Source organism: Hypanus sabinus, chromosome 28 (genome assembly GCF_030144855.1).
Source record: "Hypanus sabinus isolate sHypSab1 chromosome 28, sHypSab1.hap1, whole genome shotgun sequence".
Classification (NCBI taxonomy): domain Eukaryota; kingdom Metazoa; phylum Chordata; class Chondrichthyes; order Myliobatiformes; family Dasyatidae; genus Hypanus; species Hypanus sabinus.
Genome location: NC_082733.1, coordinates 28,788,520 through 29,076,877, shown reverse-complemented (window position 1 = coordinate 29,076,877; position 288,358 = coordinate 28,788,520). Strand labels below are relative to the sequence as shown.

The 288,358-nt window shown below is 40.5% G+C and overlaps 6 protein-coding genes and 1 long non-coding RNA gene across 23 annotated transcripts in view; 3 read left to right on the top strand and 4 right to left on the bottom strand.

The window, feature by feature from the left end:
• igdcc4 (immunoglobulin superfamily, DCC subclass, member 4) overlaps nt 1-91,314 on the bottom strand; it is a 151,146-nt gene extending 59,832 nt beyond the window's left edge. For 2 of the 6 annotated variants that reach the window (XM_059952834.1, XM_059952835.1), the window contains exons 1-5: nt 91,044-91,314; nt 56,155-56,469; nt 37,889-38,030; nt 17,823-17,956; nt 3,982-4,116 (exon numbers count right to left, since the gene is read on the bottom strand). In XM_059952834.1, coding sequence (XP_059808817.1) covers nt 3,982-4,116; nt 17,823-17,956; nt 37,889-38,030; nt 56,155-56,469; nt 91,044-91,110 — 793 coding nt within the window. In that variant the 5' untranslated portion in view covers nt 91,111-91,314. Of the gene's footprint in view, nt 1-618; nt 710-3,981; nt 4,117-17,822; nt 17,957-37,888; nt 38,031-56,154; nt 56,470-82,546; nt 82,701-91,043 lie in introns of those variants that run through there. The other 4 variants (XM_059952837.1, XM_059952836.1, XM_059952838.1 and 1 more) reach the window with 4 other exon arrangements.
• A 47,169-nt stretch (nt 91,315-138,483) lies between these two features.
• Nucleotides 138,484-206,614, bottom strand: LOC132382527 (dipeptidyl peptidase 8-like). 4 transcript variants are annotated; one of them, XM_059952815.1, is made up of 20 exons: nt 206,297-206,490; nt 188,402-188,656; nt 180,499-180,611; nt 180,241-180,414; nt 176,960-177,128; nt 174,888-174,998; nt 173,302-173,430; nt 163,899-163,960; nt 163,717-163,817; nt 162,787-162,964; nt 162,481-162,640; nt 160,739-160,818; nt 159,223-159,375; nt 157,950-158,085; nt 155,736-155,881; nt 153,621-153,767; nt 147,980-148,132; nt 145,897-146,039; nt 143,440-143,551; nt 138,484-143,041 (listed from the first exon to the last, which is right to left on the bottom strand). In XM_059952815.1, exons 2-20 carry the CDS (start codon nt 188,643-188,645, stop codon nt 142,925-142,927), a joined length of 2,628 nt encoding a protein of 875 aa, XP_059808798.1. In that variant the 5' UTR covers nt 188,646-188,656; nt 206,297-206,490; the 3' UTR covers nt 138,484-142,924. The 4 variants fall into 4 exon arrangements, 3 of the variants coding, with proteins under 3 accessions (XP_059808798.1, XP_059808800.1, XP_059808801.1); XM_059952817.1 differs by lacking the exon at nt 206,297-206,490 and adding an exon at nt 190,175-190,232; XM_059952818.1 differs by lacking the exon at nt 159,223-159,375 and having other exon boundaries at nt 206,297-206,536.
• LOC132382534 (uncharacterized) lies at nt 206,304-207,933 on the bottom strand. The gene is made up of 2 exons (XM_059952832.1): nt 207,238-207,933; nt 206,304-206,843 (listed from the first exon to the last, which is right to left on the bottom strand). Exons 1-2 carry the CDS (start codon nt 207,322-207,324, stop codon nt 206,304-206,306), a joined length of 627 nt encoding a protein of 208 aa, XP_059808815.1. The 5' UTR covers nt 207,325-207,933.
• A 420-nt stretch (nt 207,934-208,353) lies between these two features.
• Nucleotides 208,354-235,036, top strand: si:cabz01068815.1 (solute carrier family 51 subunit beta). Of its 3 annotated transcripts, XM_059952829.1 has the most exons (7): nt 208,354-208,562; nt 215,240-215,349; nt 220,411-220,520; nt 225,452-225,823; nt 227,351-227,476; nt 232,439-232,529; nt 234,456-235,036. In XM_059952829.1, the coding sequence occupies exons 3-7, from the start codon at nt 220,463-220,465 to the stop codon at nt 234,724-234,726; spliced, it is 918 nt and encodes a 305-aa protein (XP_059808812.1). In that variant the 5' UTR covers nt 208,354-208,562; nt 215,240-215,349; nt 220,411-220,462; the 3' UTR covers nt 234,727-235,036. The 3 variants fall into 3 exon arrangements, with proteins under 3 accessions (XP_059808812.1, XP_059808811.1, XP_059808813.1); XM_059952828.1 differs by lacking the exon at nt 215,240-215,349 and having other exon boundaries at nt 208,358-208,562; XM_059952830.1 differs by lacking the exons at nt 208,354-208,562; nt 215,240-215,349 and adding an exon at nt 214,479-214,623.
• rasl12 (RAS-like, family 12) lies at nt 232,464-259,020 on the bottom strand. Of its 2 annotated transcripts, XR_009508374.1 has the most exons (6): nt 258,873-259,020; nt 258,309-258,365; nt 256,338-256,411; nt 250,116-250,306; nt 241,971-242,419; nt 232,464-232,600 (listed from the first exon to the last, which is right to left on the bottom strand). XR_009508374.1 is itself a non-coding variant. In XM_059952831.1 (5 exons), exons 1-5 carry the CDS (start codon nt 259,000-259,002, stop codon nt 242,029-242,031), a joined length of 843 nt encoding a protein of 280 aa, XP_059808814.1. In that variant the 5' UTR covers nt 259,003-259,020; the 3' UTR covers nt 238,197-242,028. The 2 variants fall into 2 exon arrangements, 1 of the variants encoding a protein (XP_059808814.1); XM_059952831.1 differs by lacking the exon at nt 232,464-232,600 and having other exon boundaries at nt 238,197-242,419.
• A 710-nt stretch (nt 259,021-259,730) lies between these two features.
• LOC132382536 (uncharacterized) lies at nt 259,731-287,335 on the top strand. 6 transcript variants are annotated; one of them, XR_009508377.1, is made up of 7 exons: nt 259,731-259,820; nt 267,566-267,676; nt 270,030-270,155; nt 271,969-272,057; nt 281,059-281,926; nt 285,415-285,579; nt 286,563-287,335. It is a non-coding gene; the product is annotated as an uncharacterized LOC132382536 (long non-coding RNA). The 6 variants fall into 6 exon arrangements; XR_009508378.1 differs by lacking the exon at nt 259,731-259,820 and having other exon boundaries at nt 259,829-267,676; nt 281,779-281,926; XR_009508375.1 differs by lacking the exon at nt 259,731-259,820 and having other exon boundaries at nt 259,829-267,676.
• On the top strand, nt 273,067-277,432 carry kbtbd13a (kelch repeat and BTB domain containing 13a). The gene has a single exon (XM_059952827.1). The coding sequence runs from the start codon at nt 274,083-274,085 to the stop codon at nt 275,445-275,447; it is 1,365 nt and encodes a 454-aa protein (XP_059808810.1). The 5' UTR covers nt 273,067-274,082; the 3' UTR covers nt 275,448-277,432.
• Nucleotides 287,336-288,358: the final 1,023 nt, after the last annotated feature.

Below are 288,358 nucleotides of genomic sequence, written 5' to 3'. Positions count from 1 at the left end.
TGGTATACTAAGCAAAGAGGCTGTCTTGACAAGACAGTTGAGCTCTTTGAGTGCTTTTTGTTTGAGCTGCACTCCTGCAGATAAATGTGGAACATTGCATAATACTCCTGTGCATTATCACTACCATATCCTACCTTCTTAATTCCCCTATCTCCAATTATCTGGGACGTGCCGAACTGAGGTCTACCGTCAATTGGTGCACAATATAGTTTATCAATTTCAACTACAAAACACTTTTAAAATTAGTAGTTTACCCAAAGAAGCCCCTGCTAATTGTTGGCGACTAGGGGAATTTTTTTTAAATCACCTCACAATCTCTCTGCACCTTCATGCCCTCCCCTCAAAAAAGAAAAGGCGAAGGTAAGGATTTATCTAATCTAATCCTATTTCAATAACATTTTATGGTAGACTGAGAAAGCTATACAACAGAGAATAAATTCTTTCTGCATGTCATACATAGAGGCAGCCACTTAGCATGAATATTGGCTTTTTGTTCCGCTGAGTCAGCTTCATTTACACGAATCCCCTTTTATTCATAGCACATTCCTAACATGTCTGTTACTATTCTAACAACCTCGTACACACTACAGAAAATGTACAATTGGCAGATTAACCTACCAAAACAGTTGTCTTTGGGACAGGGCCACGGAAAGCTCCACATAGACAACTCCCTCTAAATGTTTGTGGCCAAAGGAAACACATTGACAACCTTGAAAGCAAATACAGAGTTCTTCATAATTGCCAGCAGTCTTGAAATATCTGTTTATTTATTCCTACAGTTTTACTTGTAAAATGTATCTCAACTCATGCCTATTCCCAGACTTCCCTCTGGGGTCAAGGATCAGTTAGTTCGTACCTTTTGAATTGAGGTGCATTATGAGTCAGTTGTAGGATCAGCATGTTCTAAAACAAATGAGAGAGAGAGAGAGCTTCATGGGCTTCTTGCACATGCATCCTGCCGGTTGTGCTTGGCTTCCCATGCTCCACTTTATGAAGTGATGGTCCAAGGATTCTCATGATTCAATTAGTCTCTTGATGATTAAAATTTAAGCCCAATTCACTTTTCATGCCAGTGGGTTTCGAGGATTTTGTAGAGACAACACTAAAATTTTGAAGTTGCCCAGCAAGACATTAGCTTGGCACACCGCAAGAGGTATGAGCCATCAATCATTCATTTTCACAGCAGCCAATATTTCATTTTGTTATCAGTATCTGCTCTCACTGAAAGTGTCTTCTGGATATAGGAAGTGATCCATATTTATGAGGATATCATGGAACTTACCTGCCTAGAGGTGGTGCTCTGCCAAGGTAGACTGACAAAGGATCAGGATAACCCATATGTTTAGTATGTGGCCCATCTTCTAGCATGCTCTAGTGAATGACTTGATGAATATTTTGAGCTCCGCCTCTGAATGGTACATATAGTATCCATTACTGTGTATCAGAACTTGATGACTAAAAGTCGTGATTTAGTTGCAAGTTAAGACAGCAAAGACTGAGCAATTTTTTTGGTCATCTTTTAGATTGTTTTTTATTCCTCTCTGCACCTTGTAGTGCATCAGCTAGCAACCTTGCCATTCTTTTAGCATTTTTTCTGGGGTTTTTTTACGAGGCCGAGTTGTTAGCTCGACGCTCAACCCAGCATGGATGGAAAGCAAACAGGGAGCCGGTTGGATACAAACTCAGGACCACTTGCCTCTTTGTCCAGTGGTGAAGCCACTACACCACCAGCCGGCTATCCTTTAGCTCTATTCTATTGGAAAGTTCGTTGAACATGAGGTGTTGTAGCAAGGAAGAGTAAGAAGTTGGTGTGATGACATACCCTTGACTCCTGTCTGCACAGGGATTGCACCAGTGATTACTGGTGACAATCAAATCTTGCACAGCATCAAAGAGCAGACAAAGGTAGTGATAAGTGTTTTAGGACCAGCAAATATGATGAGGATTCGCCATAGTTTTCTTTTAAGATTGAAGACTTTTGTAGCAAATTTTTCCACAAGTACTCATGTTATGTGCACAATTAAGTAAGACATTAGAATTGAAAGCAGAGGACTCCAATTGCATAACTTGCACTGGGAACAAATGAGTTCTGTAAAAGTAAACTCTGCGAATTATTAATAGATTTCCCCTTAGATTATTTTTTATGGTGGTTGATGAAAGATAATAATTTATCAGTATGTGTCATCATAATCATTCTCTGTCTTCTTTGTATGACATTCATGACATGCTCTCACCGACAGATCCACCACTGACCCAATCCCATATAGGCTGAGGTCAACAATGGACTTACTCAAGATGTTCAGAATCATTAACCACTGACAGATGGTCTTGAGACTACGCAGTTAGTCAAATAAAATTATATGAAAACACGTTTCCCCTGCAAAACTTGAAAAGAAATTCTCCTGTACTGTGACAAAGCTCAAATCTGCCCAGTGCTAAGATCATTTAATTAATATATAGTTTCTGCCACTGGAGGTCCCAAGTGAGTACTGCACAACTGGTAGGGGAAACCTGCTATACAGACTCTTCTTGGATTACAAACACCCAATTTATGGACATCCTGTACATACAAATAAGCTTCCATAAATGTTATAAAATTCAATCAAGAATCAGTCTTGAGAAAAAATGTTTACATGCAACTCTACCACAGTAACCAGACACCATTTTTTTCTTAAGAACATGGAATGCCAGCTTATTGAGAGAGGCCACTTAAAGAGTGTTTCTGGAAAATGGCAAGCAATCACTTCTATTGATACTTGTGCAGTGATATTCTATTAAATAAGATAATACACACTGATACTTCAAAGGCCAATGAAACTACCTACTGAGCGTGGGAAATCTTGATTCTGTACCTCTGTAACTAGGCAACAGACAATAAATGTTCATGTTACTTGGCCCTCATCATCATAATTCATTCCTATATTGTGGAAATACAGTTACAATGTCAAGATATTTTCCTAATTATGGACAAAATTGACTTATGGACTTATAATAATTACTTGAGAAGTATAGCCATCTTTATTATTAAGCACACAGCAATCAACTTGAACATGAGAAGAACAATACCAGCATAGAAGTTAAAGGTTAATTACTCAGTTTTGAAGGTGTCAGCTCGAGACTAAATATTGATCAGAGCAGGATGTAGACCTGATCAAAAATGGATCTTTTTTGTCCAAGTTTCTTTGTCCAACTGCACATAAAAACTTTGATTGAAACCTAATACAGAACACAGCGTTCCTGAATGCAGCAGTCTGTGTGCTATATTGAAAAATGGGATGTTCCTGCACTCCAGTTCTGCATTTTTTAAGGCAAGTAAAATTCTTATAAATCAAGATGATGGCTTAAATTATGAAGTGAAAACAAATAAAACTTCAGTTTGCTGGAATGTGAAAAAAGCAAGCATGTCAAAAGAACTCGCCAGTCAAGCAGCATCTGTGGAAAAGGAAAACAGTTAACATTTCAAGTCAAAGACTCTTCATCAGGACAAAGAAAGCAAGTTGGTCAAATTAGCAAAGAAGTTGTGGAAGGGCAATGGGTGGAAACAAATGGAACATCCTCCTACCTTCCTACTAGTTACACTAACTTACTTTCTCTCTCAGTTCTGATGCAAAGGTAACAATCCAAAATATTAACTGTTGTCTCTTTCCACAAATTCTGTTTGACTGACTGAGTTCTTTGAGTATTTCTGTTGTTGTTAATTGTTAACAGCTTTTACTGTAAACTGGTCTAAATAAAATAGATATTAATCAGTCACTGAACAATTTTTCAACATCCATTGCTCTTGCAAGGAGTAAAACAGAAATCTTGAACTTGCAACAGAAGGGTAATAGATTGTGAAATCAAAAATGTGGGGAAATAACTGAAAGTCTGTCATTCTTAGTAAAATTAAGATTCACTGTATTTTTAAAACCTGTTGCCTCTGAAAAATCTTCTCTCCGCTCAGAGCAGATTTTACTTTTATTGAAATTTCATTTTAATTACCTTGCCGAATCCAAGAAACAAATGGTGTTGGATCAGCATATGCCATACACTCCATAATGGCTGTTTGACCAGCTGTAACAGTAACATTCTTTGGTTGAGCAATGATGACTACATCTCCAGGTATTGATTTAAATCCTAAAAGAAAGATAAATGGACATGAGAAAATGTAAGTAGAAATAATTTTCTCCATTAAGTTTATTGTCCTTCAGCCAAAACAAATTGCAACAATCTATCCCTTTCAAACTGTGTGAAATAATAGAACAAAAACATGTTATCAAAGATTCATATAATTCAGTACTTGCATCAAACATTCAAATTGCATTTTGGCCAGCACTCAAAATAGCAATGTTTCTTCATGTATTGTTGTACCTTCACAAGTTGAGTGCATAACAAATGCATAAATTCTGTATAAAAGAATAAATTCTGTATAAATTCTATATAAAATAAATTTCCTCAAACACATTCTGTTTAAAACTCTATCAAATATATATCTATGCAATTGAATTTCTAAGAAAAAGCTTAATTGAAAGGGATGTAAAGAGAGCTTTTGGCACACTGACCTTCATAAATCACAGTACTAAATAGAAGAGTTGGGATGTTATATTAAAGTTGTATGAGTTACATTATATGTCAATAACTTGGATGATGGACTTGATGGCTTTGTTGCAAAGTTTGCAGCTGATACAAAGATAATGTGGAGGAGCAGGTAGTTTGAGGAAGTAGAGAGGCTACAATACGACAGACAGATCAGGAGAATGGGCAAAGAAGTGGGAGTGTTGGAAAGTGCATGGTCATACACTTTGGTAGAAGAAATAAAAAGGTAGAATATTATCTAAATGGAGAGAAAATTTAAAAAATCTGAGGCACAAAGGTTAATCCTTGTGCAGGAAATCCTAAAGGTTAATTTGCAGGTTGAGTCTGTGGTGAGGAAGGTAAGTGCGATGCTAGTATACATTTCAAGAGGATAGAATATAAAAGCAAGGACGCAATGCCAAGACTTTTTAAAGCACTGGTGAGGCTTCCCTTGGAGTATTGTGAGCAGCTTTGGGCCTTAGAAGGGATGTGCTGACATTGGAGAGGGTTCAAAACAGGTTCATGAAAATGATTCCAGGATTGATTGACTTCTCAGATGAAGAGTGCTTGATGGATCTGGGCCTGTATTCACCAGAATTCTGAAGAATGAGGGTTGACCTAACTGAAATCTTTTGAATGATGAAATGTCTTAATAGAGTGGATGTTGAGATATTTCCTGTGGTGGGAAGGTCTAGGACCACAGGATTCAGCCTCAGAATAGAGGGGCGTCCTTTTAGAACAGCGATAAGGAGGAATTTATTTACACAGAGAGTGGTGAACCTGTGGAATTCATTGCCACAGGCAGTTGTGAAAGCCAACACTTTACAAATAGAGGTTGATACATTCTTGATTAGTCAAGCCACAGAGAGACAGGGAGAAGGCAGTTAATTGGGTGTGAGAGGAATAATGGATCAGCCATGATGAAATACCAGAGAAGACTTGATAGGCCAAATGACCTAATTCTGCTCTTATGTCTTATGGTCGAAGACATTAGTGAGGCCAAATTTAGAGTGCAGTTTTGGTCCCTTACCTACAGGAAAGATATCAATAAGATTTAAAGAGTACAGAGAAAATTTACAATGACGTTGTCAGGACTTGAGGACCTGAGTTATAGGGAATGGTTGTATAAGTCAGGACTTTGTTTTCTGGTGTGCAGGAGAATGAGTGGAAACTTGACAACGGTTTACAAAATTATGATGAGTATAGACAAGGTAAGTGCAAGCAAGCTTTATCCACAGAGGTTGGATGAGTCTACAATTATAAGACAAAAGTTAAGGGTAAAAGGTGAAAATTTAAGGGGAACCTGAGGGGAAATTTTTTCACTCAAAGGGTGGTGCAAGTGTGAAATTAACTTCTATCAGAAGAGGTGAATGTGGGTAAGACTGCAATATTTAAAAGAAGTTTGGATAAGTACTTGAATAGGAGGGGCATGGGAGGCCATGGTTCTTATGTGTGTCAATGGGACTAAACAGAGTAACAGTTCAGCACGGACTAGATGGGCTATAGGGCCTGTTTCTCTATGACTCTGTGTAATTTATCAATCTGAAATCAACTGACCCTCCAGTTTACCAACAGGATGTCTTATGCAACAACAAGATTTAAGAAAGAGGCAAGATTTGAAATTCACAGGATATAATACTTGAGAACAGAAAAGAACTTATACCATGAGGGCCAGGAATGGAAGTGGAGTTGTCAGTTCAATACAAACAGGGTTGAAATAACCTGAAGAAGATATTACAGATGTTGAGATTGGAGAGGACATCAGAGAGTAGAAAGTACAGAGATGCAAGTTGAGGTCAGGTAGAGGAAATATTAAATATCTGATGTGGCTAGCACATCCACTGTAGGAGGATTCCTACAGCAGAGGCAATTAATCGTTTATTTCAATCCACATGACAAAGAGGCCTATGAGCTCCTCACACTTGTTTAAAGTGTACTTACAAGGCAGAAGGGGAGATAGTCATACAATACTTCAGCACAGAAACGGGCCCTTTGGCCTATCTAATCTGTGCAAAACTATTATTCTCCCTAGTCCCACCAATCTGCACCTTCACCAAAGCCCTCCATACTCCACCCATCAATGTACTTATCCAAACTTCTCTCAGATATCGAAATCAAACCCACATCAATCACTTCTGCTGGCAGCTCATTCCACACTTTCACCACTCTCTGACTGAAGTTTTTATTCACATTCTTCTTAAATATTTCACCTGTCACCCTTAACCCCAGACCTTTATTTCTAGTCTCACCTATGCTCAATGAGAGAAGCTTGCTTGCATTTACCCTGGCTATAACACTCATAACTTTACGAAGCTCTAGAAAATCTCCAATCATCCTCCTATGATCCAGGCCTAACTTATTCAAAACTTTCCCTATAACTCGGATCCTCAAATCCCAGCAACATCCTCACGAAGTTTCTTTGTACTCTTTCAATCTTATTGATATCTTTCCTGCAGGTAGGTGACTAGATCTGCACATAACACTCCAAATTAGGCCTCACCAGCATCTTATACAACTTCAACATAACCTCTCAATTCCTGTACTCAATATTTTTATTTATGAAGGCCAATGTAACAGAAGTTTTCTTTATGACTCGATCTACCCGTGACACCACTTTCAAGGAGATTTATGGACCTGTATTCCCAGAACCATCTGTTCTACCAAGATGGTAGTAAATAAAGGAGACCAGAGATTGTATTTGTATTCCTGATGTATTTGCAGTAGCATTTTATTTTGGCAGAGAAATGCAAAGCTCACTAAACCAGTGAAGCCATAAATGTACAAAGTGGTTTTCATTAGGCTGAAGCCACTAAAGAAACAGAGTAACTGTACCTTTTGAGGTGTTTTTTTATTAAAACAAGGAAAATATCATAAGAGTACGCCTGGGGGAAAGCACTGCATGCCAAGAGTGCCAACCTAGTGGGAAGTTGCACATTTTGCCAAGTGTCAAATTTCAGTTTGAGCTTTAGCCATTTGTATGCAGAACAAAATTCTCTGCTTTCAACCTCTAACTGGTAATCCAAGCTGTGCTGAATTGTTTACTGGTATAACCTACAGGTCTAAAGCTCTGGTTTTGAGTGCTCACCGTGAAGCCACTTCTTTGTTTTCACCAGTACAAGTAGTCCTGACATTTTAGAACCAGGCAGATTAATTATCAGAAAATCAGCACTCTATCCAAATTCTGTGCTAAATATTTGGCCCTGGTCAGCAATTAATAAAGTGGCATAAAAAGGCAAAGATGCTGAGACATTAATACAATTATCACTTGTAACATTATGTTTTTACAGACGCTACTAAGCTACAGTGAAGGGATATGAAACAAGGAATTTACTCTGTCATAATGTTTCCCTCTTTTGATTACACTGTGATTACTACACACGTACATGCTGTTTATTCTCAGCAACCAACAATACAGCCCAGTAAGAATGTACTACTTATGCCAGACTACCAATAATTAAAATGCAAATTTAGCACAGTGTTATTAAACAATATCAACAGCTAATTATTCTAATAGTGGAAACCATCCAATAATAATGGCTTTTTTCCAAACAAAGAGAGATCTGCTCATTGAAGTTAGTAACACTTACACTTGCACAGCCTTCCATGCCAATACAAAGTATTTTTAGGATATAATTTAGGGAAAAAATCTTAAACTTTTGAAGGAGAATATGGCCTGAGATGTTTAATAGAGAACGTTGATATGATCTATTTTCTCTTCCTCATTCATTCCATCTTGTATTTCTTTTTTGCATGGTATCATGCTCTTTTATTTGATATCTACTTATTTCTTTCTACTTTGATTCTTTCCCAGACAATCAAGTTCATATCTTGTATGTTGCAAGTCTGCAAATAAACAATGGATTCAATTGCCAAGTCAGATGTGGTCATTTGTCAAAATGAGGAAAATATCATATAGCTATTTTCGAGTAAAGATTGAGGCATTCTAGGATGTCAATAAAGTCTTGCTATCACCATTCTTACTTAGCCACACCATCAGTGCCAATGTTTAAAAACAAATGCTTAAATTAGGCAAGTACATATCTTCTTGAATTTTTATCAACAGTCATAACCAGGCTGCAGCCAATCAGTGAGCTGTGCTACATGTGTTGTGTATCAAACAGGCAGAATTATCCAGCTCCCAGAACCCTTCTACATTCATGCAACTAAACTGGGGAAATGACAATTACTTTAGGTGACAACTTAATCATCCATTTTGAAAATTTTGTTCTCAGATTTTGAACAAAGCTGCCAAACTATTTACTGTATACTCTTGAGTGAGATTCAAATCAGGTAGCATAGAACCAGCTGTAGCCAGACAAGACACACACAGCAGACTCTCTTGCATTAAACATTATTAAGTTGCTGTTTATTTCTAACATAACAGTGAGTCTTAATGAACAGGATTTTTTTTATAAATTGGGGAGGGGCAATTGTTGATTTGTCACTGGTGAGTATTTGGGCTGATGTGGATGTTAATACAGATATCTGAAGCTCATGTCAATGTGTTATATATGGCAGCATGATGGATGCCATGAATAACAGGCAACAAACTTGAAGGTGCTTGGTTTAGTGGTGTAAAATAAAATCAATGTCTATCAGAGACACAAGAATAGTAGACAAAATGTTGCAGGGTACTCAACTTATTATGGGAGATTGACTTCCATGCATGGAAAATAAAAGGAAATTATTTTAAAAATTGCAAAAAAATAGGGATAATTCTTTTACAGCTTTATATGGAACTAGCATTAAAGAATACTGTCCTTACTTAAGTTAATTTCTCTTGCAGAGAACATATAATTAGATCTACTTCTAGCCAAGAGTGAATTTGAGTGAATTCCCAATGGAGTTTATAAAATAAGCCAGATAATTGAAACTAGTGATCGATGATAGTCTCTAGACTACATTCAATTACACAATGCTTCTAAAATTTATTTAGAATTATTTGGTGTAATAGTGACAGTCTACTGTTTTACATTTTAAAAAATATACACAAAACTTAAGTAATTTATATCCCAGTGTTGCTTTAAAAGCCAACATGAAATGCATACAGGTGCATAATATTAATTATAAAATGACCAATGGTACAAAGAAACTGAAAAATGGCAAGCAGCTCTTTATAGAATAAATTGGCATAGTTTTTGTAGTAGAAGTTTAAATATGCTATTGTTTAAGATATTTTCAAGTTGCATATTGCTTTGGAAGTACTGGACATAGGTTTCCAAAAGGACATGCTTGAAATGTACCTACTTGGTACATTTTTAGTTTGGTACTAGTTTTAGCTTTCCTACAATTTGACACAGTTATGAAAATAGATTCTGGCTACAAAGATGCAAGATTTTTCTCTCATTTTCGTAAGAGCAGTCTAAAACAGTGAAAAAAACAAGTGAGTTTTCATTCTGGGTCAGAAAAGCCTAAAGGTTGAATAACGATGGCTACTTCAAAAAGCATTCATTTGTAAAATCAGCCATAATAAGGAAACAATGTGTTAACCACTATAAAGGTAATTGAAAAATACTTTCATTTGTTCCACGTACAAGAAATATTACTCTTTTGCAAATGGCTTCACCAAGCCAGAATCTCTTTAATCTGCCCTTCCTAACAGGAAGAATAATGCACAAATGTTCAATAAGTGTTTAGAATAACTAACTGGCACCCGGGATCTTCAGAAAGTAGTCACAAAACACACCATTGTTTAATTGGGTATTAGGCAAGGGAGCTGCTCTGCTGAGCATGTTGATGCAAGTTTCTTTCAGAGATGCTAAAACCAAGAAAAAATTACAGCTCGTCTATGAAGCTTTAAATTTCTTGGCACTATCACATCGAAGATATAATTCCACAGACATTCTTATAATTACAGGTATATCTGCATGCGTACACTCCCCTCTCACCTGGATCCACCCAATTACATGTCAGCTCTTAACCGTTATCCTGTCAGAGGCATAAAAACAGGATCGCTGACCAACCAGGTCTTCAATGACTGACCATCAACCATTAACCTTGATGCACCATCAATAACTCACACTGAGACGTAGGCGAGATATCGGCTTTTATTGACTGGAATAAGGAACCAGGAGTGAGTGTCTATCATACAAGGTCCTGGAGACTGAGGCCGATCTTCAGGCCGCAGGTCTCCTTTATACAGGGGCCTGTGGGAGGAGCCACAGGAGCAGTCAGCAGGGGCGTGTCCCGACAGGCACATAGTTCACCACAAACCTTAAGTTAATTCCTTTTTTTATTCTCCTTACCCTCTCATCAATTCCCTCTAAATTCTACCATAATGAATAAAATATGATGTATGAGGGGATAAACAATTAGGTGTACATTGGAATAATTGCATTTATCATCATCAATGAAATATATTTGTATTTCTGGTTGTTGTAAAGACAGGCAATCCTAAGAGGTGGCGGCATGATCTACTTTCTGACATTTATCGTTTAAGTTACTGGGCATAACCCTTGGCTGAAACTTCCTCCAAGGATTATAAAACTATTAAAGTTCTGTAAATCTTTCGGTAACTTATAGTTTATTGCATCTTTCTAGAACAGATATATTCATAACACATTTAGAAGCTTCACAAGTTTGCCTTGCAGCAGTTATGTTCTAGTAAATATAGCCTTTTCCTTCCTAAACCGTTAATATTTATCAGGGAGTCACTTAATTTTACACAAGTCAGAATAGAATAATAGTATTTCTGGTGTTTTGGAAGTTAAAGAATATTTCATACACTATTAATTAGGTGGAAATATAAAAGTAAGTGTTTTAAATGTAACCTAGCAGCCAATGACTTAAGAAAAAAATGATTTAGGAGGGTCAATCCCATTAGGTGAAGTTTAATAGGAATAAGGAAATGAAGATAAATGTTATTGTACTACCAAATATTCAGGCGATAGATTATTTGGTGAAAGAATGAAAAAAGAGACTGACAGTAAATGGGATGGAATATGAATTTTTTAAATTAAATTATTCAGCGAAGGGAAAAGTCTGAATGGTATAAAAAGAAAATATACATATCTTTCACTTAGTTTTCAAGTGAAATAAATATTGTGACTTGAAAGTTTATCTGCAGTGAATTCTGCCCATGAAACAATTTCAATAAAAATTAACTTTTTAGAATTTTTGAATATATATATATAACATTTAGTGATGACACTACTGTGGTGGGTTGGATCGAAGGAGGTAATGAATCATCATTTAGGAGAAAGACTGAAAATTTGACTGAGCGATGTAATAACAACCACCTCTCAACCAAGGATCTGATTGTAGACATCAGGAGAGGGAAAGCAGAGGTCCATCAGCCAGTAATCATGAGAGGATCACAGGTGGAGAGTGCCAGTAACTTTAAATTCCTGGATGTCACTATCTCAGAGGACCTGTCCTGGACTCATCGTATAAATACAATTGTAAAGAAAGCACGACAGCGCCTCAACATACCGAATCTCCGCAGGCTCCTGAGGAGGTAATCAAAAACCTTGGCAAACTTCTACAGACATGTTCTGGAAAGTGTGCTGACTGGCAATATAATGGCCTGATATGGGAACACCAATGTTTTTAAGCAGAGCTTAGGAGGGTTAATGGCGCCTAACAGCGACTCCTTTGCTTGCATCTTCAGAAACAGCTTTCTTTCCAACTTTAATATCTCTATTTTTCCCTTTCAGGGTTCTTTTGAAGACCTTGAGCTGGAGTTACATGCTGACTAAGGTTCTTTGCGGGAACGGGACCCACACTTGGGGTTCCATGACTAGCTGCTGTTCGGCACACCAAAGGCTTGGCCTAAGAGTCCTCAAATTCTGAAGCCAATGATCTCGGGTTTCTGGAGACAGGCAGATCGAGGGTCAGTGTCATGACAGGAGACCCGTGTGTTGTTGGGGAAGTTGGGATATATGCTGTGTGCCTGGAGACCCAGAATCTTTGCAATCTTCAGGCACGGAGCTCGCTAAAAGTGACAAAAGGCATTTTTAACATCATAAACCAGCGAGTTGTTTCTTATGTCTCCCCACTTGCTAGGAAAATGGAGACATCCCTTTCTCCCTTATTAAGGAGAGAGAGAAGCTGTGGTATGTCGAATACCTGGTGAAAAGCAAAGTCTTTGGGGTAACTGCAAGTCTGTGTCTTTGCTATTGCTTTGTTCGCACTTGAGTCTTCGGTGGCGGTGCCGATGCTTTTTTTTGTCGGTGGGGGAGGGAAGATTGTTGCTCACTGCCGCTTATGTGCAGGGAGGGGGACTTTGGGGTTCTAACATTTAACTGTCGTTCATTCTTTGGGGCACTCCTCTGTTTTTGTGGATGGTTGCAAAGAAAAAACGTTTCAGGATGTATATTGTATACATTTCTCTGACATTAAATTGTACCTTTAAACCTTTGAAAATCCTACAGAAGGTAGTGGATTCGGCCCAGTACATCATGAGTAAACAGCCACCTTCCAACCATTGAGCACATCTGCATGAAACATCTACCGTAGAAAAGCAGCATCCATCTTCAAAGATCTTCTCACTACCCAGGCCATACTCTTTTCTCGCTGCTGCCATCAGGTAGAAGGTACAAGTGCCTTAGGGCTTACATCACCAGGTTCAACAAACAGTTGCTACCCTTCAACAATCAGGCTCTTGAACAAAAAGGGATAACTACACTCATTCTACTTCTGGTGTCTCACAACCAATGGTTTCACTTTAAGAACTCTTTATCTTGTTATTTCATGCTTGTTACTAAGTGTTATTTATTTATATCTGCATTAGCATAGCTTGTTGGCCATTGACCCTGTTTACAGTTACCGTTCTATAGATTTGCAAAGTATGTCCACAGAAAATGAATGCTAGGTTTGTATGTAGTGACATGTATGTACTCTGATAATAAATTTTTACTTTGAACTTCGAATACAAGAAAGATCTGATGAAACAAGTCAATTATAAAAGGCTTTCTTTAAAACAACCAGACGGCAATGAGATATGTTTTAAATCTAAATGACATATACATTACAAAAACTGGCAACAGATATTGTTTTATAAGACAAATACCAATATATTACTTAAATATGTAGTCATAGTTGTTTAAGTGCATTGACTAAATACGCATGTATCAATCTTCTTAATAATCATAAGCATTTATTAGACAGAAAGAAGAAACATATTTATCTGATATTTTATTTGATTATTTCACAAAATTACTGTTTGGCTAAGTGGTGAGTATGGATTATAAATAGTCACAAAAGAAACTATTGAAGTAACATCCTATTTCTGGGGGGGGGGGGTGTGTGTGTGTGTGTGTGTGTGTGTGTGTGTGTGTAAAGAAGCAAAAATGGACAAGAAAGTGCAGAATGTGAGAATGATTCAGTAAGTACAGGTTTCCGTTGTTATCCGAAGGTAGAGCGTTCCTATGAAATGGGTCATAAGCCGGAATGTCATAAAGTGAAGAAGCAATTACCATTTATTTATACGGGAAAAATTTGTGAACCTTCGCAGACCCAAAAATAACCTACCAAATCATGCCAAATAACACATAAAACCTAAAATAACAGTAACGTATAGTAAAAGCAGGAATGATCTGATAAATACACAGCCTATTTAAAGTAGGAATACTTTTTTGCAATCGTTGCAGCACTGTCTACGATCGCGAAAATCTCACGCAAGTGCTCTTGGCAGAAAGACTCGGCGCATGTGCTCTCGGCAGCACTCGTGGCAAAAACATTCAGCGCAAGCACTTTTGGCAGAAACACACAGCAGAAGCGCTCTCGGCAGAAGCACTCATTCCAGTAACCTTTAAGCTATGAAGCTGCCAAATCATACCAAATAACACATAAAAATACACAGCCTATATAAAGTAGAAATAATGTACGTCCAGTATAGTTTCATTTACTGGAATCAGGAAGACAGTGAGCACACTGATGATGGTGTATTAGGCTGAGTCATCAATGGACGGGGTGATGGGAGGTAGGAGAGACTGGGGTGTCGTCTCATCGTTGTCTGTTTCCATCAGGGCAGGCAGGTCACCTTCTTCTATGTCTGTCTGCCTCGATGTCGAAGGTCGAGTTTCATCGTCTGCTGTGGCTGATGTGGAAGGCTTGAAAAACGACAGTATGCTTGACTGCTTAGCCTCGCGCACTTTTCTATCATACAGTTCTTTGTAAGCACTCAAACCATCCTGCAAATATGCCCTAAACCTACGTACCCTTTCAAAATTAAAGTCATATTCTTCTGCAATCATTGCAGTGTTGTCAATCGCAGCAAAAATCTCACACAATTGCCTCACGTTCAGTTCCTGGAAGACTTCACTTTTGGGCCGTTCTCTACTGCATTCGGTTTCGATTGTTAACTTTTCCTCTTCATCAGCTCTTTATCTGTCAGTTCTTGGTCATGGGATGCCAAAACCTCTTCAACATCATCTTCATCAACTTCCACAAACCCTTAGCCAAACTCACTATGTCTTTACTTCGTTCACCACGATCGAAATGATTAATTATGTCTAGTTTTATGCAAAGTGTAACATCCTTATGCGCTCTTTTATGCTTTTCTGATACCTTAGAACTCATCTTGCTAACGGATGCACAAGACAAATCGACATAAAGCACAGACGCTCACAGGCACATGTTTAAGCAATGCCGGCTAAAATGCAGTTCCGGGGGAGGAGCTTGGCTGCTTGGGGCGCGCTGCCTTTTTTCATAACAGTGAAAACACCTTCTGTTAGAGAAAACAGGTAACTAATGTAGTTCTTTCGTAACAGCGAGGTGTCGTAAAGCAAACGTTCGAAAAACGGGGGACACCTGTACTCTTATCACGTGGGCCAAGTAACAGATAATCCCTTCACAAATATCCCTAGCTGACATATACACATAATTATTTATTTTTATTTTCGTTTCTTCTATGAAGCTGTTGTCTTTATGTGGTGTGCATTAATGATAACTATATTTTAGGTACTCCATTATGCATCAAAAATTATCTCCACCACTATAGCTTAAATTGACAAGGATAATATAATATACAGTGCCTGTGAAATGTACTCAGCCTGCCCCCGCCCGGAAGTTTTCATGTTTTATTGTTTTACAACACTGATTCACATTGGATTTAATTGGTCTTTGTGACGCTGATAAACAGAAAAAGCCTCTTTCTTGTCAAAGTGAAAACAGACCTCTACAAAATGATCCAATTACAAATATAAAACACAAAATAATTGATTTCACAAGTATTCACCCCCTTTAATATGAGACACCAAATCACTACTGGTGCAGCCAAATATTTTTAGAAGTCACATAATTAGTTAAATAGAGATCTGTTTTTGGAGATTTGTGTGCAGTCAAGGTGTTTCAATTGATTGTAGTAAAAATACACCTGTATCCGGAAGGTCCTAGTGCTGGAGAGTCAGAATCCTGGGAAAAACTACACCATGAAGGCTAAACGAGTGAATCTGCCGATGCTGGAAATAATTAAAAACACGAAATGCTGGCAGAACTCAGCAGGCTAGACAGCATCTATGGGAGGAGGTAGGGACGACGTTTCAGGCCGAAAAACTTCATCAGGCTAAAGAACACTCCAAGCAACTCCGCAAAAGTTATTGAACAGCACAAATCAGGAGATGGATAGAAGAAAATTTCCAAATCAATGAATATCCCTTGGAGTATAGTTAAGTCAATCATCAAGAAATGGAAAGATTATGGCACAGCTGTAAATCTGCCTAGATTTTTATCACAGTTTTGGGCTGTACTCAAAACTGAATGACCATGCAAGAAGGGGGCTAGTGAGGGAGGCCACCCAAGAGACCTATGACAACTCTGGAGGAGTTACAAGCTTCAGTGGCTGAGACAGGAGAGACTGCACATACAACAACTGTTACCCAGGTGCTTCACCAGTCACCAGATGCAGTTTTATAGGAGAATGGCTAAAAGAAAGCCACCATTGAAAAAAAAAACTCACATGAAATCTCAGCTAGAGATAACCAGAAGGCATATTGGAGCTTTTGGCCATCAGACTAAAAGCTATTTTTGGAGTAAGCCAAACACTGCGCATAATCAAAATCACACCATCCCTACCATGGCTGCATCATGCTGTGGGGATGCTTTACTACAGAAGGCCCTGGAAAGCTTGTGAAGGTAGAGGTAAAATGAATACAGCAAAAGACAGGGAAATCCTGGGGAAATCCTCATGCAGTCTGCAAGAGAACTGCGACTTGGGAGAAAATCTGTTTTCCAACAAGACAATGCCCCCAAGAATAAAGCCAAAGCTGCACAGGAATGGCTTAAAAACAAAAAAGTTAATGCCCTGGAGTGGCCAAGTCAACACCCAGGCCTCAATCTAAATGAGAATTTGTGGCTAGACTTGAAAAGGGCTGTTCACTCATAATCCCCATGCAATCTGACAGAGTTTGGGCAGTTTTGAAAAGAAGAATGGGGGAAAATTGCAATGTCCAGATGTGTATAGCTGATAGAGACCTCAAGGCTGTAACCACTGCCAAAGGTGCTTCTACCAAATGCTGAATTGAAGAGTGAGAATACTCATACAATCAAATATTTTGTGTTTTATATTTGTAATTAATTTAGATCACTTTGTAGAGGTCTGTTTTCACTTTGACATGAAAAAGACTTTTTCAGTTGATCAGTGTCAAAAAAGCCAAATTAAATCCACTATGATTCAATGTTGTAAAAGAATAAAATATGAAAACTTCCAAGGGGAGTGAAGACTTTTTATAGGTACTGTAAATCTAATGGTACTTCACATACAAAGCACAATCATTCAGAATTTACACATTATGAAATAGGCTTAAAAACATAAAGCTTAATTTGCCAATGATGCTATAATGTTCAGTTCTATTCATGACTTCCCACATAATAAAGGAGTACATTCATAAAAAGGCTCAACCATCACTGATCTTAAACAGCATAAGCCATAGTCAATTCTACAACTGACAATGTTTGAGAATCTACCATCTGAAGGGTCTTGGCCAAAACATCAGCTGTTTATTCCTTTCCATAGATGTTGTCTGACCTGCTGTGCTCCTTCAGCATTTTGTATATGTTACTCACTATTTCCCAAGAGTTTAACTGAACTAGCCAAATTAACAACATGGTTACAGAGCCACATGGAGGCTAGATAACCCAGAGAAATCACATTACATGGGTGGAAATGTTTAATACTTTGATTCAAAGTTATAAAATTCAATTCTGATATTTACATAACAATGAAACAAAAACTTTTTGTCTTCTCCAGGAGAAATTATAGTTCATAAACAGCTTCAAAATTTAAATTTAAAATCGATTCCCTTATAATAATCTATGTATCATATTACCTTGTAATACGGTGAGATTGGCATCCTGACTGTAGCGTGTCTGAACTACATTTGTGGCCACGCAACGGAATTCTCCAGCGTCACTTGCCTGCACTTCTACAATTTGCAGAATTCCATTTGGGAGGACAATATATCTGAAAAACAAATCCAATGAATGTTGCTTTGTCATCTAAGTTCCAAATGAATGAAATATATAACGTTTCATTGCATTTTATGCCCACCACATTTAAATGGTCAAAGTACCTTTGATGTGACACACATTATTTTAAGTTACTATAATTTAAATATACCTTTATTTCTGCTCAATAGGTCACTTTAGAAATGAAGTGAAAATAAGGGAAAAGTGCAAAACCTAGCTTGCAGTTATTTGCCACTAGTGACTGAAACTAGGATAATAGATAACCATGTATACTGGTGTTCTATAGATCGTTTGGATACAAGGAGAGTTCAAAAACAGTTATTTTTTTGCCCAGATTGCTCTCCACTGATAAAGCTGGAAACTTAGAAACAGTTTGAAATTTATTCCAAGCATCAAGATAAACCAAAATAATGGTCAAAAACAAAAGTACTAGGAATATTCACAAGGGCACCTGATCTGCTAAAACGTCTACTAAACCTTTCTGGAAGAAATCCAATTTAAATAACTCTTTGTGTTTCTTGGTGCTTTGCTTTAAAAGGGCTATTATAGTAAAAGAGAATGCAACCACAACATATGAAAACAACTCAAATGTTCTCATTAATAATATCCAAATGTAAACAATACAATAATAATTATAAATTATCTAATCTAAATTATGATCATAAGGCATGACCACAAAGTAAAGATATAGTTTCAAATGGGGTGGTATCAGGTTACAAATGTACAATGGAACAAGCAATTAAAGGTTTAAGAAAAAGCTCGGGATTTACTTACTGAATATGTTTAAGTTTCCCATATAGAAAAATAATGGTTTCTGGTTTAAGGTAGCACTGGTGAGGCACAGCAATGAACTGATAGCAGCAAACAAAACTACTGACTACTTTATTGATCACATTTTGCTTAAAAACGATCACTGCAATCAATAGCCTGTAAGTTCCCTTTCGGAGTTAAGCTTTTGAACCTCCTGTATGACCTAACATTTTTGCAGCCTCAAAGGAGCAGGACGCTTGCAGTATGGCATGTATAGGCCGAATCGAAGTGGCAGGTCCTGGGCCTGACAGCATACTGAGGCAGCACAGCCCAGCTCTGAGAGTGAGGAACAACTCACTCTTTGGCTGATTTAAGCACCGGGCCAGACTGAAAAGCGAAGGGTGTCAGGGCTAGAGGAGAGGGATGACCCAGGGCTCACAAGGTTTACTCATCTCTGCAATGAACTGAGGCTGTGACCTGCAACTAATGGACACCTGGATCGGTTGTGACTGGCTTTGGGGCTATGTATTCATTTTCTGAACTGTGTACTCAGTTCTGAATGTTACTTGCTTACTTTTATTATAACCATATAACAATTACAGCACGGAAATAGACCACCTTGGCCCTTCTAGTCTGTGCCGAACGCTTATTGCTTGCGCAATGTTTTGTTTTCCTGCATATTGGGTGTTTGATGGTCTTTTTTTAAATAGGTTATATTGGGTTCTTTGCGTTGTGGCTGCCTGTAAGGAGATGAATCTCAAGGTTGTAGATAGCATACATACTTTGATAATAAATGTAGTTTGAACTTTGAATGCAAAACTTAAATGCAACAAATTACATCTACCAATAGTGTACTTAAAGGCAAAAATTTAAACTCCATGTAATATTGAGCATGACTTCTTTCAACGAGATTATTTTTATGTACATAGAAATTATAATTTTAAAAGTACCTATGATCTCCATAAAAGTGCTCCAAACATTTCCAAAAAGAAATTTTCAATTTAATTTAAAACTCTGTTCAAGCATGACTGTAACTATTCCATGAATAGCGTTTTTATAAAAGTAATGAATGAACAGGAAAAAGGATCTTTGAAACCTTCAGCAAGGTTATAGATTTGATAATGCTTTCTTTTTAAACAAATACAAGTCTATTTTAAAGTTATTGATACATATAACACTATTTATAATACTGTATTGGCCAATTTCAGTTATAACTACAAACTTTATTTATTCACTACACATTATTTATGAAAAAAGGTCAATGACAAGGTGAACCCATACATAAAAACCAGAAGTAATCAAGTATCAATTTAAAATCCGCTCATTCCCAGCAAATTGGCAGTGAAACTGCTACAATTTCTGCTCAAAGAGAGAGAAATGAAATTTCTACATCTGACTGATACCCAGCAACAATCACTGAATATCTGTTTCATTGCTGTTGCTGGTGCAATGAAAAGGCTCAAATTTGACATATAATGTCCAAAAAATCTATGTTGAGGCTTTCATATATAATGAACAGCAAGGCAAAACTTAGAAAGCCCATGAAAATGCCTTTCAGTACGGATGAACAGCAGTTTGCATTTAAAAACTAATTTGCAAACACAAACTACCCACCAAGTTTAGCAAATGGCTTTCCTAGAAATTCATGAGGTTGTACATACTGTAGTGCAGTGGATTCCATTTAACTGGGGCACATCAGAACCAGTACATTTTGGCCCAATTAAGCAGCTGTCCCAATTAGTTGAAGTTTTCTGGAAATAGTTAAAAAGGTATAAAAAAAAGACAAGCTACTATTTAACTAACTAATTCTGTATTTAAATGAAATACAGAACAAATTAGAACATTACCAATACCATTACAGTACTATAAAACTGTATTAGTTCCTAATAGTTATCGATTGAAAAAGCATCGAGTGTATGCTGCCATGTTTTATTCATTGACTGTAAATTAACAAAATCAGTGCAGCCAACTAGTGCAGATAATGGATTGTTTCAAACATTGCTTTTGATAATTGCATCCTCCAAATCTTCATTCTCATTGTAACATGCAAGGTGATTTTTGCTAACTTCAGATCCTTTGTAGCTTCTAACTTATTGAAGTTGTGAAATAGTTTCATGTTCACTCCCAGTCCAAGCCTGAATGCTTGAAACCACAGGGAGCAAAACTGTTCTGAATTGTCTTCCTGTTTATTTGTCATCAACTATCAGTGACAAAAATCACTGCTTTTTGAACACAAACACATGCAACTGATGCTATTTAAAAATTGTTCACTCTAAGCACAGTGGTGTCTAATGGCCACACAAGTACACGTGACTGAGACCAACTAAAAACTGTTCGGCAAGTCTCCTGTCCCAATTAAGCAACATGGTGTCCCAAATAAACAAAGGGAATCCCAGTTATTTTCTTGATTCGTTTTTATTCTTTAACAGTTATCCCAAATTGGTTAATCAGGTTGCCCCGATTAACTGATGGCCCAATTAACCAGAATCCACTGTACTTCTTATCAGCAAGATGTTAATGGACGGACTATCCTGATTTTTGCTTAGTGATAAGAAAAGCTAGAGTACATCAAGAAGCACAGTAGCTCATCATAAATTTACAGAATTTTATCAATGCAAGGTTTAATGTTTTGATCCTTTGCTCCTAATTTATGAAGCCATGGATTAAAGGTGGAATAATTTTCTGCTGATGATTAAGCGCTTGTCAATAAGATAGAAACTCAGAGCAAGGATAAAGCATTATCTTATTTTAATATCAGACTACCAATGATTGATGTACAAAACATTAATTTCTCAAAAGTAAAATATAGATTTTTAAGAAGTTTAACTCCAATTCATATAAATTCAACTCACAAAAATGGATTGGTTGAAAACTCTAAGCTAATGATGTACCAAATTCAAATTCCATTCACGTATGCATCACTAGCTGAAAGAGTAGCATTTTTTAGAATAGCTCCTTCAGAATGCAGCGTCCATGGAATGTGGACATTGACTATACAACTTTGAGATACATGTGATGGTAAAATAATTAAATAAATTGAATGAAAAATGTTTTTAAGATAGATATGGCAGAGCATGCTATGTATTATAACTGTTGTATGTGAGAGTTGATGAAATCATTTGGGATCCATGAAAATATCTGCAGCCAGAAGGCCTTCAGGTCGTTTTGTTGCCTGAAATTCGGCATTAGGAAAGAAGTTCCCTGGATACAATTTTCAAGGAGCCAGTCACATCCTTTAGAATAAATAACGTAGAAATGACTAACAGGGACAAAAGTACAATTGCGAGTAAGTCAGTTATGGAAGTCCAGAAAGCAGGCCTGCAAGAACCTCTGCCTTTGCACTTATCCAACAGGTGCAAGGTTCCAGCATCCTGTATGGATGGCAACAGAGACTGCAGTCAGACTGAACAAATTGACCACAGCAGTGTGATACAGGGAACATTCAACTGGGGGGAGCCAAAAGAAATGGTATCTGTGATAGTACAGAACAGAATACTTCAGGGAAATGGTAATTTTCTCTGCACCTCGGAGACTGGAATCCAAAGACTATTAGTTATTCACTCTCAGGGTTAAGGGCATCTGAATAGTGCTGGACAGGTATCCTAAGTGAGAGTGAATCTTAAGTAAGAGGGCTGGATAGGAATCTTAAGTGAAAATAAAGTAAGAGTTCCACTGTCCACAATTCCACAAACCATGCAGTTAGGATCCAAATTAAAAAGTTAATGTCTGCATTACAACTAGTTTCTTACATTTTGGCTTATGGAAAATCACAAAGAACTGAATGCTTACCTCAAAGATTAGTGTGGGGAAAAATGGGCTTGAAATTATAAAGCCAGTACTAGTAATGACGAAAAAAGGAGCTGATCCATTGTCACAAGCTTAAATTGAATCTGGCTGGGGCTGGCGTCCAGAAAGTTGAATAACTAGGCCTATAAATTTAAAAGCAGGGTGTAAAGGAGAATTTAGAAAGTTGAAGGAAATTAATGAAGTAATAATGCATGGTAGGAAAATGGGCAATAATAACCAGAGTCTGTCAGGAAGGGACAGTGTCTATAACATAATTGTATTCCTCCAATTAGAGTCAGAAATATCAAAGTTGGCAAAAAGTCAAATTAAATATTTTGTCTGTATGAACACAGCAATTGTAACACAAAACACTGTATAAATTAATGGAACAAATACGATGAAATTACAACAAACAAATAGAAGGAAAGCGGTCATTAAAATATTCCAGGAAACATAGCCCTGGTATTAGAGGCTACACAACAGCAGTGGATAGGATCATCTTCACTTAGAATCAGTTTGGATAGGGATAGGGGCAGATAACATCAGCGGGAGTTGCACATCACCAGGATGCATGGTACAGAATCAATCAGGAAATTAGTGTGTAAACAATGCTGACAATACAGTAATCTTAAACATAAGAGTTCTGCATATGCTGGAAATCCAGAGCAATACATACAAAATGCTGGATGAACTCAGCAGGTCAGACAGCAATACAGAAAGGAATAAACGGTCAACATTTTGGGCCAAGACCCTTCATCAGGACAGAAACATTGACAGTATACTGTATGCATACATATTATATAGAAATCAACAGATTTTGGGATATTCCAGGAAGAAGTAGATATGGGAATATAGGAAAGAAACTGACTATGAACTTCAAGAATGGCAGCATTGCATGAAGGTCCAAGTGGCATGTGCACGCTTCTGTTCTTAGATTCATATATCACAAATTCTTCTGTAAAGACACTGAGACATTTGCGAAGGACCATCAGACTCCACAACAGTACTTCCCCTGAACAGCGAGGCTGATTAATACCTCCATTCACTAACCCACCCCTCCTGCCCCCAGCACCACTACATTATCATTTCCTGTCAGAGTCACCTCATGTACAAACAGACACTCCTATTCCTAGTTTCACATCATGGATGTACAATCAAAGTATACAAGCTAATCTTACGTATTTATATTTATTATTCATTTATTATTATTACTCTTTAGCTTATTGTCTTTTTGTGCTGCATCAGATCCAATTCTCTTTTACACTTGTGTACTGGAACCGTTATTAAACAATCTTGAATTTCTTGAAAAGTCAATAGATTTGGCACTATTTATTCTAACATAATTGGTAACAGTTAACAATTTAAGCAAAGTCGGGCAATCCACTGAAATCAGAATGACTTGAAAGGAAAGAGGAAACCAGAACTTTCATACAAAAGTGATATTATTATAAATTAGCAATCTAGAGATTATGCCTCTTGTCAGCATCTTATGGTTAATCCATTTTTAGCTGCTTCATCAATAACCACCTTTCTATCATAAGGAATGTTGAATTTATTTGTAGTTTTTCAGCAGCATTTTAAAATGGTGGCTCACCACCTCCTTCTCAACAACAATCAAGGATGACCAATATATTTTTGTCTTGTAAGTGATTCCTAAAAACCAGAAAATTTAATTAAAACACAAAATGGATTTCAGGTTACATAATATCATCAGATAGAGGCATTCCAGTGTTCTAATTTATTCTCAACATTGGAGCTGCCCCATAATATCAATGTTTGTGTTCCTTCATGACAAATAATGATAGTAGAAAAGAATGATCAACAAATGTTACAACTTCCACCAAAGCCCAATGATCAATAAGGATAAAGTCAAGCCCACTTGGTGAGATGTTCCCCACATGGCAATCTCACATTACTGAGCATATTGGTCTTCCAATCCAGTGTAAATCAGGAAATCAGAAGCATATAAAAAAAATCTGATGTACTGATATACAAACGTCCTTGATCTTCTTGCAGCTTTCCAATCAAGTACTTATGCCATCAGTGTGGGCATTACGGTACCTCTTCTGACAACTCCCTCCTCAAATAGCTTCATTTTGACCCATAGTGGTTTCCTTCATGCAGATCTCTCTCAAAATATTGACTACCTACACTAGGAACTCAAGGTTAGCAGCATCATTAAAGTGATCACTTCCATGCCACCACTGCTCTCCAAATTGATTTCCAACAGTAACTGGATTAAGTAGTTACTTTTCCTTTAAGATATGCAATACAGCCATGAATACAATTTTGCACTGGTTAGTTTTAGCAGGTACATGAGACTCACAACATCTCTTGTCAGACAATTCCGACAAAACATTGTTAGCACCAATGTGCAGACATCCATATCTGCGTGTGTGAAGATTGTCTATTAATAGCAAGGAGACAGATGGCACAGATTCCTTGTTCAGGGTCATTCTGCACATTTTTCAGAGAATGTATTTCCAAAAGCAATATAATCCAACCAACTTAATAGCTTAGATACATGCTGGTCAACAAATTGCTGAATAAGTTTTGAGCTCTACCTGTCCCTTCACAGTTCCCCAACGACATACTATTCTCAACACAACCAGATTTCCCCAGCACCTGTCCTGCCCAGCACCAACATAATCATCTGAGGATCAAGGTTAGCAGCCTATATCTACAGTTGCCTAGATTTATTGTTATCATTAAGAAGAAAGATTATTTGTACAGTCCAAAACTCAGTAACCGATATTGCAAATCTAGAAAACATAAAAACGTGAAAAATCTTCCCATTCCTTTCCTTGATAAATTACATAAATGATCCTCGTGCCAGGATAAGGAAGGGCATGCACTGTAGAAAGCACTTAAGATGATTAAGTTTCATTCCTTTAAATAGTATTGGCTACATAATGCACTGAAAAGAACAAATAAGTTGCATTTATATACCAGCATACATTCAGTGAATCCTAAACTACATCAAAGATAAGTTATTTATTGAATTTTAAATTATTAATGGAAAATCAGGAGACAGCCTTGTAAACCATACTGCATTTTTACAGTGGTGTCAAAGGTTCAATGTTGAACAGGACAGTTGGAAGAAGAAATCTTGAAAAATATAAAAAAGACAGATGGAAACAGTTTCTGGAAGAGAAATAAACAATTGCTAAACAACTGCAAAAACAGAAATCAGCAATTCATGAATTGCATAATTGGGTAATTAGAGAACATTAAACTGACAGTGAGAAACAAAGATTTGATCTGTCATTTGATTTTATGCATTAAAACATCCATCGATCAAGATAGCCAAAAAAGCCTCTGCAACATAAAAATACATGTTCAAGTTTTAAAAAAAGATGTTTGACATTCAGGTACGATCTTAATCATGGAATTAAGGTTTTTAGTTGTTATCTGGTTATATAAAGTATTGCAGTTAATTTTATTATTGACAAAGAATATTAATCAAGGCTGCTCCTAATTTCAGAGCGAAATTGAGAATCAAAATTCTGCTTGTTTGATCTGATAGGAATTATTTTTCAGAGGTGCAATAAAATCACCGGGGTGGGAGGCAAATAATGAAACAGGAGAAGGCCATTTGACCCTTCATGTCTGTTCCACCATTCAATAAGGACATGCTTGGTCTTTTACCTAAGTGTCACTTTGTTGCAATCTTGATACCCAAAGTATCTAAACTTCTATTGGTTTGTCTCGAACATGCTTAGCAACTGAAACTCCAAAGTCCTCTTCAGTTCTAAATCCCAAATATTCACCACCCAAGTGCAACTCTAAAGCAACTTGACACCATCTGGAACAAGGCAATCTGCTTCATAGATGCATCGTCAACCCACTCTTCCCTAAACATTCTGAACATTCACTCCCTCCACAAGCTACACTGGCTGCCTGCAGCATAATCTCTCTATAAAATGCACTGCAATTACCCACCGAGACCATTCTTTCAGCACTATTCAAACCTACTTCCAGCACCAAGGTTAGGTGGTGCATGAGAACATAATTTCCCTTCTTTTCTTTTTCAATCTTTTTATTATTGTTATTAATATCAACAAAATAAAATTGATACATAGATAATGGGATTACAAACATACACATTTCAACTGAACATGAAAGAATACATAAGCAATGATTACAGTATAAATGAGTATTCCCAAATCATGGACGATACAATATACAAATAAACAAGGCAAACCTAGGTATATCATAACATATAATAAAAAAAGAAAAAAGAAAAAGAAAAAAAAATTATGCAAAAAAAACTAATCTAATAATCTAGTAACTAATAAGGAAAAAAAACAAAAAAAGAAAAAGTGAAAAAGAAAAAATGGAAAAAGAAAAAAAAGGGCTGTTTATAATATCTCACAAAAATACAAAATCATCAGCGTCATCAACTGCGATCCTCTCAACATATATAAAATCGAAACTGGAAAATCAAATAGGCTTGGAACAGGGTCATATTACATCATATGAAAATATTGAATAAATGGTCTCCATATCTTTTCAAATTTAATAGAAGTATCAAATATACCACTTCTAATTTTTTCTAAATCTAGACATAACATAGTTTGAGAAAACCAATGAAATACAGTAGGAGGAGTAATTTCTTTCCAATTCAACAAAATAGATCTTCTAGCCATTAGTGTAAGAAATGCAATCATTCAACAAGCAGAAGATGATAAATGGATTGTGTCCATCATTGGTAAACCAAAAATTGCAGTAATAGGATGAGGTTGTAAATCAATGTTCAATACTGCAGAAATAATATCAAAGATATCTTTCCAATATTTTTTCAAAAGCGGACACAACCAGAACATATGAGTTAAAGACGCTATCTCAGAATGACATCTGTCACAAATAGGATTTATATAGAAATAAAAATGAGCCAATTTATCTTTGGACATATGAGCCCTGTGCACAACTTTAAACTGTATTAATGAATGTTTAGCACATATAGATGATGTATTAACTAATTGAAGATTTTTATCCCAATTCTCAATAGGGATAGTAAGGTTAAATTCTCTTTCCCAATCATTTTTAGTCTTATAAAAGGGCTCTGAACGTATCTTCATAATTATATTGTAAAGTTTTGATATTAGCCCTTTCTGAAAAGGGTTTAGTTCAAACAAATTCTCCAAAATACCTGAAGACACAAAATTTGGAAAAAGTAGGAAGTACAGTATTTAAGAAATTCCTAATCTGTAAATATCTAAAAAAATGAAATCTAGGCAAATTATATTTATTAGATAATTGCTCAAAAGACATAAAACAATTATCCAAAAATAAATCGGAAAATTGTAGTAATCCTTTAGTCTTCCAAGCTGAATAAGCTTGGTCTATAATAGAAGGATAAAGAAAGCAATTGGATACAATAGGAATATTTAAAACAAACTGAGTCAACACAAAAAATTTCCGAAATTGAAACCATATACGTAAAGTATGTTTAACTATCGGGTTGTCAATTCATTTCGGCAATTTAGAAAGAGCAAAGGGAAGAGAAGTCCCTAAAGTAGAACCCAATGCAAATCCTTGTACAGATTTAATTTCCAGGTTCACCCAATGAGTTCTAAAAGATATATCCCAACCCTTTAACCAACATATCAAATATCGGATATTAACTGCCCAATAATAAAATCTAAAATTAGGCAATGCCAATCCACCTTCCTTCCTTGCCTTCTGTAAATAAATTTTACCTAACCTAGGATTTTTATTCTGCCATATATATGAGGAAATTTTTGAATCAACATTAGCAAAAAAAGATTTCGGAATAAAAATTGGTACCGCTTGAAATATATATAAAAACTTGGATAAAATAACCACCTTAATAGCATTAATCCGACCTATCAGAGATAAAAATAGTGGTGACCACTTAGTAAACAAACATTTAATCTGATTGATTAAGGGTAAAAAATTAACCTTAAATAAGTCTTTATTGCTTTTTTGTGAATTTAATCCCTAAGTAAATAAAAGAGTCATTAACTAATTTAAAAGGTAAATTTCCATAAATTGGAACCTGTCTATTTAAAGGAAACAATTCACTCTTATTAAGATTAAACTTATACCTGGAAAAATCACTAAATTGAGCCAACAATGATAAAACTGCAGGAATGGATTTCTCAGGATCAGAAATAAATAATAATAAATCATCTGCATATAATGATAACTTATGTATATCTGTCCCACGATTAATGACAAAAATATTCGGTGATTCTCTGATAGCAATTGCCAAGGGTTCTAAAGCAATATCAAATAATAATGGACTAAGAGGACAGCCTTGTCTAGTGCTCCGAAATAAACGAAAAAAGGGAGATCTTTGACTGTTAGTAAGCACCAAGGCTACTGGAGTATGATATATCAGTTTAAACCAGGAAATGAATGTCAGACTGAAATTAAACTTCTCCATCACATTAAATAAGTATGGCCATTCAACTCTATCAAATGCTTTCTCCGCATCTAATGAAATAACACATTCTGAAGTGCTATGTGAAGGAGTATAAACAATATTCAATAATCTCCTAACATTGAAAAAAGAATAGCAATTTTTAATAAAACTGTTTTGATCTTCCAAAATAATTTGGGGTAATACCTTCTCCAACCTGGATGCCAGTAACTTGGAAAAGTTCTTGGAATCTACATTCAATAAAGATATTGGTCTATAGAATGCGCAGTCAGTAGGGTCTTTATCTTTCTTCAATATTAAAGAAATGGAAGCTCTATAAAAAGATTGTGGCAAATTGCCCAATCTAATTGCTTCTTCAAAAACCCTGCATAAACAAGGAGAAAGAGTAACGGAAAAACATTTTAAAAATTCTACTGTATACCCATCTGGACCTGGTGCTTTCCCAGAATTCATGGAGGAAATAACCCCTTTAATTTCTGCATCCGTAATAGGAGTTTCTAATATTGAAAGATCATCTGATGATAATTTTGGAAAATTCAATTTCCCAAGAAAATCACACGTGGTATTACGATCATGAAGGAATTCAGAATGATACAGGGAGGTATAAAAATCTTGAAATGATTTATTTATCTCATCATGGTTAACTGTCAAATCCCCATTCTGCTGACGGATCTTAGTAATTTGACGCTTAACCAAAGCATTCTTCAATTGACTAGCTAACAGTTTACCCGATTTATCACTATGTATATAAAAATCAGATCTGGTTTTCATTAATTGATTTTCAATCGAAGATGTAAGTAATAAACTATGTTCCGTTTGAAGTTCAACCCTTTATTTGTAAAGCTCCTTGCTAGGAGTGATCGAATATTTCTTGTCAATCTCTTTAATTTTATCAATCAATAAAAGAGTTTCCTTCTTAATGCGTTTTCTCAGACCAACAGAGTAAGAGATAATCTACCCACTTATATATGCTTTAAAAGTGTCCCAAACTGTTCCGCAAGAAATATTATCCGTGGAATTAGTTGAAAAGAAGAAATCGATCTGTTCCTTCATAAGTTTAATAAAATCCAGATCTTGCAGTAAGGTAGAATCAAATTGCCATTGTCTAGCATTAGAAGCTGTATCCATAAATTTAATAGAAAGTTTTAATGGAGCATGGTCAGAGATGGCTATAATATCATAATTACAACCAATTACCAATGGAATAAAACAAGAGTCAATAAAAAAAATCAATTCTCAAGTAGGAATGATAAACATGTGAGAAAAAAGAAAACTCTTTGTCCTTAGAATGCCGAAATCTCCAAATATCAAAAATTCCATTATCAGTCAAAAAAGAGTTAATACAAGTGGCCAACTTATTGGGTAAAGTCTGAGTAGATATAGATTTGTCCATCAAAGGATTTAAACAACAATTAAAGTCACCACCCATTATTAACTTATATTCATTGAGATTAGGTAGAGAAGTAAATAAGGACTTAAAAAAATCAGGACAATCCACATTTGGAGCATAAACATTAACCATAGCAACTTTTTTGTTAAAAAGCCAGTAATTAACAAAAATCTACCATTCGGATCCGAAAGGGTATCATGTTGGACAAATGCAACAGAGGAGTCAATAAAAATGGAAACTCCCTTTACTTTGGCATTCGAATTCAAATGATACTGTTGACCCCTCCAAAACCTAAAAAAGCAATAATTGTCCTCTTTCCTCACATGAGTTTCTTGTACAAAAATAATATGAGCATTAAGTCTTTGGAATACTTTGAAAATCTTTTTCCGTTTAACCGGATGGTTTAAGCCATTAGTATTCCAAGAGACAAAATTAATGGTCTGAGCCATATTTCTGAAATCAACCCTTTGGTAAATAAAGGGTTAACCAAATTATGAACTCATGCACCCGGAAGAAGAACAAAAATAAGGAGCGGACCCGTAAGTGACGACATCATGGACATTTTTGTAGTTCAAAATAAGCCCAAATGAAAAAAACTGATATAAGAAACATAAGATTTAGAAAAAGACCTCCCACCCCTCACCCAAGAGGAAAAAAAAGACCACCTCAGCCAAGGATAGGCTGGGAAAAGGGAAAGATGAAACTAAATCTACCCCCATATCAGCAGAGGAAAACTCCGTATATAAAGGATAAAAAAAATCCACCCAAACTCTAAAGAAATTATAATCACTATACTAAAACCAAACTTCTTAATATAATTGGTAGTAAAAAAAACAAGGAGAATATAATCACTAGTAACTTATAAATCGGGTTAAAACCCAAATAAACCAAAAAAATTTAAACTGTGATAAGAGATGCATTATAGGAAGAAGACGAGAGAAAAAAAAGCGAAATAAAAAAAAGCCAAAAATATTTTAGAGAAAAAACCGCCATCTTAGTAAAAAAAAAATTCACCTTCGAAGGATTAATAATAATAACCAAAGATAAAGTACAGTGGTTGAAGTAAGTAAAATAAAAAGATTAGTATGTCGAAAAAAAAACTTTAACTAGAGTATAAAATATAGAGTAAACCTACACCAATAGCCAGAAACAAAATCGGGTTTTGGAAATAAAAACCATCTTGCACGGTCAAAATCACTCATTTATTAGAGATGAGTGTCCGTAGCAGTAGGGAAGTTCTCCTTCAGAAAGCTTCTCACTTCAGATGGAGAAAGAAAAACACGACGTGGAGCATTCGGAGGCGAGATTCTGAGCTTCACAGGGTATAAGAGTGCAGGTTTTAGATTTTTCTCATAATGTTCAGACATCAGAGGTTTAAAAAGAAGCTTTGCCTTCATTACTTCTGGACTAAAATCTTCCACTAATCGAAAATTGTGATCTTGAAATTTGACCATCCCTACATGCCGAGCCACACGAATAAGTTGCTCTTTAACATGCACATAATGAAATCGGACAATTACACCCGGTGGTTTAGCTGAAGCACTCGGTGATCGACGTATAATTCTGTGAGCGCGATCGAGTAACAAAGGACTGTCTGGGAATACAGAAGGGAACGCATCCTTTAAAAGTTGAGCAAAGTACTTCGTGGGGTCCCCTTGTTCCATACCTTCCGGGAGACCAAGTATGCGTAGGTTCTGTCTTCTGGACTGATTCTCAAAGTCGACACTCTTGACTTTAAGTGTTTCCACCTGTTTAATCGTTGAAAGTAAGTTCTGCTGCAGTTTTTCAATTATCAAGTCTCGCTTCCGAGCATCCTCTTGCAGAGTTGCGATTAGAACTTGCTGCTGGTTAACTACTGAATCCGTCTTATCCATATAATCTTGAAAAGTCTTTATATCTTGTTTAAAAATTTGTCGTTGTTCTTCAAATTTTTGATTTAAAACCTCCAATAACATTTCATAAGTCAATTCAGTACACTTAGGATCGGTCTGCTTTTCCTTCCCGTTACCATTAGGATTCTTCCCAGGTTCTCACCCTTTAGATCTAAGAGCCATTTCTGTATTCATTTCTTCAAAAATTCACAATAAACTCTTAAAGATAAGTCCAAGAAAGTAGCAAGAATCTTTTGGTGTAGGTAAAAATAAGTTAAATAAGGGTGATCATAAGTTAAAAAAAGTAAAGGTTATGGAGCAAATCTGAAACAGTACTCACTCCATGAGCGTCTCCTGCTGACCTGATAATTTCCATAAATGTTCGTGGGATTGAAAGTCCAGGGCTAAGGATTGGAGGCCCAGAGGCAGCTTATCCTGAGTTTGGAGGCCTGTGTCAGTGAGGGGTTGGGAGGGTGGGTAAGGGGTTTGTTTTGCTGTTGTTGTTCTTGTTGCTGCTTGTGTTCTGTGTTGTGTGTTGTGCTGTTGTTGTGTTAAACATTGTGGGCATGCTATGTTGGTGCCAGATTGTGTAGTGAACGGCTCCCAGCACATTTGTGTGTGTTAGTTGTTAACATAAACAACACATTTCACTGTATGTTTCAATGCATACGTTATAAATAAATCTAAAATTGAAAATTCCACCAAGTCAGCATGTGACAACATATTCACTAGAACAGGGGTGGGCAAACTTTTTGACTTGTGGGCCACAAAGGGTTCTAAAATTTGACAGGGGGGCCGGACCAGGAGCAGATGGACGGAGTGTTTTGGTAATACACCTCATAAGAGAAAATAAAATATCATGGGATATGTAGAAAACATGTGCTTTAATTTCAATTGAAAATGAACAAATGCATTACAACAAAATATCTGTCTTTGAAGTCCCATGGTATTTAGCTATTTATTGAAATGACTTTTAAAACACTGAAAATTAAATGAATAAAATACAGCTTTTTTTAATAGTAACAGTTATTATTTTAAAGCACTGAAAATTCTGTTATCCTTCAAGATATTATCATCATCACTCTCCTCCTGACTGTCTTTATTTCAAAAACGGTAGGAGATGCAGGTCTACTTGTCCTGCTCCTTCTTATTCAATTGTCCCCTGTGCCAAAACTCAACAACGACCAGCACAAGGATAGAACAGTGACAGCGCGCCAGTATTTGATCTGGAGCGCATTTTTTATTTTGAGAACGTACGTGCACCTGCACACTACTCATGTCCATCACTTAACAGAAATGACATGTAACATGTAAGGCTTATTGAAAAAAATATTTTCAAATGCATTTTTTACATAACACAACGAAGAAACTTATTTTTAATTTCAGTGGGAACAGTGTTGTTGGTTTCCCTTTTTAGCCAGTGCATCAAAGTCTGGATTTAGTTTTGTTGTGGCGATTCTCAGGATGGATCTGAGGTGTTGGTCAGTTAACTTGGATCTGTGGCTGGCTTTGTTGATGTTCATGACGCTGAACGCCTGTTCACACAAATAGGTCGAGCCGAACAAAGAGTAAAGCGCAAATGTGGAGTAATACGCTGCACCTCAACAAAGGTCAATGTACATAGAGTGCGTCATCTATTGGGAAAACGACAGAATTGCGGGGAAAAAACGTTAACAAGGTTTATTAATATAATTTCATCAAATTCTGCGGGCCGGATTAAAAAGCTTAACGGGCAGCATATGGCCCCCGGACCGTAGTTTGCCCATGCCTGCACTAGAAAGTCTGCAGTGAATCAAGAAAGTTGCTCCCTGTGATTTTCCCAAGGGCAATTAGGGAGACCTGCTCCCCTGATCATCCCAAGAGCAATAAGGACAAGAAATGCTGGCTTTGCCAGTAATGCTCGATCCTGAATGTAAATTAATTTGGAAAGGAATCTGGAGACAAAAGCATTCACACAAACCCTGTCCTGTGTGGTGCAGGTTGGAGATTTGAAGTGTGCTTTCCCACAAGTGGGATGCTACATGAAAATGTTCAGGGGAATGCTGATCTGACCCGTTCCAGCGACGGTGGCGCGGAGCTGACCCGCTCCAATGACGGTGACTCGACCCGATCCGTTCCAGCAACAGTGACACTGACCTGACCCATTCCAGCAACAATGACACTGATCTAACCTGTTCCAGCAACAGTCACCTGACCCAACCCATTCCCGTGACAGTGACACCAATCTAACCCATTCCAGTGACACTGACGCTGACCCGACCCGTTCCAGTGACAGTGACAATGCCTCTAACCCATTCCAGCAACACTGACGCTGACCCGACCCGTTCCAGCGACAGTGAATTTATGGTTACAGGAGACCACCAGAATATTAATACAAGAGGAAGATGGAAATAACATCAATGAATTACAGTGTTAATCAATAAGTTCTTGCTGGAGAACACAGATGACATATTGAATCAATATCATTTGTCCCTCATCTATCCAGTCTTATTATATACAAACATTGACCATTACTGCACAAGAAATGCCAATTAAATTCATGACACTGCAAGTATCAATGAACAATGAAGTTTCTGGCCATGTTGCATCTCACTAAAGATAGGCAAGCCATGCTAAAATGCTGCCATTGCTTCAAAGCTTGGAGAAGCCTTAAGACTAGTAAGGCTATGGCGATTTATAGATTAAGCAAACTAAATAACCAAATGACCATATCGATATATTAGTAAAGGATTGAAGATTCATTAGTCTTTGGCACTGGCTCTGATATTGCTTATCCATCCCATTCTTGTTTCTGTCTTTATGTAGATCCAAGTAGCTTGGTAAATGGTCGGGCCTGAGTCATGTAATTTCTTGCCAAAAGTCCAATTAACGCTCTGACCAGAATTAGTATATCGAAAGATAATTCCTCTCACAAAATTGCTCTTTCACGTTGGAATTAAATGAAATGAAGAAAGTCATTTGTTCCAAGAAATATAATCAATTGTCAGAAAAAAAAATGAACTTGAAAAATGTCCAACAGAGTGCACTTCACATTCAAAAAATACAGTAAACAATCAACCACAAGAAAGCAGGTTCTTTTTCCAATGAATACAGTGCATTGTGGTTAATTGGGACACATTGGGTGTACATTTTTGCCCAATTAAGTTATCTGAAGTTTCATGGGAAAAAAAGCTTAAAGTTATAAAAACGACAACCTGAATAACAAATTCTTTGAATAAAAAACAGAACAAATTAGAATGGTACCAATGCCACTACAGTACTATAAAACTGTGTATTAGTTTCTAAATATTATCTGTGGAGGAAATTGCCCAGTGTACACCATCATATTCTTTTGATTGATTGTAAATGAACAATATCAGCACAGAAACCTAGTGCAAATAATGGGCCGTCCTCATACAATGCTTTTGGCGATTTCATCCTCCAAATCTCTATTTTCATTGTAATACTCAAGATGATTTTTTTTGATACCTTTAGATTCTTTGTAGTTGTAACTTGAAGTAGTGAAATAGTTTCACTTTCGCTCCCAGTCATTTCTTGCATCTCCAAGCTTGAATGATTGAAACCACAGTGAACAAAACAGTTCTGAAGTGTCTTACTGTTTATTTCTTCCCAACTATCAGTGACAAAAATCACTTCTTTTCATTTTTTAACACAGACACATGCAATTGGTGCTATTCAAATATTGTTCACCATAAGCACAGCGTAGTACCTAACAGCCACACAAGTGCACGCATCTGACACTAGTTAGAAACTGTTTGGCAACAGTTGCCCGCCCCATTTAAGCAACATTGTGTCCCAAACAAATGAAGGTAATCCAAGGTATTTTCTTGATTCATTTTTGTTTTTTAAGAATTATTCCAAATAAGTGGCTGCCCCGATTAACAGATGGCCCAATTAACTGTAATCCATTATATTCAAACTAACCCACAGCTCCTGGTAATGGTACATACACCATCATGAACTGATAGGGAATGGAGGCGGATTGAATTATTTTAATTTGACATCATAGTCAGCACAGGCACAGTGCACCAAAAAGCCCACTCATGTGCTATAGTTTTCTATGATTTATCATTAGAGGCCAAAAATTCAATCAGTCTAATAGTTATAGCCACATACGCTAAAAGTTTTCAGAACAGATTTTGGGAAATTGCTTCTCAGTAGGAGGAAATTAAAACTTTTTACACCCTCAGTAGCAAATGAACTACCAATGAAGAATATCTATCACATGCATGAGTTCAACCAGATTGTAATCACCAGTTTCCTTTTATAAAACCATGCTGGAAGATGGTCAAAAAATTTTGTAATTAGTGAAGTTACTATTCCTCACCTCAAAAGAGGAGAGCATTAAAATCTAGAAAAAGCCTACCCTCTAAGTTGGAAAAATTCAAAGTCAAGGGAATTCTGAAAGAGAAGACTAAAGAATTGATAACAATAAACATTGCAAGCTGCCATGAAAATTCCAGTGAACTATTGCTGAAAACAAGAGCAAATAGTCTAATTTATTTTAACTACTTCCTTTACAATTCAATTTTGAACAGAAAGGAAATTCAATAGGCAATTAAGCTTATTTGCTCTATTTCCAGACCAGAAAGCAAAATTTTTAAAAATCTTTCAAAAAATGAAAACAGCTAAGTGGTACAACTAGGAGACCTGCTGTTTCACAAATCCAAAGGGGGGTGGGGGGGGGGAATGAGTTGGTGGAAACATGAGGCAAATAAAACTAGATTGGCAGAGAATTAGTGCAAACAAATTAAATGCTCAAGAGTCAGCATGGATTTTGAAGCTGAATGGCCAATTTCAATTGTGAAACAGAATCACAAATATGCTTTAACTTGCCACAGCATAAGTACATGGATGGAGCAAAGGCTTGGAGCTTATGAGTATTGCAACTATTTGAGACAATTCAGAAAGAACAGAAGCAAATATCATTATACAGTGCAGTGTGTGGCTTTTTAATCACATAATGGTCAGTGCAGCTCACATTTTGTCATTATAGCTCAATTTGCAATCCTTTTTATTTTTATAACACTGGTAGCATTTTTGATCGTTTTCCATTTTTCATCATGTTCTAATCAACCTCATGGCATTGTTCAAGGAGAAATACTTTTCAGAAATTGTTATTCTGCAGTTTCCAACTTTTCTTCATTATACTATTTTTGTCATGTTTACTTCTCCGCTACCTCTATATATTGGAAATTTTAGCAGCATTTGAGTTGTATACAGGATTCCAATCATCTTAAAAATGATTAAAATGTCCAGAACCTCCAATGGCATGGAGGGCTGCTTTGTGTGAGAGGGGCAGAGCTAACTTTGTAAGTGACTAAGGTGGCAGCAGAGGTGGTTTCTTTACGTTGATACCATTACCTCATTTGCATTGGAGGAGGAGGAGAAGGAATGTTTATTCAATCCTCCCTGTGTCCTCAGAGACGTTATCTAATCTTGCTTAATCAATAGGTAATACTGGGCTCATCCAAGGAATGATCAGGGTTAGGAGAAAACAATGAAATCTAGGTCTGTGGTAAAGCAAAATTAAGGGACCACACAGAGGGAGGCACAAAGTCAGAGGAATTAACCACTGGTAAACATACAACTTAAATAAGTCAATTGGTGCAATTTGATATCTGTGCCATGACATATTAAATGGATCTGCAAGGTGACCTACTAACATATAAATTTGTATCAACAACACTATGAACATCATTGTTCATTACAAAAGCTTACCTTGAGTGATTTGGAATAGTTGCCTGGTTCTTTTCCCATGTGACAAATGGAGTTGGAAGTCCACTAATTCCACACTCAAAACGGGCAATTCCATTCTCCTCCACTATCTGTGACTGTGGCTGCTGATGAAATTGTGACAAAGCTGGAAAAACAAATTTTCTTTGAGTGTAATGAGATAAAAATTAAAGTAAGTTACTGCAACAACCACATGCTAAATATCTGTTTCTGGTATTAAAATAATAAAACCTCAGCAAATGTTTATAACAGTTGCATTATGTTACAATTTAAAATATCTTATACTCTGATATTTAATGAGACTTGCTGCTTTAACCAAAAATCAAAACTAGGAAGATCTGCATTACAAACATAATGACATGTTTCAGTAAGTATACTAAATATGCTAATCGTATAGGAATTTAACATCCTTTTCTTTCATGGTCTTCTGCCTTCTATCAGATTCCCCATCCTCTAGCCCATTATCTCTTCCACCAATCAACTTTCCAGCTCTTTACTTCACCCTCTCCTGGTTTCACCTATCACCTACCACCTTGTACTTCTTCCTACTCTCCCACTACCTTCTTACTCTGACTACACATTTTTTTTCCAGTCCTGATGAAGAGACTCAGCTTGAAACATCAAATGTTTATTTCTCTCCATAGATGCTGCCTGGCCTGCTGAATTCCTTCAGCGTTTTGTGTGTGTGGCCTTGGATTTCCAGCATCTACAGATTTTCTCGTGTTTTTAAATTAATCCAGTTTTTGAACATCTACAAGATTTACTTAATAAAATGTCCACTGCTATTTCCTTTATCTTCCTGGAACTGCTCTGTGGCATCAAATTGTGTAGTTGAGAGAAGCATGTAATGGAGTCATACAGGTCATCTTTCTCATAAGATTACAGCAGAAAGAATCATACATCAAAACTAGAAACATTAAGAGTCAACCATTTTCAGTTGATAGCATTATCAACTCTGAGCTGAAAGGTTGAAAGTTCAAGTTCTATTCAGAAAACTCAAGCTCAAAAATTTAAGCAGACACTTTAGAACAGATCTGGGGGAATGTGGCATTAGGAATGTCATCTTTGGGTGACAGTTAAAATAAAATCTATCTGCCCTATCTGGTGAAAACATTTCATAAAAAGGTAAACACTCTCAGGTACCCAATACTTATATATCATCCCACTATCATAACAAAAGCAGATCATAACATTGCTGTTTGCAAAAACATCATATGTACTAAATGACTGCCATGCTTCCTGCATGAAAACAATCACCACACTTCAGAAAATAGAGGTATCTATAAAATATTTACAGATGGCCCAGGACTAAAGAAATATATAAATGCAATTGTGTTTAAGTGTAGCTTAAACAAAAAGAACAAAATTGAATGTTGTGTATTTAATATTTCAGTAATATTGTAAATATTGCTTAATTAAGAATTCTTTGTTTACATAATTCATTACAAGTTATATGTAATTACAAGTCATTACAAGGACATGAGTTGAGAGTTAGGGGGCAAAAATTTAAGGGTAACATGAGGAGGAGTTTCTTTACTGAGAGAGCGGTAGCTGTGTGGAATGAGCTTCCAGTAGAAGTGGCAGAGGCAGGTTCAGTATTACCATTTAAAGTAAAATTGGATAGGTATATGGACAGGAAAGGAATGGAGGGTTATAGGCTGAGGGCGGGCCAGTGGGACTAGGTGAGTGTGAGCGTCAGCACGGACTAGAAGGGCCGAGATGACCTGTTTCCGTGCTGCAATTGTTATATGGTTATATGTAAAAGTACGTGAATTGCATATGTCATCACGCCACCATGTCTTAAGTGTGCACCTCACAAAAGTAAAGAACAAAGCAGACATGTTATTCCCAGCACTGTTCTTCTTTCAGTTAGTTTTATGTTCTGTAATTACAAAACATAGCACTGTAGATGTTATCTAACCCAATTAAGCCTGGCTGCTTCCAACCAAAACACTTCATTCAAATGTTATTATTATAAATTTTAAATCTAAAACTCCTCATTATAATTTGATCTAAATTATGCACTCTCACAGCTAGTCTCACAAACATTAATGATTTAAGGAGATATTTAATGAGTTTATCAGAATTTTAGGTACTGACAGAACAAAATCTGGAGCATTAATACAGCTTTACTAAACTCCACAGGTGGATTCAATGGTTAGGATAGCAACCATAGAATGAAAATTAATTTCTACAGATAGTTTTGGGAAGGATTCTCCACATTGAGAAAAATCCTTCACGGCACTATCCCCATTTTTCTTGCTGTAATTTTACACCTCAGCTCTGACAACCTTCCAGGTTAGAAATGGAATTACTCCAGTTAACATACACAAAGCACTGGAGGAACTCAGCAAGCCAGGCAGCATCTATGAAAAAAAGTACAGTTGACACTGTGGGCTGGGACCCTTCATCAGGACTGGAGAAAAACCAGAGGAGTCAGAGTAAGGAGGTGTGGGGAAAGAAGTAAGAAACACAAGATGATAGGTGAAACCTGGGGGGGGGGGTGAAGTAAAGAGCTGGAAAGTTAATTGGTGAAAGAGATACAGGGGTGGAGAAATGGGGAGTCTGATAGGAGAGAACAGAAGGCCATGGAAGAAAAGGAGAGGAGCACCAGAGGGAGGAGATGGGCAGGTAAGGAGATAAGGTTAGAGAGGGAAAAGGGAATGGGGAGTAGCAGGACAGGGCGGGGAGTATTACTGGAAGTTCGAGAAATCGATGCTCATGTCAACTACTGAAGGCTACCCAGTTGGAATATAAGGTATTGCTCCTCCAACCTGAGTGGCCTCATCGCAACAGTTGAGGAGACCATGGACTAACTAACTTGTCAGAATAGCAATGGGAAGTGGAATTAAAATGGGTGGTCACTGGCAGATCCTGCTTTTTCTGGCAGACAGAGTGTAGGTGCTCAGCAAAGTGGTCTCCCAAACTAAGTCAGGTCTCATCAAGATACTGGAGGCCACGCTGGGAGCACCAGATGCAATAGACTCTCAGGTGAAGTGTCGCCTCACCTGGAAGGACTGTTTGGGCTCTGAATGGTAGTGAGGGAGGAGGAGTAGAGGAAGATGTAGCACTTCTTTCACTTGCAAGGGTAAGTGCCAGGAGGGAGATCAGTAGGGAAGGACGAATGGACAAGGGAGTCATGTAGTCCATGCAGAAGACAGAAAGTTGGGGGGAGGGAAAGATGTGCTTTGTGATGGGATCATTTCAGTACTAGTGAAAAAATGTTCAAGCTACACCACCTAAACTCTAGAAATAAGCTCATTCAAAACTCAGTCATCAAACTACAGTCAATATGAAGTTTATGTATGCACAAATCGGTCCTTGTAACACAACACCAACCCCCAACAATAAAGATGCATGACTAGACACTGGAGAATATGGATTACTTACATATATCAAACTTTAAACAAAAGGTTCATGTGAAATTCACTACCAAATAAAAATGTGCTTTAAGGTCAAGAGTGATCCAGCACAAGGTTCCTGGTCTACAAGGCACTATGTGTGAGATGCAATCAGCTGAATGACTTTTTCTGCTCCTATTTCTTATCTTCTTACTACAAAGAGGGTCTGCTGATTTAAAAGAACACCATTACTTCAGAAGTCTGATTTTCCAAGCTAGTAAAAAAAAATTAATGCCAGATGTGTTCCAATCATATTTACATGCTCAATTTTTAATAGAGCTAATACGCTACTTCAAATAAACCAACTACATTAAAATGACGGACTGAAGTGATACAATCATGTTAATCAGCTGTTCAGTAACACCATCAGCAGAGACTTCTGACCCAAACCATTATTCCCTTCACCTGTTACACACTTGTCAAGTCTCAAGCTTGATTATACTATGTGAATAATCACTGTTCTCAGAAATCAAAGGTAGTTCATGCACACATATAGAACAGATTATTTTACAGTAGTTAGCAAGTTTGTGCTTCTCAATGGTTTTGCTAATTAAAACACATTATTCCCATATCTTTACTTTAACTGATGTTGACCTCATGTCTAACAAACTAAATAGTCAATGCAACAAGAAAGAAAATGTTCACAATATGCTTTTACTGGAAAACACTAGAACAGACATTGTGGTTTGTTTAAAGAAAGAAAATATCTGTACATCAGTTTTACTTCGGAGGTATGAAAAATAAATGAACAATTCCTCTTTGAATTGCATAGCACATTTCTGTATGGATTATTAAATTCCTGGGAAGATGGGAAATCTATGTTGAGCACAAGGGCCTATTTCGTATTTCACTGTATTTCTCGTATTATAGTGCCTGTAGATCAAAACTATTTCAAAACTTCATTGGTTGGAGAAAACTCTGGGATGTCTTAAAATTATTAATTATGAATACACCTTTTTCATTACTCCATGCTCCAAAATATTTTAAAATATTTTCCAGATTATCATCTTGTTGCTCGAAACCACATCATAATGTAACAAACATATGACTATGAAGATAATACAGAAGAAACCTTCAGAATCACAAGCACAGTATGGTTAATGCCATGTCATCTTAAAAAAACATAAAACTTCAACCAAGTTATTGATGGGGCCAACAGAAGGTTAAAAATAATTAACATCTTAAAACTTTTAAAATCTGGAAACATCAACTATCCACATCAGGAATACTGGTAGCTATTAATGAAGCTTTCGCAATTGCTGTATTTATATTGCCAATGTACTGCACCAGAATGGCTAGCAAACCTATACCCAGGGTTTTCAGACAACACGCGTAATCATTGTAATTCATGCATATATAACAATAATCCATTCTTTCTTAGGATAAATTTGTTGCCCTTTTGATTCCCCTTCCCCTCCCCCCACTTACTGATGTAGTCCAAAGTCAAAGTCAAATGTTCTTCAGGCAACATTACAGTTTTTACTTGAAAAAATACATAGCTTCTGCAGCTAATTAGTATCATATCAAAGGAGCTCATAACATAGACACCAATATGTTCTATACCATTCCACAGCAATCAACTGATCAGTATTCAGTCCAGGTTTCTCAAGGACCATTCATCTTCAGACTTCACTGAAGACTTCATCTACTTCAGACGGAGAAGCTGAATTCCACCAGCAAGGTGTGAGTGCCTGCCCTAATATCTGGCCTACTTTAGTATCAAGAAACCTTGAGAAAACTGAAGTTAATAGAAATCAACAAGAATCAATGGTTAGAGTCAAAGCTAGGACAAAGGAAATAACTGTAGTTCTTGGAAGTTTGTCTCCTTGGCCCAAGGACATCACTGTAGGAGTTCCACAAAATAAGGTGCAGGTGTTCTAGACTCAGTTATCTTCAAATCTTTCAATAATACTCATTCATTTTACAAGAGGAACAGTGAGACAGTTACACAAATGTCTAATTCCATTATAACTTGTTAACTTGGCAATGTGTTTCAGTGGGTAGCATTTGCTGACAGATGCAGATTATAGGTTCAATTTTCAATACACTTCAAAACAAAAATCTAGCCTGATGCTCCAATATAGCATGAAGGTATGTTATACTGTCAGGTGACACCTTCAGTGAAGAAATCACTGGACTACTACTGAGAGGCTACACGTCCAGTGAAATTATTTTGAATCACATTATAATGGCTAGGTAAATAAAATACAATAAAATCTGGATCAGTAATGCCAACCATCCAGTTGCCAGACTGTTGTAAAATCACCACAGCCAAATATGCATAAGGTTCCAAGAGAAATTAGTTAATGACTACACAGTCTGTTTTTGACATGATAACTGAGCATAAAGTGAAAATAAAAACTACAGATGCTGAAAGTCCAAAATAACAACAGAAACTGTTGAAAAAATGTAGCAGGTAAGAGGCATTTATAGAAAGAGAAATACTGTTAATACTCTAGATTACAAATATTTTATGAGAACCAAAAAAAGAGTTACATTTAAGTTAAAAAATCCAGAAGATGAATAGATAGAACATCTGTGATAAGTTAAGGTCAGTGTTGCCAGGGCAATACTTAGTATTTGCTAGGGCACTTAACTGGACCAGAGACCTCTAGTTAATTCATTTTTAGGAGCAATTAGAGGGTGATAATACAAAAGGAACTCTGAACAACATAGTGAATTGCAGGGCTTGGGACATACTCATCGGGTTCAGCTGTGATAATGAAAAGCCAGTATCACAGATAGATAGCTTACAACAGTAATGACCAGTTCTAATACTGGCAGGAAAGCAAATTCACTGAAGTTGTAGAATTCATTACTGAATACAGAAAGCCACAGCCTGCCCACACAGAAGATGAAATGCTGCTCCTCGAGCTTGTATTAGGTTTTTTTTTATAATAGTGCAGGACACCAAAGACGGATAGGTCAGAGTGGGGAGAAGTTGGCTCATCAGGCTTTGGCACGAACAGGTTTGGGCAAGGTAAATATCTGGGAAGTTTCATCTTCTTCATTCTTCTTCTGGTAGTACCTAGGTCAGGGGTTGGCAACCCGCGGCTCTTTCATCTCTGTTTTGCGGCTCCCTGTGGCTTTGGAAAATAAATGATGAGTATTTAATTAAAATGTATTTTATGTTAGTTTGTTAGTTTTTGAAATGTAATTCTAAATTTGAAGATTATGGTGATCTTGTACAATCTAAATAAAACGTGTTTTTGTCGCTATTAATATATGTCACCACTGCCAATGTCTGACATCTGCCAGTGCACGATTTCTTTAATTTTTCGATCCAAGGTCGGCCAACTATGGAGAAAAGTGACTGAAGAAAACAGAACGTTTAATGATACGTGGACAGATTCATTTTCTTTCACTGCTGACGAGACTGGTTTACCGATATGCTTAATATGCAATGAGAAACTAGCAAACAACAAAAAGTCAAAAGTCACAAGACATTTCCAGAATAAACACGCAGCCTTTGCTCAAAAATATCCGGATGGAGATGAGAGAAAAAAAGCCGTTTCGGAACTGATGCGGAAGGTTGATCTGAGCAAAAATCATTTCAAGAAGTGGATGAAGTCTGGAAAATCAACTACATATGCTAGTTTTGTTGCTGCTCAGGAAATAGTCAGGCACGGGAAGCAGTTTACAGATGGTGAATATATAAAAGAATCTTTCATTAAGATTTCAGAACATCTATTCAGACTTTAAAAACAAGAGTGAAATTGTGCAGAAAATCAGGGATATGCCCCTCTCTGCAAAGACTGTCAAAGACAGAACCATAAAAATGGCAGAAGACATCACAAGACATCAAATTAAAGACATCAGTTCAGCTGTGGCCTACTCGATTGCCTGTGACGAGTCTAAAGACAAAGGTGATATTGAACAAATAGCGCTGTTCTGCCGGTATATAATCTCTGCCGGGCCACAGGAAGAAATGATTGAGTTGATACCTCTAAAAGGCCAAACACGGGGGGAGGACATCTGTGAGGCTGTCTTGAATTGTTTAAGAGCCAAAGGAATAAAGACCATCCACCTGGTGTCAGTAGCTACTGATGGGGCACCAAGTATGACAGGAGCACACAAGGGATTTGTGGCTTTACTGCAGAAGTCGCTGGACAGAAAGCTGCTGACTTTTCACTGCATCTTGTACCAAGAGGCACTGTGCGCTCAAACATTTCCTCCGGAATGCACAGAAGTAATGGATGTTGTCATTCAGATTGTCAATAAAATAATGGCAAAAAGTTTAAATCACCGTCAATTCCGTTTGTTACTGGACGAGCTGGAAAGCGCATTTTCTGATCTCCTGCTGCACAACAAAGTCCGGTGGCTGTCAAGAGGGGAGGTGCTGAAACGCTTTGTCGGGTGTCTGGAAGAAGTGAAAACTTTCCTGGGCAGCAAAGGGCTCACCATTCCTGAGCTGGAACAGCCAGAGTGGCTGGAAAAGCTACACTTCATAGTAGACATGACAGCGCACCTGAACACGCTGAACACAGCTCTTCAGGGGAAAGGACGCACAGCCCTGCACATGTTGGAGGATGTTTTGGCATTCGAGCGCAAGTTGACAGTGCTTGTCAGAGATTTACAGAAAGGCACATTGTCTCACTTCCCCAATTTAAGAGAGTTCAAACAAGCTCACAACATGATAAATTCAGAGCATTTACATTCTGCAATCATCGCAATGCAAACATCGTTTGGGAAATGCTTCTGTGAGTTCAGAGAGGAAAAAAAACACATTATCCTTTCCGGTCACTCCTCTAAGCATCGATCCATCCCTACTGAATACGACTGCATTGGCAGGTGTGAGTCATCCTGATCTTGAGATGGAACTGGCCGACATAGCCAACAAAGACATATGGGTGTCCAAGTTTAGATGCTTGACAGCAGACCTTGAAGATGTTGCCCGTCAGAAGGCCATTCTTGCTCAGAATCACAAATGGAATGATATTGAAAACCTCCAAACAAGACAAACCACCAGACAAACTTGTGTTCGAAACATGGAATGCTATCCCCGACATTTATGTAAACATTAAAAAGTATGCGCTTGGAGTCCTGTCGATCTTTGGATCCACATATGTATGTGAGCAGGTGTTCTCCAACATGAATTTTATTAAAAACAAACATCGCGCACGCCTCACAGATGACAACTTGCAATCCTGTGTAAAGATGAAGGTGACGCCATACAGCCCTGATGTGCAGACGTTGTGCGCTGAGGTCCAGGAGCAGAAATCCCATTAACCAAGTATGATAAATATTTTAATTGCCTATTATTTTACATATATTCATATTTTTTCATTGTTCAGTGAAATAGTCCTTTTATTTTTCAGGTTGACAGCTGGCTGACGTTATTTTTGGTTTGCTGCTGGCGGACAATTTAAGTTCGGCGTTTTTCATAAATACAAGAAGGACTCAAATAGACATTGAGTATTTTACTTAAAAGTAACCTTCAACCCAACATCTTTTTTTCGGAGTTCAAAATGTTTTTGTTGCATGCAGAAATGTAATTTCGTTTTCTCTGCACGAGTTCATCGATTTCATAAATGCAACACATTATAGTTTGTTTATACATAGCATAAAGGCAAAAAAAACGTTGTATGCAGTGTTATTTCATTTTAAATGTCAAACTGGTTTTGTGGCTCCCAGTGTTTTCTTTTCTGTGGGAAACTGGTCCAAATGGCTCTTTCAGTGGTAAAGGTTGCCGACCCCTGACCTAGGTAGTACAGTGAGGATGGCTCCAGGGGCTGGGTTGTGTTTCTTATGTGAGATATAGGAATTCTGGGAGACCCCCAGCCTCCCGGATAACCACATCTGCACTAAGTGCACTGAGATGCAACTTCTCAGAGAACGTGTAAAGGAACTGGAGCTGCAGCTCAATGACCCTCTGCTCATACGGGAAACTAAGGAGGTGGGCACCCCTAAGCTGCAGGTGCCTCGGTGACTGTCAGGAGGGGAAAAGGAACTGGGCAGCCAGAGCAGAGTACCCCTATGGCTGTTCCCTTTAATAATAAATATACCACTTTGGATACTCTCTGGCATTGTGGCTCAGAAAGTGGGGGAGCAGAGAAGAAGATTGCAGCAGTGATAAGGGATCCCATAGTTAGAAGAGTAGATACAAGATTCTGTGGTCACAATAGAGACACCCAGGTGGTATATTGTCTCTCAAGTGCCAGGATCAGGCACGTCTCAGATTGGGTGCACAGCATTCTAAAGGGGGAGGGTAAGCAGTCAGAAGTCTTGGTACCTAGGTAGGAAAAATGAGGTGGTCTTAAAGAGAGAATTTAGGGAGCTAGGTAGAAAACTGAAAAGCAGGGTAGTAATCTCTAGATTGCTATTTGCACCACACAGCAGTGAGGGTAAGAATAGGATGAGTTGGAAGGTGAATGTGTGCTAACTGGTGCAGTGGGTAGAATTTCAGATTTCTGGATCATTTGGATATCGTCTGGGGAACGTATGAAATGTACAAAAGTAAAGGATTACACCTGAAGCGGAGGGGTCCAATATTGGACAATAAGACATAGGAACAAAATTAGGCCATTTGGCCCATCGAGTCTGCTCTACCATTCAATCATGGCTTATCCTTTTTTTTTCTCCACTTCAACCCCAGTTCCCAGCCTTCTCCCAGTAACCTTTGATGCCATGTCCAATCAAGAACCTATCAATCTATGCCTTAAAAACACCAAAAGACCTGGCTTCCACAGCTGCACGTGGCAACAAATTCCACAAATTTACCACCCTTTGGCTAAAGAAATTTCTCCACATCTCTGTTTTGAAAGGGCACCCCTCTATCCTGAGGCTGTGCCATCTTGTCCTAGACTCTCCCACAACGGGAAACATCCTTTCCACATCCACTCTGACTCGGCCTTTCAACATTTGAAAAGTTTCAATGAGATCTCCCCTCATCCTTCTGAATTCCAGCGAGTACAGACCCAGAACTATCAAACGGTCCTTGTATGATAACTCTTTCATTCTTGGAATCATCCTTGCGAACCTCCCCTGGACCCTCTTCAATGCCAGCACATCTTTTCTAAGATGATGGTCCCAAAACTGTTCATGATACTCAAGGTGAGGGCTCACAAGTGCCTTTAAAGCCTCAGCATCACATTCTTGCTCTTGTATTCTAGACCTCTTGAAATGAATGCTAACATTGCATTTGCCTTCCTCACCATCGACTCAACCTGAAGTTAACCTTTAGGATGTTCTGCAGAAGGACTCCCAAGTACATGACCATGCATTTTCCAACATTGTATTTCATTTGCCATTTTCTTGCCTAATCTCCTAAACTATCTAAGTCCTTCTGCATCCTACCTGTTTCTTTAACACTACCTGCCCCTCCACCAATCTTCATATCATCTGCAAACCTGGCAACAAAGCCATCTACTTCCATCATCTAAATAATTTATATACAGCTTAAAAAGAAGTGGTCCCAACACCGACCCCTGTGGAACACCACTAGTCACTGGCAGCCAACCAGAAAAGGATCCTTTTATTCCCGCAACACACTCAAAAAATGCTGGTGAACGCAGCAAGCCAAGGTCCCTTTCCCTGGTGAATACTGAAGCAAAGTATTCATTAATTACCTCCGCTACCTCCTCCAATTCCATACACATTTCCACTATTACACCTATTCGGTCCTTTTCTCACATGGATCATCCACCTGCTCTTCACATAATTGCAGAATGCCTTGGGTTTTTCCTTAATCCTGCTCACCAAGGCTTTCTCATGGCCCCTTCTATTTCTCCTAATTTCATTCATCAGCTCCTTCCTGGCAACTTTATAATTTTTGAGAATTCTATCAGTATCTACTTTCTTGAACCTTTCGTAAGCTTTTCTTTTCTTCTTAACTAGATTTTCCACATACTGAGAACATCATGGTTCTTTTACCCCACCATCCTTTCCCACCCTCAATGGAAATACCTATGCAGAATGCCATGCAAATGTTCCCTGAATATTTGCCACATTTCTGCCATGCATTTCCCTGAGAACATCCACTCCCAATGAATGCTCCCAAGTTCCTGCCTAATAGGATCACATTTCCACCACTCCAATTATATGCTTTCCAAAATTTTCTGCTCCTATCCCTCTCCAACAATATGGTAAAGGAGATAGAGTTGTGATCACTACCTCCAAAATGCACTCCCACTGAGAGATCTGACACCTGACCAATACCAGATCAAGTACAGCCTCTCCTCTAGTTGGTTTATCTACATATTGCATCAGGAAACCTTCTTGAACACACCTAACAAACTCCACCCCATCTAAACCTCTTGCTCTAAGGAAAGTTAAAATCTCCCATCACAACAACCCTGTCATTGCAATATATTAGAATCTGCACCCCTATCTGCTCTTCGATGTCCCTGTTACTATTGGGGGAGGATCTATAAAAAACACCTAGTAGAGTTATTGCCCCCTTCCTGTTTCTGACCTCCACCCACAGTGACTCAGTAAATAATCCCTCCATAACTTCCTCCTTTTCCGAAGCCATGACACTATCCCTGATTAGCAATGCCATGCCCCCAACTCTCTTGCCTCCCTCCCTGTCCTTTTTGAAAGATCTAAAGCCTGGCATGCTCAGCAGGCATTCCTGCCCGAGACATGCAAGTCTCTCTAATGGCCATAATGTCATAATTCCATGTATTGATCCACGCTCCAAGTTCTTCATTGCATTAAAATAGACAAATCTCAAACCATTAGATTGAGTACATTTGCATTCTATCATCTGTCTATCCTTCCTCATCCACTCCCTACAAGTTGTCTCTACTTGTGCGCCAACTGGCCCATCCTCTGTCTCTTCATTTCGGTTCCCACCTCCCTGCAAATCTAGTTTAAACCCTCCCCAATAGCATTAACAAACCTCACCACCAGGATATTGTTCCTCTTCGGACTCAAGTGCAACCCATCCTTTTTGTACAGGTCACACCTGCCCCAGAAGAAGACCCAATGATCCAGAACTACGAATCTCTACACCTTGCTCCAATCCTTCAGCCTCACATTAATCTGCCACCTCATTCTATTCCTATACTCACTGTCACATGGCACAGGCAGCAATCCTGAGGTTACTACCTTTGAGGTCCTGTTTCTCGGCTTCCTCCCAAATCCTTTTATTCTGCTTTCAGGACCTCCTACCTTTTTCTACGCAGGTCTTTGGTACCATGACCTCTAGCTGCTCACCCTCCCATTTGAGGATATTGTGGACGTGTTCAGAAACATCACAAACCCTGTCACCTGGGAGGCAAACTACCATTCGTAATAGTAATCACTAATTACTATTACAAAGATAGCTGCTGTGGTTTTCTGTGGATGTAGGTATAAAGATTAATGTGCACCACTGTCAATCATACTGTTCCCTCTTCTACTTCCTGGAAAAGTTAATTTCTTAATTATACACCTATTGTTACTTTCATCTTTTTATTCCTGCTCTTCTAACTGAGACAGTAAACTACAAATCGTCTATTTTATAACGTGATTGTGTGATTTAATGTCAAAATTCAAGAGATCATACTGCTTCTTTTTTCTCAGCTCATCCAGCATTTCCTCTATGACTTATAGTTGCAAGGCACAATCATCAGGTAACGATGACGATTTCCTTCTTATGTGATTGCAGTGAAGTCTTAAACAAAACCGCTCCCACCTAATCCATGTAAGACAGTAAGTTAAATATATGACATTCAATCAAGTTTGTTGCTCCAAAAAGCTCCATCTTGACTCAAGAGGTTAAGATCCAAAGTAGCTGCTTTGGTGAAGTGCCTCCTTTCCACGCACATGATCCAGGCCTTCCTGTATACCGTCAAGTTTACATTTACAGAATCACTTAAAAATTATTTTATTGGTTACAAAGCACTTTTAGATGTTTGTATATCAGCAAAAACACAGAGAGACACAGAAACAAACTTTGAATACAACTAAGAAAGAACAAAAAGATTACTGAATAAAGGTTTTTAAACTTCTGATACAAAAATGGTGCAATGGTATCAAAACATGACCCTAATTCCCCCATCACTGTCCAAAGACCAACCATTTAATATTCTTGGAAAGACAGTACAAGAAAAGTCAAGAAAGCAAAAAAAAAATGGACAGTGTGACAGTAATTATTAAAGAAGATATTAAAATACTGGGGAGAAATGTTCTTGAGGGGTCAATAAGAGAAAACATTTCAGTTATTTAAACAAGCTGCATTACAAGTTGTGTGAAAGAGAAGAAACCTGCAAGGATTTTCAGCGATGTACAACTGCTAGGAGAAGCATCAATTACCCTAATATTGATGGGAATATTGTCTGAATAATGCATGGCAGGTGAAAACAAATAGGGACCAGGCTGAATATTATAAGCTGAGAAGAGAAGTAAAGGGAAAAATAGGATAGGGAAAGAAAAACAATGAAAATAGAATGCCTGTTAACATAGAAGGAAGCCCAAAGCCTTCTACCTAGGCATATATTATAAGAACGTAAGAAAACGGGTCAATTCCAATGATAATATATTTTAGGAAGAATGCAAATATCCCTATGCCATAGGAAAGATTATCTTGAGGAATTTCAGTTACAAAACAGCGTTGATGAAGCTGCAGTTGTTTGTTTCAGTGTAAAGGTATTTTAGAGTAGATCTGATAGAGCTATACAAGAGCATGACAGGTTTAAATAGGGGAAGCTGTTATAATTAGTGGATTCTTCAATGGACCAATGGAATAGATTTGAAGACATGAATTAAAAAAATACAGGGGTGGAAGAGGGAAGGAATGTTGTAAAAAAGCTGCAATTTTGTGCACAGCATGGTGATGAACCACAACCACCTCTAATAAGAGCTGCAGAAACAGCCACTGAGTGATTTTAAAGGGAATTGGAAAGGAACTGAGCAAATGTAATCTGCAGGGTTTAGGGTGAAAGTGGCCGAAATAGGATGAACTGTAACAAATGACATAATACTGAGTCAACTGGCTAGCTCCTATGCCATAATTGTTTTCATTCTTTGGACTTACTCAATTTGCCATCCCATTGCAACCCATAGCCAGCAAGAAATCTAGCAATCAAAATAAAATGCATCAGTAAAGGAAAGAATTCAATGAAATAGAAAGATGGAAACACTCAGCAGGTCAGGAAAGATGCAGTATGATATGCAGAATGTTTCCAGAACTTCATGTTTCTATTTCAGGTTTCTAGCATCTTCAAGGACTTTATGAATTATTTTAAATAATTGAATTAAGACTATGTTTAGACTATTAGATACAGAAGAAATTTAAGTTAACCGGCCCATGAAGGCTGCTTAGCCATTTGATCATGGATTCATCCCTCTCCACCCCATAATTTTGTACACCCTCACTAATCAAGAACATATCAACTTCTTACACAAGGTTTAAGAGGGCTTTATGGCATATTCCTGTTCAATAATTCTTTCTGCTGCAATTCTTTGCCAAAGATGGCTGTGGATGCCATGTATATTTAAAGCAGAGGTTGGTAAGCTCTTGATTAGTGAGGGCATCGGAAGTTATGGGGAGAAGGCTGGAGAATGGGGTTGAGAAGGATAATAAATCAGACATGAATGAAAGGCAGAGCAAATTTGACTGACTGAATGGCCTAATTCTGCTGCTGTATCTTCCAATTTTAAATATACCCAGCAACTTGGTCTCCACAGACATCTAAAATATACAAATAATGATATTCTCTGACTATGACAGATCATGTCATTCCAATGTGAAACCGTCTAAGGCCTGATGTAAAGTAGAAAATCTAATCTTAATTGTTCAGGAGATAGTCTTGCAGCTAAGAAATTCTTTGCTATCCAATAATAAACTGGGGGGGGGGGATTTTTTTTTAATCATATGGCTTTTCTGTGATTTATGAGTCAGCATGAACAGAGGGCCAAATGGTCTTACCTGGATAAGAAAAACTGTTAAGGGCATGCTCCAAAAACTTGGAAGTATGAGGGGGAGGCATAAAAACATATTCATATATTCTGATACATGATGTTCACTTGAATGCAAGTCATTCTTCCCACGCGATGCTCCCTTTCATTTGCCTTCAATATATCATCCTATATTACAAACAAGACAAAATCTGCAGATGTTGGAAATCCAAACAACACACACAAAATGCTGAAGGAACCAGCAGGCCAGGCAGCATCTATGGAAGCGAGTACAGTAGACATTTCGGGCCAAGACCCTTCAGCAGAAGAAAAAACATGATCTCCCAGCGGCCACCCATTTTGATTCCACCTCCCATTCCCATTCCAACGTCTATCCATGGCCTCCCCTACAATCACAATGAGGCCACACTCATGCTGGAGGAACAACACCTTATATTCCGACTGGGTAGCCTCCAACCTGATGGCATGAACATTGATTTCTTGAACTTCTGGTATTGTTCCCCCTCACCATTCCCCATCACCTTTTCCCTCTCTCACCTTATCTCCTTCCATCATCTCCCTCTGGTGCTCCTCCCCTCTTTTCTTTCTTCAATGGCCTTCTGTCCTCTTCTATTAGATTCCCCCTTCTCTAGCCCTGTATCTCTTTCAGCAGTCAATTTCCCAGCTCTTTACTTCATCTCTCCCCCTCTTGGTTTCACCTATGACTTGTGTTTCTCCCTTTCAGACCCCACTTGGAGTACTGTGTTCAGTTCTCGTCGCCTCACTACAGGAAGGATGTGGATACTATAGAGAGAGTGCAGAGGAGATTTACAAAATGTTGCCTGGATTGGAGGGCATACCTCAAGAGAATAGGTTGAGTGAAATTGGCCTTTTTCCTTGTAGTGATAGAGGATGAGAGGTGAACTGATAGAGGTGTACAAGAAGATGTGAAACATTGATCATGTGGATAGCCAAAGGTTTTTTCCCAGGGCTGAAATGGCTAACACAAGGGGGCATAGTTTTAAGGTGCTTGGAAATAGGAACCGAGGTCCTGTCAGGGGTAAGTTTCTTCACACAGAGTGGTGGGTGCATGGAACACACTGCTGGGGGCGGTGGTGGAACCAGAAGCAATAGGGTCTTTTAAGACCCCCTTAGATAGGCACATAGAGCTTTTAAAAAAAGAGGGCTATGTACTAGGGAAATTCTAGGCAGTTTCTGGAGTAGGTTACACAGTCGGCACAACTTTGTGGGCTAAAGGGCCCATTATGTGCTGTAAATTTCTATGTTCTAATCCACAAAGTCCAATTTAAAGCCTCTAACATTATATGTTGAAGTATTGGTTGATGCATGGGAACGTCCAATAATATTCAGCAAAGTGGCTATACAATTTATAAACCTAAATAAATGTTCTTCTTAAATCGTGTCTAAAATACAACAATTAAAAAGCAGGTACAGTATATTAAAATTCATACAGGTAACTTCCACATGGCAGGTGGGATTGTATTCTTAGAAATCTGTCCATATTATGACTTTTACAAAGCAAAACCATGTCATCTCAGCAAATGTCAAGAAATTTTGTGTTGATTTATTTTTTTTCCTCCCACAGAAATTCTAAGAGAGCACATGGTATTCTGTATCTCACAATTTTAGGTGGTAATTTGTGTAACCCAAAAAGGTCATAAAGTGGGGTCATCTGTAATACAAATAACAAAGCAACGCATATAAAATGCTGGAGAAACTCAGCAGGCCAGGCAACATCTATGGAAATGTCTACTGTACTCTTTTCCATAGATGCTGCCTGGCCTGCTGAGTCCCTCCAGCATTTTGTGTGTGTTGTTTGGATTTCCAGCATTTGCAGATTTCCTCGTTTGTGATTGGATTACAAACATAGTAGGTTTTACAAGTATGTAAACAGTATGGCAACTATGAAGATTAGAATGTCAATTAAAATGACCTAGTCAAAGACTTTTCACTCTCCTGGGAAATATGACATGAAATTTCCAAGATAAAAAAAAATTCTAATTTACAGCATCACCAACTATCCAGAATACTTGGAATATTGTTTGAAAGCTGTTTTCCAAATGTCAGCAATATTCTCTTATGTGCCTGCTATAACCCAGTAAATGTTGCAGTGAGCATCTCCAGCAACATAGACACAACATATACATTAATAAAACAGAATCATTACTCAATTAGTAGTTAAACTTATGCAACCAATTTATGCAGAACAACACATACAAAATGCTAGAGGAACTCAACAGCCCAGGCAGCAGCCATGGAAAAGAGTGAGCAGTTGACTTTTCAGGACGTGCTCCATCATCAGGACTGGAAAGAGAGAGAAGACAGGGTAAGAAGATGGAGGTAGGGGAGGAAGAAGTACAAGGTGGTAGTTGATAGGTGAAATCAGAAGGGGGGTGAAGTAAAGAGCTGGGGAGTTGATTGATAAAAAAGATAAAGGGCTGAAGAAGGGGGAATCTGATTGGAGAGGATAGAAAACCATTGAAGAAAGGGAAGGAGGAGGAGCACTAGAGGGAGGTGATGGGCAGGTAAGGAGATATGGTGAGAGAGGTAAACAGGAATGGGGAATGTTGAAGGGGGAGGACACAATTACCAGAAGAGAGAAATTGATGTTCATGCCATCAGGTGTTGGAAGCCAATGTTCATGCCATCAGGCTTTGAAATACAAGGTGTTACTCCTCCAAACTGAATACGACCCTCTCCTTCACCCTCTCCTGGTTTCACCCATCATCTACTACCTTGTACATCTTCTTCCCCTCCCCTAGCTTCTTACTCTGACTTCTCCTTCTTCTTTCTAGTCCTGATAAAGGGTTTCAGCCCGAAATGTTGACATTCTACTCTTTTTCCATAGATGCTGCCTCGCTTGTTGAGTTCCTCCAGCATTTTGTTTGTGTTGCTTTGGATTTCCATCATCTACAGATTTTCTCATGTTTGTGATACAATGTATGCAGAAATCATAATGGAGTGTGTTCTCTTAAAAGTCATTAAAATTACTGTACAGCTACTTACTGGAGAATCTGATCAAAGCAGTCCTACTAGTTATGGCCCCAAATGAATTTTCCGACATGCAGGTGTAACTCCTATCATTGTTGCCTCCATCTTGATTCACAGAGGACCTTGATACCTCTGAGATGTATAGTGATCCATTGGGAATCACATGGTGGTGTTCTTGATCCACAACAGGAATTCCATCTTCCTTCCATGTAATATTGGCAGGCTGGTCAACAGCAGGCAGGTTGCAATCTAACACCACAGACTGGTTAAGTTGCAGAATCACCTCCATAGGGCCAACACTGCAGCTTAGCTCCAGAGAGTCCACTTTGTCTGGATTAAAAAAGTGAAAAGGTAACCACATTAGAAAGTGAAAACATTCCAAAAGTACACTTATTGTCATTCCAAATTAACATTATGCCGCTAATTTAGTTCAAATCAAATTCACGTTCTTTAATACAATTCAATATTCCACCTTATTTAAAATAAAATTCATCAGCATGAAGCCAGGCTTTTGCAGAATTAAATTAATTGCAACTTGCTGTTCGCAGCCAATTAGTAACGTATATTATTGGTAGTTACTTATCCTGCAATTTGATTGGAAAAAACGGAACTAGACTTCATTTGCTGGTTCCTATAAAATCAGTATGCTGCAGCAAACATCAGTTAATCAGAAAGAGTCAATATACAACCATGGCTACATTTCCCACCAAAAGCTATGTTGAAAGTTAAGCAATCGTTCACCATTTTTTTTCTCTCTGTTGGAAATTTCCAAAAATTCTTCATTTATTTCAAATTTCTAGCTTCTGCAGTACTTTTGTTGTATGCATTATCTTAGAATACTCTAGTGTGTAAAAAAAACACAACATAGAATTTTCTTCTCACTCTTCCCAATGTCACAAACTATCTCAGATTCACAGCACACTTTTGCAATATCAGCTTTTATCCATTTACTGTAAGGTCCAAAACAAGCCCGGTTTTCTCCGTATTTATTTTTCCATCTATGCTATACAGAGCCAATTGATCACCACTCAGCACTTCCCTCATGTTAAAATTGGATACTCAACAAAATGGGCATAAAGCCTGCCAATACTGTACACCAGAGACAAAATCCCACTACAGTAATGTTGACCTGCTTCACAGCATATTTTCATTAATGCATTCCCTAAACCATACTTTAGTCATAACAGTCTCCTAAATTAAACATTGCATGTAAGATTTGATCTTGAAATTGTTATGTGAAAAAAAGCACTGTTCATGCAATTTTCCCTTAAATACAGACAAAATCAATCCCCTATTGAAAATGCATCCATCAAGTGTTCAGTATAGGTTCCACTCCCTATGAGTTTGAAATCCAGTTCAGCATAATTAGCTGAGCTCAGATTAATTAGTCAATGGCTGATTGACTAATTGAAGTTTAAACATAAAGCAGGACTTGGCTGAATTCTACTGTTTTTTTTAAATCAAATAATGCCGTGATACATTATACTGGAAGCAATCAAATTAAGCAGGTAGTCAATTACTGTACCATTCATGAAAACGGCATTTCACATGACACAGTTCTACAATAGTTAAGCGGTGAAATAATCATCTGCAAACAGGTTCAGCCAATTACCTGAGATTTGCACAGCACTGAATGAAACAATCAAATATTTCTATTCTATAATAAAACTGGGCATTATTTTCTGAATGTATATTGGGTTAACATGACAGTTTTGTGAACTATTAATATGTGGAATATATTTTGGCAGCAGTATGCAGAAAGTTTGCTGCTGCTGTGGTGAACAGTTGCATGAGGAAATTATCCCTCGTAGACTATGGCTTTTGACATTTTTATATATTGTTACTACTCAGCAAACAGAATTACTGCACCAGTTTCATGACAACCAATTTATTTGCCCAAAAAACATTTTAGTTCAAGTCTGTGACAATAATATCAAATTCAACAACTGGTTGGCAGTTATTCGAATATTTTATTAGAAAAATACAGAATGCATAAATTGCAATCTACACTAATCAAATCTAGGTCCTCCTATTCAATAAATTAATAGAAATAAGAATATAGTTGGATACAGAAAAGGTAATTATGGAGCCTATTAGCCTGTGTGAATACTGTAAATCAGCAATCCATTTATTCTTTCCTTTTACCTATTTCAATCTCTGGTTACTTAAGATAATAGCATTACCAAAACTATCAAACATTATGAAGACTGCAGAATAAAGATCTCAAACTGAAGCCTAATTACTTGCAGCGATACAAAGAACCCTGGTTTAAAAAACATCTGACCAACCCAAAAAATTAACTTGCCTGATAGGTTGTGAACTACAAAGATTAGGTTTCATGCAATCGAATTGAAAAGCAAAACGAAATTTAAGGTATATAAAAAAAAGACAAAATCATGCCAATCAAATATGATCCCAAGTACAAAAAAATACCAGAAAGCTGAAATAACAAAATATATTTAAAACAATTTTCATCTCATAATACAAGAATTAATTTCATGTACTAAGGTAATTAAGATACACTAAATATAATGAAGAAGCACAGAGTTTATATGCGTTACACAAGATACAAGAAAGGTAAAAAAATAATTCATGCAGTTGCTCTCAATATATTATCTTACCCATCTTCCTTAAAACAGAAGAAAGAAAAATATTTTTCAAGATAGGTGATCTTGCTCATTAGGGGGACAAATAAAGAACAATACCAAGTAATTAAACATAGAAAATATACATTTCATCGTTAGGCCTGAAGTTGGCTCTCTCAGATGAGACAGCAAAGATGAAGGAAAAAAATTTAGAAGTCTGTCACAGCTTCTCTCAGCAGGTGAAATGTCTACTTGGAAAAATTTTTTAAAGAATTTTTTTTTAATTTACTGTGGTTATCCTTTGGAATAGATTAATTTGTTGTTATTTTTATATCCAAAATGTGAAATGATACATTTTGGTAAAAAATGAGTGATAATTATACTAACTAGAAGCAGTCTCAGTGATGCAGAAGATCCGGGATATGGTCATTAAACATTAGAAGGCTTCAGCTTTGAAACAGTTGCAAATTTTAAAAAAAGAACTCAAGTTCTCTTGAGATGTACAAAACATAAATGAAAAAGGAAACAATGAACCAAAATACAACTAGTTAATATGTCCAGTCCACATTATTGAAAAAATAATACAGGAAACACAAAGTATGAACACTATAATTAAAATGAAAATGGCATTGGTTTATTAATGATATTGGTATACCAAGATAGAATAATACAAAATTCTAAAATAATAAAACTGCAAAGAAGTGGAGTGAAATACTATTTTATTAAGAATGGGTGATCACAGGTTAAAGATTTGGATTTGAAGGCAAGGGCATCAACTGTAGAAGAGCACTGATCAACTGTTAAGTTCACATGGCTGACAATATGTCCACAGAGTAAGTGGGGGAATACCAGAGAAGCAATTTAAAGAACATGGAAACTGGGTAGATAAACGTAGTGCGCAAAGATTCATCCATATGTCTACATTTTAACCCCTATTATTATAAAGGATGTCTTCTTCAGTAAGATACTTGCTAGAGAAAGCTTACTGAAGTAGTTTCATAACTGAGGGTTGAGAGAATCATGAAGCAACTGGAAAGTATTACTTTCTATTTGGACATAAGTAGTCAGTCTCAGTGGATTAACTCAACTAATTTGACAAATATTATGAACCTCGTGGAAAGATGGCTACTAGTTAAACCACTTCTATTTCAATGTACACTTACAGTACATCAAAAACAAATGAGAAGTATATTTCTAAAGAACACTGAAGTGTTACAAATTTCATGCTGATCCGATTTCTGACAACGCTAAAGCAATGACCTACATACCATTTTTAAAACAACTGATTGCTGAAGCATGATGAGTAAAGCAATGGCGTGATTTAGTGAAAAGCTTAGCCTAACCAACTCGGAATGTGAAAGCAGTTAAACAACATGGCACAATAGTTAAATGTAGTGTAATTCTGTTACGCAAATATCTTAGAGAAGCAAAACCAATGCAAATATCTGAGTTCTTCAGGCCTCCAGATTTGGTGGTAAATACAGAATATTAAGCCACACACAGAACATAAAGTTCCAGAACACAGCCAAAGACATACATCATGGGTAAATGTAATATATTCAAATTCAATTTATACGCAAATGGTCTAAATCATATTTCAAAAACGTGTTTCAGTGTGAAGAACTTGTGGCAAATATTGGAAAACGTCCCAGCACACTATTTTACTAACATGTAAATGTGGCTCTGTTGATCAACTGACAAGTTTTGGACTTCAAATTAAAATGTATTTACTTGAAGTTCTTTTAAAGGACTAAACATCTAACACTGCATTGGCTAGCAATTAAATTACAGAAATATAAATGCATACAGGTCATTTCAGTATTCTTAATCAGTGAGTGGACTTATCAGCAAATCATCCATTGGGGCACCACATCAGCGTAGTGCTTAGCACGACCTGATTACATCTCGGGACATAAGAGTTCGGAATTCAATCCTGATGACCTCCGTAACGAGTCTCTGTATGTCGCCCCACGGAATGCATGAGTTTTCTCTGGGTGCTTCAGTTTCCTCCTATAGTCTAAAGACATACTGGGTAGGTTAACTGGTCACTGTATAAATTAATTATCCCATGATAAAGTTAGGGTTAAATTGGGGCTGTCAGGGGTTGCTGGGCAGTGTGGATCAAAGGGCCAGAAGAATCTATTTCGCACAATATCTCTAAATAAAATAATAAAAATAAATCAATGAAGGGGGTTGGTGGGATGAGGGTAGGGTCATGGATTTCCCTTGCATTTTGGAGTGAACTATTCCATATCCCCTACTAAAGACAATGGTCATTGGTTCCATCTGCAAAGATAATAAAGCATTCATTATATAGGCTGCCCCTAAGTAACAAAAAGGTCCCACTAGTAAATTTTGTCTATAAGTTATAAAATACATAAATCCTTCCATAACTTTACAGTATTGTCGTGAAATGCACATGAATTTCATCAGAAAAATGACTAAAAGTAGAGAGACAAAGGGAACTAGTTCTGATCATAGGAATGGAAGTTCATATTGTATGGTACTTCTGATTTTAATAATATTATGCAAACTCATTCGTATGTAGGGGTGTCCAAAGTTGGGTGTTCATAATCGGAGAAGGACTGCATATATGTTGAGCACTTAAGTAAACAAAGCTCAGCTGCACTGACTGGCCCAATTTCCACATGATGAAAAAAAAGAACCTGAAACTGGCTTGGTAATTGGAGGCAGAAAGTAATGATTAAGAGCTGTTTTCTCAATTGGAAGCATGTGACCAGTGGTGAAAAACAGACATTATTGCTGGAACTTTTGCAGAATGTTTTATATGCATATATATTAACCATCCAAATGGGAGTGCAAGAGGAACAACTCGCAAGTTTGCAGAAGATGTAAAAATTGATGTTGCTGTGCAGAGTAAGGAAGGTAGAATTATATTGATCAGCTGATAAGATGAGCAGGAAAAAAAAAACAGCAGGCAGGATATCATCCAGAAAAATGTGAGGTATTACATTTTGGGAGCAGTAATATGGTCAAGAAATGAACAAAGGATGGGAGGACTCTTGGAACTGTTGAGGAACAGAGGGATCTTGATGTATGTATCCAAAGGTCCACAGGGAGATAAGACTGTTGAGAAGGCACGAGGAATAACTGCCTTCATTTCTTGAAGCACAGAATATAACAGGAGAAAGGCTACAGTATTTGCGTATAACACACAAGTTAAGCAGATGGAATATAATGTGCAATTCTAGCTGACACATGACAATAAGGATGTGATTTGCATTGGAGAGAGTGCAAGAGAGATTTAGCAGGATGGTGCAGTTCACCTTCATGAGAAGGCAATGGATAATCTGGGGTTTTTCCTTAGAGTGGAGAAGGTTGACATGCGAAAGGTGACCTAACTAAGGTCAACAAAATTATGAAGAACACAGAAAGGGTGCAGAGTGAGAAACTTTTTCCTTTAGCAAGTATTTTTGATCAGAGGAAATAGATTTAAGGTAAGGAGTAGGAGATTTGGAAGGATTTGAGAAAGAACTTTTCTACCAAGAGGGTGGTACTGATGATATGAAGAAACATCGAGAGGGAGGTAGTGTTCAGGAATTAAGGAAGCTGTAGAAAAACTTAAGACAGATTAGGAAAATGGGCTAAGAAGTGGCAGATGGATTACAGTGTCAAGAAGTATATAGTCATGCACTTTGGTAGAAGGAACAACAGAGTAGACTATTTTCTAAACAGGCAGAAAATTCAAAAATCTGAGTTGCAAAGTGACTTGGGAGTCCTCATGCAGGATTCCCTAAAGGCTAACTTGCAAGTTGAGTCAGCGGTGAGGAAGGCAAATGTAAAGTTCGCATTCATTTCAAGAAGACTAGAAAATAAAAGCAAGGATGTAATGCTGAAGCTTTATAAGGCATTCATGAGGCCTCACAGAGTATTGTGAGCAGTTATCTATGAAAGGATGTGCTATTATTTGAGAGGGTTCAGAGGAGATTCGTGCAAATACTTCCATGAATAAAAGGGTCATAATATGAGGAGCATTTGATGGCTCCGGGCTTGTACTTAGAAGAATGATGGGGCATCTCATTCAAACCTATTGAATATTGAAAGGCCAAGATAAGAGTGGAAGTGGAGAGGATGTTTCCTACAGTGGGGGAGTCTAGGACCAGAGAGTACAACCTCAGAATGGAGATAAGGAGGAATTTCTTTAGCCAAAGGGTGCTGAATCTATGGAATTCATTGCCACAGGTGGCTATGGAGGCCATGTTATTGGGTGTATTTAAAGCAGAGGTTGATAGGTTCTTGATTAGTCAGGGTGTGAAAGATTATAAGGCAGGAGATTGGGGCTGCAAGGGAAAATGGATCAGGCATGATTAAATTGTGGAGCAGACTCACTGGACCAAATGGCCTAATTCTGCTCCAATCTCTTATGGTTGAAACCTAGAACTTATTGCCTTGATAAATATTTACATGAGTACATGGAAGACCACGGTAAAGGCAGCTGCAGGCCAATCAGTGAAATATAGCATTAGTAAGGATAGAAACCAGATGGCTGGCACAGACACAATGGGCTAAGGGCCTGTATCCATACTGGATGACTCAATTAATGCCACATTATCCTTGCACGGTGCATATATAATTTATTTTGTCCAATATTTTGTCAACATTCGTTATTATTCTATCTTTTTAGTTAACTTACTTGGTTCTGGCAGAAAAATCTAAATTAGAAGCTTATTTTTTGCCATCTATACTCAAAAATACTGAACCAAGTATTTCTAATCACCATCTTGTATATTTGCAATATAATAAAGGGATACTCGCATAAGTTTCACAATGGCACTGACTGAAAGCATCGAATTATTCAGCTCTTATACCTAAAATCTGAATTATTAGCAAAACAAAATTGTGCTAAAGGTAAGTTCAAACAGTATATTGCCAATTCTTTTTTTTTGCTTGTTCGTTTCTTTCACCCCAACATCATCTTAGGCAGTTTCTTGAGATTGATAATGATTTGTTTCCACTCTGATTAATTTTAAAATGACCGACTCAGATGGGAATTGCTGATATTTGCGCAAATGGGATAGAAGATGTTCAATTGGCTAAGTAGGTACTTGGTCTGTTAAATCATGCACTCCTTATGCCAATTAAACTTGGTTTTTGTGCATTCCCCCTGCACTAGCTCAATGTCTTCAATGCCATCACAAGTGCTCCCTCTCAACCTTAAACAGTGCACTCCTAGCAGTCAGCCAGGTCATTGTATTTTTTTTTAAAGAAGCTCAAAGGACCATTTTATTTTTTTCCCTGTCTGACTGGTAATCTGTTCTCAAAATGATGTGTTAGTTACAGGAGAAATGTTTGGCAAGTAAAATGGAATTAATGCTCAATGGAATTAACTATGCATAATAGGCTCTCAGTGCTGGGGATGTGGTCTGAGAGAAGAGACTAATGTTGATTTGTTTATCTTTGGATTTGGAGGACTTTGCAAAGACAGTGTTGGTGATGGTAGCTCTCCGACTTTTCATTGTTAAAACGTGGAACTTTTAACTTTCACCTGAGATTGCTTGCAGGACCTTGATTTAATGCCCTAATCCAGAAAAATAATGCAGCATGCCATCATTAAGTCTAGATTTTTCACCAAGTCTTGAACCCTGGCCTGATTTAGATGTATCACTAAATTAGCCACAATGCCTAGGGAAGAAAGATTTTAAAAGGTAATATTGATACTGTGGAAAGTGACACATTTTAAATTATGCTTAAATACACAGTGACAAGAAATTGGGAATATGGTGGTATTGAAGAGAAAAAAAGTCTTAGACATACTATTCTTCTTGCAATTATCATCACCTTGCATTTATATAAAGTTAACACAGCAACAGGAGCAGCTGAAATAAAATTAGTGTGTTTTATAGCTTCCATTTAGCTTTCTGCAGCTAATTTAGACTTTTGAAGTATTGTTGAGCTGCAGAGTCCCAACTCCATTAATGAGATCTGCAATTCCAAAAACCACATTACAGTTAACATTATTTACTGCTGCAATTTAGCATGATAGTCAAATTATCATGGTTGGAAACAATGATAACATCTTCAAACACATGACAAAATTAACAGACACCAGGTGATTTCAAGACCTTATTCTGCCTAACTTTAATTAGAGATAATAAAGTTATGAAACTTTTTAAGAGTTATTTTGCACCTTCATCAAGTTTGTTTTTCAGAATTATTTTAATCAAAGGCTTGTAAACACAAAGTTAAATCCAGCTATTTAAAAATAATCCTATTAAATTGTTAATTGCTACCTATAGAAAAACTGACTCCTTGGTTTTAGTATTTACTACTGTTTGCGAGCTTTGTGTAGCTGACTAGGAAATAGAACATTGATTAAAATTGGTATTTCAACCAAATGATTATATGGTACTGCAATTATAGATAATGAGTTACTTGAATTAGATTTTGACTAAAGAATGACTTAAGATCTGATGTTATAGACTTATACTAAATACAAAATATTTTAAAGATGTGAAACATGATCAAACCAAGTTACAAAAATAGAAAGACTAATACAAAACTAAAAATTGTTCACAGATTAAGGAAGAGTCATATCAGTTTTAAAGTATTTTCCAAATACACATTTTAAAAATGTTAACTTACACAACTAAATAATGAACTCAAGTACATAATTTAAATGGATCGCCTTAAAAATTTGCTAAACTGAAGGACAATTCAACATCAATAGCTGGGTTACAATTCAAATAACTCAGTTCACTTCAGTACTCAGAAATCAAAGTGGTAATTTCAAACCAGAAACAAGTCAATTGTAGTTTATTGCAACTGTTTTACTTTGAGATCTTTTGGTGAAACTTCATTTTATATGGCAACCTCAGGCACAGTATCTATTTATTTGGTACTTTAAAGGTACCCTGAGAAATACAGCAGTTATCAATGCTTATACATTGATGAACAAAAGGATTCAGAAAGTAGATGCAAAGATATTTCATTTCAACACTTTATCTAGCACCCCAATGGATTCCTGATGTGACCATTGATAGCAAGGTTGGCATTTAATACCATCCCTAAATGGCTTTGGTAGGCCTACCTTCTGCAGCCACTACAGTTCTTCCGATGAAGTTACCTGCACAATCTTGTTGGGTATGGAATTTCAGGGTTTAGCAACAACAAAAAAATGCACAATAGTATATTTCAAAAGTCATAAAAGGTGTGTGATTAGATAGTGTATGACTGGTGGATATGTCATCCTGGACTTTAGTGGTGTCAGAAGTCACAGATTAAAAGGAACTGTAACAGAAACCTTTGTAAATGTAGGCCCATTCCCCTGATTGATGGTGAGCTGTACTCATTTTAGCACGCTGCAACTACATCAGGTTGGCATCCGGTTTTTAGAAATGCTTATGCTGTTCAAGGCATGCCCTTCTGTATTCTTCACAGAGCCAGGGTTATACCAATAGCTTGATCATTCACTGTGGAATAAACCATATGTTATGCCATGAGATTACAAATTGTGGTGGTAAATTTCTGCTGTTGTTATTAGCCCCATGCCTCGTAATATCTTTTTCAGAGCTGTTAAAGATGTTCTGTATCCATTCCATATAGCAGAATTGTACTGCCACAAACATAGTTTTTTTTTAAACTTTTTTTGCATGTATCGTCATTTAAGGATGAATCAAATTCACAACAAATCACTTGGCTTTGCATATTTGGAATATTGTAATCAATTTTATTTTTCCTGCATTCACCGTAAAAATGATTTAGTAATGAATGAAAACTATTATTTCCGTAATCTGGATCAGAATAATGTTGCAAAAAAACAAAATCCAAATCTAAATAGATTTAAGATTATAGCAGAGGGCATATATTGTATGCCTAAAGATTAGTGATAATTCAGATAATCTTGACCCTTCCAATGATGTTAGCAACAATGAAACTGGGTGTCCAAAACATTGTTATGTGTGGACAGATAAGTTGGTTAAATTCATCTGAGTCATTTATTCCAAGTATAGATTTTGTCTTTTCAAATCTTTGTTTCGCCGAGAAAGGCATTTTATAAGTTACAATACCAATGTAAATTACTTCCTAATGTTTCCCAAAATAGGGAATGACACCTCTGGTCATACACTAAAAGTCAATAACACGTAAAAATCTATTACACTCTTCATCATCTAGTGACGTGTGCAAGTACTTGTTCTGGAACAATAATTCCTCACAGGCAGTAGCTGAGCTTATCAAACCAGAAAAAGGACACTTTCATAATGAATTCCATACCATAATCTACAGTGCCTTGAAAAAATATTCAGCCCCCACTATTTTCACATTTTACTGTCTCATTTTCCAAATTTAAAATACATTAAGTAGATTTTGAGCTAATCTACAAAACATTGTGCATCATATCAAATAAAAAGATATACCAAAAGTGTGAGGCTGAAAAAGTATTCATCCTCTTTGTAATTACTACACTAACTTCCCTAGGTGCAATCTTATCTTACCAACTCACCCAATTTGTTGATGTAGAAAATTGGAGGATCACCTATTTTCAATGAATTCATAAGAAAAAATACCCTGTCACACTGTAAGGTCTAACAGCATGGTAGATTTTCAACAGTCCAAACCAAAATGAAGACAAAAGAGCATTTGTCTTTCCATGAGCAAATTAGGAAAATGATAAAAAAGCATAAAGGGGAAGGCTACAAGACCATCTCAAAAGCACTGAACATACCTTGGAGCTCTGCAGTCCAGCATAAAAAAGAGGATATGAATCTACATCCATGTTGCCTAGGACAGGCTGCCTGCCCCTCTAAACTTAGTTGCTGAAGAAGAACAGCACCTGTAAGAGAGGTTACTGTAATACCAACAGTCACTCTGAGTACACATCACTCACTGCACGAGTCAGCGACTGCAACTGGTGATGGAGTTCATGGCTCCACAAACTCAAAGGGATTTACAGAAGGAAGAAGCACCGGCTTAAAAAATAAGTATATCCTTGCCCAAAAAGACTTTGCAAAGCGTAACTTAGAAGATACTGTACAGATGTGGAAGAAGGCTGAGGGGGGACTTGATAGAGGTATTTAAAATTATGAGGGGGATAGATAGAGTTGACGTGGATAGACTTTTTCCACTGAGAGTAGGGAAGTTTCAAACAAGAGGACATGAGTTGAGAGTTAGGGGGCAAAAGTTTAAGGGTAACACGAGGGGGAATTTCTTTACTCAGAGAGTGGTAGCTGTGTGGAACAAGCTTGCAATACAAGTGGTAGCGGCAGGTTCGGTATTGTCATTTAAAGTAAAATTGGATAGGTATATGGACAGGAAAGGAATGGAGGGTTATGGGCTGAGTGCGGGTCAGTGGGACTAGCTGAGAGTAAGCGTTCGGCACGGACTAGAAGGGCCGAGATGGCCTGTTTCCATGCTGTAATTGTTATATAGCTATAAGGTCTTGTGCTCCAATGAGACTAAAGTGGAACTCTTTGGACTCAGCACTAAGCTGTACATATGGCATAAATCTAATACTGTGCAATAGTCAGGTAAATCCAACCCTACTATAGTGGAGGTAACATCGTGCTGTAAGGATGGTTTTCAGCAGCACGGACTGGAAATCTAATCAGGATAAACAGGAAGATGAATGCTGCTAAATACAGAGAGATCCTGGATAAAAACCTGTTTGCCTCTGCTAAAAAGCTTAAACTGGAGAGGAAGTTTGTCTTTCAGCAGAACAACGACCCAAAACACACTGCCAGAGCATCCATGGAGTGGCTTCAAATTAAGAAAATTGATGTCCTTGAGTGGCCCAGTGAGTGTTTTGACCTCAACCCGATCAAGCATCTCTTGGCAAAACCTCAAGATTGCTGTCCACTGCCGCTCCCCAACTAATCTGGCACAGTGTGAGCAATTTTGCAAGGAGGAATGGACAAATCTTGCTCCATCACATTGTGCAAAGCTAACTGTCTCATCCAAAGACTATAGGCTGTAATAGCTAAGAGAAGTGGTTCAAATAAGTACTGAGCAAAGAGGGGTAAATACTTCTCAAGTGCTGACATTTCAGTTTTCAAATTTTTAGTTTTTCATGCTTAACAATCTTCCCTGCTTTTGGGGGCTCTATTGTGAAAAAAGGAAGCACAAATAAAAATTCTCAGATTGTTCAAAATCTCTGGTTGCAATACTCATGTATGTGTACAAGGGGCATAGGACTGAATACTTTTACAAGGCAATGTATATCAAGCACTGGAATTCTATAACCATACATGCTTATGTCCACTGCTTGAATGAATTTGCTGGAAAAAATTCTTTAATAAAGTTTGAGAAGCTCTCATGTAAGCCATAAATTTTAAGTTATACATCTCCAACAAACTCATTAACATAGATTTTTTTTTTACACAAGCAAACTGGAAATTCTAAGTGCAAAAATCAGGTTCAGCAATTGACAATGCAGAAGTCAAATAAGCTCTGGGTTTATCTAGTAATGAAATCAACTAACGTTCTATAGATAATAGCGCATCAATAGATGTTAGAATAACTGCAGTTGTAACTGTGAAATTTTGAGTATCACTTGTTTTTATATAAAAATAATCAAAGCACACAACCATTTTTTTTAAAGCTGCTTGTTCTTTAATCATTTTCATTCATGCCTTACTTCCTACATATATTTAAATCTACAACCCATGATGTCAGCATCAAAATGTACATCAAAGCAAAGTTTTCTTTTGAAAAGCTCTAACCACCTTCATTACCAAGTATTTAGCAGATTAAGTTTCCAGCATTTGACTGATCAGGACAACATGGCCCAAGACCAATCAAAGAAACTTTATTTAAATATACCAAAATTTAAACATGGTTACAGCCTTGCCTGCATAATAATATTTATCACCCAAGAGCTATCACCACTGATCAACATGAACTCAGTGGCCACTGCATTATGCACACCTGTACACATATTCATTAATGCAAATATCTAACCATGTGGTAGCAACACAATGCATAAAAGCATGCAGAAATGGTCAATAGGCTCAGTTGGTGTTCAGACCAAACAGCAGAATGAAGAAGAAATGTGACATAAGTGACCTTGACTATGGAATGATTGTTGGTGCTAGAAGGGGTGATTAGACCATCTCAATAACTGTTGACTTCTTGGGAGTTTCACGTACAACATTCACTAATGCTTACAGAAAAAAAAAACACGAAATAAAACTTCCAGTGAGCATCAGTTCTGTGCAAAAACTCCTTGTCATTGAGAGAGGTCAGAGGAGAATGGACAGACTGGTTCAAACTGACAGGGATGGAACAATAACTCAAATAACCACGTGTTACAACAGTAGTGTGCAGAAGACTATCCCTGAACATACAACACATGAAACTTTGAAGTGGATCAGCTACAGCTACAGAGGACCACAAACATACACTCAATGGCTACTTTATTAGGTATAGGAGGTACCCAATAAAGTGGGCACTGTGAATAAGTACAAATTGGAGTTAACCAGATGATAAGTATGCAATATCATGACGAAGTTTTCATGTACAAACACAGTGAAACCTTTCAAGGTGGATTAGACTGCATTCACAAAGCACAAGGAATGTAGCTTCCAGTTCACTATTAAGTGAATCTTGAGGTAGATGTGCTCTAGCAGAAGATCATAAACACACACTCAGTGGCCACTTTATTAGGTACAGGAGGTACCTAATAAAGTTGCTACTGAGTGTATAAGAGTTTTACAAAAAGCTAATGAATGAACTTGCTGACAATCAACACTGGCATACCTCAAGGCTGAGTGTTTAGCCCACTGACTACTCACTCTACGCCATGACCACTTGGTTAGGTACAGCTCAAACTCCATCTATACACTTGCTGATGACATTTCAGAATTTCAGATGGTGACAAGGAGGCATTCGGGAATGGGACACATCAACTGGTTGAGTGGTGTCATAACAACAGCTTTGCACTTAGGTCAAGACCAAGGAATTGACTGTAGGCTTCAGGAAGAGAAAGTTGAGGGAACACACACCTGTCCTCACTGAGGAATCAGCAGCAGAAAGGGTGAGGAGTTTCAAGTTCCTGGGGGTCAACATCTCTGATGATCCATCCTGGGTCTAACACTTGATGCAATTACAGAGAAAGCACAACAGCAGCTATACTTCAATAGGAGTTTGAGGAGACTTGGTATGTCACCAAAGACCCTCGCAAATTTCTACAGCTGTATTGTGGAGAGCATTCTTATCAGTTGCATCACATTTGGTATGTGAAAGCACTGCGCACAGGATCAGAAAAAACTGAAGAAACTTGTAAACTTTGCCAGTTCCATCATGGGCACTAGCCTCCCCAGGATCGAAGATATCTTCAAAAGGCGATGCCTCAGAAAGGCAACACCCATCATTCAGGACGTGCCCTCCTCGTATTGCTACCATCAAGGATGAGGTACCAATCAGAAGACCTGTACCAAACATTTCAGGAACAGTTTCTTGAACCCATAATGGTTTTTCCCCCTCTCCTTTTGCATGATTTCATTTAATTTTATATATATGGTATATTTCTTAATTGTAATTTATAGTTTTTATATTATGTATTGCATTGCACTGCTGCTGCAAAATAACAAATTTCATGATATATGTCAGTAATATTAAACCTGATTCTGCTTCTGCAGTCACAACACATAAAGTGAAAATACAGATCTGCATTAACTTCTGTAAACAAAGTCAAACTGTGATGGAACATTAATACATTGTTATAACCATATGCCATCACAGAAAACGTGTTTGTCCAATACTATTGAATTTTTTCACTCTAAAACTCACAGGAACTTAGCATTGATTCCAGTGGAATTGAAACATTAACACCAGGATGACCCTATAATGCAAAAATCAGTTCTAATGATTTAAAGAACTTACTATCTTCATTGGTATACCAGTACCTTCTTTAGCACTCTGGATGTGCTTCCAGGAATGAAAGCATTAATGGGGTCAGTGCTAGAAGGGATCATTATATCTTTACATACTGAGAGATACATTACCTGTAGCTCTGCTGCTGGGGGCCTGCCTTTTCCACTACTGCCTTCAACCTTATGTGGCAATACCTCTAGTCCACATCATGGAGCCCACGTTTATTTTATTAGGCAGAGTGCATCCATTAGTGACACATCTCAGCTCTGAGCAACCATAGCTTATCCAAAACCAGCCTCTTCACCCTGCCTCGGTGGTTTGTTCCAGACCACGTGGCAGTGAGACCACTGCTTTAGTGCAACGGGTAGCCTAGGTTACAGTGAGTACAGTGGGAAGGGTGGGGGGGTTGTTACATTACTATGAGTGTTTAGACTTCAGGACCAAGAACGCTGAAACAAATCAGCAGAAGCATAACATAAAGCAGGGCAGTATAAATTCATGAATCATATAAATGGAAATGTTTACAGTACATATCAGAAAATCTGACAGATTGTAATTCTTTAACTATTTAAATATTTCATCAACCTTTATGCAGAACAGACAATATTCCATCAAAAGATGCTCGAAATGTGAATTGAAAACAGAAAATAATGGGAACACTTAATGGATGTAAGTGGAAAGCAAAAAACAGAGCTCAAGCTTCAGGTCAGCGACTGTATCACAGCAAGTAAGAAATGAAACAAGTTCAAAGCCTGTGTTGTTTGTGATGTATATAAATGACCCCAACAAAAATGCACATGGGTGGGTTAAGAAGTCTGCAAATGACTCAAAGATTAATGGAGCTGTGGATTATGTAGAGTGCTCTCAAATGATACAGCAGTATATAGATCAGTCATAGATACAGGCAAAGAAATAACAGATGGAGTTCACTCTAAGCAGCAGTGAGGTGTTACGTTTTAGGAGGTCTAATTAAAGGGGGAGTATAAAGTTAATGGCAGAACCCTTATCAGCATCGATGTACACAAGTAGATACAGTGGTGAAGCACATCCATGGCATGCTTGCCTTTATTGACCAGGGCACTGAATTACTGATTAATTTCACAGTTGCATACTGCATACATAATTCGATAATAAATGTACAGTACTTTCAACTTTCACTGATTATGAGTCAAAAAAGTCATGCTGCAGTTGTACAAAACTGGTTAGGCTGAATTTAAAGTACTGCATGAAGTTTTGGATACCCCTATATGAAGGAAAAGGTGCAGACAAGGCCTGGATTAAAGGGTAGTAGTTACAAGGAGAGGCTGGACAAACTTCCAACCTGTTGTTCCATTTTTATGCGGAGGAAGGGGAGATTTGTGGGGGGGGGGGGGTGGTTGATGATCAGGATGCCGTTCTTTTTGTGTTTCTTTTTGTGCAGGGGTTGGGTTTGATGCTCCACTCTGAATGGCTTTCACATTCTTTCTATGTTCCTTGGCTGTCTGTAGAAGTCAAATTTCAGAGTTGTATATGGACACATGCTTTGATAATAAATGAACCCTTTGAAATTTGGGCTGGTTTCCATTGAGCTTCACAGCATGAGGAAGACCGGACAGAAGTTCATAAGATAATGAAAGGCATTGGTAGGGAAGCAAAAATCAATTTTTTTTTAACCAGGGTAGAAGTGTCAAATACTAGAGGACATGAACGTCAGGTGAGAGGGGAAATTGTGGGGAAAGTTTTTTTTAAAAAACTGAGAATAATACATGCCTGGAACATGCTACTGTGGGGAGTGATGGAAACAAATATAATGACGGTGCTTAAGAGGCTGCTACATAGATACTTGAATATGCAGAGAATGGAGATATACACCAAAAACACTCTCAAATTTCTACAGATATACTGTGGAGATCCTTCTAGCTGGCTGCATCACCATCCGGTTTTTTTGGGGGGGGAGGGGTGGGGTGCTACTGCACAGGATTAAAATCAGCTGCAGAGAGATGTAAACTTAGTCAGCTCCATCAAGGCACTAGCCGCTGTAGTATCCAGGACACTTTCAAGGAGCAATGCCTCAGAAAGACAGCTTCCATCATTAAGGATCCCCATCACCCAGGTCATGCCTTGTTCTCATTGCTACCATCTGGAAGTGTGAAGGCACACACTCACCAACTCAAAAACAGTTTCTTCCCCTTTGCATTCTGATTTCCAAATGGACATTGAACACATGAACACTACCTCACTACACTATTTTTATTTTTGCACGACTTATTTTATATATAAGTGTGTGTACATGTATGTATATTTATTATACACACACACACACCAACACTTACTGAAATTCAATTTTTTTCACCATTATGTATCACAATGTACTGCTGCCACAAAGGTAACAAATTTCATGGCATTTGCCGGTGATATTAAATCTGATTCTGACATACAGATTAAGTACAAACAAACAAGAAGAATTGGTTTAATTCAGCATCACCTTCAGCAGACGACGTGGGCAACGCTAAATGACTGCATTTGATACAGACACCAAAACTACCCAGATCCCATGCAAATTGCTACCTTCACTTCAGTTCTATCTTTCTAAATTTTAAGAGGATATTTTTTAGAAGTGCTATTCCAAGGTCTCTGATTCAGCAAGATCACTGTCTACTTTGCAGCCCATGCAAGACTGTTAAGACTGCTTGACACTGACTCTCATTTTGAAGATTGCACTCATGTTTTCACGTACTTACATGTGTCTATTCAGTTGATGTCATTGTCAATGCGCCTGTAGCCTCCAGTATTATACTCAAATGCTATCAGCAAATGCTCTTCAATAACAAAGTACATATACCTTACCTATCATACCCAATTTGTGTACAATCACTGTGACACCTTTGTTTAAAAATAAAATTGTCAATGATGTGTTTAAATCATTTTATCCAGATTTTAATAAGAACCATTTAAGCTTTCAATTTGCAACACCTGTATTTTAAGACTATGTAGTTTTATTGACTAAATACTTGTAGTCCTCACTCTATACTACAATGGAAAGAGTGAGCAGGTTAAATTTCCTGGGTGTCAACATGTCTGAATATCTATCCTGGGCCCAACATGATGATGCAATTTCAAAGAAGGCACACCCGCTGATATACTTCATTAAGAGTTTGAGGAAATTTGGGATGTCACCAAGACAAGCAAATCTCTACAGAAGTACCGTCGAGATCAATCTAACTGGTTGCATCACTGTCAAGTATTGGGGGCAGGGGGTGGGTGGCAATGCAGAGGATTGTAGACTCAGCCACTTCATCATACCTCATCATCAGAAATAAAGCATCTTGGTAAATTTTTTACTTAAGTAAGTATGGGCGGCATTGACCTCCCACATCATGAAGACCCTGGAGAGGCTTGTTCTACAGCAGCTCCGGCCTATGGTTAGGCCACACTTAAACCCCCTCCAGTTCGCCTACCAGCCCCGACTAGGAGTTAAAGATGCCATCGTCTACCTGCTGAATCATGTCTACTCCCACCTGGACAAGCCAGCGAGCACTGTGAGGGTCATGTTTTTTGACTTCTCCAGTGTGTTCAACACCATCTGCCCTCCTCTGCTGGGTGAGAAGCTGACAGTGATGCAGGTAGATGCTTCCCTGGTGTCATGGATTATTGATTACCTGACTGGCAGACCACAGTACGTGCACTTGCAACACTGTGTCAGACAGAATGGTCAGCAGCACTGGGGCTCCGCAGGAGACTGTCCTGTCTCCCTTTCTCTTCACCATCTACACCTCGGACTTCAACTACTGCACAGAGTCTTGCCATCTTCAGAAGTTTTCTGATGACTCTGCCATAGTTGGATGCAGCAGCAAGGGAGATGAGGTGGAGTACAGGGCTACAGTTGGAAACTTTGTCACATGGTGTGAGCAGAATCATCTGCAGCTTAATCTGAAAAAGACTAAGGAGCTGGTGGTGGACCTGAGGAGGGCTAAGGCACCGGTGACCCCTGTTTCCATCCAAGGAGTCAGTGTGGACATGGTGGAGGATTACAAATACCTGGGGATACGAATTAATAAACCGGACTGGTGAAAGAACACTGAGGCTGTCTACAAGAAGGGTCAGAGCCGTCTCTACTTCCTGAGGATACTGAGGTCCTTTAACATCTGCCGGACGATGCTGAGGATGTTCTATGAGTCTGTGGTGGCCAGTGCTATCATGTTTGCTGTTGTGTGCTGGGGCAGCAGGCTGAGGGTAGCAGATACCAACAGAATCAACAAACTCATTCGTAAGGCCAGTGATGTTGTGGGAGTGGAACTGAACTCTCTGACGGTGATGTCTGAAAAGAGGATGCTATCCAAGTTGCATGCCATCTTGGACAATGTCTCCCATTCACTCCATAATGCACTGGTTAGGCACAGGAGTACATTCAGCCAGAGACTCATTCCACCGAGATGCAACACTGAGCATCATAGGAAGTCATTCCTGCCTGCGGTCATCAAACTTTACAACTCCTCCCTCAGAGTATCAGACACCCTGAGCAGGTCCTGGACTTATTTCCACTTGGAATAATTTACTTATTATTATTTAATTACTTATGGTTTTATATTGCTATATTTCTACACTATTCTTGGTTGGTGCGACAGTAACAAAACCCAACTTCCCTCGGGATCAATAATGTCTGTCTGTCTGTCTTAAGTACCACTCATTCATTTCGCCGGTAGAACCTTACCTCAGTCATCCGTCTTTTAGGTCTATCTCCAACCAGGGAACAATTTAACTTTCCAATCAATGAAGAATAAAAATAACTATTTCATTTCAAAATCAAATGTACCCTGCCTTTATGTGGTAACATAGTGAACCATCATAATTCAACCTCCTTACATGCTGGTTTGGTATTTATTAAATTGTAGGACTTTGAGATGTGATAAAGCTAGTCTGCTCAACACAGTTGAGAGATCCTGTCAGTTTTGCACTCCGCTACTGCCATTTAATGTCCCAACCCCACAATTCCTGACCTATTTAAATACAGAGAATTCCAGTTAATTGGATCATCAGTTACTTGGGACAACTCTTAAAGAACAAAAAGTGATTGAGAAAATAGCTGGGATTCTATTCATTTATTTGGAACACTATGTCACTTAAATGACTTGCTGAAAAGCTTAGTTGCATACATTTATATGGCCATTACACACAACTCTGTACTTCAAACAGTTTTTAAATAGCATCAGTTATGTGTGCTTGTGTTTTTAAAAAAAGCAGCAAATTTTCTCACTGATAGATGGCAATAAATAAGCAACAAGACTATTGAGAATTGTTTTCCTCACTGCAGTTTCAAACATTCAAGCTTGGAGAGCCAGAAAAAGCCAGGAGTGAAAATGAAAAAATTTTACTACAAGTTAGAAACTATGAAGAATTTGAAGGTATCAAATTCATCATAGTTTCTACTTTGAAGGTAACATCTTGAATGCTACATTGAAAATAAAGATTTGGAGGATGCAACCATCAACAACATTGTATGAAAGCAGTCTATTACATGCAGGTGCCTGCATTGATTTTGTTCACTTACAGGCAAAAGAATGTGATGCAGTTGAATTCCACCACCATTAAGTATGTTCTAATTTGTTTCATGTTTCATTCAGTAGATTGTCTGTTTTATACCTTTTTAGCTATTTTCATGAAACTGATTATTTGGTGCAGTCGCTTAAGTTAGGCCAAAATGTACTGGTCCCAGTGTATCCCAATTAACCTGAATCCACTGCACAAGGAAACACTCCAAAAAAAAACCTACAAATGTTGGAAACAGTCAGCAGGTTAAACACTATTTCACTCTTTTCTTTATCCTGTCCTGATGAAGGGTCTCAGCCCAAAACATCAACTCTTTACTCTTTTCCATAGATGCTCCCTGTCCTGTTGAATTCCTCCAGCATTTCATGGGTGTTGTCTAGTGAACTGTATTTGGTGTTCACTGTGTATTTTCCTCAATGTTGACAAAGCCAAATACAAATTGGATGACTACTTTGTGGAGCATCTGTTACGTCTGTACAACAGATGCTGATCTTTCTTTTTGCCTGCCACTTTAATACTCCATCCAACTTAGCCTGAGCTATGTGTCATTGGCCTCAATGCAGCACAAGGAGTAGCACCTCATCTTCCACCTTGGCACATTGCAATTCTCGGAACAGAATATAAATTCTAAAGTTTTGATTTTACGTAATTCACTTTCTCTGTTGGTATCAGAACCAGCCAGCTTTGCTGTATATCTTTCATGTGTAAAATTCGCTTACACTTCTCTATTTTCACTGCCTGCCCTGCTGAGTATTTTCCAGTTTCTATATTTTAATGTTAATTATCTCATTCTCTAACTTTACCCATTAATATAGCAACTTGATGATTTCACCAACAGTGCACCTCTGGCCTTACTCCATCAGAAATATGCTCTTTGTTCTGAGCATCCTTTTCTCACCCTCTTTAACTCTAACTCTCTATCACAGGTTTGACAGTCTTTTACCTGAAACTTCAATGGTGTCTCCTTCCTCAGATGCCATCTGACCTGCTCAGTGTTTCCAACATTTTCCAACATTTTTAACATTCCTTACAATAAAGTGTAAGGAAGCTTGAGACTTTTATGAGATTGCGCAAGTCCCAGATTTACTGCTTGTTATTCTCTAATAAAACTCAGCTACTCATGGAATCTCTGGCAAATATGAACCATGCTATTCCCCAGCAGTTACACCAAAGAATCTACCCAATGAACCTCAGCCAAGTTAAATCTGGAACAAAATCAACAAGTCCATTAATTTAAGTGGAAAATAATGACTGTGAAGAAGGGCTTTAGTTGATTTACATTTTAAGTTTAAAGTTCCTAATTCGATCAAGTATTTAAATTTATATTCAGTTTTTAATAATTAAAATATTTTAATTATTTCACATTTCAATACTTTTGTTCTCTCTATGTAAAGTCCTTTATATTTAAAAGCTAGCAGAACCTGAAGGTGATTTTGCTGGCTGTCACATTTTTCATCCTTTTCTTGAATGCACTGTAGCTTGAGTCACCCACATGACCACATACAATACTGTGCAAAAGTCTTAGGTACATGCAGTATACATAGCTACGGTGCCTCAGACTTTTGTACTGAATTTGTCAGTGTGGAGCAGAGTGAGAGACTGTGAACCTGACAGGAGCAAAGGATGTTGGGAATGCTGAGTGTGGAGCATTGCAGGAGGAGTGTGTGACAGGAGGCACAGAAGTGCAGGGGTGGAGGTGAGACACCAGGCAAGGTCATTTGATTCCAAACAATTGGTTTATTGATCATTACAGAATGTCTCTCAGTGCTTCCCACTTCCTCTCCCTTTTCCCAACCATGATTCCACTCTCCCTACCCTCTTCCCTCTTTCAGACCACAACACAGATCCATATCAAAATCAGGTTTATCATCATTCATATATGTCATGAAATTTGTGAATATATATGTGCCCAAGACTTTACGCAGTACTTTCACCAGGCTTAAGTTTACGAGGTTAATAACAAGTCTGAGCAGATGGTTGACAGAAAATACAGAATATACAATTTTGTATGAACATAGATAAACAGCAAATCTGAGGAACCCATCAAAGCAGCCAGAAGCAAACCTTTAGTCAGAGACCCAAGTCCAATTACTTCTTGCAATAACAATACCTTTTATGATACAAAGCTGCAAAGAGCTATAACAAGTGGATGGCTGGACAAATGTCAACATAATTCCTTAAGTCTAATACACTAGTAGTTAACCAAAGCAGCATAGCGCATGTCAGAATGACAAGCTCACATAACGTTTCTGACTACAATCCATCCTGATTCAAAGATGTGATCTTAAATTTTCATCAGTGCAAATGATCCACCTATCTAATCGATCTTAAAGGATCTAAAAAGTTGCTCTAAATCTAAAGTATCTTTTCAATTTGGCATATTCTATCACCAGCTAATAGTGTGGAAATCCAACTGGTTCTGATTTTCCTCAATATTGAAAGACCGAGACAGAGCAGATGTGGAGAGCAATATTCACTCTATTTTTTTTTACAGCTGTGCAGGCCAATCATTGCTCTAAACAGGAAATATTTCCATGCGCTGAAAACTGTGCGCCACTTTCATGCTTCTTAACCTTTTTGCTTTAAAAGCTGCATCCAATTCCAGCTTTGTGGCAACAAAGGCTACATGCAGATGAGCATTTCAGATACTGTGCAGCCTTGCACCTGCGCAGCTTAGTGGTGGAGAGGATGTTTCCAATAGCGGGTGAGTTTAGGATCAGAGGGCACAGCCTCAGAATAGAGGGGTGACCATTTAGAACAAAGATGAGGAGAAACTTCTTCAGCCAGAGAGTGGTGAATTTGTGGAATCATTACCTGTGGAAGCGGAGCAAGCCAAGTAGTTGTGTACATTTAAAACAGAAGTTGACAGGTTCCTTGTTAGTCGAGACATCAAAGGTTACAGAGAGAAGAGTCTAGAGTTGAGAGCCATTATGGAATGGGTCGAGTGGTCTAATTCTGTTCCTATATTTGGACATCTATTATTGATTTTATATTTGATTTTATATATATATTTTATAAAATATATTTTATATATTATTGATCACCATATGGTATATGACAACAATCAAGGGTACCTTTCCCACTGCCAGGGGAAGTGCACTGCATGATTATCTGAAAGCTATTAAAAGTTTTGTTCAGTTGCTAAAAAGAGTGCACAATTTTAATTTTTATGTTTAGGAAGGGCCATTCGTGAGCTTCTGACATACAGTGGCATGCAAAGGTGTGGGCTCCCCTGGACAAAATTTCTGTTATTGTGAATAGCTAAGCGAGTAAAAGATGATCTGATTTCCAAAAGGCATGAAGTTAAAGCTGACACATTTCCTTAATACTTTAAGCAAGATTACTTTTTTAATTTCCATCTTTTACAGTTGCAAAATAACAAAAAAGGAAAAGGACCCAAAGCAAAAGTTTGACAATAGACAACAGACAATAGGTGCAGGAGTAGGCCATTCGGCCCTTCGAGCCAGCACTACCATTCACTGTGATCATGGCTGATCATCCACAATCAATACCCTGTTCCTGTCTTCTCCCCATATCCCTTGACTCCACTATCTTTAAGAGCTCTATCTAACTCTTTCTTGAAAGCATCCAGAGAATTGGCCTCCACTGCCTTATGAGGCAGAGCATTCCACAGATCCACAACTCTCTGGGTGAAAAAGTTTTTCCTCAATTCCGTTCTAAATGGCTCTGTTCTACAGAACCCCTTATTCTTAAACTATGGCCTCTGGTTCTGGACTCCCTCAACATCAGGAACATGTTTCCTGCCTCTAGCCTGTCCAATCCCTTAATAATCTTATATGTTTCAATCAGATCCCCTCTCATCCTTCTAAATTCCAAAGTATACAAGCCCAGTCACTCCAATCTTTCAGGTTTGGGCACTCTGCATGATCAGTACTTAGAAACACTCCCTTTGGCAAGTATCACAGCTTGTAAACGCTTTCTATAGCCAACTAAGAGTCTTTCAATTCTTGTTTAGGGGACTTTCGTCCATTCTTCCTTACCAAAGGCTTCTAGTTCTGAGAGATTCTTGAGCTGTCTTGCATGCCCTGCTCTTTTGAGGTCTATCCACAGATCTTCGATGATGTTTAGGTTGGGGGACTGTGAGGGCCATGGCAAAATCTTCAGCTTGTGCCTCTTGAGGTAGTCCATTGTGGATTTTGAGGTGTGGTTAGGATCATTATCCTGTTGTAGAAGCCATCTTCAGCATTTTTACAGATGGTGTGATGTTTGCTTCCAGAATTTGCTGGTATTTAATTGAATTCATTCTTCCCTCTACCAGTGAAATGTTCCCTGTGCCACTGGCTGTAACTCAAGCCCAAAGCATGATCGATCCACCCCCATGTTTAACAGTTGGAGAGGTGTTCCTTTCATGAAATTCTGCACCCTTTTTTCTCCAAACATACCTTTGCTCATTGCGGCTAGAAAGTTCTATTTTAACTTCATCAGTCCACAGGGCTTGTTTCCAAAATGCATCAGGCTTGTTTAGATGTTGCTTTGCAAACTTCTGACACTGAATTTTGCAGTGAGGACATTGGAAAGGTTTTCTTCTGATGACTCTTCCATGAAGGTCATATTTGTGCAGGTGCCGCTGCACAGCAGAACAGTACACCACCACTCCAGAGTCTGCTAAATCGTCCTGAAGGTCTTTTGCAGTCAAACAGGAGTTTTGATTTGCCTTTCTAACCATCCTACGAGCAGTTCTCTTGGAAAGTTTTCTTGGTCTTCCAGACTTCAACTTGACCTCCACTGTTCCTGTTAACTGCCATTTCTTAATTACATTACGAACTGAGGAAACGGCTACCTGAAAACGCTTTGCTATCTTCTTATAGCCTTCTCCTGCTTTGTGGGCATCATTTATTTTATTTTTCAGAGTGCTAGGCCGCAGCTTAGAGGAGCCCATGGCTGCTGATTGTTGGGACAAGGTTTGAGGCATAAAGCTTTGAAATTTACATCACCTGGTCTCTCTTAACAATGACTGTGAACAAGCCATAGCCCTAACAAGCTAATTAAGGGCTGAAACCTTGGTAAAACTTATCTGAGAGCTCTAATCTCTTGGGGTTCCCAAACTTCTGTATGGTGCTCCTTTCCTTTTTCCCCCCACTCTAAAAATGTACAAAACAAAAATAATATACTAATCTTGCTTAAAATGTTGAAAAGAATGTTTCATCTTTAACTTTATGACTTTTTGAGATTAGTTCATCTTCTACTCACTTAACTATTCACAGTAACAGAAATTTTGACCGGGGTGCCCAAACTTCTGCATGCCACTCTATTCCAAAGTGATTTACAATTAATAAAGTCCTCCTGAAATGTAATTTAAGAGAAGTGGCACAGAGAAGTAAATAAAATGTTGTGATAAACTGTGATATTGATTAATATCCAGATATTGGAAGGACAATGAGAGTGATCTTTCTTCAAAATAATGCAATGTGATCTTTCAAACACAATGAGACCAATGACAGACTTACAGTTTAACATCTCAACCTAAAAAAGATGTCCCCCAACAGTTCAGAATTCCCAGAGTTCACCACTGCAGTCAGTTGTTTTTTTTTCTGATGTTTTCTCTCAACGGAATGGGATTTAAACTCACGATTTCTGACTCCAAGGCAAATCAAATACCATCTGTTCCAATTTAAAGAAACAGCATTAGCATAGTGGTCATGAAAGAGGTACATCAATATATAATTAGGGATGTGCCAATCCCTAACAAACCATGAAAAGGCTTTTTATTTAAGTAAGCTTCAGTAGTCACGCACTTTGATATTACACTTCCTTTTCTCTATAAAAATTCAGTCACTTTCATGCTAACAATTAACTGAAAGCAAAAATTGAAATTTTGATATATGTCTGTAGCTTGTGTACCATATCTGGAAAGAGATATTTTTCCCCAGCTATTGCCAACACCCTCCATCATTAATTCTGCACTGTCATCACTTATTCCAAATCCCAAGTCTCATCTTAGCTGAACCATCTGATTCAGTGTTAGGTTACTCCAAAGCAAAGATTCTGAGCATTTATCATCTCAGTGACCTCCATAGCTGGAAGGATTCAGCATCTGTCTAATTATGGTGCCTTGTAAACCACCAACATCCATTTATTTAAGCTTTAGAATTTTCTCCCCTTTTAAGATAGTCATTAAAACCTGTTTCTAACCAAGCTTTTGATCACCTGTCCTTGTGTCTGGCTGTCAAATTTTATCTGATCACACTCCTGTGAAGTACTTGAATATTTTTACAACTAAATAAATGCAAGCTGCTATTGTGGTAAGGCATGCAATTGGAGATGCAAGGGCACATTCAAAATGGAGAAGGCATAAGTGTAGATAGTCAAGAGCAGAAATGGCTCTGAAAAAAAAATGCATGGGATTGTTAAGAGTAATACATTGAGAGACACAAATGGAGAAAAATCGAAACAAAGATTTTTAAGGGGAAGAATTTGAACAATTTTATTTGTCTGAATTAAGAATAAGAATTATTTTCCTCCCAAGCTACTGAAACATTAATCCATCAGCTGTATACTGCCAATCACTGTTCAATATAACCATGGAAAGTACCTTGTCCTTGAGTATTCTAGGATGTCCAAAAACGTTTTTGAATTTAAAATGGTTCACTCAATCTGCAGACTCAAGTACTAAGTAAATACTAGCTAAATACTAGATCACCCTTTATCCAAAATATGAAGCTTTTTACAACATATTTGCATGGTATTAAATTATGACTATCAATGGCAACATGGGATGTACTATGTGACTCAGCACTAGAGATGATTATATTAGAACTAAGAACTTTTTACCCAAGAATTGTATTTCTCATCTGTCTCATAGAAATAAAATATCTATAGACATAATAGATATAAAATATAGATCATGGAAATCTAAGGTTGAAATATTTCATGTAGCCATTCCATACATCTCACATTTTGGCTGCTAAAGAGAGATATACTGATTCCATTAATACTATATATGTCTTCAGCATTAAATAATAAGACCTTCCTTTATCCATGCTCTTGGCTGCAATTCACAGATCATGCTGCAATGTTGAAATATGCTTACAACCCAGTTCATGGGCAACCTAGTTTACTTCAGGTAAGTTATAAAAAACATTTTTATGTTTTCATTAGTGGGTTCATCAATTGCAACTTCAAAATCCTGAAACAGTTCTGTACTTGGAGCTAACAACATAATAACACTTCATAAAATTCATGATGTCAATTTTATTAATAGGATGCAGAAAATATAATAATGACAATAAAATTTGTAGACCTAAAGTATGCACCACACACTACAGCTAAATCTCAAAGATGACGGTTTGAGATTTTATTGAGCCAAGTGGAATTCCTTCAAGCTGTTTTGGAGGTTTAGATTTTGCAACACAGATTATGAGAGCAAAGGATTACCTAAAATTCATTTCAATCTATCCATTCCAAGTTTTGCAAAAGTGAAAGACACACATCTTGTTCATACTTTTGTTGATTTGGATTGTGCCAGTAGTAGAGATGTAAGAGCAAGAAATAATCTAAAACTAATTCTAGCAACTAATTATCAGTCATGGTTTATGGAGATTTCAGCTCTTAAAGCTTCTGCATAAAACCTTGGTAAACTTATTTTTTTAAATAATGAACTTATGTCTAAAATTCTAAATGCCACTACATTAAGGAAGTTACAAATTTCTAATCAAACATCATGTGATTTTAAGCCTCAGTGACTGCACTCCGATTTAAGATTATATAAGCTTATTTTGAACCCCCCCCCCCATTGGAAGTAGCTGAATTTCTGTATTTATCCACTAAAATCATAGATTAATATGTCTATATCTTTTCATAAATCTCCTGCTCCTAATGACCTAATTTAGCATATCTCCTAAGTTAATATAATTTACAAACTTTTATAACCAAAGCTTGGTTGCTTAATTCTAATGATTACTATGAAAATTGCAAAGAGCTGAGCAGCAACCCCACACCCATACAGTTGCCCCCCCCTCACTAACCATTTTCCTCTTTCCAACATACTATCTACCTCAAAGGATTATAAAAATGTAAAAAACTAAAAATTATAGAAGCTGAAACAACTAATAATTTTAAAATGGAAGTTGAAACATTATTGAACCTCAAATGTATAAAAGAAGTGGCCAGGACTGTAGATGATAAACACTCAAAGGCACTGGAGGAACTCAGCAAGTCAGGCATCGTCTATGGAGGGAAATGGACAACATTTCCCTCCATAGATGCTGCCTGACCTACAGAGTTCTTCCAATCCCTTCATGAGTTGCACCAGATTCTCAGCATCTGCAAACTCCCGTGTCTCCTCTGTGGATGAATAGCTCCTTCTGTGCCACAACAGACTCACAAATCCTTCTGTTTTTCTATCTTCCAAGTGATTTCTGCCTCATGACTCAATCACCTTTGCAAATAATCCAGTAGCTCTTTGACAAATATCTCCTAAAAATTTTCATTTCCAGAAACTTCCCAGTATATAGCATATAGTGGCTGCCTAAAAAAATTAATCTAGATTAGTTAAATCATCACCTACTTTTTACAGATCCAGGCTGACTCTGTGTCATCAGCTAATGCTCATCCAAGAGTCCAGTCACTTTGTCACAGTGATATATTTTTGACAGTGTGTGAACACTTGGGCCAGCCAATATAAATTAGTCCAAACCACGCACCCCAAGCTATTGTTCTTATATACTTAAACAGTGGCACTTGGAGGAATGGCTTAGATGAACATCCCTATTTTAAAATCTGCAAGCCTTTTTAGTTTTTCATTCTCAAGTCTCAATGGGTACATGGATAGAAAATGGTTAGAGGGCTATGGGTTAAACACAAACAAATGGGTCTAGCATAGATGGAAACCTTAGTCATCATGGATGAACTGGGTGAAGGGCCTGTACTTATCTATAACTCTATAAACTTTTATAATTGCTTAATGTGTTAGATTCCATCACCTTTCTAAGAAAAAATTAGCTTCTTCCCTTTAGATTTTTGCTAGTAGTTTTAAAAATGTCACTACTAGTCATTAGTTCATTCAGCAAAGGAACAGGCTTTCTTCATACGGCCCCTGAAATGCCCCATCATCTTGCAACTTTTGTGTTTTATGTTAAAAGGATTCAACAGCCTAATAACGTTATAAAACTCTGCCTCAACAATGAAACTTCTCATCTCTAGTATTGTCAAATTAAACTCTGTGCTCTTTCTAAGTCTTAGTAAAGTGTGATGATTCTTCCAATTTCCTCATCAATTTCACTTTTACTGTGGTTTCTGGCACTTATTACCCAAACACAAGTTGCAATTGAGATAATGATAGTGGATCACCTTCTTGAAACAGTGCAGTGCATTTAATGAAGTCACTCCGACAAAACTGTTACAAAGGATTCTGATGCAGAAGCAATGAGAAAAAAAAACCTACAAAATACTGGAGGAACTCAGCAGGCCAGGCAGCATCTGTTGCAAGAAGTACAGTCAACATTTCAGGCTGAGACCCTTCAGCAGAATCCTTTTCCATTAATGCTGCCTAACCTGCTGAGTTCCTCCAGTATTTTGTGTGTTGCTTGGATTTCCAGCATCTGCAGATTTTCTCTCATTTGTAAAAGCAACATCAAGTTGGGTGGTTCATGGTTTTAAAATGGAAACTTGGAAATAATGGTGGTCTAGCTTTACTTTCCAAGTAGGTAATGGAGAATGAGGTCATGTTATTTGAAGCCCTGTTGATTTGCTACAATGTATTCTCTGTACTGCATACACCACTACCATGATACAATGAAATTTTAAAATGGAAAACTTAAAGGAAGGAGCTTATTCCAAGTAATATGAAAAATCATCAGCATTGTAGAGCAGCCTAAACCTAGTTAGGCAACCATGTTATACTCCTTACATCGATGGTATTGGGGTTTGGAGGAATCAAGAGGAAGTCATTAATTAAAAAATACCCACTACCTGAACTCTTCTAGCTTTCTCTGCCTTAATATATACCTGGCCACCTTAACAGTATCTAGTCAATGGTGACAATCCCTGAACAAACCTTACCTCAGGTTGTTAATGTTCAGATTAACAATACTGACTATCAAGGAGACATGATTAAGTTGCTGGCCATGGTCACTGAATGGCTGCTATGTGGCACAAATATTGATATGGTCTGACTAGTGGCACATCCCCTATCAGACCAATTTCAAATATTATCCAGATCTCACTGCACACAGCCCAGAACTGCTTCCCTACCTGGGAAACTGGAATAGAGCAGAACACTATAGAGTCACCAGTGAACAACTACACTCCTGTCTTTAGTGAAATCAAACTCAACTCCAAAGCAACTGCAAGCAGTTGGGCCCAAGATGCTGCTGAGTTACTCCTACAACAACATTTTGCAGCTAAGCTAATTGCCCACCAACAACCATCTTCCCTTTCTACAACCTGATTCCAATCATTAGAAAAGATCCCACTTTTTGAGGGAACCCAGGTTCCCCACTTAGTCAATTATTGTCTTGATAACAAGGGCAGGCATGTGCATTTTCGTTAGGGAATTATTTTATTTAAATTTGTACCACCATAATAATGAGGTATGGATCATATTGATCTATGTGGGCCAGTGGGTTAGCTCAATGAGCTCTTAACAGTACTATTACTCCTAGCAAAGCCTGGCTCTCTCTAGAAGATCATCTTATATAATCTGAAATGCACAAAAAAACATGACATTTGTAGAGCAAGGTTGTAGGATTATTTTGTTATGACTGTGCTTATGTTCACTCCAAACTCCTCCTGTATTTTAATTGGTTTTGTTTTATATGTAATTGAGCCAACTTCTTACCCTAGCTCCTTCTTAAGAGAGTTTAAGTACAGTAGTTAATTTTTGATTATTTGACTCAGTCAGCTCTATCAAAGACACAAGCATCCCCATCATCGAGAACATCTTCAAGAGGCATTGTCTCAGGGCAGCATCCATCCCACACCATCCAGGACATGCCCTCTTCTCATTATTACCATCAGGGAGGAGATACAGGAGCCTGAAGACCCACACTCAATTTGGAAATGACATTTCCCCTCTGCCATCGGATTTCTGAACAATCCATGAACCCATAATGACACCTCATTATTTATTTTTGTAATTTGTAGTAATTTTACACTAAATTTCACGTCATACAAGTCAGTGATAATAAAACTGATCTGGACTGTGAAACCATTCCAGGTGTACTTGCTAGAAGTATAAATTGAAATGTGTATACCTTGGTTTAATAGTAATCATTATTCTTTGAGTAATACATACCATATTAATAATTGCTTTGAAAGACCTCCACAGATATACTCTAATCCTATTTCTGAAGGAATGGCTTTGCAAATATAAATCATACTTTTACAGAAGTCACTCCATGTCTCCCAACAATGCCCTAATTTTTTTCATACGCTGGAGGATATCTAGAAATGACCAAAATGTTTCACAAACTTCACAAAGTATGTAAGACTATGTGACAATATTCTGCTGGCAGTTTATGAAAATAGATCAACAAGCATTGTACTTATCACTAAACAGCAAAATGAAAAGTTTAGAATGGATACAACAAACCAACAGTACTGGATGTGACAAGCTGTGTCTCTGCAGTCAACAGACAGAGCCTAAGGGGATGAACACACGTGACAACCATAATAAAAAGAGCTAGGAATTTATTCTAGAAAAACAAAGGAGGGACTAGCAATGACCTGACATTTGCTAACACAATCCAAACTTCCAAACAAAGTAACCGTTAGGAATTACCTGCTCCGGTCTACAGAGCAAAGTGAATCCCTGTCACAGTTCATTCCTGTTTACCCTCCTGGAGCCCCATAAGACCCCACCCCTCTGCAACCCAACCAGACAGCAGCAGCCACAACGCAGATTTTAAATAGACTGGGGATTTAGAAGATTGGCATATTTTTCATCTCTTTGCAATTAAGGAGTTTACTGCTTAGAGGAAGGGGGATTACCTAGCAGAAGCATGATTTAAAATGGACCAGAATATTAATACCATGATCATTATAAATCATAGGGTATGTAACAATTCAGTGCCATGAATTCATGTTATGTGGCCCACTGCAGATAAATAGAATAACTCTCCAACCCCAACATTCAGGTCATTGAAGAATTTACCCAGTTATGCAGCATGTGGAATTGAATGAAGGACATATTTTGACAGGCTAGCTTTAAATTCTTTTTACAAGTTTTATTATATTAATTATACTCCTACAATTGAGATTAACCTTACCCTTTGGCAGTAAAACCAAAACTTGACAACATAATCTTTTTTAACAATGTAATATCATTAAGCTGGAGTAAATCAAGCAATCAATTTCCTGTTAAGTTTCTTTCTCCTACATTTTCTTTATTTTATTTGGATTTTGCAACTTTCATCACCGTCATCCTATGATTCCTAATGCTTCTTTATTTTTTCAGCTTTCTTTTATCTCACCATCACAAGCATTCAGCCTTTTGCCAAGTGTCTGATTTTACTTATTCTCAGCTTCAACCCTTCTTATGCATCTCTTTCAACCACCCTCCCAAACTCCATCTGCCTGCAGCTCTAACTGCCTTGAACCAACCCATTTAATTGTAATCACTATGTTCCAGCCCCAACTAATTTATTGCTGCACTAACAATGCAAAATGTTGGAGGAACTCAGTAGGTCAGGAGAGAAATAAGAGTCAATGTTTCAGGCCAAGACCCTTCCTTGGGACTGGAAACAAAGGAAGAGGAAGCCTGAAAAAGAAAATGGGGGAGGGGGAAGGAGCAGCAGAGATGAACGGTCTCGACCCAAAATGTCGACTCTTTATTCCTCTCCATAGATGCTGCCTGACCTGCTAAGTTCTTCCAGCATTTGTGTGTGTTACTCTGGATTTCTAGTATCTCGAGTCCCCACCTGTATGTTTTGATGCACCTGTTCACTCCCATCTGATCCACACCACAATCTGCCTGGATCCAGTAACCCCTCAAAACACTCAGACCTGTACGCTGCCAATCTCACCCTAAACCCAAGGACCTTATGTGCCCCCTCCTTAGCCCAGCTGTCCCAAAACTCCATCAGTCAACAATCCTCCATCCCACCCTCTTCCTGAATCACAGCCAACCCTCCAAAAATGCTTTCAGCGAGTTAGACAGCATCAACGAAGGAAAATGGACAGTGGATATTCCAGCCACAATACCAAACCCCCAACCACCACTCCACACATAGATGGTGCCTAACAGGCCAAATTCCTGTAGCAATTTGCTGTGTTCTATGTTCTAGATTCCCGCATCTACAAGCCTGACAACCCACCAACATTGAAACCACCCCTCTTCTGTATGCCCGACCCATTCAACCCCCCCCCCCCCCCATTTTCAGATGCTAACCAACAGCTTGTTTTGTACTCCGGATTCCAGCATCTGCAATCTACTGAGCCTGCCAAACTCACCAACCTTGGAGTCGCCCCTCCCAGAATCTCTTATCCTCCTCAATCCCTCTTTCTACCTTCTTTCACCCCATCCTTATCAAGTGTTTCTCCCCTGCCCTAATGTGACCGTTCCTCTCCCAGTTAAACCAGAATCAACCTGGCCGCTTCCCCTGCATTAGAATAAGTGCGTATAAAAGTACTTGAGTGGTCAAACAGGGGAGGGAGAGAAAGGCGCTGTTTAAATGCCGGTCTTTCATCGAGATGCAGTGGCAGAGAGAGAGATATTCTCCCTCCAACTGTTGGGACAGGTGCGATCACTATTTTTTAACCCTACTCGCCGCCGCCCCTCCCGTCAGTAGTAACACACCCTCCCTTCTCAAATATCCTTCCCTCTCGAACCAAAACACGAGCACATGGGGAGAGGGGGTCTCCGACCGGAGGTGGGCAGCCCGCAACCGTTCTCCCCTTCTTTCCTACTGGGACTGTCCCGTCTGTGAGGGTCGGGGGTGGGGAGGAGGAGTAGAGCTCGCATGGAGTGAGGGGAGGGGGCTCTGGGCTGGAGGGTCCGCCGCTCACCTTCCGTCAGCAGCACAGTCAGAATCCAAGTGAGAAGGCAGTGCCAGCACAGCTGTCCGAGCGCCATGTAAACACGTCGTGAGCAGTAGCAGCGGCGGCAGCGAGAGGAGGAGAGAGCGTGTGTGTATGTGTGTGTGAGAGAGAGAGGGGGGGCGGAAAAACAAATAGACCTTCAAAGGGTACCGCTGGCACTACCGAGCCTCCTCCCTCTATCATCCATCGCCATCTTGTGCGTGTGAGGGAGGGAGGGAGGGGAGGGAGAGAGAGAGAGGGGAGGGAGAGGAGCGCCAGTCCCCCGAGCAGGCGGGAACGCGCGGACACGCGGCGGTGGCGGCTGTGCGCGCCGCGTGCACGGCACGCGCGATGCCGGGAACGAACGCGCCTTGGTGTCGCGGGCGGAGTGTCTTCCCTCCCACACCTACCTACCTATCTGTGTTAATCATCACCTCCCTCCCTCCCCCACTTGTGCTCAGGGACGGTTCTCCCGGTGGGACCGGTACAGTTAGTTGGCTTGGGCTCTGCTGAATTCTGCTTGATTAAACTGGGTTATTATGTTAAGCTTTGCTGGACCATGCCAAGTTGGATTGTGCTGCGCTACACTCTGCTGGATCATGGCAGGCTGAACTTTTGAGTGTGCAAGACTGGATCCTGCTGGGCTGGATTGCACTGGACCCAATGCAACCCAGCAGAACACCCCCACCCCACAGCCTGTGAGAAATTTGTACATTCTCCCTGTGACCATGTGGGTTTCCTCCCACCCTCCAAAAACGTACTGGTTGGTAGATTAATTGGCCATTGTAAATTGTCCCGTGATTAGAGTAGGATTATATCAGAGGATGGCTGGGCAGTGTGTCTGGGAGGTCCTATTCCACGCTGCACTGTACCTCAATGAATAAATGCCAGGTAGGGATGGACTGAGTTCTGTTGGGCTGTGCTGGGCTCAGCTAGGTCATGTTTGGATTGTGTTTTCTGCCCCAAATAGGACAAATAATTGTGGGCTGAGCAAACCACACAGGTTAAGTAGAGAGCAGTGGGATCTTTTTGTTGGGCCCTATTATTAGGCATATCCCCCTGTTCTCCAACACTTTAGTTTGTTTTGGTCCTGGCTCCAAAGCATATGCATTCCTGGACCAGTCTCATGAGTCAGTTTAAGTGAGCTAATAACAATATGACCTAGTGTAAAGGTCCAATTTTGATGTGTTTTGCATGAATCTAACAAATTGAATTAGATATAAATCTGCCTGAGAGTATAATCTCAGTATAATGTCCAAACACATATGATTCAACAGTTGGAATATTGAAATTGCAATATATTTGAAGTAATTTAATTGTAATTTAAATATTTGTATGTATTAGTACGTATAGGTTTGAATCAACTGCTGTGTTATTAAAGTTAGCAACCATCTGATTAAAAAAATTAAAATGTGGAGTTAACTAATGGCCATCGATTTCTATTAAGCTATTCACAGAGCTCATCAGCCAGAACAAGTTTATTTTTGAGCTTTTCCATAGCACATTGTTCTATTCTAATTTGTGTTATGCTATCACTCATTTTATCCTTTAGTCACTCTTGCCTTCCATCCTAAAAATGACCTTTGGCTTTAACTTTTCCTTCCTCCTCTTTAACCATTTTCCCAAAATAAAATCTGCTCCCATTCTGATGAAAGGCCAATAAATGGATATACATTATGTTTTATATTCAAGTAGCACATACAAATTGCTGGAGTAACTCAGCAGGCCAGGCAACATCTATGGAAAAGAGTAAATGCTTGATGTTTTGGGCTGAAACCCTTCATCAGACCAAAGCACTGACTGTTTATTCTTTTCCATAGATGCCACCTGGCCTGCTGAATTCTTCTAGCATTTAGTATGTGCTGTTCAGATTTTCTCATATCTGTTTTATATTCTATGGTTGTCACTTGTTTTTTTTGCCATTTGCACAATTTGTTCCTTTTTTTCAGTATTGTGAGTTTTATGTTTTCTTTGGGCAGGTTTCATGCTGTTTCTTTGTTTCATTGCTGTCTGTGGAAAGGCGAATCTCAGGGTTGTATATTGCATACATACTTTAATAAATGTACTTTTAATCTTTAAATCTTTCTCCCACAGCAGATGCTGCCTAACCTGCTAGGTATTTCCACCACTTTCTATTTTCATTCCAGATGTTCAACAACTGTTTTAGTTTGGTCTCATTCCTGCTGAATTGAACTGGCATTTGCCAGTACTTTCTGCACCTGTTTGTGCTAATTTACAAACTTGACCTGAGAAATTTCACAAAAGTAGCAAACCTAGTCCTTCATTCAACGTCTACCCAATATCTCAATTAAAATACTGTTGCAGGTTTTAATGTACAAACAAAGCATATATTTTAATCCCTAGTACTGGTAGCTACAATCCATCTTACACAGCCATGGCTCACAGGATAAAGCACTCACTTCTGAGTCAGACAATTCAACTGTGAGACCATGGATTTAAGTTAAAAAATATCAAAGTTGACAGTCCAATACAGGACTGAGGGAGTATTGTATTTTCAGAGGTAATCTTTTTTGAATGAGCTGTTCAACAGTGGCTATATTTCATTAAGAGTTTCACAACATTTGGTTTGTCAACTAAAACACTCAAACTTCAAATGTAATGTGGTGAGTATTCTGATTGGCTGCAACACTGTCTGGTATGGGGGGAGGGCACTGCACAAGATTGAAATAAGTTGCAGAAACTTGTAAAATTAGTCCGCTCCATCTTGGGTACTAGCCTCGGTAGTATCCAAGACGTCTTCAAGAAGCAGTGCCTTAGGAAGCCGGCATCCATCATTAAGGACCCCCATCAGGCAGGACCTGTTGTTAACATTGGGAAGGAGGTACAGAAACCTAAAGCCAAACACTCAGCGACTCAAGAACAGCTTCTTCCCCATGCTATCCGATTTCTAAATGGACATTGAACCCACAGACACTACCTCACTACATTTCTATTTCTGTTTGTTTGCACTACTTATTTGAACATAACTACTTAATAGATGTGTATATACTTAGTGTAATTCAGTTTTCTCTCTATTTATTTATCATGTATTTCATTGTACTGCGGCCGTAAAGGTAACAAATTTCACAACATACGCCGGTGATATTAAACCTGATTCTAAAACTGAGACCCTAGCTGTTCGCTCGATGGCATAAATTACCAGATGTTATTTCAACAAGAGGAAAGGGATTTGCACCAAATGCCCTTGCCAGTAATTTCCCGATAGCTGATATTGCTGAAAACAGATGATTCCATTATTATCTCTGTCCTTTAGATTTAACGTATGAAATTCGACTGTTGACAATAATACTTCAAAAATACCACAGTGGTTCTAAAGTACTTTGAAAGGGCTATATATTTTGAAAAGTAATGCATAAAATTATTTTATACTGTCCTGAAACTTCCCCTGTTGAAGTTTATTAAGACCCTGCAGTATGTGGAGAAAGATAGAGGTATCTCTGATACTGAAACTTGAAGATCAGGTGAAAACTTTTCATTGTTAAAGGTCACACTGCCCATAATATTCCAAGAGCACACAAGGCCCAAAATTCATTCTTGCCTTTTTCAACATGCGGAGTCCATTGTGATGCAGCTCCACTTAGAATTGTTAGCACCATTACTCACATCTATTTTCAGGCATCCAGCATAAAATATCAGCGGGTGAATTGCACAATGCAGCCAAATACCAAGTAGAGAGCTGAGAATCATGATTTACCAAACAGGTCATGATGCCAATGACTCATCTGTACTGGGAGATGCAAGTTCCCATATAAATAAGGTCAATCTTGACAATTAGTAGATGATTCTTCTTGTGTAATTTCAGTGCTATCAGTGTGGCTGTCTATACAAAAATGACCTTTCTTTGAAAGCTGGATCAATTCTTTCAGGCAGATATGTAAAAGTGACTTTTCCCTAAATCCTATTGTTAACTTAGCCATCTTATCAATACAATAATACCCATCAAATATCACGTAACTTATCACACATATGTACATAGTTTGACTGGAGAGCTTGTTTCTGTGCTGTAGTGCTCAGTGACACTCAGAATCAGGTTAACAACACCGGCATATGTCAAGAAATCTGTTGTCATTGTGGCAGCAGTACAATTCAATATACAGTATAACAATAGGAAAAAATGTAAATGACAGTAAATATATAATAGTTAATTTAAATAGGTAATGCAAAAATAAAAAAAATTGTGAAGTAGTGTTTATGGGGTCAATGTCCTTTTGGAAATTGGATGGCATAAGGGAAGAAGCAGTTTCTGAATCATTGAATGTGTGTTGTCAGGCTTCTGTACCTCCTTCATGATGGCAGCAATGAGAACAAAGCACAAGCTGGGTGACTGGGGTCCTTAATGATGGATGCTGCCTTTTTGAGGCATTGCTCTATGACAGTTTCTACAGCCACAAGCTACCAATTACAAACACATATCCATATATCCTATCTTATAAATTGTGTAGGTCTGTGATATTGAAGTCATCCCCAGAAGGATAAGAGCTGGCATCTACTTGACCGACACATTAACGTTGAATCAACAAATCCGAACTGTCACACGTATTAAAATATATGACCTACTAGGGCTTGTGAATCTCTCCAAAATCAAAGTAAATTTATTATCAAAGTGCATTTAGTGTGGTTTGCACAAGGACTCCCAAGTCCCTTTGCATCTCAGATTTTTGGATTTTCTCCCCTTTTAGAAAATAGTCTGCACATTTATTAATTCTACCAAAGTGCATGACCATGCATTTTCCAACAGTGTATTTCATTTGCCACTCTCTTGCCCATTCTCCTAATCTGCCTAAATCCTTCTGCAGCCTTCCCGTTTCTTCAACATTATCTGCCCCTCCTCCAATCTTCGTATCATTTGCAAACTTGGCAACAAATACATCTATTCTGTCATCTAAATCATTGATATACAGCCTAAAAAGAAGTGGTCCCAACACCGACCCCTGGAACACCACTGGCAGCCAACCAGAAAAAGATCCTTTTATTCCCACTCACTGCCTGCTACCAATCAGCCAGTGTTCTAACCATGCCAGTAACTTTCCTGGAATACCATAGGTTCTTAACTTGGTAAGAACTTGGTAACACGTGTGGCACCTCATCAAAGGCCTTCTAAAAATCAAAATATACAACATCCACTGCATCTCCTTTATCTATCCTATTTGTAATCTCCTCAAAGAATTCCAACAGATCTGTCAGGAAACCATGCTGATTTTGTCCTATGTCATCAAGTACTCCATAACTTCATTCTTAACAAATAACTTCAACATCTTCCCAACCACTGAGGTCAGGCTAACTGATCTATAATTGCCTTTCTGTTGCCTCCCCCCTTTCTTAAACAATGGAATGACATTTGAAATTTTCCAGTCCTCCAGAGCCATGCCAGACTCCAATAATTCTTCAATGATCATTACTAATGCCTTCACAATCTTTACGCTACCTCTTTCAGAACCTTGGGTACAGTTCATCTGGTCCGGGTGACTTGTGCACCTTCAGGTCTTTCAGCTTTTTGAGCACCTTCTCCCTTTCAATAGTAACTACACTCCCTTCTCTTCCTCACCCTTCAACACATGGCACATTGATGGTGTCTTCCACAGTGAAGACAGATGCAAAATACTCATTTAGTTCATCTGCCATTTCTTTGTCCCCTGTTGTTGTTTCTCCAGTCTAGTGGTCCTATATCCACCCAGGTTGGAGGAGCGACACCTTATATTTTGTCTGGATAGCCTCCAACCTGATGGCATGAACATCAGTTTCTTGAATTTCCGGTAATGTCCCCCACCTCCTTCACCATTCCCCGTCCCCTTTTCCCTCTCTCACCTTATCTCCCTGTCTGCCCATCGCCTCGCTCTGGTGCTTCCCTCCTTTTCTTTCTTCCATGGCCTTCTGTTCTCTCCTATTGGATTCCCCCTTCTCCAGCCCTGTATCTTCCACCAATCAACATCCCAGCTCTTTACTTCACCCCTCACCCCCCTCCCAATTTCATCTATCACCTGTTGTTTCTCTCTCCCTTCCCTCACCTTTTATATCTACTCCTAACCTTTTTTTTTTCTCCAGTCCTGCTGAAGTGTCTCGGCTCGAAACATCGACAGTACACTTTTCCATAGATGCTGCCTGGCCTGCTGAGTTCCACCAGCATTTTGTGTGTGTGTTGCTTGGATTTCCAGCGTCTGCAGATTTTCCCTTTTTTGCGATTCCGAAACGATATATTTATTATTGCAGGGAATGGCACAGGGGTACTCTGTGCTAACTGCCTTTTCACAGTCCCATTCTTTCTCCTGACAGTCACCCAACTTCAGGGTGACTACTTCCCTGTAACTCTGATCGATGATCTCCTCACTGTCCCGTACAAGCCGAAGGTCATCCAGCTGCTGCTCCAGATCTCTAACACAGTCTTCAAGGAGCTGCACTTCCTGGATAGCTTACCCAGAGCCAACGCCTCTTCCAAGCCAAAGCCTGACACTCTCTCACCACTGGCCCACTCCCAACAATGGCTGCTCCCCTTGTCCCTCCTGTACTTTTACTTACTCCTCTCTACGCCGCTCCCACCACTGATTAGGACATTGGAAGGACACCGAATAGACATGAAGCTGCCCTTTTAAACAAGCGCCACTGACCTGCAAGAAACCTCCCCTCTGTGAGGATCTTTGATGGATGCTGTTTTTCTACAGCAATGTTTCATGAGGATGTGCTCAAAGGTTGGGAGAGCTTTGCTCATGATATACTGGGCTGAATCCACTACCTTTTGTAGGATTTTCCATTCAAAGGCATTGGTGTTCCCATACCAGGTCCTAATCCACGCTTAAACTTGGAAAGGATATTCTATTCTAACCTGCTGTGGGGAGAAAGCAACAGACCATGAACAAAGGGGGGGGGGGGGGGGGGAAAGAGGGATGTTGGCAATTCTTCCTTGTAAAAACTCAGCCTCTTGGAGATCCCTGGCCTCAGATTACACAAAATGGAGAAGATGTACATGGGATGGAATTGTTAATCTTTGGGTCCATGCACTGGGAGCACACAAAAAGCCGGCATTAAATGTAAATAAATTGCACCACCTCATAAACTACCCCCATCTGTGAGTCTCCCATTCCCAATCAGCCTCAGTCACTACAGAGCCAAGAGATACAGGTGGAAGCAGATCCTGATATACGAGAAAGTCTGGTTGAGTGATGCCACAACAGCCACCTGCCACTCAATGCCAGCAAAACCAAAGGGCTGACCACTGACTCCAAGAGGTAAAAAACAGGGGTCTATAAGCCAGTCCTCATTAGGAGAAAGGAGTTGGAAAGGGACAGTGGCCTTAAATTCTTTGGTACTAACATATCAGAGGATCTGTCCTGGACCAGTATGTAAGTGTCATCACAAAGAAGCACGACAGCACCTCTACTTAGAAGTTTGTATCAACCTGGCAAGTCACCATAAACTTTGACAAACATCTGTAGAAGCACAGTGGGGAGTATCCTAACTGGTTGCATCATGGCATGGTATGGAAGCACCAATGGATCAGGAGTGAAAAAGACTACAGAAAGTAGTGGACACAGCCCAGTCTATCACTCCCCACCATTGAATATGATGGATGGAGCACTGCAAAAAGACCATATCCATCAGCAAAGCATACTATTCTGGCTATCCCCTTTTCTCACTCTACCATCGGACAGGAGGTACAGAACCCTTAGGTCCCACACCACCAGGTTCAGGAACAGTTATCATCCAACAACCACCAACCTCCTGAACTGTTGTGTGTAACTTCAATCACTACTACTCTCAAATGATTTTACAGACGACAGACTCGTGTTCAAGTACTCTTTACAACTCATATTCTCAGTATTTGTTTTTAAATTTGCACGGTTTGTCTTTTGCACTTTGGCTGTTTGTCAATCTTTGTCTATAGAACCATACAACATTACAGCACAGAAACAGGTCTTGGCTGTGCCGAAACATTTTTCTGCCTAGTCCCACTGACCTGCACCTGGGCCATATCCCTCCAAACTCCTCTCATCCATGTACCTGTCCAAGTTTTTCTTAAATGTCAAAAGCGAGCCCGCATTCACCACTTCATCTGGTAGCTCATTCCACACTCCCACCACTCTCTGTGTGAAGAAGCCCCCCAATGTTCCCTTTAAACTTTTCCCCCTTCACCCTTAACCCATGACCTCTGGTTTTTTTTCTCTCCTGGCCTCAGTGGAAATGTATATCTATAGTTTCTATGTACAGTTTCTCATAAATTCTTTTGTATTTTTTTCCCTGTAACTATCTGCAAGTGAATGAAATCTTGAGGTAATATATGGTGACTTATACAGCATGTACTCCGGCAATAAATTTACTTTGAACTTTTGAACTTTGAAAGATTACCTGCATTAATTTTGTGCGATTGGTACCCAGCAAAATCCAAGTATCTGTGAATATAAACATTTGTTTGCCTCTTACCTTTAAGAGTCATCTAAATCTTACCAAACCTGCCAACTTTTTGTTAAGTTACTTAACAGCCTCCTCTCTTCCTTAAAACTCATTGTGGTGCTCATGATAACAGGGTCCTTTCTTTTGTTGTAGGCCACCAGTATGCCTTTTTTTTTACAGATAAAACCAGACCAGTTTTGATAAAATGTAGAAGAGGCCCTGACAAGTAAATATATTTTTATTTTGTCTATGCATCACTTCAAAATCCTGCCTGAGATTCCTCCTATTCTCTAGGACCAACACTCAATGGGACCATCTCCACATTTTGCTGAGTGCTAGGAACTGCTTCCTGTTCACTTTTTTGCCTGTCATGAGCCAAAATTGCATCAGTGTCACAAAAATAAGGTGACCCTAGATCTATTTACAACTGCAGCAACCGAATTGCTTCCTCGCATTTGATGCCGCCAATCCCGATCAAATCCCGTTGGAGTTAAAATTGATGCTTTGGCAATTAGAATTGTAAATTGAAATCCAAATGAGATTTGAACAATATTTCATGCAGCAGCAGCACAGGTTATTTGAATTTAATATGAAGGGATGCTCAACAGGTCAGGCAGTACTTGCAGAGAAGGGGGAGAAAAGTCAATGTTTCAGGTCAGTGACCTTTCATCAGAGCACCCTTCTTGCCTTTGTAATGCTTAGCATGTTGCTGTCAATTAAAAGTATCCAATTCTTCATTTTGTATCATAAAGATCACTCCAGCATGTATAAATGAAGTAGCACTGGTGCCACTCTGGTATATCTGATGAGGCTACTGAACTCAGAGGTAATTTAATAGGTGGGGCATGTTAAGAGCATTTTTTGTGATCTAAACCTATGCATCTTTCGATTTGAACAGTATATAAAACACTGGGGGTCATTTGTAAATGAGTTGCTTTTTTAATAGTACAGTATTCATTAAATATTTATTAAGCATCTCCTGTACTTAATTCTATATGTTTTTTTAAATTTGTTTGGCATCATACTTCAACAATGAGGGCTCTCTGTGTATTTGCATCATTGTCTGGTAGTTTGCCCAGATCTGTTATGAGCATTTGAAAAACTACAGCAAAGATAAACAGAAGGCAATCTCCTTAACCAGATCGCAGGGTTATTGTGAGATGACTATGAATGCTACTTATATGCTAAATGTTAACTTGCAGGTTGATTCGATGGTGAGGAAGGCAAATGCCATGTTAGCATTCATTTCAAGAGGTCTGGAATATAAGAGCAGGGATGTGATGCTGAGGCTTTATAAGGCACTGGTGATGTCTCACCTTGAATATTGTGAACAGTTTTGTGCTTCTTATCCAAGAAAAGATGTGCTGGCTTTGGAGAGGGTTCAGAGGAGGTTTACAAGGGTGATTGTAGGAATGGAAGGGTATCATATGAGGAATGAGGAATATCAGCTCTTTGGTTTTGCTGATGTTGAATGAAAAGTTACCATGGAACCATTAAACCAGATTTTCAATCACCCTCCTGTCTGGTGATTTGTCGCTAGCCTTGCTTCAGCCAACAACAGTGGCATAATTGACATTAGCTAGATAACTTACATTGACCCTCCAATCTATATCTGTGAGCCAATCACTCAGTAGATGTACTCAGTGAACCAATAATAATGTCTTTATTTCTTAAGAAACATTGTGTAAAACTTCTATATTATCTCAACTCACCAAACTCTTCCGCCTTTACTATTTACAAACATACCCGCTCATACACCTCATCCCCACCAATCTAAAAGTGCCCATTCATTAATTCATTCCAACTGACAAAACCATTCACCAAAGGCACTAGCAAATTTCTGTAGATGTACCATGAAGAGCATTGTAACTGGCTACATCACCGTCTGGTATGGATGAGGATGGGGAGGGTCTACAGTACAGGATCAAAATAAGCTGCAGAGAGTTGTAACAGAAACAAGAGAAAGTATGCACATGTTGGAAATCTAAGCGACACACACAAAATGCCAGAGGAGCTCAGCAGGTCTGGCAGCATCAATGGAAAAGAGTAAACAGTCAACGTTTTGGGCTGAGACCCTTCATCAGGACGTCTTGTGTGAGTTGCCGAGAGTTGGAAACTTCGTCAGCTCCATCATGGGCACTATTCTCTGTGGTATCCAGGACATCTTCAAACAGGAATGCCTCAAAAAAAAAGGAGGCATCCATCATTAAGGACCCCCATCACCTTGGTCTCCTTGGGGGTGGGGCACAGAAGCCTGAAGGGAACAGCTCCTTCCCCTCTGACGTCTGCTTTCTGAATGGACATTGATCCCATGAGCACTACCTCACTACTTTGTCATTTCTATTTTTGCAGTACTTAATTAACTATTTACTGTACACATATATTTAATGTAATGCACAGTTTTTCCTTCTATTATGTACTGCATTGTAATGCTGCTGCAAAGACAACAAATTTCCTGACAAGTGCCAGTGATTTAAGTCTGATTCTAATTCTGAATCAGCCCATTGCGTTCCTCCAGCAGAATGTCTGTTGCTTCAGATTCCAGAACCTGCCGTCTCTTTTATCTCCTCCTTACTACTTTTCACTGTTATCATAATTTTACACAGATAAGGAAAGAAGGATTCAAACTAGCTGTACTGACAATACTGCCGCCTTTGTTTTTGCAGGCCTCGCTATTCAAATCTTTTCTCACCCGATGCTGCCTATATTTTTTTCAAAAAACAAAGTACAATTGTTTCCACTTCAAACACTTGAGAACATCTTTAAAGACAATTACAGATGTTTAGCATTTTATTTGCCATTTGTCACATAAAGGAAGTCATGGAAGGTTGGAACACCTTGGAGCTAGGCCAGCAGAAACTCGGAATGCAAAGCTCTATCGGTATTGTTCGGGATTCTCTGCTCAAATACAATGAAACAACAATTCCAGTCTCAACCCTTCACTGATGAATGAGCCTCTTCTCTGCCACGGAGATTGAATTGGATTACAAATGGTGCAGTGACTGTTTTTATAATCATGGTAGCTGTGAGTATGGCTTTACCGGAGATCAGAAATAGGCTGTGATATTCTCAGCACAACTTACCGAGAAGCCTCTCAAATAAAAGAAGGAAATAATATTAGTAGAACAGCGTATCTAGGAAACAGAATATTTAATCTGAGAAGCATTTCTAAATTAATCACTCCTGATCCTCCATGTTGCCCAGGCAGTTTCATGTGACCCTGAGGAATTTGAGAATTGCTTTGACCATTGGCCTTTAGTCTTTTTGCAACTCTTTGGGTCACTTTCTCTGAAGAGCTGAGCAGGGAAAATGAACCTTTCACCTTTTCTATCTCTCATGCAATTTTATTTTAACCCATAGAGGGTTAGATTCCTTTCAAAAGTGCGTGTAGTGTCAATATACTTTCTGTAATCTAAATATATACCTGACCAACACTGCTTGCCTACCCAAGCATTGGCCTTCAATACTATTGATGCTTCCAGAAAGGTCAGAAACCAGAGGCACGGATCTAAAGTAAATGGTTAGAGGGGAGATAATGGAAACAATCTCATCCAGAGGCATCTGTAATTCACTGTCTGAACGGGTAATCACAGAAGAAAACAACTTTGTATTGAAATTATAGTTGGATGTGTAGCTGAAGGACCACGGCCTGCAGAGATATAGACTGATTGCTCTCGGGTAGAGTAACGTTGGGTACCTCTTCACTGACCATTGCAGACACAATAGGCTAAATGGCCTCCCCTGTCTAAAATGCTGTGTGCCTTGCTGGGGCAGAGAGGAAACATAGCACGCTGCAAAGTAACACACACAGGATGCTGGAGGAACTCAGCAGGTCAGGCAGCATCCATGGAGGGGAATAAACAGTCAGCGTTTCGGGCTGAGACCATTCTTTGGCAGTGTAAGCTGCCCAGGATATTTGCAGTAAGCAGGTGACATGTGGGGTTGAGTCCCTTCTTCAGGATTGGAAAGGAAAGGAGAAGAAGCCAGAGTTAAGGAGGTGGGGTGGGGGGGTGGGCAGAAAATGTGTACAAGCTTGAAGGTCATAGATGAAACCAGGTGGGTGGAGGAAGGGGTGTGAAATAAGAAAGTTGGAGGTGATAGGTGGAAAAGGGCTGAAGAAGAAGGGATCTGATTGGAGGGGAGAGTGGACTGTGGGAGAAGGGGAGAGAAGAGGGGAGCCAGAGTGGGGAATGGAAAAAGAGGGAAGGGGGAGGGGGAAATTACCATATAGTGCAAAGACTGTGACAGCAGGGAGCATGGAGCAGCTGTTTTGCAGAAATAACCAAGCATGAGAGAACTCCGCCTGACACTGAAATTGTTCCCAATATAATTCTGACGATGACCGTGGTCTATAGAGAATGCAGTGCTTCTGAAAAACCCTCTAAGGGGGTAAGAAAAATCTGCTTTGGAAGACAAGAGTCTTAGATGGTGGATTTGACTGTTTATCCCTTTAACAAACTGTTTCAAATTTTGAACAGATGTAATAACATGCCATTTGTTTCTGTAAATTATTCTCTGTAAAAATAAATATGATTGTACTTATGTCCATTAACATCATTCACTTCATACGTTTCATAATTAGCCTCTGATGTGATTTTGGTTATGGTAAAGCTATAAACAGCTTATTATTTAATCAGAAATTTATCTTATGATTATTTTGCTTTCTCATGAGGATGTTTAAAAAAAAATCGCTACCAGATTGGCAAACGATCCGTGAACACCCTTGTGAAGTGGCATAACTCCTTCAGTAAATTATTATCAAAATTACGCCATAGAATCATGAGAGCAGAAATTCTTCCTCATAGGCTAACAGCATCTTTTGGGGAGTTTCATCAAGGACTCTGAGAATTGTTTTCACCATTGATCTTTTGTTTTTTTCAGCTTTTAGTGTCTCAAAGCTTCACAGGGAAGATCCTTCACTTTTCCACCTCAGCTGCAGTTTTAATTTAACTCCTGAAAAGATTGTAGATTTGTCTCAGCACTGGGTTTAAGGTCAATATATCTTTCGTTAGTCCTTGTAATTCGGGTATGAACATGTGGGGTCGGTTTCTCTGGTGGGTGACACCAAAATTACAACCAAGAATGGTAATGGTAGAGCAGAGAAACCAGAAGTCCATGTGGTGCCAATTAAACTCCAGAGAACGTGGCAGACCAGTTCTGACGTGCTCTTGGCAAGCATTTACGAGACCCACCCCAGATCCTAAAATTTTATGTTTCAACAGCTCGGACTGCAGATGATTCCAATATTATGCATTCACAGAAATATTGAACGTGGCAGAAATATAGAGCACTATTGCTGGTGTTGTCCATATCAATACCGATATTCTTTTATAGAGTTGTACAGCGCAGACGGTGGGGCTCCTGTGGAAAAGAATCTTCCTACCATTTCATGCACTGCTCAGGAAGTGTTTGGTTTTGGTTTGGAATGTGCAGAAGCATTAACTACCACTTAACTCTGCCAAGACGTGAGTTAGTTGTGGTTGATTCAAGATTGCTTGATGTCTTTTCCAGTACTCAAGTGTAAAGGAGAACAAAATAATTGTTACTTTGGGTGTAATGCAGCGCAAAAGCAACATAATAAGACAAAGAGCACAATAATAAACAAAAAATGCAATAAATATAAATACATAAGATTAGTTACTTAAGATGCACATCAATTGATTGTATGTCTATAAGTGACACTAGGTACAGAAGTGTCTGTACATAAAATGACACTGACAGGAAATGATAAAGTAGTGATGATGGGGGGCAACGTAGATGCTAGTAATGGGCTTTTGACATCATGAAGCTCTACAACCACAAGCAGATTTGAAGTAACTTAGAAAATAAGTTACACAGTTCATGTTTAATTTTATTTGCCTAGTAATTCATACCCCTTTTTAAAATCTTTGCTTGTACATTCTCCATTTAGCAACATATTCATGAGATTTACAGGTCATATTGCATTAAAGTTCCTTGTGTACTCTGATGCCAAAGTTGAGAAGAAACTAACTCTGCTAAAAATGGGTTTGCATTGCACATTTATTAATAGTGTGAGCAATGTGCATGTAGCTTTGCCAATCCAAATGAGTGCTAATCATTTCCATATAATTAGTTCTATTTCAATATTAATTAAAATGTACCCCAATGAGAACGTGCTGGAGGCTCTGCAGTAATTTGTGTACGGTGCACTGGGTGGGGTTCCTGTGTAAAATAATTTTTTCACCATTTAATTGCTTCTGCCTTCTACTTAGGGAATTGATACTGGCCGGAGAATATACTCTATTGCTCTATGTTTTTTAAATATCCTTGTGTTCCGATTGCAAATATAATTGTGAAATTTCACCTGATGCAGACGAGAGGTTTAATAACCAATTTTTTTTTAAAACACAGTAGACCTGTAAATGTTGCTTCACAGCTGTACTCAGGCAAGAGCAACATAATAGCCAGAGTGGCTCTATAACCTTGCAGTTTTGAATTCTTTATAAACTTGTAATTACTGAGTGCTTTCAAAAAGTAGAGTTGACAATTAAGTTGACATAAAGCTATCTATGATACAATCAAGCCTGACTTCAGTGAAGAAAGATTATTCTTTGGGAAGGCATGGTAGTCCAGAGGTTAGGGTAATGCTTTACACCGCCAGTTGTAAGATCAGGGTTCATCTTCCACTTGTTTTAAGAAGGTCGTACGATCTCCCTGTGACCACGTGGGTTTCGTCCTGGTGCTCTGGTTTCTTCACACATTCCAAAGATGTACAAATTAAGGCTTGTTAGTTGTGGGCATGCTATGTTGGTACTGAAAGCATGCTAATATTTAATGGGCTGCCCTAGAACATCCTTGAAACAGATAATGAATTTTGCTGTACATTTCAGTGTTTCATTGTGTAACAAATAAAAGTAATCTTTCTTTATCTTTTTCATTAGTACCTATCCAGAATTCTTCAGAGAAACAGGCAATTGAGCTTTGTAGATACATAAAATTGTCATTAATTTTACTATCTTTTTTCTTTACGTGAAACCCTCCAACATCCATCTTCCCAGCACATGGTTCCCAATTTCACCCAGATTGGTTTCAGTTCTAGAGCAAGTTGATAAGGTTAGTACAAAATGAACTGGTTTCCCCAGAGTTTATCCTTGGTGCCAACCCCATTAATACCACTGACTGAGTTCTAAGAACTAATTGTAAAGAGGGTTTCTTTTTTTTCTTTGTTACTGTTGGGAAAGGGTTTCCTTTTGTTAACTAGCAGGAATGCTAATTTACTGATAACGAGAATGGTATTCCTTTGTAAACCAAATGGGGATTAATGTTCTTTCTTCTGAGTCTGTAAGCTTTTGTTGACGGGCTTTTGGGCAGATCGGCGCGAGGGGGTCGAGAGAGAGGACGCAATGCTCTAAGCTGGGCGAGGATCGGACCCCAAAGGGGGGTCCGAGGCCGGGAGATTCTCCGAGGAGGTGGGGGGGGGGATGAAGCTAGATGTGCTTGGTTGACCACTCGGAGGGTCCTGAGCTGTTTGGAGAGTTGAGGAGTTCGGAGGGTCCTGAGCTGCGAGTCGAGGAGTTCGGAGGGGATCTAATGGTGGCCAGAAGACTTCAGTAATTGAGCTCCAACGGTTGTGCACAAAGTGGTTTGGACTTTGATAAGTTTGGCGCCTTTTCTTTAATTTTCTCTTCATATATACTGTATCGTTATTAATCACTTAGTTATAGTAACCTTTATAAATTGTACTCATTTAATCGCATATGGTGTACTGTCTGGTTTTGGGCGAGGCGGGGACATCACACAGCATCCACACCAGCTGATTACCCAGTTTGGCGGGTCTGAAGGCTGCTCCCCCTAGACAAGAATGAGCTGAGCGAGCCTGAGGCGACCCAGGGAGTAACATAATTCATCTCTGGCCATGTTGTGTGAAATTTCTCAGGAGGTTTACCTCGAACTGGAAGGTGCTGCGTAAACAGTCACTCTTCTGCTGTGTCCATGAGTACTTGGTGAGTGTGCAAATAAGGACAGCTTTGCAGTTTGATTGTGTTGTCTTTGCATTCATAAATCTTCAATGTTAAGGTTCACATATGATAATTTGGGCAGTGTGGGACAAATTGCCACTGTGTGACTTGGGAAGAAATGAGAACATATTGGCTATTTGTTGGATTTTTTTTCTTAATGGGTTCTTTTGGGTTTCTTGTTTGTGACTGCCTGTGAGGAACTAAATCTCAATGTTTTATACTTTGACAATATTTTGAATTTTGAACTTTGAACTTAACAGGTTAATAAAGATATGCAGCACAGGGAACATGGTATTGAGTCCACTCTGCCTTTACTGACTAGAAGGTGATCTATTCAAATAAACCTACTCCCTGATTCTTTCTACCTGCTTCTATATTTGTGCCCTTCTGAATATTACTATTGCAGTTGTTTCTACACACAGAGGCCACTTTATTAGGAGCTTCCAGTATCTAATAAAATGGTCAATGCACGTATGTTCGTGGTCTTCTGCTGCTGTAGCCCATCCACTTCAAGATTCAATCTGTTAAGCATTCAGAGATGCTCTTCTGCACACCACTGTTGTAACATGTGGTTATTTGAGTTACTATCACCTTTCTGCCAGCTTGAACCAGTCTGTCCATTCTCCACTGACCTCTCTCATTAACAATAAGTTTTCGCCCACAGAACTGCCACTCAATGGACTTTTTTCCTGGGTTTTTTTTGCACCATTCTCTGGAGACTGTTGTGTGTGAAAACCCCAGGAGATCGGCAGTTTCTGAGATACTCAGACCACCCCTTCTGGCATCCAACAATCATTTCACGGTCAAAGTCACTTAGATCACATTTCTTCCCCATTCTGATGTTTGGTCTGAATAACAATTAAACCTCTCGACCATGTCTATATTGAGATGCTGCCACAGGATTGACTGATTAGACATTTGTAGAAATGAGCAGGTATGCCTAATAAAGTGGCCACTGAGTGTAGATCAGGTGTGCTTTCAGTCTCCTCCACAGAAATCCAGTGTCTGCCAAAACAAATTTAAAATCTTTGTGTGCCCTTTTTTCTTTGCCAATAATCTTAAGTGTGCATCAATGGCTACCAACTCTTCTGCCACTGCAAAGACTTTCTTTTTAATTAAATCAATTCATGATTTTGAGCATCTCCATTAAATTTTATCTTAACCCTCTCCGCTGTAAGTAGAACAGTCAGAGATTCTCCGATTCCCTCCACAAAAATGAAGATCCTTATCTCTGGCATTGTTTCAGTAAATCTCTTCCAAAATCTCTTGAAGGTCCTGACAACCTTCATCAGGATATTATTTTGTAGTTCGAGTAACAAAGCTTTCATCAAACAGCTTCTGATCATTAACGTCACCACAAGTAGTGGTGATGTGAGTAATTAGTCTAGTAATGCCAAAGTTACAAAATACTCATTTGTAAACATTATTTTAATTGATCCACGTAGACAAGGACAATCTAAGAAATTATGTTTTGAGTATTACTATTTTTCATTTGCCATTTAAACATGCATTAGTTATCTTTCTAAATATTTTACTCAGTTACGACTTTTGGAATGGGAATTGTGAGATTCAAAAATCAATGAACAATAAGGGCATCCCGAAACCTTGCAGCTCCAGTTCCTGAACATGGTCTCAACTAGCTGTCAGAGCAGCTTCAAGCAGTTAAAGTTCAGGCAATACAGGTTCAATTCCCAGCGCTGCCTGCAAGGAGTTTGCAAATTCTCTGCATGAGCAGGCAGGATTCCTCCAGGTGCTCTGGTTTCGGCCCACAGTCCCAACGACGTACCGGTTGGTACATTAGGTTAATTGGTCGTTGGAAATTGTCCCGTGATTAGGCTAAGATTAAATCAGGGAATAGCTGAGTGATGTGGTTCAAAGGGCTAAAATAGCTTATTCCATGTCTTACCTCAATGATAGATTAAAAAAAAAGTTTTTTTAACTTTTGCACCAACAGCAGACAGACCAACTTTTGGTATTACAGAGTCGCTGCAATAAAAACAGTGTATTTTCTCAGTTTGGGGATCACAGGCAGCACCATCACTTATAATTCTACTATTGCTTATGATATGAGTGGCCTATCATGCATGGGTGAACCAGATTGGTGAATCTGGGACCACAATTAGCCAGGCAAGGAAAAGACAGTAGATTTCCACTTGAAGGACATTAGCGTACCAGAGGAAAATTGCAAATATCACTCCACTCTTCAAGAAGGGGGGAGGGTAGAAGAAAGGAAATTATAGGCCATTCAGCCTGATCTCAGTGGGTGGGAAGATGTTGGCATCAATTGTTAAACATGAGGTTAGGTGGTACTTGGAAGCACGTGCCCAAAATAGGTTGTAGTCTGCATGGCTTCCTTGAGGAAAAATCTTGCCTGGCAAATTTGTTGGAATCCTTTGAGGAAATGACAAGCAGGATAGACAAAGGAGATTCAGTGGATGTGGTGTACTTGGATTTTCAGAAGGCCTTTGACAAGGTGCCGCACATGAGGCTGCTTAGCAAGATAAGAGTTCATGGTATTACAGGAAAGATACTAGAATAGATAGAGCATTGGCTGATTAGCAGGAGGCAAAGAGTGGTAATAAAGGGAGCCTTTTCTGATTGGCTGCCAGTGACTAGTGGCGTTCCACAGGGGTCGTTGTTGTACATCAATGATTTGGATGATGGAATTGATGGCTTTGTGGCCAGGTTTTTTGGATGATACAAAGATGGGTGAAGGGGCGGGGAGGCTGCAGAAGGAGTTAGAAAAATTAGGAGAATGGGCATAAAAGTGGAAGATGGAATACAGCACCTGGAGGTAGCCCACGCACCCATGGCAAGAACATATTTCTCCAGATACGAAGAACATATTTCTGTATTTCACGCACAGACGCGGGCACCGACGATGGACCAAAGGTCAGATGTGCATCCTAATTCGCCTTCGAGATTGTGATGAGTCTCCTGATTCTCTGCTGCAATACAAGTGTTGCAGGTAGTTCTGCAGTGCTTGGGCAGGGATGGCGGTACAGTGTGGTCCTGCTGAAGCAAGAAGCATGAGTAACAGGGCATCTTTGCTTTCCAATTCTAAATCCCCCAGAGCAAACCCTGACATTTGGTGTACTTTTAATGGGCTTAATTATTTGTGCCAGTGCTTTTACTAATTAGCCGGCTGAGGTGGCATCAGCGCTGGACTTCGGAGCGAAGGTTCCCGAGTTCGAATCCAGCTGGCTCCCTTGCAGCACACTTTCCATCCGTGCTGGGTTGAGTCTCAAGCTAGCAACTCGGCCTTGTAAAAACAAGAAAGCCTGTTTTAAAAAAAAACGCCATCATGACAGCGTCCCGATGACTCCATTTGGAGTTAAGGGCTTTCTTCTTCTTTTACTAATTAGAGTCAGAGATCTCTTGTTCCCCCCCCCCCCAACCACTTCAGAACCCTAGTTTCTTATACATACTTTTCTTACCAGAATTAATACCTTTTTCTTGTTGATATAAAAATGCACTTGTGTAGGATAGTTACTAATGGGTAATTGATGGTCCCCCTCTACAAGCAGTGAACTATTTCCATCCTGTATTTCTCCTGCGCTAATATCAAATATATTGGGACTTAAGCAGGATGAGATAAACATAAATTTTCATCTTATCATCAGAAAATGCCTCCTGTTGTTATGCATTGCCTCTGGATATCTGATGCTCACTAATGGATTTCTCTCTGGGTTTGAGTTATTTAATATGCAACACATGTGTTGGAAGTGCCGGGAAGTCTGCAGTTCACAGACACTATGTAGAGTGCAGAAAGGAAAACAGCATATGGCTGGAAATTTGTCATCAGAGTAAATGCAAATTCAGTACATGCTATATACACAATCTCAACCCTCTATTCTCAACCTATCTTCTCAACCCCTCCTAGAAAAATGTGGTCAAGTGCACATAAATTGGTAGTTGTGAATTACTGCAAAGTTGCTGGGCAGCTTACACTGCTGAAGAAGGGTCTTAGCCCAAAACTTAGACTGTTCATTCCCTTCCATAGATGCTGCCCGACCTGCTGAGTTCCTCCAGCATCTTATGTGTGTCGCTCTGGGTTTCCAGCATCTGCAGAGTCTCACTTCAATAGCTCACTGTCTCAAAATTCCTGTAATTGTGCCATAAAAGTGATTCGGGCTCAAATTTCAGCATTCTATTTCATGTTCCAAGACTCTGTGAACTGAGTAAGTTTAGCTTGCCAATGGTAATTCCTCTGTGACACTGTTTAGCAAATATGTTAAAAAGTTCAAATGAGAATTCAAGTTGAGCATGAGAAACTATAAAAGGTTATATATCTTTCAAAATGAATAAAGCAAAGAAGGAAAATGAAGTTGCACTTACGTGTCTCCTTACATTGTTCATTTATGTATTTGTTGTGATACTGTGGAGAATAGGGTCTTCTGGCCCTTTGAGCCACACTGACCAGCAAACCCTGATTTAACCCTACCCTAATCACAGGGCAATTTACAATGACCAATTAACCTTCCAACAGGCTCATCTTTGGACTCTGGGAGTGTGGAAGCTGAATCCAGATAAACTCACTCAGAGACCATATGAGTTTGATTCAAAGCCTCCAGGGCACTTCAGTAAGTCACTCAAGCAGGAACAGTCTGTGACTCTTCCTGCTCGGTCCACCAACTAACTAGTAGTTCCTCTTACAGAAGATACCGTTGCTCACACACTCCCATACATACCAAGCTGGAGCCAGCCTTATCTATGTGCATGACAGTACAGAGAGACAAATTACAGGATAGATATAGTGGCCACATGCACAGGACAAGCCGGAGCTGATCTTATCTATGTGCATGACTGCACAAAGAGACAAGGACCTTGAAACACTGTCTAACTCCAAGAAGAAATATGGCTCAGCACATCTGCTGATCATCAGCAATTTCTTGCAGAAAGGCAGGCTGCTCTGTTTAACTGAACATGTTGACCCTTTGCATACTTTATCAGGAGGAAACCGAGGTACCCGGAGAAAATCCACTTGGTCAGGGGGAGAACGTTCAAACTTCTTACAGGCAATGGCAGGAATTGAGCACGAGTCACCTGTACTGTAAAGCGTTGTGCCAACCATTACGCTACTGTGCCACGTAGATTTCTCAAAGCATTTTTCAACCAATGCAGTACATATTGAATTAGCAAGAAAATAGCAAATTGGGCTGTCATAGCAATTTACCACAAACACCAGTCAGACAGTGACCATACAATACCTTAATGATTGATGTGTTAAAGATGAAGGGTACTTCTCAGAGGAAAGGTTACCATGAAGGAAGATTCTGAGTGTTATCCTGAGGCTCAACAACCTGATCCAGTTGCTTAAACATAGTCAAATGTTCAGGTGATCTCTCACAAAAGGGTTTAGTGAAAATAAAGAAGGCAGAGCAGCTATTTAGGAAGCATTTGGAAAAGAAATGTGTACATAACCAAGGCAGAGAAGGATGAAAATCAATGCAGGCCCAGCACTGAGCATTTGTCAATGTCACAATTTGGATTGAAAAAGTAACAATGCATTTCTCTGAAGGCATTTCAGGCAGCAAGCTTAGGGATCCAGTAGGGACGGGTGCCAAGGTTTGTGAAATTTAAGAATCTATGATGAACATAAAAGATAGGACAGGCATGGAACATTCAACTCTTTACATTTTCCCCCTCGTTTAGTAAGAGCAGGATCAATGGTTTAACTCAGCATCATTTTCCTGCATCTACCCCACATCCCATAATTCCTTCCCTATCTAAAACTCTATTAATCTGTTTGCAATTGACTATGCCACTGGGTCTTCACAGTCCTCTTGGGTAAAGAATTCCCAAGATTTACCACTGTCAGTTGTTTGAATTTCTCCTCATCTGTCCCGAATAGTTGACCCCTTACTTTGATATTGTGACTCTGGTTCAACCAAGGGGTGAAGAAAAGCTTATGTACCTCTACTGTGTAGCCCATTAAGATATTAATGGTCTCCTCTCATTCTTCTAAACTTAACAGAGAACAAGCCCATGGTGCCTAACCTCTCAGCAGACAACTGAGCCACCTCACAGGAATCAATCCACTGACCGTTTCCTGCACTCCCTCTACAGCAAGTAGGTCCATCCTGAAGGACCAGACAAGAGCACAGCATTGCAGGTGTGGTTGCATCAGGTCTCCTTGTAATCAGAGCCAAGTATCTCTACTCTAATATTCAAATCCTCTCTCTCGCAATTAAGGCCAATGTACCATTTACATTCTTCACCACTTGTTCATCCTCCATATTGTCTGACAGTAATTCATCAACACGGACATCAAGGCCTCTCTAAACACTATTGTCCTTAATCCTTTCACTATGTAAAAGGCATTCTGCTCTTTAAATTTTTTGATCATGTAGGTTTCCTCTGGGTGCTCCAGTTTCTTCCCACATTCAGAATCAGGTTTAATATCACTGGCATATCTGGTGAAACTTATTAACTTTGCGGCAACAGTACAATACAGGATAAATGTTGAAAAAAGCTGTGAAATTACAATTAAAAAAAATATATAATTTAACTAAATAATAGTGCGAGAAAAAAAAAATCAGAAGTAGGGTTCAATATCCATTCAGAAATCTGATGGCAGAGGGGAAGAAGCTGTTTCTGAATCTTTGAGTGGATGCCTTCAGGCTCCTGTAACTCCTTCTTGATAGTAGCGATGAGAATGATTCCAAAGACAAATTGTAGAGTAGGATCATTGGTCACAAGCATAAGAAAATCTGCCGCTAGAAATCCAAAGCAACACACCCAAAATGCTGGAAGAACTCAGCAGGCCAGGTAGTATCTATAGAAAAGAGTGAACAGTCAAATATTTTGGGCCGGGACCCTTCCTGATGAGGGGTCTCAGCCCGAAATGTTGAACGTTTATTCTTTTTCCTAGAAGCTGCTCGGCCTGCTGAGTTCCTCCAGGATAATTGGTTACATGCATATGTTGGGTAGCATAGGCTCATTAGTCCTGAAGGGCCTGTCATCATGCTGTATCTCAGAATAAAATAAAATCAATACATAAAGATCAGTCTTGATCTTATTAAATGGAACAGATGTAAGGAGTCTACACTTGCAAGTAGTGGTTGCTGCATCACTCCTAAATCTCACCTTAATCTGCCCAGTCTGGGAAGTAAATATGGACACTTATTGCTCATTCCTCTCAATGCAGCAAGTTAAATCTGGTGACTAATTAATACCTTTCAAAAACATGAGCATTATAGTTGCAAGAGCAATTAATCTCTCTGGCCCAGAAACTGAACAGTTTAACCTATGTAATATCATTTCGTCAAATAGCATTTTAAAGTCCATTTTTATTCTTCATTTTCCCCCTCTTGTATCTGTATTAATCCATGTTAACAAATTTTAATTTCCCTCATGTGGAATTGATTTGGATCAAACTGAACTCCCTTCTGTTTAATTTTCAAACCTTAAATTTCATTGAATGATGATATTTACAGTTGGCATGTCATTTGACGAGGTTCCCGTGGAAAGGTTATCTTACTGTACCACTATCAGCTCACAGTTCCAACAAGTTAAGTTGTAAATTTACTCCAATACCAAAATATCCCTTAATATATAGAAAGATAGAAACTGCAAAATGAAGGGAAAAAAGCAGAGTTATTTAAGAACCAAGTATAGAACTTTGCTTAGGCCTCCCTTGGAGCATTGCCTACACTTCTGTTCTTTCTATTAAAGGAAAAATGTGGAGACTTTGGAGAGTGTTCACAATCAGAACCAAAATCAGGGTTAATATCACCAGCATATGTCATGAAATTTGTTAACTTTTCAGCTGCAGTACAATGCAATATGTGATAAATACACAAATAAAACTTAATTACACTAAGTATATATGTATATTAAATAATTAAATTAAGATAAGTAGTGCAAAAAACAGAAATTGAAAATAAAGGTAGGAAGGTCCTTTGTCCATTTAGAGATCAAGTGGCAAAGGGGATGAAGCTGTTCCTGAATCGCTGAGTGTGTGTGTGTATGTGCCTTCAGGCTTCTGTACCTCCTTCTTGATGGTAACAACGAAACAAGGGCATGTCCTGGGTGATGGGGACCCTTAATGATGGAAGCCATTTTTCTGAGGCATCGCTACTTGAAATGTCTTGGATACTACAGAGTCTAGTGCCCATGATGGCACAGACTAATTTCTCAAATCTCTGCAGCTTACTTCGATCCTGTGCAGTAGCCTACCCGGACGGTGATGCAGCCAGTCAGAATACCCGCCATGGTACATCTGTAGAAGTTTTTGAGTGTTTTCAGTGCAGAAGAAGTCATTTTTTAAATTTATTCACTTATGGAATGTGGGCATGGCCAGCTAAGCCAGCATTTATTGCCCATCCCTAGTTCCACTTGAGAAGGTGATAATGAGCTGCCTTCTTGAACCGCTGCAGTCCCTGAGGTGTAGGTACACCCACAGTGCTGTTAGGGAGGGAATTCCATGATTTTGACCCAGCGACGATGAAGGAACGGCAATATGTTTCCAAGTTAGGATGTTGAGTGAGTTGGAGAAGGGTTTCCAAGTGGTGGTGTTCCCAGGTATCTGCTGTTCTCATCCCTCTAGATGGTAGTGGCCATGGGTCTGGGAGGTGCTGGCTTAGAAACCTTGGTGTGTTGTTGCAGTGCATCGTGTAGATAGTACACACTGATGCAACTGTTCATCGATGGTAGAGGAAGATGGGCGATAAGGGGAGATTTGGCATAATTGTAATTACCACTGGATCAGTAATCCAGAGACCTAGTTATATGCTGGGGACATGAGTTCAAATCCCACCATGGCAGTTGGTGAATTTGAATTCAATAATAATATCTGATGACCGTGAAACCATGTTGATTGTCGTAATCACCAATGTCTCTTTAGAGGAGGAATCCTTCCGTCCTTACCTGTCCCATGTGACTACAGACCCGCAGCAATGTGCTTGACTCATAAGTGCCCTCTGAAATGGCCTAGCAAGCCATTCAGTTATATCCAACTGCTAAAGATTAACCAGCATGCTGCTTGGGTTGAGGTATTAGCTACAAGGAGAGTCTGAAAAAACTTGAATTGTTTTCTCTGGAGCTTCAGAGACTGAGAGGCCAATCTGATAATAATATATAAAATCGGGAGGATAGATAGGAGTCTTTGCTCCCCAAAGTAGAATTGTTGAATACCATAGGGTGTAGCTTTAAGTTGACAGGGAGAAAGTTTAATTTTTATTTATAGAGAGTGTAGTAGGTGTCTGGAATGCACTTCAGTGGTGGTAGTGGAAGTGCATGATAGTGTCGTTCAAGAGGACTTTAGACAGCCACAGAACTATGTGGGGAATGGAAGAATGTAGATCATACGAAGGTGGAAAGGATTAATTTAATTTGCTGTCAGGCTCGACATAGACAGTTGTGGGCCAAAGGCCCTGCTCCTGTGTTGTGCCGTTCTATGTAAAATCCTGAAACCTGGTTGGAAAAATTATTATCATTACTTGTGAGGATGTTTTACATTTTATGGAACATGAAGGGTGTCTCCCTTCTTGATTACTGCTCAAGAGAAATGGGCCCATGGAGTCTAATTTTATATCAGCACCATTCAGATTAGAGAACCAGCCCTAATATTTCCTCATTTCATACGAAGAATGAATTTAGTACTCTCCTTCACTCAGACCCATGTTGTTTCATTCCATTAAACTTCTGCATTCAAATGGTAATTCTTGACATAATCTAATACCTTTTGAGTTACAATCACAATGAAATATTTCTTAACATATCAGATTCATTATCCTCCATATATTCTATAATCCTTTACACATTTGGCAGGGACTCGATTATGATTCTACGGTGCCTGTTCTTAACAGTGATTGTTAGTGGTAACTTGAAAAGACACGCTGAATGGCTAAGAACTGATTAGTATTACAGTCCAGTAGGTTTCATTTCCTGCAGAGTACATAATATAAATCTGACACTGCTTTACTTTTCATGCTGCAGCCACTGTTTGCACAGAAAAAAAACTCTACCTAGGACCAGTCAAAAGATCTCCGCAGGACTGTGACTTACCGTCCATTACACCTTTGGCATTTAGGGCAGCAAGCAAGGTTTTCCATCTCTGTCCGTCTGTCCTTGGCAATTTTTGGTCTTGGTGCTGTTCAGGGCTTCTTTCATCATGCCAATAGTTTCCTCTTGGTTTTCACTACTGTCAGCCATTCAAAGCCCAGGTGGAGACTCAGGGATACTGTCACACGCAGGTGGGGCAGGATTCTTCATTGCCGTTTCCTTAACAGTTTTGTTTGACTAGTTAGATTTGTTAGTCCTGAGCTGAACGCCCGAACCTGGAGGACTGGAGGACCGGTGTTCCAGCTGCCAAAGAGCCAAAGAGCCCCTGACTCCAGCCAACATAGCTCTCCGGGTCATTGAGGCCCGCAAGTCTCCAAACCATGACAGGTTGTGGTCTTCTTGGAGGAGGACAGTAATTTGGCAAAATGATAGTTCAGGAACTTTTTTGAGGATCGTTGTCATAATGTGAACAAAGTCTCTGGAGAGATTTAGCTGGTAGATATGAAGTAAGTTTCTGCTTGATAAAATGAGACACAGCAGGCATCATCTTGAAACCCTTTTGGAGGAAGATGCCTGCTCAACCCAACATTACATGACAATTTATACGCTAAAGATCAAAACACAGTTCTATATTTGCAATGTATCTACAAGGCTTCCTTTGCATTATATATAAATTTCACACCTCCTTCTTTGCACCCACACTCTAGACAACCAAAATGAATTTTAATCGCTTTGTCTGTTTTTTTTAAATTAACATCTCTTAGAACCTGTTGTCCAGAGCTGCATTTTAAATGTAATCTACAATCCATGTTCAGGTTTAAAGATTGGTGGCTGACACCTTAAGTCCAGAATATGCTCTAACGATCATCATCTTGTTGGGATGGAGAGGTTTGTGTGTTCCTGAGATCCCGAGAGGAATGCTGTCTGGAATTTAGCAATCTGGTGCATAGCTCCTGGTAGGGTCACCCATGCTGATAACATCAAGGGGGAAGTTCCAGCCAAAGAGTGATCCAACCAAGACTGTTTTGGTGGAGCGGTGGAAGACAATGTCACATGACAATGGCAGTGAAGATGGAGGAAGACTGCAGCAGTGAAGTGTCCCCTGTCATCTTGTATTGCATGTTACTGAACCCTGACCCCGATCTGTCAAGGATTGTGTGCCCATGCCTCATTCTCCCCACATTAAACAAAACCACGCTTAGATGTCCTGGGCCCAGCACATAAGTGCCATCACAAAGAAAGGACAACAGTGCCTCTTCTTTGTTAGAAGATTTGGCATGTCATCTAAAATGCTGATAAACTTCTATCGATGTGCAGTGGAGAGAACACTGACTGGTTGTATCACCAATGCTCATGAACAGAAAAGCCTACAAGAAGTAATGGGTGCAGCCCAGTCCATCACGGGTAAAGCCCTCCCCACCACTGAGCACATCTGCATGGAGTGTTGTTGCAGGAAAGCAGCATCCATGTCATCAAGGGCCCCCACCACCCCAGGCCATGCTGTCTTTCTGCTGCTACCATCAAGAATGAAGTCCAAGAGCCTCAGGGCCCACATCACCTGGCTCAGGAACCCCTCAACCCTCAGGTTCTTGAACCAGAGGGGATAACATCACTCAATTTCACTCACACCAAAACTGAACTCTTCCCACAACCTGTGGACACACTTTCAAGGACTCTTCACCTTATATTCTCAATATTTATTGTTTTTTTATTAATATTGTTATGTTGTATTATTTTTGTATTTGCACGGTTTGTTGTCTTGTGTGCAATTTTTCATTGATTCTATGGTGTTTGCTATGAATGCCCACAAGAAAATGAATCCATGGTGACATGTATGTACGTTCACAATAAATTTACTTTGAACTTTGAAGTTTCAACATTTGTGTGGATCCTGGACCAGCGTCTACAGCCACTTGAAGACCCACCAATGGACAGCTCCTTAGGAGAGCATCATACTCCACACGGGTGATCGCACAACCAGTTCAGAAACAGTCAAAAATAGTTTATAAAATATGCTGATTTATTGTCATTATTGGGGTAGCAGTTAGCGCAATGCTCTATAGCACCAGCTGTAAGATTGGGGTTCAATTCACGCCACTGTCCGTAAGGAGTTTACACACGCTCCCTGTGACCATGTGAGTTTCCTCTGGGTGCTCCGGTTTCATCCCATATTCCAAAGGCATACGGGTTAGAGTTAGTGAGCTGCAGACATGTTACCTGGAAGCTTGGCAACAGTTGCGGGCTGCCCGCCCCCCCAGCACAGTCCTCGCTGACTCCGTTTGACGCAAACAACGCATTTTACTGCGCTTTGAAATACATGACAAATAAAGCTAATCTCTAACTCTCTAAAGCTAATGTCATTACGCAGATTTTGAAATCGCTGTTTTCTTCACAATCACATTTTCTGATTGAATGGAAGTAAAATTAATAAGTTCCTAATTTTCTACCGGTGCACTTGACACATTTGGGACAATGTACCAAAGTAACAAGCTGCTGCATGCCCCCCCCCATTACCTTTCCCCATTTTATTCTTCTTAAACATTCGTGGACAAGGAATACTCGCAACTAAGTTTACCCAAAATTCACACAAATATACTTAAGACAGAGCCAGCACCACTGATGCGCTATCAATGACTCCAAAAGACTTGGAAGTAGAGTAAATACTGAAAGGCTTTTATTAGCAGTAAAATGGAGCACGTCCATGCCGGATGACTGCCCTGGACTGTGGGAGGAGCAGTGACACGATCACCTTTATACAGGGGTCTGTGGGAGGAGCCACAGGAGCAGTCAGCAGAGGGGTGTGTCCAGACAGGTATACATGGTTTACCACAACCACACCTGAATGGCACACCCTCTCCACCATTAAACATATATATAGAGGAGGCGCTAACTCAAGAAAGCAACATCTACCACTAAAGATCCCCATTCCATCTTCTCACAGCTACCATCGGGCAGGTTGTCCAGAAGCCTGTATTCCCACACCACCAGGATGAGGAACTAATTCTCTTCAAACATTTGATTGTTGAACCAACCAAAACAACAAATAAGTATAGCTATGTTGAGTCCATTTTGCACTATAACGGACTTCTTTGTGTGCTCTCGTTGTGTAGTCTTCCTCATATAATTTTGTATAATTTATACTACTAATTTAGGCTTTTCTTGTGATTTTTGTGTATCTGATGCTATATGCCTCTTCTGCGGCTGCAAGAAAGTTTTCCATCGTACTCGTGCACACGTGTACGAAGATAAACTTGATTTAACGACAGCAAGTCAGAGATGGGAACCTGTTGGACGTTCCTCCACTTTATCCCAAGAGTATTGTGGCCAAGTATCACAATTCTGCCTGAAATCAATCATCCAGCTTTTTAGTGAGGTTTGACACATGCACTAATAAAACCAATACAATCAGTTAATCACAATTAATCCTTTGATCTGTTCCTGGCTTGTTAGCGCAATTGCAGCAGTGACCAATCCCTGAGCAGCACAGTAACTCAGCAGAGGTTATAGGCATCAGCACCTCCCCTTTAAGAGATGCAGACATGATTTCAATCAGCATTAGTTACATTTAGCTTGTCCTAGACTCTTCTACAAAGCAAAAGTAACATAGAAGATTCTGTAGTTGCTGGAAATCCAGAGTAATAAATGCTGAAAGAACTCAGTAGGTCAGGCAGCATCAATGGAGAGGAATAGAGTCGATATTTCGGGCTGAGGCCCTTCATCGGGACTGGAAAGATGCCAGAATAAGAAGGTAGGGGAAGGGGAAGGAGTTCAAGCTGGAAGGTGATGGGTGAAGACAGGTGAGGGAGAAAGTAGGTGGGTAGGGGAGGGGGTGGATGACGTGAGACAGTGGGATTCGATAGGTGGAAAAGGCTGAAGAAGAAGGAATCTTATAGGAGAGTAGAGTGGACCATGGGAGAAAGGGAAGGAGGAGGGGCGCCAGAGGGAGGTGATGGGCAGGTGGGAAGAAAAAGGGGTAAGAGGGAAGCCAGAATGAGGAACAGAAAAAGAGAGAAGGGGAAAGGAGGGAAGAAATTACTGTAAGTTAGAGAAATCGATGTTCATGCCATCAAGTTGGAGGCTACCTAGATGGAATATGAGGTGTTGCTCCTTCAACCTGAAAGTGGCCCCAGTGTGGCAGTAGAGGAGGCCATAGACTGTCGTGACGGAATGGGAATAGGGAGTGGAATTAAACGTCCGGCCACTTTGCCTGTCCCCCAATCTACTTTATACACTCAGTGACCACTTTCTTAGTTACCTCCTTTACCTAATAAAGTGGACACTGAGTGTACATATGTGGTCTTTTCATGCTGTTACCACTTCAAGGTGCGACATATTGTGCACTCAGAGATGCTCCTCTGCACATCACTGTTGTAATGCACTGTTACTTGAGTTAATGTCACCTTCCTGTCAGCTTGAACTAGTCTGGCCATTCTCTTCCGGCTTCTCTCATTAACAAGGCATTTTTACACACAGAACTGTCAGTCACTGGATTTTATTTTTGTTTTTTTTTGTTTCTCGGACCATTCTCTGTAAACTCCAGGGGCTGTACTGTGCCAAAATCCCAGGAGATCAGCAGTTTCTGAGATACCACCCCTTCTGACACCAACAATCATTCCACAGTCAAAGTCGCCTGGATCACATTTCTTCCCCATTCTGATGTTTGGCCTGAACAACAACTGAACCTCTTGACAACATCTGCATGCTTTTATGCATTGAGCTGCTGCCACATGATTGGCTGATTAGATATTTGCATTAATGAGCAGGTGTACAGGTGTACCTAATAAAGTAGCCGCTGGGTTTAATACAACAATAATAAGTGTTGTTTCAGTGATACAACTTTTAACTGAAAAACACATTGTTTCAGCTATGATCTAACAGAAGCAAACACCAACCGTCCCTCAGCATCACTATTTGCTTGCATAACACACAGTTACATTCAGATCTTCCTGCCACGGATACCAAGAAATAGGCAAATATGTCCTTTGAACAGATGCCGAGAGAAGGTAACAAAATAAACAGTCTTTTCCTTTGTCTTTAATAAAAGAGACTCAAAAAAAGCCTTTATGATGTTAGCTTGTAGATCCAAGAACCCTTTTCTAGTGTTAGTTTGCGACATAAAAACTGATGCAAGTAATCTATAAAGTTTCTTTTAAGTCACTTCCAAAGCTAAAGTTATAAACATATCAGGTGGGTTGAAAAAAGAGAGCAATGCTGCTGAACAGCAAAGCTTTGGAAAGTATGACTAACCACACAATGAGCTCTTTATTAGCAATTCAAAGGCAGACAGATGGCATCATTGCTAAAACTATATCCAAGGGCACACACAATATAGAAGTGCTCAGATATTGCTCAGTTTCATGGAAAGGGTGAAGGATTTATTTAATTCTGGGTATCATCATTTTACACAGTTTCATTAACTGAAGGCAATACAGAAAACAAATTGGAAGGAACATGCTGTCAGTCACAGAATCTGTCTCAAAAATTCTCTCAATATTAATTTATCATTCATCATTTGCACAGGCTTCAGGCACAAATAGCAATAAAGACTATTGATGAAAAACAATGGCACATACATACCAGTAGTCATGTGCTGCCATGTTTTCACTTGGAGTGACTGGATAATCTGATGATAATTTATAATCCTTCATAATGTGCAAAAAAAGGAGGAACATGAAAGTTACCAAAATTTTAAGCTGTTAAATCTCTGAAGAGGCCCTGTTATGAAAGACTTTAAAAAAAAAACAGAATTAGTTATCCCTGGGAGAAGTTTGATTCCACTTCATATAAATAATTACAAAGCTCCTTCCCTAAACTGATTGACGTCTAAGTGGACTCTATTTGTGTCAGTAAAGCAAAGTGTCTTGGATAATGTTCAAAGGCTCGTTTATCATCGAAGTATGTTTCCATGTACAACTCAGAGACTCATCTTCTCCAAATAGCCATGTGACAAAGAAAGAACATAAAAGTCATTCAGAGAGAAGCATCAGAGCCACCCCTCTCACAAAAAAGAAGCGCATCCCGATTATCAACCCCCAAACTCCCTTCCCTGCACAAACGGAACAAAAACATTGACCCCCCCCCCAACCACTCCCTCCCCTGCACAAAGCAGAACACTGTGGTCATCATAAGAGATCGCTACAGGAGAAAATGCTAAACAACCACTGAACAACCCAGTTTACTGACAGGATGTAACCAAGTTTGAATATAATTGAAGAAAAACATAGTATGAATCCATGTGGACAATGGAGTTTTAGTTCTCATGATTGACGTCAAGTAGCACAATTGATTCATGGAGAGTCCTGATGAGTGTGTTCCATTATGCTCTGTACAGTGAACGCGAACAGTACGGCTCAGTATAGTACTGACTACCAGTTTATATAGTATAACAATGACAAGGTTCCTCTACCAACACGCTCTGTCACATGACACTATCAGATTCCACAATGAAACTTGGGAGGACATGCATCGTTTACTGTATCTCAGGAGCACAGGTGAAGAGGTATCAATGGCACACTTCACTAGAACCTCTGAAGCACCAGCATAACTATCTGCTGATTATAAAGATTATGCAAAGGCTTAGACCTCATAGTTTCCTGAGCAGCAATGATTCCTATCTGCCTGTATAGAATACAGAAAAACAGGACAGGAGTAAGAGTAAGTCATTCAATATGATTGAGGATGATCTTCCAAAACCCATTTCCCATTTTCTCTCCATATCCAGTGATCCCCTTAGCCCTTAGAAAAAAATATCTATCTCAATCTTGAAAACATTTAATGATTTGGGTTCTTCTCGTTTTTATGGTAGAGAATTCTACAGGTTCACCCGTTTCTGGGGAAGAAAACTTCCCTCATTTCAGTTTCCATAAGACATGGGAACAGAATAAGTCCATTCAGCCCATTGAGTCTGCTCCACCATTCAACCATGCCTAATTTATTATCCCTCTCAACCCTGTTCTCCTGCCTTCTCCCCATGACCTTTGACATGCTTACTAATCAAGAATCTATGAAACTCTGCCATGGCTAAAAAAATTTCTCATCTCTGTTCTAAAGGGACGTGTCTTGTCCCCACTGGTCCTAGTCTCGTCTGCTTTAGGAAACATCCTCTGCACATCCGCTCTATCTAGGCCTTTCATTCTTCTTTAGGTTTCAATGAGCTCCCCCTCATTCTTCTAAACTCCATTGAGTACGGGCCCAGAGCCATCAATTGCTCCTCATACATTAACCCTTATATTCCCGGGATCATTGTCATGAACCTCCTCTGGACCCTCTCCAATGCCAGCACATCCTTTCTTAGATAAGGGCTCAAAACTGCCAAACATAATCTGTGCCATCATTCTGCATTGTCATAGCATTTAAAACAGTTTAAATTAATTCAACCTAGTTACAAAACTAGCTGTGATTAGGGGTTAACTTACAGGACTACATGAGAAACCTATAATCTATATTACTTCTCTCAACTTCAATTGCCTTTGTGGTAGTGGTGGCGCTGCTGGTTGTATACTCAGTAGGAATTTCATTCTGATCCTCAACTTCAATGTTAGCAAAGTCATTGTCTTCATCATCAATACCATTTTTCTCCTGCTGCTCTACAGGCTGTTCTTCAGTTACCGCTGTCTGCATAATCAATTGACTTATCCTTTATCATTAAACATGACCCCTCATCTTGGACTCCCGAACCACCAGGAAATCCCTCCTGCATTTATCTGTCCAGTCCTGTTGAAATGTTGCAAGTTTCTGTGGGATCCTACCTCAATCTTCTAAACTGCAATGAATGTGAACATAAGTGGCGGAAATGATCCTATCATGTTGGAGCTGACATCCCAGGGCTCACTCAGATGACCCTTCACCAAACTACCTTCAAAGCAAGAACGCCTTTCCTCAGAGAAGGAGGCCAGAACCGTGCATGGTATTCAAGGTGCAGTCTGAGCACTGTGTGATTCAGTGACATGAACAATCATTAAACACAAGAGATTTTGCAGATTCAAGATTCAAGATTGTTTAATATCATTTCCTGTACACAAGTGTAAAGGAGAACATAATAATTGTTACTCCAGCTCCAATGCACCATAAAAAAGACCCCATAAAAGATAAAGAACACAATGCTGGAAACCCAGAGTAACGTGTACACAAATGCTGGAGGAACTCAACAGAAACTTTCGTCAAAGGAGAAGCCCAATGCCACATCAAGGAAAGATTTAAGACTTTCCACCATTTTATTTAGAGATACAGCATAATATCAGGCCCTTTCAGTCCATCGAACCCACGCCACCCAGTTACACCCATGTGGCCAATTAACCTGTTAACCTGTACATTCTTGGAATGCTAGAGGGAACCTGAGTACCTGGAGGAAACCCACGCGATTGCGGTGTGAATGTACAAACTTCTTACAGACAGCGGCGGGTATCGAGCTATGCTACTTTGCCACCACATTTTAAAGAGTTGGGGAGAAAAGGTTAACCTGCACACTGGCACAGTTGCTGTCCTCCTGAGTTTTCACATACCCTACTCTACCTAGAAGAAACCCCCTTGCCAAGAGTCACTTTGTCATGTTACCATTTCCTGTCAGAATCACCTCATGAACAGGTACTCCTGCACTTAGTGTCACTTTATGTGTATGTAATCAATCTATGTATAGAAGCTGATCTTTTGTATCGGTCACACTCAACAGTACATTATGTTTTAAAGGATTGCTTTTGTGTTTTTTGTGCTGCATCAGATCCAGAGTAACAATCATTTCATTCTCCTTTACACTCGTGAATGACTATAAACAGTCTTGAATCTTGAGCAAGCAGAATCCAACTAGGTCCGGATGCACCACAATAAACCATTGAAAGACTGAGGAAACGTGCCATTCTGCACGAAGACAACCTGATTAATCATTTCTGTCCTGAAGGAAGCTGTATACATGCCTACATTATTTAAGCCAAGTACTTATTCCCAATGAACAAAGAAATGGCTGCACCAGGCAACTGAATTCCAGCTCGTACCTCAGCAGGATATTTCTACAGTGCATTGTGACCAAGATGCTACAACATATGAACTTAATTTCATTCTATTGATTATTACTTCACATCACAACTACAAGAAGCAAAGATTAAAGAATGTTCGCTGTTTAGGGACACCCTTTTCTGTGTTCTGCCATCGTTATTTTAAAAACATATTATCATCCGGTCAGTTAAAGCAGCACACTGAAAATTAAACCTTCAATGATGGTAATGGTCCAACTAGAAGCTCACTTTGAGAAAAGACTAGTTTTTGATAGCAATTCGTACTCCCAAATTAGTTCATGATACATTAAACATTCAATGTAACACATACAAAAAGCTGGAGGTACTCAGCAGGTTAGGCAGCATCAATGTAAATGAATAAACAGTCGACATTTCATGCCAAGACCCTACATCAGAACCTGATGAAGGTTCTCGGACCAAAGCATCGACTATTTATTTCTGCACACTCCCCCCTTGCCCCATAGGTGGTGTCTGACCTGCCAAGTTCATCCAACAATCTGCGTGTGTTACTCCGGATATTTTCCAGCTTCTGCAGAATCTCTTGTGTTTATGATTAAACATGCAATGCTGTTTGATGGGCAAAATGGAGTCATCCTCATTCAGCAGCCTTCCCGATTGTCTTTGAAATGTTGCCACGATGTTCTTTAGATCCATCTGAAACCATAGATGGGACCTTCACTTGAGAAGGCAGTATTTTGAACAATGCACTGCTTCCTCAGTATTACCCTGGGCTGTGTGCAGAGATTACATTCTTCAGCTTTGCAACCTTCCCCCTTCCATACGCTATTTCTGTTTCAGCATCAATTGGAGAATTTACCAAACTTCCCGGAGTCACGAAGAACCTAAAAGTGGTACTGTATTTACTTTAATACTATAATGCAAACAACACTTCCGCTTCTAAACCCAGGTAAATGAAGGGGTCAAATTCTCTACCTCCAGTATCTAATAAAGTGGCCATTGAATGTTAATTGTTTTTTGCTGTTGTAGGCCAGTTCAAGGTTTGACATGCTGTGCATTCAGAGATGCCCTTCTACACGCCATGTGGTTAGTTGAGTTACTGTCGCCTTCCTGTCAGCTTGAACCAGTCTGGCCATTTACTTCTGACCTCTTTCATTAACAAAGCATTCTCACCCACAGAACTGGCACTCACTGGGGGCTTTTTGTTTTTCACACCATTCTCTGTAAATTCTAGTGATTGTAGTGCGTAAAAATCCCAGGAGATCAGCAGTTGCTGAGATACTCAAACCACCCCATCTGGCACCAACAATTATTCCACGGGCAAAATCACTTATATCACATTTCTTCTCCATTCTGATGTCTGAACAATAACTGAATCTATTGACCATGTTTGTGTGTTTTTATGTATTGAGCTGCTGCCACATGATTGGCTGATTAGATATTTGCTTAACAAGCAGGTGTATAGGTGTACCTAATTAAGTAGCCACTGAGTATATTCTTCTTTAGTGTTATGACTTATTATCAGATAATATGATACATTGATGTTTCTACAGTCTACAATAGTAGTGGCCCTGGTTCTGGGATGTTCTAAAGGAAATTGACAGTGGAGATTTTGAATACAAATGAATGCAGGACCTACCTGGGGACTTTTTCAGTTAGCTGAACCTGAAATCTGACCGACACAGATACAGCGGTAACAAAAAGTATGACCTTGGGAAAGGGCAAGCCTTTCTGCAATACCTAGTGCACTAATCAATTGGAAACTCTGAGGCAATCTGGAGAGCTCTTGTTCCAACCCATGCGTAAGATGAATGATAAATTCCTCCAGAGGTCAGTGCTGGATCATATTTCTTGATGTCCAATCATTATAACTCAATAATGATCCTCAAAACACAAATCTAGTCTTTAATTCACTTGTGGGAAACAACTGGACACGGATTTCCTATATTTGCAACAGTAATTTTATTATAAATTTACCTGTCAAACTCTGTGGGAAATTCAAATTGTGAACAAAACTAGAAATGCAACTGAACAGACGGAAATCTGAAATAAAAATAAAAATTGCTGGAAACGCTCAGTAGGTCAGGCATCATCTATGGAAAGAGTTAATATTTCACACCGAAGACTTCTGCACCAGAATGGAGAAAGAGCGAAAACAAGTTAGTTTTAATTTTCAGAGAGTGTGGAGAAATATAGATAGCAACTAGTTCTCTGATAGGGTGGGGGCCAGGATTGCCATGGTGATAAGCCAAGGATGAAGCTGTCTGTTTGATGTATTAATGAGGTCAGTTGAGGAGAGCGAGAACAAACAAAATGACATGTAAAAGCTGTGAAATGTAGGTCAGAGCTCCAGGAAGCTCTCAGCCGATCAGGCAGAGAGGGGAAGAGACTGAGTGAGTTTTAGACATGTATAACTAATGGTAGAATTGGTCATTTCAGATACAAAGAAAACTAGTAATATAAAATTGTGTGACTAAAGTCTTGACCCTGCAATGTACCCACACCATAAGACATAGGAGCCAAATTAGACCATTCAGCTCATTGAATTTGCTCCTCCATTTCGTTATAGCTGATCCATTTCCCTTTTAACCTCATTCTCATGACTTCTCCCCATATCCTTTCAGGCCCTGACTAATCAAATACCTTTTTCGTCTCGAGTATTTCCAGCACCCTTTGACCTTGTATGTGAAATATACGACTTTCTTTCGTTTAAACTTCAGCCCATCAGGATATGAGAATATTTAGTTTCTATGGTACTGTAGGTGGAAGAGATTGATATTATGAGACAGCGATTGTGATTTTGGCATTAAGTAACCAATAAAGTATATTAAAATTATTTGCTGCCAAGCACCATACATATCTTGATTCTACAGGCAGATGTAGTAAACAGGGTTGAAGAAAATAAAGTAACTTTCTAAGGCAGGGGTTCCCAATCTTTTTTATGCCATGGACCCTTATCATTAACTGAGGGGTCCGTGGACCCCAGGTTGAGAACCCTTGTTATACTCAGTCTCCATCTTTTTTATGTGTTAAAATATGCCATCCTCCAAGAGGACCATAACCTCGTCATGGTTTGGAGGCTCAATAGCCTGGAGAGCTATGTTGGCTGGAGTCAGGTCTTTAGGTTTTGGTTCTTGGCAGGGTCACCCATACCAAATAGGTCAAAGGGTAAAGGCCAAACTAAGAGCAGTCCACTGGTCCTCCAGGTCTGAGGGTTCAGCTCAGGGCCAACAACCCTGACTGGTAAAAAATATATATATTGTTACAGAAACAATAATGATCACCAAGGAGAGAGAGAGAGATGGAGGACCTTCATTGCTGCCCTAAATGCCAGTGGCGTAACTGTCAGGGAGAAGGAGAAACCATCCAAACATTGATTCTACATCTTCCAAAGAACTCCTGCATTCACATTGCTTTTTATTCATTGTCCTTTCCCTCAGCTTTAGTGTATCGGAAATGAGCACAAGTAGAAGCAGACCCCTTGTGGCTCTGAGCCTGCTCTGCCATTCAATAAGATGATGGCTGACATGGACTTGGCCTCAAAAACACTTTCCCATCTAATCCTAGATTCCCCAGAATAGTCCAGGAAACCTGTACCTCAGCCTTGAATATAATTAATGACTCAGTTTCTCAGGCGAGAGAATCCAAATGACACACTTTCATTGGTGGAAGCATCCTCTTTACTTATTCCTCTTCGAATACAGTCTACCTCAATACGAAATGGCATATAGCATTTTACACAGCTGAATACTTAGTAAAAAAATAAATTTGTTATGTACAGCATTATCCTTAATCAGAGACTCATTGCAGGGGCACCTTGCTGCATCACTGCATACATAATTTGAGAAAAAGCTGCTTGGGTAACTATTTTCTTGTTAAGCTATTTGCTGCTAAAAGCATGACTGAATTAAGATTCATTTGTCATGTTACTGTAGCACAGGGTGTCATATGATTAATTTATTTAGATCAAAAGGATATTTGTTTAATAATAGAACACCAAACTACAGCTGACACACACTTAACAGCACTATTAGAGGATCCATAATAACTATGCTTCAACTACTTAGTGTTGAAAATAATGTTCATTTTTTCCTCATTGAGTCTAGTTTTAAAGGCATAAATGGATGGCTGTAAAATTGACAGCCATGTTACAGGAAATCATATAAGCTACCTTGCTTAATTGAGCAATAAATCAACTTTTAATAGGTAACTGGTATACAGTATCTCCAAGGGGACCACAACCTTGTTGATGGGTTTGGAGGCTTGTGGGCCTCAATGACCCGGAGAGCTATGTTGGCTGGAGTCAGGGCTTTATGCCTTGTCTCTTGGTAGGGTCACCCATGCCAAACAGGTCAAAGGGTAGAGGCCAGACTAAGAGTGGTCCAACGGTCCTCCAGGTTCAGGGGTTCAGTACAGGGCTAACAATCCTGACTGGTAATACAAAGTTGTTATGGAGACAGCAATGAAGAACCCTTCTACATCTGAATGAGATGGTATTCCTGAGTCTCCACCCAGGACTTGCATGTCTGACAGTAGTGAAAACTGCGAAGAAGCTGCTGACACAATGAAGGAAGTCCTGAACTGTGTTAGAGATGGAGGACCTTCCTTGCTGCCCGAAACGCCAGTGACGTAACAGGCAGTAAGTAGGTAATAATCATGTTTATAGTGTTGAAAACAACATTCATTTTACATAATTAAGACTAGTCTTAAAGGTACAAATGGATGTCTGTGGAACTGACAAGTAGGATGACAGTTATGTTACATGAAATCATATAAACTGCCATGTTTAATTGAGCAATAAATCAACATTTAAAAGATAACTTGTTTATCACTAATCTGTTTTATTTAAGAACTTTTACATGAATAAATTCAATCACATCAGTAGGTTTTGCATTTACACTAGCTTGTATATTATACTTCTTTTGCGAATAATGGAACTTTCAACCAATTTTGCAGGAATTGATTAGTGTGTTGATCAGATTGTTTATCTACAACTCCGTTTCGAAGTGTAACTTTTAGACCGAATCCCCATGGGATACAAGATGACACTCTAAATTGAATTATTAATTGGCTAGCCAGTAGATAGCAAGGAACAGTTATCAATTCTATTAGTTTCAGTTGGGCAGCTGTAACCAGCAGTGTCCTCAAGGAACTGACCTTCCAACCCGGAGCTGTTCAGTAAATTAATCTGTTTTAAAATGGAGTTCAGTGCCATAAGTCCAGGGATAGTGTACGATAGTTGAGGGAAGCAGAACACACAGAATACATACTGAATTAGGCAGAAGAATTGAAAGACCTGGGTACCAATACTAAGTGATATAAGGTGTGTATTGGGAATAATTGGGACTATTATTATTCCCTATGTAGACTAATAATTTCCTGCAGTTTGGGCAGGAAGATAAAACTCACGGGTGTGATTTTCAGCTTCACTGCTCCTGATGAGTGAGAAATGCTGAACTTTGTCGGAGAAGACTAGATATAGACTGTGTGATCCCAGCTCATCTAATGTGTTTGAACTGAAAGACACAGATACTGCATGAGCAAGCTGATTGGCTATTGACACAGGCTCTCAATGGACACATTTACCATCTACAGTCATCGTTGTTGCCTTCCTCACAACAGCCATCAAGAATTCTGGGGAAAATAAGCAGCTGACACCATTTCAATTAACCACTGCAGAAAAGAGGTGTGAAAGAAATTCACCCTGCAAATGCTAATGACGTTTGTAAATATGAGCATACACAGCATTCAATACAAGATTTCTAAGATGCTAAGGGAAACATCTTGGAGGATAGAAGCATAGAGACATTTAGTAGAAATAATCTGAATATGCTTTAATCATTAACTTTGAGAATCAGGCAACAATTAAATAAATATTTCAAGGGATAGTCATGGAAATACAACATAGAAAAAGGCCCTTCAGATCTAGGGTGTCCAAGATTCGAGATTATTTATCACATGTAAATCGAAACGTATGGTGACATGAGGGGTGATTGATAAGTTTGTGGCCTAGGGTAGAAGGAGTCAATTTTAGAAAATCTGGCACAATTATTTTTCAACATAGTCCCCTCCTACATTTACACACTTAGTCCAGCAGTCGTGGAGCATACAGATCCTGGACCTCCAGAAAATGTCCACAGATTGGTGATTGATAATTTCAAGGCCTAAGGTAGAAGGAGATGAGTTATACTGTTCTCATTACATGCACAAGCAGTTCAGCTCTTTGAGTGATTATACAGAAAGTTTTGAAGTTAACTCATCAGTTAATAACTCATCGGGGTGACTGATAAGTTTGTGGTGTAAGGTAGAAGGAGATGAGTTATACTTTTCTTGTTACATGCACATGTAGTTCAACTTTTTGAGTGATCATGCAGAATGTTTGAAGTTAATAACTCATCCCCTTCGACCTTTAGTCACAAACATCAATCACTCCTGCTTTGGACACTTTCTGGAGGTCCAAGATCTGTATGCTCCACAACCGCTGGACTAAGTGTGTGAATGTAGGAGGGGACTACAGTATGTTGAAAAACAAATGTACTGGGTTTTCTAAAATTGACTCATTCTACCTTAGGCCACAAACTTATCAATCACCCCCGTATGTCACTAGTCCTCGTCCTCCTTGGTCTGCTGGCCCAACATCCATGCATATTATTTGTCACATGTCCATGTTGCTGGATTTTGAACAAGTGGAGGCCTAGATGTTGGCCTGATATCTAACTGCCCCACATCCCTTTCCCAAAACCTACTCTGGCCCCTAACTCCCCTCTGCGCCCCAAAACTATCCGTATGAACCTAAAAAATAAAAAATGAAGCTAAGCCGTGACTCATTGGAGGTCACAGCTTGGCATCATCTTGGATAACCCCAACCATCAACCATCCATTTACAGTAAACCCCCCCTTTTTCAAAAAGTTTTCTCCACATTCTCATCAGCTCCCTCCAGATTCCACCATTTGCCAACATTCTAGGGGCAATTTATAATGGCCAATTAACCTACCAACACACTTGCCTCTGGGCTATGAGACAAAACTGGAATACCCAGACGATCCCACATCATCACAGACAGCAGCTGAGGTCAGTATTGAACCTGTGTCTCGAGCACAGGATGGCAGCAAGCAGTTCCTCTAGCTGTGCTGCAGTGCTGGCCTTGAAAACAACATGTCGAGAAAGGTTTCAAGAGCCCCACGCCCCCCACAGAACAAAATATCACGTGTGATTGGGGAGGCCATTTGTTGATGCCATTACAGCTTTTAAATTGAAGGAATATTTTTCTTACCCAGTCCCTTGGGGCAGGGGATGACCAGCTTCTACCCAGTTCTGAAGGCTGGAAGATGAATATGTATGAATTCATTTATCATGGTATATCAGCTACAAAGTGAGCTTTTGGTCCAATGACAAGAAATCCAAAGATAATTGGAGTCAATGCTCTGGTGCATAGACTTACTCCACACATGAAAACAGAGCAAAATCTCTCCCACACATGCTCTCTGAGCTTACCTGGAGTCTCAGACAATAATTAGTTCTGAAGCACCCGTATCTATCTACAACCACAACACCATTACTGCAATCACATGCAGACCACATGAGCAAGAACAGCAGTATATCTTCTGTGATGAAAGTGAACCAGATCGATATTTATTTGACTGCTTAAAAGTTATGTCAACAACATTGCTGATTTTCCAATTCGGGATAGTAATCTGGAATAATTGAACTGAAATCACTCCACAGCCAGGCCAAAATTATAACTTGGCTGGCAGTGTAGTGCAGTGGTTAGCATAACAATTTACAGTACCAGTGACTTGGAACTGTAATTCCCACTGCTGCCTGTAAAGAGTTTGTATGCAACACCCCCCCCCCCCCCAACCCCCATGACCACATGGGTGTATGTCAAAGACCTACAGGTTGGTAGGTTAATTGCTCATTGCAAATTGTCCCAGAATTAGGCCAGGATTAATTCGGGGGCTTATTGGGGGGCATGGCTCGAAGGGCTGTAAGTGCATATTCTGCGATGTATTTCAATAATAATTTTTGACACTGGGTTATTGATTTTATTGTGTTACTAGCTCAGTGCATTTGAGGACAGTTACTTAGATTATCAAAGAATTGTTGCTACCTTTAGTGCTTTCAACGCTGACAGAGAACAGCACACAAAGAGGTGACTCAGGAAAGTACCTGACAAGTAATATATTGGAGCTTAACTTTGTATCTGCCTCCTGGGCATTTTCTCCTCATGGTAAACAGTTGGAAATTCAGGAGGAAACACATCAGCCCAAAGGAGAAGGTTCAGGAATCTTCATTCCCCATGCAGTAAGATCACTATTTACTGCTGGAAACCTTTCTCTGTATAGTTTAGGTCTTCCTATTATACAAGAGGTGATTGGTAAGTTTGTGGTGTAAGGTAGGAGTCGTCAATTTTAGAAAACCTAGTGCATTTATAGTCCCCTCCTACATTTACACACTTAGTCCAGCAGTCATGGAGCATATGGATCCCTTCTTTGTAGAAGTGGTCCACAGCAGGGGTGATTGATAAGTTCATGGCCTAAGGTAGAAAGAGATGAGTTACTAACTTCAAACTTTCTGCATAATCAAAGAGTTGAACTGCACATGCATGTAATGAGAGCATCTTGGACCTCTAGGTGGTCCACAGCAGGGGTGATTGATAAGTTTGTGGCCTAAGGTAGAATAAGATGAGTTATACAGCTCTCGTTGCATGCACATGCAGTTTCACACTGAGTGAAATTGCAGAAAGTTTGAATTTAATAGCTCATCTCCTTCTACCTCGGGCCACAAAGTTATCAATCACCCCATGCTGTGGACCACTTCTGGAGGTCCAAGACGCCAACTTCTACAAAGAAGGGATCCATATGCTCTACGACCACTGGACTAAGCATGTAAAAGTAGGAAAAATAAATGTGCTAGGTTTTCTAAAATTGACTCCTTCTACCTTCGGCCACGAACTTCTCAATCACCCCTTGTAGTAAAGTACTGGTTAAATTGGAAAGAGTCCAAAGATTTACGAGGATATTGCCAGGACTAGAGTACCTGAGATACAGGAACAGACGTCGTAGAGTAAGGAGCAACCTTACAGAGGTGCTTAAAATTAAGGTGCAGATAAAGTGGATGGCAATTGTCCTTCTCTCCGAGGATAAGGGAGTCAAAACGTAAAGGATATACACTCAGTTGCCACTTTATTAGTTACAAGAGTGGAATCCAGTGTCATCTTCTGCTGCTGTAGCCCATCCACTTTAAGGTTTGACACGTTGTACGTTGAGATGCTCGTCTGCGCACTACAGTTGGAATGTGTGGTTATTTGACACACTTTCACCTTGAAGCAGCCTGGCCATTCTCTTCCGACCTCTCTCATTAACAAGGTGATTTCACCAACGAACTGTCGCTCACTGGATGTTTTTTTGCACCATTCTCTGTAAGCTCTAGAGACTGCTGTGCATGGAAATCCCAGGAGATCAGTAGTTTCTGAGATACCCAAACCAACCCATATGCCACCAACAACCATTCTACAGACAAAGTCACTTAGATCACATTTCTTCCCCATTCTGCTGTTTGGTTTGAACAACAACTGAACCTCTTGACCATGTCAGCATGCTTTTATGCGTTAAGTTGCTGCCACATGACTGGCTGATTAGATATTTGCATTAACCAGCAGTTGTAACTAATATAATGGTCACTGAGTGGAAGTTTACAATTAATGTTGAAAGGATTAGATAGGGTGAATGGCGAAAGGATGTTTCCTATGGTGAGGGTATCCAGAACTAGAGGGCACAACCTCAAAATTGAGGGGAGACCCTTTAGAAGAGGCAGGAAGGTATGTTGTTTAGCCAGAGTAGTAAATCTGTGGAATGCTCTACCACATACTGCAGTGGAGGGCAAGTCCATGTGTATATTTATGGCTGGCAGTGACAGGGGCCCTCCCAGTCTGATCCCTCCTGTACGCCCAGAAAGTCGCCTCCACACCCCTCTGCCCACAGGAGGACTGCAGTGAAGAGGAGTCAGTGACCCACCTCTTTGCACACTGTGGGTTTGTGGAGGAGGATAGAAGGGACAGTGATGAGGTTCATCCCCAGCAGCTGCTGACAGAGGACTCTCTGATCTACGAGCTGTTCCTGGGGACGCACACGGAGACCAACCTCTGGTGCTGCTGGCAGATCATCAACCCGGTGAAAGACGCTCTTTGGTCGGCTCGAAACTTGACCATCTTCCAGCACACGGAGATGTCCGTGGGGGAATGCTGCCGACTGGCACATTCTCGGCTGTAGTACATGCTGAGGGATGCACTCAAACTTGGTGCAGCCACCGCAAGGTGGGGAAGGACCACAGTCTAGGGTTCTTCTCCCGTGGGAGTTGAGGGGTAGGGGGGCAGGGTGTATACCCCTGAATAAGTGTATGCAAATATGAAGTAACACAGTGCCACCTGGGTGGCAAAAGTGTGGGAATGTAAAGACCATAATGGAAATATTTGTAAAAGACTGGGAGTCATTGAATGGTTTATTGTACATAATTTTATTTTTGAATAAAGAATATTTTGTTTAAAAATATATATTTAAGGCGGAAGTTGATTGCTTCCTGATCGGTCAGGGCATCCAATGATATGGGGAGAAGGCAGGTGTATGGGGTTGAGTGGGATCTGGGATCAGCCATGATGTAATGGTGGAGCAGACTCAATGGGCTGAATGGCCTAACTCTGCTCTTATGTCTTAAGGTGAGAAGGGAAGATTTAAAGGAAGGCTGAGGGGCAACATTTTCCACTGGGACGGTGGTGAGCATCTGTAATGAGCCAGGGGAAGGTAAAATGGGAACAATTGAGCAGCACTTTGAAAGATAAACAGAGAGGTGGGATGTAGACTAGACCCAATGTAGGAAATCAGGATTAGCTGTGTGGACCTGTTGTACCGAAAGGCCTGTACCCACACTGTATTACTCTCTGACTCCATGAATTAAAAACGACTGATCAAATTTTACAGTATGTCTATGCCCATTCAGTGGAAGTGCTTTACTATTGGATTACATTGAGAAGGATGAGCAATTTTACCCCAAGGTTATTTGATTGTTAATTCTGCTTTATGTGGTTTGATTTACAATTTGTCCTCGCTTCCTGTTGGCAAAGCAGCTTGTTAACGAGAAGGCAATTATCCATTTCCTACAGGGGCAGGGCTCTTCATTTCAGGTATTTTAATCCTCCCATAATGATTAGAATAATGATGGATTAGGCCCAGTGCCTACATTTCTCACCAATAACCTAAATGTAGTATGTTGTTATATTTCATGCTGTTGATCTCTCTCTGCAATACACCTGTAATGCCATGTTCTATCATCATATATAAATCCTGAAATATAGTCCTTTATCTTGGGCAGCTCAGCTTAAGATCTCTCAATCATCACAGTACCAAGGCCAACTCTGCCAATGAAAAACATTTTAGCCAAATAATCTTAATAGAATGTTCATCTCCAAGTCAATGGGTTAGTTGTTCTGTCACCAAGGAAGTGATCAGATTTCTAAACACATCATGATTGCCAACAGTCTACAGAATATTAATTTATAACGCTGCTTTATAAATTAAAACTCCACCGTGGACGGTGCCAAGCCCGGTTGTGAAAGGAGAAGGGTTGGGCATGGAGCTAGCAACCTCATCCCGTAAAAACCCAGTGCTACAGAAATACCAACGGAAATTCCAAAGGCTCATTGCTGGGAGAGGAAGGATCTTGGAAGATGGGGATAACTGGCCTAGGACAGAGGATTCTTGCGAGGTGCTGTCAGCGGCCTATGCCCCAGCAGGGACGATGGGCTTACATAAATTGTAAAAATTAAACATAAACATATGATTAACATCAGCAGCAATTAAAATTTTGAATGTAGCTTCCCCCACCGGTGTTGATCCTCATATTTCTGTCCACAGTTCATTCAGAGTCGTTTCCAAGGCACCAACTAAAGATTGAAGATTTGATTACATTCTGTGCACAAGCTCTAACCAAGTTAGTAGAAGCACTTTAAACATTACAACCAAAGATTAATCCATTGGAATCAAAAGAGCACTTCTCCACTCAAGATAAAATTGAACAGAATTATTTTTTATTTGGGGAATTGTGAGAATGATCCAATAGTTTATGACTCTGTAAACCTTGCTATTTAAGAATTTTCATCATTCACAAAGCACCAGCTTGTATTTATATACCATAGCACTTAAAACATATAAAAGAAATTCAATGTTAAAATTTAATATTGATTCAGGCAAATCCAGTGTCTATGTATCACAATCACAATTTTCTTGATAGACAGGGATGAAATTTGTTGAACTCTCTCACATGCACCAGAATGGGAAAAGTTCTCTGGAATGTTACTTCTATATTCATCACCTTTGCACCCATCACTTCTGAACACACTTCATCTCATAAAAAAATAAACATCACATTCCTGCTAAGCGTGAACTCAAATCACCACTGCTAATGTAACACCACATTAACTTTTGCTGCTCATACCCTTACAAAGCTGTCCAATCAAAACAAAATATACGGTTTTTTCTTACGTTGAATGTAAAGTACAGTACGATAAACCACGGTACAGGGCTGGCTATTTAGGCCTGCAATGCAAAGACACCTTTTTTACTGCATCTTTCTAGATGCTCAGTCACTGAGTACATTGAGGAATGAGAATGAATGGTCTTTAAGCATGAAGCAAATCAAAGATGGGGATCGTGCTGGCATCTGTTTCTGAGCATAAGATTATCTGATTATTGTGAATAGTAGAAGAGAAAGCCACTTGGTTAACTCAGGCTCTGTTTCTTATATTCTTAATAAAAAGAGATAACCATTTATTTGGAAAGGCAAATTTCCAGGCCATTTTTATTTATTCAAATTGTCTATCAGTATAATAAACAATGTAGCATGGTCCCTTAGGGAATATATGAATTTGGTTTATTTCTTGTACAATGAAGAGGAAATACCTTTATGATGGTTCTGCCCACTAACAGGAGAAACAGAACTTGCCCCAGGCAGAATACCACTCCATCCTTCAATAAAAAATGGCTCTGAATGGAAGTTCCTCTCCCACAACTCCAATACCATCTCAAAGATAAACAGCACCATTCCCCAGACAAGCATTCAATAGCACATTCCTTTAGTTTCTATCATGACCATTCAGAACATTTTTATCCAGAAACTTAGCAAAATACAGTTTCTGTTTCACTGGGTTTGGTTTTGGGATTCCACTGAGTTCAGACGATGCATATCCATATCCATGTCCGATGCAATCCCTGCTCCCAAAATGTTTTCTCAATCAATAATGGGAAGGAATGAGAGTTGGAGGAAATGACAAAACTGGCAAACCCCCAAACACTGATAACTGTGAAGAGTGAAGTGTTAGCTTCTTTCTCAGGTTTCATCAATAGCAGTGAATTTATGCTGGTAGTTACTGCTAATGACCATTCACTGAATTTGATGATATAGTACTTAATAGTACCAAAAAAGTGCTGGATAAACCAGCAGATCTGGCTGTGGAAGGAAACAGAGTTGACGTTTCCGAAGCCTGTCAGAATTGGGAAGATGAGAAAAGAAGCTCATGAAATTGCAGGCAGCGTAGGGTAGGGGCAGATTCTCTGATAGAATAAAACTAGAGTAAGCTGTTATCTGGTCAATGACTGAATGCAGGTAATTAGAGAACAAGAATGCTAACCAAAGGATGTAGGAGCTGCAAAATGCAGAGCAGGAAGATGTGCCTGGCAAGTCAGTTCAGGCACCTCCTCCAACTACTGACATGTGGGGGCTAGGGAACAAGGTGGGCCGATATCACAGACTAAGAAATGAAGTTACCTGAATTTGTATATTTGAATATTGAGTCCAGAGGGCTGCAGCAAGCCCAGACGGATGATGTAATGCTGCTCCTTGAGCTTGCATTGGGCCTCATGGTAACTGTGCTGGAAGCCATGGACTGGTAAAGTCAGAGTAGCAGGCAATGAGAAGCACAGAGTTGCCCCTGTAGAATCTCTTAAACAGGGAAGATTCACTATCAGTGCCTCTTCTTGTTGAGAGCAAACTCTGATTTGTAGATTCTATATGCACTTCTGCCTAGTTTTTCAAGGGGAACGGATTTATTTCTTTACAGATAAGGTATGCAAGGAAACTGCATTTCTGCTCTGCTTTGGTTATTCCTTGTCTGAGGTTTAATTACACTACAACACTGATGCCCCACTTATCTGTGTAACAGTAATATGGAGTACACATTGACAGAGGTCTTTAAGGAAATACAAGGTAAACATTGAAGAAGAATACAAATGTTTTGGGTTTAGATGAATTAGGGCAGTGAGAGACTTGTCTGAAGCATAAACAGTCACAGGCCTACATTGGTAATGTAAACATAATTCTACAAAACTAAGCATAAGATTGTGCTTCTCTAATATTTTACTTGTGTGTACAAATTCGCTTTTCCTACCTGACCAGTGTGAACAGAATCTTCTGACACTGTCACCGTATCCACTCCTGACAACTTACTGGCAACACAGTGCACTTAGAGGGATTTATGAGAAAGCAATGGTTCCAACAAGTTAATCAAAGCCCTAGCGAAAAAGCTATAGAAAGCTAGTTTGGACATAACGTGAAACCATTGGCAACACAAAGAATGCAGCCAAGTGAAAGTGGCACGTGGTTTCTGAAACAAATGTACCATGAATACACAGCCACAACTGCAATTTGACTCCTAATATCTGCTCAGTCATGACTTTCGTGACATTCAGAACTGACGGCAATTGTGGACTTCTTTATTTATTGTTTATTTGAGACACAGTGCGGAATAGGCCCTTCCGGCCCTCCGAGCTGCACCACCCAGAAACCCGCAATTTAACCCTATCCTAGCCACGGGACAACTTACGATGACCAAACAAGCTAACAATCGGTACATCTTTAGTCTGTGGAAGGAAACCGGAGCACCCGGAGGAAACCCACGTGGTCACAGGGAGAACGTACAAACTCCTCTCAGGCAGCGGAGGGAATAAGAGGCTGTATTGTGTAATGCAGTAATATATCTGCATGTTAACCTACTATACTGATTTCAATACAGCTGAGTGTGACAAGTAGGACATTTGCTTCTCCCTTTCAAAAGATTTGACTCTTCCATGTTTTATACTTACCTGACAGGCACAAACTGTCGAACAAGCTGAAACACTAAGAAACCACTTGAGAAGTTAATACAAGGACCTATAGGAAGGAAACCTCTCTCAACATCTAGAACAATTCCTCGTTACTGTCTAAAAAAATGGTGCAATATTCCTGTAATTAAACAGAAGTAACAGCTGTACTGGACTGATATATTCTAAGGTTACTGAAGTGAAATGTTATTAGCATCTACCTCCAGAGATACTGACAGACCTGTTGCATATTCCAACACTTTGTATATTAAATACTAGACTGTCTCTGCAGTGAAATATTCAGTCCTTGAGAAACAGGATACTGGACTGTCATTGTGGTGAAATATTCAGCCAGCCCCTGTATACAAGATATTTAACTGCCTTTGCGGTGAAATATTCAGATCTTATACTTGTATACAAGATATTGGACTGCACTTGCTGTGAAATATTCAGCCCCTGTTCTTATATACCCTGCTCTTACTTCACAGAATGCAAAGCTCTGCAGATATCCAAAGATCTAAACAAACTTGGCAAAGATAGAACCTCTTTGTATCCAAAAAAGAATAAATAAACCATGATCAGATGTAGATATTTTAAGTAATAAAAAAAGATACTATTTAAGACATTAATTAAAACATTACTTGTACATAAAGTGCTCAAAAAGGTTTTACAATCATCTGCATTTACTCTAAACTCCAAGGAAACAATTGGTGATTTTATGGTAATTTTACAAGTGAATAGCAATGTGGCAATAAATCCTGTTAAGGAGGAAAGCAAAACTGAAGGCCTGGCAATCAGAAGAAAATGAGTCCATTTCACTAGTCTGACTAAAGATCAGAGAGTTACAAATTGATGCGTGAATCAAGGAGGAAGGCCATAAGACAGAGGAGAGCAGCATAAAACATCAGAAATACTGCTATGTTTTTCAAGTCTTACTGGCATACATAAATTCTTCAAAAGAAAGTATTCTTCATGCCCAGAACATGCTCTTCAGGGATCTTGTTCCATTTACATTCTCAGAACAAAGAGCAGAAGTTATCTTCAGGCACTATCAGTGAGATCGTGGGTAGGCATTATAGTTTTGGGGATGCAAGGGAAATGGAGACAAATATTGCCACTAAGGTAGTGTGGTGATCAGATTTAGGAGCCTCGGTTGAGATTCAGAAATGTTAGCAGCGATGAGAGGGGTGCCAACGGATAATGGAATGGCGGCTGCTGTTCTGTTGCTGAAGCAGTGAGACTGCTGCATGTGAAAACAGATGACCATAATTAGCTGAGGGAGGAGAAATCTGTATTAATGAGGTAAGGAAACAATGTTTAAGTTCTGACATCTCCTGCATTCGGCTGTTAGCTGAAATGGATGCCAAGAGTAATACATCATCTTCTACTTCATGGCAGCAATTTGGGAGGCCAGGTTCTCCTGAAGGTAGTAGAGCAGATACAGCTCATAATGTTCACCAGATTCCGGGACCCGAATACTGTGCCTTTCTTGGGGGTACACCTTGAAGGATTGAACAACAGTAATTTCCAAATTATAAAAAATGCTCTAGCATCTTTCACTGAAAGACACACAAAAAATTCCTGCAAGTAATCAATTCAGAAGTCTGGGTTTTCCTATGCATCGTCTGAATTCATGCCATTTCTCTGAAGTTACATCGAATATTTTTCTATTGATAATACATCACTAACTTGGAGATAGGTTGTTTATTGCGGTGACTTGTATCATTATTGAAAATAAGAAATTGTTCAATAAAATCTCAAATGTCTAAAATAATAAAAGGGATTATGCCCATGTTCATAACTTAATGCATTTTTGGACCAAATCCTATTTTTGACGAAAGTGCGTAACCGAATTTCGTTTGAGATGGTAATGATTTCACTTTTAGTTTAATGGATTACCTGCAAGTCGTATGGTCTCCCTGATCGAACGAGGAAGCTAAGGAGAACTGTGGTATGAGAAAAGTGGACATTTTCATCAAGGAACCCATGCAGCAGCAGTAGGCGGTTCGGTCTAAAGGTGAGAAGGAAGAGAAAAGGTGATCATAGTGTTTATCTGGAATAATTCACATTAAGCACAACATTGCTCAGGCAAGTTGTGAAATCTTGGGTGTTATTTATAACAACCATCCACGATCAGTGTCATGTCATCCATGTCATTAAAATGGACATAAAATTTTTTCTAATGTTACTCCATTTATCTGTCACAAGGATATATGATAATACCAACTTTAGTACTGAGCACATTCTTAATTGACAATGAAATTAAGAAATATTAAATATTAGAAAACCATATTTAAGTTCTAGTTGGAATATTATTCCAAGATATATTAATCAGGAAGACTAATTACAGCTCAAAATTTCATGAGTACCAGTTAGATTTAGCATAGCACATTAATAATCTTATTCAAATCATCTTTCTCAATCAAAATTGCCACTCTGGTGGATAACCTTGTTTTTTATTATGCTCAGTCTTAACAATTGTCACAGCAAACTCTTGTTTTTAAGCTTCTGGAAGGGACAGATCCACACATTGTCTTCTCTAAAACCATATAACCATATAACAATGACAGCATGGAAACAGGCCATCTCGGCTCTTCTCGTCCGTGCCGAACACTTCCCCACACCTCGTCCCACCGACCGGTACTCAGCCCATAACCCTCCATTCCTTTCCTGTCCATATACCTAACCAATTTTACTTTAAATGACAATATCGAACCTGCCTCTACCACTTCTACTGGAAGCTCATTCCACACAGCTACCACTCTCTGAGTCAAAAAGTTCCCCCTCGTGTTACCCCTAAACTTTTACCCCTTAACTCTCAACACATGTCTTCTTGTTTGAATCTCTCCTACTCTCAATGGAAAAAGCCTATCCACGTCAACTCTATCTATCCCCCTCATAATTTTAAATACCTCTATCAAGTCTCCCCTCAACTTTCTACGCTCCAAAGAACAAAGACCTACATTGTTCAACCTTTCTCTGTAACTTAGGTGCTGAAACCCAGGTAACATTCTACTAAATCTCCTCTGTACTCTCTGTTTTGTTGACATCTTTCCTATAACTCGGTGACCAGAACTGTACACAATACTCCAAAGTTGGCCTCACCAACGCCTTGTACAATTTTAACATTACATCCCAACTCCAATACTCAATGCTCTGATTCATAAAGGCCAGCATACCAAAAGGTTTCTTCACCACCCTATCCACATGAGATTCCACCTTCAGGGAACTATGCATCATTATTCCTAGATCACTCTGTTCATCTGCATTCCTCAATGCCCTACCAATTACCATGTATGTCCTATTTTAATTAGTCCTACCAAAATGTAGCACCTCACACTTATCAGCATTAAAATCCATCTGCCATCTTTCAGCCTACTCTTCTAACTGGCCTAAATCTCTCTGCAAGCTTCGAAAACTTACTTCATTATCCACAATGCCACATATCTTAGTATCACCTGCATACTTACTAATCTAACTTACTACCCCATCATCCAGATCATTACTGTATATGACAAACAACATTGGACCCAGTACAGATCCCTGAGGCACATCACTAGTCACCGGCCTCCAACCTGACAAACAGTTATCCACCACTACTCTCTGGCATCTCCCATCCAGCCACTGTTGAATTCACTTTACTACTTCAATATTAATACCTAATGTTTGAACCTTCCTAACTAACCTTCCGTGTGGAACCTTGTTAAAGGCCTATTGATGTCCACATAGACAACATCCACTGCTTTACCCTTGTCAACTTTCCAAGTAACCTCTTCAAAAAATTCAGTAAGATTTGTCAAACATGACCTTCCACACACAAGTCCGTTGACTCAATTAACCTTCTAACCAGTACTTTTTTGGACTGTAGGAGGAAACTGGAGCACCCAGAGGAAACTCAGGCATTCACGGGGATAAAGTACAAACTTTACAGGCAGCGATGAGAATTATTATCTCCCTTAGCCCCATTCTCCTGCCTTCTCGCCATAACCATTGACACCCTGACTAATCAAGAGCTGATCAACCTCCACTTAAGTATACCCAATGATTTGGCATTACTATGTCAAAAAATGTTTTTGTCTGAAAATATTAAACAGACTTAAAATTCCTTTTCTAATTTCTACCTCAATTAAACAATTATGTCAAGGGGATAGTTGTCTACATTTCACAAAATACTATGTATGAAATGAAAATCACTTAGATTGCTGAAGGAATGCTGAACCCGAGGCAAAACACAGCTACTGATGAGCATGGCTGCCGGAACTGACTTGCCTTGTCAGTTAAATATACTTAGAATTCCGAGGGTGCCTAGGATTGGGATGTAAAACACAGCAGGGATTGCCAAGAGGTGAAACTTACTCAAGTGGAAAGTGGTCCACTTGCATTGCTGCAGATCCGATATCATAACCACTCTCGTTTTTATCTGGGAGTCCCATGTAACGTTCTGTGTATCCAGTATCATAGAAGATCCACAGTGTTACAGGGGCTCCAGCTATGGCTACCTGCAAAAAAAAACAAACAGGTTGCAATACGTTAAGTCCACAAATGGCAAAGAAAGCACAGCTGCTGGTAACCCACTCATCTTTGAATAGAAAAAGGAATTGGATGGCCCTATATAAATTCAGTTTGAATGAGCCACACTTAACATCTATCAACTTTGAGAACATGTTAGCTATCACTATTTTATTTTTACAAAAGTTTCTTCAAAATGTTTACATTGCATCAATACACTATTGTACAATAAAACACAATTTTTATGTTTTCAAATTAAAATATGGTTATCACTGTCCACAACACACTCCCGTCTCTGAGATGCAAACTATCACCCTGGTGCAAGGACTCGACCCACACATCGATACATTGCTTTTACCTCCACAGATTCTGCCTGAACTGCTACTATTGAGATCTCCCAGTGGTTTGTTGTTTTGCTCCAGCTTCCAACATCTGCAGTAACCCGTTTCTTCCTCAAAACCACAGGTTCCCAACCTTTTTCTCGTGGGCCCCAGTGGGAACCAGTGCTTTAAACTATCATCCCTGGTCTATACCACTGTCACTGGCTCAGGCCAAACTAAGCCACTTTCATAATTTCAGCATCCTATTGATCCTCAATCTGAGCTTCTGAGAATGAGACTACTGAAAAAGTGGATTCCACCAGTACCGTAAATAATTATCAGAGTCAGGATCAGGATCAGAATTAATATCACTGACATATGTCATGAAATTTGTATGTGGCAGCAGTACATAATAACAGAAACTGTAAATTGCAGTAAGTATATGCATATTAAAATGTTAAATTAAATAAGTAGTGCAAAAAGAGTGAAATAAATCAGTAATGAGGTAGTGTTCATGGGTTCAATGTCCATTCAGAAATCAGATGGCAGAGGGGAAGATTGAATGTGTGTCTCCTGGCTCCAGTACTTCCTCTCTGAAGGCAGCGATGAGAAGAGGGCGTGTCCTGGGTGATGGGGGTCCTTAATGATGGATGCCACCTTGAAGATGTCCTGGATGCTGGGGAGGTTAGTGCCCATGATGCAGCCAATGAGTCCACAACTTTTGCAGCTTATTTCAACCCTGTGCAGTGCCCCCTCCCCCAATACCAGTCAGTATTGCAGCTGATAAGAACGCTCTCCATGGTACATCTGCAGAAATTTGTTAGTGTTTTTGCTGACATACCAAATCTCCTCAAACTCCTCATGAAATATAGCCACTGTCATGCCTTCTTTGTAGCTGCATCGATATACTGGGCCCAGGATCACATTAGCACCAGCTAATAAATTTTGATGGCAATAACTTTCTTATATTTAATAAGGGTATTTAGGACAATATTCCTTAGTAGACTGAGGATAGTTATATAGAGGTGCATAAAATTATAGGGACGGACAGTCGGGCTTTTCTCCCCTCAGGTTGTGTGAGACTAAAACTAGACATCGTAGGTTTAGGGCAAAAAATTAAATACTTAAAGGGAATCTGAGGGGTAACTTGACTGGAGAGGAGAGCAAATGTGGACCGAACTGCCAGCGGAAGTGGTAGATGTGGGTGCAATTGTAACATTCATGGGAAGTATGGATAAGTACATGGATGAGAGGGGCATGGGGGGGGGGGGGGGCCATGGTCTGGTGAAGGTAGATGGGATTAGGCAAAAATACCAGGCTGGCATGGACTAGATGGGGTGAAGAGCCTGTAGTACCTTATGACTCTGGTTATTAAGAACCACTACAATAATGCGTACATGTTTAACTCAGAGTTAACAGCAATAAGAACACTATTGAGTCTACACAAAGTCAAAATGGACAAATAGGCATTTCTTGTATGTTAGTCACACTTCAACCTCAGTCCTCACAGGAATTTGACATCCACCCCTCCCCCCCACCACCATGGCTTTGTCAAGTTTTCCAAAGCCAAACTAATGATAGAACTGTACAGGTGAATATTGAGATAGCACCTTAAATATGTCAGGTCTCCTCACTAGACCCATGAGGGACAGGTAACCTCCATACGACCAACCATGAATTGCCACCCGTTCCAGGTCAATAAATCTGTACTTAGCAGCCAGATAGTGTAGTCCTTCCACTTGATCATCAATTTCTACTTGCCCCTGCAGAAGAAATGTACACATTAGAACATTAAACCCAATACAAATTCAGCGTTTATAATCTCCATATGCACAAAGCACAATTTTTATTCCTTCATGGGACGACATCATTGGGAAGGCCAGCAATTATTGACCATTCCTACTTGTCCCTGAATTGAAGAGGTAGTTAAGAGTAAACCATTTTTAATCAGGTATATAGGATAAATTTCATTTTCTGGAGGTCTTCTGTGAACCAAAGAATCCAATGATTTCATTATCACCATCACTGATTTTTATAGTTTTTAATATAAGTACCAGATTTATTTATTTAATTGAATGTAAACTCAAATTATAGTCTCCAGATCAACAATCTCTGGATACGAGACAGGTAAATTAACTGCACCCACTAATGTGTAATTCATCAAGAAAATTATCAATTTATAAATTCCGGGCTACCGCAAAATGAAGAATTTCAAATACAATTTAGTTTGCACTTAAAATTAATACGTATGTATTGATCACCCCCGCCCCCACCCCACTGCCTGAACTGCTTTTGAGGCTAAGAATTTTATAAGTAGAGTCCCCAAAGTGATTCGCTGCTCTTCCAAAGCTTATTTCTCAGCCCTTCCCGGCACGATCTGTAGAAATAAGTGAGCCGACAAGTCATTAAGTGATTCATGAATTATTCCTTCTGTAATAGAGCCAAAATATGCTAGGCTTTGTTGCATGAGATGTAAATGAGATTTTAATGGTATTTATTCACAGAGTGTGAATATTGCTGGCAAGACAAACATTTATAGTCCAAAATTCCCTCCAAGAAAACTTCCTCCCACATTTTTTCCTGAAAAGAATTCCAGTCCATTCTCTAAATTCCACCATCTCTGTCATTTTTGCTTTTATGCCAATTCTTTCCATACATGCAGTTCTGAAATGCCTTCCTGAATCACAGCTTCTCCTCTACAACAGTTAACAGAGCCAATGACTGCATCTCATCTATATCAGCGGCACTTTGTTAGAGACACCTGTACATCTGTATCTGTATCTAATCAGCCAATCATGTGCCAGCAATTCTGCATAAAAGCATGCAGACATGCTCAAGAGGTTCAGTTGTTGTTCAGACCAAACATCAGAATGGGGAAGAAATGTGACCTAAGTGACTTTCACTGTGGAGCGATTGTTGGTGCCAGATGGTATATTTGAATATCTCAAAAACTGATCTCCTGGGATTTTCACGCACAACTTTCTCTAAAGTTTACAGAGAATGGTACGAATGACAAAGAAACATCCAGTGAGCAGTGGTTCTGTGGGTGAAAATGCCTTGTTAATGAGAGAGGTCAGACTGGTTCAAGCCGACAGGAAGCTGACAGTAACTGAAGTATCCTTGCGTTACAACAGTGGTGTGCAGAAGAGCATCTCTGAATACACAACACGTCAAACTTTGAAGAGAATGGGCTACAGCAGCAGAAGACCACAAACATACACTCAATAGCCATCTCATTAGTTACAGGAGGTACCTAATAAAGTGGCCACTGAGTGCATTTCCCATGTCTCTTCCCTCACCTCTGCTCCTCTTGGACAAAACAAGGATATAGAACTCCCTCGGTTCTCAGCTTCACGCCACTAGCCTCCATATTGCATGGATGACTCTGTGCAATCTCTGCCAGCTGCAACAAAATTCTACCGCAAGTCACATTCTAACCATTCAGCACTATCTGGACTACTCTTTCATTCCCATAAAGCACTCTTAAAATACCTTCTCATGTAATGGCAACAGTACAGCATCCATTCTTTCGCCTCTTCCCTTCCCATCATCTAGGAACCCAAACAGTATTTAAGGTACACGCACAAAATGCTGGGGGAACACAGCACACCAGGCAGCATCTATGGAAAAGAGTACAGTCGACGTTTTGGGCTGAAACCCTTTGGCAGGACTGGAGAAGAAAAGATGAGGTGTATATTTAAAAGATGGGAGGGGGAGGGGAGAGAGGAACACAAGGTGATAGGTAAAAGGGGAATCTAATAGAAAAGCCAGAAGGCCATTTAAGAAAGAAAAGGGGTGAGGAGCACCAGAGGGAGGCGATGGGCAGGCAAGGAGATAAGGTGAGAGAGGGAAAAGGGGATGGGGAATGGTGAAGGGGGTGGGAGGTTTTAGAAAAACCTAGAAGTTTGAGTAATCAATGTTCATGCCACCAGGATGGAGGCTACCCAGATGGACTATAAGGTGTTTAAGGTGATGTAGTGATTCACTTGCACTTCTTTCAATCTATGTGGTCTATTCTACACTGTAAAAATAAAACAAAAAAATTAAAAGATCGCTTTACAGAGCAGCTGCACTAGTAGGGACTTGGAGCTCCCCACAGTCTGATTCTGTAATTCTCCATCCCACTCAAAGCCATCTGACTGTTACCTTACCTGTCACTAAGCTTCAGGAACACTTCCATCTTTTGTCTGGACATTTTGCAAACTTCTAGACTCACAGCTGAATTCCACAGTTCGGGGTAAAGCTCTCTCACAGTATCATAATTGCCCATTTCTGTAATGAGACAGCCATCTGCACTATTGGCACAGTTTTAGCTGAGCACAATCAGAACCGCTGGATAGCTCAGCTTTCTGCATCATTTCCAATTACTCGGCATTCTCAGTCTCTAACAGCTCTAATCTGAAAAATACAGTTTATTTTCTTCAAATGCTCTCATCAACTCTACAATTATCCTGCATGGCCTCAGCCTTTTACTTTACTTCACCAAACAATTGATACTGGAGTGTACAATCATCACAGTGATATTTGATTCTGCACTTTGTGCTCCCTGAAGAGGTATTGATTGTATCCAGTTCACCACTCCCCACTTCCTCTGCATTCTAAAACCTGATTTCTCACTTCCCAAGTTCCAATGAATTTGTGACCAGAAAGGTTAATATTATTTCTCTTTGCACAGAAGCTGCCTGACCAGCAGAGATTTCCAGCATTTTCTGTCTTTATTTCAGATTCCCAGCATCTGCAGTTGGATTTTCATTCAACGTTTATTGTCCATCCTTATTAATCACTAAACTGGACTGTTTGCAAGATGGAGGGTATTTCTAGTCGTCATGTTGGTGAGGTTGGAGCCACGTAGGATTGTTCTGTTGTAGGCAATAGTAAAGGGCATTAGCATACTAAATGGAGTTTTAAAGTAATCCAGAATCAAGATCAGAATCAGGTTTAATATTATTGACATGTGTTGTGAAAATTGTTGTTTTGCAGCAGTGGCACATTAAATTACTGTAAGTTACAATAAGAAAAAAAAATGTTGTAATTCAAAAGGTGAGGTAGTGTTCATGGTGAGTTCAGAAATCTGATGGCAGAGGGGAAGAAGCTGTTCCTAAAACACTGAGTGTGTACTTTCAGGCATCTATACCTCCTTTTTGATGGTAGCAATGAGATGGTGAAGGTCCTCAGTGACGGATGCAACCTTCTTGAGACAAAACCTTTTGAAGACGTCCTCAATAATTGGGAAGCTGGAGCCTATAATGGAGCTGGCTGAGTTTATGAGCCTCAGAAGGTTTTTTTCTGACTCTGTATGTTGGAGGCTCCATAACAGATGGTTATGCAACTAGCTAGAATGTTCATCTGTGGAAATTTGCTCATCTTTGATGACATACCAGATCTCCTCAAATCCAATAGCTTCATGGTTACTATTCTTAATCCACATTGCTTTTAATTCCAGATTTAATTACTTGAATTTTAAATCCCCAGTTACTATCATGGGATTTGAATTCATTCCTCCAAATTAATATTCCAGGCCTTAGAGTTGCTACCACCCAAAATCAAATTACCACTTAACAATAGCTCCAGCATTAAAAACTAATTTTGTTTGGGTTAACTGTCAATTTTTCAAGCTGATATTTCCAATTTTTATATCTGTTTAAAATAATTTCCCTTTAAAAATTATTTCAACTTCTACAGGCAAGAACAGCTCCAGGGCCCCAGGTTCAAATCCTCACTTTGGTTGGGGATTGACCTCATTAACATATTCCCATTTTTATTCCGTACTCTTTAAACTGTTTAAAAGTTCAGCTTTTTACTTCATGCTTTGCTCTCTCCAAGAAACACACACCAAATGCTGGAGGAAATCAGCAGGTCAGGCAGGACATATGGAAAGGAATAAAGAGTCGCTGTTTCAGACTGAGTCCCTTTCCACAGATGCCACCTGACCTGCTGAGTTCCTCCAGCATTTTGTCTCTGTTGTTCTGGATTTCTAGCATCTGCAGAATCTCTTGCGTCGCCAAGAAACATTCAAGGTTACCTGCTCAATCTAACCTCACAGATTAAAAGGGGAAAATCTTGAAAGCAGATTTCTGTGCCATCAGTTGTAAACAACTCATTTTTCCATGGATTTGAAAATACAGACTGCAGCCACACACACACACACACACACACAAAGCCCGTATAAGGAACTTTCTCCAGAGCAACTCGTGTCCTTGCTTCTCTTTTTTCATTAATCACAGCCAAAAGGTGATCAGACTTTTTGCCCTATCACTGCATTAGGGTTAGGAGATAGGGAATTCAGCAGACAGGACTTCAGTAACTTGCCGGATATGCACATACTCATTAAGACACAGGAGGAGCCACTCGGCCCTCTGAGCTCAAGCTGGCTCCAAGTAGAAACCCCTTTTGGCTTATTTCCTTGCTGCACTATGACAGCCCTGTGTCTCAAGTCTACTAATTTCCCTCTTTGATCATTAGTCATATAGCGACATGAAGGGATCATTTGTAGCAGCCAATTAACACACTGGCACATTTTTGGGGGACACGTGGAAGGAATCCAATGCAGTTATTGAGAAAATGTGCAATGTGAGGATTAAATCTGGGACTCTGGAGATGAGAGGCTGCAGCACTAATTGATGCATTATGTGCCACCAGCTACTCAGTTGCTAAACCAGTGGCTCGGAAGCGTCGTGGTTAGCGTAACACTTTACAGCACCGGCAATCCAGGCTCAATTCCCACCGCTGCCTGTGAGGCGTTCGTACATTCTCACCATGACTGCGTGGGTCTCCTCTGGATGCTCTGGTTTCCCCCCATCATCCAAAGACATGCAGGTTAATCGGTTATTGTAAATCGGCCCGTGATTAGGCTCAGATTGAATCAGGGTGTGGCTCGAAGGGCCTATTCCATGCTGAATCTCGATAAATAAATAAATCACCTGGCTGAACCATGCTCTTATAGTCTAGGTTTCGATTCCCAACCTGGGGTCCATGCTATAAAAAAAGGTGTGAAGACCTGGTTTAGAAGGACTGCATTTACATGGGACATATAACATTACAGCATAGTACAGGCCCTTCAGATGTTATACTATCCCTTTAAACCTGCTCTGTAAACAACCTAACCCTTCCCTCCAACATGGCCCACCAGTTTTTTTAAACCATCCACGCACCTTATCTGAGAGTTTCTTAAATACCCCTAATGCATCTGCCCCTACCAACACCCCGGTAGGGCAAACTGAATTTACGTCAAGAGGAGAACATTCTACCTACCATTTTGTACTTCAAGGCACCTTCAAATTTAAGGCCTCTGTGACAGGATCCCCTGGAATCTATAACAACTACAACATAGCCGAGCTCTGCCAGTGTATTCAGGAGTAAGTATTTAATTCCCTTAAAGCGATTGTTCACCAGCTGCACCTACGGGATTAAAAAAAAAGTTTCGTCTCTAAGGTAACATTTTTAACGATTCTTAGTCCAAATCAGTTTTTTTCATAGAATAAGTAATAAAGCAAAAACATAAGCTTTATAAAAGGTTTTGAGGAAGTAAATACTGAGGGAATGCTTCCAAAAAGACACACGACATTAAGGTTATTAAACCAAGAAATCCAACATAAAATTCAGAAGTAACTCCTTCAAAGGTTCACTTAATATCAAAGAATGTATAGAGTATACAACGTAAAATTCGTGTTCTTCACAGATATCCAGGAAACAAGAAACCCCATAGAATGAGTGATAGAAACACAGTAGCCAACCCTCCCACCTCCCTTCCCACAAGCAACAGCAAAAGCATCAACATCCCTTTCCAAAACGTGATGATATTATGGAAAATAAAATAAATACTAAAAGATGTTTTTTTTGGGGGGGGAGGGAGAAGCTGGACACACATGTTAAAGCCTGCAATTGAAAGTCACCTGCTCACATTCTTCTCTTCACTGGACTAGTCATCTCTGCATCGACTTCATTCTAAATGAGAAGCACCCCCCCACCTGTTCCCCATCCAGAAGCCAACCTCTGAGCAGCTAAACAGACAGTCTTTTGGGTGTGAGTGGAGAAAATAATATACAGCCATTGAAAGGAAAACAACAAAAGACATCCAAATATCCTTAATGGGGGAATGAGCTCCTACAAAAAAAAATTAATTTAATGGAGTGCATTTCTGTTTCAGTCAAGTAGAAGACTGTATCAGAATAAATAAAGGAAAATAAAAGCCGTTGCCTATAAAGAGTTTGTACATTCTCACTGTGACGGTGTGGGTTTCCTCCCACAGTCCAAAGACCTACCGGTGGGAGGTTAATTGGGTGTTGTAAATTATCTCGTGATTAGGCCAGGATTAAATTGGGAGTTGCTTGGCAGCACAGCTTGAAGCACTGAAAGGGCCTATTCCACTGTATCTCAATAAATAAAGCGACTAAGTCACAGTGGTTAAGGCGTTGGACTAGCAATCTGAAGGTCGTGAGTTTGAGCCCCAGCCGAGGCAGTGTGTTGTGTCCTTGAACAAGACACTTAACCACAGTCCACCCAGTTGAAAATGGGTATTGGCAAAATGCTGGGGGTTAACCTCGTGATAGACTAACATCCTATCCAGGGGGAGCAGGGGGTCTCGAACTCTCAGTCGCTTCACGCCACGGAAACTAGCATAAGCACCGGCCTGATGAGCCTTTAAGGCTCGGGACAGACTTTAACTTTTAACAAAGTCACAGTAGTAGTCTACATGATGAAAGTAAAATAATATGACCAAACTACTGGATAAGAAGGTATACTACAACAGGAGAGGGACATATCCCATCCACCTCAGAGAGGAATGAACTTGCTCACCAACTTTGACAAACATCATGCTGAGTCCATCCGCATCAATGATCCCAGTAGGTGGGGTGCTGGTCTAAGCATTCCAGATAGATTAAGGACCAGATCAATGGCTGAACACTGAAATTCATTGTAAGTAGTCTGTCTCAGGGTAGCAGGTCATGTCTCAGATTCAGGCTCGCACTTATCTGTTACACGTATGTTGAAACACACAGTGAAATACGTTGTCTGCACTAACAACCAGCACACTGAAGGATGGGCTGGGGACAGTCTGCAAGTGTTGCCACTCAGTCTGATGCTAACACAGCACACCCACAATGTTCCGCAGAACACAAACAGCAACAGCAACCACAGCAGCAAAACAAGTCATTTTCCCATCCGACCTACATATACATATATATAGGCAGGACTTCAGCCCCAGAATACGCCACTTCTAGTCCTTGTTCCCAGAATCTCAGACTCGTACACACCAGGCCTCCAACTTTGGACCAGTTTGACCTTCAGGTCTACCTTTATATAGTTCAAAAATTCGTGAAAATAACATAGCAGAGGTTTCTGAAAAGGAGATGGAAATATTCCTACCTGTGGGCCGCCATACGTGTAAAGGAGAGTGGGGTATTTTTTTCTAGGCTGTAGATTATGTGGCTTGAACATCATTCCATGCAATACGTCGCCGGACTTGCTGTGAAAGCTGAACATCTCTGGAGGAATGTACCCCTGAAGACAACCTGAAATGCATCCAATGAAGTTTCAGGCAAAACCAAGAATTGTACCGGCCCTTGTTTCAACAGCCAGGCTAATCTCATGAATCTCAGAATATTATAGATGGAGCCATTCAGCAAGTGCAGTCCTCTTTCAAAGTCCAGTTTAATCAACTCCCAAAGCCATTCTTTATAAAGCTGTTTTCACATTTTCCAATTGCTTATCCTTAAAGCACGGAGTTGACTGTAACAGTCCAATATCCAATGTTACAACCTCTTGTTTTCTCCCCCATGGTTGAGCCAATAATCAAGTCCCTAATTCCACTGGAATAGGACCATAAGACATGGGAGCAGAATTAGGATATTAAGCCCACTGAGTCTGTTCCAGTATTCAATCACATCTGATTTATTTTCCCTCCCTCTCAACCCCACCCTCCTGCCCCCTCACTGTAACCTTTTATGCCCTTACTATCCAACAAACTGGGTTTATTTCCTGCTGCTGTCTGTAAGGAGTTTGCACATTCTCCCCATGACCATATGTGTTTCCTCTGAGCGCTCTGATTTCCTCCTGCAGTCCAAAGACATACCGGTTGGTAGTTTAATTGGTCATTGTAAATTGTCCTGTGATCAAGCTAGGATTAAATTGGGGGTTGCTTGGTGACACGGTTCAAAGGGCTGGAAGGGCCTATTGTGCGCTGTATCTCAATAAATAAGTAAATAATCAAGTATCTACCAACCTCCGCTTTAAATATACCCGATGACTTGGCCATCATAACCGTCTGTGGCAACGAATTCTACTCTGAGGCTGTGCCCTCTGTTCCTAGACTCTCCAAGTAACTACAAGTAACATGCTATAACAAGTAACCTTTCAATATTTGATAGGTTTCAGTAAGATACCGTCTCATTCTTCTAAGCTTAAGCAAGTCCAGGCCCAGAGCCATCAAGGTTCTGCACTCCATCTTCTGGGATAGTTGATGCTAATGGGGCTCGTAAAAGTTGGTGGTCTAGTCCATTCCCTTCTAAAGTGGTAGGGATATGTCCCTCTTCAGCTTGTTTCTTTACAAAACAACATTGTTTTGTGCTTAACAAAGGAAATGTAACACTGGAAATTGGAACACAAATTGATGTCAATTCTACTCCCTCTTTAGCATCTGGAAGCTTTTACAATTAAAGATTTCACAAATCTTTCTGTAAAAAAAAAAGAAAGACCGCCTTCTCTGGTCTACACACACAACTATGATCACTCATATTTGGAATTATTCTACCGTATGCCCTCTGTACCCTCTCCAAAGGCCCCATCCTCACTGGATATATTTGGTGTCCCAATTCCAGCTGCAGACAACAGTTTGCGTAGGCCAACAAACACGAGAAAACCTGTAGGTGCTGGAAATCCAAAGCAACACACAGAAAGTGCTGGAGGAACTCAGCAGCGTCAATGAAAAAGTGTGAACAATCCACATTTTGGACTGAGATCCTGTGTAGGCTTAGTAACAACCTTGTGTTGTTCACACTCAATTTAGGTTCCCATACATCTAATGCACTGAAAATTTTTTTAAAAACCCATGCTTTAATGGGAAGTTGGTGCTATTTCTACTCAACCTTCAGCCTCTGGAAACATTTATCATTTGAACCTTTCACATTAAAAAAAGTCCAACCTTTATTTTCAGAAAAATAACATCACCTTTTATAACCTATACACAAGTGCAATCACTCATGTTCTATTAGATACCTTGTGCATCCTCAACAAAGGCTGAAGAACCTGTTGTAAGAGTATTTTCTGTCTTTATGGCTTATTAACTGTGCTGTCAACTCTTCCAACCATCCTAAAGGTTTTGTGCACAAAAACCATCATTCCCAATCTTCTTGCATTCTTTTTAATCCTTTAGCATTGAGAATATGCTGTACTTCCTCCTCTTTTTGCCAAGCTAGCTGTCAGTGAATGCCCTTTATACTTGTGACTGCTCTGATCTCCATTTCCCTCTAACCCTCTCGGTAATAATTTCTGACACAGCCACTATGACAAAACATGCAGCTTCACCAGGACAACAAGAGCAAGACTTGCTGCATTTTGCTTTATTAACAGCAGCAAAAGTACCTGGTGACTCCAACATCGTGACCCAGAACTCTCTCCGTTTGCAATGAGAGGTTTCTTCTGATCCAGATAAACCGAAGATGTGTACACAGTGCGGGTGGTCCTGATTGCTGAACTTGGTGACAAACATATCAAAATTCTATAAGCAAATAGGAAAGAAAGAATTATAACTCTATTCCAGTAGAAATAATAGATGCACATTAACCCAATGCAGCAGTTGAAGTGTTTCCCCCCCGATACCAACAATCTATAAATATAAACATAACAAATTAAAGCACAGTGTGTTTATTTTATATTATTATGAATTATATAATAATGGGTCCTTAAAGTTGTTATAGCTTGGGAATGGTAATGGGGACAAGCTCCCACTACCTATTAAATACTCCCAATGGGGTGTGTCTCAAATAGCCTCTGACAACCAAGTCCGGCTCCCAGCCTTCACATGTGGCTTAGCTACTAAAATCTGGAGCTGGAGCCCCTAAAGTCGTCCTATGCTGACTTTAATGCTGACTAGCAATTCCTGTGACGCTGCTAGTGCTAAACTGTATTGGCCTCTGACATTGCGATGGATTCATCAGCTGCGTGGAGAGGACGAGCCTGTTACATGGGCAGGCCAGGCAACACAGCCTGTCTTGCGTATCACGAAGACAGCTAGGACACAATGTCCATGGTTTACCCCGACCAACAGAGGGCTTCAATAAGTATATGATTTACGAGGGGTGATTGCTAAATTCGTGACCTAAGGTAGGAGGAGTCAATTTTAGAAAATCTAGCACATTTACTTTTCAACATAGTCCTCTCCTACATTTACACTCTTAGTCCAGCGGTCGTGGAGCATACTTCCCCTTTGTAGAAGTCAGCATTGGTTCACAGCAGGGGTGATTGATAAGTTCGTGGCCTGGGGTAGAAGGAGATGAGTTATATAGCTCTTGTTACATGCACATGCAGTTCAACTCTTTGACTGAAAATGCAGAAAGTTTAAAGTTAATAACTCATCTCCTGGAGGTCCAAGATCCGTATGCTCCACGACCGCTGGACTAAATGTGTAAATTTAGGAGGGGACTATGTTGAAAAATAAATGTGCTAAGTTTTCTAAAATTGACTCCTTCGACCTTAGGCCACAAACTTATCAACCACCTCTCACATACTATTTTACCGTTACTGTATTTGTATAACTTTCCTCAACAAGTCTTCTAAATAAAGATCTCAGTAAGAAGGGTTAGAGACAAGTTGTATAAGTGATAGTAACATTGAGGCAGTGAAATGGAAACTTTACCTGGCTGACAAAACATTTGTGAGAGTAGCCTAACTGTGTCAGTCGCACAACCTCTGTGGGAATTTCATAGCTCACTACATAGAGATGGTGTTCCAATGGGGTATCCTTAGTACCTTGAAAATAAACCAGGCGAGAGGCTTCATTCACCCATATCTGTCAAAAATGCACGAGTTGAGAAAACGTCAATCCAGACTGTGTTATTAAATATTAACACAGAAACAAGATGCTATCCACAGTCCTGTTCAGAAGTATTAGGCACATATGTATAGCTAGAGTGCCCAAGACTTTTGCACAGTCATGCAGTAATTTTATGTATTGCACTGTACTGCTGCCACAAAAAAAAACCAAATCTTATGACATATGTGAAAGATGATAAAACTGATTCTGATATGGGTCTCGATTGTGGACTGAGAGTGGGAAGGGGGCAGGGAGAGGGGAATCATGGTTGAGAGAAGGGAAAAGGGAGGGAGTGGAAGGCAACACAGAGACATTCTGTAATGATTAATAAATTGTTTGGAATTAGATGACTGTGCCTGGTGTCTCAGGGCTGGGTGGGTCTGCATCCACGCCACAACCCCTCCCTGCCCTGGCACTCCTCTGCCAACTGTCCCATAACCCTCCCGTGGTGCTCCACCCTCGCCACTCTCAACCTCTTTTGCTCCCGCCAGATTTACAAACCGGCTCTCTGCTCCACGTTGACAAATACAGTACTGTGCAAAAATCTCAGGCATCCGAGATGTATACAGTATATCTCTAAGATTTTTGCACAGTTTTCTACATATATATGCCTGAGACTTTTGCCTAGTCCTGTACTTGAAGATCATTTCTTGTTTCATTACAAACATTTGCGGCTAGTCAGGCAACTGCTTCATCGTATCCTAACAAGACCCTGTCTCATCCACTGAAGTTAGATCTCTTTCTTCCCTAGAAGTTCAATCTCTTCCTTCTTAGAAGTATAACTTATCTTCTTGCCTTTCTTATTCATCTAAATCTTAAGGAATATGGTCCACTTAGGCCACTTCACTCCCCAGCACTAGGTCCAAACATGGCTTTATCTAGCTGGACTGTGAACATTTCAAGGGTGTCCTAAATACACTTAAGAAATTCCTCCCGATCCAATCTTTCAGTGTAATATTATCCCCGTCAATAATCTCCCAACATCACCCTTTTACAATACCTGCTCCTCTCTGCAATTTCCTGTAAAATTGATCCTCCACTTTCCACTCAAGATTCCCATCACATTCTCTTTTCCTTGCTAGTTCTAACCAATCAAATTCTCTTCTTGCCCTCTCAAGGATATCTCCCTTTCCAAGAACAATGCACTAGTGAAGCACACCACGCCCCACCAACCCCCTACCCAAACATTATAGCCATTCGGATAATGGCAATTCGCTCTTGTGTAATCCACAAATCATTCATATACAGAATGAAGATGGTCTCATGGAACTTTTGTGAAAAAAATAAACAAACATTCCTTCCTCTACAGTTGTCATTGTCTAACACAATAGGTACACACCATAGACCCATGTCTCCCAAGCACTTCCCAGTCTCCAGAGGTCAAAGGTAACTCTTCTTTGATTGGACATTTAAAGTCATCTGAGAAAAAAGTATGTATATTAATTAGCTCTCATGTTAGATTAGTGTAAATTAGAACTTTTAAGAACTAACTTAACATTTCTTTAAATCAGATTTCATTAGTATTTAAGGTCCAAGCACAATCTTTTTGCAGAGAAAGCATTACTTGCTCAAGAGACAATTGTGAGCTTAAGCAAACTAGATCTTCACCAAGGACGGTACAAAGCCTGGTTGTGAAAGGAGGGTTCGGCCTGGGGCTAGCAACCCCATTCTGTTAAAACCCAGAGCTACAGAAATGCCGACAGAAGCTCCAAAGACCTCATTCCTGGGAGAGGACACCTGGGGACAATTTGAAAGACTGGCCCAGGACAGAAGTCTCCGGTGAGCCACTGTCCGTAGCCTATGGCCCAGTAGTGGTGACAGGCTAAGCATACAAGGTCATTTTGTTAATGTGCATTTTATCATCATTGGAGAAGTTCTGGAATTCTCAAATTAGTACCTATGTGGGAGCAGTACCGTCAGGAGAGCAGCCTCAAAAGAGCACAATCTTTATCTGAACAGCAGAAGGTAAAAAGATATCTCGGGTATTCCCAGTCTCAAACACATCCCAAAATCTTAAAGGATTCTGAACTGAGATCAGGGAGTTAAGAAAAGATGAACTGAAGGCACATTTAATTTCTCATTGTCATGTTCACTTAATGGATACATTGGAATACAAGTACTTATGGGTTGCATCTGGAATGTGTGGAGAAAACCTTTTTTATTTAATCAGACATTCAACAATTAGAGAAAGCCTGGAATCTGACAGAAATGGAAATTACTGATTCAGCTAAAAAATTTTATAAAATGCCATTGAAGTATCAAGTATGATTAAAACGCAAGCATCTGCAGACTTTCTTGTGTTTAAAATACGATTAAAGTCATTCAGGACGGATGTTGAGAGAAAACAATATGTTGAGTGCAGCACAGTAGTGTAGTGTTAGCATAACGCTATCACTGCGCTAGTGACCGGGGTTCAAATCTGCAGCTGTCTGTACGGAGCTTGTACTTTCTCCCCATGACCATGTGGGTTTCTTCCAGTATTGATACTGATGCAAAAACAAACCAGTGGCAGTAGAGGGAGAATAGCCCCAGTAAAGATTGGGCTGAGAGACTAAATTCAGTCTGTATTTATACAGCATCTTTAACACATGGGATATTAAACAGCTCATTCAAAATCAAATATTCACAATAGTTTTAGAAGCACAGACTTCCATTCAGTAATTACAGCAGTACAAAAATGTGTAAGATCAAACAAGGAGGACCAAGTTGAAAAGTAATAGAAACTCCTCTCTTTCATATACCTCAGTTCAGTTCACTCCTGAATTTGAAATGCTAAACTTGAAGTCAACAATTAACATAAATTATTAACATAACAGCAGCACACACAAAATGCTGGAGGAACTCAGCAGATCAGGCAGCATCTATGGGAGGAATAAACGGTTGATGTTTCGGGCCAAGACCCTTCATCAGGACTTCATCAGAGTAACAATTTTTATTATTTACAATGTATTCTGAATAATGAAATACCTTAAAAGCCAGATCTTGTTTTGGGAAAAAGAAATAAGAGTTCTAATAGCTGCTAATACACATGGTTTCAGGTTTAACAACATGCAAGGCTCTGTTTTCCCAAAGAGTACCTACCTGGAGATGGGGAACCCCCGCTGGACCGTTTATACTTGGACTCCTCCAAGACAGCTGTAATTTTGTAGAGATGCCGAAAACCAGTTTTACATTCAGAGGCAAAAATGTACTGAACTTCATCTTCCTTAGTTTGAGGGAAAATATGAAGTATATCATGGACCTGCAGAGAAGAGGAGAAAGCTGCATATTCAACCCACTGTACATCTGTGGCTTAGCCAGGGTGAACGGATCCATATTAATGTCTCAACCACAATATTGATTATGACAGCAGCTAGTTTATGAACTAAAGAGGTGGCTGGTACCTACGTTTATCCAAATGTCTGTTGTTTCCTCATATATGATCAATGGTGTTATGCTGTCAGGCACAGATTCCATAAGCTTCTGCCGTTCCACTGCATCACCCACCACTGGGATAAACAAAGTAGGGGGGATCAGAACGATCTGGAGCCTTGTTTGGGGCCGATCCAACAGGATGGCCCAGGCGCTATGAGAAAACCAGTATTTTACACATTCAGATATGTTGACAATATTTAGTTTGATTTGATTTTTTAATAAACAGGGTTTATACAATTGAAAGAAAGGCAGCAATTAAAAAAAATATTTGGGATGAATTTAACCAGTACCATAATCCTTGTATAAAATTTAACACAAAAAAAATTAATGACAGAAAAAAATTCAGAATCCTAAAATATATTTGTTGGAACATAGGGCCATGCTGAGGTAGGCCCACTCATTAAAATTATTATATAATGCTCAATATATGAATACTCAGTCCAGTGAATTAATATTCAAAAGCCTGGTATTCAATGCCTTACAAATAATGAATACCCTGTCTTTTGACACGGATCTTCCAGAAGCACAAAGACAGAATATATACTTTCTGAAAATAGTTTGACATAACACAGGAATGAAACAATTACTATTATGAGAAAAATACAGCAAATAAGTAAACAGTAACTGAAGAAGTGTGCCTTCTAAAAAACCTAGTTTCTTAACACAGAGATCTTTAATATCTGGTAGCTCACTGGATATACCTCTGAATGGATCGCCACTATTTCAAAATTGAGAAGGACCATACAACATTTTAGAGCAGGGTTTATATGATGTCATGTGGATTTCACAGATCTACAGTGGCTGAACAGTATCTAAAATTAGACAATTTGTACTCTAAGAAGCGTACATTTCTTGCCTTTCTCATTTATGTTATGATTATAAACTAGTCAGTAACATACGCACTATTTTCCTTCTCGCGTCCATCCAACCCGTGCAATGTATTCAGTTCCTTTAAAAAGAATCTCAAATGGTTGGACCAACTCCTTGTCGACAACACTTGCAATCTAAAGAAAAGCAACAACACCTCTGTTACTTTGGTTGAAACTTTGCATATTTTAAATTTGGTGGAACTTATAAACACTCACCCTTCCAATGGCATTTATTGTTACTTCCGACATCTTGAAAGTTATCTTTGGATTTAGAGTTCCTGCAACATTGAAATAAAATGAATAAAACATAAGCCATCTGGGAAATAGAGAGTTTGATAAGTTCAAAGACACACTTCTTTTTATATTTAATTATTGTCAAGTGAGAAAAGGGTTAATAAAGGAAATTAATTCATTTATTGCACAGTTTAATGTTTCACTGGAACCTTGTTAGCACTTAAATTGAAATCTGAATTCTTATTCCAAGATTCCTCTCCACAGTATTCACAAGAGGCACAGAATGACATTATTTGTGTTCACTCTATTAACAGTGAATACTATAATATTGACCCCTAAAAAAGTTAGTGAATATATTGATGTACTGGGTTACCACAAAATATAATGGTGGTGTAGCTTGCATCTCTATCATATTCCATCTGTGTTTGCCCCTCAGCTTTGACAAGTGTGACATACCTTCATTCATAAATGTAACTCACAATGAAGTGCAATTAAATGGCAAATGCATTAGTCAGTAATGACAAAGGGAAGCCCACTCTAATTAGCCTGCCAATTAATGTGACTCATGAGATTTCAACCTACAAGCTGGAGAACAAATAGGGCACAGTACAAAATGACTCCACTTTAGACCCAGACACAAAGCTAAATGTGAAGTTATACATGTTACTCTGGAGAACATAATTACTTACTGCCCATTACACTGGTAGAGTTTAGGGCAGCAGTGAAGGTCCTCCATCTCTGGTGGTGGTCACAGCTTTCCTCATCATAAGACCATAAGATATAGGAGCAGAATTAGGGCATTTGGCTCATCAAGGCTGCTCTGCCATCTCATCATGCATGATCTAATTTTCGTCTCAGCCCCAATTTCCTGCCTTCTCCCCATACCCCATGCCCAGTCCAGTCAAGAATCAATCAACTTCTGCCTTAAATGTACATAAAGACTTGATCTCCACAGCTGCCTGTGGCAAAGAATTCCAGATTCACCACTTTCTGGCTAAAGAAATTCCTCCTCATCTCCATTCTAAAAGGACACCCCTCTAGTCTGAGGCTGTGTCTTCTGGTCTTAAGACTCTCTCACCACAATAAACATTCTCTCCACATCGACTCTATCAAGGCCTTTCACCATTCAATGGGTTTCAATTAGGTCGCCCCTCATTCTTCTGAATTCCAGTGAGTACAGGCCCAGAGCCATCAAACTCTCTTCATATGACAAGCCATTCACTGCTGGAACCATTTTCATGAACCTCCTTTGAACCCTCTCCAATGTCTCTGTAACAATTTTCTCTTTATCAGCCAGGTTTGTTAGCCCTGAGCTGAAACCCTGAATCTGGAGGACCAGTGGACCACTCTTGGTCTAGCCTCTACCCTTTGACCTGTTTGGCATAGGTGACCCTACCAAGAGCCAAAGCATAAAGGCCACACTCTAGCCAACGCTGCACTCCAGGTCATTGAGCCTCCAAACGTTCAAACTCTCCAACAAGTTTGTGGTCCTCTGAAGAAGGAACATGAATGAATCCCTGCTGGATAATCTGAGAATGAAGACAAACTGGCCTCAAGAAATTTTACTGCACTATTGATATGGACTTCAGGAAAAGTAATCAAGAAGGTGTTTGAATTTCATCTGCTGACAAGTTTGAAAACCACTTGTAAGGTAGGGTAGGTGGTAACGAAACCTTTAAGAGGAAGTACATCTCAAGTCTGCAGTACTTCCACTAGATGAAACCCAAACCTGAGAATACCACACCTGGAGAAAGGCCAGGAAATTGCTTTGGTAGAAAATTTTAGAAGGCAACAAAGGTGCAAAGACCTTACCGTTGCTCTGCGCACAACTTCAAACTGTGCTTAATCCAACTGCAACTGATGCCAGATGCAGAAAGATATAAATTCAATGTCTACAAACGTTAATTTTGACAATTTTCTATAACAAGATTTTCTTACATATAGACTGCTGAGCCAATAATTTATTCCCCATCTGAAGTCAAATGAACTTGGTGATCTGAGTCAGGTAACCTGAAGTCACAGACCCTGGTAAACAAACACCTACTCCTTGGTCTAAATACTGTGTAACTGGCTGTTGGACTTCCTAATGAACAGACCTCAGTTAATCAGGATGTACAACCGCTCCTCCCTCCCCATTATCCTCAACATCCCCAGGGCTATGGGCTGAGCCCATTGCTGTACACTCTGCTCACATATGGCTTCTCGGCCAAATACCCAAGCAATCACATGGTCAAGTTCGCTGATGACATGATATTGGTAGGGTTCATCACCAACAATGATAAGAAGTGGAAGAGCTCAACGCCTGGTGCCAGGCAAATAGCTTCTTTCACAACGTCAACAAGACAAAGGAGATGGTAATCAGCTTCAGGAGACCTCGCACCACTCGCATCCTCCCCCTCCCCATTTACATCGGTGGCACAGTGGGAAACTGCGAGCAGTTTCCTGGGAGGCGCACGTCACACACTTCGTCTTTCATGGCTTCACTGCACATCCTATGCAGTCAAGAAAGCTCACCAATGCACTTACTTTCCCAGGAGACCGAAGAGAGCTGGATCTTGCACTTCTATAGTCACGTCGTTCTACTGATGTGCAGTAGAGAGCGTCCTAACTTGTTGCATCACTGCATGGTACAGAAGCCGCAATGCAGCAGGCAGGAAGGTTCTTCAAAGGGTAGTCAATGCATCACCAGCACAGCCTACCCACCATTAAGGACATGTCAATTAATCAAAGTACATTTATTATCAAAGAATGTATAAATTATACACCTTGAGATAGGTTTGCTTACAGGCAGCCACAAAGCAAGAGACCCAAAGAACCCAATCTTAAAGAAGATCATAACTACTGCGCAGAGAAAGATTTAAAAAAACACATCACGCAAACAACAGATGCAAATTGAACCAGATTTTGAACCAGATGGAGTCCTTAGGTCTGCTCTCCAGAGTCGCGAGAGTAGTAGGCCCAAGCCTCACTGAAGCTGTGCAACAGCTTATTGGTAGTTCAGAAGGCACGAAATACAACTAAAAACATTGCTAATAACACCTTTCTTGAAGTAAATTGTGGTCAGCTATCACCACAAGCCATGAAGAAGCAAGCGGTGGCAAAGCTAATCGGAAGGACGAGCCGTGGTGTAACGCAAAGCCGAAATGCAACGTGTTCAAGACAGGGTTGGTATTGCAGTTGCTGTTGGAGTGAACGATTTGGAGAGAAGATACGGAAGAATTTTGAAGCCTGATCACCTAACCCGGGTGCGAGGTTGGATCATTACAAGCGCCGAGCAGGTTTGGTGAGATCGAGAATGGCTTCGGGCTGTGTGGCTGGGGTGTGTCGCTGCGCTGGGGCCTGGGTCCTAGAGCGAGGTACTACCCAGTGTGAAGACAATTTAAGCGCTGGACAGCCCGAGTGAGGAGGCGAGGGTCAGGCTGATTTTGCTCGCTCTCTCGTGATGTTCATTCCTCTCTGATGGCTGTCATCTCTGCGTGTTTTGCCTATATATATTAAGGTGTTGGAAGAGAGCCAGTAATATCATGAAGGATCCCACACAACCTGCTCCCACTCCCATCAGGGAGGAAGCTAGGTAACATCCGGCGCACAACCACTAGACTTAAAAACAGTTACTTTCCCAAATCAACACCTCCACTCACTAACTCCACCAAGGCTTTATTATTTCCCGATAGTCATCTAATGTGCAGCCTAGCGTCACTTTAAGGACATACATTAATCTTTTGTTTCGAAGCCATTTTATGTACTTATATTTATTGCACTTCATTATTATTATCATCATCATCGGGTGCTTCATCGCTTGCATGTATTTTTGTGCTGCATCAGATCTGAAGTAACAATTATTTCATTCTCCTTAACTTGTGCATAGGAAATGACATTAAACAATCTGGAATCTTGTGGTCTAACCACTCAAACCAGAATTGGAAGACTGGCTTGTACATCCGTTCATTAGTGACTGGTAGCGCAACACTATTACAGATCGGGGCGTCGGAGTTTGGAGTTCAATCCTGGTGCTATCTGTCAGGAATTTGTACCTCTCCCCGTGACCAAGCGTGTTTCCTCAGGGTGCTCCAGTTTCCTCCACAGTCCAAAGACGTACCAGTTAGTAAATTAGTTAGTCATTGTGATTAGTCTGGGTTTAAATCGGGGGGGTTGCTGGGCTGCACAGCCTTGTTGGTCTGGAAGGGCATGGTCCATACTATACTCTATATAAATAAGATACTATTCTTGTGCTCTTCAGACCAAAGGAGGTGTAAAGCACTCCTTCCTTCTGCTAGCCTGCAGGTCACCCTTAAGCAAAGTGTAGCAACCTGCTTAGTCCCCCGATCAAGGTCACTTGAAGCCATGGGAGTAGGCAGTGGATGGTCGTACGAGCAGCTGGTACATATCTCAAATTATGTTTATGCGACCTCTAACGCCAGGCAGACAATCTCTGAAGAGTATTAATAATGGCTGGGGTCACCCGTCTTGTAAAGACCCTGCCCAAGAGAACACAATGGCAATCACTTCTGTGAAAGAATTTGCCAAGAATAATCATGGTCACAGAAAGACCATGATTGCCTAGTCATAGACATGGCACATAATGATGATAATGAATGTGATTATGATCATGCTTATCTCTGTCTTTACTGGCCTCAGTTATTTTATTTTCATAATTGAGATTTGAAGTTGCTTGCATGTTGAGTCAAATTTCTCAAATCAATGCAGTCTTTGCGGTAAGAACATTGCTACAAGACTGTTGGACAGTGGGGGCTCTAGTCAACTCATACAGACCAGTTATGGGAAGTACAACTGCTGCCCTTATCCAGAAACCATTTGTGAACCAGGTGGGTTCTCATAATGACTGAGAATTTTATAGTGACCCTTACCAGATTACTTAAAGTCCTCGGCACCTATCATGAGATTTGTATCATGTCTCCAGATCCAAGTCCAGATATCTGAATTACTAGTGTGATAGACACTGCTGACCTAAACAATGTGTAAAATGCAATTCAATCATTATACCGGAATCTATTTTTTAAAGATTACTATGACTCAAACACACACACAAGTGTTAAAACTGACTGCATTAGAATATTTTCCTCGAAAACTAACAGCTGAATTTTAGCTCCAGGTGAAGTCAGAATCATCACCACGGAAGGAGAAAATATTTAGCTGTAGACTCAAGTGAAGGCTACTGGAAGGAGAATCACAATGGAATGCAAAAAGAAAGAAGAATCTACAACAGCTAGATAATTTATTGCAATTGGAAAGAATCTGAGTGAATAATTCATTGAGCGTTTTCAGGCTGTGTACAACCACAGCATGCTGGACACCCTCAAGCAATAATTCTAATTCCGTATCTTTTCCAACATAATGTCCACCCGTAGTCACTTGGCTGACCTTCTGTCCGTCATTCCCTATAAAGCTCAGCTCAGTTAAAATTCTGCAGCCTGTTCTCCACAAGCTGTCACTCGCCCTTTAGCCACAAGACCATCAACCTACGATGGCTCCTGGACTCCAAAATTCTGATCTCTGTAATTTCTCTAACTTTGTACTTGTCTGAGCTCTTTGCATGTCTCTAACAGAATATTGTTTATTCCAAAATCTTTCCATAGTATTGAAGGTCACTTCAACTATTTTGGATGTCAGATGTAGCATTCCTTTTCAATTTCTTTTTCTGCTTCTTGTTCCTTCTTTAAGACCATCCTTAAAATCCACTCTATGATTGAGCTTTTAGACATCACTATAAAAGAAATCCAGGACTTTACAAAAAAAAGCATTGAAAGGTACTTTGTAGACACAATCAAATGCAAAAAAAGGTCTCCACGTGCAGTAAACCTGAATTCAAACCAGCAAACGCGCTGCAGATCAGGCAGCATCTGCGGAGAGAGAAAACAGAAGTAGTGTTTCAGGTCAATGACCTTTCATCAGAGGACAAGAAACTACTTATGCTAGGATTAATTCTTACTAAAACAAAAGATGTGAAGACTCAATTTTTGGTCTAAACTCTGCTGAATCACAATAAAACTGCCATGAATGTCACAAGCAGAGAGATAAGAGCTGTGCACGACTGAACACCAACTGGCTGACTCTTGACACAAGCTTATACAAGATTTCTTCATGTCTAGGCACCCAACGAAAGTTCATCAAGTTTAAATGATAATAAATGTATTTTGAATCTTTGTTAATTCTGTTCCCTAACCTGCTGTGCAGTTCCTATATTTTCTTTTTTTCCTCTACGTGAAGGCAAATCATTTGCATTTAGAAGATATAGATGCTAATACATTTAATTAACAATCAATTTGTAGGACACTATATGAAGTGAATGATCAGATTTCAGTGGAATCCAGACTACTTCCATAATACAAATACAATTTCACTGACTATTTCTGCACATTAACAATGGAGGAACTATCAGGATTTAGGGCAAGAAAGAAATACATTTTTCTTATGTACTATTCAAGATTGTGTCAGGGTGGAGATGTGTCTCTATCAAAGGAGGTGAAAGGTGCTCCTTCCCTCTGCTAGCCTCCAGGTCACCCTCGGGCAAGGTGTAGCACCTGCTTAACCGCCCCCCCCCCCCCCAATGAAGGTCATGTGACACCATGGGAGCAGGTGGTGGACGGTCATATGAGCAGCTAGTGTACGTCACAAGTCCTGTTTATGCGAACACTGACGTCAGGCAGACAATCTCAGAAGAGTACTGATAATGGCTGGTGTCACTCATCTTATAAAGACATTACACAGAAGGTGGTAATGGCAAGCCACTTTTGTAGAAAATTTGGCAAGAACAATCAGGGTCATGGAAAGACCACGCCTACCCACGTCACAGAACATGGCACATAATGAAGATGACAACTATTCAAGGGTGACTCATCCGTGACTTTACTGAGAACTAAGCAACTGACTGCCAAAGGGCTGATATATACCACAGCCAATTTAACCAGAATATAACTCTGTTACAACACTGTGAGCTTAATGCCTTGAGAGCTGATGAAATACTGGAAATCAGATATTCCAGTATTTGCTTACAACTTGGAAGACAATTTGGTCCATCAAATCTATGCTGATTCTCAATGCAATCCTACTGTTCTACTTATGTCCCTGTAATTTATTCACTTTCTCTCTCATGTCATTTATTCTCCCTCTTTCTCCCAATTAACTTACCTACCTGCACGTATTTGGGACATGGAAGAAAACCTGAACATCCAGGAGAAACGCTGCGATCAGTACCAGAGGTCAGGTTCGAACCTGGGTCGCTGGAACTATGAGGCACCAGGGCTACCTACTGTGCAATTCCTTGCTGACACTGCAAATGATACAATTTCTACTCTCTCCGGATGCTATATTTTGTCAGCTGAAACGCTTTTGTCTGCCAGTCCTAATGCCTCAATGGCTCCTCAAGTGAAATGGTTCGTGGGTAGATTTTTTTTTAATCAAGGTAAGCAAGACAAATATCCCAGATTCAAAGGGAAGTCCTACCCACAGAATATAGCAAAAAGTCTGCACCGAAATGAACTGACAACTAGAGACTGAAACCATTGGGGAACAGAACAGTAATAATCCCCCTAACATATGCTCATGATCTCCCAAGGTGGCTGCATTTGTGCACCTCTAGGAAATAAAGTTACTTACATAATGAGGATTGCACTTCCAAGCAAGTTATTTTACCAAATGTACTTCGGGATGTTTTGGAGAAGTGTGATAAGGTGCTACACAAGATGCAGTTTTTTTTTAATGAAGAGTATTGATAGCCAATGTTGATATCTGATATTGGTATGAAAATCTTTATACTGAATACAATTATCTACCTGCAGAGTAGATGAAATAAATTCTGGACACATCAGGTATTCCGCTTTATATCAGACAATACCCACTGGATTCGGGTTAATTGGGTCATTGGTTAATCTGAGCAGCTGCTTATTTGGGACAATTCTTAAAGAACCAAAACCAATTGAAAACATAGCCAGGATTCACTTCATTTATTTGGGGCACCATGCCGCTTAATTGGGGCAGGAAACCGCTGTCGAACATTTTCTAACTTGCGTCAGTCATTGTGTGGCCTTTCAACACAACACTGTGCTTCAAGCAAATGTTCTTAAATAGCATCAGCTGTGTATTTGTATTGATAAAGCAATGAATTTTGTCACTGACAGTTGGCAAGTAATAAACAGTTAGACAATTCGGGACCGCTTTGCTCACTATGGTTTCAAGCATGCATTAGAGATGCCAGAAACAGCCAGAAGTGAAAATGAAATGATTTCACTAGAAACTACAAAGAATTTCAATGCACCAACAATCATAATGTCATAATTAAGATAAAGATTTGGAGAATGCAATTGTCAAAAGCAATGTTTGAAGGCAGTCCAATAATTGCATTAGGTGTCTGCTCTGATTTTGTTTATTCACAGTCAATCAAGAGAACAGAAGAGTACATTGAATGAATTCTTCCATCAATAACTATTTGGAACTAATACATAGTTTTGTAGTACTGTAGTAGTTTTGGTAATGTTCTAATTTATTCTGTATTTCATTTAAATGAATACAGTTAAATGGTAGTTTGTCTTTTTTATACTTTTTTAACTACTTCCATGAAACCAACTAATTGGTGCAGCCATTTAGTTGGGCTAAAATGTATTAGTCCTGATGTGTCCCAGTTAACCAGAATCTACTGCATACATGCGAGGGGTGATTGATAAGTTTGTGGCCTAAGGTAGGAGGAGTCAATTTCAGAAAAATTAACACACTTACTTTTCAACATAGTCCCCTCCTACATTTACACACTTAGTCCAGCGGTCATGGAGCATACGGATCCCTTCTTTGTAGAAGTGGTCCACAGCAGGGGTGATTAAGGTAGAAGGAGATGAGTTATACAGCTCTCATTACATGCACGTGCAGTTCAACTCTTTAAGTGATTATGCAGAAAGTTTGAAGTTAATAACTCATCAGGGGTGATTGATAATTTCATTGCCTACAGTAGGAGATGAGTTAACTTCAAACTTTCTGCATAATCACTCAAGGAGTTGCCTTAAATACACCCAATGACCTGGCTACCACAGCTGCATGTAGCAACAAATTCCACAAATTCAACACCCTTTGGCTAAAGAAATTTCTCAGCATCTCTGTTTTGAATGGGATTCTTGAACTTATTCTGTGAATGAACCTCCACTGCCTTCTTTGAATTCCAAACACCTTATTTCATGCCTTGACCCTTGATTCTAGACATGCCACCAGAGAGAAACACCAACCCCACCTCTTCTTTACCAAGCCTTGCAAGGGATTTTTGTGTTTACATTATTTCATCTCCTATTCAAGGGTACACATCAATTTTATACCTACCATCGCTGAGTATATTTACTACATTAATGAAATTCATGTGAAGTAAATCAAGTATAAATATTACCTGTCCGTGGGTACCTGTACGAATCACACCTTCGTGTCTCAAGCATGGGTGAAGACACATGGATAATTTCAACATTGGACTCATCATTCTCTTCGTAAAGTATCCTGAAAATCCTTCCCCCATCCGGGGCTGGGAAGAGAATCCAGAAATGAATTCATCAAATGTTAAATTGGTAAGTTTGATGCTTCACTTGTTTATGTGAAGAGGCGAGACAAATAAAATATTTTTCTCTTCTATTTTTTTCCCTGGATTATCAAATTTGGTAAATAGATTAGGGACATTTCACGAAGTTCCAACAACACCAGCTGTGCACAACCCAATGGAATATGTGAGCCTGGATTCCTTTGAAGTTAAGAAGTATTCCTACACAGCTACAAAATTGTGCTCATTTTCAATTGTATCTGGAAAGCATAATAAATAGCTTATCTCCATTCACATGACTTGTCAGGTTTTGATTCATAACAGTGCAAATATACATATTATGGACACAGTTCTAGTTTCGCCACATTATTGCATGGAGAAACAATAAAGATACGTAAATATAAGCTCAATGTCGTTGCTTATGGGAAAGCATATGCAGAGTTCACTTTTGTTCTTGTATGTCAGTCCCCCTCGTGTGCATGTGAGCTATTTCGTGGCGCCCTGGGTTTCCTACCATGGTCCAAAGGCAGTTAGCAGGTTGATTGGTCATTGCAAGTTGTTCCACGATTAGGCTAAGTAAATCAGGAGCTGCTGGGCAGCATGGCTCCAAGGGCCAGAAGGGCTTATTCCTCACTGTACCTCAATAAATACAATAAAATAAAGTCTAACAATTTCCCATAAAGGTAGCTAATGCACTGATTACAAATTCCCCAAGGGCCTCACTAATCTCACAATAATAATCTTCTTAAGCTCCATGTTCCTACAAACCTTCCCTGAGGCACATTCTGAATACTACCTCCTCCTGCAGCTCAGACGTGGCTCAGCTACCCGTGCCCGTCTCAACAGAATTCCTTCCTTCAACCTCTTAGCTTCTCTACATCTCTCGACTCATTAATTTACTCCTATTAAAAACTACCTCTTGAAAAATAACATTATGAATGATCGTCCTGACGGCTCCTTATCTGGTTTAAGCCAAACCTTAAGAAGAGCCTTGGGACATTATATTAACCTAATGGAATTGTACAAATGCAACACTATTGTCCAACACAACAATTACTTATGCTAATTACTTAATGGTCCAGAGTACTGCCTACACAGGAGATGCTGAAATTACACAATATATTTGCAAATATAACTGCTCTTTAACCATCTGTACTTCCACAAGTGACGGCAGGATTTCCATTGTGTTGTTCATGTGGGCGGGACTTTTCTGTGCAGTAACATTTCTAAATGAGGTCACTGGATAGAAGTCAAAAGTGGGAAGGCATAGTCAACTCTTTTTCTCTCCCCTCCCTTTGAGGAGCACTGAACCATATCTTGGTATCAGCTTCATTAACAGAACCTGCAAAATGAATGCATCTCAGGCTAATTGGGTAATGGAAAGACATTGGTTTTAGTATCGTAAGAGGTCTGTGGAACTGAATTCGAGCTAAGCAGACACTTACTATCCTCTGCAACAGGACACCACCAGTAGCCTGTGTACCGGTCAAACTCTTCCTGCAGCACAAAACTGGAGATCCCTGCGGACTTTGGATCGTCTTCTAGGTTTGGCAGACCTTCATAACGGAAGGATGGGAAGCAAATATTAGAATGTAGAAATTAAACAAAAAAAAGAAAATCTGAAATAAAAGCTGAACATTTGGAAAAAATACACAGGTGTTTGTCTCTCCAAAGGCAATAGATAACTTGTTTGTTGATATCATTTACAGTTCAATTATAAATTAACATGCAATATACATTTTTAAGTTTAAAAAGTTTTGTTATTGTATTTTTGATATTCTTTGACTGCAGATTATAACACATAGCGTAATTCCTACATAAGCATTAAATAGGAGTCTCTGACAACTCAGCAAAATGCCATGAATAATTCTATTTTCTGGCACATATTAATCCCTTTTTTCCACACTGCTTGCTAAGTTGTTATTTTTCTTGTATTTTATATCAATATTTTTTACCATTTTCTATGTATTCTGCTTTCCCAGTTACACAGAATATACTGAGTTGCTTGTGGCTTTCAGCTCCAAGGTCAAGTCCTGTATCCACAATAAAAATTTCCAATGTCCTTTTCCCGCCCTAGAGCTACCTACCTACCAAGGAGGGAGATGAGCTTTCTTCGTACACATACAGTGAGATATGCTGCACAATGAAATGCATCGTTTGCATCAACAAGGATGTGCTGGGGGATGCCTGCAAGTGTCTCCATGCTTCTGGCACCACCATAGCATGCCCACAACTTACTGTCCCTGTCTTGTACGTCGTTTTGGCACGTGAGAGGAAACCGGAGCACCCGGAAGAAACTTACATGGTCACGGGGAGAATATACAAACTCTTTACAGACACCGGCGTGAACTGAGCCCCGATTAGAAGATTGCTGGAACTATACAGTGTTATGCTAACTCTTAGGCTACCATGCCATCCTGTACCACACCCTTTCTATTTCCCAGAGCCTAGATCACTGTCCATTTCTCATTCGTCTCCATCAAAGCTGATCTTTCTTTCTCTACATCCTATTTAAAACACACTTTTAAAACTAGCTCACCATTACTATGGATTGTCTCTATTCCTTCAACGGCATCTCTCCATTTCTGAACCACTCTAAGCCTTCATCTCTGTGAGAAATCAGACATTTCACATTGCTGACTCTGTACTTTACATGGTGGGGAGAGGTTCTGAATTTGTACAGACCAGATCAATTTTTGTCAGTCAGGAAATGTGACTATGTCAACATCTGGAAGAAATTTCCCAAAAGGCTGAATGTCATCAATGTCTTTGTGATGTCTTTCCACGGGGAAGGTTTACTTGTGTATTTAATTCCTATTCATAGACTTGTGAGGACAAGAGACAGATTTAAACAAAACATTGTTTGCTTGGCCTTCTGGATTAGTTCTCTTCATTACTGATCAATTACAATCCATCGCACATTTCATACATCTTGTTAGGTGGAAGCCAATCTTTGGCAAGACAGCGTTTTAAACCACAAGGTTTAAAAGCCACTGCAAGAATTCCAAGACCAGGTTCCATATGTTAGCTTTGATGCAGGGTTATTGGAACAAATTCCATAAAAAGTTGTAGATGAAGTGCTATCAAAAAAAGAACTGAAGTATCACTTCAAAGAATTTATTTATGGCACAGGAGGAGGACATTTTTACCAGTCTGGTCCCTGAGAGTTCCTGGCAGAACACTTCCACAAGTCCCACTCTCCCTCTCTATATATCTCTGCCATGACTGCATCATTTCACCTGGCATAAACCCACACACTCTCCGGGAAAAGATGCAAACTCCACATGGACAGCACTCAGGGACCAACTCGGGCTGCTGGAGTTGTGTGTGAATTATTGGACAGAGGATGGTCAAAGTAGGTTTGATATTATTGTAGGCACACAGTTATCAAGAATGGATTCAACAACATTGTGGATAGAGGATTATCAGAACGATTTCTACATTGCATACTGAGGATTATTGGAACAGATCCCAAACACCTCATCAACGCGACATTCTGTGAGATTCTCACCAATACCTTTATGTGCAAAAGTCAGTCTCCTTTCCTCTCCTGATTCAATGTTAGAAATCCACAGATCATTGCTGTGGATGAATGAAATCCAAGATGAATCAGCGGGGCAAATTTTGGGATCCATCCTGATGTTGGGGCAGCTGGTCTTTACTGGCATAGGGTTTTTCGGCTCACTCTGCAAAACAGAACAACCAAAGGATTTACCGATTCCTATCAACTGTTGCACCACTTTAAACCATTCCAATGAATAACTTCTTTATTGCAGAGTAAGTTGCTCAGCTGTGGAACACAACACCCTCCAACCTTTAATAGTTAGTTTCTAGTAGTTGCTCTGATTTCACAGCAGTAGGTTTGTTTTGGTGGAACAAAGATTGTTTGAAACAACAAACTTCACTTGTTCAGTTCTATTCATCCAACAGAGAGTATCAGTTGAAAGCAATCCTTGCTTTATTTTAATATCTAATGGAATCACATGGAATCAAACCTATGCCTGCAAGTGAGTGAATTGCTTAAAAATCTTCCTATGCTGTAGGAGCCACATACCTATTTTCTGTCTGTCTGTGTTGTACTTTGTGTTGCATGTTTGTTATGGGTAATTTGTCATGTGGGTTGGTGTATGGTTGAAGCAAATGAGTCTAGTTATGTATTCGTGCTTTTTTAGCTCAGTTTAGTTTGGTTAGAGCTTAACAGTGAGCTAGGGTGACATTTTGTATGTTGACCATTCAGTTCTCTATTACGCAAGTTATGTTTAATATCGCTAATACAGATCAACCACTTATTTACGCTAATTGGAACGCCAAGATCGCTATATCGCTAATTTAATTTTTTATCACTCTAAAATCATTATTTTTGGCTGGTTTCATAATAAAGGACCAAATGTACTTATTTTTTTGATTTTGGAACTTCAGTATTTTAGAGCCACATCATAGACCATCGATCCCTGTACTCCGTCTCTGAGCAACACACAGTCTTTCATTGATTCTACTGTGTTTCTTGGTACTTACTGTGAATGCCCACAAGTAAATGAATCTCAGCTGACATATATTGTATGTACTTTGATAATAAATTTACTCTGAATAGTTCTCATGTCAAAGCTTTGCATCAACAACCCTTATCTAATTTAACCAGCAAACCACAGGAAAATTATTTTATCTAATCTTGATGCATTTTTCCCAAGCGTGATCAAGAAACAGATTCTGAAACTTTCTCATCCTCGCTGGTCTTCTGCACTTGGATATCATGCATTTTTGTTTTGAATTTCTTCCTTGATAAGATGTATGTGGTAATGGGAAGCCTGTGTTTAATAACTACCATTAACAACGCCATGCCAATGGCTTTTGGGACTGTCTGGTAAAGAATGCATTGAAATAAAACCAGAGGAAAAGAATCTTAACAAAGAGGAAGGTCTTGCTCTAAGTACGTACTGGAATCCGAGTGTAAACAAGGTGGGACAGTGGAAACCTGATTGGATGAGGACTAACCAATCAGGTGGAACAGAGGACAGGAGTAAATACTACTGGACTAGACATGCATAGGCATCATCCTTGAAGAAAATGGCGGAGTTTGTCATCGAAATGTCGATTAAAATCAATACCTTTACCTGGCTGGGACCCCGAGGAGAATTTATTCATTACCTTTAACAGCTTAGATGGTGGTAAGCAGTACTTTAGAAAGTATTGTACTCTCAAAAACACTGTTGGGTATGGATTTCCAGTGTTCTGACCAACTAACATGGAAGAAACGGCAATATACTGTACTTCCGTTCAGAACAGAATGGAGAATGGCACACTGAGCTATTGTGATTTTTCCGATCCATTAATTCTAACCCTGACATTGGTATCACAACTTCTAAGACAATATTAAAAAAATCCAGAAAATAGCAGGTAAATAGAATAATTTCCAAATGACATTAGAAGGGTAGTGTTTTGCGAGAATGAACCCATTAAGTACACATATATAAATATCAATTTAGTAGTAGTATGCTACTAAATGCTTGGGTAGATTACCAAGCATTTTAGATTCTACGTGACTCATTGAACGGATGCCAATCAGAATGGGTCTCGGTCAAACGGGCAAGCTATTGACATTTAGCGTTAAAACGGATTAGACGTTACACACTAAACGTACATTTCACATGATCCTCAGGCTGTGGAATTTTGCAAAGAGAAAGACTCAAATTCAGCACAGCCACATGTTTTCCCACAGGGTTGTAACGGTAGCCTGTGAATCAATCTCTAGTAATGCTATTACTTCAAAGTGAAATACGTAAAAGATTTGCATTTATATTAAGCCTTTCAATTCACTTGTAGAACATCCCAAAGTACTTAACAGATAAAGAACTATTTTTGAAGTACTGTCAAAGTCATAACACAGACATAGCATACTCCTACAAATAATGTTAATGTTTCATCAGTAACGCCAAACAGGGTTCGATGTTAGCCTGGGCACTAAAATTAATTTTTACTAGGTTACACTGGACAACGAAGATATTGCTCCCTGACTACTAATGGGTGTATCTTATGGATTTTGGGCTGCTGGTAATGAAAATCACCATGAAGTTACCCTCTCATGCACCATTTTTTTTAAAATCGCCTATCTTTGTTATTTCAATTCATAGTTCAAATCAGAATAACATGTCAAGATTAAGGAAGGCATTTTTGTGGGTTCACAAATCAAACAGGTCATCAATGACAAGCAATTTGAAGAATTTCAAATGGGACCGGAGAAAATCGCATGGAAGGCATTCAAAGATGTTATTGATTTTTTTTGGCAACTACAGAGCACCAAACTACGTGCAACTGGTTGACAACATGCTTCAAGCATACAAAACCATGAAGTGCAACATGTCACTAAAGATTCATTTTCTGTATTCCCATTTAGACTTCTCCCCTGCAAATCTTGGCGCTGTCAGTGACAGACATGGTAAAAGGTTTCAAAATCAACAACAAAACATTTTAGCTTAGTTTAACTATTGCAAAGCATTAATGCCATTATGCAATTATGCATTATATTAAAGCATTAACGCCATTATACAATTATGCATTATATTAGTTAATTTGTTTCTCCAAATTGCTATGTGATACAAGTAGTATTATTATATTATATTTGAAATTATATTTATGTTCAGCTACAAGTGATCTATCCTAAACAAAAAAAATTCTGAGGAAGCACCAATTTTGAAAAAAATTGGTATCCTGTCTCATCTGTCCTCTAATCCAAAGAACTATATTGGCATAGGAAATGTAAATGAGGAATAATGCAGCTTAAATTTGTAAAAGGAGACTCACAGTGAATCCTGTGCTACTGCCGTCCACTGTGTAATAAATGTTGTTGCTTGCCTGAAACAGAAACATCCCACTTTCTTTGTGGAAATCATATGAGGCAATACCGATTGTTCCAATTCGTTTTCTTTCTCTTAACAGCTCTTCTTCACGACAGTAAATTCCATAATCAGGAGTAGACTGGGTAATAAAGGAGAAAATCGCATTTAGTTTCCCTTATTTAGAAATAAATAAAAGACAAGACATTAGCACGATTGGCCGCACCTGAAAATAATCCAGCAGGGGATTCCACGGGAGTAAACGTTCAGCATCCTTGCTTATCATGTGGGGAATTTCTGAGTAGAACAAAGTGTTTTCACGGTTTTCATTTGACATTGCTGAAAGAGAATTACATGTTAAAATCAATTACCCATCAGAGCAAGTCACAGTAATATTAACAATCAGACAATGGACAATAAAATAATGCAGGATATTGGATCCAGCAAGACAGCCTGGTAGGGCTCTGAAAACCCATGCCAACCCAACTGGAAGAAGTGTTCAAAGATATTTTCGATCTCTCATTGCTGCAGTTGGAAGGTCCCACCTGCTTCAAAAGGGCAACAATTATTGTATACCAGTGCGTAAGAAGAGCAAGGCGAGCTGCCTTATAATGACGATCATCCAGTAGCGCTCACATCAATGGTGATGTTTTGAGAGGTTGGTGATGGTTAAAATAAACTCCTGCCTCAGCAAAGCCCTGGACCCACTGCAATTTGCCTATCGCCACAATATGTCTATGGTAAATGCGATCCCACTGGCACTTTATGTGGCCTTGGATCACCTGGACAATACAAATAACTATGTCATGGTGCTGTTCATTGACTACAGCTCAGTGTTTAACACAATCACTCCTACAGTTTTGATCGAAAAGCTCCAGAATTTGGGCCTCTGTGCCTCCCTCTGCAACTAGATCCTTGACTTCCTCACTGGGAAATCAGAATCTGTGTGGATCAGAAAAAACATTTCCACCTCGCTGACATTCAACACTGACAAAACATCAGGGATGTGTGCTTACCCCACTGCTCTACTCTCACTACACCCATGACTGTGTGGCTATACACAGCTCAAATGTAAACTTGCTGACAACATGATTGTTGGCAGAAGCTCGGACGGTGATGAGAACATGCTCAGGAACGAGATATATCAGCTGGTTGATTGGTGTCACAGCAACAACTTTGTACTCAACGTCAGTAAGACCAACGAACTGATTGTGGGCTTCAGAAAGGGTAAGACAAGGGAACACACACCAGTCCTCATAGAGGGATCAGAAGTTTCTGGGTGTCAATATCCTGGGCCCAACATATTGATGAAGCTACAAAGAAGGCATGACAGCTGCTATATTTCATTCCGGGTTTGAGGAGATTTGGTAGGTCACCAAAGGCTCTCACAAATATCCACAGATATTCTGTGGAGAGCATTCTAACTATTACACGACCACCTGGTATAAGGGACTACTGCACAGGGTCGAAAGAAGCTGTAGAAAGTTGTGAACTCAGTCAGCTTCATCATGGGCACTACCTCCACAACAACCAGGACACCTTCAAGGAGCGATGCCTCAAAAAGGCGGCATCCATCATTAAGGACCCTATCACCCAGGACATGCCCTCTTCTCATTGCTACCATAAGGGAGGAGGTACAGGAGCCTGAAGGAACACACTCAATGATTCAGGAGCAGCTTCTTCCCCTCTGCCATCCGATTTCTGAAAGGACATTGAACCCATTAACACTACCTCATTTTTTTTTTATTTTTATACTTCTTATTTAACTATTTAATATTACTTAACGTAATTCACATTTTTCTTGACTATTACATATTGCATTGTATTGCTGCTACAAAGACAACAAATTTCATGACAAATGCCAGTGATATTACATTGGATTCTGATTCTGACTGTATGGCAACACTTGTGGCTGCCCCAGCACATCCTTAAGTTGCATTGGTTGTTAACACAAACACCACATTTCAAAGATGCAAGATTCAAAGTGCAGATGCAGCATACAACCTTGAGATTCATCCTCCCATAGGCAGCCATGAAACACAAAAAACCATGGAACTTGGCCAAATAAAAACATCAAGCACTCAACTTGCAAAGAACAAATCATGCAAATGGCATTAAAAAAAACAAGCGAAAAACACAAAATATAAAACGTTGAACCACACAAGTTATCGAAACAGTCCAGGAATATTCAGTTCAGTTCAATCCCGTGCCACGCTGCTTAGGGACTGTAGGCTGCGGCGCCAGTCCACCTCGATCAAAACCCCACGAAATAGCAATTTTAAAAAGTAGCAACCAGACAACACACAGAAAATGCTGGAGGAACGCAGCAGGCTAGGCAGCATCTATGGAAAAGAGTACAGCCGGCGTTTCAGGCCGAGACACTTCAGCGGGACTTGACCCGAAACATCGCGGCCCGAAAGGTTGACTGCACTTTTTTCCACAGATGCTGCCTGGCCTGCTGAGTTCCTCCAGCGTTTTGCGTGTGTTGCTTGGATTTCCAGCATCTGCAGAGCGACCAGAAACACATCATAACATGAACCACAGAATCCACAGTCACTGTATGTGTTAGTGAATATGTGATAAATAAATGAATCTGAATCTGAAAAATCTTGCATTACAAAAGCAATAGCCATGAAAAGGCGTTCACAGGGCTGTGTGCTCAGCCTGCTGTTGTTCACTCTGCTGACACACGAGGGCTCTGTTAACCATTTTAACCAAGTCATCAAGTTTATTGATAGCATAACTGTGGTTGGCCTCATCAACAACAGCGACGATGAGACACTACACAGAGGAGGTTGAGCGGCTGGTAGAATGCTGTGAGCGCACTACCTTTAGCCTCAGCATGGACAAGACCAAAGACAGGTTGGGTACTTTCGGAAGGTGTAGGCTGCCTACTCCTCACTGCATGTAAACGGCTCCTCTGTGGGGAGAGTTAGGGAGCACCAAGTTTCTGGGAGTACACATCATGGTTAATCTCACTGGGTCCCTCAGTGCCACCTCTTTGTCAAAGTGCCTCCACTTCCTGAGGAGACTGAGGTGAGTGAGGACTCTCCCTCTCCATTCTAACCAATTTTAACAGGAGCACCACTGAGAGTGTCCTAACCAGCTGCATCACAGGAATTGCAAGGCACCTAACCGCAAGTCCCTACAAAGGATTGCGAGGACTGCTGACAGGGTCATCGGGGTCTCTCTTCCACCCATCAGAGATATTTAACAGGAGCACTATGCACCCAGGGCCCTTAGCATTGTCAATGACACCTGCCATCCATCCAAAAATCTCTTTTTACCCCCTACCATCATTCAGGAGGTACTGTACATTAGGACAAGGACTGTTAGGATTGGAAACTGCTTTTTCTCCCAGGCCATGAGACTACTGAACTCTCTGCCACTACCCAGGTCTCATCATGTATCGTTTTATACTGTTTACTTTTTAACTTGCATCATAAATGCACCTTATTATTTGTTAATTTGTTGTAATATTACTTTATGTACGGTGTGCAAGTTATACAGTTGCAAGAAAATGCTTGTAAACACTTGGCAATTACCTAGCTTTCTGCATAAATTACTCACAGTAATAGACAAACACAATCTGCCTGAACTAATAACACACAAACAGTTGTACTACTTCTCGTCAAGTACTGAGTACACCATTTAAACAATCACAGTCTAAGTTCAAAAAAGTATGTAAACCTCTGGGGTAATGCCTTCCACAAAAGCTATTTGGAGTTGGGTGTTCCAATCAATGAGTTTGGAGATGTGGATTGTGGAGATCCCCTACCCTATAAAAAAGACACACAAAGTCAGGTTACTGACAGAGCCTGGTCTTCTCAAGAAATATGTGTTTGTGTGCACCATGCCTCGATCAAAACAACTTCCACAGGACTTTAGAAGAACTACAGAGATGCATGAAGCTGGAAAAGGCTATAAAAGCATTTTTAAAAACCTGAATGTGAATCAATCCACAGTAAGAGAAATTGTCTACAAATGGAGGAAATTCAGTACTGTTGCTACTCTCCCTCGGAGTGGGTGTCCTGCAAAGATCACACCAAGAGTGCAACGTGCAATGCTGAACGAGGTGAAAAAGACCCCATGGGTAACAGCAAAAGACCTGCAGCGATCTCTACAACTTGCTAAAGTCTCTGTTCATGTGTCCACTGTAAGAAAAACATTAACAAGAATGGTGTTCATGGAAGGACACCATGGAAGAAACCACTTCTCACCAGAAAAATATTCCTGCTCATCTCAAGTTTGCAAAAGACCACCTGGGTGTTCCACAATGCCTCTGGGACAATGTTCTGTGGACAGATGAGACAAAACTTTTGGCAAAAATGCACACCGCTACATTTGGAGGGAAAAGGGCGCTGCACACCAACATCAAAACCTCATCCCAACTGTGAAGCATGGTGGAAAGAGCAGGGCCTGGACAGCTTGCAGTCGTTGAGGAAACAATGAATTCAAAATTGCAACAAGACATTTTCCAGGAGAATGTCAGGGTAGCAGTCAGTTACCTGAAGCTTAATACACGTTGGACAATGCAACAAGACCATGAAACACAAGAGTAAATCAACAACAGAACAGTTTAAAAACAAAAAATTGTGTTTTGGAATGGCCAAGTCAGAGTTCAGACCTTTACCCAATTAATATAGGATGGTAAAAAAGGAAAAAAATACTTCAAAGGTATTAAGAATTGCTCTAGAGCATAAAGGGAGGCAGAAAAATCTTTTTACGTATAAAAGGCTCTTAGGATATGGAATGTTTTACAATACAGGTGTCCCCTGTTTTTCGAATCCGCTTCACGACACCTCGCTGTTATGAAAAAAGGCAGCGCGCACCGAACAGCCAAGCTCCTCCCCCGGAATTGCATTCTAGCTGGCATTGCCTAAACATGTGCCTGTGAGCATCTGTGCTTTATGTCGATTTATTTTGTGCATCCGTTAGCAAGATGAGTTCTAAGGTATCGGAAAAGCCTAAAAGAGCTTGTAAGGGTGTTACACAGCGTAAAACTAGACATAATTAAGCGTTTCGATCATGAGATTTTTGCTGCGATTGACAATGCTGCAATGATTGCAGAAAAGTACGAATTTAATTTTGAAATGGTACATAGGTTTATGGCATATTTGCAGGATGGTTTGAGTGCTTACAAAGAACTGTATGATAGAAAAATGCATGAGGCTAAGCAGTCAAGCATACTGTCGTTTTTCAAGCTTTCCAGATCAGCCACAGCAGACAACAAAACTCGACGTTCAACATCGAGGCAGGCAGACATAGAAGAAGGTGACCTGCCTGCCCTGATGGAAACAGATGACGATGAGACGACACCCCAATGTCCCATCACCCCAACCTCTGACAACTCAGCCTAACACACCATCATCAGTGTCCTCACTGTCTTCCCGATTCCGGTAAGTGAAACTACACTGGACGTACATTATTTCTACTTTATATAGGCTGTGTATTTTTTGTGTTATTTGGTATGATTTGGCAGCTTCATAGCTTAAAGGTTACTGGAGAGTGCTTCTGCCGAGAGTGCTTGCACCGTATTTCTGCCGAGAGTGCTTGCGTGAGATTTTTGCTACAGTGGACAGTGCTGCAATAATTGCAGAAAAGTATTCCTACTTTACATAGGCTGTGTATTTATTAGATCATTCCTGCTTTTACTATATGTTACTGTTATTTTAGGTTTTATGTGTTATTTGGCATGAGTTGATAGGTTATTTTTTGGGTCTGCGAAGGCTCACAAATGCAAATGTTTTTCTTTACTTTTAAAATATTGAGCGTTTGCTAGAGGCAGTGTAGGCTGAGGATTATTTGCTCTCAAATTTGTTAAAAACCAAGCAAAATTTCACAGTGAAGTAAAGTGTAAACTCTACTATCGTTAGAACTGGAGTCACTTATAGCCAAGGCAATGTAAATAAAATTTTTGCCAGAGTTTTTGCAATAAATTTTCAAAGACATCAGCTTTGTATTTTCAAAGTTTTGTTTTCAGCTGAATCTGAACTCTCACAATGCCACTTTAAAAGCTTACTAAAAAGGATCGATAGCAACTCAAAAGATGCCATACGTCAGTGAACAGAAGGTAATATTTGCCTTTTTCAAAGAAAGCTGTATAGAGTGCCTTTGAAGATATAAGGATGTTTCAATGTGCTTTATCACCAATGAATGACTTCTGAATGGTAATCACTGTGATAATGTTGAAATAAAATGTTTAAAAATACTTCTTCATGTCATTTTAACCATCTATTGGATAACATTTGTATTAGTTATTATACTTTTACCTTTTATTCTTACATTTTCTTTGCCTTGTTTGTACAGAAATATCTTATTTCTGAAACATTTTAAAGCAGCAAACATATTTGAAATATGGTTAATTAGTTTAAATGATTTTATAAATGAGTTTACAACTTTTCCTCTAAGAGAACCACAACCTTGCTGTGGTTTGAAGGCTTGCGTGCCTCAATGACCCAGAGGGCTTATTTGGCTGGAGTTAGGGCCTTGTGCTTTGGCTCTTGGTAGGGTCACCCATGCTAAACAGGTCAAAGGGTAGAGGTCAGACTAAAAGTGATCCACCATTTCTCCAGGTTTGGGGGTTTAGCTCAGGGCTAAGAACCCTGATTGGTAAGACAAAATTGTTATGGAAACAGCAAAGAATCCTATATCTGAGTGTGACAGTATCCCTGAGTTTCCACATTGGACTTGCCGTGAGGAAGCTACTGACACGATGAAAGAAGCCCTGATCACCACCAGAGATAGAGGACCTTTATTGCTGCCCTAAATGCCAGTGGTGTAACAGGCAGTAAGTTATAACATCTGTTTGAAATGCATTAAACAGAAATGAGGTTCGATACATTCCTTAGCTCAGCTTTCACTAAGCTCTCCATCGAATTCCATGTCAACAGTCCCTGAGGGTCTCAAAGAATTTTCCAAAACGCTCCTCTTCTGTCCCACACAAATCTTATAACTAAAGCAACTCCCACTCTCTGTGCCTGATAACACACTGAGAAATTTCCTCTGGACCTTCTCAAGAAGCAGGCTCCTCCCTACAATACGACAACCTAAACTTTTATGTTGGTGGGCATACAAGAGGGAACTCAAATGAAAGCAAAAGATTGGAGAAAAACAGAAAGAAAAAGACAAGTTAAAAATCCAATATTCTAATTAATGTCCAGCAAGATTCCCAGTAGACAAAGAGTAGATTCACTGTGACCTGGGTATGTGGTATTGCCAATAAATAAGAGAGCATTCACCTCATATATCCATATTGGATCTCTGTGTATCTAGTCACAAGAGATTGTGCAGATGCTGGAAATCTCGAGCAGCACACACAAAATGCTGGAGAAACTCAACAAGCCAGGCAGCATCTATGGAGGGAAATAAACCGGTGACGTTTTAGGCCGAGACGTGATGAAGGTTCTCGGCTCAGAACGTTGCAGTTTATTCCCCTTCATAGATGTTACTTGACAGGCTGAGTTCCTCCAGCCTTTTGTGTGTCTTGCGCTGTGCATATCCATCCATCTTCAGAAACATGAGCCCTAACGGTCAAAAACTTCACCAACAACCAACGCCTAGGGTCAAAATTGATGCTGGTGAGGGACAGAACTAACAGGAAAACTAACAGGAAAGTACATAAATAATAACATGCTGCAGATTATTAAGGAATTAGTATGTAACTTATTGATGTAATCCCAAACCAAAAATATCTGTTGTAATCATCACAAACAACAGTCATAGAAATGTCCTACTAATTCCAAGTAAAAAGACAGCTCAGTGGAACGGGCTGTTAAACTAAAGTCACTGTTACACACAGGGGATATGTCGAGACATCAGAACCAGGTTTATTATCATTTGCATACGTTGTGAGATTTGTTTGTTTTGCAGCAGCAGGTCAGTGCAAAGGATACAAAATTACTGTTAAGTTACAATAAGATAGTTACCGGGACAAAAAAAAAGAGCAAAATGGCAAGGTAGTGTTCATGGACCATTCAAAAATCTAATGGTGGACAGGAAGTTTTTCCTAAGACTTTATGTGTGAGTGTCAACAGATTGAACTAGATGATTATAATGTGACCACCAGCCGCGGGAGAAACAATGCAATTATAATTGATTGGTATTATTGAGAAACAGAAGCTACTCACCCAGATAATAGAGCCTATCTGAATAAAGCCCCTCTGGGTCATTTTTCTTTACAAAACAGAAGTCATGAGGAGTCTTGGCCATCATGTGCCCATGCATCTTCCTGTCGGTGATCAGCTTGCGTAGGCGGCTCCAGGAGTACCTCTCCACGTAGTACGGCTCAAATGGCTCAGACTCCTCAATTTCCACAGCAGCGGTTTCAAAAACCTCAATGTTTGGTTGCTCGGTTTCCATTGCTGCAGCCATCACCTCCCCTCCTGAAGAGACAAGGACCAAGAAAATGAAAGACCAACCTGCAGCAGTGCAACGAATGAAGTGTGTGCTACCTCAGCAGTGCCTGATGTCCAGCATCCTCTTCACTCCACACACAGCCCGAAGTAAACCGAGCCCAGAAAACACCATCCCACAGGTTCATGACATTAGCCAATCTCATTTTGAGCTTTTGTCTGGATCGGAAATACAGAGGCTGAAGGACGTGTGGAATTAGGAACAGGAAGGCAACTCCAGATGATCCAAGGAGGATTTGTTCCTTTTGATTTTTACTTGCCCTGCGACTAAGAGCTCAACACTTACACCTCATCCGTTCAGGTTAAATTAATAACTTTAGTCTAAATTCAATTCTCATTCAGTGGAACTAGAAAAGCTAGTGCTGTTTTCACTCTGGCAAACCAACCGATCAGAAAAAAATACATTCAAAACCCCATTCGATTTTTTAACCAGATTAATAGATACAGTGTACATTATAGTAGGTACACCTCAAATGCTCATTTGTTCTAAAGCATTCAGTGACATCACAAGGTATAAAAAAAAGTCATAACGTTGCATGTTTTCCTTACCAATTAAAATACAAATTAACAAATGCGCTGAGACAAAAACTGACGCAATGTGCCGTCCAGAAACAGCTCCAGACAAAGCAATCACGGTCCGATTTTGCTGGGCTAAAATAGACAGGTGTAAGGATCAAGTTCTGCGATTCTTTGGTTATTTATTGGGAACAACACAATAACACAAATGCAAAGACAAGGGGAAAAACTGATTTCGAAGTTTTACCGGGAAATTATTAATAACAAGCTAGATAACCATGTTAAAAATGAAGCCTGGACAAAATGTGCCATTTAAAAGCGATTGACATATGATCTACAAAGAACAAGAGAGGCAATTCAATAAAAGACCGAGTTTGAAGAGCTGACTTTGAGGGAAGGCTCAAATTGCGTCAAACAAAAACCTCAGGATTCAGTTCATGAGTTAAATGTCACGATTGGGAGAAAGCAGTGAATTTATTTCGCACTACCAGCATCTGCAGTGTGTGGCCGTGGCACGTTAGCCGGATGTTTCCAAAAAGCCAACCAAAGAGAACATATTGAGACTATCCCTGGGCGGTAGTATTCCGAAATTATTTCCACTGAGGACCGTGCAAAGTGGTAAATATATACGAGCAACGCACACAAAATGCTGGGGGAACTTAGCAGGCCGGGCAGCTTCCATGGAAAAGAGTAGAATCAACGTTTCGGGCCCAACTGTACTCGTTTCCATAGATGCTGCCTGCCTCCAGCATTTTGTATGTGTTGCTTTCGATTTCCAGCATCTGCATTTTCTCTTGTTGGTAAATAAATACAACCCGCTTTAACTTGCAAGGATAGAATGTGGTGCACTCTGAGGACTGCACTGTTTCGTGTCACAAAACACAACGGATCCAACACTTTATTAAGCGTGTTCCAGCCTCTAAATAAACAAAGTAAAAGAACAATTACAAACAACATTTATTCAATCCTCACCCACGCACTGCACCTCTCTCACTCTCTTCCGGGCTCTTTATGCACTTCCGCTCTCAACGCCAACGAGATAAACACAAGAGGGGCCACATTCCTCGTCCATCCTCCCGGGTCGGAGCCGCCTGGTGTCGCAGTGCCGGTGGACCTCCATGCGCAGCGCCGCCACCGGCCAAGCTGCAAATCGCCTCCGCCGCCGCCGGAGTTCGCGGACCAGCGCCACCTAGCGGTAACGCCGCGGTTTCTCTCAGGAACGGCGAACGAACATAAAAAGGTGGTCAATCAGCTTTTGAGCGAGTTAAATCAATGAGGTAATTTTCACACTTTCGGCACTTCTCAAATCAGTCTATTGTCGATGTGATTTTGAGATTTATTTAAAGAGGATAATTCTGGAGTGATCATCAATGATCAATAAGCTCAGTGACATCAGAATGACAAAAAATGCCCAATCTGCTTTTATGAAATACCTTTCAAATCCGCTGCGTGCAATGGGGTCTTTAGCAAGGAAAGTACTTTTCAATAGTGGTCTACTTCAAGAACAGGTACTTCTCTCCAACCAATCCTTCTCGATCCAACCTCAAAATCAGAATCAGGTTATCGTCGCTGGCATTTGTTGTGAAATTTCTTGTTTTGTGGTAGCAGTACAGTACAAATTACTATAACTTGCAATAACAAATAGATTGATTGACAGATAAATAATAAAGAAATATATAAGTAGATAGATAGTAGTAGATAGTAAGTAGATAGATAGACACAGCACTGTGCACAAGTCTTAGGCACATATATATATATATATATATATATATGCACATACCTACATATATATGTGGTAATTTTATGTATTGCACTGTATTGTGGCCACACAAAAAAAACCAAACTTCATGACAGATGTGATGATAAACCTGATTCTGATATGGGCCTCTATTGTGGACTGAGAGTGGGAAAGCGGGCATGGAGAGGGGAATCACAGTTGGGAAAAGGTGATGGGGGAGGCTGGGGAGCGAGAAGCACCAGAGAGGCATTCTGTGACAATCAGTAAACCAATTGTTTGGAATCAAATGACCTTGCCTGCAGGTCAGGCAGCATGTAGAAATGGAAGCAACACACACACACACACACACACCAGTATTAAAGGAAATGAACAACACTTTGGACCGATACCCTTCTTCAGGACCAGGAAGGACAGGGGGAAGATGTCAGAATAAAAAATGTGAGAGCTGGAAAGTGATAGGTGAAGTCATGTGGGCAGGAAAGGATATGTGACTGTGGTAGCGAGTCTGGGTGAGTACGTGGTCGAAGAGATGGAGGGCAGCAGAGATCACAGAGGGGCAGCAGTGAGAGAGGGTGTCTCTGAACTCCCAACAAAGAGATTTAAACTCCTGCAGAGTAGGCATCCCTCGAGGAGACTTCAGAGCGGAGCAGCAGATAGTAAACATGAGGATGCCGGAAATCCAAAGCAACGCACACAAAATGTTCCAGCTTTTGTGTGTGTTGCTTTGAACCATGAAATGTGCATTGTATTTTCAGAAGCCAGTAGAGCTGCTGGTTTTTATAGTATTTTTTGCCTTTATTTGCACAATTATTATCTCATATTTGTCCTGTGCTTCCATGATGGAATAATTATCTATTGCAATACTATCAGCTCGTTTACACAACCTTATTGACATTAGCGTTCTCAATGGAAATGAACAAACATTTCAGTGTCTGAATCATTTCTCAACCCTCACAGAATTTTCCACACAGAAACCAGCCACACACCTCAAACTTCATCCCAAAATAATGTTAATATAACTTTGATGCCTATGGAAACCGCTAAGGCATGTGTGTCAAAAGTTAAAGCTAGGAACATAGTTAGGAATGGGCATATGCAAGTAGATGGAAGGCAAAGAGAACTGCGGACACCGATGTTCCCATTAATCACCGGATTGCTCCAAGCGCCGAGCGACTTGGAGAGGTCGCGGACAGCTTTGGACAGGGCGGCGAGGCCTCGGCCCAGAGTGTATCACTGCGCCAGGGCTCGGGTTCTTAGAGTGAGGCATGATCCGGTATTTGGACAATTTAAATGTCAGGCCAGAGTAATTGGAAAGGCAGAATGTTGGGACTGGAGGTTGGGGGCCGGGGCGATATTGCTCACTATCCCGCCGTGTTCATTCTCCGCGGCGCTGAGGCGGTTTACTGCTCCGGTTGCCGTGCTGCTTGTCTGCGAACTTTGCGACGACTTGCCTCGCTCTATGATGAACTGAGACCAAGGCTTGGGCCTACTCCAGCTGCTCCAGGGAACTGAAACAATTTGGTTCAGAATGATGTTGCCTGCTTCTGTTGTTTGCATGATTTGTATCGTTTCTCCTCTCTTTTTCTGCGCATTGGGTTTTGATCTTTCTTTTAATGGGTTCTTTCGGGTTAATTGCTCTGTGACTGCCTGTAAGGAGGCAAATCTCAAGGTCGTGTAATTCATACATACTTTGATAATAAATGAGCTTTGAAGTTTTAGAACTTCGAAAGATGCCTGCATAGTGTACGATGTATTGGAATATTGGTTTTGATATCGACGTGTGTATCAAGATACAGTGAAAAACTTGTCAGGCATAACGTTCATAAAGATTGGTTCATTGCACAGTTCATTCCACGGTTCATCACACATAGAGCTGGAGCAAGTTTCATATGATATAATATGACCCTGTTCCAAGTTCATTTGACTTTCCAGCTTTTAGCTTATGTATGTTGAGAGGACCGGAGGTGACGACATTGATGATTATGTATTCTTGTGAGATATTATAAACAGCCCTTTTTTTTCTCTTCTAGTTTTTTTTTCTTTCTTTTTTTGTCTCTTCTTCTTTATTAGTTATTAGATTAGTAGGGTAGTTAATTTTGCATTATATATATTTTTTTTCTTTTTTCTTTTTTTTATATAATATATTACAAAATATCTAGACTTACCATGTTCATACATATACTGTATGGTTCATGTTTTGGTAAACTCATTTATACTGTAACCATTGCTTATGTATTTTTTCATCTGTAATGGGAATTTGTATGTTTGTAATTTCTTTATTAATATATCATTTGTATTTTGTTCATATTATTAATAATAATAAAAAGATTGAGAAAGAAAGAGCTGGAGCAAAGCAAAACAATAACAGAATGCAGAATAAAGTGTAACAGAGAATGCCAGGAAGGACGGCGTCTTTGACTGCTTCACTGAGGCAGCAAGAAGTATCGTCAGGGAGGCTGGTTTCTGTGATGGGTCCAAAACTCTGCACTTTCTTATGGTCACAAACAGAGGAGCTGTAGTACCGAGCCTTCATGCATTCAGATAGGATGCTTTCTATGGTGCATCGATAAAAATCAGTAAGGGTCAACAGGCTTATGCCAAATGTCTTTAGCCTCCTAAGGAAGTAGAGGCATTGTGAGCTTTCTCTCGTGCTATTTAATGTGCCCCCAAAAGCAGTCAAGAATAAGTTTCTGTACATGCTGCTGAGAATGGGAGGTACTTGTTTTGCCTCTTAGTTTGTTCTGCCACTCAGTGAGATTACAACTGAATTATTACTTTAGATCAGGGAGCTTCCATCAGAACTGAAGGGAAAAAAAGATAAAAAGATTATTTTAAGCTGTGGAGAAGGTGCGTGAAATGGATAGAATAAAGGTGATGCTCGGGAAGGGAAGAGACCAGGGCAAGTGGATTAATTAACAGTGAGTTCCATCATGGGTACTAGCCTCCCCAGTGTCCAGGATATTTTGAAAGAGCAATGCCTGAAAAAGGTAGCGTCTGTCATTAAGGATCCCCGTCACCCATGCCATACCCTTCTCTCATTGTTACCGCCAGAGAGGAGATACAGAAGCCTGAAGGAATACCTCAGCGATTCAGGAACAGCTTCTTCTCCTCTGCCATCTGATTCCTAAATGGACATTGAACGCATGAACACTAACTCATTACTTTTTTAATTTCTGTTTTTTGCTTGAATTATTGAATTAAACAATTATATACACACACACAGTTCACAGTTCTTTTTCTCTTTTGTCATGTATTGCAATGTACTGCTGCCGCAAAGTTAATGAATTTCACAACATTCACCAGTAATATCACATCTGATTCTGATTACTTAACTCCAGATGCCCAGCATTGCCCTGTTTCCCACTTTCATAAAGCAATGAAACTTTCCAGTCATTGCATTATAAAGTTAAAGTTGCCAAATTATTAAACTGAGACCAGACGAACCCAGAATAAATAAGGCGAGCAAAATGTATTGACAACTTTGATTTATTTTGTGTTATCTTTTTAATCCTTCCCTAGGTTGCCTTATCTGATTATGGCAGTCAACATAATCTGGCTATCAGATGTTTTAGATCCTTAATATGGGGCTGCTTATTTACATACTGCCTTATAACTTTCAAAGTTCAGTTAAAAAAAATCCCTTACAGAACAGTTCACCAACTCTTGAATTTATGACACGGTGTAAGATGTACAATTAAATTATGTCAATATGACTGAGAGTATAACTTCTGAAACCTTCCTTGGCACGGATCCAGAAGGGATTATGTACATGGGCGGGAGCAATCACTTGGATGTAGATGTGAAACACTCTGGTTTCCTTGGCTGGGAAGGCAATCTCCGGCCCGCCGAGCGTGTGAGATTGAGGCACGAGCCCCCCACCCCAAAACCCCCTGTTTGTGTGGATGCTGAGTAATGCTTTTACCGTTACAAACGAGTGCCACGGAATAACAGACTGTACACTGCATACAATTAAAGGATTTAGCTTTATAATTCTTAATTTGACTGAAGGATTAGTGAAGAAAGAACAAAAGAAAAGGGTCCATTTTCATGAGGCAGCCTGATGTGCACAAATTGGAGCTCACAGTTTCCCCGTCACCAATCCTCCATCGATCTCACCCCAGGCTTCGTTGAATCACAGCCCTGCTCAGTGTCGAATCCTACGGCCTCTTCTCTCTGGCATCTTTTCCCCTCATATTCTCTCTCTCTCTCTAACAAGAGCCCCAGGCCCAGCCTTAGTGCCCCTCACCAAATAAACCTCCTGTTAATCTGACCATCCTAATCGGAAGGCACACGATCCTCCTATCTCGGATCTTCAACAGTAACCCAAAACACAAGCAGAGAAACAAGCAACTTGCACAGAAGAGCACAAAATGAAGTACAGAACAGCATAACAGTAAAAAATACAAACCAGGGTATTACACATGCTTAGGTACTGTAATGAGTAGATAACCCCCAGCACCGGCAGTCAAGATAGAAATAGTTATTCCCACCCACTGCCCCCAAGGAGGTTGTATGTTCTCCATGTGGCCAAGTGGGTTTCCTCTAGGTGCTCCGGTTTCCTCCCACAGTCCAAAGGTGTACTGGTTGCTAAGTTAACTGGTCAATGTAAATTGTCCCATGGTGAGGCTAGGGTTAAATCGGGGGATTGCTTGCTGGGCAGCACAGCTCAAAGGGTGGAAGGTGTGGTATCTCAGTGAATAAATAAATCAGTCGATCTCAGTGTCCCGATTTTCATTCAGTGCTCACAGAGCTTGCACAACCAAGGCTCACCACTCAGACAAGCAAGGGGAGGCACAAGAGACATCAGATGCAGCAATCTGTAGCAATGTGAAACCAACTGCTAGAGGAAGCTGTTTGTTTTCTACTGTTCCAAGTAATTGCAAAAAGCGATTGCTTTTCTTTAAGTTCAACATCCAAGACCCAAATGTTAGATTTCAAATAGAAGTAACTTGCTTAGTTTTATAGATTCAGTAGAGCGATAGGAATCAATTTCACCAACACGAGAAAGTCTGCAGATGCTGTAAATTCAAAGCAACACACACAAAATGCTGGAGTTACTCGGCAGGTCAGGCGGCATCTATGGAAAAGAGTAAACAGTCGGCGTTTTGGGCCGAGACACTTCGCCAGGATGGAAATGAAGAGAAGTCAGAGTTCGAAGGTGGGAGAGGTGAAGAAGTAGTACAATGTAGTAGGTGATAGGTGAAACCGGGGGACTGGGAGGGGGTGAAGTAAAGAGCTGGGAAGATGGTTGGTGAAAGAGGTAAAGTGGGGATCTGATAGACGAGGGTAATACCATGGAGGAAAGAGAAGGGGGAGGAGCACCAGAGGGAGGTGATGGGCAGGTAAGGAGATAAGGGGAGAGATGGAAACAGGATTGGGGAGTGGTGAAGGAGATCAGGAGATGAGAAATTAATTTATTGTGGTGAAGGGACAATACTAGAAATAGCTCTTGGCTGTGTGGAGGAACAGAGGGATCCTGGGATCCATGTCCATAGATCCCTCAAAGCTGCCATGCAAATTGATAGGATGGTTAAGAAGGTGTACGGTGTCTTTGCCTTCATTAGTTGGGGATTGAGGACAGGAGCTGTGAGGTAACGTTGCAGCTCTATAAAACCCTGGCTAGACCATACCTGGAGTATTGTGTTCAGTTCTGGTCATCTCGTGATCGGAAGGATTTGGAAGCTTCAGAGAGGGCGCAGAGGAGGGGTACTAGATTGCCTGGATTAGAGAGCATGACTGAAGAGGAAAGGTTGAGCTTGCTAGGACTGTTCTCTTTGGAGTACAGGCAGAGGAGAGCTGACTTGGTTGATGATAAGAGACATAGATCGAGTGAACAGCAAACACTTTTTTCCCCAGAGAAGCTCATACGAGGAGGCATCGTTTTAAGGTGATTTGAGAAAAGCTTAGGGGAGATGTCAGAGGTAGTTTCTTTTCACACAGAGAGTGGGGTGTGACTGTCACGCGCTGCCTGGGCTGCTGGTTGAGGCAGGTAAATTAGAGATATTTGAGATACTCATAGATAGGCCACAAAGAACATAGAGCAGTACAGGCCCCTCGTGCCACAACATTGTACTGACCATTTAATCTAACACTTTGCTCCCACTTAGCCTTCCATTTTACTTTTATCCACTTGCCTATCTAAGATGGCCTTGTGCCACATGGATGAAAGAAAAATGGAGGGCCATGTGAGAGGGAATAGAATAGAATTGAATAGAACTTTATTGTCATTGTTGAGATTCCAGTGCTATCCCAGTCCGTGGCAAATCAGATACTTACAATGCATTCAGGATGGCATAATTTTAAAAATTCCCATCTTTACATGCAACAAGTGACTTTGACAGTTGATAACACTCAAAGGCCATTGGCAAGCTGGGGTGTGGCATAATTCAGCTGCACAACAGTCCTCAGCAATAAGCTGCTTTTCAGTCTTCCTATCTTGGCTAAGATGTTTCTGAATCTCCTGGCAGGATGGGATGGGTCTTCAATTAAGTTACAAGCACGTTGTGGGCATCAAGAGTTGTAGATTGTCTCCAGGTCCGATAGTTGAGGCCCAATGATGTGCTGAGCCATCCTAATCACCGGTTGGAGTGCTTCGTGATCTGTCTTGCTGCAGCTAGAGTACCACACAGTCATTCCATATGTCAGTATGCCCTCTTTCGCACATTGATAAAAAATTGGGGCAGGTTAGCTCTCCATAAGCAACTGAGGTGGTATAGTCACCACTGTGCCTTCCCTACTATCGAGGTTATGTTGATGGACCAAGGGAGCTCCTCTGTGATACTCGTGATTAAAAACTTGAAACGGAAGACCCTTTCCACTACCATAACATTTATGAATAGCGGGGCTTATTCTGAACCTCCTGCCTTTCTGAAGTCAATTATCATTTCAGAGAATGATCATTCTCATCATCATAGCAGGAAAGGGTTGATTGATATTGGAGCAGGTTAGAAGTTTGACAAAAAATCATAGGCTGAAGAGTCTGTACTGTTATATCTGTCTATTAACTACATAATATATATTTTGGTATCTTTAAGGCCTGTTTGTTTGCTTGAGCTGCTAATCTTGTATCCTGGGCTAAATAGTTCAAAGATACAATTTTTGTGTGTTCTTTAATGCAAAGAAGTTTTATTCAAGTGTTAGTGCAAACTAAAATCCGGCTGGAATCTTGGATCAATTGGAGATGTGGAAGGGGGGGTAAAGACTAAACCAGGGGAAAATGGGAGAAATACCAACACTGGCAAAGTCTCAGCCCAGATACAGGTACACTGAAACTAACCCCCTTCAGACACATCCCATCAAACTTCTGTCATATCCCTGGGCAAGGGTGCAGGATTAGCACAGATCACCAGATGAGAATGTTCGCTCCAAATATATCAGCTGTCAAGCCATCAGCTCATTCAACGTTTATCTGTATGGCTAGTTAAACTCCATATATAGATAATAAAATAGCATTGGCACTAGGCACAGGTTTATTTATAATTTCCTTGGGCACTTACCCAAATGTTTGAAGAACTACAATAAAAGATTTAGTTTGAGCTGGTTAAAGAAGTTGAATTACACAGATTTAACATTGATTACAATAATTTTCTGTGTTAGTCACCCAACCTAACTTTAACGTTTTATATATCTATGAAATGCTACATGAAGGGATAGACTACGAGGATCGTCACCTTGTCGTGGCGGAGAGCTTTGTGAGTTGCTGAGATCCCAAAAGTAATGCCATCTGGAGTTTACCCGTCTGGCACTTAGGGTCACCCATGGCGGTAAGGTCAAGGGAGAGGTTCCAGACAGAGAGTGAGCTAACCAAGGCCTCAACAAACCAGCAGAGAAGGTGGAGGAAGATTGCAGCAGTGTCTTAGTCCCTAATCATCCAGCAGTCCGTGCCACTGGATCTGTCAGCGACATGTAGTGGCTGCCCATGCTCTGCTTCCCCATCTTGAACAAAGTCACGCATAGGCACTCTCCATTAAGGGAATCCTCCCAGACATGCTGGCTATGTTTATCCCGTGCAGTATCCACAGCCTGAGGACACACAGTCTCTTTTAGGGAACATGATACTCAACTGGAGTGATCTCACCCCTGTTACTTCATGAAGGGAGAAGTTTTAGGATTGTTTGGACTGAATGAAAGTGGAAATCCCAGGTGCTTTGTGCTGCTGATTCCACAGCAATATTATGTGTCAGTGGGGGGCCTTGCTTCGTAACTATTTCACATACAGTACTGTGGTGAACTACGTGTGCCTGTCTGGACACGCCCCCTGCTGACTGCTCCTGTGGCTCCTCCCACAGGCCCCTGTATAAAGGTGATCTGAGGCCTGATGCTCGGCCTCAGTCTACAGGACGTAGTATGATGGTCACTCACTCACTCCTGGTTCCTTCTTCCAGTAAGTAAAAGCCGATATCTCGCCTTACGTCTCAGAGTGAGTTATTGATGGTGCATCAAATACTCTCCCCCATTCTGATCTCCGAGGAAGTTCAGTGCAGTTTGGAGTGGAGTGTGCGGCCTGAAGGCCAAAACGCCTGGAGATGGGTTGTGAGTCCATGATTGACTCCATTTCTCTCCGATTTAAGAGTTGAACAAGATACTGGTCTCGTGCTCTCTCTCTCTCTCTCTCTCTCACTCATTGCTCCCAGAGGATGGTGCCAAAGGCTTCATTCTTGGGCAAGATTTAATTGATGCAGTTTGTGTATTAGACTTTTGGTCTTGTTATATGTGTTTCTGTCTTCTGGTTGCCCTTTTTATTTCTGTTTTGTGTGATTTTGATCGGGGCAGACAGGCTCTGTGGCCTGCAGTCAACGAACAAATGATATAGCACTAAATTGAACTAAACTGAACATTGCTAGACTGGTTCAATGACTCTGCGATTTGATGTTTAATATTGTGCTTTTTGCTCATTTCTTGCCATTTGCACGATTTGCTCTCTTTCCTTGCGTTGGGTGTTTGATGTCTCTTTGAACAGCTTCCTCGGTGTTTCTTCGTTTCGTGGCTGTCTGTGGGGAAGGCGAACTCCAGGTTTGTATGCTGCACACATACCTTGATAATAAATGTACCTTCAACTTTTTCATGTAGAACCAGCTGAGAGCTATCTGGAAGCTGTCAGGAACAAGACCAGTGAGAAACATTGGTATATCCAACTGGCGCCTGCAGTTCATTTTCCCAAATGAAAGGAAGTCTAACGCATTAGATAGAAGGTCCTCCTCCACATGCAGCTTTCTCTAGTTACATATAGTGTTGGACTTTTTATTAAGCTATTCAATTAGACTAGATTAAATTATTTTTATTTGTCACATGTGCATCGAAACATCAAAGCATACAGCGAAATGTGCTGCTTGACACTCCCTCCTTTAACAATCCCACCTAGTTAGAAGGGCTCTTTATTCTCCTATCTCGAATATTCCCAGAACAATTAGAAGGATAAAATGAAACAACATTCTTTCCAGTGCTCTCCCCAAGCTGCTCCTGCTAGTCATTGGTGATACACTTGGTGGCTACTTTACCAGGTACACATGTATACCCATTTGTTAATGCAAGTATCTAATCAGCCAATCACGCAGTAGCAACTCAATGCATAGACTCATGCTGACATGGTCAAGAGGCTCAGTTGTTGTTCAGACCAGACATCAGAATGGGGAAGAAATGCAATCTAAGTGACTTTGATCGTGGAATGCTTATTGGTGCCAGATGGGGTGGTTTGAGTATCTCAGAAAATGCTGTTCTCCTGGGATTTTCACACAACAGAATTTAGATTTTATGGAGAATGGTGTGACAAACAAAAAAAAATCCAGTCAGTGGCAGTTCTGCGGGTGAAAATGCCTTGAAAATGAGGGAGGAAAGAAGAGAATGGTTCAGTCTGACAGGCAGACAACTGTAACTCAAATAACCACGCATTCCAAAGCGATGTGCAGAAGAGCATCTCTGAACACACAACATTTTGAACCTGGAAGTGGATGGGCTACATCAGCAGAAAACCACCAGCACACAATCAGTGGCCACTTTGCTAGCCACAGGAGGTAACTCATAAAGTAGCTTCCGAGTGTACATGTTTTAATATTGTTATTTCCGTGGCAACCCAGATGCATGCATAGAGCCATTCATCTCTCACACCACCACCCATTTAGGATGGCAAGCCTATTCATTGCTCATTGTTTGACACTCTTCATCATTACTGACTTATGAAGTCCTGCAGTTTTAAAAGCAAATCTCAAGATCATAAGAAGCTACAGAAAGCTGTAAAATTAGCCAGCTACATCAGGAGTACTAGCCTCTATAGTATCCAAGACATCTTCAAGGAGTGGTGCCTCAGAAAGGCAGCATCCTTTTGTTAAGGACTCCCATTACCCAGGACATGCCCTCTTCTCATTGAAGGCACACATTCAACGATTCAAGAACTGCTTCTACCCCTCTGCCATCTGATTTCTAAATGGACATTAAACTGATGAACATTGCCTCACTACTTTTTTAAAAATGTATGTTTTTTGCACTACTTATCTTAATTTAACTATTTAGTATATATACTTACTGTAATTCAGTTTTTGTCTATATTTTTCAGGTATTGCATTAAACAGCCGTCTCTAAGTTAACAAATTTCATGACATATGCAGATGATATTAAACCTGATTCTGATTCTGAATCTACCCCAGTCAGGTGGAACAGTCTAAAATCTTCTGCTACTCCTTTGTTATGCTTGTCTGTTTTTTACATTTGATTAAAATGTTTTATCAAAGGTGGATTTTACTTTGGATAATTCTGACCTGTACAAAGTCAGATTTATGTAAGAATTCACCTACACAGACAAATAAAGAGAAGTCCAGAAGGCCAAATAACGAGAAACCCACTTAAAATATGTATTTTGGCAATATTAAATCAACAGTTTAAATGATTCAATGTGCTCTGAACTGGAGTTCGTCTGAAGTATTTTTTGTTTTTGGGTGGTATTATAAACATGTTCCTCCATCTGTTAATGTTTCAATGGTGAGTTTGGCCCACACTCTCAGCCACCATTTTACAGTGCTTCTGTAACATGAATTCTTTGTTGGTGAGTCCAAGGATAAGAGAGGGAGTAGCGTAAATTGTATATTAAATAGAGAAAAAGACATTTGATCCCGATCTACCTGGTGATTCAATATCCATGTCCTTGGCTTAGTTTAAATAAAACAACTGTTCTTATTCTCACATTTGAGCTCCCAGATTGGCTCCCTCGTTTCTATCAGATCGGAATCAGGTTTATTATCACTGATGTTTCTACTGCCTGTTATGCCGTTGGTGTTTAGGGCAGCAGTGAAGGTCCTCCATCTCTGGCAGTGTTCAGGGCTTCCTTCATCGTGCCAGTAGGTCCGTTTTCACTACTATCAGTCATGCAAGTCCTGGGTGGAGACTCAAGAATACTGCTGCACTCAGTTGTAGAGTATTCTTCATTGCTGAAAAAATGTGTTTTACCAGTCAGGCTTGAGCTGAACCCCCGAACCTGGCGGACTGGTGGACCACTCTTAGTCTGGCCTCTACACTTGCGCCCTTTGGCTTCAGTGACCCTACCAAGAGCCAAATCATAAAGCCCTGGCTCTAGCCAACATAGCTTTCTGGGTCATTGAGGCATGCAAGCCTCCAAACCCAACAATAAGGTTGTGGTCTTCTTGGAGGATCACTGACATATGTCGAAATTTGATGTTTTGCAGGAGCGGTACTGGCAAGAGTGTTGGCAGTAGCCAAGAGTTTAAGGCATTCGTCTAGTTATCTGAAGTTCGCTAGTTTGAGCTTTGGCTGAGGCTTGCATGTGTGTCCTTGAGCAAGGCACTTAACCACACATTGCTCTGCGATAACACTGGTGCCAAGCTGTATGGGTCCTAATGCCCTTCCCTTGGACAACATCGGTGGCATGGAGAGGGGAGATTTGCAGCTTGGGCAACTGCTGGTCTTCCATTAAAAAAAACTTTGCCCAGGCTTGCGCCCTGGAAACTTTCCAAGGTGCAAATCCATGGTCTATCGAGGCTAATGGAGGCCTACACACACACTGGCAAGATATTAAATATACTATGAATTAATACGTAGAAATTACAATATATGAGAAAGAGAAAAGGAGAGAATCAGAGAGACTTCCAATAAGATGATGGTGTGCTCAGATGCTGCAGCTTCTACACAGTCAACCAAAAGTGTTATTGTCTTTTTTAAACATTTTTGCTATGATCGCAAGACCCTGCTGGAGATTAAGAACTTAAAGTGTTACTGGTCTACCCCCTCAGGGAGTTCTTCAACAGTGGAGAATCTGAGCGAGCTGGACTTGGTGCAGAACGCGCTGCTGCTTGCGTCAGAGAGACACTGGAGTGGATGCGTGAAGGAGGTGGGCGGTCCAACAGCAAGTGATCATCTTGGTAACTTTTCTTGTGATCGCGAGACCCTGTTGGACGTTGTTAATGTGGAATGCTGCATGTCCGATTCACTGGTTTTTTGGCAAACGACAGGTACGAATGGCAGAGAAGCCATCCAACTAGGCCTCAAGCCACGGTGTTGCCTGCTTGCATCCGCCCGAGTGAGAGGTGGCAGAGTCAGTGCGCTCAACTGGAGATGACGTGGCGTGGCGTACTTGCTGGAGCTGGTGCTGCCCTCCAGTGTTCACTTGGCAGATGACAAGATACATTGTGTTCGACTGCAGAGTGCTGCAACAGTTATGGGCTCAGGGACTTACACAATTTTTTTTTGTGTGACTGTATTTTTACTGTTGTCTTATATGTATTATGTGTGCATGACTGTTGGTACTATTTCTGGCCCCAGAATTACATGTGGTTGTATTCATATATGGTTGAATAACAAATTAACTTGAACTTTGTGAGATTATATAGAGCAAACAATGGATTAATTCATTGTCTGTTCAGAAACTGATTGTGGAGGAGGAGAAACCTTTCCTAAAGTATTGAGTGACAGTCTTTAGGCTTTTTTTCTATTTTCTGATGGTAGTAATGAGAAGAGGACATGCCCCGGGTGTGGGGGTGGGGGACACAGTCCTTAATGATGTATACCAACTTCTTGAGGCATCACCTTTTGAAAATGTCTTCGATGGTGGGAAGGCTAATGCTCAAGATAGAGTTGGTTGAATTTAATATCCTCTGCAGATTTCTCCAAAATCTTTCCAGCAGTTAGGGGTTTTCCATTCACATCACTGTGGGCAACAGCGCCTTGTTGTTACAAAGGATTAGAGGGACAATTGGTTCCTGTGAAGATTTGATGCACGAAGCAAACCATTGACTATAAAATCGTAAGACAAAGGAGCAAAGTTAGGCCATTCATTCCATCATGGCTAATTTATTGTTCCTCTCAACCCCATTCTCCTGCCTTCTCCCTGTAACTTTTGATACCTTACTGATCAAGACTCGCCCATGGCAATGAATTCCACAGATTCACCTTCCTCGGGCTAAAGAAATTCCACCTCATCCTTGTTCCAAAGGGACAGCCTTGTATTCCGAGGCTGTGCCCTCTGGTTGTAGACCCTCCCACTATAGGAACCATCTTCTCCATGTCCTTTCTATCTAGATCTTTCAATATTCAATATGTTTCAATGAGATCCCCACTCTTTGTTTTTAGTACCTGCCCCATCAGTGGCCACAGGGCATTGAACCCAAGGACAGAAGTGTGGGTGTCCTTCAGATTCTCTAAGAGGTGCTTGGCAGGTGGGCTTGAGGACATATGCAAAGTGTGAAGACAGATTCCAATGGTGAGATTTCTCGGGCCATAGAGAATATATCCTGGGACTGATGTCATTGATTTAGCATCCCAGCACTTTAATATGTGACTTTACTTCTAACTGACCTATCACTTGTGGTCTTAAAACAGACTTACTTTCCCCACTTTGCAGGCAAACTTAATTGTAAGCTGCTAGAAGATTCCTTTGCCAAATTGGTAAATATCGAAGCATACAATCTTCTGTTGAGAAAAAAAATATATCGGGCCATGTTTGATTTACAAATTACAGCTTCAGTATGGTAGAATAGTGTTAAGCAATTGGATTAATTTTCATCCATGTTGCTGTGTTGTAGTTCTTGAGAGGGAGAGAATTAAATATATTTCCTCTGTCTCCTGTTATGCTAATGGCCAGCATTTATAAATCTCTCAGTTCTGACTCATTCATTCTCAAATACTTGTCGTTTCAACTGCAACACACCCACACACACATTGCTGGAAGAACTCAGAAAGTCAGGTAGCATTTATGGAAGAGAGTAATCAACATTCAAAGTTCAATGTGAATTTATTATCAAAGTGTGTACTGAATATGTCACCATGTATTATCTTGGGCTTCATTTTCTTGCAGGCATTCACAATAAAATGAAGAAAAACAATAGGATCAATGAAAAATTACACACAAAGTCTGACAACCGACCAATGTGCAAATAATAGATAAATAATAGCAAGAACATGGGTTTGTAGAGTCCTTGAAGGTCAGTCCATAGATTCAGTTCATTCATCCTTTCGACCCCTTCATAGATGCTGCCTGACATGCTAACTTCCTCCAGCATTTTGTGTCTGTTGCTCAAGATTTCCAGCATCTGCTGAGTATCTTGTGTTTTTGGTTTCAACCGCTGTTTGTTCAATGCTGAATTTTATTGAGTGTGGATATTTGAATCTAATTTTGGGGCATTTGTTTTTAAGCAATACACACTGGATGAATTTGTACTGATCAAAACTGTGTGTCTTAAGATTCTGTAGAGCTTGTAGTAAGGAGGTTTGTCTGCATAACAGTGCACAATTCCATGAAATTACCCTGTGCGAAATTAAATTAATCTTGGAATTGCCCCAGCAGCCCAGTACATTACATCCATTTAAAATTCTGCTCCCCAGACTCCTGATTTTAAGATGCAATTTCCTAGATGATTGCAAAGAAAGTCTTGTTATTCCTATCTTAAAAACAAGAACTGAAATTATTGGCTTTGTCAATGGCCTTAGCAACCACATCTTGTATTGCCTTATAGACACTCTGATATAAAAATATTTTGTCATAAAGTTAAAATGTGACACTGTACAATGCTCAACTTTTCCATTCTGCTTCATGCCTGGTGACTGTAAGTTTTCCACCTCCTTGGAAACAAACTTCAGATTTGACACTTTGCACAAGCAACAAACTTTTGTTTCATCTCTGTGAAATTAACTGCAGTGTTTCGTGCAGCCTGTTAGGGTTACCTGTAAATGACAACTGGAATTTCTGCAGAACTGTAGGTCACACAAGCCCCTTCCCAAGTTTAATTGCCATTCAACCATGCACATGAACACAGCCAAATGAAGCAGTGTTAAGTCTACACGCAGCACATATAGTGGATAATATTATCCAGCAGAAAATCATAGTCAACAAAAAGTATTAAAATAAATAACGTCACCTGAGTGTCATGGCCTGAAGATTGATGGTACATGGAAGTTGTCCTGGAGCCATGTTTCTGCACAGCACAGTACCGCTGCAGTCCAATGCCATCCAGCTCGTCTCCTGTCAAGTGAACACTGGAGGGCAGTACTGATGGAAGGGACCAGCGTGGAATCCAGCGGCGCACAACTAGCTCCAGCGCCTCCTTCCTTGGCGGCCACAGCAGGTGACTCCGAGGCACGAATGAGGCCTGGTCCGTGCCACAACCAAGGCCACGCAGCTTCCCCACCATCGGTCTCACCAGCGAAGGAATGTCCAGGACAATGGTCCCTGTTCATTGGTTTGTGCACCACCTCCTCCTTCCTTGGTGGCTGAAACAGTATGGTGCACAACGAGTCCAGCTCCATCACTATCCAGCAACTTACTGACAGGGTGGACCTGCCATGCTTGATGCCCTTAACAGCCAGCAGTGTCCTGAAGTCGTGAAAAAGATGTAAAGGAAGAACAATCACACCTTTGGTTGGACCCAGGGATGCCGCAGCATCTGAGCTTGCCGCCATCTTACTCTGCAGCATAATCAGAATAAAATTGTTACAGGACAAAATGTCAGTTCGATGGTCCGAGAGATCTGTGGCAACCACAATTTTAAAGAGAGATGTGGGAGAGAACAGAACATAAAACTGAACCGTGTAGTAAGAGCCCTGCTGCCCTCAAATTTGAGGCAACCTTTTAATCTAGTTCACAATCAAAGAAAAAGTTAGGGTTGGAGAGGGAAGTGAATTTCTGAGCTTGGGGTTTAGACTAATGGAGTCAATGGTAGACTTGTGGGAGAAGGTGTCGAGCTGGACGCCAAGATCAGAGTTATAACCTCGGAGACTTGGCGAGCAGGAGAACTTTCAAAGTCAGGGAAAGCTAAAGCTTGGAGCAATTTCATATTCAAGATTTATTTACCACACGTACATCGAAACGTGGAGGGAAACGCGTTGTTTGCGGTGCGGTGTGCCGGAGGCAGGCGTCGCCACACACTCCGGCGCCAAAGTAGCACATGCCCACAACTGTTTGGCAGAGGAACACAGAACGCAACAGGCAATAAGCTCCATCACCCCCCGCCCCCCAACACACACAGTCCTCTAACCCTGAGGCTGAGGTACAAAAAGATCATGGTGCACTTCTGTAAAAATGAAAAGCTGGAGACTTTTCTTGCTTCCTGGCCACCATTTATCTTACACATTGTGATAGGCACCAACATTCAAAGCCTTTTCGGGAGTTTCCACAAGTGCCTTTAAACGTTTGGAGGCCATCTGTGCTGACCTCTCCATCATTTCAACTTTGTTGGATTTCATTTGGAGAAGGAAAGGGGAATGGAGAGGTGGGGGGAGAGAGAGAGAGAGGGGTGTTCCAATTTGCCAGCACCTCTGCGCCTTTATTATTTGCGGGGATTTGCTGCGAAAAAAACTGCCTGTGTATTTCCCGTACGGGAAACACCTTCACTGACCATAGCGTTTATCAGAGAGCGAGAAGATAAAAATGCAATTAAAATTGAAAATGCTGGAAGGGCCCAGGTGGTCGGGTATGTTGTGGGAAACGGATCTTATAGGGATAATATTCTTAACGAATAATGTAAAAATAATGCAAACCTTTTTGTGCTGGACTGTGAAATTGTATTGGCTTTTAATCGTCAGCTGTTACTGGTTAATCATTTGTAGCTGCGGTCTCAGAAATTCTGGTTATACATTAAAATTCCATCGCGGTCAATGACAGAGTTCGTATTCAGCACAAGGAATAACAACTTGACTCAGCACTAAAGGTTATTTGATTTAAAGCTCGAAAATATTACCAACAAAACGCCTCTAAATTCAACATTTCATTTGAATGAAATTTTTTTTGTAGGCAGAAAATTGTTTGTAATTGAGAGCTGATCTAAATGGGGAAGAAAAGACAACAATTTGTTTAGTATCGAAACTCCCTCAAGTCATACTATGGTGAAATCAGCACAACGATTAATGAGTGTGATTAATGAGTGCACTTAAAAGTAAACTGGGTGAAAGGACATATCGCTTTTCAACCTCACCTCTGGGTCACGCTCATTCGTGGGATTTTTTTTCTCTTCGACTTCCAGTTTCCTGCAGTCTTCTGCAGATGTGAGTTTGTAGATAAGTTGCTCTGGTGAATTCACCACACACAAGAAAACTTTCCACCGACGGCACTTTGGCAGAGAAATACCAGCTCCTGTAACCTGCGACTGAAGTTCACCAGCCAACCGCCGCCGAACAACAAAACCACGGGTGGGTTTGATGCCATTGTTGTTAAATTGTTATTTAAAGTACAGACCCACAGGCTTGGGACCATTTTATGTCAGGGGTGATTGGGGCAGGGGTTGGGGGGGGGGCGGGTAGTGGAGTTGGTGTTCAGAGAACAAGAAGGAAATGAAACAAAAACTGAAAGCTTTGGGTTAACTAGGCAGGCCAGGCAACGTTTTTGGAGAGAAATCCAGGGTTAACAGTTCAGGTTTGAGACTGGGGGAAAAACTCTTTCCCAGTTCTGAAGAAGTTATAACCTGAAACATTAATGCTGATTCTCTCTCCGCAGATGCTGCCTGACTTGCTGAGTTATTACATCACTTGCAGTCTGAGGTTCAAATTTCCAGCATCTGTAGTATTTTTCATTAACTGCAAAATGTCTTGACATATGGCAATGCCACTCAGTTATTTGGGCCTCAGGTGTAAGGTTGAAGCTTTTTTAAAAAAAGTAGTAAATTTGAAATGATGACCTTGGTGCATCATTGCAATAGGACAATTTGGCATAATCAGAATCAGAAATCATATTTAATATCAGCAGCAGATGTCATGAAATTTGTCTTTGCAACAGCTGTACAGTGCAATACATAATAGAAAATGAATTACAGTAGGTGTATATATTAAAGAGTTAAATAAAATTAGTTCAAAAATAGAAATAAAAAAGTAGTGAGGTGATGTTCATAGGTTCAATGTTCATTCAGAAATCTGATGGCAGAGGGGAAGAAGCTGTTCCTGAATTGTTGAATGTGTGTCTTCAGCCTTCTTTACTTCCTTCGTGATGACAGCAATGGGAACAAGACATGACCTGGGTGATGGGAGTCCTTAATGATGAATGCCACCTTTATGAGGCATTGCTCCTTGAAGATGTTCTGGATACTACAGATGGAGCTGATGATGTTTACAACTCCATGCAGCTTATTTTGATTCCCCCCCCCCCCACCCCACATCCTAAACAGTGATGCAACCAGTTAGAACGTTTTCGCAGTAGCCACCTTACTAGCATAAAGTTACACAACTATTGGTACAGTATTGAACAGGTCCTTGGCCCATATCCCTCCCAACCTTTTCTATCCATGTATCTGTTCACAAAGGACTATGTAAAAGTTTGTTGGAACAAAAAATAAGCAGAAGTACACTTAGATGGTTGAAAGGGAATCAAAATGCAAATTATTTTCTCATCTTCCTGTCTTCATTTAGAAAGCACGGGAACGAGGTAGAAATTACAGTCCAGTGGGGTTAATTTGTAGTCTTTAAAAGGGCAGTCAGCAGAAGACCATGAGTTATAGAAGCAGAGTAGTACAGGTCTAGAGCTACCAACTACTCATACATTAACCCTTTCGTTCCCAGGATAATTCTGACAATTCTTGTGAACTTTTCCAATGCCAGCACATCCTTTCTTGGGTAAGAGGATCGAAACAGCTCACCATATTCTGTGTTCGGTCTGACCAATCCCAAGCTGAATTACCTAAAATAAAATTAAAAGGTGACACAAATACTCACATGTCAGGCAGCATCTAGGAAGAGAAAGTCAATGCTTCTGTCCATTCACATTGAATCAGTCGGGTTTAATATCACTGGAATATGGTGAAATTTGCTGTTACATGACAGCAGTATATTGCAATACATAGCTGTAAATTACAGTAAATATACATTTTAAAAATTAAATAAGTGCAGAGAGAGAGAGAGAGGAAAAAAGTAGGTTGTGTTCATGTCCATTCAGAAATCTGATGGCAAAGGGGAAGCAGGTACTTTTGTACTGTTCAGTGTGTGCCTTCAGGCTCCTGTACTTCCTCCCTGATGGTAGCAATGAGAAGAGGGCATGACCTGGGTGATGGGGGTCCTTAATAATTGATGCCACCTTTTTGAGGCATCGCTCCTTGAAGACATTCTGGTTGCTGGGAGGCTAGTGCCCATGATGGAGGTGACTGAGTTTGCAACTATGATGACCTGAAATTTTAAAAAAATGGAGAATGGTCTGGATGTCTCTACAGTTTAAAGCTAGACAAGAATGACGATTAGTAACATCAGATTTCCAGCACTTCCAGTAGTTACTTATTGAGACATGGTGTGGAATACACCCTTCCAGCCCTTTGAGCCTAACAACCCCAAATTTAACCCTAGCCTATTCTCGGGACAATTTGCAATCACCCATTAACTTATCAGTCAGTGCGTCTTTGGACTGTGGGAGGAAACCAGAGCACCCGGTGGAAACCCATGTGGTCACAGGGAGAACATACAACCTCCTTACAGACAGTTCAGGGAACTGAACCTGGGGTTGCTTGTACTGTAAAGCATTGTGCTAACCACTACTCTGCCATGCCACTGATTTCCGTTCTTTCACTTGAGGGATATTCCAACCTTGCTCTGCCTCTTCCTAAATTTTGTGGGTTGCTCAGATCCCTCTGGAAATATGACCCACTAATATTATTGAAAATCAACAATCCTTATCTGATTCAGGCAGCTCTCTGGAGGCTTTGACTCTATAAAGTTGCTCTCCGCTAGACTTGTGCCTGCAGGAGGGCAAATGAAAAGATCATCTGTCCCCTGCACTCTCTTCCCACAGAAGCAGCCTGGCCCCTGAGTATTGTCAACATCTTGTGTTTTATTTTAGCTTTCCAGTGGCTCAGCATTGTTTTTGATGGTCCGACCCGAGTTCATACCCATCACACCAAACAGCAGAGTACATAAACCGGAAACAGCCATCGGTGTATCACTGAGATGAACTTCGGTACTATAATTGTTTTCTCTCTGTGAGGGAGTTTGAAGGATAAGTGACAGTGCGATTGATGGGTTTACGGGTGTTATTGAACTTTTGGTTACAACACAGTTGAAGGTCATCATTTTGACTTTGCTCCTATTGGTTTAACATAGCCAGCCGCATTCTTGCAGCTCCGTCTCTACTGGTAACAAGGTAAGTCAGTGAAAAAGCAGTGGAGAGGTTTAGATAATGTACTAATGTAAGAATACAGTTGTGTTACGACAATAAGTATGCACATGTCGATGTAATTTATAACATGATAAAGAAGGCACAAGTTCCGTTTTATCGGCGTGGGCTATGCATTCCTTTACATACTTTGGCAGTGAATCTTGTTTGAGTTGTTGCGATTAGCCGAGGAAAATACTGTCAGAACCAGCGTAACTGAGATGCGAGGCGTTTCTCTTATTCCATTGATAACATGCAAGAATTACAGAACTCGTTTGTTTAAGATTATGAAATGACATTGGCCTGGCATGAAATGTCTTGTAATAAAAAAAAATTGGCCTGATTGATTCAGGTCACTTCTGTTACGGTGGGTGAGCAGTCAATTAGTCCCAAGAAAATAAATGGCATTCTATGTTTTAAATGCCGTTAAAGTGTGGGTTGGCCATTTACATATACGCCACCCGTACTAGGAAGGAACGTGTTTCCAGAAGTTATCTGCGTTGCTTTCTGCATGTCTAAGTATCTCCGTTGTAGTAGTTGCCCAAGGAAGGATGAAGGCAAGTCCAGAGTAATTAATGTTAAAATACCGTAGGGTATGCACTGAGCTCTAGCCGTACCCTGTAAATCTTTCGCATCTTTAAGCAAAGCTTTGCTGGGTTTCACACGTTGCATTAAATTTAATCACCAACTCTTTAAACACATTAATCTGAAATCTGGACTTCGCCTAAGGAAACAGAAGCTGGACGATTTTCTGCAACAGAAAAAATGTTTCGTATTCTCAGATATTACAAGGGCCTATTCTTCAGAGACATTGCCATCTTAAATGTTCATGCATCTAGATTTATGCCTATCATTTTGTATCCAACGATTATTTTACCCAATGATATAAAACGTAGAGTTTAGAGATACTGATACTGAATGTGACATTGGCATTTACCTCAGAGTTTAATTAATCTTTAAATGCCTAAAATATAAACATTAAAATAAGTGCAAAATACAGGCCACTCAAAAGTCTAAATGCACACTCTTCCTATTGTGACATACTACGTGTAAAATTTTAAAAATTCCAATGTAAACCCAATATAGTGTAAAAGCATATGACAAAATTTTGAGGCATTCACACTGTTCCATAGTCATATAGAATTAGAATCAAAATGAAAATGGCCACACTCAGGCTGGAGGAGCAACACTTAGTGATCAGTCTGGGTAGCCTCCAGCCTGATGGCCTGAACATAGATTTCTTGAACTTCTGGTACTGCTTCCCACCCCCAACCTTCACCATTCCCATTTCCCCCTCTCACCTTATCGCCTCCCCCTGGAGCTCCTCACCCTGTTCTTGCTCCCATGGTCTCCTGTCTTCTAGCCTTGTATTTCTTTCACGAATCAACCTCCCTTCTCTTTATTTCATCCCTCCCACTCCCGCTTTCATCTAAAACCCTGTAGTTCTTCCTCCCCTCCCCCACTTCTTACTCTGACTCCTCATCTTTTTTCCTCCAGTCCTGAAGGGTCTCGGTCTGAAACATCAACTGTTCTCTTTACCACGGATGCTGCCTGGCCTGCTGAGTTCCTCCAGCATTTTGTGTGTGTGTTGCTTGGATTTCCAGCATCTGCAAATTTCCTCTTGCTTGTGATCAAAATAACAATTCTATCAAATTCCAAATGGTCAATGGCAAAATTAATTATCTTTGGAACCTCTTCCTGCATGACCTTTTGCACAATCAGATGTTTGTTTTGGCACGTTAGTTGTTTGTCAGTCTTTGTGTGTAGATTTTCATTGAGTCTATCATAGTTCTTTGTTCTATTGTGAATGTCCACATGAAAATGAATCCCATCCTGAGTCTTTATAAGGCATTGGGCACACTGCATTTGGAGTATTGTGAACAAGAGAAAATAAAATCTGCAGATACTGGAAATCTGAGCAACACACACAAAATGCTGGAGGAACTCAGCAGGGCAGGCAGCATCTATGGCAAAAAGTACAATCAGCATTTTGGGTTGAACCCCTTCGGCAGGACTGGAGTATTGCAAACAGTTTGGGTCCCCTTATCTAAGAGAAAAGTGTACTGGCATTGCAGAGGTCCAGAGGTATTTCTGGGAATGAAAGGGTTAACATATGAGGAGCAATCATTTGCTCTGGGCCTGTACTCAATACGGGTGGGTGAGGGGACTCTCACTGAAACCAATTGAATATTAAAAAGCGTAGATGTGGAGAGGATGTTTCCTATGGTGGAGGACCCTAGGAGCAGAAGGAACAGCCTCAGAATAGAAGGGCATTGATTTAGAACAGAGATGAGAAGGAATCTCTTTAGCCAGAGAATAGAGAAACTGTGGAATTCATTGCCACAGGCAGCAAGGTCATTGGGTATATTTAAAGTGGAAGTTGATATCTTCTTGATTAATCAGGATGTCAAAGGTTTATGGGGAGAAGGTAGGCTGATGGAGAGGGATAATAATGGAATGGCAGAGGAGACTCAATGGGCCAAATGGCCTTATTCTGTTCCTATGTCTTGTGGTCTCAGGGTAGTACATGGTGACATAAATATACACATTCTGATAAGAAATCTACTTGAAAGTTTTGAACTTGTCTAAGATGCCAGCAATTTTCCCCCATAGCTTTCTCGATCATGCTTTCCTTTAAGTACCCCAATGTAAGTTATTCTACCTACGCCATGTGATAATTAGTTCCACACTCTACTGATTTTGGGTAAAAATATATGAATTCTCTTTCTGTATTGTTTAGCTTCTACTGAATTTATAACTCCTGGATTGAACTCCCCCACTGAGTGGAAACTTTTCTAAGTCTACCATAAGTAAACTCTTCCACTGTTTTATCTACTTTATCACACCCTTTCACTTCTCTAAATGAAAAAGGCTGGGGCCTTTTCATTTGTCCTTGAGAGCTATAACCTGCTGGTTCATGGACCTTGTAAATCACATAACTCACGTAATGAAGCAGAACCTGGGGATCGCTATGTTCTGGTCAATCTTAATGTGAAACTGGGAGAAATCCACTCAGTTTCAACAGCAGGGAAACAAAATGGCTTAAAACCAAACAATGCTGGAAACAGCCGGAAGTATCTGTGAAAAGAGAAACACGACTATAAGTTGAAGACCCTTGCTCAATAGGTGAGCCAATTCTAACGAATCGTCTCTCACTTCAAGTATTAACTCAGTTTCTCTTTCCAAAGCCCTTTGGGTACTTCCATTACTTTCTGTTATTTCAGATTTCTAGTGTCTAATTTTTTTTACTTTTCATACAAAATAGCTGTGGACAGCTGTTCTAATTCCTCTGAAAATCATTTCAACTATCAGGTAAGCATGCACTATTTGTTGCTTGTTCCATTATGGTCCCATTGTCAGTTCATTCGGATGTGGCCCAAGTGCAGAGAGGGAGCGACGCTGAAGCGAGTCGATAATTCACAGACTTCAATAAGAACGAGGTTTAGAGGGAAAGGGAAACAAATGCAAGGCCAAAATCCCAACTGGAAAACGATGCCAACACAGCGGCTGAAAGGAATAACTAAACATAAAATGAATACTGCTAGTCTTCAGCGTCGGTCCGATTTTTCAGGCAAGCACCAACGCAAGAAGGCACGTTTATGTGCTTTGCTCAAGTCTCGACGAGCACTACAACAAAAAGAATGGAGTTAAATACCATCACAATGAAATAATATTTAGCTGACACATGTATATTCATAAGCGCAATTGCTGAATCTGTGAATGTGACAGTCCTTCTCTCTAGGCGCCTCAGCCCTGTGCCAGCTGGAAGTCCTGGATGAGCGACTTGTCCAAGATGTCTTTCGGCGGGATCCAAGGAAGTTCTTCAGAACCATACCCTTCCAAGTCCACAAGGTACCGGACCTTCCCACGTACCCAGCGAGACGCCAGGAGGTGCTGCACCGTATACACCAGGGAACCATCTACCAAGTGGGGAGGAGAAGAAGGTGGGCTGACTGGGGCCAGGGGAGAGGTAGTAACCGGCTTGAGCTGGGAAAAGAGGAAAACTGGGTGGATCTTCAATGATGCTGGTAGACACAATCTATACAACACCTTGTTGACAGCCTTTTCCACTACAAAAGATCCCACATAGCGTGGAGCCAATTTACAGATCTCGACTGTCGGGGGAAGATCCCTTGATACCAACCAGACCTCCTCTCCCGGCTTTAATGGCCTTACCCGTCGGCGGAGTTGATCAGCCTGCCGAACATGTTGTTTCTGTGCGCGCAGCTGAGAAGCCCAGAGAGCCTTGGTCTTCTCGCTGCCGGCTCAATAGGTGAGGATGAAATGAAACCTTGTGAAGAAGAGAGCCCACTGGGCTTGACGAGAGTTTAGTCTCTTTGCATTCTGAATGTAAGAGAGGTTCTTGTGGTCTGTCCGGAACAAGAAAGGATGCTCTGCCCCTGCCAGCTAGTGTCACCATTCCTCCAGGACCTCCTTGACAGCCAGAAGCTCCCGGTTCCCAACGTCGTGGTTCCTCCAGGCGGGAGTCAAGCGATGGGAAAGAAAAGCACAAGCGTGCAGCCAGCTATCCCCATGAGCGCTAGGAGCACCGTCGGTCAATGGGATGCTGCCGGGAGCCGCGATAGAGCTGAGATTCCGGTTGCAGTGGCCATAAAATTTCGCAAACCTATTGGCCGTACCCGCTCGACTGTAGATGGTTTGGACCACACTGAACTTTACTAGGGTCCATTTGAACACTGGCTGGGTTAAGTATACAGCCCAAAACTGACACCTTGTCTTTATGGAATTCACATTTCTCTGGTTTGGCGTACAGGTTATTTTCAAGGAGCTGTCTGAGTACTCTCCAGATATGCTGGGCGTGTCACTGATGTGAGCGGGAATAGATGAGGGTGACCTCTAAGTACACAAACAGGTTCAATACATCCCTGAGCACATTGTTAACCAAGGCCTGGAATACAACATAGGCATTGGGCAGACAGAAGGCATCACAAAGTACTCTTATGGCCATTAGAGGCGTTGAAAGCTGTCTTCCTCTCATCCGCCTTCCCTCATGCGAACCAGATTGTAAGCGTTGCGTGGATCAATCTCGGAAAATCTGGTTGCTCCCTGGAGATGTTTGAATGCAGATGGCAGTAGAGGAAGAGGGTAGTGATTTTCACAGTGATGTTATTCAGGGTCTGATAATCGACATAGGGACGGAACTTGCCATCTTCACAAAGAAGAAGCCTGCTCCTGTCAGCGAGGTTGACGGAGGGATGAACCCCATGGCCGATGCCTCCTTGGTGTATTCCTCCATGGCCACCGTTTCAAGTTGAGAGAGAGTAAAGAGGCAGCCGCGGTGAGGACTCATGCCAAGTAGGAGGTCTATGGCACAGTCAAATGGCCGGTGTGGGCAGGGTGGTGGCCTTCTTTACTGAAAACCTTGGGGACATCTGCATATTCACCCAGAATCCCAGACAGGTCCACATCCTTAGCTGACACAGGAGGGAGTTCACGGAACGGACCCAGACAGGTAGACAAGCATGCCGGTCTCCACTACTGGAGTACTTTTAGAGACCAATCGATCCGCGGGTTGTGTCGGGATAACCAGGGGAGACCAAATACCAGTGGCAGTTCCAGATTGGAGAGTTCTTCCCTGTGGTTGCCTTTGGGCACAAGTTGGAGGGGTTGGGTGGAAAGGTGGATTAGGCCGGTGCCCAGAGGTTGACCGTTCAGGGTCTTGAAGTGGATCTTTTCTCTCATTTCCCAAGTCTGAACTCCCCATCTTTGAGCTGGAGAGATGTCCATGAGATTCCCGGCTGCTCAGGAGTCGATAACCTTAAGTTCATGGGTCTGAGATCTCCACAACAAGGAAGCTGCGAGCATTGCACAATTAGGGGAAGCTGACTGAAGAAAGAACTGACCAGTCAGGACTCCCCTCCCTGCTGCTGACTGGTAACTTATTGGACACTTGCAACATGCCACCCGGAAATGTCCTGGATGCCACAATAGAGGCAGGAACCTGTTCTCCTGCACTAGTACAGGCTTTTTGGCACATGAGGTTGTGCCATTCTTTTATCCTACACTAAGATCAATCGAACTCTTCCCTCCTACAAAGCCCTCCATTTTTCTGTCTTCAATTGCTACCTCATGTGGTGGTTGATGCATCCTGAATCTGAGATCGTTCAAATTCAGGAATTGGTTTAAAATCTAAACACGATTTGCAGATGGTGGAAATCCAAGCAACGCGTACGCAGTGCTGGAGGAACTCAGCAGGCCAGGCAACATCTATGGAAAAGAGTACAGTCGACATTTCAGGCTGGCCTGAAACATCGACTGTTTACTCTTTTTCCATAGATGCTGCCTGGCTTGCTGAGTTCCTCCAGCACTGTGTTTCTGTTGATCAGTTCAAAACGGTACTTTTTATGTCTGTATGTTATAAATAAAATAAGAACATTTATAATTATTTTACATACCTTTTCAAGAAAATGTCTTTGGAGTTTGCACAGTAGTATTGTGGCTTGCACAACACCTCAAAGTATCAGCGATCCAGGTTCGCTGTCTGTAAGGGGTTTGTACATTCTGTGGCCGTGTGGGTTTCCTCTGGGTGCTTGAGTTTCTTCCCACAGTCCAAAGACATAACGCTTGTTTGGATAATTTGTCAGTGCAAATTATCCTGTGATAAGGCTGGAGTTAAATCTGGGTTGCTGGCTGGCTGAGCTCAAAGTGCCGAAAGGGCCTGTTCTGGGCTGTACCATTTTTTTAAAAAAAAATGAAGATACTATTATCATTATATTTTAAAGAAACTACCAGATATCATGAAATTTTTATAATTGATGAGTCTGAGCCTATTAAGAAAGAGACAATGAAGTAAATTTAAGGGGTTATTGAGCCAATTGGCTGTGGTTAACTTCAGAGCAATATTCGTCTTTTTGATGGAATCTGAATCTGAAAACCTCAAACCATTTCACTGAGATGTTCCCACAATCTACAGACTCACTTTCAAGAGCTCTTCATCTCGTGGTCTCAATATTTATTGGCTGAATCCTGCGTCATTACTGACTGTGTAGATAAGAAATAGCCAGTATAAAGAGTTGCAGGAGGGGAGGTGAGGCAGGAACTGGTAGCTAACAGGTGGGACCAGGTTCCTATACAGCCGTGATGAGACATGTCAGTCCATGACTTCCTCTACTGCTGTGATGAGGCCACACTCAAACTGGAGGAGCAACACTTTATATTCTGTCTGGTTAGCCTCCAAACTGATGGCATGAACATTGATTTCTCAAACTTCCAGTAATAACCCCTTCCCTCTTCCCATTCCCATTCCCGTTTCCCCCCCACTCACCTTATCAGCTTAGCTGCCCATTACTTCCCTCTTGGTGCTCCTTCCCTTTTCCCTTCTTTCACGTCTTCTACCCTCTCCTATCAGATTTTTCCTTTTCCAGCCCTTTATCTCTTGCACCAATTAATTACCTCACTCTTTCCTCGCCCTCCTCCCCACTCCTGGCTTCATCTAACATCCACCACCTTGTATTTCTTCCTCCCCTCCCCCCTACCTTGTTCTGACTCCTCATCTTTCTTCCCAGTCCTGATGAAAGGTCTCGGCCCGAAATGTCGACTGGTCACTCTCTTCCATAGATGCTGCCTGGCCTGCTGAGTTCCTCCAGCATTCTGTGTATATTGCTTTGGATTTGCTTTGCAGAGTTTCTTGTGGGCGTAGGGGGATGATGGGCAGATCGAGCTAGAGGGCCTGGCTGTGTTGGGGTGGGGGATGTGGGAGGGGATGGGTGTGGTATAAACTGAGGCTAGGAGGTGAGAAGTAGAGATGAGAAAAGGCTACAGATACTGGAGTCTGATAAGTAAAGTTGGTTTACAAATGTAACCTGATAAGGAATGAACTATAGGCACATGGAGCCGGTACAGGAGGAGCTAAAGGATGCAGTGGGTTACGTGTCTGGATGACGGTTCCTGCATAACCCCAGTGTTTTTTGTTTCCCCTTCTGATCCATCCAGATTCTCTAACCAAACACCGCCCCCTCCCCCACTCCCCAACTCTGACCCTCGTTACCCAGCCTCTTTCCTCTTTCCTACCTGGTTCCACCTGCCTGTCACCAACATCATCTGCTGGCTACTGCCTCGCCCTTCTACATCACGTCTCTATACTAGCTCTCTCCTGTCTAACCTTCAGTCCTGATACAAGGTCTCATCCAAAAACACTATCCTTCTGCATCCACAGTGCTGCCTGATCCCTGAGCTTCTCCAGTTGTTTGCTTTGTTTTTACTCCAGATTCTGGCATCTGCTGTCTCTTGTGTCTTCTTCATGTATTAGCAATTTATCAACAAGTAAAATTTAGCAATTATCAATAAATTATGGGAAACATTTAATAGTGTAGTAAGTTGTAGAGTCATAGAAAAATACAGCACAGAAAAAGGCCCTTCAGCCCATCTAGTCCAAGACAAACCATTTAAAATGCCTACTTCCATTGACCATAGTCCTCCGTACTTCTACCATCCATTAACCTATCTAATCTTATCTTAAACATTGAATTCGAATTTGCAAACCTAACGTGCTGGCAGCTTGTTCCACATTCTCACGATCCTCTGAGTGAAGAAGTTTCCCCTCATGTTCCCCTTAAACCTTTCACCCTTAACCTATGACCACTGGTTGCTACCTGCCTATTGAATAAACTAATTAGCTGTGATTTCATAAGATCACAATTCCTTCATCAGGTCGGGCAGCATCAAGGGAATGGAATGAACAGTTGATGCTTTGGGCCCAGACCCCTCATGAAGACTGTGTCTTTTCATAGATGCTGCCTGACCTGCTGAGTTCCTCCAGCATTTTGTGTATTTCCAGCATCTGCAGAATCTCTTGGTCCATCCCTTCATTATTTTGATAGGATCATTGCTAATGCTTATGAAGATGATTTTCAGAATTAGTGATGAAGATCAATTTTACTTCCTTTCTTACAGGACTCATTGACGTTGGACCTCAGACACACCTGCAGCTGGAAGACCAAAAAAAATGAGGGGTTCGCTGGAATTCCTTTTGGGTTGGTTCACTCTGTATCTGCTGCTGCAAGGTAAAGACTAATGAACTTACAGTATGTGAGGGAGAAAGTCTGAAACATCCAACAATGTCTTCCTCGTATAGAAATGTGTAGTTGCATATGCTTAGGGGCACAGAGGACGTGGAGTATAATGGAGAGAGTTTTTGCAAGATAGATATCATTTTACATGGGTCAGTGTTGCACAGAAAGAAAGAAGCCTTTCAGCTGGCTTTGGAAGAACTTTCCTCTTAATTCAGCTTTCCATCCTTTTCCCAAGGATACCCAATTTATTTTCCTGTTTCAAGTTTATTTCTCTTTATGGATAACCTTTCAGACTACTGAATGATAGAAGGACAAGCTGATGAGGGTAGATATCTATGGAGGAGTGGGTATATTTTGCTTATCTGTTACAGAAGGATGATGATAATCCATTTTTAGAAATGTTTTACTGTCATTACAAGTTAAGCTTTCCTCTTCGAGAAAATTCAAAATTATTCACGATTTTCCAATCAAAGTTAGTTAGCCATTCATTACACAACTGAAATTCCTCACTCCTCAATCATTATGTTTACAAATGCCTTGGAGTACCTGTGGGTGCTTTATTTTGGTTTCTGGTAATGGGATCTGCCAGTTCCGTTGCACAACAAGCAAACCTTTATGCAGCTAATTTGTCATACTTCATAACATAAAGCTCCACTTTGAGAGAAGCTGATTTTCAATGATGGTTGTTTCATTCTGCCATTGAAGAGAATCCATATAAATTATCGAGCCAGCTCAGGTTATTTGTTCACAGCCTTGCAGCGGAGTCTGAGATAGTTTTCATCAGTCACTGTAAGGTTGAGGTGTGAGATTGGCTCCTCCAGCAATAGGAAATTCAAGGCATCCTGGATTGTTTGGATGAATGGTGGCTTTTTATTTCCTGAATCAAGTAGTCATTTCAAAGCAGGGAATTGCTGTTCATTGAACAAAACCCTACCCTTTAGATAAGAGAGTTCAGCAACCTCGCTGATGATGACATAGGCACACCTTGTGATAGTAGTTAGCCTTTGGAACAGTTTTTTTTTAAATCCCAAAAGACAAAAGTGCATTTAGAACAACGCAGCTTCCTAAGTTGTATTTTTTTCCTATGCTTTTGATTTAAAAATTGCCTTACAAATTCATTTTTTCCCTTCCTTCCTTAATCTTCAGTTCATTGGTATGACTGCTGTGCAGTTTCACAAATGTGGATGGAATTGATCTAAGCGTAGTTCATCTCTCTGAGGATCTTGCCTTCACAAAGTACAAGAACACTGAGAAATCAGCCGGTCAATTAATCAGAACTGCAATCCACTGCAGTGGCTTTTGCTCTGGCACTTCAATGTCAACAAACCTCTTTTTATTATTGCTGCCTCATGTTACATAAAACGATAATTCCACACAAACCTCCCATACATAATAAAATGGCCACTGAGTGGATGTTTGCGGTCTTCTGCTGCTGTAGCCAAACCACTTCAAGGTTTGATGAGATGTGCATTTAGAGATGTTCTTCTGCACACCACTGTTGTAACATGTGGTTACTTGAGTTATCGTCACCTTCCTGTCAGTTTGAACCAGTCTGACCATTCTCCTCTGGCATCTCTCAGTAACGGCAATTTCACCCACAGAATTGCCGCTCGCTGGATGTATTTCATTTTCACACCATCCCCTGTAAAATTTAGACGCCTGTGGGTGAAAATCTGCGAAGATTAGCAATTTCTGAGACACTTGAACCACCCTGTCTTGCACCAGTAATCATTCCACCGTCAAAGTCACTTCGATCACATTTCTTCCCCATTCTGGTGTTGGGTCTGAACAAGAGAACCTCTTGACCATGCCTGCGTGCTTTTATGCATTGAGCTGCTGCCACATGATTGGCTGATTAGATACTTGCATTAACGAGCAGGTGCACCAGTGTACCTAATAAAATGGCTACTGAGTGTATATTCAATTAATCTTAATAAGGCCTTCACCTATAGCTCCTCCGGAAGTGTCCTTGGAAGACAGGGAAATGAGTCAGGAGATGTGCCAGTTTAGTTTTTCTGAAGACATGCTTTTCATAGTATGTTTTGGTGTACATATAATAAATGAGTGGATCTAAATGATTTTGAGTAACTTCAGCTTGGTTACCTACTGAACAAAATCCTACCCTTTAGATAAGAGTTCGGTAACCTCGCTGACGATGACATGTTGCTGCTACTTGGACTGGTAACTCATTGCATAGGTGTGACACTCAGGCACTGGATTCCTGGAGCCTCAGACTTTGCTTACTCTATTGGTCAAAGAAAAGATTCAAAACTATAAGCATGCAGTGTTGGCTATTTTTCTTAATCTTTAAGAAAAATTAAAGGGGATGTGTGTATTCATCATTTTTTCAGGTGGAACAAACCATTAGAAAAAATGTATGATTTATCATTCTGAGACTATCTTCTCTCGATCCCCTCTCACAACATGTACCTGTCAATTCTGCCATTGGAGGATCCTGTCAAAATAGAGGCACAAATCTAATTTTCAAATATAATGCTGAACAGAAAGGGAATTTATAAGAAGTAATCACACAGCAAGTGCAGGGTATCACTTTCAGTGTCTCAGTTCTCTGCAGTTCTCACCTGCATTAAAATCATGGCAGAATTTATCTCTTCCACCCTTCCTTTGGTTTTCTTCCCCAGACAGTCACCACATTGTAATTATATCAAAGGTATTGCCTAATATTTCTACCAAAAGCTGGTGCCCGTATTTGAAGTGTTGTTGGTGACATCGATCTTAAATCCTTGTTGCTATCAAAACGTGAATTACACAAACTTGTGTAGTTTTAAATTTCAAAGTTCAAAGTAAATTCTATTATCAAAGTACATTTATGTCACCACATACAGCCCTGAGATTCATTTCCCTGTGGATATGCTCAGCAAATCTATAGAATAGTAACAATAACGGGATCATTGAAAGACCAACCTGAGTACAAAAGTCAGCAAAGTGTGCAAATGCAAATTTAAATAAGTAGCAATAAATAACAAGAACTTGAGATAAAGGGTCCTTAAGGTGAGAACTCCTTTTATTCAAGAGCCTGGTGGTTGAAGGGTAATAACTGTTTTTGGACCTGGTTGTGTGAGTCCTGAGGCTCATGTACCTTCATCCTGATGGCAGCGGTGAGAAGAGAGCTTGACCTGGGAGGTGGGGATCCCTGATGATGGATGCTTCTTTCTTGAGACAGCATTTCATGTTAGATGTGCTCGATGGTTGGGAGGGATTTACCTGCGATGTACTAGACCGAATCCACCACCTGAATCTACAATCACATGACTTTTCAGAAACTAAGTCAATTTTAAGTAGATGCACAAATTATGAATGTCAGGTCAATAAACAGAGTACAGATCAATGGATATAGAAGTCTGGAGTCTTTAGACAACATTAGGTGTTGGTGCTCCAGGGACCGGTTACCTTATACTTGACAGCACATAATTACAGTGAAAATGTGACATAACTGGATAATAAGCAGCAGCCATTGATATTGACAGATAATATTCAAAACTGAGAGGCTGAACTTTTGTCAAGCCTTCTAAAGTTTGTATTTTCTAAATGGCAATCTTCAGTTTAGTTCTGTGATGGAAGATGTGATCTGCACCACTCAACAAGTATGATGATATTGGCCATCATTTCTGCTTATCTCAAGAGTGGCCAAAACCCCAACATCCATGGGCAATAAGCCAGAAATGAATTTCTCCTCCAAGTATATCTGAAATAGTTATTATGCTGAGGTATTGCCCAATGCTGGATAAAATAAAGTAAATCTGTTTCCTCCTACAACAGGATTCGCTGACTTGCCACACTTTGGTCAGTTTCAGGTGTTGTTCTATTCTCGTTACCAAGGATCCTTCATTATCGATGTTTGCAATGAATAGCTGACTCTAGCTACAACAATCAGTGGATTTAACTAGTTGCAAAAATGTCCAAAAATGAAATGCAGAATATACTTCAAATGATAAGAGATTGAAAGTGAGACCTGAATGTCCTTAAATAGAAATGACTGATAACCAATTCTAGCACCCTCCAATGTCCAATAGCCTAGTTCTTGGAGTGGAATTCTAGACTAGGATGGAAATGAGATTACTCTGTGTGTCGATGTAGACATGATGGGTTACATAATATCCCTCAATTTTCTTATAGCATACAGGGAAGCTATTACTTGGATTAAGATTTACTAGAGGTTTTCAGAACTATTGATCATTAAGACCTAAATCTTGTGGTTATCTTGTGGTTTTAACACCACCAGCGATCCAATCTCCAAAACCCTCCGGGACAAAGAATTCCAGGAATTGTCCATCCAAGAGATGTCATTCTTAAGGACTTCAGCTTTAAACAACCAATCTACTATCTTTTAATTACAGAACTGTGCAAAAATCTCAAGTACCCAAGATTCTTTAATATTTCAGATGGGTTGGGCTCCATAGAGCCCCAGTTCAACATCATCGAGGCTGTTTGGGACTGCCTGGAGAGACAGAAGCAAGTGAGACAGCCAAAGTTTGCAGAAGAACTGCGGCAAGTTCTCCAAAATACTTGGAACAAGCTACCAGCTGATTTTCTTGTAAAATGGGATGACAGAGTTTCTAAAAGAATTGATGCAGTTTTAGAAGACAAATATTGATTTGATTCAGTCTTTTTTTCCTGTTTACTGCTCTTTATAGTAATTCTTTTGATATTTAGAATTTTTAAATTATTTTTAAACTGTCTTTGCTGACAGATTTTCTTTCACATGTGCCTGAAACTTTTGCACAATACTGTATGTCCTCTCAATTGAGATTTGTGCAAAGGAAACACATCAACATACCTGTCATGCTTGCTCCCTAGAGTTTTATTTAAAGAATCTTCCTATGCTTAAATTCTCTCTCAAATTGTGCAGTTTCCATTGTAAAGATAGCAGGATCTTTGATGTTTTCTCGGAATATTTGCAGGAGGTGACGTCTTTATAATAAGGAGTGCTAATGATCAGTGCTTGGAAGCTTCTTTGGGAAGCAGCCTTGTGCTGGCCAAGAAATGCAACCCTAGCACTCATCTCCAGGACTGGATGTGGAGACAAGACAGGCTTTACAATCAAGGGGCCAAAAGATGTCTTTCGGTGAATGAGACTTTCATCGTTCAGACTGCAGCTTGTGAAAATGGGTCAAACCTCATGTGGACTTGCCGGAACCGCTTGCTCATCCACATTAATACGACTCGTTTTCTGACCAGTGATGGGGGAGCAGTGCTGATTTCCAAAGAGAAAAGTAAAAAATCCAAATGGAGATCAACGAACAACACCAGCATCTGCGAGAAGCAACTTCAGGGTAAGAACAAGAAAGCAGACGTGGACTTTGGGCTACACAGAAACTCAAGTCTGTTATGGAAATGAACTGCTTGAAATACCGGAAATCAGAAATGAAAACGTAAGGTGCTAGAAATACTTAACAGATCAGTTAACATTTGTGCAGAGAGACGCAGTTAACCTTTCAGGTTAATGACTAACCTTCAGAACATTTTTCCTTCAAGGGTGAGGCCTGATCTGATAACTATTTCTTAGCATTTTTAGTTAAATTCGAGTGCTGTTTGTGGCTCTGTCCATAGTGTAACCAGCTGATTACTCACTTGGTGCATTGATTAAAAGCAGATGTGATTTAACCTTGCGTCATGCTCAAAGCAATGGGCCTGCAGCTTTTAAAAAGTTGATTTAGTAGCATTTTCTGATTCAGCAAGTTTTATTAAACCATTCCTTTTGTAAATCTGAAGAAATTCAGAAGCAGAACATCTCAAAACATATTTGTAAAGAGGAGGAGGTAATCTGGACTATTAACACTCCCAAGCTCCCTAGCATATGTAATTGTTGCCTGGAATAAAGTAATTTAAGTAATGTAATGGTTACCTTTCATTCAAAATATTGATTTTCTGCAGCCAGTCACAAGCAAGTCAAATTCTGATGGAGAACTGTTTCATCTCAATAGTTTTAACAACACTGTGTAGACCAAATAAAAACAGGTAAACTGAAACTCAGTCTTCAGTTAATGGTAAATACATTGCTCCCTAGCTCTGCCTGTAAGCAGGATGTGCTTCAAAGTTGTAAAGCAACATACAAAAGCCGAGACAAATTCCAGACCCACACTGGTTTTCCCTTCCATTTTCTCTCCTTCACTTCACCTCTTCTAGCTCTACTCCAGAAGATGTTCATTCTTGTTGCTGGCAAATAGTCCTCTTAGGTATTTCCCGATAATATGTTTAAAAATAGTTTTGGACTATGAATATCAGCATTTATTTATGCATCCTGTTAAGTTCTCACCAAACAAGAATATTAGCTGATTGTTATCACAAATTATTTAATAAGAAAAACCAATGCTAATTTGCGAATGGCAAGACCTCAGTGTGATAATAATCAGATAATCTATTTCAGTCACATTGCTTGAGGAACCGTTTAAAAGACATTCCATGATTCGCATCGACAGCCATCTTGGTTAGCGTGATCAAGCTGAGCCAAAGTCATTCCATGTTGTATGACTTGATGACAAAAATTGGTCAGGAATCCAACACGAATCTCTTTTCAAGTAGCACAATGGAGGCTTTTGTTTGGAGAAGGCAATCAAATGATGGTTTAACTTCTCATCTGAGCATGGAAGTTCTACTACTGCCCTCATCAGTACTGCTCTGTATTGTCAGCATAGGTTTTGTATTCTAGTTTCCTGAATGCACAACCTTCTAACTCAGATGCAGGAGGTCACCCTGTGCACCAACACAAGAATTTACCTGGTTTGTAACAGATCAGGTTGTGGCTTTTATAAATATGAAATCCTAACATATATTTTCTTGTATCTCATTTCACTGAAAAGACAACCCACAGGTAACATCAGCAACAGTGAAGAAACCCCATGAAAGAATTGGCGCTGAGAGTCAGAATAAGACTCAAGAAGAAAGAACTACCTTAGAACAAAAATTACCATATCCAACAGAGGATTGTAAGTGTACTTGAAATTAGTTTCTGTAATCTGTTGTTTACTTTAAAAAATGTATGATTGTGTTGTCAGGACTTCCATATCAAAAGGCCTACAATGGCATAATAATGTTACATTTATTGTGCCTCAGGCCTTTCAAGGTCAGTTGTAAAAGTAATTGACTGGATTTCCTGGAGAGAATATTCTTTAAATTAACTTTGTCATTTGCAGTTTTTAATGTCGGGAATGGCCACAGCTGGGGACAACACAGAATCAGCTGTTCAGATGGTTGTGGATCAGTGAAAATGGGTCTCTGCAAACAAGTTCCTGGATAAACTTGTACAAATGTACATTAGTTAATCTTCAGATCAGCAAACCAATACAGTTGCCCCAGCTAACAGAAAAGAATTCTAAATTAAGGAATTTGTACTCACAATTTTTCTTCAGGAATTGAAAAGAGGCAAGTTCATAATACATGCATGCTCAGCAGTCTCCCCATTCCCATTCTCACCACAACCTAGCATCGTCTCTCCCATTTCCAAATTAAATATTTAATCTGTGCTTAAAATGCAGGAGCTATTCTGCTAAGCGTGCTTCACTACAGGAGTGTAATGTCCCTTTATGAAATAGAGATGTGGCAGAGATAGTGAAGATGTCATTAAACATATTTAAGACAAGGTTGGATAGGTTTTTGCATTGTAGGGGAATTGAGGGTTATGGGGAAAAGGCAGGTAGGTGGAGATGAGTCTATGGCCAGATCAGCCATGAGATTAAATGGCGGAGCAGGCTCGATGGGCCTGATGGACTACTCCTGCTCCAATTACTTAGGTTCTTATCATTTTCCCATGGTAAGGACATTGAAATCAGGAGCGCATAAGCTAAAGTGAAAGTTAGGGAGATTTAAAATGAATCTGAGAATTGTTATTTGCAAAGGGTGATTGATGTTTGGATCTTAATGCTAGAGGAGGTGGTAGAATCAGCTACAGTCACTGTGTTTAAGAGATGTTTAAGCAGGCAAAGCAAAGAAAGCTATGGACCTAATATGGGCATATGGGATTGCTGTAGGTGGTCATAAATGTGGGAGGCTGCAGGGCCTGTTTCTGGGCTGTAAAGCTCAATGACTGACAGACTTTCCACAGGGAGAATCAGTGAGAAGGCTTCAACAGATGATAGAAACAAAACCTCAGCCAGCAATTCAACATTTCCATGAAAAATGAAAATATTAAAACCCTTCATCAGAATTGTTGACCTCCTGTCATAGAAACATTGAAGCATTATGGCAGCCACTTGAGTGACTGAGTCTGAGACTGAGACATCAGTCTCATTCCGCCACACTTTTCTTGTGATTCCTTAAGTTATCCTTTCTCCAGTACCTTTCCAATTCCCCTTTGAATGTACTGAATTGATTCTGCTTTCACCATCTCTAAAAGTGTTGAATTAAAGGTCATAACCGCTTCCTGCGTTTTTCTTTAAGGTTTCTCCTTAGACGGAATTTGAACCTGTGCTTTCCCAGTACGTGAACCATTTAAGAGTAGGGACAGTTTCTTTTTCCACCCACCTACTCTATATAAGCCCATGGAGATCTGTGGCAGAGATCTCCGTTGAAGGAGAACAATCCCAGTTTCTTCAATCTAATACCATAAGTTTTCGAAGGCAGAACTCCACACTTTTTGTTATCATTGATCAAAGTTGGTTGGGATGCTGATTGCTGCCTTCAAGTTTGGCTTTATTGCCATTCAATCGTATACATGTATACCGCCAAGCGAAACATCTCTCTAGGCCACAGTATATATGACTCATGCAACACATCAGGTAATATTACCACAAGTATATTTACGAATAATATTATGTATTCTAGAAGACTTGCATTTAGCATAAGGTACATTTACAACACAAGTTTTTAAAAAAACAGTATAACACTATTGGTGCTTTATACGTGAGGACATTTGGGTTGTGGCAGGGAGTTCAGTAATCTCTCAGTCTGGGGGGCCGTGAGCTGTTCTCCATCATAAGTCTTTGTTCTAATGCAACGACACCTCCTGCCTGATAGAGGAATCAAAGAAATTGTGGGCTGGAGAAGAGGGATTCTTGACAGTACGAAGATCCCCTGCATACAGAGTGCTCCTGGTAAATATCTGGCATGAGTAGAAGAGAGATTCCCCCCCCCCCCCACCCGATGCTCTCAGCAGTCCCTACAATCCTTTGTAGGGCCTTGAAGTTAGTCGCTTTTTGTTCACGCTAGGTAGATTCAGGAAGGTTTCCCTAACGAGTGATCAATGGTATTTTAGAGAGTTCCAAGCAACCTCCCAATAATATTTTCTGCAGAACTGTCCCATCTGCCTGCTGCTTGCTGATCTATTCAGACCAAAATGAGCAAAGCACTTCCATTTCATTTGGAAGTTTCACAGTTTCATGGAAGGTTTGACGTACAATTATTCTCTGTATATGACTGTTAATTAAAACCTGCAAGATTATTGAGTTGAGAAATGGGGAAGACTGTATGTTTAAAAACTGTAACTGAGGATACAATGAATAATTCGTTGAAGGAACTCAGCAGTCGAGTGGGAGGTGGGCTGGTGGTGATGGAAAGAATTATCAACATTCAAGTTGAAACACTGCATCAGGCCCAAAGTTCCATTCGTGTTTTTTTTTGGCAGTTAGTCATTTATTTGCCTTCAATAAAAATATAACATTGCCACTGTAAGATTTGTGGTAATGTGCACAGGTAGCAGATCCACTGAATTTCTTGCCCTCGCAATGACGAGGATGAGCTACCAGTGGAGTCCTGTGGTACTGTATGAGGATGGCCTGCATCTCCTTCTTGGAGGCTTAATTTACATTCTTCTGGTAGCAAGCCACCAATGCTTTAGAAATGAGTTGCTAGATAGCATAGATCTCAACTACATAAGCCACGTGAACTCTGAAGTTGGCATCAGCAATTTCCTCTTTGCCCAACAGCAGAACTGGTTCCAACAGTTTGTACTGTGGAATCTTTAGCTCAATCTGTTTCAGAGGCCCGCCAGTCATTTTAAGGACATTTCCTCTTTTGCAATGGGTGACAACAGTTGCTGTTTCCTTTTGCCCACAAGTGTGGACAGTTTGCAGAAAGTCCACTGTCAGGCATGTTACCGGTAGAGCAGCAGATACAGGATTTCAGACCAAAATGTCAGCAATCCCTTTCCTCCCAAAAATACGCTCGACCTGCTGAGTTCCTCCAGAAGATTGTTTGTTGCTCCAGATTCTGGCATCTGCAGTCCCTTGTGTCTCTATAATTGACAGCATAACTCAATCAAGGGAGAATGAGTTGGAGACACAATGACAACAGATGCAGAAACAAACAATAAACTGCTGGAAAGAGATGATGTTTTGGGTGAAGATTCTGCATCAGAACTGTGCATGGGGTTGGGGAGGGGGGGAGGAATGAGTTACCTAAATTAACCTTCCAAGAGGATGTGTAATTGAGGTGGCTGGGCTGTGGAGGTATCTCGCCTGAAATTAGATTGTTAGAATGTTATTTGTTCTCTAAAGAGGGGCTGCTGTTCACTAGGCTAGTGTTTGTTCTCCTTGCTGCCCTGAGAAAGTGGTGTCGGGTTGTTTTCAGGCCCTGTTTTGAAGGCACCATTTATAGTAGTGGTTTCTTTCTCTAAAATTATCAGTGCAAGCCTCATATTGCTAATACGACAGTATAATTACTGGTTTACTATATCAGGTATCTTAAAAGTTTTTTTTAAAAAAAAGAATCTGCAGGTGCTGGAAATCTGAGATCAAAGCTATTTTAAAAATTGAGATACTTTGCAGGTCAGTCAGCATCTGAAGAGAGAAGAACAGAGATAACTTCATAAAATATATCAAAATGTTTTAGGTCACTGGCTTTCCATTCTGACAAAAGGTCATTGACCTAAAATATTTTCTCTCCACAGATGCTGCCTGACTTGCTGAATATTTCCAACATTTTCTTTTTCTGTCAGGTAGTTGGGCTTCTATAAAAGTAAGGGATTTGTTGAAGCATATGCCCTTTTGTATTCGTAAAACCTCTGGGTAGGATCATGCTGTTGCTGGTCCACTACTCAGAAGCTCTGCCTCAGCAGTTAAATGACCAGAGCTTCTCTGCATGTGCAGAGCTGAACTTTAGCAGTTAAGTCAGTGGAATAGACTCTCAGCAGTGAGCTGGACTCAGTTCACTGGTAGCCTCATCCTGCCAATCAACGTAAGAAAGCTTTTTTAAAAGCAGATTTTAATTAGGACACCTCCACAGTAATCTCATTTACACTTTTGCTTCAATGGTTGTACTGTTATTCATTCTGCTCCAATTGATTATTCTTGTCTGATAACAAGAGAGATTTAAAATCTGCTCTCATTGAGATGAATAATAAAAAAATATTTTAACTAATTAAAATTTAAAACATAACGAAAACAGTTTTGGATATTAACAATGTAAATTTAATAAAAAAAAATCTTCAAAACACTTCTTGCATCTACTTTTTCCAAAGGATCCCTCTCAAGTAAATGGGATCTACATTTGTATGCCTGTCCTCCTTAACATGCATCAGAGGGGCCAGATGCGAAGTGCATCCGGACCCATTTGTTCCAGCTCAATGGTGCTTCTCCATCGTATTCAATGGTGAGTGATAGCACAAATGTCAGATGCATGAGTGTCTGATCTCCAGATTGTAATGGGTCTTCACAGTTGGCTAAGCATGTTGACTAGGGCAACACAAACTTTCAGTCAGATAGATTCAGCTCCTTACCTCTTTGATTTCAAATACTGTTGTATATATCATTAGTAATATAAGTTGCATGGGTCTCAGCAAATCCATTGTGTGGGAATCCAGCTTGATAATCTTAGAAATGATAGCAGATTCATGAGAGAGAATATGGGTTTGTGGCTGGATAAATGTGCTGATCAGCACCACACTCAACAACTAATGATTCTAGATCACAGTTGTATTTGTTTACACGGATTGAAATTCCTCTTATTCCTTACAGCCACCAACTGGAACTATGCTATATTGACACTTGCATTTGTCACACTGTTTCTGGCATTCCTCATCCTGGTGTTAAGCCACAGGGCTAACAAGTAAGTTTGATCTCACTGCTTTCTTTGGTCTTTTCTGATAGTTGGCAAAAATTTCCTTCAATGTCTTCCTTCTGCAACAAATCACAGTTAAAACTGTCATACATAGAGTGTATTTCATTAGGAATCCTATTTAGACTAGAGAAGTGCCACAACTTTGCATCAATCAAGTTCACCAGTAAACTTCCCAATTTATTTATTTCATTCATTAAGTATGCACTACTTGTTCATTTTTTCATATTTACTGTAACTTCTAGTGTATTATATATTGCACTGTACTGCTGCCACAATGTAACAAATGTCATGAACTAATAAATTCATAAGAAACTTGATTCTAATTCTCTCCCACCTCACCATTAGTTTAAAATGTTGATCTCAGAGCCTACCATATATATATACAAAAAGATAGTAAAGATGTATAAACAGATGTAATAACTGTTTTAATAGATACTTTAAGGATTTGGGGAAAGGGCAAAATTAGTAAACACATCAAGTCGAAATAGTAAAAGCTTATAATGGCTGTCAGAGGTGTGAAGAGAAGGCTGCCTTGAATAATTCGTAAGTTAAGGCTATTTTAGGATCTGTTCAGTAAGTGGAAAGATATTTCTTTAATAAGGAAGCCACGCCTTAGCAACGTTGCTTAGCAGTATCAGATACTGGCTGAAATTCTGCCCAGTTCCTGATGCATTGCCTGAGGTCTGGTGTCCTCCAGTAATGGGAAACAGAACAGGGGGAAGAATTGGACCATCTCTCCTCAATCAATAACTAAGGCTGATGCTGCAGCCTACGACAATCTGGAGGTCAGGCTGCATCTGTTGAGATCCTTCCACAGGTCCAAGGTGGAACCAGGCTGATGGTAATACCAGCATCCTATTCAACAGGAGGCAGTGTGGTGACATAGCCAGTAGAGCCAATGACTCAGGAACACAGAGTTCTGAGTTCATTCCTGACTTAGTGTCTGCAATTTCCTTTGAAGATGCTCCTTAAAATATTTCTCTCAAAATATTTCATTTTTCTATGAAGCACGGTGAGACATTTTTCTATTTTTAAATGTATACATCAATTGGGGTAAAGCAAACAGTTATATGGAGCAGGGCAACATAAAATGAAATCACAGAAAGAGGCAGAAATTAGTTTGAAGTACAAGATCTGCAAATTGACTTTTATTGCAAAAGTAAGGGTAGTTTCAAAAAACATGTCTTTAAAAATAATTAAGGTTGGGAGGATTGTAGTATTTTGGGTTGAAGTACCTTTAGCGAACTTGGAGTGGCAATTATAAAACAATGATAATATGAAGACAATGGGTTATCGCCTAGTGAGTGATTCTGACACAGGTTTTAAAAAAGGGGGTGAGTACTTAGACCATGGTAACTCACCCACTCAGAATTCAAGAAAGTTTCCTCTTTCCATCATATCCTCTGGGGGACTCCTGAATGAGTCTAAAGGGAAGACATTTCCTCATTGAGTGGAAGTGGAGATCAACCTACAGCTGCAGCCTTGGCAATTTCACTTTTTCATGAAAAGCATCTGAAAAATTGTCACCTTTTTTGTTAATTAGTTCTTCCTGATATTTAACCTAATCTTCCCTTTCACCAGTTCAGCTAGGTCTATACCATGAAGCCGCTGACTGGCTCAAAAGTATTTATAAAATACAACCATCTTTTCTATCTTTACAAGTCCCACTTTCAACCTCCCTCTGACCAGGCTGAGAAGCCTTAGTTTCCTTTAACATTTCTAGCAATTTGGTCAGTTGATTCTAAGAAGCTTTCTCTGAGAGGAACCTAGAGAGTGATCTCGTTTCATTAGACAGTGGGGAGAAAATGGAAGATCATTAATTTTGGACCTGTGAACATGAGAAGACTTTCTCATTTTTCTGGTATGTACTTCGACCATTATTCATCAGTCTCTCTTATCCTTTTCCTATTGTAGACGGCGTAAGCTTAATGAAGCACGGGACAAGAACGAAACGGACACAGACTCAATCAAGAAGGCGATCCAGTATGGGGTTGAAGTTGACAATATCACTGAGACAGACCATATCACTGAGATGTTACAGACCAAGCAGGCCTTTGTTCCCTTGAACGCAGTGGCACAGACTCCAACTCCAAAGATGTCACCAAAACCTGGACAGATCTTGGTTGAATGGAAGGATGGAAATATAAGCTCCCTTTTCATGGATGGAAAGGAAGATGATGTGTAGCATCCTTCAGTGTTTCACTTAAGTCATTTTATTACAAGAATTATTGACTTTTATCTTAAAGTATTTCTAATAAATTAAAGGAAATGGGTTAGCAAGCTGGCTATAAAATAGGGAAAAGTGATAAATGCTTTTGTGTATTAAGTAATATGTCACTTGGGTTATTGCTGGGAATACTATCATTCACAATTTTACTCAGGACTTGGAGATTAAATGTACAAGTTTGCAGAAACACCAAGATAATTAATTCCAAGGAAGACTGTGGCTAAGTGCATTGATAAATCCAAAATAAAAAAGAAAATATTAGAATTCCTCAGCCGATCAAGCACTACTGAAATATCGTTGATCTGAAGCAATAATCATGGTTTTCTCTGCGTAGATGTTGCCTGATCTGCTGAGTAGTTTGTTTCATTTCCTATTTGGATTATAGCATTTTGTTTTTGCATTATCAACTATGAATGGAAAAGTAATCCTTGATTTGCTGAGTGTGAGGGATTGCTTTCATTGGGAGGATTGCACATTCGGTACGCTGCTTGGAAAGTAAGTGTCTAAACTGACTCCTAGAGGGAAGGAATGCATGCTGCTGATTTCCTCCAGCATTTTGTGTGTGTTGCAAAGGAATGCCTATACCCAAACTGAGCCCACGTATTAACAAGGCTGCAAAAGCCAAGGAATGTACTGAAGTTTAAACCCTTTAACAATAGTCTGAAAAAAGAGAAAATGTTAAATTTCTTCTTAAATATGCCTTAATGTTTGAGGATGACTGACTTGCAAACTAGTGTTGTGAATTCAGGTCTCATTAACCACCTTAATGAGGGAATCATAGACCCTTCTGCAGCTGAGGCAAATAGTGGACAACTGGGCAGATGGGTGGAATGTGACATGTTTCACTCCTTCCACCTTCTCAAAGTCTCTGCATATTCCTGAAACCATCCCAATTGCTCCATCTCCACTCACAGGAGTGGCAAAATTGAATTTGCTTTTCATATGTTCCTCAACCATTTCCTCTATCCCCTGTCAAGCCCTTCCCGTGATTGACGTGGGACCAACATGCCTATTTCGGGAATCGGGGTGTTGACCGCATGACCGGCGTACCCTGGCCAACATACCCAATTGTGTATTACATCATCTACGCCTCAAAGTTATAAAGGAGTACAACAGCATAGATGAAGAGAAGATGCCTCTATTTGTGGGGGAGGCCAAAATAAAATTAGTATGGGTGGTAAGTGTGTGAAACTTGCCACTGCAAGCAAAACTCAAGAAAAATCCTGTCACAGTTCGTTTGTGGGCTGTTTGTGCATGGTTGCTCTGTACCTGGTCTATGTTAACAAGCAGACCTTACTATGTGACCAGTGCTGGTACTTTTCTCCAATCTACTTGGCAAAATAGCAATGTGACTGTGAGCACACAAAGCTATTATGCAAATGAACATTCATATTCAATGACCGGAGGGGATTGACCGTGATATGCTATTCATTTTGTGCAAGTGCCACCTCACACTCTCATAGATTCTTCACTGCTTTGAAGAACACAATGAGTTTGCACATCAGTTGTCCATAGAACCTGCAGTAGATTGCTAAATCTGGTGATTAAGGATTCGGGTACCTTTTAGCAATATGATAGCTGCCACTACATTTATCTGGCTGCAGATGGCAGCAATTTAAATTGCCTGATCTCATTTTCAATACACAGTCAACTTAGAAATTTTAAACGTGACAAATAATTAATTCTTTCTTATTTACCCATTCTGTCTTTAACAATTAGAATCATGGTGTCATTCGGCATGGAAGAGGCCCTTCAGCCCAACTGGTTCATACTGACCAAGATTCCCAGATAATCTAGTCATGTTCAAATTCAGATTTGTTTCTTTACCACTTGTACCTCGAAACTTAAGAGTGAAATACAATGAACAACCAACACAACCTAAGGCTGTGCTGGGGACAGGCCTCAAGTTTTGCAACACATCACAGTGCCAACATACAGTAACATACCCACCACGTTCACAGGATACACTAGCGACAGCAGCAACAAAATAAGTGGTTTGTTGGGACGACTGTTTTCCCAGTTGGCCTTTATCCCTCTAAACCATGAGTTCCCAACCTGGGGTCTCTGGGCCCCTTGCTTAAAGTATTGATCTATGGCTTGAAAAAGGTTGGGAATGTCTGCTCTATACCTTTCACGTCCATATACCTGCCCAAGTGACTTTTAAATGCTATTACTAAATTTGCCCCAACCACTTCCTTTGGCAGCTCATTGCATATACCAACCACCCTCTGGGTGAAAGATGTGACCCCCTGTTTCCCATGAAATCTCTCTCCTTTCACCTTAAGCTTGTGTTCTTTAGTTCTTGATTCCCCAACCCAGGGGAAAAACCACAGTCTGTGCCTTCAATGCTTAAGACCCCATCAAGATGCTTGAGCACAAAAATCTAGACTGAGGAAGTGTTTCATTGTCAATAGTACCATCTTTTGGATAAGTTGTTAAACCAGGATCCTCTGAGCTCTCTCAGGTAGACATGAAATGCTTCATGGTTTTTTTGTGTTGCATAAAAGTGCATCTCTAGCCACATAACTAAAACAGAATTACTGGCTAAGATCACTTGTTGTTTGTGGGAGCTTACTGAGCACTAATTGGCTGTTGTGTTTCCCTAATGAATGTGAGGGTTAATGTGTGAGGAGCATTTGATGGTTTTGGGCCTGTCCTTGCTGGAGTTTAGGAGAATGAGGGGAAATTTGCTGAAACCTATTGAATATTGAGTTAGATAGGGTGGACGTGGATAGGATATTTCCTGCAGTGGGGGAGTCTAGGACCAGAGGGCACAGTCTTAAAATGGAAGGAGAAATGAGGAGGAATTTCTTTAGCTAGAGGTGATGAATCTGTCGAACCTATTGCCACAGATGGCTGTGGAGGGCAACCCACTGGGCACAATTAAAGCAGAGGTTGATAGGTTCAGGATTAATAAGGGCATCAAAGCTTATGAGGAGAAGGCAGGAGACTGGGGTAGAGAAGGATAATAAATCAGCCAGGATGAAATGACACAGCAGATTGTTGGATCGAATAGCTTAATTCTGCTCCTATGTCTTGGGGTCTCATTGCAACATTTAATGCACTTCTTACCTTGGAAACCACTTTACACCAACAGCCCGAATGCATGCCTTTTCATTCTCTCACTCCATTACCCTAAGATTTATTTTCCTCTCCCTATTTCTCCATTAACCAATTGGATTCAGATTTATCTATGGTCAGAGATTCTTTTTTAAGCCTCATTGGTTTAAAAGGAGATAGCACAATCATGTCATCCATTAAAATGCCTCACTACCTCACCGAGCTGTAAATGGTTCTCATTTCCAACAAGTCCTGGTATGATCACTGACTATGAACTGATTGAAGTTGCTGTCTACCTGCGCCATAGCATAGCCAACCCATTATACAGTACTTTATCGATCCACTGTTCCCTAATGCAAATATACATGCAGAGTTAAATGATTTTAATCTTAGAACATTATTGAACATACATAGCTATGAAAAAAGAAAGCCTGAAAGATGTTTTAACCCAAAATATTCTTTTTCCCTCCAGACCTCAAATGTAGAACTGTGGACTCTGGATTGTCAAAAAATGCTTCAGTATGTTTTTTTTTATTTGATTGTTAAAATAAATGGCTTTTATAACTTGTAGTAATAAATACCTTCAATTCTTTTTGGAAGTTAAGTCAATCCCATCATTTAAACCATCTGTTACTTTTAATTTTTCCCTATATTCTGTTTTAGTCAAGTGAAACATTTTATGGGAATATTCCAAAGAAGTGTCATGCACATCCGTGGCAATTGATTCTTTAACCGATTTGGGGGCCAAACCTCGAACCTTTAGAGCCAAACTATTTCAGTATTAGCTGTGTTGCCAACACCTTGGCTTAAATCAGTAAGTTGTAGTTTGCCCTTCAGGCTGGTCTCACATCTCACAGAAATCCTCGTGGAAATAAGAGGTCTCTTCCTGAGACTGATATAAAATAGCAAACTCCTTAAAAAGGTGGAGAGTAATTGACTAAATTCCTTGTGTTATACTTTATCAAAACAATTTAAAAATGGCCACACAATCTTGCCACGTTGTTTGTATTTATAAATTTCTTGCATATTTCTACAATTGTGGTGTAAAGTATCAGTTTTCATTTAAATAAAGTTTTATCAACATTTCTTGTTGAAGTAAAAATATTGTGCAGTTTCTTTTTAATTACTTGCACTCCAATTAGACATGTGACACTTAGCGGAGCAATTTTGCAGGAAAGTTCTTCCTTTTGGTGCTGTCACTGACAATCACGGCGATATCAAGGAACCAAAGTTAAGGGTAGATACGTGCTCATAGCCATCTGCAAATAGGTCAATAAAGGAATAGCCATAGGAGCTTCATATGGGACAGCGTATATTAGTGTAATGTTGCAAGGCATGTAAATAGTAGAGACACAGAGGACTGCAGATCTGGAATCTGGACCAAAATAAAGCAAACTGCTGGAGAAACTTAGCAGGTTAGGCACCAGGAAATGGATAGCAGACATTTTGAATTGAAGCCTTTCATCTGGAAGGGGAAACAGTGCATTGATCTAAACAGGGATTGCCAACCTTTCTTATACCCTGGACCCCCACCCTTAACCGAGGAGTCCATGGGTCCCAGGTTGGGAACCCTTGATCAAGTGCTTCAAAAAAAAAGCAAACCAATCCCGAGGTTTCCCATTTAATGTGACAGACAGCAGGCTTTGCTTTGTAGGGGAAGCCTTACGAACATTTGCCTCCACTGTCAATAGATATGGTGAGGCATTTGTGCCACAATGGTACACATATTTTTAAAAAGTAGAGCAGCCAATTCAATTGTTCATTGAAGTGCTCTTAAATGCAGATTTAACAATGACACAAAGCAGGATGAGTTTTGCAACTTCATCTAAATGCTTGTGCTGTTTCTGAAGATTTGAAGCATCATTGTACTCTAAGAAGGCACATTTGCGATCCCTGTAAGAGGGTTATGATATGTAGCTGTAAATTGCATGAGCACCTTCCTGCTGTTACAGAGAGTTAACAAAGACTCTGTTGGATTAGTAATTGTTATTGCTGAATTTTGTTGGTCACCTATTAATAATAACTCATGTTTGAGGAAAGATAAGAAATTTCAGCTGAAATACAAGAAGCAATTATATACCTGGGTGAGAACAAAGAGCCCACAAAATATTACTCAATGTTTATTAATCCAAACAAAATTTTGTTTCTCTCTCATATTATTCAAAGAACAACTGAAGAGAACTTTTGAAATATAGTTGTTCTGCCAATCAGCAAATATATTCAAATATACTGTTAACAAAATATATGATAGCCAGCTGGTGGGGTAGTGGCTTCCGCACTGGACTTGGAGGTGAGTGGTCCAGATTTGAATCCTTGCACACTTTCCATCTATGCTTGGCTGAGTGATGAGTTACCAGCTCAGCCTCAATAGACAAAAGTGCTAAAGAAATGGGAAGGGTGCTGTCCGATGCACCACAAGACGCAGAAAGGAACAAAAAAAAATGATGAAAGAAAGATTGTGCTGTTTCACTTTATGGATGAAACATAAGTCAGCAGGCATCAGGTGCAACACATAGAATACCATAGCAACAGTGGAAACTACTTAGTGGGAATTACAGGTTGATATATTGTTATTGGTTAATTGCCTTGTTTGTTTGACAAAGGATACCCTAATTCTAACTTCAAAATCAACACTGGTTACGAGTATGCAGATAAAATCATCGTCGGATGTTAAATGAAGTTGTCAAATACAAAATAACAACCTAGAGTTGTAAGAATATGAATAATTCTTTTCTCTGAATAACTGTCTGATCTTAGAAATGAGTTGGTTACTTATTAGTATTCAAATTATGAGCAGCGTTGTTCTGTAAGCACGTGTCCACTGGGAAATGCGTAAGCACTCTTCCAAATGCTTAACTCCAATTTCTTTGCCAAATTATATAAACTCCTGTCTTGGGATTATTCCACTGACAACACAATGATGAAGGGTCTCAGCCTGAAACATCAACTGTTTATTCCTCTTCAGAGTTTTCCCAGCATTTTGTGTGCATTGCTCTGGACTCCCAGCATCTGCAGAACCTCTTGTGTTTATTAGTGTTTCATTGGCCCTTCACCTTTGCAGGATCATCATTCTGGAACTTCCTTCCTACCAGCTCAGTGGGACCACACTCACCACAACGTCTTCACTGATTCAACAAGATTGCTCACAGCACCTTCACAGGACGTTAGCAACACTGGCTTCAGTCCATCTTCAGCAACAAACAAAACTCACAGTTCAGAACATTTGTGAACTTGTTGAGCTTCCGTGTATCTTCTTTATTATTAAAGCAGAAAATTTTGATTTTTTTTGTGAATGACAAATTTTGAAAACTAAATGTAACTTTCAATGTCGATCATTGACAAGCTCGCTCGCTCCACTGTCCTTGTTACTACAGTCATGTTTACATTTCAAATGTACTGAGAGAGTATCCTTGACTTCCCTTATCGTCTCCTGCCTATGCAGTGTTATTTTCTTCAGATTGTTGGGAAGATTCCACATTCTTTCATTTATGGAGTGAATTCCTGCCGCAGATTCTACAACCGCCATTGTCTATAAACCCGGAACAGACCCAACCAACAGCACCACCCGGCAGTCCACCCATTCAACCCTAATCCAATTTACAATGACCAATTAACCTACTGTTAACCCAGCTGGCGGTGTAGTGGCATCCACACTGGACTTCAAGGCGAGTGGTCCCGGGTTCGAAACCGGCAAGCACCTCGCACGCTTTCCATCCGTGCTGGGTTGAGCGTCAAACTAGAAACTCAGCCTCGTAAAAAACAGACGAATGCTAAAGAAACGGCAAGGTTGCCACCCATTGTGCAACAAGGCACGGAAAGGAACGAAAAAAAAAAAATTGACTTTCTAACCACTACACCTTTGGACTGTGGGAGGAAACCAGAGCACTTGGAGAAAACTCACGTGGTCATGGGGAGAATGTAAAAACTCCTGTTCACTCTGATTATTTTTTCCTGAAAGCACTGGCAACCATCAAAAAGATACCATTGTGGGTGACTTACTCATTTTTGAATCCATAAAACCTGAACCCAAGATTATGTCAATGCCGGATGAATGGTGCACTCTCAAGTTGGTTAATATAATAAAGGTTTGTGACGGTTTTAGTTCCACATATACCATCCTTAGAACAAGATATATGACCTACCTAGTTGGTAAGAGCTGGTTACATGGAGCTTTATTATTCAATGTGATGGTTAACATTTTTAAAATATCTTGAATCCTTTAAGCAAGGTTAGAGTGGGAGTCCTCCGCTTGCTTTGAGCTCTTGCTGACTTCACGGTGACAAGTTTGGCTGAAGTGATGGTGGGAATTTCCTTGTAGGTGGCAGTGGAGAGACGCTGGGTTCCGAACGCGGGTGGGTGGTGCTTAACGGCATGGGCAAAGGCAGGGGGGTGGGGAGTGCCCAGCACGGGCCTTTCCTCAGAAATGAAGAGCGGTCTGACGGGAAGGTGGCGCTCCATCTCTCGCCTCACCTCACGCACCAACTCATGGAACACGTGCTGTACAGGCTCAAAGTCCAAGCAGGCAGAGACTTCATAGAAGGAGCAGTTATATTTGGATGCCAGTGAGAGTCCATCAGATTTGCTTACTTGCCTGAAAAAAAAGTCAGAGCAGATGTGCTTGTTCAAAATGCATTAGCACTGCAAGTTAATAAACACCAAATACCTAAAAGACTATGAAACATCAAAGCTATCTAAAATAAGTATCTTAGAATGCAGATTGTTTTAAATGACTGTTGTGCTCTCAGGAACAGCACTTTGATCATTTCTGATACTCCACTTAAGACAGGAAGTTTTAATGTGATTGTATACAGAACATAACCAAAAGTTTACATTCTAAAAGTCTGAAGGCGGTGATGGTATACGGCCTTCTCCAACGCTTTCTCCAATTTTGTACCATGGCTTAGACATGGCAAAGTTATTTCTCATGGTAGGGGATTCTAGGACAAGGACGTTCACTTAAAACTGAGATGTGGAGAAGTTACTTCAGTCAGAGGGTGGTATATCTGTGGAATTTGTTGCCACGAGCAGCTGCAAAGGCCAAGTCATTGGGTGCATTTAAGGCAGAGATAGCTATAATCTTGATTAGCTAGGGCGTCAAAGGGTATGGGGTGAAAGCAGGGGAATGGGATGGCTGGAAGAATTGGATAAGCCCATGAGTTAATGGCAGAGCAGACTCGACGGGCCAAATGGCCTACTTCTTCTCCTATATCTTATGGTCTTATTATTCCCAAGACTGCAAGGTTAGTTTGGAAACTTGTTTGCCTGAGTTTGCAAGAAACCACAGAGTTGTGGACACATCTCAGTACATCATGAAAACCAGCCTCCCACCACCATTCCCCCCCCCCCCCCCACCCACCCATGGACTTCTATAAATCAGCCAACGGGGCTTGACCGTGTGCAGCCCTGGACCTTATTGGAAACCAGGGAAGAAATCACAGAGAACACATGCAAAATGCTGGTGGAACACAGCAGGCTAGGCAGCATCTATAGGAGAAGCACTGCTGACATTTCGGGCCGAGACCCTTCGTCAAGACTAACTGAAAGGAGAGATACTAAGAGATTTGAAAGTAGTGGGGGGCAGATTTCCTCGTGTTTGCTCAAGAAATCACAGAGGCTGTTATAGAAGATATTTGTTTCATTCTTAGCTGCTGGTAAAGTTCCAGTACACTAGAGGGTGGCTAAAGTTCCTTTGTTCAAGGACGACAAGGACAGGCCAGGAAATTACAGGCTGATGAGCCTGACTTCAATTGTAGGGAAGTTAATGAAGGGAATTCTGAAGAACAAGATCTAACATCATATGGATAGTCAAAGGCTGATCAGGACTAGTCAGCATGGTTTTACGTGTGGGAGGCCATGTTTGAGGAATTCTTTGGATTATTTTTTAAGAGGTATGTAAGGGGATAAATGAAGAGCAGTGGATGTTGTCTATATAGACTTTAGTAAGGTCTTTGATAAGGTCACACGTGGCAGGCTGACTTTAGAAATTTAGGTCACATGAGATTCAAGGGGAGCCAGTGAGGTGGATTCAGAATTGGCTTGACGATAGGAAGCAGAGAGGGATGGCTGAAGGTCAATTTTCTGATGGGAGGCCAGTGACTAGTGGGGTGCCCCAGGGTCAGTGTTGGGACCTCTGTTATTCATTGTTTGTGTAAATGATATGGATGTGAATGTGAATGAGATGATCTTGCTGATGATGCTAAGTCAGGAGGTCTTGTTGATAGTGAAACAAGTTACGATGAATTGCAAAAAGATCTTGAGGGCAGAGGTTCCCTCGGTTAAAAAAGTTGGGAGCCCCCAAGGTAGGTAGATGGGCTGAGGAATGACAACTGGATTTCAACTCAGATAAGTGCCAAGTGATGCATTTTGGACAGTCAAACCAAGTTGGACTTACATTTTGAATGTAGGCCTCCATTAGTCTTGATAGACCATGGATTTGTGCCTTGGAAAATTTCCAGGGCGCAAGCCTGGGCAAGGTATTTTTTATGGAAGATCAGCAGTTGCCCAAGCTGCAAGTCTCCCCTCTCCACGCCACCGATGTTGTCCAAGGGAAGGGTATTAGGACCTATACAGCTTGGCACTGGTGTTGTCGCAGATCAATGTGTGGTTAAGTGCCTTGCTCATCGACACACACACAGCCTCAGCCAAGGCTCGAACTAGCGACCTTCAGATCACTAGACGAACACCTTAACCACTTGGCCACACACCAACACAACATTTTGAATGGCAGGGCACTGAGGAGTATTGTGGGAAAAGGGGAATCTGGGAATACAAGGGTATAGTTCGCTGAAAGCAACTATGCAAGTGGATAGGGTGGTGAAGGATGCATTTACTATCTTGGCTTTAGAGCTTTAGAGTATGTCACAGTTATACAAGTTGTTGATGAGGCTGCACTTAGAATATTATGTATAATTTCAAGATTTCAAGATGGCGGCATGACGCAGCCTACAGTGGCCACTCCTGAGCTGATATGTAATTTGTTATTTGTCAAGCAGGGTGCTGTGCACAATCCTAATCTAATGATAAAACGGACATGGGAGCACGGAGCATGGAGGAACATCTGGAAATCTCCAGGAAGGCCCTTTTCGTTGCTGCTGCTGCTGTGAGGTCTTGGTCTTTGCTGAGAAGAACAGGCCCCCAATCCTCGGGGTTGCGTTGCCGGTGGCCGTTGGCGGGGGCGTCTTAATACGCTCGGCAGAGGATGGTGCTCGGAGAAGCTGTGCCGGAGGGGATGGTTGGAGGCTTGGAGGTTCAACGGACTCAGAGCCCACTGCAGTCAGGTCGCTTTCAGTGTGTGCTGTGTTTCAACGGAGCTTTCATTGTGTGCTGCGTCTACAAGGCTGAGTCGGGCGGTGCCATGGAAGTCCATAGCGGGGGTATTCCCTTCTGCCGCTGGCGTGGGATGACAAGTCTATCGGGACCCTGAGGAATTGTGGAAACTGTGTGGTGGTTTCTTTCGAACTTTTAACATCTTTGGACTATTTTTACCTTGCCCGTGGTCTGTTTTTTTTTATCAAATTATGCTATTGTTTGCACTGTTGTAACTATGTGGTTTTGTGCAGGTCTTGTAGCTTTAGTTTTTGGTCTTGTTTTGTCTGGTGGAACTAGAGCTCCTTTCCGGGGAATGCGTTAAGATGGTAGCGCGATATTAATACACAGCAGCCTCTCCGGACTCTGGATTGTGGATTGCCAAACATTATGTGGATTTTCTGGTGTAGTCTATTTTGTCATGTGCTTTGTTGATATCATTCTGGAGGAACATTGTCTCATTTTTTAACTGCATTGCATTTGTGGTTTTTAAATGACAATAAACTGAATCTGAATCTGAATTTTGGTCACCCTATCATTCTCAAGCTGGAGAGGGTACAGAAGAGATTTATGAGGACGCTGCCTGGACTAGAGGGGCTCAGAGTTATCGGGAGAAGTTGGCCATACTGGATCTTCATTTCCTGAAGCAACCTCATGCAAGTTTATAATGTCATGAGGGGTATGGATAAGGGGAACTAACAAAGCCTTCTGTCCAGGGCTGTGGAGTCCAAAACTAGAGGGCACAGATACAGATAAAAGGGACCTGAGAGGTAACTTACTTATTTACACAGAGGGTAGTGAGTACCTAGAAAGATCTACCAGAGGAAGTGGTTGAGGTGGGTGCAATTGCAACGTTTAAGAGGCATTTGAATAGGTACATGGAAGGGAGAGGCTTAGAGGGTTAAGGGCTGAATTAGTGCAACTGGACTAGCAGGCAGGATGCAAAGGTTAGCATGGACCAGTTGGGCCAAAGGGCCTGTTCCTAAGCTGTGTAACATAGAACATAGATCACAGAAAGCCTACAGTACAATGCAGGCCCTTCTGCCCACAATGCTGTGCCGAACATGTACTTTCTTTAGAAATTACCTGGGGTTAGCCATAGCCCTCTATTTTTCTAAGCTCCATGTACCTTATCAGGAGTCTGTTCAAAGACCCTATCGTATCTGTCTCCACCACCGTTGCTGGCAACTCTATGACCCCTATGACTGAACATAATTGAAGACCCCTTCCACTTCTGACATTCACTCTGTTCACCCTTCCCATTGGGCAGAAGATAAAAAATCCTGAAAGCAGGGACCGTACAGCTTAAGAACAGCTTCTATCCCGCTGCTATAAGACTATTGAACGGACTCCTTGTATGATAAGCTGGACTCCTGACCTCACAATCTACCTCATCATGACCTTATTGTCTGCCTAGAGTCCTCTCTCTCTCTCTCTCTCTCTAACATTATATTATGCATCCAGTTATTGCTGTCCCTTGAACTACTTTGATGTATTGATGTAATGAGATTATCTGTATTGATGGCATGCAAATCAATGTTTTTCACTGTACTTTGATAATATGACAATAATAAGCCAATTTCATTTCTCTCAATTCTCAAACTCTTTGACATGTGCGGCGTGCTAATATCTTTTCAACCTCATCCTTGAATATACTTAATGACTGAGCATCTACAATCAGCTGAGGTAACGGACTCCAAAGATTTACAACTATTTGCATGAACAGCTTTATAAGGTTTAAGAGTTCAGTGCAGACTTATAGAAATCCTGATGAAAATTTATAAAACACTTCACCTCCTGTTTGGCTAGCTTCAAACCTAATAGTATGAACACTGATTTCAATAATTTCTAGTAATTCCTCTCTCCTCCCCTTCTGCTGTTTTTCATTCCTCATTCTGGCTCCCTTCTTAATCTTTCTCTTCTCCTCACCTGCCAATCACCTCCCTCTGGTGCCTCTCCTCCTTCCCTTTCTCTCATGGTCCACACTCCTCCCCTATCAGATTCCTTCTTCTTCAACCCTTTATCTTTTTCACCTATCATCTCTCAGCTTCACACTTCTTCATGACTCCCACCCAAACCCACTTGGTTTCTGCGATCACCTGGCAGCTTCCCCATCACCCACCTCCCTGCACTTTTTTAAATTCTACCTTCTGCCTCCTTCCTTTCCAGTTCTTATGAAAGGTCTCAGCCTGAAGCATTGGTCCTTATTTCTCTCCACAGGTGCTGCCTGATCTGCTGAGTTCCTCTAGCATTTTGTGTGTGTTGCTCTGGAATTCCACCACCTGCAGAATCTCTTGAATTTATAGAGGACAACATCTGGCAAACTGGAATATATAGCTCTGGGAGCCACACTTTAAAGTCTTTAATGATTTTAGAGGTTTACTAAAATTATTCCTGGGATGAGGGACTTTGGTCATATAGATGCATTGGAGAAGTTAGGGCTGCTCTCTTTGGAATAGAAGTATGAGAAGTTTTGGCAGGAGATTTTTAAAGTGCTATAAAGTGTGGATTGAGTCGATAGCGAGAACCTGTCTAATTGATTATAGACGAGAACTGGGGGCCAGTAAATGTAAACATTTGGCAAAGGAACAACAGTGACGTGAAGAAAAACATTTTTTGCCCATTGAGCAGAAGGATCTACAATGTATTGCCAGGGTAGGAGTGAAAGAGATCCAACTGTAGCTTTTTCCAAAGGGAGAAAGTGGGACAATCTGAATTCTTTAGTTTAGACCTGATATGACTTCAACAAGCCAAATGACCTCTTTCCTTGTTTTAACCACCTGTAATTCTAATTTCGATCCTCAATCATGATATAATATCCCTTCATTTAAAACCCAGCAGCTAAAGGAAGAAGATCTCAATTCCTCTCAGAATGTTATATGTGTCATTGAGATCATTTCTCATTCTTCTAAACTTCAGTGCGTGTCGGACACCTTACTCGGCCTCCACTGATACAACCACCTCTTCATTCTCCAAATCAATCTAGTGATTCTGCAGTGCACTGGCCTCCACAGCATACTGTTAGGGCATTTTTGGGGTTACATATATAGCAGGTAACTTCAACAACTAACTTTAGCCATGAACCTTCAGATCTGAATATGGACTGTAGATTAAATTTAAAATGCAGCTCTGGATAATGTGTTCTTAAAAAATCGTGAACCACAGTTAATTGGAATGTTGATTAAATTCATTATTTAGGTGTCTGTAGTGTGGGTGCGAAGAAGTGTGAAGGTTGTGTGCAGTTCAGAGGAAGCATTCTGGATGGATTCTAAGTATGGAATTGTCCTTTGATCTTTAGCATATAAAATGTTGTGTATTGTTGAGCCCAGCAGGCCTCTTCCTCTGAAAGGCTCCCAATATGATGCCTGCTGTGTATCATTTTGCTGAATAAAGAGACTACTTCAAACCTACCAGATACTTCTCTCCTGAGCGTTTGTTCACATTACAACAGGCTCCTTTAGTGCAGGAAGCAAAACTGTAATCAGTACTCCAAACATGATGTATCATAGTCCTGCACAAGTGCTAGAAGACATCCTGAACCATGTATTTCTACCCCTTAGAATGAAGACCAACGTGACCTCTGCCTTCCAAAATGTTGCACCTGCATGCTTACTTTGTGTCTCCTAAATCAACACACTTATTTACACTAATTCAAAAACTTCCCATTTTGTTGCCCAATGTATATCCTGTAATTTTCTCATATTAAGACTATCTTCCACCTTTTTATATACAGCAAAGCAGATTCTTTTCAGAGAATGATTCTCCTACACTGCTGCATCATAAAGTAAAATTAAAACGAGTCATAAATTGTGGCCTAACACATTGCTCTAAGAAGCAGGAGATATCTATTAAAATAATAGTTTCTATTCATAACTATCACTCGTGATTGTGATATAACAGCAGCTGTCTGTGAGGTGGGTAACTGTTTACAATTACACCACAAACTGTGGGTTGGTCACCTCCCAGTCTGCTTGGTGAGGAATTATGCCTGGTTCCTAGATGACCAACAGATAGAATCAATGAGGTATTAATAGATCAGGATCTAACTCTCAAGGACATTCTGTGTTCTCGTCATCCATACTTATGCACCAACGATTTGATTTCACTGTGCTTATGAAGCTGATGAGTTATGGCTTTGACAGAGCAAGGCTTGCAGTGTCAAAGGCGATGACTCATCAGCTTTACAAGGCAAAGTTCCAATTCTTCTTTAACTTCTTCCATTTTAACTTGACTCCATCTCTGGCAATCACGTGACTACTGGAAGCCACATTATTCCCTGTGACCAACCTTCTTAAAGCAATTGAAAGAGGCAAAATAAGTCTCAAGGAAAGGCACAAGCATAGAAGCCAACTCAAGCTGAGTGGCACGGTAGCGTAGCGGTTAGCACAATGTTTTACAGTACCAACGACCAGGGTTCAATTCCCCCGCCCCGCTGCCCCTAAGCAGTTTGCACGTTCTCCCCGTGATTGCATGGGTTTCCTCCAGGCCAAAGACGTATTGGTTGGTAGGATAATTGTGTGTTGTAAGTTGTCTCGTGATTAGGCTAGCATTGGGCAGCTTGGCTTAAAAGGTGATAGGGTCCATTCTGTGCTGTATCTCAATCAATCAGTCGGTAAATGAATAGCTCAAGCCTCCTCTGTGGTTTCAACACTTGTGACTCAACTAACCAACCAGACTCAAATCATTTTCCAAAGTGTTGCATATTTATGTGGAGGTTTAGAAGTGGCAAGCTTTCCTCACTCAAAGGGGTGTTACGAGCCTAAGTTATCAAACTGGAAGGTGTCAAGAAGATATTTGCAAATTTTGAAAACTTTAATACTTTATCAAAGCCTGACTGCAGATATGAGGAGGCTGTTTCCATTTTCAAGGAGATGCCCCAAATTGGTGTTCATTGTCTTGGTTATCAATGAAAACATTGCCAGGTAGACCATTGCTCCCTGGGTGGATGTCCCTTTAAATCCCTGCATTAGAACATCTCCTACCTGTACCTCTCCATGTCCAGCTTATTACCCAGAAGGATAATCGGATAGTCATGTGGTAGTCCTTTAGTGTGGCTAGAAATGATTTCCAGATAATCCAGGCATCCTTCAAAGCTCTTCCGGTTATCGATACTGTAGATGACGATGAACGCATTTGCCCAGTTCAGGTAACGTTCAGGGTTCATCGGTTTGTCCTAGTTTGCAAAAGATGAAAGTTTGTTCATCGTTATATCGGCATAGCTCTACCGGAGCAAAGAAATACATGACAGTGCCCATGCTCTGTACACCATAACAGATGGGATTTCCTGTGGCCACCCATTTTAATTCTGCTTCCCACTCCCATTCCAACATGTCTGCCCATGGCATCCTCTACTTCCACAAGAGGCCGCTCTCAGGTTGGAGGAGCAACACCTCATATTCCATCTGGGTGGCCTTCAACCCGATGTTATGAACATTGATTTCTCCGACTTCTGATAAATTCACCCCTACTCCTGCTCTCTTTTTCAACTTCCCATTCTGGGAAAACCTCTTATCCCTTCCCTTCACCTCACCTGCCCATGACCTCACTCTGGTGCCCCTCCTCCTTTCCTTCTTCCATGGTCCACTCTCCCCTATTGTCAGATTCCTTCTTCTACAGCCCTTTACATTTTACACCAGTTAATTCCCGGTTTCTCACTTCTTCCTCCTCCCTCACCCACCCACCCACTCCCTCACTTGTTTTCACCTATCACCCGTCAGCTTGTACTCCTTACCCTCCCCTCCACCATATTCTGCCACCTTCCCCTTCCTTTCCAGTCCCGATAAAGGGTCACAGCCCCAAACACAGACTGTTTATTCCCCTCCATTGATGCTGACTGGCCTCCCGAGCTCCTCCAACATTTTGTGTGTGTTACTCTGGATTTCCAGCACCTGCAGGATCTTTTCTGTTTAATACATGGCAGATGCTCGTGTCAGCACAGTGACGCAGCAGGGAACGCTACTGGCTCACAGCTCCTGTGACCTGGGTTCAATCCTGATCTATAATGGAGTCCATGTGGAGTGTGCTCATTCTCCCTTCAATTGTGTAACCTCCAGGGTGGTTTCCTCCCTCTTCCCACAGTTCTACTGGCTGCTGGGATAGCTGGCTACTGTAAACTACTCCTGGACTAGATACAGTAGGCGGTGGGAAAACTAAGGGAAGATAATGGTCATATGAGAAAGAATAATTTGTAGGGAACATGAGGGGTATAGATAGGGTAAATGCAAGCAGGACTTTTCCACTGAGGTTGGTTGGGACTACAACCAAAGGTCATGGGTTAAGGGTGAAAGGTGAAAAGTTTGAGGGAAACATGAAGGGAAATACCTTCACTCAGAGGGTTGTGAGAGTGCATGTGAGCTCAGTTTCAAGTTTATGATAGGATTGGATAGGTGTATGGATGGTAGGGATATTGGAGGGCTGTGGTCCCGGTACAAGTCAATAAGAATAAGCAGTTGACATGGTTTCTGCATGGACTAGATGGGCTGAAGGGCCTGTTTCTCTGCTGTACTTCTCTAAGACTCTCAAACTTCATGACTCATAAGTGGGAGAATAGGATCAATGGGTTTTCTCTGAGAGCTAGTATAGGCTCACCAGGCCGATTGGGTCTCTGGTCTCTGCATGTTCAAGGAAATACCAATGAGTACAAGCACACACAAACACACACACACACAAACAAACACACACACACAAACACATACAAACACACACGCACAAAAACCACACACACACAGACATAAACACACACGTGCACACGCACACACATACACAAACACACACACACAACCAAACACACACACACAAGCACAAGACACACGCACACAAACCCCACACACACACACGCACGGACACACACATACACACACAAACACACACACAAATACACACACACATGCACACACACACAGAGACACAAACACACATACACACACGCTCACATACACACACACTGACACACACACACACAGACACACATACAGAGACAAACACAGACACACACACAACCAAACACACACACACAAACACACGCACACAAACCCCACACACAAACACACACACACGCACACACACACATACACACACACACAGCCAAACACACATAGACACAGACACACATATACACACACACACAGACACACATACAGAGACAAACACAGACACACACACAACCAAACACACACACACAAACACACGCACACAAACCCCACACACAAACACACACACACGCACACACACACACACACACACAGCCAAACACACATAGACACAGACACACATATACACACACACACAGACACACAAACCACATACACACACAAACACACACGCTCACACACATATACACAGAGACAAACACACACACGCGCACACACAAACACACACTGCACACACACATACACACAGACAAGGACACACACACAAATAGACACACTCATGCACACACACGCACACAAACACACATACACTACACACACACACACTGCGCACGCGCACACGCACGCACACACACACACACACACACACACACACACACACACACACACACACACAAGATCATTGTGGACTTCAGGCATGCTAGGAACCACACTCACATTCCCATCTACATCAACAGAGCTGTAGTGGAGCATGTATTAGGCTTCAAACTCCTTGATGTCCACATTTCCGAGGATCTCACCTGGTCCCTGAACTCCTCCATCCTGATCAAAAAGGCGCAACAGCGCCTTTATTTCCTGCAGAGCATCAAGAAAGCTCACCTCTGTCCCAGGATACTGGCGGACTTTTACCGCTGTACCATTGACAGCATAACTGCATCTCAGTGTGGTATGGCAATTGTCCCATATCGGACCGCAAAGCACTCCAGCGTGTGGTGAAAACTGCCCAGCAGATTATTGGCACCCAATTGCCCACCATTGAGAACATCTACCATAAACGCTGCCTGGGCAGGGCGAAAATCATTATCAAGGATGCATCTCACCCTAACCATGGGCTTCTTACTCTCCTCCCATCCAGTCGGCACTACAGGAGCCTCCGCTCCCGCACCAGCAGGCACAGGAAGAGCTTCTTCCCCGAGTCTGTGACCCTGCTGAACCTCATATCACAGAGCTAAACAGTATTGCACCCATATTGTACTGTCTCAGTACTTTTATATTTGTGTGCTATAGCACTTACCTTTTATTTGCAGTTATTTTGTAAATAACACTATTCTTTGCAGTTCTGGTTAAATGCAACTGCATTTCATTGGCTTTGTATCTGAACTCGGCACAATGACAATAAAAACACACACACACAGACAAACACACACACACACACACACAGATAAACACACACAAACACATGCACGCACATAGACACATGCAGACACACAAACACATGCACACACACACACACACACTCACACAAACACACACACATACACAGAGAAACACCCACGTGCCAATGCATACACATGCACACACACATACATGTACACACACACACAGATAAACACACACAAACACATGCACGCACATAGACACATGCAGACACACAAACACATGCACACACACACACACATGCGCACACACACACACACACTCACACAAACACATGCACACACACAAACACACACACATACACAGAGAAACACCCACGTGCCAATGCATACACACACACACACACAAAAACAGATCCATTTCTTCAAATACAGGGAAATCAGAGAAGGAATAGATAAAGTCGGGAAGGCAGGACCGAGAAGAAAGGTGATTATGGGACAAATACAGTAACATACAAACTAATGCTCACTCTGGATCTGTATTCTTCTGAGATTAGAAGAATGAGGAGTGATCTCAGAGAAACATGCAAGAGCTTAAGGGAGAGTGACAGGACAGAGGTTGTGGTGTTTTCAGTAATGGAAGAGGCTCAAACGAAGAGATACAATTACAAAAGAAGGGAACACTTATTTAAACCTGAAGTGTGTATGAATTTCACTTTGCAGAGCACAGTAAATCTCTGGAATGCTCTACCCATGAGAGCTGTGGAGATATTAAAGCGGAGGTAAATAAGTTTTTAAGAGATCAGTGAAGGAAGGCTGTGTGGCTCTGTGACTGATAAAGGTTTGAGGTTTGGTGCTAATCAGCCATGATCACCTTGAATTTCAGGATGGTCCTGAGGGGTCAGGTGGTCTAGTCCCACTCCTATTTTGTTTTGTTCTTGGAGGAGGTGAAGATGCAAAATAATGATTTAAAACCACCAGAGAAAGAGATAGTGAACCATTGATGGAAATGCTTTTTGTCTATAAATGTTGAATTTAGTGTTGATTTGGGAAAATAACAACATGTGTTATCAGAAAATCTGCATTGTTGTCAGCCTTATATTGAACTGCACTGTAACAGAGTAGGAATTCATGGACAGAGAGGGGTCAGAGAGCAGGCAGGATGGAGAAATAAACTGCCAAGTAACTTGCAGACTGACCAGATGTGGTCACACAACCTGAATTTGATCTCCCCGTGTTGATGGTATCGCATCACAAGCACAATGAACAATCGACCAGACTGAAATTCATGCAATTGTTGGATCACATAAACATAACGATATCCCTCACATCATAGGTGGCAGTGTCTTGAATCCATCTATTTCATTCCCCCATTTTCACATTTAGCCCTTCTCGCCATATCCAGAGTCAGAATTAGAACGTCCATCAGTTTACCTCCATCACCTTCACTCTCAACATGAGATCATCACCAAATGCACCCTCCGGCTTGCTCCTCTGACCTTACAAAATCGTTTCTCTTCCCATTGCATCTTCTACAGCAACCAGTTTCAATTCCTGCCCTTTTACCTTTCAGACACCCTTCCAAGTAATCACAAAACATTCATCCTGAGCTTAACCGCTCTTCAACTATGTAAGATCGATAACCAGAATTCTTTCTTCTGTTTTAACTTTGTGTGGATTTAAAAACTATCTAATCAATCGAGGATGATTTAAGAGCGAGAAATGTAAAACTGTTTTACTCCACGATACAGGGCATTAATTTAATTTAAAACAAGATTTTTCTTGTCAGCCGACAAATGTCAAACCCGCCATGGACTATCCCAAGGCCGACTGCAAAAGGGGGCAATCCTATAAAAGCCCAGAGCTATAGAAATGCTAACAGAAGCTCATAGGACATCGACCCTGGGAGGTGAAGGACCTTTGCCTCGAAAGAGGGTGCACTACACCCAGGGACAAGTTGTAAAAGTGGCCTGGGACAGAGAATGCTGGAGAGTTGCTGTTGGCAGTCCTTGCTCCAGTAAGGGTGATGGACTTAAATGAACAATAAATGTCAGCAACATGAGTGAATCTGCAGATGCTGGAAATAAATAAAAACACAAAATGCTGGCAGAACTCAGCAGGCCAGACAGCATCTATGGGAGGAGTTAGTGACCCATAGATGCTGTCTGGCCTGCTGAGTTCTGCCAGCATTTTGTGTTTTTAAATGTCAGCAAACAAGCTTGGGAAACTTTGAACATGCAAGTAGAAAAACGAAATTTGAAAATCAATGGTCTTCCTATAACATCATTTTAATTTATCATAATAAGAAATCAGTTTATAAGAAATTTATTGTGTAATGAATATTATAATCTCCATAAAGTGACCACTGGCTCCAGATTATAACAAACTCTAATTCCACTTGGAAAATGCCTGTGACATATTTGTGCATCACTATCTTTGTTAAATGGCACCTGAGCTGAAAAAGCTTATTGTGTAATTGTTTTGAAGAAGGATAACTAGAAGAGATGTAATGTAATGATTTTTCTTTTCACGTACAATACTTAAAGAATATAGAAGAAAAAAACAATGCTTCAGCGGTTCTGTAGATGGGAGAAAACATTACCCTTCCTTCTGAACTGCAAATGCTGATAACACTTAGAAAAACTATCATGTCTTAAAAACTATCATCGTTTTGATGTAATAATTGGTTATGACTGTGTCTTGTACAAAATTATCTGACTTTCAATTGCAAAGGTAAAAGAGTAGTCTTATGGTTGTGTTTTCTGGCTTTAAATTAATTAGCCCAAAAAAGACTAAAAATGTTCAAAATAAGTCATTCTATTGTCTACTTAAATGTTGTTTCTTTAGCCCTATGGAGCCCTAAAAATGAATGGTTCAGTTATTTGATCTGTACAAACCTATGACCATATCTCTGCCTCGTTTATTCTTGTGATTACAAGGTCTCCTTCTGCTACATTACCTGATCAGCTGTATCCATTATTTTTAAGAGAACTGACTGGTGATCCACAATTTCTTCAGTACTGTAGGTATCCTCTGCAATGGAACATCAGCAGCACTTGTCAGTGACGAGACTATTGTGCAATTGAATCTGAGCAAACTTCCAAGATTAAAGCTTCAACATTGCTTATTGTCATTCCTCAGTACACAAGTGTAAAGGAGAACAAAATGACCGTTACACAGGATCCAATGCAGAATAAAAACGCACAATAATCTCAAACAACATAATAAAATAAAATCACAATATAAAAGCAATCCAATAAAACACAAAGTGCTAGTAACTGTTATATACATAGACCAACAGTATGTACATAAAGTGATGCTAGGTGTGTATGCAGAGGTGGTTGGCTGGGTAAGTGGGTTGGAGGTATTGATCACACTGACCCGTTGGGGGAAGTAACTGTTTTTGAGTCTAGTAGTCCTGGTGTGGATGTATGTATATGTCGTTAATGGTGGGTAGGCTGCTGCTGGTGATGCGTTGGGCAGTTTTGACAACCTGTTGTAGAGACCCATGTCCCACCACAGTACAGTTTCCATACCACACAGAGATGCAACAATGTAGGATGCTCTCCACTGTGCATCTGTAGACGGTCAAGAGTAAAGATGTGTAGAGACCAGCTCTCTTTGGCCTCCTCAGAGAGTAAGAGATTTCAAAAATGGAAGAACAAATTTATGAATGGCACAAAATGGTTGATCTATATTTTAACTTGGAATGTAAAGTAAGTTTTTTTTCTGAAATATGTCAAAGCTGTGTAATGTCTTTCCTGATGGGAGTGGGACAATCACTCCATTAGCAGAGTGGGTGGGATCTTTCATGATATCATGGCCCTTTCCAGGCACCAGTGCCCTTTTATCTTGACCATAAGAGAAAGCACTGGGATTACACTAATTACAGAAACAGGTCCTCTGATCCTTTTACCCACACTTTAGAGGGGAAATAAATCAGCCACAAATATTTGGCAGAGAGGTCTCAATCTGCCTAAAGGCCTAATTCAGCTGCCACCTCTTGATGCCTCGCTGATAACCCCTGTCACCGGTGCTAGGTGAGATATGTCAGAGCATCACACCACCAAGGGCAATTGGACAATGGCGGCCCACATCCCCCCACACAAACTACTTCATCCCCGCGTCTCCATTTCACCAAAACGCCGAATACCTCACGCGTGCCGCAGGAACCTCACAAGCTCGCCACGTGACGAAACGAGGGCAATCTAGTGGGGTTAAAAAGTCAAATGGTGCCGGAAATGTGAAATAAAGGGCAAAGGTGCTGGACGGGTCAGGCAGCATCGACGGTGAGAAAAGCACGGTTAATGCGTCAGACTGTTCGTCGACTGACCTTTAAAGTATTTTTCTCTGCACAGACGGTGCCCGGCCTTTCATTATTCGCTACTTTTCGCTCAGAGGAATTTGTTCAACTGCCGATAAAATTTACTCGTCGCCAAAAAATGTTTTTCGAGTCACCGCTTTAGACTCCGAGAGGAACCAACATGAGCCAAATGGAAAACTGGGAAGCATTATCACGTCTGTGAGGCTGTTCGGGTACAAGTCTTGTTCAGTGCCGAAGTGCTTTTCACGCTGGCTGCCGACCCCGCGCCGGTCTTGTTCCCAGGCCGCCGTCCTGAAACTCCAGGGCAAGGTTTGGGACACCTTGTGATCTGCCAGAAGTTTCTGGAGGCATTGCGGGGGTTCCTACCCCGAGTTCCGCGGACCCCTCGGGGTCCATGGCATAAAAATGTTGGGGACCCCAGCATGACTAGAAATTTCCCTCCAAGCTTTGCACTTTATATCAGGGAATGTGTGACGGTGTCAGCGGAGAAGTAACTTTTCTCTGCACCTCAAGATGTAACTTGCTAAAGAATTCCTTAAAGTTAAGTTTTACAAGTTGAGAAATAAAAACGTGCACCTAGAAATGAGAGAATTGGGCGGCACTTACCCAAATACGGATCATACTCGCTTATGAATCGTTTAGTGAGAAACTTCACGGTCAGAGCTGAAAGATCAGAATGTTAGTGTTTAACTTCGCTTGCAATGGTGTGGGAAGTTTCAGCTCTGTAAAGTTAAACGGTGTAGATCAGGGACGGAAAAGGCGCCCGCTCTCAACTCCCAAGCGCGGCTGACATGCTGGAGGAACTCAGCGGGTCGGGCAGCATCTGTAGGGTAGGGGTAGGGGTGGGGGTGGAATTGTCTGCGTTTGGGGTCCAAACCTTGCAGCGGGACCCAGCAGAATTTCTTTCTCCCCACAGGCACTGCTCGACCCGCTGTGTTCCTCCAGCAGGTTGGTGTATCGCTCCAGATTCCAGCATCTGCATCGCCAAGGATCGTACCCGAATCTTCCTCTGATGACCGATACTCCTAAATTCCCACTCTGTCGTTAGTTTATAAGAACTGAGTCCCAAAGAGATCCGACCCCTCCCCAACCCCAGTTTGCGGTCGGATTTGGAAATGTCCGCGCCCCGGGGTGTGAGAGCCCAGGTCAATGGTTACGGTCAGAACTTACCGGATTTCCCGGATCCAGCGCAGCCCAGGATCACGATGCTACATTCCGGAGTGAGAGGCTGGGCAACCCGCTCCCGCTCCTGCGCGGCGGGCAAAGTGACCACTCTCACTTTCCCAAACATCGAGGACATTATTTCCCCGTTTTAAATCATGGCAACTTCCACCTGCCTGAGCTCAGCACCGCTCCCACCCCCGCCCCTCTCAGACAGTGCCCGTCCGCTGGGCGCAGAGTCGCAGGCTGCAAGAAGGGTGTGTGCCAGCATTGTCCAGGGTGCCGTAGTTTTGAATCGCAGCCACGCTCCTTGTAAGGAAGTCGCCACTTCTCGCCTTTACGTGAACATCTGCTCAGAAACAAAAGCCGAACCGCCCGGACAAATAGCTGCGGAAAGACAGATCGGAGCCAGCCCACCCGCTTTGGTGACCAGGGCATGAATTCGGGGGCAAGAGCACCCAATCCCAAATCTCACCCATTGTAACAGAGAAACCTCTCCCTCTGTAGTCCCGGCACCTCGGTACTAAGCAGAAACTCCGACCAAACTTCAGGAGGATATCTCCGCCCGCAAGCAGCAGTTAATGTCGACTGGGACAACATATGCCGGTCAGACAGCGCCCCATTCCCCTCCATAGATGCTGCCTGACCCGCTGAGTAACCCCAGCGCGCTTTGTTTTGTTCCATGTTCCAACGTCTTCAGTATCTAGGGTCTCCATCGGGGACAGTAATCGGGGACAGTAAGCATTGGAGCCGTGTTCACAAACCCGCTGACAAGTGGTCCTAATCCGTCTCTCTAAAACTCAGGAATTATCGAATATCGAGATTTCAGATTCACCTTTTGAAACGGCCTCACTGTGACAATCAATTACCCTTCTGAGGGATCACAAAATTACATCTGTTATCATAATCGTAACTCCCTTACGGGAAAATACTCAGCAGGTCAGACACCTTTGTGGGGTGAGGAAGGTTTTTGATTTTCACTTGTTTGCATGTTCAAGTTTATTGTTGTTATCACAGGTATACAATTCCATGAAAATTAACTTTTTTTACAGCAGCTCAGTACATTGCAGGGTGAGGGCAGACATAAATTAACATAATTTTAAATTAGCATCAGACTTATACAGTCGGTGGCCACTTTACCTGATATAGTGGCCACTGGGTGTATGATCGTGGTCCTCTGCTGCGGCAGCCCACCTAATTCAAAGTGCTTGGTGACTGGCGTGTTCTGGGGTCGACACCGAGGATCGGGGCCCAAGGGTCGAATCAGAAATCCAGAAGTCGAGGCCCATTGGATGGAGCCTGAACCTGCGAATCACTGCAAGTGACCCAGAGGCCGAAAGTCAGGGTCTAAGTCCGCTGGAGGCTGAAGGCTGAAGACAGCCTGTCTGGGGATTGGAGGGCCGTGCCTGTGCGTGGGTGGGAGGGAGGAATGGGGCTTGTTTTCCTGTTGTTGTTTTGTTGCTTGTTATGGTTTGTGTTCTGTGCTGAGCATTGTCGGCATGCTATGTTGGCGCTGGAACGTGCGGTGACACTTGCGGACTCCCCCAGCACACCCTCAGGTGTGTTGGTTGTTGACGCAAATGATTCATTTCACTGTGTACTTCAATGTACACGTGGCAAATAAATTTGGATCTTGAATCTTGAACCTAATATTTGAGGTCCAACACCCTGGCGTGCTGACTTGATTGTCTCCATCTTTTTCGTATTGACATATTGAGTTGAATGACCACAGTATTTTGCCCCTAGTGTGTAGGAGATTGGTAAGGTTTTGGGAGACTGTGTTGAAAATATGAGGGCAAAATAGGATTAGTGTGATTGGTGCTTGATGGTCAGCATGGATTCAAGGGGCCAAAAGGCCTTTCAGCCTGAAAAGTTACCTCCATTCTACAGACCATGCCTGAGATACATTACCTCTTTAGGTATCAGATTTCACGCATTCTGCAGTACTCTGCTTTTCAATCATTTAAGACCGCTGATGCTCCTGCAAGTTTGTATTGAGAGCACTTAAACTGGCCATAAACTTGGATTTTCTTTCTAATGACTCTCAGCGAGCAGAGGGAATTCTGTTCATCAGTTTTACCGACACAGATTGATAAGCGCCCGAATCTCCTTTATTTATTTAAATTCAGCCTTCCTCAGATTAATTCATTCAAATAATCTCATCGGATACTAAATTATCAGAACAGGAAACATATACAGCCATATGCCATATACAATATGTTCTGTATCATTGGAACAAATTCAAGGATAATATTGATCACTTTATTGCAACTGTAGCAAAAAGAAACTTCTAACGTCAATTCCAAACTTAACCGCTACTAATTTGAATTAATGTCCTTTGTTCTTCCCCGTTATTTAAAATTAACATTTTCAGCTAATGAATGCCTGTAATGTGCTCTTCAGGGCTGGACAGCATTGGGCTCCAAAGTTTTTAGAGCACCCAAACTGGTTAATTGTTGTTTAATGAGAGTCTATAATTGTTTAGAATTCCTTGTGCTTATCTCAAGCAACTCACTCCTGGTAATGCAGTATCCTGGTGCTTTCTGTTTAAGCTTAAGTTTGTTCCAATATGCTCAGGGATTCTGTATTACTTGTATTATTTAAGTGGATGCTGATTAGCACTAATCACGGGCTCCTAGTTTTGAGAATGACTGCACTTTGTGACTACACCTCTTCATAACTACAGAGTCTCTTAGAAAATTTGTTTGAGGACACGCCTGTTCAGATTGCTGTTACTCAGCCCCTGTGTTGGTGCGTGACCAAGTGGTTAAGGCGTTCGTCTAGTGATCTGAAGGTAGTTAGTTCAAGCCTTGGCTGAGGCTGTGTGTGTGTCCTTGAGCAAGGCACTTAACCGCACACTTGTCTGCGACGACCCGTGCCAAGCTGTAACCTAGTGCCCTTCCCTTGGACAACATCCATGGCATGGAGAGGGGAGACTTGCAGCTTGGGCAACTGGCGGTCTTCCATTAAAAAAAAACCTTGCCCAGGCTTGCGCCCTGGAAACTTTCCAAGGTGCAAATCCATGGTCTATCGAGACTAAGTTTAATGCTGAGAAGTGTGAGGTTCTACATTTTGGCAGGAATAATCCAAATAGAACATACAGAGTAAATGGTAGGGCATTGAGGAATGCAGAGGAACAGAGAGATCTAGGAATAACTGTGCATAGTTCCCTGAAAGTGGAGTCTCATGTAGATAGGGTGGTGAAGAGGGCTTTTGGAATGCTGGCCTTTATAAATCAAAGCATTGAGTACAGAAGTTGGGATGTAATGCTAAAGTTGTACAAGGCATTGGTAAGGCCAAATTTGGAATATTGTGTGCAGTTCTGGTCACCGAATTATAGGAAAGATATCAATAAATTAGAGAGAGTGCAGAGACGATTTACTAGGATCTTACCTGGGTTTCAGCAATTAAGTTACAGAGAAAGGTTGAACAAGTTAGGTCTCTATTCATTGGAGCGTAGAAGGTTGAGGGGGGATTTGATCGAGGTATTTAAAATTTTGAGAGGGATAGATAGAGTTGATGTGAACAGCTGTTTCCATTGAGAGTAGGGGAGATTCAAACTAGAGGACATGATTTGAGAGTTAGGGGGCAGAAGTTTAAGGGAAACTCGAGGGGGTATTTCTTTACTCAAAGAGTGATAGCTGTGTGGAATGAGCTTCCTGTAGAAGTAGTAGAGGCCAGTTCAGTTGTGTCATTTAAGGTAAAATTGGATAGGTATATGGACAGGAAAGGAGTGGAGGGTTATGGGCTGAGTGCGGGTAGGTGGGACTAGGTGAGATTAAGGGTTCGGCACGGACTAGGAGGGCCAAGATGGCCTGTTTCCGTGCTGTGATTGTTATATGGTTATATGGTTAATGGATGCCTACGTACTCAGCCCCTGCCTCTGTGCTGCATCTGGCATCTGACCATCTCCTTTCCTGAGAGCACAGTAGAGGAGCTTGGTGATCCCGGACTAAACTCAGCTGGGACTGTTCACTTTGATCAATATTTGTACTAATAATTAACACTGACTTCTACTGTATAAATCATGTGCGTTAGCTTCTTCAGTGCACTACTTGAGAATACCCAGTGTTGAGTCTACTAGAGCCAACCCACTCAGTGTTTCTCCTCAACCTCTCATTAGAGCTCTAACCTGGCTCTGCTGTTCTCTAATATTAATCCCAAATTATCCAAGAATTGAAAACCACCCCCCCCCCCTTTTGATTTTAATCTAGCTTTAGGTAGAACTTGATCAAATGCCATTTGAAAATTTAAGTAGATATTGGCTCAGGGTTTATGTTGACAACCATTCAGAAAAAAATTAGAGCAGCCATTTTAGGCAGAATGACTGCTTGACTTGGGAAAAATGCAATTTAACTCTGTAGGTTGGTCTTGTGACCTTTTATTTTGCTTGTATTTATCTACACCCCAAATTTTGTCCTAACTCTCTTTATGAGGGGGCCTTTCAGTCACGCTGAGTTGTGAATCTTCCTCTCTTAGCATCTTCTGATGTTCTTTCTGCCCCTCAAAGTCCAACCCTAGATCCCCATCGTGAGAGGTGGAAATGGGTCAGTCTGGCCAAGAGGCTGTATAGGCCAATCTCCTCTACAGTGGATTACAGAAACATTGATGAATTCCAAGCATACCATCAACTTCGTGGTGGAGATGGGAGGCCATTGATGGCCTAAGCTTCACCAGGAGCTAAGGGCCTAAGAAGAAGATGTTCTCTCTGATATTGCCCCCTTTTTACATGTTAGAGCAATTCTAATGTGTTTCCATGTAATCTCAGAGATCCTTTATACCCTTCTCCCTGCAGAATTTGTAAACAGCATTCGTTGAGATTGCTTGGAGTCCTTTTTGTTCAAAATTTGTTCAGTCTCTCAACACTTTGCAGTTTTTCGCCAGCAACATTCCACTCATAGATGAACAAGCAAAGTAATTACGTATCTGGCATTCTTGAATCCAATCTCAGCAATCATCATTTGGTGAAAATTCTTCAGGAAACATGCAAAATACTTTTTCTAAAGGAGGGGATGTGCAGGAAACTCATGATTTGCATTGGTACCTGCTCTTAAAATGATTGCATTCTTCAATCACAGGCCATTTGATCCATCTAGACTCCACTGTCCTTTTGTGGAGCAATTCTGTCAGATCTAGTTCCCTTGTCTTTCCCCAAAGCACTGCAGTTTAAATTAACTTTTAAATTGCATTATGAAAACCCAGATTGGCACTGTTTCTACTGTCCCTACTGAAACGATCAGAATGATTCACCCTCAGGACTTCAAATCCAGAGCAACACACACAAAATATTGGAGAAACTCAGCAGGTCAGGCAGCATCCGTGGAGGGAATAAACAGTCGAAGGTCTGGGCCATTGTCTTTCATCAGGGCTGGAAAAGAAGGGAGCAGAATCCAGAATATGTGATGAGGGTCCTTGACAAGGATGGTTTAACACAAATGCCAGAGTATTGTAAGCAAGGATTGAGACACAGTATCAAACCAGACCAAGAAATGAGCACAAAATTAATTAAGCGATGATAACACTAAAAGGGTTTACGATTGAGCACTGAACCTCTAAGTACTCAATTCCTCACGCCCTAAATGTGATTGCCAATTAGTGGGACCATCCTGAACCCTTAAAGGAGATGTGCCAGCTATCCGTACCTCGGAGAGTTGGAGCATCTAAACCCTGGAGGCTGGTACAGTCGGGAGCGTCTTGTAACAGGACCCCCTCACCTACGGCTGACTCCTGACGGCCCTGGCTACTTGGAGAGATAGTTATGGTTGTCGTGGATGAGAGTCAGATCCAAGCTGTCTCTTTCAGGCACCCAGCACTTCTCTTTGGTTCTGAATCCTTCCTAATCCACAAGGCATTGCTGAATTTCCTGAACAGTATGTGAGTCCAGAAGTCTTCTCACCGTGAATGTCTGTTCCCCCTCGATAAATCTGTGTGGCAGCAGGGCTGACGGTAGTGGGTCTAAGTGGCTGGTGCAGGCAGTGTTTAATTTAGCAATGTAGAAGGTGGAATCGATCTTTAGGGTCTTGGGGAGCCGCAAGGTGTAAGCTTTCCTCAGCTTTGAGTGGTCCAATGAACTTGTGTGCCAGCTTTCTAGATTCCACCCAGAGAAGCAAATCATGAATGGGCAGCCAGACCCAGGAGGTGGGTGCCCACGGTCTTTCTGGGACAGTTAGGGGGTGGAGGGTCTCTTCAGTTCGGGTACAGGGCTCCTTGCTCCGGGCGCACAACTCGCATGCCTGGACGCACTGCCGGACCTCTTTCATCATGTCAGGACACCAATACCTCCTCTTGATAAACTCAAGAGTCCTGGCTACCCCAGGGTGAGCGCCCATTCTCGACGAATACCCCCAGTGGAGTTCCTGAGACCAGATGGGACTTGGGATGAACCTCCGACCCGGAGGATCGTTCTCCGGAGTCTTCCTTTGCCCTTGGGCCTTGCAAACAAGAGTGTCAATTCCCCAACAAATTGACACTGTCACTCTGGCTTGAAGCAAAATGGTGGTAGGCTGCTCGTCTAGTTCTGGTTCATCAGACTGATGGGACAAGGCTTCTGGTTCTTTGAACCCAGTTGGTAGGTCAGGTTGAAATCAAAGCAGTTAAAGAACAAGGACCACCTGGCCTGTCTGGAATTCAACCTCTTCACCTCCTGAATATAAGCCAGGATCTTGTGGTCTGTCCAAATGATAAAAGGGTTCTCGGCCCCCTCTAGCTAGTGATGCCATTCTTCCAAAGCTAACTTAACCACAAGAAGCTCGCAATTCCTGATGTCACAGCTTCTCTCTGCCGGGATAGGTGCCTGGAGAAGAATGCACACGAGTACAGTTTACCATCTGAGGATGAGACAAGATGGCATCCACTCCGATGTCTGAGACGTCCATCTCCACAATGAAGGGAAGGTCCGGGTTAGGAGAAGCCAGGCTGGGAGCTGCTGTGAACCACTGTTTAAGCTCTGCAAATGAAGCTTCTGCTACAGTAGTCCATACAAAAGGTCCCATGGATTTCTTCATGCCCTCAGCAGAGCTGTCAGCGAGCCAAAGTTTCCACTCATCACTCTCCTTTATACGGACCAGATTTTATGCAATCCGCAGATCTAGCTTTGTGAATACTCATGCTCCTTGGATCATCTCAAAGGCTGAATCCATGAGTGGAAGGGGGCAACAACTCTTGGCCGTTATGCAGTTTAACCCCTATAATCAATGCATGGCTGCAGGCTACCATCTTTCTTTGGTATGAAGAAGAAGCCTGCACAGACGGGTGAGGTGGAGGACCGGATGAACTCATGGCAAAAGTTTCCTTTATATACTCCTCCATCGTGTTTCTTTCTGGGCCTGAGAGTGCATATAATTGACTCTCTGGGGGACAAGTACCAGGCATCAAGCCTATAGCACAGTCATAGATTCAGTGCAGTGGAAGAGTCAAGGCCTTTCTCTTGTCAAAGATCTCTTCCAAGCTCTTGTAGACAGAAGGGATTTCAAATGGTTTGGGTGTTGCTATCTCCTCCAGACCTTCCTTCAAGGATAGCTTCTGAGGCTTCTTAGAAGGCAGGGGTGATTTGACAGATCTCTGAACCCCCTCCCTAGGTTCACAAAGCTTATTTAAGAATCAGCGGCCAAATCAGAGTCCAAATTCCCATCTGTCTCCTCAGGCGATGGGCAGCAAAACATTACAGATGATCCTTACGGAGGTCAAGCCTCGATGGAATCTGTTTGCTGTCACGTCCTGAGCTGCCCTTATAGATGCTGTGCCTCTTTGTGGGCACAATGGAGAGCATGTTGGAGCTCTAGTGATGTGTGATGACATAATTGCTCTCTGTTCTATAGATAGGAAGAATTAAATTTTGGGGTTTTGTATACAATGGTGGCCTGTTCCTGTGTGGTATTCAATGTTCTATGTACCCTCTCTAAATGCTCTTCATCTTATACATCTCTAATATATTTCCAGTCAATCTTCTCTGCTCCAAAGAGAACATCCCCAGCTTCTCCACCCTGACTTTGTAGCTGGAGACCCTTGCTGACAAAACCATTACAGCAAACCGGTCCTCCCCTTTCTGTACAGTCTTCACATTCCTCCTGAATCGTGGTGACCTGAAACAACTCTTCAGTTGTTCACTTAACAGTGTTCTACAGAGAATCAACATAACTCTCTGTCTTTGAGTTATCTTCCTCTATTCCTGAAACCCAGTATCATTAATAACTTTCCTCTCAACAAACCCTACCACAGTCAAAGATGCGTGCAGTTTATATAGATCCCCTGTCTGTGCATACCCTTTGGAACGCTACCAGTATATCTGTAATGCCAATGAGGTTGCAAAATACCGTTCAATTCCTAATCACACAACAATCAAGTAACATGTCTTGTTTTATATGTTCATGGCCATACTGGAAAATGTCACTCAAGGACCTTTAATATTTCTGTTATTAAGTTGCTCCTCCAAGTGGACCAGAGTCTTGTCATTGGGTTTGGAGGCTTGCATGCCTCTTAGAGCAGGAGAGATATGCTGGCTGGAGTCAGGACTTATGCTTTGGCTCTTAGTAGAGTCACCCATGCCGAACAGGTCAAAGGGTAGAGGCCAGACCAAGAGTGGTCCACCTGTCCTCCAGATTCGGGGCTAATAACCCTGACAGGTAAAACAAAACTGTTATGGAAACAGCAATGAAGAATCCTTCTACATCTGAGTGTGATGGTATTCCTGAGTCTCCACCCAGGAACTGCATGACTGACGGTAGTGAAAACTGGGAAGAAGTTACTGACACGATGAAGGAAGCCTTGAACACCGCCAGAGATGGATGACTTAAATGCCAGCGGCAGAACGGACAGTAAGTATTAAGCTGCTGCCTTCATTGGCAAATTGCAATTATAACAAAACATATTGTTCTTGACTTAAGAAAAGTGATTGAATATTATGTTTTCAAACACAAATTTGGTTGGATTGTCATCATTTTCTATGCATCCAGTAAATGAGTAAGGTCCTACAGGAATCACATGAAATTTCAGAGGGCTAAAAGCAGCAGTTCTGTGAGCCTGAACACCATTTATTTCAGAAAAGCAATGAAGTAGATTTATCTGGTGCATGTACATTGGCAGTTTAGCCATGTTGCAAAATAATTAAAATTTTGCACACATTAAACACAGGTAACTCTGGAACGAGACCGAATGTTGACATGAGGCAGTGTAGAGAACAGTCACTTTTTACCATTTAAGTGTGAATCTGGTATCAAATCAGAGTTCAATGGAATGGACAGGGAGTCCATTAAATTCTTTTGACTCTTAATATTAACTTAGAGAGCAGAAATTCCTTCCTCCCTGCTCTGTAAATATTTTTCTTGTTATTATCCATATTTTAACTCACATTTGTTATGTAACCAATTGATGGCAGTGCTCCTTTCTAAACAAGGTGGTGAAAATTCCAGTCAAGGAAACACCAAGCAGCACAAACAGGATTCTGCCTGGTTGCAACCTAAACTGGGAGTGCACGTTGGAGAGTTCATTGAACAGAGATCACACACACGAACGAGCACCTACCACAAAAACGCATGCACACTTATACACACACCACACATCCACAATACACCCAAATGCTCACACACACAAACACACACATTCATACACACAAACATACAGATATCACAAAATCTCACACACACAAACATACATACACAGAAACACACACCCCACTTACATCATCATCATCATCATGTGACATGTCATATGACGTGGGTGATCATGGATACCATGATTGTTCTTGGCAATTGTTTCTACAGAAGTGGGGGTTTGCCATTGTCTTCTTCTGGACAGTGCCTTTACAAGATGGGTGACCCCAGCCATTATCAATACTCTTCAGAGATTGTCTGCCTGGCATCAGTGGCTGCTTAACCAGGGCTTGTGAAAAGCAACAATTGCTCATACGACTGTCCACCACCTATTCACATGGCTTCTCATGACCCCAACGGGGAGACTAAGCAGGGGCTACACCTTGCCCAAGAGAGGGCTGGAGGCTAGCGGAGGGAAGGAGTGCCTTCCACCACCTTTGGTAGAGACACATCTCCACCCTGCCACACTTACATACCACACACACACACACACACACACACACACACACACACACACACACACACACACACACACACACACACACTGTAAAGAGGTAATGCATTTGGCTCACGGCTCCAGTAACCCGGGCTCAGCCACATTCTCCAGTGCTGTCTGTCTGTGCGGAGCTTACACGTTCTTCCTACAACCCACTGTGATGTTAACTTACTCCCAGCATAGGTGGTTGGTGAGAAAATATGATGCCAGCTGTGATATATATATAGTTTCACTAAGTATTCTTGTTCATTTAAATAATTAATTACAAGTTAAATGTAAAAATATGTTAATTGCATACATCATCACATCACCAAGAGATACGTGCGTGCTTTGCTTAAAAGAAAACGAACTACTCCCATATTTTCAGACTCCCATCTTCATTTGGTTTAATTTAATATTTTGACATTACAAAACATAACGGATAAGTAACTAGGGAATAAATGAGGGAACCAGACAGATGAGGGCTTCCATTGACTCAACGGGCTGAGTGGTCTCCTACGAAGGAATGAGCTTCCTGCGATGCATTATCTATAAGTAATGAATATCAAGCTTGCTTTAGATTGCAGCTGTGGTGTCTGATAAAGTTGACATCTAATCGCTAAATCAAAGAACTTTTAGTTCTTTGAACTTTCATTATGCCTTTGATTCCTTCTGAATTTATTGAGTGAAGTCTGGTTACAGGACACTAAGCCTGTTTACCCCAGACTGACTCAGAATAGCTCCTGAAGTACTAAGCCTCATAATAACTTCTTTCAGAATACTTGCTTATCTTCAAACTCAGTTAAACGGCCAACACTCTGAACTTGTGTCAAAATTAGTTAAATTTGCAGCTAGGCCAAATTAAAGCCATTTGAGAGCAACACGCACTGTAAAGGCTGATTTATACTTGTGCGTACGGGCTACGCCGTAGCCTACGCAGTAGCCCTGATTTTCACTTCTGCGATGGCTCTATGCTGTAGCGAGCATCCGTTGGTGTGCGCCAGAACGCTAGTTGGCGGTGGGGTTTCTATGCCACTGTGTTGAGTTTCTTCATGAGAGACATGGACGAGGAAATGCATTTCAAACATTTCTGCATGTCGGCAGGTGGATTTGATGATTTGGTTCATCTATTTCGCATCAGTGTACAGACATGCGGAGAAGAAGCAACCGGAAATGCGAAGCTACCAAGCTGACCAATCACAGTTTTTGCAGTCTACGTCGCCGTGACGCGTGAGTTATTTTTTTGGGGAGGTGCACGTCACCCTACGGCGTAGGGTATGCGGTACCTACGGTGTAGATGCGACGCACAAGCATAAATCAGCCTTAAGAGTGATTTTAGCAGTTAGCTCAAGCAGCAAATAACTAACTGACTTCAGCCACTAGCCTTAAGATTTGAATATGAATTGTGGACTAAATCCAAAATGCAGCTCTGAACAATGGGTCCTGAAGAACCGTGAACTGTTCATTGGAAACACAGACAAGGCTGATTTAAATTTGTTATTTGTGTGTATTGGGGTGTCTATAATATAGGTGTGAACAGGGAGGTGTGATGATGGGACGATCCAGGCTTTTCGAACTGTTACAAAGAAAGCATCGTAAATATGGATTTGTTTCAATTGTCCTGAATTTTTCTTTGCTCTTGAGCATATAAACTGTCATGTAGTCTAGCAGTACTTCTCTCCAGAGACTTCATTCATGCAACAGCTCAGAAGGTCAAACAGCATATATGGAAAGGGAAAAAGGAGTCGATGTTTCAAGGCAAGATCCTTCATCAGGACTGATTAAGTGGGACCTGATGAATTGAGTCCCGATGAAGGGTCTTGGCCTGAAACATTGCCTTTTTTCTTCTTTGCATAGATGCTGCCTGACCTGCTGAGTAACCCCAGTATTTTGTGTGTGTTGCTCTGGATTTCCAGCATCTGCAGAATCTCTTGTGTTTATTAATATCGTTTGAGTCCTCCATTTATAAAAGCGGATCACTCTAAATTCTCTTCTACATTCAGAGGCATTACCAACATTGCAAACTATGGGACATTTATGGTCCAGTTGTTTTGTTTATTCTGGGATTTGAGTCACTCTGCACTTTGTCTCTGAGCAGCATGGAAAGTTCTAGTAAACCAAGTTACTGTTTCAGTAAACTAAACATATCATGGGAAAGTGGGGAGGGCTGCTACTGGTGTTAAGGGCATTGGTGCGTGGGATTACTGCCTCCAAGTCAAATACAACTGAATTCTAAACTACTGCAGCTGTGACTATGAATTTGGCTGCAGTTACAAAGTTGCTTTAAAAAAATAAATATTTAAATCTGAAGAAAGCTATTTAATTCACATTGTCCATTCCTGCATGGAACACCAATTTAAGGATATAAATGACCATTCACTTCATTCCTAAATTGAAAGGACAATAGAAACAAACTTTCAAAATGGAATTGAATCTCCGTTTAAAAGGGAATAGCGCTGGGAATATTGGCAAAATCTGAGGAAATCTGCTAACTTTTTTGGAGTTAGCAGATTCCTGATGGGCTTAATATCTTGCTGATGTTAAAAACAATAAAAGGGCTGGAGACACTTAGCAAGTCAGGCAGTATCGCGTCAAATTTATCGTCATTTAATGGTAGATAGGTATACCATCAAACGAACAACATTTCTCCAAACCAGGGTGTAAAGCACAGTAGAACACACAACACACATAAGGCATAATAACTAATGAAAGTAAGAATGAAGTCTGCAGATGCACGAAGTAAACTAATGTGCATCAACTAAATTTTGCATGGTACAGGACTGATTAACCAGAGACACTTTGAATGTGATACGGCAGGGAGTTCAGAAGCCTAATGGCCTGGGGGAAGAAACTGTTTCCCATCCTGACCATTCTTGCTTTTATGCATCGGAGTCTCCTGCCTGATGATAGAAAGTCAAAGAGGATGCTGGATGGATAAGTGGGATCCTTAATAATTCTAAATGCCCTACATATGCAGTGCTCCTGATAAATGTCCCTGATGGATGGTAGGTGACCCCTATGATCCTCTCAACTGTTCTTACAGCCCTTTGTAGGGACTTCTGGTCCAATGCTCGGCAGCTCCCACACCAAATGGAGATGGACCTTCTCAGGATGCTCTCAATGGTGAGCGTGGTAAGTGAAAATGAAATCAATGCTTCAGGTCAAAGACCCTTTGTTAGATACTGAAGGTTCTTAAACTCGAAATATTCACTGATACTCTCTCTACAGATGCTCTCTGATCTGCTGATTGTTTCTGGTATTTGCTGTCTTTTTATATTTTCATTGGCTTGGTGATGTGTTATAGAATTCTATGAATCTATGACATCATATCCTTCTAGTTAGTTTTAGCCAAAACTTTATCCAATTAGTTTCAAAGTGCTTTAATTCAGCCAAAGATCACTACACTGAACTGATGTCATTGAACATTATCAGAATGTCAGAAGGACAACTGGCCAATTGGCCCATTTGATGGATTAACTCCTTCTATGATTCCTCCCACTTCTAGTGTTCTTCTTTCTGAGTTTCTCCTGAGCCACACCCCCATCAAATGCCTTCTTTTTGCCACTAAACCTTTTGCTCAATCCCACACTCAAATCCCAGGGAATGTCCAGCAGATGTCCAAATCTTTCCAATTATTTATCTGATAAGGCTCAACGTGGAGAGCATTTTGCCTGACACATTCAGGCAGAGTGACTGGGAGATGCATCTGGTTTATATTGGTGGGTCAGCAGCTTTACTCTGTCTTGGTAATTGGTGACTGAACGTGAAGACAAAGTTCCACAACTGGTTTGGCCACTGATTATGGAAGTTCATCTTAATTTTGAGTTTTTATCTCACATTCAGCAGGAATGTAGTAGAGTTCGGGGGTGGGGGGGGGGGGGGAATGTGTAATTCTGGTCTTATTTCACTTGTTTCTCAAACATAAAAGAAGCTGGCCAGTGGCAAAGCGGCATCCACACTGGGACAAATCCAGGGTTTGAATCTGGCCGGCTCCTTGCACAGTTTCCATCCATGCTGGTTTGAGCAACTCAGCCTCGTAAAAATCAGACAAAGTTCTAAAGGATCGGCAATGTTGCCGCTGACGTGCCACGAGGTAAGGAAAGGAACAACAAACACGAAAAAGGGGGGGGAGGGAGGGAGAGAGAGAGAGAGAGAGATTGTGTGTGTGTGTCTGTCTCTGTCTAGGTACTGGAATCCAAAACTAATACTTGAAAAAAGCAGTTTCTTGGCGGCATACGTTACCATCCTCAGGGGCTCGGCTGCCAAGTTTCAGATATCTCCTCTGTTCAAAAGACCAGCACTGTCATTTTAGCATACGCAACATACCCTAGATTTCCTTACAGTGGTTATAAATGTACACAAAATGTGACAGTCACTGCCAGTGATATAACCATTGAAATATTGCCATAGAGTTAAGCAGCATGAATACAGGCTGTCTGGCCCAACTCATCCATACCAATCAAAGTGTCTATCTGAATTAGTTCTGTTTAGTTGTTTTCAGCCCATATCCCTCTAAACCAGGGGTTCCCAACCTTATTTGTGTCATGGATCAATACCATTCACCGAGGGGTCTGGGAGCCCCTGCTCGACATCTTTTAAACATTGTAATTGTACCAACATCTTCTCCTTCCTCTGGCAGCTAATTCTGTACCCAGCACTTTCTGACTGAAGCATTTTCCTCTCAAGTCCCCTCCAAGTATTTTCCCTCTCAGCTTAAATCTATGCCCTTTGGCCTTAGAGGCCCTTACACTGAGGTAAACACGGTGAACATTAACCCCGTCTTTGCCCCTCATGAGTTTATATATCTCTGTACGTGGAATTCAGATCCAATAGAGAATTGACTCTAAGCTCTAAAGGGGGCTGGCAGAGATGCAGGTTGTAACCTTGTCCACTGTTCTCGGGTTTCACCTAAAAATATCTGCAGCCAAGGACAGCTCTTCACAGCTGAGATATTAATAGTCTAACCCCGGAGACTGTGAGCGCAGTTAGGCCTTGTAAAGAAACAACGAATAACTGGAAGTTACTGAGGCTTGTGTTTGGTTCTGTTGCTGGTGGAAGCGTGTTCGTGCGGATAAGGCTCCTAACTGCTACTCTAAATGTCGCTGCTAACTCCCTGATTGTTGGTCGGAGACCTGAGCTGCTCAGCTCGACCGCACCATGCTGCCGGCAGCGGGTTCCGTGCGAGTGAGAGTGGAGGCCGAGATCTTCACCGTGGAGAAGCGCACACTGATCAAGGGCAGCGAATACTTCAGGGCTCTCTTTGAGTCTGGCATGCGGGAGTGCTCGATGGAGGAGATCCACCTGCAGCAGCTGCCGGCCAGAGGGTTCGCTTTAACGGTGAGAGTTCTGCAAGGGGACCACCCCATTCTGAACAGCGAGGAGATCACTGATGCCATTGAGTGTGCAGGCTTCCTGCAAGTGAAGCCTCTGACTGAACATCTTATCAACATCATCAACTCCAAGAACTGCTTGGTGATGCTCCAGACAGCAGCAGTGTATGGGCTCTTTGAACTCTTCCATGCATCTGCTCTGTTTATTAGAGATATTTATTCTAACATAAGGGAGGACTTGAGCTTTCTACCTGAGGATCAGTTGGACTACATTGAATCCCTGTCTCCCAGTACACTCGTGGCTGTGGCCACTCATTCGCCCTCTTCTCAATATCTTGATGATCATTCCAGAATGATCTGCTACTTGGACGAAGCAGAGAATACTTGGAGAACTTTGACCTCATTACCCGACAAAGCTAGCACATCTCTCGCAGGTATTGCTGTGGTGGACAATAATATCTACATAGTTGGAGGTGTTGATGGACTGAGCAAGCAGGTCGTAAAGCTTAACTTTTGCTACAATACTGAAAGGAACAGCTGGAGTGAATTTCCCAGTATGCAACACCTACGTCACAGCCTAACATTGACAGGGCAAGATGGCTGCCTCTTTGCCATTGGAGGAATCTACAAGAATACAGTGCTCACAGCTGTGGAGAAGTACCATGTGGCATCCAAGACATGGTCCTTCGCTGCACATCTTCCCAGACCTGGAGAGGGGATAGCCTGCACACGAGCAATGAGCCGGATTTTTGTGTGCCTTTGGCTTCCAATGGACACCACCGACATCTATGAATACAAGACCCATAGGGATGAATGGTTTCTTGTAACCACACTCAAACGCCAGCAAAGTTACGGTCACTGCATGGTGGCCCATTTGGACAATCTGTACGTCATGAGAAACGGACCAGCAGATGATTTCTTGAGGTGTTTCATCGACTGCTTCAACCTCACCAGGCAACAATGGATGAGCATGTGTGGCTATTATGTCAACAGTAAAGGAGCACTTTTCACGGCAACCATCAGAGGTGATAACGTTTTTACAGTAAACAGAATGCTGACCCTAGTCTATGACATACAAAAGGACAAGTGGAAACCAGCAAGGGAGGGAGCTGGATTTCCCCAAAGTGGCTCCATGCACGCCTTCTTACTTCGGCTGCCAAAGAGGGGGCTTACTGCCCTGCACCAGAACTGACCAAGCTTGCAATGTTTCTGGGTTTGATTCTATACACAATAAGGTAGGCAAGGGAAAAATACATCTTGAATAGCTAACTCAGTCATTAATAGAAAATACCTTCGCTCTCCACAGGTCCATCGGGCAGGAGATACAGGAGCTTTAGGTCACATGCCACCAGGTTTCAGAACAGTTATTAGCTTACAACCATCAGGCTCCCGAACTAGTGTGGATAACTTCACTCGTCTCAACTCTGAACTGATTCCACAACCTACAGACCCAGTTTCAATGACTCTTTACAAAGCAAGTTTCAGTATTTGTAATTTGCACAATTTGTCTTCTTTTGCACATTGGTTATTTTTCAGTCTTTGTTTATGTGTAGTTTTTTATAAATTCTATTGTATTTCTTTATTTTCCAAGCAAATTAATCTCAGGGTAGTATATGGTAGCAAATTTATGATAATAAATTTACTTTGACTTTGAATTATTTAAGTAATGACACAATTATCTTTTCTTTTCTGACCACATCAGTGACATCAAAACTTATTGGGTCAACATGCAAGTTCATTTTGTATATTTTCTGAATGCTAGCTTTACAGTTTCCTTGACTTATAATCAATCCTCATGATCTCCCCAGGAATGGGAATCCTGAGTAATTATTGAAGAAGCTTTGCCAATGGATATCGATGTTAAACTTCACCAAGGATTAGCAGAAACATATTTCTTATTGTCTTCTTCCGGCATTTGTTCATTGGATAAGTTTGCTGCATCAAAGACCTAAATATATTATTAGAAAAGTAAATAAGTGAGTTTGATGATGCTCCTGATTTGGGACAGGAAATTTAGAGTAATCTGCCACTTCTACTTTCTTTCTTCACCAATAGCAATAGGTGAAGGTAGCCCCAGAACTCCGTGCAATTAAACTCTGTATGCTGAAACAACCCAGTCTATTAAACACTATTAGCTTTGCACTAGGACAACATATGACACATTATGAAGGCAGACGATGGGAGCAAGTTTCTAAATTGACAACTTTGACAGGACGGTGAATGAGGGGATGGCTGGCAAGCGAAATTTAGTACTTAACAATGCAAGATGCTGCAGTTTGGTTTGTACAAGGAGAGGAAGGCAAATCAACTAGGGAAGAACAAAAACAGAGCTGTAAGCATAAGAGATTCTGCAGATGCTGGAAATCCAGAGCAAGACAGAAAATGTGAGACAAACTCAGCAGGTCAGGCAGCATCTATGCAGGGGAAGACCCTTCTCAGGCCAAGATCCTTCATCAGGACTGACCCAAAACATCAACTGTTTATTCCCCTCTATGCTGCCTGACCTGCTAAGTTCCTGAAGCATTTTGTGTGGTGTCATATGTGTTCTGTTTGTTTAATGTAGCAGGCTGGGAAAGTGTTTGAGATTTTTATAATACTGGGATTTCATGAATATAGGAGCAAAGACCTTTATAAGACATTACAATCCAGTATCCAGTTCTGGTGTTCCAACAAAGGGAAGATATAAAATCTTCAGAGAGGGTGCAGAGGGGATTCACTAAAATGAATCCAGGGTTGAGAGACGAGCGGTGGGGGATGAGTTAGAAAAGTTGGAGTTTTCTCCTTGAGACAGTTAAAGCTGCAAACAATCTGATAGAGCGAGAGATGTCTAAAATGAAAAAGACAGAGAGAAGAACTGTTTTCCTTGTGGAAGGGACACAAGCCAGGTGAAAGAAAATAATGCAGATTGGCAAAATAATCAAGGGGGACATGAAGGTTCAGGGGTGCTTTTTGATATTTGGAAATGCTGAGGTAGTAGGGGAGAAAGGGTCAGTTGTTTTCAGAAAGGAACTACATAATAGTCTAGACCAATTGGATGAGAACGATGTAATAAAAGAAACTAAAATATGCTGAGCCAATAAATATTGCTATCATTGATGTGGTTAGAAAGGAACAGACCGATTTTTCCTTTAGATAATATTCAATAGAAGAATAAAATAAAATGCAGTTTTTTTCTTTATTCTGTTGTGCTGACTATATTTTCAAGCTGAATTCAACTAGTACCCTATTGATTTTTCAATTTTGTTTATTGAGGTACAGTGTGGAATAGACTCTCCTGACCCTTCAAGCCACAACACACAGCAGTCCCCTGATATAATCCTAGCCTAATTCCTCCTTCTTTGGACTGTGGGAAGAAATTGAAGCACCCGGAGACAACCCACGCGGTCACAGGGAGAATGTACAAACTCCTTACAGGCAGCAGCCGGAATTGAACCCAGGTCGCCTCTACCGTAAAGCATTGTGATAACCACTAGGCTACCATGCTAGGATACTCTATCCCCGTTATTAAGATACAGTCCAGTCCAACATTTTAACGTCATGTGTGGCTACCAACATGTCCAACCTAAACAAGGATTATTATCATAGTAACTCCCTCCAGTTTGGTCACAGTCCACATTAAACATTATTTTAAGGAGATCTAACCTTCTACTCCTTGTAAAGAGATTATATTCCTAGAATTCATGTTAAAATGACTCAATGGTCTATTAAAACATTTTTATTACTCTCCCCATTCCTTAAATTAATTTATTTTAACTATTTTAAACCAGTTATGATTTTATTCTCGTAAAGCGTCCAACATTCTGCACCATTAGTACTCGATCTTCATGAATTTCCCATTCATCTGTTTTTTTTTCTATTGCAAGTACTGGCCAGTCACAGTTCCTGCTCTTGGTACACAAGGAGTTAAACCTAACCTAATTAGAATTAATTCCTAACAAGAGAAAATCTGCAGATGCTGGAAATCCAAGCAACACCCACAAAATACTGGAGGGACAGCAGACCAGGCGGCATCTGTGGAAAGTTGACCTGCTGAGTTCCTCCAGCATTTTGTGTGTGTGTGCGTTGCTAAAAATAATCCCTGACCCATAGACATTAGCTTACCTCTAGCAGATATTTGAAAATCTAGATTGAATACTAATTCTAATTCTAGATTCTATTTCCTCCTTCACCATACTCATAACATAGTTTTGTATGTGTTATCTTTTTTAAACAGTCTATATAATTTAATCTTTTGGAACGCCAGCTTTAACATTTGTGAAAAATTGTTAGCTGTTATTTCCCCTTATCTGCTATAACATAGAAACAAAGGGACAGGAGTAGGTAACTTGGCCCTTTGGGCTTGTTCTACCAGTTAATCTGATTTGGGCTGTTCATTGGCTAATGTTCCCTGTATCTGCTTTCTACTCGAATCCCCTGATTCCTTGGCATTTGAAAGTATTTTCAAACTGTCCATTTAAACATCATTAGTGGTGTATTTTTGCGTGCTTCAAATGCATTTTGGTGTGATATTAAATTGGTAATGGTGCTCAAATTGGTGGGTCAAACAACAAATACAGAAATGTATGCAAAGCTCTTCCTGACAAAACAGGAGGAATTAAAGATTGACTTAAGAAAGTTTGATACAAGAAAGAAATGTGAAACCCTTAATAAATAGATGAGCCTCAATACTTAGAAAAATACACCCATAAAAATCTATAAAAGTACAAGCACAAGAGATTTTGCAGAAGCTGGAGATCCAGAGTAACACACATATAATGCTGGAAGAACCCAGCAGGTCAGGCAGCATCTGTGGAGAAGAATGAATAGTCAACATTTCTGGCCAAGTCCTTACATTAGGGCTGGAAAGGAAGGGGGGAAAAGCCAGAATAAGAAGCTGGGAGGAGGGGAAGGGGAAGGAATACCAGCTAGAAGGTGACAGGTGAGGGGGAAGGTGGGTGGGGGTGATGTGAGAAGCTGGAAGATGATAGGTGGAAGAAGTAAAGGGCTGAAGAAGGAGGAATCTGATAGGACAGGGCAGTGAATCATGGGAGAATGGAAAAGAGAAGCATCAACATGGTCATGTCTGCTTTATAAAGAAAAATCTAGGTCTTTATTAACCAGTAGTTTAGTTGTGTAGAGGAGTGTTTGCTCCATGAGTAGAATTATTTGACAAATTATTGGCTTGGAATCTTCCAGATCATGTACACTTCTCACTGTTATAGTTAAAATAAGAAAAACTGAGTGAACCTTCCCTTTGAGAAAATAAATAGAAGGAATATACAAACTTCCACAATTAGATATTTTGTAAATAAATGAACGCATTTGACTTCAAATCAAATTAAAGTTAAAGTCTGTCCCGAGCCTTATGCTCATCAGGCCGATGCTTATGCCAGTTTCCGTGGCGTGAAGCAACTGAAAGTATGAGACCCCCCCCCACCCCCGGGGAGGACACCAGTATATCAAGAGATTAACACCCCTAGCATTTTGCCAGTACCCATTTTCAGCTGGGCAAACTGGGTTAAGTCCTTGCTCAAGGGCTGCCTTGGCTTGAACTCACAACCTTCAGATTGCTAGTCCAACACCTTAACCATTTGGCCACGCGCCACACTTCAAATCAAGTGTGTTCAGTTTCATATCAGAGAATGGATACAGTATACAACCTGAAAATCTTACTCTTCACAGACATCCATGAAACAAGACACCCCATAGTATAAGTGGTAGAAACATCAGTACCATGAAGCCACCTCCCACCACTCTCATCACACAAACACCAGCAGAAACATCGATCCTCTGCCTTCCCCCCACTTGTTCAAGCAGAACCATGGACCCCCCCCTCGCCGCCCCCATGATGTACACAACAGCAAAAGCCCCATAAAGAGACCTTAATCCAGACCCTGTCAAAAACTACAGTCATAGCCCAGTACTTCGGTATCTCAGACAGGCTCTCTCTCTCCATCGAGGGACAGAGAAGTTGCTCCTGCAAAAGCAAGAGTGGAGACCAGCAACACGCTGTTCTGATGTTGCAATCTTCCACATCACTTCTCCAAAACCTCTGACTCGAGGACCGACAGACTCTCACTCACCATCAAAAGAGAGCAAGAGGGAGGGGTTCGCTCGAGTACAGGGACCTTCTTCTGACTCTGGCACCACCTGCTATCCAGATGTTTCAGCCTCCCATGACGCTTCGAATGGCAAGGAACTGGGTTGTCTGCGAGACCACTCCCAGAAGCCGCAGGTCTTCAGGGCATTCCTGGAGATAGCAACGCACCAGACTACAGAGCTAGTCCAAAAACCCACCGCTTGCGAAGAACCATAGTTTGAACTGTAGATCACAGACTCTGACGGAACTCCAACCACGTTGAAAAGAAAGAAAAGACATAAGAGAAGAAGAATAAGCTGTTTCATGGACAGACTTGGAAAAGCCACCTGGGTTTGCAAAAACCAATGGCACCATCTTTCCTAACCCTTCTTCCAATTTGAACTTTATTAGAGTTTTTCTTTATGTTCTAATTCTTCCATTTATCCAGTATCTGCAGGGGAAAAAAAAATCACCATATATACAATAAATGTGTATGAACATTGCCAAACAAGCTGGATCTGAGATCTGGAGTTTTTGAATGAATACTTGCTTCTCTGATTATTTAAGAATCCGATAAGTTGTGGAAGGTGAAGGAAGCCATGTTGGTGATGCCTCACCAATCACATAAACAATTTGTAAATTCCTTTAACTCTTAGAGCTAGGAGGCCACTCAATCCTAAAACAGTGAGAAGTGATTTTCTAGCTTTTATGCACTTGGTCTTATTTAGCTTTTTTTTTTGCTCAGTTGACCCTGGATTAAAATGTTCCCTGTATTGAAAGGATCAAGATACCATTTCTTCAAATTAAAACAACTGATTACAGCAAGAACTCTATTGCAAAGTGCATAATTCTATAGGACAAGGATTTAATTTAAAAATTGATTGGGGCACTTGTTGACAATGTTCAGGTAAGTGGCTAGTATTTTCAATGGCCACCATAACTCTTAATGTAGATTAATGCCAGGTAAACAGTGCACACTGTTAAAAACCCAAAAAGTGATCCTGACCAAAGTAAGGATTTCTTTGTTGGAAATTAGTCCCTGGAACATAAAACCTGGCATTGGAAAACCAAGTGAAGCTATGCCTCAATGTGCTCTCCTTAAAAAACAATACCAAGGAAAAACAAGCAAAGAGCACACCTCCAGGTTCAGGAACAATTGTCACCCTTCAACCATCAGGCTACTGAATCAGCGAGGATAGCTTTACTCACCTCAACACTCAACTGATGACTGAATGCAACCTATGCTCACTTTCAAGGACTTTACAACTCATGTCCTCAGTATTATTTATTCACTTATCGTTATTTTTTTTTTTGTATTTGCAGTTTGTCTTATTTGCAATTGGTGCCTCAGCTTTTGTGTGTAGTTTCTCAATGGTTCTTTGTTCTACTGTGAATGCCTGTGAGAAAATGAATCTCAGGATAGTATTTGGTGACATTGATATTAAATTCACTTTGAACTTTGCAGAGACGGTGCTTTTCATTTCAGTCACTTACCCCTTTATATTGCTGATACAAATGGAAGTCAGGAATTTTTTTTGCCAGAAAATCGATTCTAATGAGTAGCTGGTGACAAATGACCAAATCCACAAATCCAAAAGAGGTCAAGAGAGAAGGTGAGAGGAATTCTTATGGAGGGCGGGAGGGAACTCTGTGTACATTGCTTGAGGTGACAGAGGAAGGAAAATCCCCAATTCACAGAGGCAGAAACGTAAGGAATAATGTCAGAATTATAAATAGAAACTAGTAACAGAACAGAGGAAAATGAGAAATCTGCCTTGAACTTCATTACAGAGAGGGAAGGGCAGCAGATTTCTAAGGGTGGAGTCTGCTTTTAAGAAATTACTGTTTCGGCCTATTGCCTCTGGCCATCACTGTACCTTCTTATGGGTGGCCAGCAAAATGTTAGTGCAGCCCTGTGAAAATATCCACAACTGAAAATGTTTCTAGTTTGGACTGCTGTCAACATCATTAGGAAGATGTTGCATATGTGGAAAACTCAGTCAGATTTTTCTTTCGTTCCTGGGCACCATTGGCAAGGCCGGTACTTGTTACTTACCCTCAACTGCATCTGAGCAGAATTCACTTAACATTTAAATAATGAACCTTGCTTTGATGTCTTGGAAGGGGTGCATTGTCCATTGTGCTAAGTGTTACACCTGCTGATAAAACTCCTCCCTCACCTCCATTCAGGGTGACAGGCAGCACTTGCAGGTGGGCCAAGATGAGGCCACCAGGGTGGAGGGGGTAACACCTTATGTTCTGTCTGGGTACCCTCCAACCCGATGGCATGAGTATCGATTTCTCCTTCTGGTAAACAAGACTTCCCCTTCCCCCACTCCTCCTCTGTTCCCTAATCTGAGCTTTTACCTTTTCTCATCCTATTACTTTCCCCTGGGTCCCCTCCTCATTCCCTTTCTCCCAAGGTCCACTCTCCGCTCCTATCAGATTCCTTCTTCTCCAACCCTTGACAATTCCCACCCACCTGGCTCCACCTATGACCTTCCAGCTGGCCTCCTTCCCCACCACCCCTCCTTTTAATTCTGCCATCGTCCCCAGTCCTGAAAAAGGGTCTCGGCCTGAAATGTCGACTGTTTATTCATTTCCACAGACGCCGCCTGACCTGCTGATTTCTTCCAGCATTTTGTGTGTGTTGCGTTGGATTTCCAGCACCTGCAGACTTCCTCGTGTTTATGAAAAGAGCATATTTTTAAATTTCCATCTTCGGCACAATATAATTCTATGAACTAAATGCCCATTTTCATATTTCAGCAAAGTTCTCGGATGTTCTGATTGTGAGTCAATATAATGTATGTAGTTGGACCCAATGATAAAATTCCTCTGAGGAACAGCAGCCTGATACGATCTGTAATGTTTAACTACAGAAACTAAGCTAAGGCAAAACATAAATTAAGCAGTGCTGGCGATGTGGCTACATACATGTGTGTATGTTGGAGTGGAATTATTGTTTCCATGGTAGCAGCTCTTACTAATTGAAAACATGACTAGAAATTAAGATGGAAGCAATTACATGAAGGAACACCTAGATAAACTATCTTAAGAAACAACCCAAATATGCAGTATACCTATTACAATAATTGCATGAAATGCTGTTAATAAGTACCAAACATATTGTGCTCAATTTTGGCCCGTTATTTTATTCGGAGTTAGAAATAAAAGCTGTTTTAACTTTATAACTTTATGGCCATGTGGCTTTTAAAATACTGTTCAAATATATTCTCCTTTTCTCGCTTGGAGTATTGTGAGCACATCTGGACCCCTTATTGAAGAAACGATGTACTGACATTGTAGAGGGTTCAAAGCAGGTTCATGAAAATGATTCCAGGATTTGAAAGTCTTGTCAGATGAGGAGTGTTTGATGGCTCTGGGCCTCTACTCACTGGAATTCAGAAGAATGAGGGGTGACCTCATTGGAACCTGTCGCATGTTGAAATGTGGATGTGGCGAAGATGTTTCCTATGGTGGGAGAGTCTAAGACCAGAGGGGACAGCCTCAGAAGAGAGGGGCATCCTTTTAGAATGGAGTTTAGGAGGAATTTCTTTAGCCAGAGAGTGGTGGATCTGTGGAGTTCATTGCCAAGTCCTTGGGTATAATTTAAAGCAGAGGTTGATAGATTCTTGATTGGCCAGGGCATGAAGGGGTACGAGGAGAAGGCAGGAGATTGGGGTTGAAGAGGGGAAATTGATCAGCCATGATCAAATGGCAGAGCAGACTCAAGGGGCTAAATAGCTTAATTCTGCTCCTATATCTTATGGTCTTACTGTTTGACTTTTAATGACATTTTTTGTTGTACAAGTTTCTTCTTCACTTGCTTTACTTCTCTGAAAAAACTTGGAAACAGCTCTCAGGCCAAGCTATCCAGCACAAAACATTCCGGCTCCACAAATTGACGATAAAGCCAACTAATCTTTACTGACTGACCCGTTATCTTTTACAAGCTGCCTCTGACAAGTTATATATAGGTAGAATGGTGCTGAAGCTGATAACCATGAGCAATTAGGCATGTTGGCAAGAAGTCAAGCCTTTTGATTTCCACTCTTCAAAGAGAGATTGCAATGGCAGAGATGTTTAAAGTAATACACTCAGAAAGTAGCAGATGTGTTCCAGTATTCAGTGAAAACCAGTCTGAAATGTTCAGCTGCGTGCCCTGGAGGTATTTGAATATTGATTCCAGCACACACATGGTATTTCCTCTCAATCACTTTGATGATACTGAACATTTCTACTTTGTCCAAAGGTTGAGCAAGCAAGGTGAGGGGGGGGGGGATATAGAGTTCTATAAATGATAAGGAACATAGAGTGGCCAGCCAGTGTCTTTTCCCCGGGGTGGCAATGGCTAAAACGAGAGGAAGTACCTTTTCAAGCAACACATACAAAATGCTGGAGGAACTCAGCAGGCCAGACAGCATCTGTGGAAGTAAAGTACAGTCGATGTTTTGGGCTGAAACCCTTCGGCAGGACTGGAGAAAAAAAGATGAGGAGTAGATTTAAAAGGTGGGGGGGAGAGGAGAGAGAAATAGAAGGTGATGGGTGAAACCGGGAGGGGGAGGGATGAAGCAAAGAGCTGGGAAGTTGATTGGTGAGAGATACAGGGCTGGAGAAGGGGGAATCCGATAGGAGAGAACAGAAGGCCATGGAGCACCAAGGGGGAGATGATGGGCAAGCAAGGAGATAAGGCAAGAGAGGGAAAGGGGGATGGGAGAAAGTATGGGGGGAATGATGTCAGAGATGTGTTTTTTTTGCACAGAGTGGTAAATGCATGGAACACACTGCTGAAGTTGATAGAAACAGATACATTAGGGGCATTTAAAAGACTCTTAGATAAGCACATGAATGAAATTTAAAATGTAGGGCTATGGGGGATGGTAGGATCTTGGAGTAGGTTGTGGACTGAAGAGATAATATTGTGCTGTACAGTACTATGTTCTATGTTTAATGCCTAGGTTTTTGGCGAGCATCCTGATTTGTGTCTGTCTCCTGTTTTCTCTTATGTAGTTATTTTCCATTTTTTGGCAAGATGAACCTTTTATACATGCTCATGCTGTTAGATATTCATGACCAAGTACCTTTATTCATTTTGCAGTATCTGGCCATAACTTGTAATAACAGTCATCATTGCTCAATACCTACCACCACAGAGGAGGTGGCGGTGAAGCTGCCCTCTTCAGCTTTTGAACTTTTTGACTTTCGTCTAATGTTCTTCAAGAACACAAAGCTGCAGAGCTGATTTCCTACTGAACGCTCTCAGGTAAGAATAGAGTGATCATAGGATTATCTAAAACTACAACAGCTTATGCCCTGCCTTTGCAAAGCGCTCCATGTTTTTCTGCCAGGATCAGAGCCCACAGTAGTAACTCTTCAGCGCTCTTAATTTAATGGGCTAAAGGGCATCATTATAATTAAACTGAATTGAGGTCACATCTGTATTGTTGTAGAGTTCCTAGTCATTCGGCACAACAATTCAAAGTAAATTTGAATTATTGTGCCAAATGATTAGGGACTCTATAACAACATAGTCACTTCAATTATGACTTTGAGCTTACAATAATGTTCATGACCTGAAGTGTTTACTGATTTCACATGGGAAAGACAACATATTAAGCACAAGAAGAATTAAAACACTTCTCCCAAAAGCATATTGTCCCACCATCAATAAATGTATCTGCATGTAATTATCTGGAGGATGGTCACATTCATAGTACAAAGGAGTTGTAATAATATTGCCAGATTATTTTCATCCTGTGGAAAACTCATCCTGTGAGAAGCTGCAGTCATCACAGTTGGAGCAAGGGTTTTGAACTTTCCTTACTGGGTATCTATAAACAAATTGGCTTCGATTTCAAAGCATTTGACTCTGCACTCAAAGCTTGTTTTTCTAACCACTGCTAAAGCTTCCTCATTACTGTACAACATCAAGACCTAAAAAAATTCCTACTGAATATTTGACAAATACTAAGTCTGTCAATAATTTATAAATTTTACCACTGCAAAGAGAACTGAAATGTCTGAAATAGTAAAGCTATAGCTTTCTCAAGGTTGGAATGAACACAACATAAATAATATCTGTATAGGAACTATATATATAAGTTTGTAATAGTTCAGTCAGTAATTTTACGTTGAACCCATACAACCTTTTGTAACTTATTATGACTATAAATTATTATATATGCACATATAATTCTGTACCCCTGCTCATTAATACACATGTCTAATCAGCCAATCTCATTACAGGTACTCAATGTGTAAAAGCATGCAGAGAGTGGTGCAGTTGTTGTTCAGACCAACATTGGAATGGGGAAATAATGTGATTTAGGTGAGTTTGACCATGGAATGATTGCTGGTGCCAGACAGGGTGCTTTGCATATCTCAAAAACAGTTGATCTCCTGGGATTTTCACGCACAACAGTCTCCAGAGTTTATAAAGGATGGTGCGAGAAATTAAAAACATCCAGTGAGCAGTAGTTCTGTGGGCGAAAATGCCTTGTTAATGAGAAAGGTCAGTGGAGAATGCTGGACTGGTTCAAGCTGACAGAAAGGCGACAAAAACTCAGATAACCACATGTTACAACAGTGGTGTGCAGAAGATCACCCCTGAATGCACATCACATCAAACATTCAAGTTGATGAGCTACAGCAACAGAAGACCACACCAGGCTCCACATCTCTGCTTAATAAAGTAGCCACTGAGTCTATATAATAGAGCAAAAATATTGAGGTAATGTTCATGGGTTATGTAGCATTCTGAAATTTGATGGCAGAGGGGAAGATGCTGTTCCTATCTTTTACTCTATAAATGATTAAAAATATTGAATACTATATATTGACATGATTCAAATGTATGATTGTACGTCTATTAAAAATTAAAATTCAGTATGAGCTTCTTTGTTTTTTTAATGATATGAATGAAATAAAGCTGTCAATCTTTGTTCAGGAACATTAAGTTCCTGCAGTTTTTGTGGTTTCAGTATGATCTTTGGAATATATTAATTGATTAAAAGTTTACATCATTCACCTAAGCGTACACTCTTTCCTCTGTTTTGCTTCCCCTCTGCTCTGTGTGCTGTGTTTTTGTCTGGCTTGGTTCTGAGAACCAAAGGAACTCTCTTGAAACTTATTTGGACGGCCGTTCTCCACATCTGAAGTTGGTAATCTCCAAACTGGAGCTTGTCGTGGACCAGGCATGATATATCATCCTCACACTCATGCTTCCAGAGTTATCGAATAATAATCAGAAATGTGGTGCCTTGCCACTCTGCATCGCCCTACCCAGTCTAGTCCAGCTTCCCTGGGAATCCTGTGGAGTCCATTTGCCCGGACTTTAAAAATAATAAGTACTGATAAAGGAATTGAGACAATGCATCATTTCATCAAACTTTGAATATGAAGAAACAATAGATGATAGATTTTTGCAAGGGTTTTATTTCTATGAACGTGTACTATATCAATAATAAGGCTACAGAGCACATTTCCCATCGATTTTTTTTATATTGAACAATATCTTATGACAGAGAGTTGAGATGTTACAAATGTTTATACAAGCAGAACAGGAGGAAAATTAATTTGAAACATGATAAACAAATTTAAAATATATTGTAAAGCTTTTACGTCATGTACTAAATTAACTAGCTTGTTTTTGTGCCTTAGAAACCAGAAAGAATGAATGAGCCACCTGTTAATATGTTCATACAAATGAATAGATTTAAGTCTAAAATAGGAGTCGAGGGAACTTTATACCAATGCTGATTTGCTAAGATCTGAAATGTGATTTCAAGACATGACTTCTTCTTATTTGTATATATCTAAGACTTATAGTAACCAAGAACAACACACACACAAGTGCTGAGGAACTCAGCAGTTCAGGAAGCATCTATGGAAAGGAATAAACAGTTGACATTTTGGGTCATGACCCTTCATAGGGATCCTTCCTGATGAAGGGTCTTGGCCCAAAACATCGACCATTTATTCCTTTCCATTGATTCTGCCTGACCTGTTGAGTTCATCCAGCATTTTGTATGTATTAATCTGGA

Bases quoted from the DNA above. Each gene is read 5' to 3' on its own strand.
- si:cabz01068815.1 (XM_059952829.1), top strand. From the start codon at position 220,463: ATGAGGGGTTCGCTGGAATTCCTTTTGGGTTGGTTCACTCTGTATCTG. The intron at 220,521-225,451 runs GTAAAGACTAAT...GAATATTTGCAG, and splicing joins TCTGTATCTGCTGCTGCAAG to GAGGTGACGTCTTTATAATA. The intron at 225,824-227,350 runs GTAAGAACAAGA...TTCACTGAAAAG, and splicing joins CTGCGAGAAGCAACTTCAGG to ACAACCCACAGGTAACATCA.
- LOC132382527 (XM_059952815.1), bottom strand. From the start codon at position 188,645: ATGGCTGCAGCAATGGAAACCGAGCAACCAAACATTGAGGTTTTTGAA. The intron at 173,431-174,887 runs GTAAGTGTCTGC...TTCTCTTCCCAG, and splicing joins GTGTCCTGTTGCAGAGGATA to CCCCGGATGGGGGAAGGATT. The intron at 146,040-147,979 runs GTGCTATCTCAA...TTTTTTTTGCAG, and splicing joins GGAGACCTGACATATTTAAG to GTAGCCATAGCTGGAGCCCC.
- LOC132382534 (XM_059952832.1), bottom strand. From the start codon at position 207,324: ATGTGCTACTTTGGCGCCGGAGTGTGTGGCGACGCCTGCCTCCGGCAC. The intron at 206,844-207,237 runs GTACGTGTGGTA...ATTATGCTGCAG, and splicing joins GTTTCCCTCCACGTTTCGAT to AGTAAGATGGCGGCAAGCTC.
- kbtbd13a (XM_059952827.1), top strand. From the start codon at position 274,083: ATGCTGCCGGCAGCGGGTTCCGTGCGAGTGAGAGTGGAGGCCGAGATC.
- rasl12 (XM_059952831.1), bottom strand. From the start codon at position 259,002: ATGTCCTCGATGTTTGGGAAAGTGAGAGTGGTCACTTTGCCCGCCGCG. The intron at 258,366-258,872 runs GTAAGTTCTGAC...CTGATCTTTCAG, and splicing joins CGCTGGATCCGGGAAATCCG to CTCTGACCGTGAAGTTTCTC. The intron at 250,307-256,337 runs GTAATGTAGCAG...TTTGCAAACTAG, and splicing joins TAATGGATACAGCTGATCAG to GACAAACCGATGAACCCTGA.